This window comes from Euleptes europaea, chromosome 15 (assembly GCF_029931775.1).
Source record: "Euleptes europaea isolate rEulEur1 chromosome 15, rEulEur1.hap1, whole genome shotgun sequence".
Taxonomy (NCBI): domain Eukaryota; kingdom Metazoa; phylum Chordata; class Lepidosauria; order Squamata; family Sphaerodactylidae; genus Euleptes; species Euleptes europaea.
The window spans coordinates 59,979,432-60,192,397 of record NC_079326.1 but is presented as its reverse complement, the minus strand read 5'-3'; the positions used below and the strand labels follow the sequence as shown (position 1 = coordinate 60,192,397).

Genomic DNA, 212,966 nt, shown 5'->3' with positions numbered 1-212,966 from the left:
GGACTTTTAACATTTAACACGAGAGTCATGAACTGAGTACAGAAGCAAACTGGCAGCCAACATGATGACCTTAAACTTGCGCCAACAAACCCACAGTGACTGAACCCCACAAAAACCCTCCAGCTGCTGCATTCTGTACCAATTCAGTGTGAGCAGGCAGGGGAGGAAGGAGACACCAATGCCCCCATGGCAGCCAGTGGGTGGGTGGGTGAACCTGGTGGTGGGTGCTGAGGGCAAAGGGGAGGTGGGTTGGCACTGCCAGCAGGCAGGCTGCCCAGCAAGTGGGGGTCTGGTGAGCCAGTGGGGTTGGGTGGAATCCCCCAAACGAATCTTGTGGGTCCCCATTTGTAACTACATACATTTGAAGTGGCGCAGAGGGCAATGTTCCAGAAGAGCAAAAAGGTTTGTTTGTTTGTTTGTTTATTTGTTTAACACTACTGCTCTGGGCAAAAATTAAAACCACAAAGCCTCAGTGTCAGCTGAAAAATCAATTTACATTTAAAAATGGAAGAAACAGATCAAAGGGCCAGATTATTCAGATATACCCATTAACCACAGCATTTTAAGTTCATGGTTAAGCCAATATTTGACTTGCAAAAGACAAACGCAACATCACAAAAATGTGGAGGATTTAAGCAGCAGAGCTCAGAGAATGCACAGAAAGAATGCTATATTCATTTTCTATACTCATTATCATGTTCATATTTTCAGATTGATTCAGGGGATCTAGCAAGAGTTATTTTCAGCAGAATTTCCTCTGGGATTTCCATGGAATTTAGTAGGATGAAGTAAGATACAGAGCTCTCTCGAACACTTTCACCAGGGCTTATTCTAAGCTCCCCTCCCCCCACACATACATTGCACAAGCAGCTGGCACATCAAATGCCCCCCCCCAAAAAACACTCTCGACCCTTTTGAAACTAGAAGAGTACAAGCAAGAGAGGAGGGGAAATGAGCATGGACTACTGTAAGACTCTGTACATGGAAGTACCCTTGAAGACATTACAGACCCTGCTGCTTGCGACTGCTCAACGGCAGCCACCCCACAAAAGAAGAGTTGGCTTTTATATGCCGACTTTCTCTAACACTTAAGGGAGACTCAAACCGGCTTATAGAATCATAGAGTTGGAAGGGACCACCAGGGTCATCTAGTCCAACCCCCTGCACAATGCAGGAAATTAACAACTACCTCCCCCCACATCCCCAGTGACCCCAACCCTCCCCCCTCCATGCAGGATTCCACAATCAAAGCACTCCCGACAGATGGCCATCTAGCCTCTGCTTAAAGATCTCCAAAGACGGGGACTCCACCACCCTCCGAGGCAGCGCATTCCACCGTCGAACAGCCCTCACTGTCAGAAAGTTCTTCCTAATGCTTAGGTGGAATCGCTTTTCTATTAGTTTAAATCCATTACTCTGTGTCCTAGTCTCTGGCTTACAATCCCCTTCCCCTCCCCACAACAGACACCCTGTGAGGTAGGTGGGGCTGAGAGAGCTTGAAGAGAGCTGTGACTAGCCTAAGGTCACCCAGCAGGCTTCATGTGGAGGAGTGGGGAAACAAATCCAGGTCACCAGATTAGCCTCCGCCACTCATGTGGAGGAGTGGGGGAATCAAACCCTGTTCTCCAGATCAGAGCCACCGCTCCAAACCACCACTCTTAACCACTGCACCATGCTGATCACAGCTCCAGAGTAGCATCTTGGAGGTTCAAATCACCCATTTGACATGGAAGTTGCTCTTGGGCCAGTCACACATTATCAGCCTGTGTGTGTGTGTGTGTGTGCCATCAAGTCACAGCTGACTTATGGCAACCCCGTAGGATTTTCAAGGCAAAAGACATTCAGCAGTGGTTTGCCATTGCCTGCCTCTGCTTCACAACCCTGGTATTCCTTTGAGGTCTCCCATCCAAATGCTAGCCAGGGCTGACGCTGCTTAGCTTCGGAGATCTGACAAGATCAGGTTAGCCTGGGGCTATCCATATAGGAGAGCATTATTGCATAGTTAAATTGTGGATCTCCCTGCCCCTGGATGCTGTCAACTTGGAAGGCTTGAACAGAAGAGTGGACATGTTCGTGGAGGAGAGGGATATCCATGGCTACTAGTCAAAATGAATACTGGTCCTGATGCAGACCTATTATCTCCAGAGGAGCATGCCTATTATCTTTGGTTCCGTGGAACGCAGGCAGGATAATGCTGCTGCAGCTGTCTTGTTTGTGGGCTTCCTAGAGGCACCTTGTTGGCCACTGTGTGAACAGACTGCTGGTCTTGGTGGGCCTGAGTCTGATCCAGCAGGGCTTTTCTTATGTTCTTATGTTCTCCCCTACAGTCCTCCTTGTTTGTTTATAAATAAAGCAAAGACTGAGACACCATAAGTTGAAGACTTCTGCCTGAGACCCTGGAGATCTGTGCCCAGTCAATGGCAGACTTTGATAGAGCAACGGCCTGATCTGCTATGAGGCAGACTCGTGGTGATGTGTGAGAGCATGGCACCTGGCACTACCTGGGAGCGCACAGTGTCTCACTGACGAACGCCACACCGCGAGAGAGCACCCCTGAAACTCCAGAGTCAACAAATGGGAAAGCAGGAAATCCCCATCCTTAGAATATGGCCAACCTCACCAATGTCTGCATGATGTTGATAAAGCAGAAGTCGTTTTTTAATGGAAGCAGCACTAAAAGAACTGGAGCTGCTGTAATCATAGCAACAAGACAGAGGTGGGTTCCTAATATTCTAGTGGGAATTCAGCGTGTCACAAAATGGACTTGTTTATTAAAGGAGACCATTTCTGCATCACAAAAACATTGTCAATTCAATTGCACATATGACATGGTGCAAATTTTACCAGCCGACTGACCGCTGAGAGGAAAAGATCTGTGTTTGGCATTAATTCTGTCACTGGCGCTTTTATAGTAATGGATCAAGTGCCTCACGCAGCCACCCTGATCCTAAACCAACCAGTTTATGAAGTCACTTGGTGGAACTGTTGGGTTGGTGCCATTTAAATTGGTTATTCAGAAGCATGCAAAGACTTTTTGAATGGAAATAGCCACAGACAGAGAATCCTGTTCCAGAATGGGTGTGATGCTCGTTTTATTTTCCTAGGACACAATCTTGTTGACTATGTGGCACTTACGTGGGGTGGAAGAATGCCAACAGATCTGTGATCTGGCCTCTGTGTATTTGGGATATGCTAGGCAAGGGTCCACGGAATGTTCCTAGGGGAAAAAAATCTCATTATTTCTCTCATCTCTGGTTTCTGGTATTTTAATCAAGGTTTGGTGTTATTCCTAAAGAGAACATTCCACATTTTTTTTCTAAATATCAGATGTGTAACTGTGCGTGAGCTGCCTGAAAAGCGTGCCACCAAAGTCCATGCTTAAGAAGAAGAAGAAGAAGAATTGGTTTTTATATGCCGACTTTCTTTACCACTTAAGGAAGACTCAAACCAGCTTACAATCACCTTCCCTTCCCCTCCCCACAACAGATACCCTCTGAGGTAGGTGGGGCTGAGAGAGAGCTAAGAGAGCTGTGACTAGCCCAAGGTCACCCAGCTGGCTTCGCGTGTAGGAGTGGGGAAACCGACCCGGTTCACCAGATTAGCCTCTGCCGTTCATGTGGAGGAGTGGGGAACCAAACCCGGTTCTCCAGATCAGAGTCCACCGCTCCAAACCACTGCTCTTAACCACCACACCACAGCTGTCAGTGCGCTTAGGATGAGGAATCTTGTAGCTAGACTTTATGATGGGGTTTTCCTACTTGTGGACCCCAGACCTCTGGTGGGAGACTGAAGTCACCTCTGAGGCTGCAGAAGCTGGCCTCCATTTATAGCACTAAGATAAACTCAGACATTTCTATCCACAGCTGTTTATAGACAGACAGAACCATTAGGCAGGCTACATTCATCTTGTGTATCAGGAAATCCCATCACATTTTCCTACATTTCCTCCGTCCCACGCTCAGGCAGGCAGCATAATCCTGGAAGAAACACACAAGTCCTCATGAGCCCTGCCAGGGACCTGGGTCTGTTTGCTGCAATGGGAAGACAGCAACTCTTCAGGGTGGTTGGTGCAGGTGACAGGGCTTAACTCGGTTCTCCCCAGGCCGGGCTCACCCTGAAACTATCAGGGACCAGAAAAAGCAAGTATCAGAACTGAGACTATGTTTTGGCACTAGAAGAAGAAGAGCTGGTTTTTATACCCCACTTTTTCTCTACCTTTAAGGAGTCTCAAAGCAGCTTACAATCGCCTTCCCCTACAACAGACACCTTGTGAGGTAGGTGTGGCTGAGAGAGTTTGGAGAGAACTGTGACTAGCCCAAGGTCACCCAGCAGGCTTCATGTGGAGGAGTGGGGAATCGAACCCGGTTCTCCAGATTAGACTCTGCCACTCTTAACCACCACACTACACTGGCTGTCAAAGGTATAAGTGAGTCCTTTCTACAGTTGCTGGAATCACCGAATGTTCTACATAACAATCTGGATTGCTGATGGACAGGCTGGAAATGTCATATTTACTATCTGCAGGGATGCTATCTTGTTGATAACACTTCCTCTAAAGATTACCAGGGGTCTGGCTAAGGTTAAATACAGCTTCATACGTTCAAGGCTGCAACCCTGTGCCATTACATAGGACTCCGCCCCAGTGAAGCCCAGTTTCTATTCTATAATCTTTCTATTCTATAATTTTCCAAAAATGAAGCACATAAATAAAATACATAAAATACTGTTACCTGCCAGGCTGCACAAAATCAGGGCACAGGAGTGGTGCTGGGCGTTATCTCTCCCCACAACCTTCCGTCCAGCTGAAGAAAGAAAACATACATACTTCTGAAGCAGAGAAAATCCTCCACAGAAAATGAAAGTAAAAATCACCTGCAAGGTTAGCCTTAAAGATGGAGGTGCAGCACATTCCTTTGCCTTAAGAGGCACCTACGTTATGTCCAAAACGCTTCATCTGGCAATCCTGGCCCTGCCAGTGGGGACCTGATTCACCACCAGAAGAGACTTTGTGACATGAAAGTGGGTTGCATACTGAAAAGGGGAAACAACTGACGGGACAATGCAATATAACACAGGCTGTAAGAGGAGGGAAACTTCGCAGCCGAACATACCTGTAAGGGAAACAAAGGCCGGAAGAACCGCTAGATTCAAGTCCAAGAGCACCTTAGACACCAACAAGATGTCGAGCGGGGGCGGGGGGATAAGCTTTCGAGAGTCAACTCTCCCTTCATCAGATACGAGTTGGAATGGAGATATCTGAGTCTTTATATCCCAGTCAGAAGGTTGGAGGGGTTACAGCTTGAGATCGCTGAACTTGACTTCATTCCCAAGTTCAGAACGATGGGCAATGGGCTGAACAGGGACGCAGGACTCAAAAATCTCCATTCCAACTCTTATCTGATTAAGAGAGTTTTGACTCTCAAAAGCTCCCACCCCCAAAAATCTGTCGCAAATACAAGCATGTTGTAATATTATGACAGGACAGCTGGTCAGAGAGAGCTGTCAGTACATGTAAGATCTAGAGGATCTGGGCTGATGTAAGAGCTTGTAATGGCCGGCAGCAGCAGTGTCAACTGGATATGGCCGGAAAGGTGATGCAATGCTGTGGGTGTAGCAGCAGGTGGCCTGGTGCATATCTGATGTATAATGTGTATATAAGTGAGTAGCCTCTAGGGCTCAGTGTTGGTGAGCTAAGGAGGGCTAAGCCGGAGGCTATGTTGAATTGTGTTACTGACTGGAAGTGTATGCTGGAGTTTGGATGCACTGTAAATAAACTGAGCACTTTTCTAATAGTCAACGTCTGGTGGAGTGTCTTGGGACAACTGACTAAGCACGCTGAAACTCGCGATAAAATCTTGTTGGTTTCTGAGGTCCTGCTGGACTCAATTCATAGAATCATAGAGTTGGTAGGGACCACCAGGGTCATCTAGTCCAACCCCCTGCACAATGCAGGAAATTCACAACTACCTCCCCCCCATACCGCCAGTGACCCCCACTCCATGCCCAGAAGATGCCCAAGCTGCCCCTCCCTCTCATGATCTGCCCAAGGTCACGCAATCAGCATAGAATTTTAGCTGTTCTACGGCTGACCAGCATGGCTCTTCCCTCTGAAAAGACAGGAAGATTTTCCATCTGGCAGAAAAAAAGAGAAGAAATTAAGAATTGGCAGATACAGAACACAGAGAAGCTGTCTCATAACTGTCCATTTTATTTAACTGATGAACATGGAGAAAGTATTCCAATAGGTGGGCAAACAGAAACCATATACCCAACAAGTGTTAAATATGTACAGTGGCGTGACAAAGGTATGTGGGAAAATGAGGGGGGAAACTCATGTCAACGACTATGGTCGTTTATGCATGAGTACTTTTCACTCACATTCGTCCCTAGACTGTCTCGGTTGTTCCTTGGAGCCATGCATGAGTTTTCTGTCCATTACAGATGACCTCGTGCCCAGCCCTCGCAATGTCCGGCTCTTCCCATTCCTCTGTTAACCCGACTCTTCCATCGTCCCTGAGCAAAGCCCAGGTGAAATCCCCATGCAGAAGGCAAAGTGCGGGGCATACAAGCTTGGTTTAGCTCACAGCCAATTACAAAACAGCATGTCTAGAGGCGGGGATTCTTTTGGGGGGGGTTCTTAAAATGCTTTTTTATGTGGCAATTAGGTTCTGGAAGGGATTTTCTCTCACAGTAAGCATTATGAAGTAAGCCAATTATAAAGCAGCATTTAAAGGGGTGGGAACTTGATTTGAGCTTGGAGACTGCTGGTGCAGAGATTCTCAGCAGGAAGGGATGGGGTCCAGCGAGCAACGAACCTCAGGTAAAACTCCCAGGCATAAATGACATGTATATGATCCTTTTAACTGGACTGCATTGTATGGAATGCCTTCCTGGTGTTCCTGGTGGCCAGTTGGTGGCAAATATGTAAATACTATTGTGACTTATCAGCAATCCTACCTCTGCATCTCCCAAACTCAGGATTGTGCAGATGTGCCCTCACAGAAAGCAAAATAAGCCACAAATACCAAAGCACAAGAAAAAAAAGCTAAATCACTTTTCCCTCTGTGCTGGCCTGTCTCCAGCTGTTGGAAAGGATTCTCAAGCCATTCCTGCTCTTACTCAAGAGCAATTTCAATCAATCCCAGCTCTTCTAATCAAGGAAAAAACTCCTAACCCTCTGGTCTTCATAGTTTCACTCTGCCAATATTAATAAGATGTGTATGGGGGGGGGGGGGTAACAGAATACATGTGCAGGTGAAAAACGCTTCCCCAGTGACACAGTAATGAATCCTATGGGATTAAGAAATAGTTCATTTCTCTGTTGTCCATTCAGGCTTTTATTTTTCATGCTGGGAGACTTGGATTGTGTGTGCACGTGCGCATGTGTACATATACAGAAAATACTGTAATACATGTGATCCAAAGAGAGTGCAATTTGCCCTCCATCCTGGGATTGTTCTAGGATTCTGTAATCTCACTACCTGATTGGAGGGGCCTTGGCTCAGTCATAGAGCGCCTGCTTGGCATGCAGAAGGTCCCAGGTTCAATCCCCGACATCTCCAGGTAAAAAGATTAGGTGGTAGCTGATGTGCCTGAGAGCAGCTGCCAATCTGAGTAGGCAATACTGGCCTTGATGGACCAAGGGTCTGATTCGGTATGAGGGGGCTTCATGTGTTCTTGTGGAACAGCTGCACCCTGGCAGAAGGTTCGCATGCCCGGCTCCCAGAGTGCCTCTTCCCTCCCACGGGCTGGGCTGTGAGCTCAGCTCTGGCTGCCTCAGAAAGGAGAGGCGAGACTCACAGCTGCAGCAGCTAGACCTGGGGGACTGAGTTTGGCAGGTCCCAGCCATACAGGCTGATGATCGCCCAGCGGTAGCCTGGGCAGGAGGGACACAGCGGGACCAAAAGGGTATCGTTTGCCGCTCCATCTGTGTATGCTACTACACACATTGTGGAAGTATTTAGTTATACTAGTAGATTTTATAAAGTGAATTTTGTGTTTCTGACTGCGTAATGTAGTCAGTTATGTTGTTACAATATGCATTACCTAAATCTCCAGCCCTGGACATGGCACCCACACCAGAGACTCACTGAACTGTTTGAAACGTTGCATTGCCTGACCCTCCAGCCCTGGTTATGGCAACCACATCAGAAACTCTATGTACTATCTAAAAGCACCATCAGCCCGTTGCCCTGGGCTAGTGTTCCATTGCAACAACAGGCTGTTCCAGGACGAGAGACCAGGTCACCTGCAGAACCTGCAAAAGAGAAGCCATGATTCCTGATTGTCTCTTGATCCTGTAGAAGCCATTATTGCAAGGCGAAAGCATCACTTCGCCTCCTCCTGATGCTCATTCCCCCCCTCCTGTAGCCTGTTGTATCCTGTGGGAAAACATCCTCAGCTATCTACATTAAAGGATTCCCCTGCCGCCTCCCTGGAATGTGAAGATTTACAACCTCCGGAGGTTCTGTCGAATGTGAGAAGATCCGAATCAGACCATCCCCAGGATGCGTGTAAATCATTGATGCTAGCTTAGATTGCAAATTGTCACTTTACCCAAGTCTTTGATCCCTTTTTGTTTTAGGAAGGAGCCATCTGGAGAATCTCACTTCCCCCCCCACCCCCCAGAGAAGGGTATATTTTGCCCTACCCAACAAGGCTCAGTGCAGATCTTCCCCTTCACTCTGCCCTGTCTCCCTCATGTGTTAAGTTCCACACTTCCCCCCTCCCTTTCGGTGACTTGACTAGGCTTAAGTCTCTGATACACCCCTCCTTTCCCCCGCTGTATTCTGTCTCTGTACTTCTATGCCATGGATTTTGGAACATCTCCACTTCTAGAGATTGGTAAAGTATTCCCTAATTAATAACTCCCTCAATGTCCCTAGCTTACCTCCTTTATTTTTATTCCTAGTTTCTTGTATGTGTGTATTTGCAACATTGAATGAATGAATATACATAAACACCTTTTTAATCTGGAAATCTTTGCTCTGTCTTTATTTGGGAGTCCCGGAAAACAACCCTCATAGACAAAGGGCGATCTCGCTATATAAATACATAGTTACCGATTGCTCAAGCTAATTCCCCATCCAAGGAGCAATTTTGGTAACAATGTGGTGGAGAAGGCTTGCAATGTTTAGCTTTTATATCTGCTGCAGTTTGCACCACGTCCAACACTATTCGGGTTTTCTGGTTGTTAGAAAACAGAAAAGTTGGCAGTGTGGAAATGGACTAAATGTCATCAAATGGGGGGCACAGTTTTGCAATAATCCACCTGCTCTGCATGTGTGCAAAGGATGAGGTGGGGGTGTGCATGCAGGAACCCCTTAAATGCCCACCGCCCTAAAATTCTACCACCCTGCCCGGCGGTGGCTGCTACAGGCAAGAAGGGGCTCCCCCTCATAATAAACCCCTGGTTATGAGATGCACGCATGGGGGGGAGCCCAAGGGCAGGTTTTTAATTACTATTAACAACTTGCTTGACGAAGCCCCTCTGCAAAGGCTCCTGAATAAATCTAGTTGACGTAAATAAGCGACAACAACTCCTGACTTTAAATATATACTAATGGGGGGTTTGAACTGGACAGGAAAGAGATCTTGAAGCTGTGCTGGATTAGAGCTTGAAGAAAATACCGACTCTTTTTTCACAGAGATTTTTGATTTTTCATGACTGCTTCGGATTTGAGCAAAAAAATCGCGTCATCCCCGCGTCATCTCAAACCTGTTTTGGTGCGATCTTTGATTTTGCCACATGGTTTTTGGCACATAGCTGTATGAAAAACGTTCCAGGGTTCGGACCAATTGTCCCCGCCCATGCCGGCTAATTTCTCCTCCCCTGTGAATGGCGATTGGCCGGGGGAGTTTCGCGCTCGGACAAGAATACTGTCCCTTTTGCTGCCTGCCTGCCTGCGTGGAGTTGTGGCACTTCTCTCCCTCCCTCCGTCCTGGGGGTGGGCAGGCGGCACACCTTCCCCGCCCCTCGCCCGGGATGGGCCTTGGAGCTTGTTTTTTGTGCTGGGGCCATGCCCACAGAGGTGAACCGCACAAGGTAATCTGCTGGGCAGAGTTGGGGCGGAGTTGGGGGCGGGCATAAACAATGAGTGTGTCGGAAGGGGAGGGCTCCAACAAAGGGGACAGACCAAACCGTTGTCGAATACAATGTGCTTTCTTCCCATGAAAAACCAAAACTACATCAGAATTGATGGGGATAAATCGCGGCCATGGAAAAAAAATTAAATCGCTTTTTTTTTTTGCTCCGTGGCAAGAGAGCATCAAAATCATCCATGAAAAGTTGGCCTTATATTCTCATGTTCTGTGGATGTTTCCTTTGTGGGGCTTGTTAGGAAGCGGCTCTCAGCCCCCAGCAGAGTGGGGAGGAGGTGGCCCCTTCCAGCTGAAGAGGGAAGGCCAGTGTACGTAGGCGGTATGAGAGACAAACAGACAGGCAGAGAGGAGTGAGAGGGGCCTGATGCCCCTCGAGGGAGTAGCCCCCTCCCCCTCCCTGCCCTGCAGGAGTGCCCCCCATGCTCTTTCACATATTTTTAAATAAAGCAAAAACAACAAGAGCAGCACAGGAGTCGGGTGGTGCTGCCTTTCCCAAAGGGGACCAGTCCAGATAAGGGCTGCCGGTGGCTCTTTGCACCTGCTGTTTGTGACGTTGGTAAAAAATAATCGAATGAGATCAAGTAGCTCCTCTCCTTTAATTACCTACGCAAATTCAATGCCTCATATTATTTTAAGTTAATCAATGTAAATGGTTATGCTTCAATAAAAATGACAATAATTCTCTAATAAATATTTTTATTTGTGTACTATATACACAAAATGAAACAAAAACATTGTTGAGGTGTACGTTTTGCTAAGAGATTAATGATCTGATATAGGAAAACTAACGAGATACCGAGGGCTTCTTAAGTGTGCACCTACATCTGAATTAGGCCTGACCTGAGTCATCCAGAACACTAGCCACGGTCTCCAGAAAACCTCACGAGAATGAACAATAATAGAATTATCAACGGAAAGTCAAGAACATGACAGAATTTCTGCATCTGTGTAAAGCCCTCTGGGACTAGAAGGATCAACACCATATTTCCACCTGCTGGAAAGTAAATGATCTTCAGAATTCTGGGAAACTCCATGCTTTGGCATGCAGCACGTACTCAAGCCCCCTTCCTCCAGTGTGTCATCCCATCAAGGAGTGCACTGTGGGAGAACTGCACAGTAAAACAACAATCTGTATCCCGCCAATCTCAAACACGGGCAAGACGAATGGGAATGCTGGTGGGTTTGGGGGTTTGTTTGCTGGTTTTGGAACATGGAAAGCATCAGGGGAATCCTCCGTTGCCCCCAGAAACCTCCAGGAGGCCATTCGTATCTGAGGACAGAGATGACACGGCAAGGCTCTCCTTGGCTGCCTGATTTATGAATCTTATTAGTAGTCGTTGGCTGTAACAATGCATTTGCTGCCATCAACAACCATAAAAATAACCAACATGGTATTTAACTAAAGCAGCATGGAATTTTGACTGCTGATCGGGTTATTACTTTCTTAGTCAACAAGCTGTTGAAGACTGGACCAATTTTCTTTGCCAATCTGGGGATCAAATTGCTTGCTGATAGAGTGAAAGCTCAATAAGGCATTAAAAATGGATAAGATCATGAATTTGGATTTCTTCTCCTGGACCAGATGCATCCAAAGGGAAAACTGGATAGTATATGGGCCTATTACATCTGTCTTCCAAAATGACAGCGCTCGTATTACTTAAACCACAGCAGAGAAGGGGGTCTTTTTTCAAGGTAGCAACTCAGTTGTGCGGGGCAATCTCAGCGGATTTTTTCCCTTTGGATGGTCAGTGGCCAATAAAAGGTTCACAAAGATGTGGGAAAAGAGTCTTAACAAACCAGGTCATTTTTCAGTAATTACATGATATGGGATAGAAAAATATTCGAAAAATTAGGCAGTTTTTAAAGGGAAACTGGAAAAAGAAATTTGCCACATCCATATTTGCTTTCAGTTTGTTTTATTGCTATTTATGATTCATGAATGTCAGCTATTTTATTGTTAGCCGGAAAAGATGTTTATATCTCTGTGTTGAGACTGTTTTTAATTTGTTTTGGAAAGTAAATCCAAATATTCAGTTTATATTTGGGGATTTCAATAACTTTAACAATGTCATTTTGGTCAGTTGCCAAAAAGAAATGTTCTTTCACCAAGAATCAGAAAACTATATCCAAAAAAGATGAGCTTATATTTTAGTACCAAAGCCAAATCACAAACCTGTGATTCTTCATGAACTGTCTTAGAAGGGGGGCCCTATTCTGCAGCCAGAGGCAGGGCCAAGAGGGGTTGGCAGCCTCCAAAGACAGTCGCTCTTGATGATCCCCTGTTTGGCCCTCACTGGCTAACAGCTAGTAGGTCACGCGGGCTTTGTTCTAACCATCTCTTTTTAAACAGACAGTTTTGCCCCCTATTCCATCCCACAGTGGGGGGGGGGGGCTTAAAGCAGTGGAAGATCAGCTCCACCGGAAACAACGTTCCCTCGCCCAAAGTTTTCCTTCTCCCTCCTTCACTCGGAGGGAATAAAGGGGAGTGGAAACTGAGGAACCACACAGGACCACTCACCACCGAGCCTGGAGCACCTGCAAGAGAAATTAGCTCTGTCCTCCCTACAGGATTCTCCAAGGAAGGCCACAGTGGACACCGGGCTGATTGCCTGGGGAGCCCGCTCGAAGGGGGTGGGCGTCACTCAGGGAAGGTAGGAGACCCTGGACTCCAGGATGAGCAGAGCAGCTGACTAGAACACTCCACACGATCCAGCTGGAACTTCTTGCCTTCCAGGAACAGCTGGAAGGAAAGGATGTGCTAATCCATACAGACAACGTACCAGTGAAATCCTGTATCAGTTGACAGAGCCTGTGATCAATCAAGATTGTGCACATGGCAGAAGCATCAAACATTGCAATGAACTGGCTCAGTAGGACAAAACGGATCATACTCAGTGGAAGTTGAATCTCAGGTCTTCCAACTGATCTGTGCACATTTTTGAGAACTAAGTATCTCTCTTTTTGTATCAAAGGACTTCTCACAAAAGGTGGATTTCTTCCTGGGACCTTCTGCATTCAGACCACTGAACCATGACCTCTCCTCCACCCCAGCAAATGAACCGCACAGTTCCTATTACTGTGCTATACATATTTATAGGCATTTGGGGGCCTGGATATACATCTGATAGCCTTCAAATGAGCTGTGAAAAAATGTTATATACAGAAAAACAGCCTGTGTTCGGGTGGGGCTGCAAAAGAGGCAGCAGGATCATTCGTGAAAGCTCTGCAGAATTCATGACTCTAGAAAGTGAACATGAGGTTCTTGCTTAAGGCAAAGAAAACCCCAAAATACAACCAAATGTCACTATCCAAAGCTCTGTGGAGCTGGCCTGTTCTGGGAGGAGATTCTTCTCTGTGAGGTTGTCAGTCCACTTAAAAAGATCATCAACAGTGTGCTGAATGCAAGCAGACTCTTCTGTTTTCGATTTGAAATCCCAAATAGCCCTGATCCTGGTTATTCTGCCTATGTGAAAATAGTATCAGGCAGGAATACATCAGCAGCGAGAAGTTTAACAAATGATCTCATTTATGGCTTCTCATCCTGCTCTGAGTTGATTGGCAAAGCTGCTCTTTTCCTTTGTCCCGGAGAGCTTTGTCCGAGCAAGCGTTCCTCTCTGGGGAACGCCTGGCTACTGCCCAACCCTGAAGGGGGTTTAAGTGCTTTCAGAGTATTCAGTGTTGCCAAATTTCCAGCTGGTCTTGTCTGGCCAGAAAACGCTGCAGAGTAAGTCCAGATGGAGCAGCAGATTTTGTCTGAGCGTTTCAATGCCCCCCCCCCCCCATCCCCACAATTCACAAATGCCTCACTGGCAAACAGTAACTTGACTTCAAGACTTTAACAAGTTTGTGAGATTTTTAGTCAGCGCGAAAAATTGCTTCTCGGCAAGCCATCCAAAAGCCTCTAAAAAATCTTTTTTCTCAATTGACGTGGAGGGTGACGTCATGAGCCATATAGGTGAGGCGTTGTGGGAGAGCAAAGGAGCACAGAGGTTTTCTGGCAAGCGGGGAAGAGGGGGCAGGCCGGCCTCCCTCACAGGAAAAGCGCTGTGCCACCGGGCTAGGGTAGTCAGGTGGACTTCTCATGCCACGCTGACATCACCTCCCTGCATTCCAACCAGTGCACCACCACAAGAATGATGAGGCAAAAGACGCGCAGGCGTAAAGGAGGTGTGCCATCAGGTGGGACTCTGGTGGCTGCAGCCCATGTATCACGGGCACTGCTCACCCATCCACTGAGCACAAGGGAAATGTGGAGGTCCCTGCTGGAGACCCCGTAGGGTAGCCCCGTCTCACCGCCAGCCCACTCAGGAGCCCTGGGAGTGTTGGGTGGGCTGAGTGGGGAGAGAAGCTGAGCTGTCCGCACTCCACTTTGTGGCAGATATCCCTGCTTCTGGAACAAGCCCCTCTGAAGACCCAGCATGGTGCCGGGCACCACCTCTCAGAAGACTGCCAAGGGCTGAGAAGAAGGGCCCAGCCGAGACCCCCCTCCAATTCACCCTCGCCGCTCCCCTGGGCAGCATGTTTGCTGAAGGAATGGTAGAGTGGCCACGGAGGCCTCACCAAGCCACACCTCTGCATCTCTTTCAGCATCTGGCCAGGAGACCCATGGAACCAAAGCAGCCCCCAGGGCATCTTCCTTTGGCCAGTCTAACTTGTCTCTGAGTAAGATGATGCTGACAGGTGGTGCTGCCTTGTTCGGGTGTCCCCAGGAATAACTACTTGTTTGCCTCTGGCTGATATCCCCTTTCTCTTAATCCACTGCCCCAATCTGAATTGGGCCCACACGCCCACAAACACCCTGGAGCTCACAGGATCGCCTCTGCTTTGGCCTGAAGGCTCCGGAGGTCGGCTGTCAGGAGTCGCAGCAGTTCAGGACGCCCGGTGCCTGGCAGCGCCCTGCGTCTGGCATTAGCTTTACGTCACAATTGCTTTAGATATTTGGGAGACAAGTTGAGGGAGCAGTGCTGAGGGGGGGATTTTACCTTTCCCCCCTTTTCTGGATCTAAATTCCCCCTTCTCCTAAAGTTGTTCTTTGCCATATAAAGGGGAGGGGGGACGACATGCTGGCACCATAAAGGTCCTGTAGCAGTTCTTGATAAATACATTTTTAAAAAACTGTTCCACAACCACATTAAGTCGAAGAAGGGCTTCAAACAATTAAATCTCAATGGCATAAATTGATTAATGGGCTGAGCTCTCCACGTACCACCAGGGAGAGAAAGAATCCTGTTTTGATGTGGCAGACAGTGGGGGGGGGGGGCACCCAGACATGGTGGTAAGAGCAACTATGTGGTGCAAATGGATATCTCTGTGCTATTTTTTTATTTTGTCAGAAACAAGAAATTACCCTTGGATGTCACTGTCTGCAAATATGGAATCAAACTCCTGAGAGAGGATAGTTCTTCTGTGATGCCTTTTGCTCCTGGTGTTTGCCAGCATATACTTTCTGGGCAAAGCCACTCAGACTCTGGGGCTCTTGGCTATCAGATGCCTTATTTTAGATCTCCAGATCCAACAGTGCAAACAATTTTAGTAATTAATTTATCCATTAAAACATTTGCACCCCACCTTTCTTATTGGCGCAAGCAACCTTTCCTGGTTTGAAGTAGAAGAAGAAGAGTTGGTTTTTATATGCCGGCTTTCTCTACCACTTAAGGGAGACTCAAACCGGCTTACAATCACCTTCCCTTCCCCTCCCCACAACAGACACCCTGTGAGGTAGGTGGGGCTCAGAGAGCTCGAAGAGAGCTGTAACTTGCCCAAGGTCACCCAGCTGGCTTCATAGGTAAGAGTGGGGAAGCAAATCCAGTTCACCAGATTAGCCTCTGCCGCTCATGTGGAGGAGCGGGGAATCAAACCCGGTTCTCCAGATCTGAATCCACTGCTCCAAATCACTGCTCTTAACTACTACACCCTGCTGGCTCTCCTACTCAGCTACTTTCAGAGGATGGTGTGATTTCTAAAACCTGAAATTATTTGAATCAGTTTACACAACATTCTGGCTCCGATTTACCGGTAGTAGGGCAGTAGAAGAGTTAAAGCTCTTGTGTGGACTTCAGAGCGCTGGTTCAGAAGACCACGCCCAGAAAGTCACCGTTTTATCCCACTCTGGCCAAGTGACCGTCAAATGGGGGGGGGGGGCAGGGGGCAAGACGAACCCTCCAAGCATTGCCTTTTAAAAGAAAACGTATCCTAGCTCTGAAGCTTTCCAGTCTGGAATCTTTTATACTGCTTTTCAGTTTTGCTGAGGCTATAATGAATAGCAGGCTTGTTTTTCTGAGGATTCACATTTCAAACTCTTCCCTATCTCCTCAACCTCCTCCATAAATGTCCTCTTATTTTCCAACCCCCTCACATGTTTTCAAGAAGAATTCAATTTTCCATGGGTAACACCACAGGACAAACAGTGGAAGTGGGTGACCATTGTCTGGAAACCAACCAACGCCCCCCCCCCGTGGAACCTTCTGCCCCCCCCCAGTGCATGCAGGGGGGCTTTTCCTTTGCTCATATCCTGTGGGAAGTTCCCTCTCCTTGCGAACTCTGCCAAAAGCAGCAAACAAGTTTCATTCCTGATGCCTGACTAAAACCTCTGGAGGAGCGGCAGCCTTCAGCAATGGCTCTGCCCAGACCTCCCCCCACCCCACCCCCACCCCACCCCACCCCCACCCCCGGGCTCCTGGGTAGGAATCCTTGCTCAGGAAAGCTGGGGGTGTCCATTGTGCTTCCAGCTCTGGGTTTCTGCTTTGTGAAAATGCAGGTAGGTTGAAAGAGCAAGGTGAATGGCCACATTTCGGGGCAGGGGGGGGGAATCACTGAGCTATAAGTAATAAGCTGATCTGGCATCCCTCTAGCACTGAGGAAATAAGCCAGAAGAGGCACTCCGGATGATGTCCCCGTGACGCCAGGTTTCCTCTCTCAGAGCAGTCCAAGTCAGAACCCACCCTTGGGGTGGCAAGGGTTGCCCAGCGTCCCCAGAGAGACAATGGGGAAGAGGGGCTGTGGGAGGCCGAGGGCTGAGCTTTCTGTCTGAGCTGCATGGTGAGAGGTTTGGGGGGGAAAGGAGGCCCGGATCAGGAGGGAAGGGAGAGCGGAGCAGGAAGGGTCCTGGGTGTCGCCTGCTCCCGCAGCCTCGGCACAGCTGCAGAAGGGACCTAGTAGACAGAGAAAGGGTCTCTGTTCTGTGAGTTCCTTAGGAGAGGTGGTGTCAACCTAAGGAGGGGACTCAACCTGTACTCCACTAATCCTCGTTCTATAATGGCACAGGGACAGGCTGGAAAGGAGCAATGAATTCAATCTGCTGCACACCAGGATGCCGCCTTTGTACTGTTTCCCTGGTCATTTATTATTGGAGCTAATTACGATGACCATTGGTCGTGTTGGATCTATGAGGGCTTCGTTATGCCCAAATCCTTGTTAAGTTAGCAGAGGGCACAAAGGCTATTGTGCGCAGAGAAGCCCATCCAAACCTCTGTGTGGGCCAGGAACAAAATTGCTAGGAGCCTCTTGTCTGTTTAACTAATATACTTCATTTATTGTAGGAAATCCATTTTGGATAGGATAAAGTATAGTTCTCTCTCTATTCTAACTAACTAGGATGAAGGGAGATCCAGGACGTGCGCCATTCCCTCATGGTGGCAAGATGGAGAAGAGGTGCCAGTGTGTGTGAGGAGGCGAGGAAGGAACAGGAAAGAAGGAAGCGTTTCCCGGAGAGTAGCAATCTACACATCAAAGGGACAGGTCACAGCAGTAGAGAAAGGATGCCCCAGTGTCTCGTCCCCTCTGTCTCTCTGACTCACTCGTCTTGTCCCCCTCTTGAGTCTGAGGTCAAGAGACAGCGCAAAGTCCTTCACTTTCAACAGGTTGCACTTCTGGTTCTTGTCTGTCATAGGGCCAAATTTCAGAATTCTTTCTGTGACTGGGAGAATTTTAGGATGTGCTGAGACACGGCAAATATTAGAACCCTTGTTTGTATTGGGGGGGGAGCTAGAATCCTGGTTCCCATTGGTGGGTCTGAATTTTTGTTTGTGCAAGATGCAGGCAGAAAGAAGGCAACAGGTGAAGCTGAGATGAGATGGTAATGGTGGGATGGATGAATTACTTGAGTGACAGACACGATTAAGGTCTGTTGACAGAGGCCCAGGGATGGGTTGACGGCTCAGGCTTGTTGCAGATTTTTATTTTAAATCACTGTTTAGGACATTTTGACACAGTAAGCCTGAGAATTTGCATTGTGTTCTTGTGTAAATCTGCAAACATGCATTTTTTTTTCACTTTTCTCACTAACTTACAGTTTTCAGACTTGAATGATAATTTATGAATAAATGGCTTTGTGTCAGCAATAAATCCCAGAACAAGTGGAACGCAGTTTGCAACAATTATTCTTTGAGATGCTCAGAGGTGTCTTAAATCACACCTTCGGAAGGCAAGAATCAGAAAGTTCAATAAACGCATGTGTTGGCCTTTGTAACAAGCTGGCCTGTAACCTCTGAATCACTCGTATTTGGAATTCAGTGAAATCTGCTTTCCTCTTAATTGGCAAAGCTCTGAGTAAGAAGCTTTGAAACTCAATTTCCCCCCCTTAAATTCTACTTAGACAGAATAGGAATGACATGCATGCTTACATAGGATTGACTTCTACGGCGTATGCCCGTGTTCTGTTTATCAGATAATTTTTAAATAAAAGTTTTAATTAACACATTGTTTATTGACTGGGATAAACAGAGTTTCACTTTGAACCTGGAACAAACCAATAAACAAATCTCAACCTCCCTCTTAAGAGATTGAGGGCTGCGCCTTGCGAAGACTGAATGTTTTAAGGAAGCGTTCAGTCACCAAGCAGGACTGCTGTGGTTCAGTGGTTAGTGCATAGCTTTAATTCAGTCAAAGAGGTTTTAATCTCCTTGCAGCTGTTTAAAGTAATCCCCTCTCACATGTGGGTCCCCTGACCACCACAGGCCCTACTCTCCACCAAATTCCCAAAGAAGTCTGCAAATTGTAGGGCAGATTTCCTGGATGGCCTTAAAAGTCCTGAGGTCTTGCAACCTCGGTAGTTAAATCATAGCCTGAATTTTGATGGGCCCTCAGGAAGCCACAGAACCATATGCTCATGTCAGTGCTCCCCCAGCTCCCCCAGTGTCAGATAGGCTCTCTGCCGGCCCCGGATAAGAAACAAGATGGTTCCCCCCACGGACAAAATGGAGTTTTTTGTGCACTCCATCCCTCCCTGTTTGCACCCGGTCTCCTGCCCAAGATCTGCACCTCAATGGAGACCCGCCCGAGTAATTGCTGATCTGATACCGGGTCCTGCAAGACAATCCCGGGAGCCTGGGAAGATCAGCCAGTTAACGCACGCGTTTATTTCCTGTATGCATAGTTAACTTCTGTATTGTTTGTTTCTAAAACCTAATCAACCCCATTGTATTTACCCTATATATGTACCGATATTTCCCCATGTCTGTATTCTAGCCTTAAGTCTCTATGACCTGCTGTACTTGCTGTCTTTCTGAAATAAACTTTTAACTCACTGCAATGTCTGGAGTGAAGTTCCTTTGCAAGAAACGCAACGTGTTGCTGAGGCCTGACAGTAGGCTAGAATCCATCTTTTTATTCGTTTGTGCCTGAAGAAGATGTGTACTCGATCCGACAAACCGTGCCGGATGTACGGAGCTGCTCTGCAAGGGAGATCGGCAGGTAACGGCCCCTTTCCATGGGGAAAGCCAGGAAGAAGCAGCCCCAAGACGGCGCCCACTTGTGTCTACCAGAGAGCCGGCATGGATCTCCCTACCAACGCACGCTGAATTAAGGGGTATAGAGGAGACCGACGGCACCTTCAGGAGGGTCGTCCGGCGGCCAGCAATGGACCCCGGCCTCGACCGTCTGCATCGGGGACCACTGATCGGCCTTTACGAAGAGGGAGAAGAGCTGAGCTGAGGATTGCACCCCTGCCCCCTACCCCAGAGAGGAGGAAGCCCTGCTGCGGGAGCAGAACCTCGCCCTGACCCTTCAAAACCAGGATCTCCAGGCGCAACTGAGAAGTCTGCAGAGGGACATGACGGCGCTGCTGGGGGCGGTGAGAGGACTTCAATTGCCCATCGGCGTGGAGACACCCCCACCCGTTCCGCCCAAGCGGTCTGTGACCCGGGACCTGAAGGTCTCTTTTGACGGGTCCTGCGTCCAGCTGCCCCACTTCTTGCTCCAGCTGTCCGGCTTCATGAAAGACCAGGGAGAAACTTTTCCTTCAGAAGAAGCCCGGGTCTGGTACGCCATCGGCCTGCTGGAGAAGGAGAGTGGGCGGTAACAGCGACCTAATCCGAACCCAGGATCCTGTGCTCACTGAGTGCGTTTTTGGCAGCCTTGCAATGCCGTTTTGAAGACCCTCACCAGGGAGAGAGGGCCAAGATCGCTATGCGCAGGTTAAAACAGGGCCCCCGCTCTGTAATGGAGTATGCCCAAGAGTTTCAATCCCTCTCTTGCAAAATACGAGAGTGGAGCGAAGCCACCAAGGTCCAACACTTCCGCGAGGGACTGCATTGGGAAGTGTTGGACGGCTGTTTGACCCTGGGCGACCCGGAGACAATCGAAGAATGGATCCGCCTGGCGGTGCAGGTAGAGACCCGAAAAATGATGCTCCAGTTTTCTAAGGATTGTCCAATGAAAGAACCCACCCAAGGTCCTTTTAAGGGGGGCGCCGCAACCGAGTAGGTTCTCGGAAGAAAGAGCACGCCACTTTAAGGACAGAGCCTGCCTGCGCTGCGGGAAAGTGGGACACTTCACGGCGAAATGTCCCAACGGATCTACGGAACCGGCTGCTGGCAGAGCGACCCGGATCCCGGACCAGAGGAAAGCGGAGGGGCCGACCATCCAGCTCGGGATGACTGCTCTGCACGCCGACCCGGCACCTGCTCCTTGCAACCATCACTGTGAAAGTTTCTGTCCTGCCTCTCCAGGGAACCTGTCCAAGGTTGAAGGGTGGGGAGTATGAAGCCGGGTCTTAATTTCTCAGGTCCAATATCAAACCTTTGCTTCCCGCCATCTCAGACACTGCAACATCCAGGAAATCATGGGGGAAGGGGTGTGTGTCTCAATGTGCTTCCCGACCCAGGGACTTCCATCGGGTATCCACATCTGTCATTCGTGTCTACGAGAATTCTTCCCTCCAGCTACAATGCCCATGAAATAAGGGGAAGCAGCTAGGATATTGGTGTGCCCGGAGAACGGTGGCCTCCTCCTGTCAAGGCTCATGGCAGGCAGTTCTGGGCCTAAGGGGGTAGGGTGGGAAAGAAGATCAAGGTCCTTAGAGCAGCTCATCTGTGGCAGGATGGTGCTGGAAGAGAGAAGGTCATGGACAGGAGATGGATGTTCCAGGGGTTGGCAGAGGGTTCACTGTGGGGACTAGAATGTTCATTTGTTTTACTGGTTATTTTGCTGACATCTGCATTTTCTCTTGTCTAATCTATTAGTGACCAGACAGCGGGTGTGCTGGACCTTCCCCCGTTTTTTTTTGCACATACAGGCAGACAGTAAGGCTTACTCACCAGTTACTCACACCAGCCATTTCCTCTAGGGGATGATGAGTTCAAACATACTTCTGAAAGTTGACCCAGTGAAACAGCTGTAAAATATCTCAGGTGAACAGAATGTGGCTTGAAGTCCGGGTATTTTAACACACAGTTTGAATGAAAAAGCAGGATCCATTACCCCCTCCTAAAGAGAAGCACAGATGGGCAGCCTGGCTCACCACAGGAACCGAGGATGCCGTCACAGGGACTGACACGGTGTTCTTCAAGAGGAATCGTCACAGAAGCTCGAGAAATACTTTCATATCAAAATACCTTTTTGAGACACAGTCTGAATCTTGCGAAGCCCTCGGTGCCTGAATGTAATTACAATGTTCTATATGATTATTACAAGCAACTATCTTCCAGACCAAAGAGGCTCCACAATTCACAGTTAGAAGGAACCACACACACACACACACACATATACACACCATGATTCAACCACAACTGTTGCATGTGAATCCATTCGCCACAAATAGGTACATCTACATATCCCATGCGTTGCATTTAACATCGAAAAGACATCCAACGTTAACAATATGTAATTTCTTACCGCTTGAAAACATTTGCCTTTTTCTTAACAACTGAAAATGTTAGCGGAGTTTTTCATGGGCCCTGCCGGCCACTGCAATGGAGGGGTTGGGGGGTTCCATTGGGAGAGAGTGTGAATCAGCTGTCTGCACACCAGGTACACAGTCTGAGCTTCTCCGAAGCCCCACACTATGGTGAAGCTCTCCTTCTGGACAGAAAAGAGGTTCCTTTCCCCAAGGGACGGGCTCCTTGCTCAGGCTATTGATTGAGTGTTTGGTTCCTTGATACTCCTGAAGCAGAAGACCCACTCCTAGGGCCCCCTGTGTGTGTTGCCCCGGTTCTTCAGCACTGTCATTGAAATGAACGCTTCAACTGATCAAAGGCAGTACGGCACTTCTGGGTTCAATACAGTGAGGGAAAAAAGTATTTGATCCCCTGCTAAATTTGCCCGTTTGTCCTCTGACGAAGAAATGACCAGTCCTTAATTTTAATGATAGGTTTGTTGTAGCTGTGAGAGACAGAATAACAACAGGAAAAACCCCAGAAACCCAGAAGACAAAAGTCAGAGATTGATGTGCATTATAATGAGGGAAATAAGTATTTGATCCCCTATCAACCAGCCAGATCCTAACCCTAACCCTCAACCTCCTTGTAGCTGTGAGAGACAGAATAACTCCCAGAAACCCATAAGACAAAAGCCAGAGGTTGATGTGCATTATAATGAGGGAAATAAGTATTTGATCTCCCATCAACCAGCCAGATGCTAACCCTAACCCTAACCCTAACCCTCAACCTCCCTCAGTCTGGGGCTCCATGCAAGATTTCATCTCGTGGAGTTGCAATGATCATGAGAACGGTGATGAAGCAGCCCAGAACTACACGGGGGGAACTTGTCAATGATCTCAGGGCAGCTGGGATCATAGTCACCATGAAAACAGTTGGTAACACACTACGCCGTGAAGGACACAATGCACATCTGAATGACCCAGAGGAGAACTGGCAAACTGCAGACGGGCCTGTACATGCGCTGTCTTGAGCAAGGGGACCTTGCGGGCTCTGCAAGATCTCAGTCCTTCAGGGCGTAGTGTGTTACCAACTGTTTTCATGGTGACTATGGTCCCAGCTGCCCTGAGATCATTGACAAGTTCCCCCCGTGTAGTTCTGGGCTGCTTTATCACCATTCTCGTGATCATTGCAACTCCACGAGATGAAATCTTGCATGGAGCCCCAGACTGAGGGAGGTTGAGGGTTAGGGTTAGCATCTGGCTGGTTGATGGGAGATCAAATACTTATTTCCCTCATTATAATGCACATCAATCTCTGACTTTTGTCTTCTGGGTTTCTGGGAGTTATTCTGTCTCTCACAGCTACAAGGAGGTTGAGGGTTAGGGTTAGGGTTAGGGTTAGGATCTGGCTGGTTGATAGGGGATCAAATACTTATTTCCCTCATTATAATGCACATCAATCTCTGACTGTTGTCTTATGGGTTTCTGGGGTTTTTCCTGTTGTTATTCTGTCTCTCACAGCTACAACAAACCTACCATTAAAATTATGCACTGGTCATTTCTTCGTCAGAGGGCAAAAGGGCAAATTTAGCAGGGGATCAAATACTTTTTCCCCTCACTATATATGCTGCCTGGCGTAGTTTTCTCGGTGAAAGCATGGAGGTGGATAGCAATAGTCCCAATTTAGCATTAGCACCCAATAGCAATGGTACCCAACTTGGGTGCAAATCTGCGGTATTCCCTGGCTAAGTGCAGAAAAACCCTGACCAGTTTGTTGGTTTAGGAGTGATGTCCTGCACAGAAGTGATGTTTCCATTACCCAGTCTATGCCCTAAACTGAAATGACTGAAAACAGCTGTGGGCCATTGCTGGCTGCCCCCAGTCCTGCCACACAAAGCCTGGAGCTTGACCTGCTGCAGTGAGAGAAGGAGGGAGAGGAGGCCACAGGCAGGATTGTTGTGTAGGTACACATACTTCTCTCAGAGGCCTGGGGGGCTGATTGCTTGCCAGTAATGGAGTCAATCCTGGGTTTTATGGCCTGGGACACGGGACTGCCAGCAAGCAGGAAGAACCATTGTTGGCCTGCAGACCCTCTTCCTTTAGCCTCTGGCCAGATGGAAGGGGAGGGCCAAGGCTGCCCCTGCGGTTCCATGTTCTGCCCCTATTCCACCCACAGACCCCTGTGAACTGCCCCAATCCAGAAACGGATCACCGATACCCACCCCCCACCACCACGACCTCCCTCTGTTGCGTGAAGTGTGAAGCGGCCTCCGCGGCACGGCTTCCTTGGTGAGCAGCACACAGAAGTCAGAACATGCAATTATTCAACTGCGTGAAAGGCAGGGACCCCATGCAGAGACTTCCAGTGAAGCAAGCAAGCCAGTCAGGCACCACCTGTAACTCCCACATAACTCCGTGGGACCGTGTCCCAGAAATTTAAGAATGCGTTAATGAATCCTGTAAAATATCTACACACACAGTTGCAAGGTAACAGTCCAACCCCAAATCCCCATGTCTTGCAAGGGGAAAAAACAGCCACCGGAGAAAACACTTAAGTATTCATGGAAATAAAACCCTATCTAATGTGACTCTAAGAGAATATCTAATGGAAATCTCTTTTATAATAACATACGGATATTTCCGTATTTACAAAACAGCCATGCAAAATCAAACTGACCTTGTTTGCAATGCCTATTTGTTGTGAGCTACTCACGTGGGGGCCTTAACCATTTGCTTGGAATTGGAAATTATTGACGTTTTGGGTAATTTTGTGTTTCCACCCTTGTAGCATTCAGCCCGGCAGCTAAAGGTCCAGCTTTATAACTGGGCGTATGGGAGGGCCCTCGGCTGCTTCTGCCCCTGCACAGTTGGCGCCATCCGTCATACAGGGGTCTACTCAGAACATAAACAATGGAACTACATTTCCTAGCAGGCACTGCAAGAATGCAGAAGTATTTTATGATCAAACATTGGTAGGCAGGCGAAACAAGCAAGGCCAGACTATTAGATAGAGAAGCCCCCACCCCAGCCCCCTCAACCCCTCCCCTGGCAATATTTGATAGTGTTAGGTATATTCATTGTTATTTTACACACGCACAATAATAATAGATTTGTATGTTTAATAGATTGCTGCCTCATGAAAACACACACTAAACATTAATGCAAAATTGGCAGGCTACAAGTAATTTCTGAAAACAGATTAGTAAAAGACTGTAATGATCTGCAGAGTGATTGTAAATGCAGTGGTATCCTTTGGGGTGGTGTCAAGTCTTGACTTTCTATTTCTATTTAAAACCCTGATTAAATTATCTGGAAAAAGAGGAAACTGCATGTCTATCGTATCCCCATTCTACACCTCACTACGACCTGCTGCATCCATCAGATTGCTCTCTTTGATGAGAAATACAGACAGGAGGTGTCAGCCCAGGAAAGCGACTTTCCAAATAATTAGAAACAGATATCTGAAGGGGAAAGAATATAACAGAGAAAGCAGAAGAGGAAATGTGAGGCAAAATGTAGAAACCTGTGGCAAACTCAGAAAACAGATGTGATCTAGGGACCCTCCATAGGGAATACCTGACCCAAACTCAGTCTTCATACGAGTTCTGCCAGTTGCAACATAACACTCATTAAAGAGTTAGGTTGGAATGCATCGTCCACGTGGATTCAATCCAAATTCGCATCTAGATCACCACATATTCATTCTATTAATATTCTGAATGCTTCACGTTTGTTGAGACCAACTGACTTGTTTGGTACTTGGCCTTTCTCTCCCAGTCTTTGTGTTGGACAGACGGCAGCTTCCAGACAGGCCGTTTCCCCTCCCCTGAGTTTGAAGCTGGCTTGGTACATGGGAGCTTCCCCAGCAAGCATTCAGGAAAGAAACTACAACAGACCAGTTAGCCAAGAGTTTTCCGCCTATACTGTATATGGATGGTTCGGTGTGCATTTGGCCTTATTGCCCCCTGGGGATTGTGTTTGGTTTCGGTACCACGTGCTTGATGAAAGCGGCGGTGAACACAGATGGCGTAAGACCGTGACTCAGCCACTCCTCTTATATTTCTTCACGTACTGTTTTTAGTTCCCATCTTCTTAAAAAACAGAAACACAGAATTGTAGAGTCGGCAAAGGCCATACAGGTCATCTAGTCCAAACCGCTGCTCAGCACAGGCTCCAGCAGGAAGGGAGACCCGTGTTTGAATCCACGCTCTGCCACGGAAGCTCACCGGGTGACCCTGGGCCCGGCCACACAGTCGCTCAGCTTCACCAAATTTCCCAGCAGCGTCAGGGGATGGTTCCTCAGGCTCTGCCACAAAAACCTCCCACCGGTGGCGGAGAGGGACCGGGCAACCCCTGACGCCACCAGAAGATCTCAGGGAGGCTGTGGAAACGGAAGAGGTGCTACGAGGCAGCTTTGGAATGGATGAGGTCTAACAAACTGAAACTTAATCCCAACAAAATGGAGGTGCTAATGCTGGAGGGGAGGGACGTCTGACCAAGGAAATAGATTATATTCTGCTTTGGATGAGATTGCCCTCCCCTTAGAGGAGCAGGCTCATAGCTTGGGGGGTGCTTCTGGCTCCCCGGGCCTTCTGGTGGCAGGGGTGGGTGAACAGGGGTGCCTTTCAGCCACTTCAGCTGGTGAGCCAGCTGTGGCCCTTCCAGGGCAGGAAAGAGGGTGCCACTGTGGAGCATGCCCTGCTAACATCTAGATTAGATTACTGCAATGCGCTCCATGAGGGGCTTTAGGAAAAGGGACATGTCATTGCTAAGTCTCCCTCCCACCAAAAGCAGTATATCTGGACAGAAATCAGGCTGCTACATTATTTAGGTAAATTCTTACCCAACCTGGCATCAGTATTACTTCTGCAGAAACAGACAAAATTTCCATGGGGTCAGCCAGAAGGAACAGCCTCTGCAGAACCAAAGACATTGCTGACACCAGTTGCCCCTTTTCTCTCTCTCGATTTGTCTTGGGACTCTTCTCTTCACAGAGAACTGTAACCCTCTCTCTACAGAAGAGCAGAAACGACAGCCCTCCGAACGACGGACAGACTGAGTCGCCTCTGCAACAAGACCATTGCCTCCTGCGGAAATACAAATATTAAACTAGCTAAGTGTGTTTTTTGTTGTTGGGAGTGGTGTCTATATGACATAACCTATATCAAACCATAAACCCCTGCAGGGTCTATTTCATGAGAACCCATCTCTGTCCGTTTCAGGGGGAAGCCCTGTTGGTCTGCAGTAGAAAACAAATTGAACAGCTCTGTCAGAATCTAGAGATGGGTCTTGTCAGCAGCAGCTGTGAGATCTACAAGTTTGAGCATAAGAGAAGATCAGCTACATGCAAAGCAGATGTCCTCAAAGCCCAGAGTCAGAACCTCAGTTGATCCCTATTAAAACAAACACACATTGCAGAGACTTAAAAGAGCGAATGCTAAAAAAAAACCTCCTGCGGTTCAGAATGTAGAGATGAAATGGATAGACTCCGAGAGGAGGGAGTCTTTTAGGATGGATATTTATTAAATGTTCATGTAGTCATCCATCCAGGAAGCTTGCCTATAAAGCTACGGTTGTTAGATGGAGATGGAGCCCCTCCTGACTCTGCAAGAATGAAGCAGCAAGGGCGTCGTTTACGTACAGCCACTTGGAACAGACCAACCCACTGCGGCAGGTGTGCAACGGGACGTGGTTTGCCGGCCCACCCATCATCCACAGAAAGAACACCCACGACCCTGGTCAAAAGAAGGACCCTGGGAGTAGGCCAGCCCCCTTCGTCTGAGGTTATGCTTAGTAATGTCCTAGAACATCAGTGGTCCTTGCTGGATCAGATCAGTGGTCCATCTTGCCTTTCTAGGGGTGGGGGCTTCCGAGGGGTGGGCCACATGCCCAGAGGTCCTGCATGCAAAACTGCAAGAGAACTGTAATATTTAACTGTGCATCCCTTTCTCTCTCTCACAACTTGCCTCTCACTTGGAAGGGAAACTGCAGCCCACATTTTTATGATTAATACTATGTTTGGATGTGAAAGTAGGACAATGAAGAAAGCTGACAAGACAAACACGTGGGTTCTAGAGCAAATCAAGCCTGGATTTTCTGTAGAAGCAGAAATGACCAAACTGAGGCTATCGTACTTGGGTCACATCATGAGAAGCCAAGACTCACTGGAAAAGATAATTTTCTCTCATTTTCAAAAGTTACTATAAACCTGATGGCAAGAATTAACTGGTCTACTCTGTCTATCATTGCCCACTTTGGGAAGCTTCCGGATTCTGTTCCACCACCGGACGTGCTTGCAACAGTTACCTTATTATCTGGGGCTACTATTTGCAGGCAGGAGCAAAGCCAGGCAGGGCTAGGAAGACGGGGGGGGGGGGGGGAAGGGTGCAAAGCAGGCAGAGTCTCGGGCTTTCCCCCACCCCAGAGATAGCGGGGTGGGGGGTGGGGGAAATGCTTGCTGCAGGCAGGCAGAGGCAAAGGTTTTGCCCCATCAGAGAGATCAGCGATCAGGACAGATCAGATCTCATGACATCTGCCAATGTAAACGCAGCTTGAGGCAAATGGAGGGGGGGACAAGAGAGGCCTCTTTCCCACTCACATGTAAAGAAAGCTTAAAAGAAAGTGGAAGTATACAGATGAGCGGTGATAAACATTCCTCCAGACTTTGAAGAATTTTTCTCCCATGCTGTTTTTGTTTAAAAGCAGGCCGCTGCCCCCTCCCCTCCCTTGAGGGTCCCCAGAAAGGAGGGGAAACACCGCCCGCCCGCGGTTCCTGCCCCCCCCCCCAGCTTACTGTGCAAGCAAGGATTTTAGTGGCCTTTACAATGGGGTGGTTTCTCTTTCCTGGAATTTGGCATGCGGAAGTTACAGAATGCCTGAGAATGTATCCCCAGTTGAGCGAAAAAAAGTTAAATCTGGAAATGGGTTTCCCATTAAAACCAGGAAACAAACAAAGGATGGAGAAAAGATCTGACCAGTTACAATAAGCAGAAAATTGATGCACGCTGAAGGCAAACAAAGCAGTCCTCAGCAGGTCTCCTCAGAATCCTACTCAGGAGTATTCCAGAGAAGTGTTCTTAAGAATGCGCTGAAATCCCCCCCCCCCAAATAACTTGAATAACAGCCAACACCCCTGGTAAGACAGCGCCACAGTTTTGCCCTTTGTTCACCACGCATGCTGCTGTAGGCCAGGGGGTGGCTGGCGGGCTGCTGTCTCTTAGGACTAGAATAATACTAGAACGCGGGGTCATCGGCTGAAGCTGGAGGGTGAGAGATTCAAAACAGAGAAAAGGAAGTATTTTTTCACACAATGCATAGTTAAATTGTGGAACTCCCTGCCCCAGGATGTGGTGATGGCTGCCAGCTTGGAGGGCTTTAAGATGGGAGTGGCCACATTCATGGAGGAAAGGGGTATTCATGGCTACTAGTTAAAATGGATACTGGTCATGATGCATGTCTGTTCTCTCCAGGATCAGAGGAGCATGCCTATTATATGAGGTGCTGTGGAACACAGGCAGGATGCTGCTGCTGCAGTCGTCTTGTTTGGGGACTTCCTGGAGGCACCTGGTTGGCCACTGTGTGAGCAGACAGCTGGACTTGATGGGCCTGGGTCTGATCCAGCAGGGCCTTTCTTATGTTCTTATGACTGCTCAATTCTGCCATCCTGGGGTGTTAGGACGGGTGTGGGATTCTGGCTTGGTGCAGAGCCCCCGTGTTGTTTCCTGCCGTCCTTGTGCAATGGTTCAGTCAGGAACTCTGCCTGCTTAAGGTTTGCTCACATTGGGTTGCATACAGCTCTAGATGCTGGAATGGTATTTGAAAACCGTTATTCAACATGACATTTTGACACATTTGGAATGGACGATTTCATGGATTCACACTTTAAAATTTGGGATTTAAGCTTTTAAGTGCTACGTGCTCACCAAGGATCCACTTCAAAAGAAAATGCTTATTTGAAAGAAGCAGACAATGTTCTTGGAAGGAGCCAGGCCAATATGGAGCGCTCTGCTAAGTAATCACTTTGGTTCTTGGAGATAAATGGGAAGATAGTCACAATCACGGATTACAGATTACCCAATCCACATCTTATCTAAGTGTTTTCTGTCCAGTGGGACTCAAGGCGGATTACACAGAGGGAGTCCAATAGGAGGATGGGACATTCAATAAACAATAAAATAGGATTTGGGTTGTAGAACCCACCAGAAGTCTAAAAAACAGAATTGAAGCAAAGCATAAATGTTAACATGACACATTAAATAACGCAAAATTACACAATAGCAAACTATGCACAGTAGTAAAGACCACAGTCCTCATTAATCTATCCAAGTAACTTTGTGAAGCCTTTTCTAACAGTGTTACCTCTCGCCTTCACAGAAAAGCTCTCTTGAATAATGAAGTTTTGCATCGTTTGCAGAAAGCCAAGAGTGCGGGAGCCTTCCTGACCTTTCCTCCTTGCATCCTCAACTCTCAGGATACTGCAGAGATTAGACAGGCAGCGAGCATCCTTGCCAGATACTGGTCATCTATGAAAAATCCCACCCCCATATTTCCCAGCTCCATCTGCACTAAAACAGTGAATTCATGGAATATCCTGCTCCCGGTAAAGATTGCTCCTAGAACCACTAAGACACCCAACAGACACCCCACATTCAACATGCTAGTCTCCTCAGAGAAGCCACACAGCAGTCCAGGGCTACCGTCATGATGTGTTGGTGTTAGTGTTGTCCAACAGGTGTTGTTCTACGTCAGTACCTCTCCTGATTTCCAGGTACGTAACTGGTGTAGCTCTCTTCAATAATGGGGGGACCTTCTTCCACTCATGCATAATGGTTGGGGCCCGGGTGTGGGCCCAAGTCTAAGCGACACGAGCCAAGGGCCCTTGTGCTCTCACCCCTTGGCTCACACTAACAGTCTCACATCTCTGATGAGGTGCTGACCCTTTGCAGCTGGGGAAACTGCCCTCTCTTCTCATCTTTAGCAATGCAGAAAGACACCAGAAGCAAGCTCGGCACAAGGAGCAAATGCCAGGGTGGGGGCCTCTCCCTTCTCCCCTCCAGTCTCAATGAATGTCAGCTGGATTCAGCTTTCCATCTCTGGCCTCTGAAGAGGTGCTGTCCCTTTGCAGCTGGGCAAACTGCAATCTGTTCTCACCTTTAGCAATGCTTTAGCAATACCTGCACTCTTCCAGCTCCATCCAGAACATATAAAGCAATCCAGAGTCTATACTCAAGTGCTGTGTTACAATTGCATTTGTTCTGACTCCTTGGAGAGTTACTCGCACGTAGATTTTTTATAATTATAATGCTTGCCCAGTAAAGTTAAAGAGCAGCTCCACAAAGCCAGACTGGTACCCAAAGCCAGCCTGCCTCAAGACTGGAGGAAACAGCAGAACATCACCTACAGCTCACAAATTAAACCAGGCATGACCTACAGCCTCTCCTGGATGGACATTTCTCTTTCACTGGCCTTGGGTGGCAGACCTTTCCCACACTGACAGACAGCTCCCCCTCCCCCTTAAAACAGCTTCTTACTAGCAACCACGGACCATCCAACAGAGGCGTAGATGCCAACAATAGACCTAGATGCCAACTTTGTCCCTGTGTTCACTTATTGTTAATGGGACCTGGTAGCATCAGCTGCATCCTCCGTGGCTCACCGGCTTGCACAACATCTAATCTAATACATGCCATCATGTCCCAAGAATAAATAAATAATTTAAAAAAAAAATCATGTCCCAAGAATGCCCATGTTGGACAAACATGTAAGTCTGTGCATGGGAGAAAAACAAACAGAAACTCGACATAAGAAATCAGAAAGGAGTGGGGGAACATTCTAATCTCCCTGAACATATTATTTCAGACATGAAATTCACTGTTCCACAAAAATATTTTTCAAAGGTAATACACAACATGAAGGTGCTGAATTAGAACTCATCAAGTGTTTCCTGGAGACTGAGCCCTATGAGGAAAGGCTGAGGGGCTTGGGAATGTTCAGTCTGGAGAAGAGAAGGTTGAGGGGGGACATGATGGCTCTCTTGAAGTATTTGAAGGGCCGTCGCTTACAGGAGGGCAGGGAGCTGTTCCAGTTGGCAGCATAGGACTTGCAATAATGGGTTTAAATTGTGGGAGGAAAGGTACTGGCTGGATATTAGGATTTTTTTTTTTTACAGTAAAAGTTGTTCAGCAGTGGAGTCAGCTGCCTCGAGAGGTGGTGAGCTCCCCCTCTCTGGCAGTGTTCAAGCAGCTGCTGGACAAACTCTTGTCAGAGATGCTCTAGGCTGATCCTGCATTGAGCAGATGGTTGGACTAGATGGCCTGTGTGGCCCCTTCCAACTTTAGGATTCTATGATTCTAAGAAATTAAACACTACTTGTCATTTTGGCTTAAACAGTAACTTGGATTTCCTTTATTCACTACAGTCTCTAATAGTTCCACTGGATCAAATTTTTTGGAATTTTAATTGGCTTTTCTTAACATGTTTTGACAGATTATAACCTTGTAACAATATCAGTTAATTTCACTTAAACATTGGACCACATCTCCCTGATTAGTTGTCATGTATGCTATTCATCCTACTTCATCCCTTTTCTTATCTGATCAAACTTCTGAGCTCTCTCATCATCCATTATATGTAACTGCTAATTCTGTTGATTTATGACGGGAGTCCCAACTAGCCCTTCTACCTCGACTCCTCCCTTTTCTCCTTAGACAGAGAATGCATGCTTGAAAGATTCATGATGGAATTCACACCAAACCTATCTCAAGCCCCCCCCCCAATTTTTTTCCCATAAGAAGAATTCCCAGTTTGATCTTCTCCTTGCAGATCTGAAGAAATGAGCTGAGTCATGGAAGCTCATATGGAAATAAATGTTGTTAGTCTTTAAAGTACTGCTGGATTTCTATTTTGAAAGAAAACTAGCAGTTAGAGGCATTCAGTCAATATCACATGTGGATGTTTTTAAAACGCCATTCTTTTTACAGAAATGACATTGTGAGTGCAAAAAGTAAAACCTTGGCAGACAAAGCAATATCAGGTTTCATGTTATTGCAGAGGAAGGCCATAAAACATGTGAAAGGGTGATTAAATTCCATAGCAACAAGTCCCCTCAATGTCTGAATTACCCTGGAAACCACAGGTAATTATAAAAATGAGGGGCAACACCAACTGGCTAACATTCAACCGTAGATCAAACACGGGTAGGTATGGTTTGTCAAATACCATTCCTTGTACCCAGGAGGTCGGTTGCAGCACCAGGAACAGTCCGACAAGCAACAAAAGATAAAGGGGGGGGGCTCGAGGGGCAGTGTAACATCTGACCAGGACCTTATTACAACCACATGCTCAAGTGGGGAGCAGTTCTTTTTTCACCATCTCTGTGGTCGTTTTTTTCATGGAGGTTTGCTGCGGTTTCACTTTTGTTTTGCCGCACTGCTAATTTTTTATTTCTCATTACCGCTTCGGATTTGAGTAAAAAAATCGCGTCATCCCCGCGTCATCTCAACCCTGTTTTGGTGCGATCTTTGTATTTGCTACGCGGTTTTTGGCGCATAGCTCCATGAAAAACATTTCTGGGTTCGGATCAATTGTCCCCGCCCATGCCAGCTAATTTCTCCTCCCCTGTGAATGGCGATTGGCCGGGGGAGTTTCGCACTCGGACAAAAATACCACCCCTTTCACTGCCTGCCTGCCCGCCTGCCTGCGTAGAGTCGTGGCACTTCTCTCCCTCCCTCCATCCCGGAGGCAGGCCAGCGGGCAGGAGGCACGCCTTCCCCGCCCCTTGCCCGGATTGGGCCTTGGAGCCGGGCCCACACCTCCAAGCCCAGGGGGATGCTGGACGGACAGCTCCAGGGGGAGGCCGGCAGGGCCACGCCACGTGTGCCTTGGCTGCCGGGGGTGGAGGCAGCTCGGTCTAGGGCAGCTGGACCCGTGGGGGGGTTGTTCAAGGAAAGGGGCTGTTGGCCCCCCTACCCCAGCGGGGAGGGGGGATTGTGTGGCCGGTCCTGAGCATCACCTTTGGTCCGGCTTCCCGTTAGATTGCTGATCCTGCCAGAGATGCATATTGTGGGGGGACATACTCTGGGAAAATCGCTTTAATGCAAGAGGTTTACAGTGGCCATTTATGCATGGGAGGTTTTGCCTTGGATTTGCCGCTCTATAGATGCACCTTTTCTCCATCCAAATTCTCAAAACTCAACAATCAGCCCCCAGGCAGAGTTTTGAGAATTCGGATGGGGAAAATGTTCATCTAGAGAGCGGCAAATCCAAGGCAAAACCTCAGGGCCATAAATGGCAAGTGCAATCCTATGCACAGTTATTCGGGTCTACACCCATTGAAATGAATGGGCTTAGACTGGAGTAATGCTCTTTAGGATTGGACTGTAAGTTCGCTCCTCTGCTCCTTGGGCTAGTCACACTCTCTCAGCCCCACCTACCTCACAGAGTGTCTGTTGTGGGGAAGGGGAGCCGATTGTAAGCTGGTTTGATTCTCTCTAAAGTGGTAGAGAAAGTCGGCATATAAAAACAAGCTCTTCTTCTTCAAGCCTTAGAGCTCTATAATTTGCTGAGTGCCCAAAAAAGTCATTGGAGTCCACACTTCCAGCCCATGAGAAGTTTAAGGGCAGCCCTACTAAATTCCATTCCCTTCAAGGGTGAAAGTGGTGTACTTCCATTACCTGCAAGGTAGTATCCAGGCAGGGAATGGCACTCCTCGAAGCAGTCGGCACAGGGGGCAATCCTAAACTGGTCTACTCAGAAGTAAGCCTAATGTCTTTCAATACACCTTACTCGCAGGGAAGTGCCATTAGGATTGCAGCCACAGTCACTCCTTTTGAATCGGCACAGGTTGGAGCTGCTCCGTTCCCACTTTCAGCTAAACACTTCTCTGGGGCACATGGATGCGATTCCTGCCCCCCCCCCCAAATCCTACCTGTCATTAAAGGGCAACGGGTTCCACACTTATCGAAAATAGAGGGAAGCTTTGAGGAGAGCGCTGCCTTGTCCCCCACCCCCCCAATTGGAATCTGACTGTTCCAAAAGCAGAACAGAGCGAAGGTGGAAGAAAAATGTAGGAGACCAGAGGGACTGGTGCTTGTTTTTTGCGCTGAGGTCAACCGCACAAGGTAATCCGCTGGGCGGAGTTGGGGGCGGGCATCATGTACTTGTCGGAAGGGGAGGGCTCCAACAAAGGGGACAAACCAAACCATTGTTGAATACTGTGGACTTTGTTCCCATGAAAAACCAAAACTACTTTGGGATTGACTGGGATGATTCGTGGCCATGATTTTTTTTTTTAATCGTGGGGTTTTTTGCTCTACTGCAAGACAGCAGCAAAATCATCTGTGAAAAGTTGGCCTGTGAGTACAGAAGAGTGGGTAAAGGAAGTTGGTTTTGAGCCTGAGTCCTCCTTATGGGAAAGTCACCCTCTACTTTCAGATACACCCCTGAAACCACAACCATTTACTATGCAGAATGCATCTGTTTCCTGTTACATCATCTGCAATTTCATCTTCTCCTCTGGCTTGACTGTGGCTGCAAATTCTTCCTTGCATTTTGCCCCCCCCCCCCCCCCCGTCGCCTGACCCAGCAGAACTTCCCCATTCTGCTCGGAATGGTTTTTCTGGCAAAATCATCCCTGGGTGTACTCTTGTTTCTCAGAGTTGTCCCCCCCCCATCTGTCAGGCAGTTAAAGATACAACTGGGGTTCTCCAGATGAGTTTGTACTAACTTTGACAGTATTATACAGCTCCATGAATGCACTTGAAAGGCAACGCAAGTAGAAAAGGACGGTCTCTGCACAGGGAGTTTGCAAACGAATGCTCACGCTAACCCACAGATGGTGCAGGCTGAGGTGGTAGAATTCAGGGCGCTCCCTAGAGTTGCCAGGTCCCTCTTTGCCACCAGCGGGAGGTTTTTGGGGCGGAGCCTGGGGAGGGCGGGGTTCTGGGAGGGACTTCAATGCCATAGAGTCCAATGGCCAAAGCGGCCATTTTCTCCAGGGGAACTGATCTCCAGGGGAACTGATCTCTATTGGCTGGAGATCTCCAGCTAGTACCTGGAGGCTGGCAACCTAAGCGCTCACCAGGAGTTGCACCTGGTGGCCCCACAAGAAAGGCCGGAAGGGAAAGTGGAGTAGATGTTTCTGCAGGATGGGGGGCAGCCCATATTCACGAAGGGAGGGAAAGTCAGGGAGGTGCCGGGAGAGGCACAGCCATGCTGCCTCCACAGAGGCTTCCTGGCCACTGAAAATAAAAGGCTGTTACAAAACAAAATAGGGAAAATGGCCCCCATTGAGGAAAGCGAGGCTACGCCACCAAAATACCAGGCGTTGTACCCTCACAGCTCAAGGGAGCATTCTCGGGGTGAAAGGGGTTTGGAAGCTACCTAAAGGCAGCTCCACCCTCAGGAATGCCCCGGGAACACCTTCCAGGAGCCGGTGTGGGGGCTTGCACCACTGGAATGCTGCCAGGAGGCCGTGCCTGCACCTGAGCCCCCCCGCCACAGCAAGGCATCCTGGGGCTGGCGTGGATGCCACCCATGACAGCCTAAGTGCCCCTTAACCCAGGTTAAATGGCCCCTTATGCCGGCGTGGGGTCATGCTGGCTCCTAAGGAGCTTTGCCTCCCCTTCAGGACTGTATGCATAATGTATAGCACAGCAACATAATTATAATAATAAATAATAATAATCTTATTTATATTCCACCCTCCCACTGCTGGAGAAGGGCTTAGGGCGGATCAAGAGAGCAAAGTAGACTTGAACAAAAATGTAATGAAATCCTACCTCGCACTCCACCAAAAGGAGGCAAATTCAGTATATTTCAGAACACACAAGAAGTATTATAAAAACTCTCAGTCTACATATGCTGCGCTATTTCCAGGCCGGCCCCCGGTCTCCCCAGCTTTGATGGTGTCCACTTTTTTTGTTTGGAGCCTAGGGATGAATGCCCTCCGTGGCATTGGACCCCCAGGTACCTGCAAGACCACCACCTCTCCCATTCCATTCTGCTGTGAGCGAAGCCTCCAGAAGGAACCCACCAGGCACACAGGTGACGTGTGAATGTGAATCCAGCTCTTTGTTGTTGGAGAACAAGCTGATGCAGCTTCAAAAAAGGCATTTTACAAACTCCACTTAGCTTGGAAGATGGCCCCCATCTTGACTCTGATGACTTGGCCACGTGGTGGATCCATGCTCTGGTTATCTCGAGGGTAGACTACTATAATGTACTCTACATGGGTCTGCTCTTAAAGACAACTCTGAAACTTCAGATGGTACTAAATGCCCACGGCTCAGCTGTTTACGGGGTGAAAACTGGAATCTGAACATCACTCCCAAACCACAGATGCTCCATTTGGCTACTGATCTGGTACCAGGTTCAATTCAACATTTTCTCTCTCACCTGCAATGCCCTCCGTGGCATTGGACCCCCAGGTACCTGCAAGACCACCACCCCTCCCATTCTGTTCTGCTGTGAGAGAAGCCTCCAGAAGGAGCCCACCAGGCACACAGGTGACGTCGGCAGCTGCCCCTTGGCCCACATTCTCGGCGGCGGCTCTCACATTATAGAACCATCTGCCCCACACGTCTATCCTTTTGCAAAATGTACACAACACAATTGTTCAGGACAGCATTCTTGTGAAGGGAGCAGAGCAGTGACGTCGCTCATCCGCTCAGGAGGTGGGTCTCTGTTAGTGGCACCGATTCCTGGGAACCTTTGCTGTTAAACTCAAATGTTGTCATCCTATTTTGTAATCGGTTTGCTGATTGACTAAATAGCTTTGTTTTACTTGGAATATTTGCTGTTGGATTTAATTATTGTTATTATTCAAAAGTTATTATATTTTGTAATTGGCTCATTGATTGACTGAATAGTTTTATCGTATTTGTAACCTGCATTGATTCCCAGTGAGAAAGGAGGACTGTAAACGAAAGTGGACTCAGAGTCACAGGCTCACTTCCTCAGATGTAATGAAGAAAAAAATCACTTTCTTCGTATTTATCAGGAAAGTGACAGAAGGGGAGGGGGGAAAGGGAGGGGTTGGGGGGCAGAGGGGGGGGCCCTGGTGTCATAAATCGGGTAAGATTCTCTGGGGAAGAGATTATGCTGCCAAACTCCGTGAGAGAGGTCAGAGGGTCTAGACTCTTGCAGGAGGTAAAGATAAACAAATGCACAAAGAAGGAGGCAAAAAACAACCCGTTGAGGAAGAAGCAGACTCAAGCATGAGAAAATTAACCTGTCAAACCAGCCATTCCTTGTCCAGAGCTCGGGCATTTGGACTGGAAAGAGGGAGGGAGGGGGCTGAAGCCTTGGGACTCCCCAGGCTGTTGGCCAAACTGACATGACCCAGAGGAACTGCTCTTTGCCCCACTGGGGAAACTTGCTGTAGCTCAACAGGGCACACAAGTTTCCCCAACAGGGCAAACAATGGCTCCGTGGAGTCATCTCAGATCGGTAAAATGGGAAGGATCCTGACCTGGGTGGTCCAGAATAGCCTCATCTTGTCAGATCTCAAAAGCTCAGCAGGACTGCCTGGCAAGTCCTTGGCTGGGAGACCCCCAAGGAAGTCCAGGGTCACCTAGGCAGAGGCAGGCAGTGGCAAAACCACCTCTGTTTCCCTCTTGTCCTGAAAACCCTTCGGTGTTGCCAGAGGGGCATTTCCCACCACCAAAATGGAAGGGGGGAGCTTAAGCCACCACTTGAGAATTAAGCATCAAGACTCTCTGGAAGCTCCAAACATGGGATTCCTTCCCAGCACTCGTCTGGGCTGCGTCTGAGCTTCCCACCCCCCCACACACAAAATGGAGTGATTGGATCCCGCAGGTTTGTGTTCTTTTCTTCCACTGTAAACTGGAGGGTCTTTGAGTAGCGTAGAAAGAGTTAAAGGAAGAAGGCTGTTTCACATTCTGTTTTTCTTCCAGATGCTGTGTAGGGAAACAAGGAGATGTGGCTGATCCCAATGGAGCGGTGTGGGCTGTAGCAATGTTTCAGCAGCAACAGAAGGCTTTGGTTAAGTTCTGCAGTGATCATGGGAAAAAGAGATCGGGGTGGCCCCTCTGGAGCCAGAGTGACCTTTGTGATCAGTGAACGAATCTCCCAACGGCAACCAGGGCGGAATTTCTAGCAGCCACCTCTAGGAAACAGCTGGATCACCTCCCATTTCAGACCCTCTCTTGCCCATCTGACTACTCGGCCCATTACTGTGCGCTGCTCGCCCATCCAAGACATCCATTCCACACTGACATTAAAAGAGGAGGAGGAGGAGAAGGAAAAGGAGAAGAAGAAGAAATAGAAATGCTTCAGGGTGTGTCAGCCTATAGCACCCAACCCCAAACCCCTGAACAGCCTCACCCAGTCGTTTCATAACATGCAGCTAGCTATTCAGTCGTGTGGGAGGCAAAGCAAGGGCCCCTCGGCTGACTCTCCCAGCGCCACCTTCTGTGTCCAAGAGCTCTTTTGTGAAGAGCTGCTGTCCCCACTGCCGCTTGCTTTAGTGCTGCTGAGGCTGACCATTCTCTGAGAGGGGCCTTCAGTGTCTCTTGAACCCAGCCAGTCACTCCCCCGGCCTTGACAGGCAATGGTTGTGCAGACAGGCACCGGAGCGCTCTTCTCCAAGCACCACACCCACCTCTTCAGGCTGCCCTCACTGGGATTTACCCAAACGCTCTTGGCCAAGAGGCCCCAAGGGAACATCTGGCATCCTGCTGCACACCGAGCAGCCTCCAAGTTTGACCAGATATGAGCAAATGCCTCCAAGGACTTCACAAAGAAGTAACAGTGGGCAGCCAAGGATTTGGTTAGGTCATCCTGGGACTCAGAACGGTTAGAGCATTAAACAGATCATAATGAATGAGTCTGCAACATTTGCTCTCCCAGGAAAGTTGAGAGAAGATGTTTGGAAACTCAGATTCAGGGGCTAGGCCCAAGGCAAGGAAATGTGGGAGACACTGTTTTATTGTTTTGTTTATCCTCGATTCTCTTCTTCAGCTGACGAGAGGGTTTGACCAGTGAGTCATGTCCAAAAGCAGAATTTCTCGTTGGGTCACCAAGTCCACCGTCGCCCCAGACTGGTGCCCACCTCAGCCTCCCTACTCCACCGAGTGGCAAAACACCACCTCTCCTGTGGAAAGTCTGCTTCTCTTCCTGTCCAGGACACAACTGTGCTCAGCATCAGAGTTTTTCCATTGTTGCTTAACAGGGGAAGCGCTTTGACTTCAAAGAGTACTTATCCATTCCACAGAAGGGATAGAGATGGCATTTTCAAGTCATTAGGGCAGATGTTTCTTCCAAGCTGTAAACATTTCCTCTAAGCCCTAAACTTAAACGCTATGATTCAGATTTGTCTTAAGAAAGTGCTGTTTTCAGAAATCTGAACGTGGTATTGAAAAAGCATATTAGTGGCCATGTGAATACTTGGAGGGAGGTTGGAAAACCATCCTTGTTTGTTACTAATGGGCTAATTATGGAGGCCTGCATGGGCAGGAGAGCCCTTTGGGAGAGCCCGTGAAGGGCAGTAGTGAGAGCGTCGAATTCGGATGTTAGTGACTCAGGTTCAAACCATGGCAGCTTGCTGGGTAACCTGGACCGGTCGCTCTCTTTCAGCTAAACTTACCCCAGGGAAGCTGAGAAATGGGGAAGGGGAGAACGACAAATACCGGCCTGCGCTCCCTGGAATAAGGGCAGGACAATCACAGTGATTTAAAGTTACAATCTGCAAAAGGACAATGTTACTGAAGGAAAACAAATGTCAGGCCAAGCAAGCACAGCGGATACAGCTCCCTTTTGTATCCTCCCTCAGTGCATTCTGGGCATGGCCAGGGACTGTCTGACATCAGTGGGCCACGGAGACATTGGCCAGAGTCTGCGACGTTCACGGTGGGTGGCACGCAGAGGGGCATCAGCAGTGGCTCTCAGTGGTGCCTGTGGTCTGAGCCTGGGGGAGGGGTATTTTCCCTCCGAAGAATGGCCAATGGAAACCACTGGCGATGCTGGTGCCACACCAGCACTGGCAAACTGCCTGAGATGGAGGCCTTGGCAGAATGAGCGTGCAGGCACAGTCGCACGGAATGATTAAGCAAGGATCCGAGAATGAACATCCAGGAGAGGCAGAGAGAGGCAAAAAGAGACAGAGAGAGACCCTCACCAAGAGTACTGTGTTCAGTTTTGGGCACCACAATTTAAGAAGGATGTAGGCAAGCTGGAACGTGTCCAGAGGAGGGCAAAAAAGATGGTGAGGAGTCTGGAGACCAAGTCCTATGAGGAAAGGTTGAAGGAGCTGGGTAAGTTTAGCCTGAAGAGGAGAAGACTGAGAGGGGATATGAAAACCCTCTTCAAGTACTTGAAGGGCTGTCATATAGAGGATAATGCCAAGTTGTTTTCTGTTGCCCAAGAAGGTCAGACCAGAAACAACGGGTTGAAATTAAATCAAAAGAGTTTCTATGTAGACATTAGGAAGAATTTTCTAACAGTTAGGGCGCTTCCTCAGTGGAACAGGCTTCCTCAGGAGGTGGTAAGCTCTTCCCCCCTGGAGGTTTTTAAGAAGAGGTTAGATGGCCATCTGTCAGCAATGCTGATTCTGTGACCTTAGGCAGATGATGAGAGCGAGGGCATCTTGGCCATCTTCTGGTCACTAGGGGTGTGTGGGGGGGGGAGGTAGTTGTGAATTTCCTGCAATGTGCAGGGGGTTGGACTAGATGACCCCGGTGGTCCCTTCCAACTCTATGATTCTATAAAGGTGGCAGCGGCTTGAGAATGGCATTCTGAGGGGGACACATGAGGAAATAGCACATCTAGCAGAGGAAGAAGCAGAGACCCCGTATTCTTATCTGACCAGCTTTCCACATGCTCCCCCCCCCCTCTCTCTTGCACACCAGACACTGCATATCCCAACATTCGGACAGGTCAAAATAGTCTTCTATAAACAAAACTGTGAAAACACCCAGCGTTTGAGAGAGAGATGCAACTTCTGCACCCTGCGGTATCTAACACCTACCTTAAGGTTTGCCATCTGAGAGGTAGGAAAAAATAAAATCAGAAATTTGAAATTTGAAAACCTTATATTTGAACAGAAAGAGCCTCATAAAGTCCCACAGGTCTAGCAGCATATTTGGATGCCAAGTTCAATATTGCAAACACTGAACTCTTCAATAGCATATTATTATCGTTCACAATATAGCACGTTAATTCCAGACAACGTTAGCATAGCTACAGCATCATTACCTAATACTCTAGATTGTTTTACATAATAACCTTAATACTATACACGTTGAGTTAAAAAGCATTTCACTAATTCTACAAGAGACAATATTTCATACAAGTTCCCCCAAAACATTTTCTGTCAGGAGATTTGGGGAAAAAAAGTCCTTGGGGAAAAAGAAAATAAACTTCCTCACTAATTCCCACTCTTTTAATCTAAACCCTTCACATAACTAGATTGGATCATATATTTTTGGTGCGAAGAGTCTTTTTGGTTTGAATATCTGGACCTCCCGCGAAGTATTGTTTTGATGACTTAGAATTACATTTTTGTTTAGAAGGGTTTTCTTAAAATATGCAAACTGATTTTAAAATGCCTAAAATACACAAAAGGGATCAACATAGTAATATGGTTTGAATTAAAGAAGATTACTGTACTAACTTTTATGCCAACATCTGTTACGGCGAGCAGTAGATGCTTTCTCTGAAAAAGATGACGTTCTGCCAGGCTGAGCAGTAAAGGAAGATGCAATTGCACAATTGTTATATTTTTATATGCTTTCCCCAATAATTCTTTTTTTTTGCTAATAGGAGGTGGTGCTAATGTCTACAGGTACCGTGTGCTGATGTAGTAGTGCCACACATCTAAATGAGACAAAGTATTAACATGATTCTCAGCCCTGCAAACAACAAATGTGTCAAATGCAGTGAACACGAGTCCTTCCCATTTTTATCGCACTTCAGAATACCCATCTATCTGCACCCTAAATGCAATATCAGCTGTGAATTATTTTATTATTTAATTGTTCAGGAAATCTGTGTGCCACCTCTCCAGGCCTGTAATCCGCCCCCTCTGTCTCTGGGAGTGCCTTTAAGACGGCCTGAGTTTCCCCGATAACTAGGGTTGTCAGCCTCCAGGTACTAGCTGGAGACCTCCCGCTATTACAACTGATCTCCAGCCAATAGAGATCAGTTCCCCTGGAGAAAATGGCCGCTTTGGCCATTGGACTATGGCATTGAAGCCCCTCCCCACCCCAAACCCTGCTCTCCCCAGGCTCCGTCCCAAAAACCTCCCGCTGGTGGCAAAGAGGGACCTGGCAACCCTGCTCATGAGGTAGGGGCCAACTATAAACGCCCCCTGGTCCCTGGTCCAGCCTGCTGCTTCAGCTGTCCGCTTGAAGGCCTCAAAAACCCCATCAGTGTCATCCTCTCTCCCCAGCTTTGCCAAGGGCATCCAAGGCATCCTGGCTGCCAGGGTCTCCAGGCACCTGGGCACTGTGGTTCCAGCGCCACCAGCAGGCAGCCCTCTTTCCAGTACCCGACACAGGCCCCCTCCCCACAGACGGCTTGCGACTCCTCTTGCTGCTGCCACCACCTTTCGCAGCAGCCTCTCCTGATGCTCAGCCAAAATCTGCTTTGATAGGATTTAATTTAGGTGGACAGGGAAAAAAGAAGTTTCACAGTTAACTAGTTCAGGTTGGGTCAATAGGGAGCTGGTGCTGTTGTCGGCTGCAGGCAGCGTGTGCTGATGTGCTGACACTGAGGCTTCCCCACTGGCATCATGCTGCGAGCCATGCGCTGGGTTGCTTTGGGGAAGATTTCAGGTGTCATCTTGCAACTAAATGGCTCAGGGTGATCTTGAGATGGAGAATGAAATTAGGGAAGTATGTAAAGGTAACGAAGTAGTAATAATGGGAGACTTCAACTTCCCTCATATTGATTGGATAAATGTATGCTCCAGACAAGCCAAAGAGATAAAAATTTTAGACATCCTAAATGACTGTGCCCTTGAACAGTTGGTCATAGACCCAACCAGAGGGGAAGCAATCCTGGATTTAATACTCTGTGGTGCTGCCGGTGACTTAGTGCGGGATATGGATGTAGTTGAGCCAGATGGCAATAGTGATCACAATGGCATCAAATTTAATTTAGATGTAAGTGGGAAAGTGACTGGGAAATCTCATACAATTACCTTTGACTTTAAAAGAGGGAACCTCTAAAATGAGAAAACTGGTAAAGAGGAAGTTGAAAGAAACAGTTAAGAGGGTTAAATCTCTTGAAAAGGCTTGGGGGTTACTCAAGTCCACATTACTAGAGGCTCAGCTAGCTTGTATACTGCAGGTCAGGAAAGGTAGTAATAAGTCCAAGAGGTCACCACCACGGGTAAGGTGAAGGAAGCAATTCGAGAAAAAAAGCCTTCCTTCAGAGACTGGAAGGTTTGCCCAAACGAGGCGAACAGAAGCAAACACAAACTTGCACAAAGGAAATGCAAGCAGATAATTAGAGGTGCAAAGGGGCATATTGCTAAACACATCAAAACAAACAATAAGAAATTCTTTAAGTATATTAGGAGTAGGAAACCAGCTAGGGAAGCGGTTGGACCATTGGATGACAATGGGAGTAAAGGAACTCTATGGGAGGATAAAGCGATTGCTGAAAAACTAAATGAATTCTTCTCATCTGTCTTCACTGTTGAAGATACAGGGCAGATTCTTTCTCCTGAACAGAGATTTTGGAGAGGGGAAAATGAGGAACTGAGGCAAATAGTGGTAACAAGGCAGGAAGTCCTAGAACGTCTAGACAAACTGCAAACTAACAAGTCACAGGGACCAGACGGTATTCATCCTAGAGTTCCTCAAGAACTCAAATGGGAAATTGTTGAACTTCTAACAAAGATATGTAATATGACCCTTCGATCAGCCTCTGTACCAGAGGACTGGAGAATGGCCAATGTAACACACATTTATAAAAAAGGTTCCAGGGGGGACCCAGGAAATTACAGGCCAGTTAGCTTAACGTCTGTTCCGGGTAAATTAGTGGAAAGCATTATTAAAGATAGAATTGTCAAGCATATAGAAGGGCAAGGTCTGCTGGGCAAAACCCAACATGGCTTCTGTAAGGGTAGGTCCTAACCTATTAGAGTTTTTTGATAGCATCAATAAGCATGAAGACAGGAATGAGCCTGTGGATATTGTGTATTTGGATTTCCAAAAAGCTTTTGACAAAGTCCCCCACCAAAGACTGCTAAACAAACTTCATAGTCATGGGATAAGAGGACAAGTCCTCTTATGGATTGAGAGCTGGCTGAAAAATAGGAAGCAGAGAGTAGGAATCAATGGTCAGTTCTCCCAATGGTGGGATGTGAGCAGTGGGGTGCCTCAGGGATCTGTGTTGGGACCGTTGCTTTTCAACCTGTTCATCAATGACCTGGAGTTGGGGTTAAACAGTGAAGTAGCCAAGTTTGCAGATGACACCAAATTATTTAGGGTGGTTAAAACAAAATTGGACTGTGAAGAGCTCCAGAAGGATCTCTGCATACTGGAAGAATGGGCATTAAAATGGCAAATGAGATTCAATGTAAGTGTAAAGTGATGCATATTGGGGCAAAAAATCCCAACTTCACATATACACTGATGGGATCTGTGCTGGCAGTGACAGACCAAGAAAGGGATCTTGGGGTTGTAGTGGATAGCTCAATGAAGATGTCAACCCAGTGTGCGGCTGCTGTAAAAAAGGCAAATTCCATGCTGGCCATAATTAGACAAGGAATAGAGAATAAAACTGCTGATATCATACTGCCCTTGTACAAATCTATGGTGAGACCGCACTTGGAATACTGTGTACAGTTCTGGTCACCACACCTAAAAAAGGATATTACAGAGCTTGAGAAGGTGCAGAAAAGAGCAACCAAAATGATTAGGGGACTAGAGCAACTGTCCTATGGGGATCGGTTAAGACGCTTAGGGCTGTTTAGCTTGGAAAGAAGGCGGCTGAGGGGAGACATGATAGAGGTCTATAAAATTATGCATGGTTTGGAGAGAGTGGACAGGGAGACGTTTTTCTCCCTCTCCCATAATACTAGAACACGGGGTCATCTGCTAAAGCTGGAGGGCGAGAGACTCAAAACAGATAAACGGGAATATTTTTTCACACAACGCATAGTTAAATTGTGGAACTCCCTGCCCCAGGATGTGGTGATGGCTGCCAGCTTGGAGGGCTTTAAGAGGGGAGTGGACATATTCATGGAGGAGAGGGGTATTCATGGCTGTTAGTTAGAATGGATACTGGTCATACCGCATACCTATTCTCTCCAGTATCAGAGGAGCATGCCTATTATTTTGGGTGCTGTGGAACACAGGCAGGACGGTGCTGCTGCAGTCTTGTTAGTGGCTTCCTAGAAGGACCTGGTTGACTGCTGGACTTGATGGGCCTTGGTCTGATCCAGCAGGGCCTTTCTTGTGGTCTTATGTTCTTAACTATACAGCTGCAAGAGATTCCAAGGGACTATACCGTTATTTTATCAATTGTAATTTATTACCCAGGATAGTTTTATGAAGGGTTACATGCTTTATTTGAAATGTTGCTTGCAGAAGCTAATGATTTATTAGTTTAAAAGAACCCTATTGACTGAAGCGTCAGTCCTATTGACTAAAGAACCAGAACGTAAGTATATCCAGCAATGTGGTTTGGAATGATGTGCACTAAATCAATGTCCCCACAGGGATTTGGTTTTTAGAAAACAAACTGTTCTACAGTGAAATATGTTTGCTGGCTTTTATGGTAAATGAAGTTCTGCTTCACACGTGTGGGGGGACATGGGAAATATTGTGAAATTATTGCTGCTTGTGACCAATCCAAAATGTTGGTTGCTAGAAGGTTGGAATTCAGTTGCCCCACATATTCACCATATGAAAGGGCTTTGTGGATCCTTTTGGCATGCTTTTTTCCCCTAGTTCTGCCCCCATACTGCCTTATCCCCTGATTTCCTCACACATTTTTGTGCCTTTAGTTTTCACTTCTGTTGTTTTCTCTCTCCCCCCCCCCCCCCCAACGGTTCTGGCTCTTTGGAGACCACAGCTACCCTGATGCTTTTCTGGAAGCCGATTTTGAGTCGGCTTTTCCCTGGTGCATGATGTTTCTATCGGTTTTCTTTGCCCCGCCCACCTCCAGCCTACTTTTCAACTATTGGACGATCGTCATTGTGAAACCAGGGGTACTGTGACGCCACCAATAACAGCACCAATGACGACAGCCCACTCCCTTGAAAATCCTCATTATTTAAGCCACATGCGGAAGAAAATGAACTGACTGCACCACTGTAAAAGGGCCCGTGGGGGCAGAAGCGCAGAAGGACCCGCTGCCCAAACTGATTCCAGTGCTCGTGGATCAACTCCCCAGAAAATCAGGAGTAACTTGAGTGTGCAGAAAAGCTCTACAAGTATAGAAACGGCACCATTTTGGATCACTTCAGTTCAGAGAATGAGATTAAGAGTTTATCTAGTCCAGTGGCACAAACTTTACTCCAGCTGGGTGACCTTGGGCTAGTCACAGCTCTCTTAGAGTTCTCTCAGCTCCACCTACCTTGCAGGGTGTCTGTTGTGGGGAGGGGAAGGGAAGGTGATTTTTAAGCCGGTTTGATTCTTCCTTAAGGGAGAGAGAAGTCGGCATATAAAAACCTCCTCCTCCTCCTCCAGCCAGTAACTAAGGTCATTTTTTCACGGAGGTTTGGCACGGTTTCGCCTTTGTTTTGATTTTTCATGAACGCTTCGAGTTTTAGCAGAAAAACCGCGTCAACTCCGCGTCTTCTCAAACCTGTGTTTGTCCGTTCTTTGTGGTTGCTACGCAGTTTTTTTCGCTCCATAAAAAATGTTCCTGGGTTCGGACCAATTGTCCCCGCCCATGTCGGCTAATTTCTCCTCCCCTGTGAAGGGCGATTGGCTGGGAGAGTTTCAAGCCCGGGGACAGCCTCCCTCCAAGGCAGGACAGATCTCCCTCCTGCAAATCCAAGCCAAAACTCCCGTCACCCTTCCGAAGAGGGGCAGCCAGTCTGCTCTGGGTCTCCCTTCTCTATCTGGATGGAAGTTCCTGGCAATGGATGGCCGGAGCTCTATAGGGAGGGGGGGCACAATGATGACCGTCTGTCAAAGTCTGGGAAAGGGGGGGCGTGGCCAAGTACGGGGGGGGGACGGGGAGCATGGTAAATAGAAAAGTTAGATAAGGAAACCGGAGGGACTGGTGCCTTTTTTGGCTGGGGCTGTGTCCACAGAGGTGAACTGCACTGGGTAATCTTCTGGGCGGAGTTGGGGGCGGGCATAAACAATGAGCTTTTCGGAAGGGGACAGACCAAAGCATGGTAGAATACTGCTTGCTTTGTTCCCATGAAAAACCAACACTACTTCTGGATGGACGGGGATATAAAAACATAAATTTAAATCGCGCCCATGAAAAATAAATTTAAATCACTTTTTTTTTTGCTCCACGGCAAGAGAGCATCAAAATTTTCTGTGAAAAGTGGGCCTAAAACAAAGATGTACACTAAGGGAAATATCAGTGCTGAAAGATGAAATAGTCATAAACAAGAAATTACATACAATCTATTGTATAATTTATTTAAATGCATTTTCCCCAAGATCCGCCCTCAGAGATTTATGGATCCTGTTGGTTCCCAGGTGGCTCTGGGGGATTTTGAGCTGCTCCCTGGTGACTCTGTGGAGGCCCCTGTAGTGTTGTACTGGGGCCATAAACAGAGTTGCTCCTTGGCCTCCTCCTCCATGCTTTGTGAGCTCCTTGGTTCACCAGGGCCCTGGGCAATATGAAGATGACTAGAGAAACGTTGGCGGAAGACTTGGGATGAATCAGACAGGGCCTCATGACGTGGAACCCTTTTGCAGTCCTAGGAGGTGGCAGCGTAGAAGCCATTTCTTCTCTGCCACCATTGTGTCCACAGAATCTTGTCCAGCTCCGTTGTTCATGACTTGGTACCACCTAAGTCCAACCCTGCGAATGATGAAAAATTTTCCCCCCAGCTGTGTTGCTTTTGCAGGGTTCTTTGCTGACAAAACCTCTCTCACCTGTTCCATCTTGGAAGTCAAGCTGAGAGCAGATCCAGCCCCCGAGGGGCCCAGAGGTTCCTGCCTGTCCTTTGGTTATGGATAGCTTCAGACTGATCCTGCCTATGGGTGCTGACAGGGGGTCCTCGTGCTCTGGACCTATGCCCATCCTGGCTTTTAAAGTCCTGCCAGGAAAAGGTACTGGAGCCACTGGTAAAAATGGTGAATTCCTTCCTTTGAAGGAGGCGATTATTAGACCTGTGCTCCAAAAACTTTCACTGGCTAGGGATGAGGTGGCCAATTATAGGCCAATTTGCCTCTTTTAGGGAAGGTGATAGAATGTGGTGGTGGATGGCACATCTGCAGTTGCCCGATTTCAATCTGGTTTCAGGCCTGGGCCTGGTACTGAGGCGGCTTTAATGCCGCATGAGAATGCTGACCCCTCCCGCTTGGAACATCCCAGTTGTACGTCGGGAGGCAGCATGACAACAGCCCGACAGCGACCAGCCTGGCCAGTAAACAAACAGAGGTGGTTGTCTGCATGGTTCAGCCCCAGACAGCATCACAGGGAACACAGACAGATGAGTCAGGCAAAGGCGGGAGACGCACAGACCCAAAGCCACCAACAGGAATGTCAAGAAGATCTCTGCCAAAGCTCAGAGTTCTGCAAATAGCCGAAGCTGCAAAATAAAAGGCCTACTGTAAGACAAACAACCATTGGCTCGCTTTTTTGAGAGCTGGTAGAACGAAGTGCTCGAGAGGCTGCAAACTGAACAACAATGGGCTAATCATTGTCCTGTAAGTATCAAGATAATGTGCTAATGAGGGTATGGTATGTTAATATGGAACCATTGTATCCTGAAGTGATCTGTTAATGTGTGAAATCCAAAGCTAATCTGCATGGCTACAGTCCACACCCTCATTAGCACATTATCTTGATACTTACAGGACAATGGTTAGCCCATTACCTTTGATACTTTTTGCAGGACAATGATTCAGCTCAAACCCAACCCCTTTCTGACTATAGATTACTCTTCCTACACACTTGACACGGAGAGACACTGTCCTTCAGTGTTACTCCTCTGAAGATGCCTGCCGCAGCTGCTGGCAAAACGTCAGGAAAGAAAATACCAAGACCACGGTCACACAGCCCGGATAACCTACAAGAACCAATGAACTCTGACCGTGAAAGACTTCGACAATATTACTAAGTCTAGTCTTTTAAGCCTGCCCTTCCACTGATTCCTTCTGAATAAACAATCTATCTGTGAGTTAACGGTGGGGAAAGCCTACAAGAGAACCCAACTGACTAATTGTCATCTGGATAACCAGCCTCAAAAGCTTACAGTTATGCTTCGCTTTAGAGACCTGCCCACTCAGCCCTACAGGCAACAGGTCCTGGCTGGACCCCGAGCATGGCCCCCCCGCCCCCCAATGGCTGCTGTCACCTTCCAGCCACTGGCAGACCTGATGAGTTGGTGGCAACCCCCACTCCCCGTGGAGGCTGGTTAGCAGAGTTGGCACTGTAATGTGAGGGAGGGGCGGTGGCATCTTGCTTGGCACAGGCCATCCGTTGAGGGGTGTGGCGGAAATCCGCTTCAGTCTGCTGGGTGGCGAAGGTTTGTTTCTCTGGCATCTCCCGTGGGTCGTCAGACTTGGGATCTGCCTGAGTCAGAAAATAGTTTCTCAGATCTGTCTTTTTCCAATGAAGACTTTCCCATCTGGGACTATGCCTTCATAGGAGTTCTCTGGCAGCATTTGATTTTTGTAAAGAGAATGCCTCATAGCTATAGGGAAAAGTTTGAAAACTCTGAATTTAGAATATCCCAGCCCCACCCCAGGTTACCATATCCCTGTTTGGTTTAATCTCTTACACACAGATCCCTTCATAGAGCTCTGCACAATACCCCCCCCCCAAAAATCAGTTTTCCTTTTTATACCACCTCAGTTTTCTGCTGGAACACAGCATTTTGACAAAAAATCTTCTAAAGCAGCAATAAAGCGATGCCAATGCAGAAGTTGGTCTGCTTTGCATTATTCTCACTGTATGATATATAGACTCTGCTGCTTTTTAGTTTTACCATCTTGTTCATTCCCCCATGAACAACATAAGGCAAGGCAAACACTCTCTCTCTCTGCGTTCCACCCATGGGAGAAAGAACAGCTCCTCTGGGAAGCCTTTTGTCAATGCAGTTCTTCTGGATCAAAATTTAATAGTTTGCTTACATATCAACAGTGGTCCATTTTGGGAATGAACATTCGGTAGTAAATTCACAGTGGGTAGCCGTTTTAGTCTGTCTTCAGTAGTAGAAAAGGGCAAGAGTCCAGTAGCACATACTGTTAACATTTACATACTAATGCTTGTCTAAATTCACTCTCCTCTACTTAAAGACGGATGGATTCACATTCTAGCTGTATCTGAAGAAGTGAGCTGTGGCTCACAAAAGCTCATACCCTACCAGAAAATATTTTAGTTAGTCTTTAAGGTGCTACTGGACTCTTGCCCTTTTCTATTAGTAAATCCCCTATGAAGCGCCTTGGACCTTTCCTCACCCTCCACGCCAGGTCTCTTTCTTTCTTTCCTTCTTTCCTTCCTTCCCTCCCTCCCAGCTTTTGGCCACACATCTGACAAGGCCTCTCGAGCATAAATTATTCCAGCTGAGCCTGACCACAAGGTTGCCCTTAAGCAAATTGGCTCCATATTAGTTTCCAATGACATCACCAGTAAAGATTGTGTGGCTCTTAATAAGTCTGCCCACGGGGATACAGGCTGAAGGCCCCACCTGGAGAGCCCTGCTCCGGTCAAGGGCTACCTGAAGCCAGAACACCATGCAAGACAGGAGAGCCACTGGCAATATGAAGACATCTCACGGCTCCACAGTATCAGTCCAGTAAGTAGGGAGAGGATCTCTGCCTCAGCTACTGAGCTCACGGAGACCTTGCCTATTTGGTGGAGAAGCACAACGGACCCCACGATTGATCCGACACCCCCTGACCTGGCAGCGCTGTGGGAGCCCCAATGGCTTCCCCCTGGGAAAGACCACCAGACCCTCTTGTCAACTCCTCAAAAATGAACAACGGGGACATGCATAATAAAAATATCCAGTTGGGTAACTATAAGACTTGATCTAAACATGGTGCCATTGAGGCCAACCCAGTTGCCTTTCTGGTGGGATTTTTGCATGGGCTCAGCATCTCATTTAAACCTGTGCAGAACACCTCTGCCAAACCTCTGCTAGTGAAAGACTCAAGGTGCCAAAAGTTGTTACACACCCTGACAACTCCAGTACGGAAGACAAAGTTCTGTATGGAAACTAAAACGGTACCTTTTTCTTTCTGGTACTGCTTCTTGCTGTTGCAGTTATGTATGCCAGGGCACCTGCTTTGCATGCAGAAGGTCCCAGGTTCAATTCCCAGCATCTTCAGTTAAAAACAGTATGAGGTACAAGGTGACATGAAAGGCCTCCAGCCCAGGTCCCAGGACCAACCTTTACAGTCAGAGCAGATAATACCGGTCCTAACAAACCAGTGGTGTGACTCAGCGTAAGGCAGTCTCATGTATTTAACCAAATCTATTTAACTGAAAAATTGTTGTTTTTCCAATCTTTCCCACTCATTTTCTTACCTACTGTGTTCAGACTACGTGCAACTATTCTTGGAAGCATTATGCAGCATTTAAACTGAGCATGATAATTCTGGCAGGTCACCATGTATATTTTATGACAACGTCTTTGTAAAATGTTTTGCTCCTGCCAAGAAAATCTCACCAAAGCAGATCAAGGCATCCTGGCCAAACTCTTGAGCAATCTCAAAATACATGTTATAAACACTTGCTGTTCTGAATTATGATGAATCAGCTACAAAATTCTGTGAACCCCCTTGCGCCAGCCAAACACCTAGATTTTTAAATAATAATAATAATAATAATAATAATGGGTAATTGCTGTTGGGAAGTTTAGCTGGTCACTGCAAATGGCAAAGGGGTCTTGGTTTCTATTCTGCCTAGGGGTGTGCAAAAACGTTTTTTGGAAACTTTTGGGTTCGGGTTTATTGGGCCCGATTTTTTTCAGGAAGCCTGAAATAAGCCAAATACCCATATCAGTAAATATGAACATTCGGCTTTTTTTCAGGTTTCCCGAAAAGATTTGCCCTTGGGGGGGGGGTTGTCATTTTTTGAGGTAGAGCCCCAAATTCGCAGCGTAGCTTGAAGGGACTCTCTTTGCATGACCCCCAAAGTTTGGGTCAGGGGGTCCAAATTTATGGGGTACAGAAGGGGTTGTCTCCCTCCTCCATAGAGAAATATTGCAAAGTTTGCAATAATTCTCTATGGAGGGGGGTGACCCCTTCCGGACCCCATGAAATTGGACCCCCTAACCCAATCTTAACCAAACTTTGGGGGTCATGCAAGGAATGTCCCTTCAAGCTATGCTGTGAATTTGGGGGCTCTATCTAAAAAAAAGTCTCCCCAGGACCCCCAGGAATTGCTTATTCGGCTTTTGCTTTCTCCCGAGGTTTGTGCATTCGGTAAACCTGAACTGGAAATTTACCGAAATGGCTAGTTTCGGGTTTATTTATGGACTAGAAACTCTTTTGATTTAGTTTCAACCCGTTGGTTCTGGCCCGACCTTCTGGGGCAACAGAAAGCAACTTGGCACCGTCCTCTATATGACAGCTCCTCAAGTACTTGAAGACGGTTATCATATCACCTCTCAGTCTTCTCCTCTTCAGGCTAAACATTTGTTTCCTTGTAACATCTCCTACTCTTTCCTTTGACTGTCATTTATTTAATATTTTATCTGGAAAGGGTCAGCGTACTACTTTGGCTGGTGCTCAATTTATTTCAGCAGTACTCGAAGTCTGTGCAATAGTTTCTTGGGGGTCTTTGCAGTCTTGCTGAATTATCTTTCATATCTTGTAATCTGTCTTGAGCCTCAGTGAGAAAAATGGGCTTTACTGTAAATGAAGTTAACAACAACAATAATACATTTGTTAATTCAGATTAATGGCAATTATTATCAGGCAAATCCGTCTTCCCTTTGATTAACAGTAATATTGATTTGTGGTTTTCCTCTCTGGGTAATAATCTAATTTTAAATTATATTTTGAAATTATATGTACCCCTAAGTATATATGATGGTTAGGTGTAGGTTAGATGCATGGTTGCTTTAGCTATGTTGTAAATATTTTATTTCCTCTTATGTGTCTAAAAGCCAAGGTGCTAAACAGACTTCCTTAAAGCAACAAAGGACAGGCGTCGGTGCCGTTTGCTTCCATCCCCCAGCCCCCCACGGTGGCCTATTTAGACAGTAAATGTTTGCTAAATGTATCTGAGCAACGTCTGTTCTGTAAATACAACCAGGCCCATTATGGGATTACATGGTATAGTCCTGGGGGAAAAAAATAATTCTTCATTCTACTGAAGAGATAAACTGAAGCTATGGGAAGAAGACAGCAGGAACATCTTACTGTTGAACTGTTGTGTTCCTCAGCGGTCTAAAAAATCAAGCAACCAGAAAATATTTCTACCTCATCGTCTCAGCTCTTCCCAGACTTCTGCCAGCTGTTTGCTAAAGCCCACAGCTTTGCAGTTTCTAAATATGACTTAATGTTGAAGTGTTAAAAATTACAAAAATGTGCTTTGCAATGCCTATGAGTAGTCCTGCTTGCAGACTCTGAGCCCTTTTCCTGGGGCCAGGGGGCATAGCTTGAATCCATGAAAAGACTGTTGGCCAAAATCTTGATAAAATAAAATCCATGCACCAGCATCCTAGACTTACGGTAAATATCTGACTAGAAGAAGAAGGAGAGATGCTACACGTATGCAGCAGTCAGAGCAGGGGTGGCAGTCATCTCTCCCCCCACCTCCCAAGTCACTGTTGGACGAGTTACATGTCAAAAGATCCTGCTTTATAAAAGTAAAAAGTAGTGGCTTCAGAGAAGGCCAGGGAGATGGATACAAGGGGGAGGTTTCCCCCTCATTACCTGTGCTAATTGCTGTGTGCATCACTGCAAGCCAAGTTGATCCATAAGATCAGGGTGTAGGAAAGTTCCTTCCAAGATTTTAATATCCATAGACCACCCTACCTTGAAAACAGTTTTTCAATGCATCGAACAGTGCAACGGTCAAAACAGAGGGATTTTCTCCATCAGGCTGGTGTTGGATATGTGTGTGTGTGTGTGTGTGTGTGTGCGTGTGTGTGTGTGTAAAGTGCCGTCAAGTCGCAGCCGACTCATGGCGACCCCTCATGGGGTTTTCAAGGCAAAAGACTTACAGAAGTTGTTTGCCAGTGCCTGCCGCTGCATAACAACCCTAGACTTCCTCGGTGGTCTCCCATCCAAATACTAACCAGGGCTGACCCTGCTTAGCTTCCAGGATCTGAAAAGATCAGGCTCAGCCATGCTGCCTTCCCTCCCAGATGTCTATAGAGACAGTTTTTAAAAAAAATTAAAATGTAAAACTGGATAACTTTCTAAGACTAGCAGAAAAATGTAAAGTGAATGCGTTTTCCTAGCGATGAGCCAGCTGCACAGATTTACAACAGATGTAGTATGAGGTACTAATGAATCCAATTCTGTTCAACTGGGCTCGTAACACTCACGATTTGTGCCAACCACTCCCTCCATATTAACCAGCCACAAAGCAGCTCTTCATTAGGGTACAATTACTATGTGGGAAAAGATTACTCAGTGTGCAGACCATTCATGCCCGAACCTCCCAACTCATACCTGTCCTGGAAACGGTCAAGAGTTAGTCCTGTTTAGTTTTCCAGTGGTCTGGAAGGGGAGGAGCCAGGGAAGGGACGGCCGGCCGGTCAGCAACTAAGTAATAGCTGGCAGAGATCCTTTCTCGTCTATTCACAAATACTTATGGGTGCCTGGGCATGCCCACAAGCAGCCGGAGGGTCTCGGACCCGGGGAGGGGACAAGAGACATCGGGAGAAGATACCTGCCCTTCCCCCCTCTTCTCATGTTTGTTCCTGTTGTATTTTTTCTTTTGTAAACCATTACGAGTCCTCACTGGGGATATAAATACATAAATAAATATCATGATTAGAGTTGAGCCTGCGATCAGACTCAGTTTATCTGATCTTGGCACAACAGCTCAAACTATAGGCCAAGGGTTTCGTGCTTTGTGTCGTCCTTCTGCTGTACAGAGTTTCCCTGATCTGTCATCACGGTCTGCCTGTAAAAGTAATAAAATTATCCCCACGTTACACTTGGGCAACTGAGCCAGAAAGGGAAGGGATTTGTCCGAGCAATCTAGTGCCGTTTTTGTTCCTCGGAAGGAACTTGAGGCCATCCGATCCAACCTTTGAGCCCTTTTACTACAGCGACCTCTAGGATTAACTCACTCCCAGCCGAAGTTGCTTCAGAGAAGAAAAGTTTGGCAACAGGGATGGGGAGGGGCTGCCTTGTAAACCAACTTGAGGAAGGGGCATAAGTCACAACATATGGAATCTCTCTCTGAGGTATGAGATCTGCGGTGAGCATTGAAAATAATATATAAACTTGTTCAGCGTTAACTGATGTGAGATTCCTCTGTTTTATGCTGGGCTGGGGGGGTTAGAAGAAGAGCTGGTTTTTATATGTCGACTTTCTCTACTGACTGGAGAAAGCTGATATTGAAATAAATGTTGTTTGTCTTTATGGTGGATTTTGTCTCATTGTACTTTTCTAGGACTGCCTTGCAAAGTAACTCTATGAGAGCCAGAGTGGTGTAGTGGGTTTGATTCCCCACTCCTCCACATAAAGCCTGCTGGATGACGTTGGGCTACTTACAGTTCTCTCTAAACTCTCTCAGTTGCTTTGAGGAAGAAGAAGAAGAAAGAAGAAGAAAGAAGGAGGAGGAGGAAGAAGAAGAGTTGGTTTATACATGCTGACTTTCTCTGCCTTTTAAGAAATCACAGAATCAGAGTTGGAAGGGACCACCAGGGTCATCTAGTCCAACCCCCTGCTCAATGCAGGAAAATCACAACTACCTCCCCCCCCCACACCCCCAGTGACCCCTACTCCATGCCCAGAAGATGGCCAAGATGCCCCTCCCTCTCATGATCTGCCTAAGGTCACAGAATCAGCATTGCTGACAGATGGCCATCTAGCCACTTCTTAAAAACCTCCAGGGAAGGAGCACTTACCACCTTCTGAGGAAGCCCATTCCACTGAGGAACTGCTCTAACTGTTAGAAAATTCTTCCTAATCAAACCAGCTTACAATCTACTTCCCTTCCTCTCCCCACAACAGACACCTTGTGAGGTAGGTGGAGCTGAGAGAGTTCAGAGAGAACTGTGACTGGCCCAAGGTCACCCAGCAGCCTTCATGTGGAAGAGGGGGGAAACAAATCCAGTTCAGCAGATTAGCCTCCACCGCTCATGTGGAGGAGCGGGGAAACCAACCTGATTCTCCCGATTAGAGTCCACCGCTCCAAACCACCGCTCTTAACCACTACACCACACTGGCTCTCATGGAGTTACTTTGCAAGGCAGTCCCAAAAGGTACAATAAGACAAAAGTCCTGCGGCACCATAAAGACTCACAACATTTATTTCAATATCAGCTTTCACGAGTCAGTGCTCACGTCTTCAGATCCGTGGAGGGAAACCAAACTGGGTGCTCCACCTATAGGGAAACCTACAAGGTGGGAGGAGGAGGGGCTGAGGCAGAGAGGTGGGTGCGAATTCAGCCCCGGGTCTTTCAAGGGGAGGTGATCTGTCTAAGTGACTAAAACAGGATCAGCAGTTACAAACAGAGAAGCAAAGGGAGGAAGCCTTCTGAAGTTTAAATAAAAACTCACTGATACTGGTACAAAGGTTGAGGTCCCGATGAAACCACTAAGAACAGCTAAATATGTTTAATATAATAAGTTTCGAAGTAGTTACAACACATTTGAGAATCACTGGTTTCAACATTGGTTCTCGTAAATTATCCGGGCTGTGTAACCGTGGTCTTGGAAGACCACGGTTACACAGCCCGGATAACCTACGAGAACCAATGAACTCTGACCATGAAAGCCTTCGACAATATACTGGTTTCAACAGATCAATGTCATTTCTGTCTGCATTAAGAGGAGGCCCTGGGGAAGTCACGCTGGTTCTTGTTTTTCTCTCTGTGCACCAAAACTGGACAACCAGGAATCGTTCCATAAAAGTACTTATAGTTAAAATAAGCCGTCAACACCTTGCTTTACACAGGCGGTATGTGAGCAGGGGGTGTGGCTCAGCGGTAGAGCATCTGCTTGGCATGCAGAAGGTCCCAGGTTCAATCCCCAGCATCTCCAGCTGAAAGGACCAGGTAATGGGTGATGGGAAAGACCTCAGCCTGAGACCCTGGAGAGCCACTGGCAGTCTGAGCAGACAATACTCACCTTGATGGACCAAGGTTGTGTGTGTGTGTCTGAGTCAGTAACAAGGTAGCATCATGGTGTCCCTAACTGCAAGCTGCCCTGCGTGGGCTGAGACCTTTCACTAGAGAATTCAGAACAGACCACGACAACATGTGCACATGGCAGGGAACAGAGAGACTTTTACACAAGCAGACAGACGAATGTCTGTGTTTATGTATCCCCCCCCCCCGGATTATCTTGCTGCTGCTGCTCATGATATGTTAGAGTTATCTGCAAGGTATACTTTATTACACTGCAGCAGGGAATTCTTTCCTTTTCAGGAAGATAGTGACTTAAAAAAACCTTTGCCAAGCATCCAGGTTGAGAAACTTAGAAAGTGATAAACACACACCCTTGACAAACCCTGCAGAAGTGAGTATGTCTAGACAGGAAGGAATGAGCAATTAAGGGCACCAATCAAAACTGTGCAGGTTATTAAGGATATGTACTTTACAGAAGTTTAATTCCCCAACAGTTTACTCTTGAGACTCTTACCTGCTAATACTTTAAATGATATTTTTGATTAAAGACTCCATCTCATACTCCCCTTCATTTAAAGAGGAAGTCTCCTTCAAAGGTCACACAGATTCAATTCACCAGTTGTCTTCTCTTCTCCTGAAATAAAACATGCCCAGCCCAATCCCCGGGGCCACAAATGAAAGTCCAGATATGTTGGACCTGCCTAGACTTGCTTTTCCTGTGTTACAGAGTTTACAGAAAGATCGGTGTGAAATTGCCAGGAAATGGTCCCATGGAAAGAGGGGAGAAAGAAGAAAGAGGGGAGATGTTCTGTGGGATCCCCTTCTTAAATAGGAGCATCCATTGTAGCCAGAAGAGATTACGGAACAAGGGGAAACCCAGGCCAAGGAGGGAGGGGGCCACAGCAGTGCTGCAGAACGTTCCCTCCCCAGGCTCTGGTTGGGTCTATCCCATCAAAGGCTGACAATCCAAGCGAGCTCCACACATTTTCAAATGATGAGCCATACCCAAGAGCATAGTATTTTAAATGTAAAAACACAAATGTAACAAGAAAACAAGGCGATCAATAAATATGTTTCAGAGGGTAGATAGCAGAACAGCAAGACTTGACTCTTGAAAGCTGATGCCTCAAAAATCTTGTTGATCTCTTAGATGCTCCTGGAATCGTCCGTCTGTCTGTCTGTCTGTCTCTCTCTGTGTGTGTGTGTGTGTGTGTGTGTGTGTGTGTGTGTGAAGTGCCATCAGATTGCTTCCAATTTATGGCCATCTTATGAATTATTGACCTCCAGAACATCCTGTCATTAACAGCCTTGCTGGGGTGTTGCAACTTGAGAGCCGTTCCCTTATTGAATTAATCCATCTCATGTTGGGTCTTCCCCTTCTGCTGCCTTCAACTTTTCCTAGCTTCTAGGGAGAGTTCAGGTTTGATTTGATCTAGAACCCTCCACTTATTTGTGTTTTTTGGTGCTCCACTGAATCCGTAACACTCTCCTCCAACACCATATTTCAAATGAATCAACTTTCTTCCAGTCAGCTTTTTTCATTGTCCAACTTTCACACCCATACATAGTGACAGGGAATACCCTGGTATGAATCTTGGTTGCCAGTGACACATCCTTATACTTAAGCATGTTTTCTAGCTCCTTCCCAGTCTCAATCGCCTTTTGATTTCTTGGTTGCAGCCTCCCTTTGGGTTGGTGATGAAGCTAAGGAATAGAAAATCTTTAACCATTTCAATTTCTTCATCGTTAACCTTAAAGTTGTGTAATTTCCTGGTAGTCACTACATTTAAAGAGAAGAGTTGGCTTTTATATCCCACTTTTCTCTACCATAAGGTCTCAAAGCAGCTTACAGTCACCTTCCCTTCCTCTCCTCACAACAGACACCTTGTGAGGTAGGTGGGGCTGAGAGAGTTCTGAGAGAACAGTGACTGTCCCAAGGTCACCCAGCAGGCTTCATGTGGAAGAGTGGGGGAATCGAACCCACTGCTCTTAACCACTATACCACGCTGGCTTGGTATTACTGATGTTCAGCTGTAATCCTGCTTTGGCACTTTCTGCTGAAACCTTCAGCAGCAGTCAGTTCAAATCTTCAGTTTGTTCTGTCAGTAATGTGGTGTCTTCTGCATAGCTCAAACGGTTAATGCAACTAGTTCAAGGTTTAAGCCAGCTTCTTCACTGCAATGGCACTTTTTAGTTTCTCAAGTGAAGTTGTGGCATCTTCTGCCACACTTGCATTGGCTTTAGAGATAAGCAAGTCCTTCGGTCACAGACTGAGGTCTCAGAATCAAACCAGAGCATGCTAGAGACAAACAAGAGTTGGGCGGGGTGGGGTGGGGATCCCTCTTCAAAGGGAATCGGTTGCTAAGGCTTTATTAGGAAGTACATGAACAAGTAAAAGGCATTGTGCAACACAAACTGGGAAGTACAAATTAGTTCCACCCAAAACTTTAAACCACAAGTTTCAAAATATAGTCTCTTCTCAGTCCAGATTTGGAACATGTTAGAAGGCACCAGGAAGGTGGGATGACTCAGGGGTCAGTCTCTTGAAAGACAGAGGCACAAAGAAACGGCCTGTTCAGGTCTCAGACAGACCCCAAAGTTTCATGATGCTGAGATGAAGGACAGCAGCAGTGTTGTCCAATTTTGTTTGGGGGAGATGTTTGTGAGGTTTGGAAAGTACTTTGAGAGTTTAACACAACATTAACTAGTTCAAAAGTCTATGTGAGCTCTCTTATCTATTCATAGCCTTTTCAGTTACTGAATTAGCTCCAGCAAGACATTCTTGATAGACGGGACAATTCTCACAGCAAATATGAACAAAAATTAAAAAGCAAAAAAAAAATAGTGCATTTGTGTATTGTGCTATTTTTGTTGCTTTTTAATTTTTGTTCATATTTGTTGTGAGAATTGTCCCATCTATTGTCTTTGCTAGTTTGTTCAATTTGCCTGGTTCTTTGATGGACCTTCCCCCCCCCCATCATTTTGGGGGGCATTTTTACTATAAACCATTTTAAAAGCATTTTTATGGCATGTGCCATTTTGCACTATTTATAGACAAAGAGGCACCAATTTTAACCAATTTTCTATTGACTTTTGTCATTTTGATCAAGAGAAAGATTATCACAATTTCATCCTGAGCACCAAAAAAACCCAAAAAAACCTCTCCAACTTTCAAACTTTACAAAATTTGATAGCACCCCCTACTACCTAGAGTGCGTGCTCGTATGGACAGATCTATTGCAAATGCCAAGACTTCTATCATGGCTCCATCGTCTTCTCTCTATAATGATTCAACAACTAGTTAGCCATCAGCAACGTTGGCATTACAAGTTTCCTTGTGCCAACTCTGGAATCCAGGAATTCAGAGATCTGTACCTGTGTTGCCCCATCCCTAGAAACAATCCCATCCTCTTTGTCAAAAATGTCATCACTTTCTCCCCCATGCTCAGTCTAAGTGGGTAGCTGGAAGCTTCTTTGCATTTAATTCTGTTCTGCAAAGAGAGGTCAACATCTGCGCAACCACCAGGATCCTCTGACTCAGGGGCTGCTACCAATCCAAGCCCAATTAAATCTAGGCAGACAGCTGTAGAACAGTCAGCAGATTCTAATTTCTTGTGCAACATTCTGATGTGAAAACATAAAAACCATTGGTGGCTGGGCCTTAATTTCCACCACTGAGGCTCAGCACCACTACAGGATACCGGCAAAGGGAAGTGAAACAAAGATGTCTGATGTCTTAGAATATGTACAGATCACATTTTCCATAAAAATTCACTTCTAAATACAATTTTTAAATGAGGCTTATTCATTAATTCCCTTAAGTGTGGGCTAAGTGAATCATTTGTTTATCCTCGTCTGCTAGGGTTGCCAACCTCCAGGTACTAGCTGGAGATCTCCCACTATTACAACTGATCTCCAGCAGATAGAGATCCATTCACCTGGAGAGAATGGCCGCTTTGGCCATTGGACTCTATGGCATTGAAGTCCCTTCCTAAACCCCGCCTTCCTCAAGCTCCACCCCAAAAACCTCCTGCTAGCGGTGAAGAGGGAACTGGCAGCCCTCTCGTCGTCTGCCCCATCCCAGAGGGGATGTGGGTGAGGGGGGCAGAATCCCCTTACCCTGTTTGCCTCCCTGTGCCCTGAAGCTGTAGGGACTCTTCTTCCAGTCCTGGCACTGGGCTTAGAGATCAGGACCCCTGGTGGGAGGGTGCCATGTGGGAGGGCAGGGGCCGAGCTGGCCTCCCCCACCCTACACTCCCTTTGAAGCCAGCGGGGCAGACTGCCAAAGAAGCCAGGCGAGGGCAGCTCCCAGCAGTCCTTGGGCAAAGGCAGGTGAATGAAGAAATCCTGCACATTTAGCCAGGTTAGAACCAAAATGAAATTTCACACTTTAAAAGAAACACAAAAATTCAGAATTCATATTTGTCTTAAATTAGTAGCGACTTCAATTTCCAATTATAAAATTCATTTTTGTGAGTTTACCACTTCTGGGTGGGTGAACTGGGGATGTCAGCAAGGATTTGTCCCCAACGGGTCCTGCCAAACCAATCTCATTTCCTTCTTTGATCGAGTGACCAGCTTACTGGATCAAGGGAATGCGGCTGATGTTGTTTACCTGGATTTCAGTAAGGCTTCTGACAGGGTTCCCCATGATGTTCTGAGGGGTAAAATAGAGGACTGCGGACTGGACCCAAGGATAGTCAGGTGGGGAGGGAACTGGCTAGAGAACCGCACCCAAAGAGTGGCTGTCAATGGCATTTCATGTGAATGGAGGGAGGTGTCCAGTGGGGTGCCACAGGGTTCGGTTCTGGGCCCAGAATGATCTGAATGAGGAGGTGGAGGGACTACACATTAAATTTGCAGATGACACCAAATTGGGAGGAGCAGCGAACACTCCAGAAGACAGAGATAGAATTCAAGGAGATCGGAACACACTGGAAAAGTGGGCGGATGTGAACAGGATGCAATTCAACAAGGACAAGTGCTGAGTTCTACATCTGGGTAACAGAAATGAGGGGCATGCATACTGGATGGGGGATACACTTCTGGGCAGTAGTGTGTGTGAACAAGCTCTTGAGATACAGGTGGACTGTAAGTGAAATATGAGCAGCCAGTGTGTTGCAGCGACAAAAAAAGATAATGTGATCTTGGGGTGCATCAACAGAGGCAATAACATCCAAATCACAAGATGTCATAGTTCCGCTGTACACTGCATTAGTCAGGCCGCACCTGGAGTATTGTGTGTAGTTCTGGAGGCCTCACTTCAAAAAGGATGGGGACAGAATTGAATGGGTGCAGAGGAGAGTGACGAGGATGATCAGGGGCCTGGAGACCCAGCCCTGCGAGGAAAGGCTGAGGGAGCTGGGAATGTTTAGTCTGGAGGAGATTGGGGGGACAGGATTGCTCTCTTTAAGTATTTGAGGGGCTGTCACTTAGAGGAGGGCAGGGAGCTGTAACTCTTGGCAGCAGAGGATAGGACACAATAATGGGCTTAAATTGCAGGTGGAAAAATGTCCCTCCACTCTTTCTATGCTGCCTCTCTGGAAAACCTGTTTGAGGTGACTTGCAACCCAGATAACCATCCAGTAATTCTGCTGAACGTGCAGACCAGGCCTCTGAACTCGATTTTAAAAGGGATGAACGGTCTACATTGTGATGTTACTAAACTTCAAAGGACAAACTTCAGCCTGTGAATTCACTGCATTTCTTTAAAAGTTCCCTTTCAGTTAAAAGCGATCAATAAATTCCAAACAACTGCAAAAGTGGGGTGTTTTGGAAAGCTGAGCAATGAGGAGAAAGATATCTCCCCCGGCACTTCTCCCATCTCATTCCTCCGTGCCAGACATAGAATTGTGGTGCAAGAAGGAGAGGAAATGTCTGAAGCCATCCCTCCTGAGCCAGCGGACATTTCTGATTCATGGCATATAATCAGCCCTCAGAAGACACGGTGAGTCACACTGTGTATTTAAAGACTCAGCAAATAACTGCTCTTTTATCAAAGACGCTTTCAACAGACACAGACTGGAGGAGTGGGAGTCTGTTCAAAGGCTTATTGAAGCCCTGTTGGCCGTTGCTTCACGTTAAATTACTTTGGTGTTTACAGTCAAAACTGTGTTTCCTTACAACTATGGGCAGTCAACTGGACCACAGATGGATGCAATTCCATCGAAAAGCAGTTCAATAATGTGGTAGAATCTTGATACTTTGGGGGGGGGAATAAAGCGCACATTTTAGTTCTCAAGATAACCCTGGATGTATGTGTGTGTGTTTGGGGGAGAAGATAAGAACATACGAACATAAGAACATGGAAGGCACCACATTTAGCCGTACAGAATGGAAATCCATCAACCTTGTGAAGAAACTTGCACAGGTACAGACAGACATCATTTTTCTCACCAAATGCAGAAGACTCAACATCATACCTAAGGGACTAAGAATAAAGAATCCACTGCAGTCTACTTACCCCACTAACCAAGGTGAATGATTGGTCATGCTTTCTCCAAGAAACTACTAAAACATTTGATCAGCATCTTATACCAGAAACAAAAACATTTCAAGGAAAAGCTTGCTGAACTTGACTCTTCCCTACATAATCAACCTGTTTCAGAAACCTTTCATAACAGAAGAAGGGACATCTACAAATTGCAACTGACTTCTCTACAAAAACAGAAAGATAAGAAACTCTCCAACCTTTTACAAGACACTTCTGGACACAACAACTCCACCAACAATATTGTCAACCTTTCCCATCATACCCTCAGCTTGGCAGAGGAAATCTGTCCTTTCAAGAGGCCTATCCTTCTGCCCCACCAAGTCCACAGAGACAGTACAACTCTGTGGAGACCTGGCCCGTGAACGCACCAGCCACTTACCCTGCAAGTTACACGCGTCCAGTACTCAAGTATCCAAAACGCCTTTAAATTCCTGTCCCCACCGCGCCTCCTTTCTCCACTGCATTTGATAATCCCCAGACCGGCACGCTCCCACACATGCCCAGTCGGCTGCTTCAAGCAAGGAAGGCGATTGGTCCAGTGTGAGTAAGGGAGGCGGGGTGTGTGCGGGGGTTGGCTGGCAGCAGGAAGTGGGCTGGCAGCAGGAAGCGGATTGGACACAGTTTGCATGTTCCCACTGTAAGGCACCGGGTGTGGAGGACGTTTTATTTTTTTTTATTCGACGTATGTATAAGTGGATGCGCTTAATGCGGCGAAATTGCGCTCTGGAGACGTCCTCGGAATCCTTCGGGTGAGTTGCAGTGGGAACATGCAAAGAAAGCCTGCGGAAGCCGGCAAATGGTAAGTGCAGACATGGCCCTGGAAGCATTTTTTCGCCATCTACATTTGGAGGAATATTTCTACCACAATACAGAACAGAATACACAGGAACAGACCTCACAGCTTCAACAATCTACTCCTGAACAACCTCCTCACATTTCCACCATTGAACCATATAAGGATGGTCAATTGGCTCCCACCCAACACCATAGAAAGAAGAACTACATGTGGACTCCATGTGAAGGCCGCAACACTACACTGGACATGTATATTGAATGTTTTCGCCGCCGAGCCCAAACTGAAATAATCAACAGAAAACACCACTCAAGATCCAATCTCAGCCATACAGAGAATGCCATAAGCAGCCTGAGAAACAATCCAAATATTATAATAAAACAAGCTGACAAGGGAGGAGCCAATGTCATAATGGACAAAACTAAATATATACAAAAAGCTGAACGACAGCTCTCAAACACCAGTTTCTATAGGCTGCTATCCACAGACCCCACTCAGGAATACCAGTGAGAACTCAACAAAATCATGAAGAAATTACCAAAACACATACAGGAACAAATTGATATGGATTCACCTCAAGAACCTCGACCAGGCACTTTCTACCTCCTGCCTAAGATACATAAACCTGGCAACCCTGGACGCCCCATTGTTTCGAGCATTGGAACCATCACCGTAGGAGTATCAGGATATATGGACTCCCTTCTGAGACCATATGTCATTAATACCCCCAGCTATGTCCGAGGCACCACAGACTTCCTAAGGAAACTACAGTCCATCAACCCTCTCCCAGAAAACAGTATTCTAGTCACCATGGACGTGGAGTCTCTATACACCAACATCCCCCATGACGACGGGCTACAAGCCATTAGAAATACCATCCCTGACAACAACACTGCAGATCTGGCTACACAACTCTGCAGGTTTGTTCTCACTCACAACTACTTCCGGTTTGGTAAGGACTTACACCTTCAAATCAATGGCACTGCCATGGGCACTCGCATGGCTCCACAATATGCCAACATTTTCATGGCAGATCTAGAACAACGTTTTCTGAACTGATACCCACTGGCACCTCTCCTTTACTTGAGATTCATTGATGACATTTTCTTTGTCTGGACTCATGGCAAAGAAGCCCTTGAAAGATTTCACCAGGCTTTCAACGACTTCCACCCCACCATCGATCTAACTATGAATTAATCCGAACAAGAAATCAACTTCCTAGACACCACAATACAGATCCATGGGGGACACACAAGCACCACATTGTACCGGAAACCGACGGATCGGCAAACGTATCTACATGCATCCAGCCACCGCCCCAACCATATCAGACAACCCATTGCCTATAGCCAAGCCCTACGCTATAGTCGCATCTGCTCCAATCCTTCAGACAGAGATACACACTTGAGAGACCTAAAGCAAACATTTTTGCAACTACAATATCCTGCTGATATGGTAAGATGATTGAGAAGGCCAGAATGATACCCAGGCACAACTTACTACAAGATAATCCCAGAGAGAATGACAACAGAACACCTTTGGTTGTCACTTATAGCTCCCAACTAAAACCAGTCCAACGTATTATTAAGGACCTACAACCAATGCTGGATTGTGGCACTTCCCTCACTGAAGCACTGGTGGGGCGTCCCTTTCTTGCTTACAGACAGCCTGCTAACCTAAAACAACTTCTCACCCATGATGATAAACTACTTAATCTTTCCTTTTACCTTTTATCCCTTAGAAGCTCCTTGATCAATTGATCTTGAGCAGCATATATCTAGTGTTGGAGGGATATAAGGACTGAAACAAATCTTGCCACTGACAATGTAGCCTTGGGGTCCCTGTCGCTTAGTAAAAAAGGCATTAGGTCAGTCACAGAGGCATTGGATTTGTATATTAAAAGGGGGGAAATATAGTGCGATCGAAGTTCCTCGTAAAAGCGGCATTCCAAAAGGGCATGGGCTAATGAGTCAATAGAGCCAGAAGAGCAAGGGCAGATCCTGTCTGAGTATGGTATATTCAGAATTCTGCCCTGCATTACCATAGAAGGGTTAGCATTCAATCTAGCCAAGCAAAAAGCTCTACAGAGCGAGGAGTTGTCAGATAATATATATATAGGCAGGCAGACCACGTGTAGGGGGTATTCCGAAGAACTGGGATGAACAGACGCGACGAGCACGAAAAGTAGTGCTGTTATAATCGAGCTCTTTAATGCGCTTTTTAATTTTGGTAAAAGCTTCAGTTTTCCCAAGATCTAATAAAACTACTTAACAAGAACATGGACTCTGGCACCAAGGCCTGCAACAAACCAAGGTGCCAACGTTGCCCTCATATAGATTCTGGGAACATCATCTCTGGACCCACCAATGTCAGCCATACTATCTCAGGTTCATACTCCTGCTCATCTTCTAATGTGATTTATGCCATCACATGCCAGCAATGCCCTTCCACAATCTACATTGGACAAACAGGTCAGTCTCTTAGACAAAGATTAAATGGACATAAGCCTGACATCAGAAACCACAATATTCAAAAACCAGTGGGAGAACATTTCAACCTTCCAGGACATTCTGTTGCAGATTTAAGAGTAGCAGTTCTCTTACAAAGGAATTTCAAAGGGAGATTGGAAAGAGAAACTGCTGAATTACAGCTGATATTCAAACTAAAGTTAATGCATTTACCTGGGCTGAATAAAGACCTTGCATTCATGGCTCATTACCAATACTGATTTCTCCACACCCATCTCTCCCCTGGACATCACAGACTCTTCTGCATACCACTCCTGATCCCATCACGCCTGCTATTCACATTTACATACTGTTAACATTTACATACTAATGCTTGTCTGAATTCACTCTCCTCTACTTAAAGACAGATGGATTCACATTCTAGCTGTATCTGAAGAAGTGAGCCGTGTCTCACAAAAGCTCATACCCTACCAGAAAATATTTTTGTTAGTCTTTAAGGTGCTACTGGACTCTTGCCCTTTTCTACTATAAGAACATAAGGAAAGCCCTGCTGGATCAGACCAAGGCGCATCAAGTCCAGCAGTCTGTTTGCACAGTGGCCAACCAGGTGCCTCCAGGACGCCACAAACAAGATGAACTCAAATGTTCCAAAAGGGGCTGGTACAGAGATTCTAGCATTCAATTATTATGAGTTCTCCTTATCTCAAGCCTTCTAGACTCTGTCCTGCTGTCTTCATATAACCATCTTCATGGTTTTAGAATTCTCAGCTGTCGCAGGGGTTATATGCTGCCTGGGGGGTGGGGAGACCATATCCCTGGCACCAAGCTCATCTGTGACAAGGGTAGCTATCACACGTGGCTGCGCAAAAGTGCTCTCCAGGCACATATCCTTGGGTATATGGTCCTAGTCCTTGAACTGAACCCACATTCATAAAACGACTCTCAGTAGGTACACGATCTCTCCGCAGCAGCCTCCCACTCTCTACCCAGGTTCCTGCAGGCCCGGGTATTAGCACTGGCAGAGGCACAGGCTAACATTTCCAGGAGCGATTCTCTTAAATGCTCCTCAGATCCTACAGATCTAAAGCACCAATGCAGAGTAATGATGCACACATCAGTAGTAAGGATATCTGACTGTGACTCAAACAAGAACGGTGATGCTGACAACCGTGTCCTGCAAGAGCAGGGCTTGGATGGCCAAAGACTAGGGCTTCTTCCTCCCAAGGCCGCCTCTGAGCACGGCTGAGGGAGGGGAATGGAAGGAGGGCAGCGATGGGGGGGAGGAGGAGGATTTCTCCCTCACTGTGCCAGGAGGGGGCCTTGGGGCAGAAGCCACCTGGGGGCTGCTTGCCCTTTCCCTCCCCTGCCTCCTCCTCATCCAGCCCAACTAGGGCTGCCAGCTCTGAGTTGGGAAATACCTGGACAATTTGAGGGAGGAGCCTGAGGAGGGTGGGGTTTGGGGAGGGGAGGGACTTCAGTGGGGTACAATGCCATAGAGTCCACCTTCCAAAGCAGCCCTTTTCTCCAGGGGAACTGATCTCTATCAGCTGGAGATCAGTTGTAATAGCGGGAGATCTCTAGTGACCACCTGGAGGTTGGCAACCCTAAGCCCAAGAAAGGTGGGGGCAGCAGCAGGGTCTGGACTACTTGTGGGGGGCAGGAAGGGGAGCCTTGGCCATGGCTCGGCAGCGCACCGTCCTCTCGGCAGCCATGGGTCTGCTCGTGCCGGAGGGACGAGTTCACAGACAAGCCCCTGCCAATGTGCGCCGAAGGTTGCTGGGCCAGCCACACACTCATCTCAGCCCGAGCCTACATCAGAGGGTTGCTGTGAGGATAAAACGGGAAGAAAGAGCCACATCTGAAGCTCTGAACTCCTTGCAGGAAGGATGGGAGAAAAGGGAGGGAGAGCAACAGATGTCAGTCCAGAGTCCTTTTTTTTCAGTTAAAAAAAATCTCTCAGCAAATTCGTTTCATCTCATAGCAGCAGCAGAAAAATCTCCCCAAGGAATCCTGCAGTGTCCTTTCATTTATTTTCGTCTAAATATTTTGCAGGCTGACGTTATTGTGAGAATAAGGTTCATGGGAGCCACAGCAGTTTATCAAATCTGATTCCTTTACCAGCGCAGCCTCCCGCTTCCCACCCCCCTTCTCTTCCTTTCCAATCCAAGCAGAAAACAACAGGGTGGCCCTTGGTTAGCAGGATTTCGTGGAGCTTTCCGGCTTCTGGCTGCTGGTAGTTTGGGGCGTTCTGCTCTTGCTAACACCGAAGGGGCCACATCCAAAACAGGAGCTTCTCGTTATGAAATAATCACACAGATTGTGCCCTGGATGGGCTTAAAAGGAACAATTCTGACAGTACGGAAAAGAGGCGTTTTTGCCGCTCTTGTTAAGAATGTCTTCTTTGGACAATCATTGACAATCATTCTTGAATAAATAAGTCCTGGAGAACCCTGCTGCTAAATGGTTTGCATAGGCAAAGCCTTTGGAAAGTGTTTCGTTCCGATCCTCTAATTCAGGGGTGTCAAACATAAAAGCCCCGAGGGCCGGATCCGGCCCCTCGAGAGCTCTTATCCGGCCCGTGAGCCAGCCGAGGCAGCCCACCTTGTGTGACCTCTGACCCTTCAGTGGTCTGGGGCCATGAGGACCACCTGCTCTCCTGGGAGCCTGCCTGAGCTTCACAGTCCTCCTCTCTGGCTTGGCCTCGTGCCCCCACCCTGTTAGGCGCCTCCCCACATGCCCACAAGGCCATTCTGGCTGTGGTCCCTCGTCTGTAGGATGCCCCTCCGCCCCCCCCACAACCCCGGCTCTGAACGCATCGCTTTCTTTATTCTGACAGTTCCGTTTTGTTTATTAACCAACCATCAAGCACACTTCTGCTGAGAGCACGCAGCAAAAACCTTTTAAATAAATAAAAGCACACGGCAATTTCTCCACAACTGCACCGAAACTGCTTAATTCAGGTTGTATTTGTTATCACCAACTGCAATGTTTTAAATGGTTTTGCCAGCCCGTAGTAAAATTATGTGACGTCAGCTACAGTCATTACTTAATAAGATGACATTGATGGTTTTGGCCCACCTTCCCACTCCTCCGTCCTCAGTGCCTCGGCAATCGCCCCTGGCAACCTCACTCATTGCGTGCCATCCCCTTACAAGGTATCGTTGCCCCCCTACTGGATCAGCTCCTCACCACCGAGTGGTATCAGTTCATTGCAAATATTTAGTGGCACAAAACAGGGGAAAACATCTTTGCACTTTCTCAAAGAGCAATCTTGTGGAAACATTTAATATACGGCAACACTGATGAAAAACCTGAAGCACTAAGAGTATTTTTAGGTACTGTTTTACACTAAGAGCACCTAGTTTGACAGTGATTTCAAAAAGAACACAAATACTCGACCACTAGCTGCATCTTAAACAGGGATTTTCATATTTAAAAATCCAAACATTGCAAAACAACAACGAATTTTATCAAGACAGTTCTATGTCAGAGCAATCAGACGAAAGCCATTTTTTGTGCTTACCTTGAGAAGAGGTTGGTGCTTGATCATGCCTCACCTCTGGAACAAATCACAGCTGAGAAAATTAAAGATATTTATTAGAAACACAGGGGCTAAGTACTGATGGTTAAACTGGAAACTAGAGAAGCCGTTTCCAAATGTTTTGATTACCAGTCTACCTATCTTTAACAAATCTGATTCTGATCCTGTGAACTTAGGCAGATCGTGAGAGAAAAGGCAGGAAGGGCTGAATAGCTGCTTGGCTCCTGTGGCCCTTTCTTATGCACCCAGGGAAATGCTGATTGCCACTTTGGCATCAAAACAACACAATAAGAGCTAGGCCAAGTGTCTGTCTCTTCTGTCTGCAGGTATTTAAGCCTAGGCTCTGTCAGAGGAGTGAGCCATTTTGCACAAGCCGAAGGGTGCGAGCCGAAGGGTTCGCACTCCTCAGCCTTCACCCTGTGGCTCTCAACATGCGGCTTTGCGTAAGCTAGCGGAGCGCATCAAGGCCCAGCTCAGGGGCTGGTTTTGCATATCCTTTTTTCTGTTTGTTTATTTAAATTGCTTTTTGCCTGTTTAAATCAGTGGTTCCCAAACCTTTTTGGGTTCCATTGAAAGAAGATCCTCAGATCACTTGACATATCTTCATGCAGCATATTCAGATGGTCAAAAAAAACGTACAGATCTTGGATCCCATTTGGATCTCATAGCTAAAAAAACTCCAGAAATTGGTTCAGCTCACAACGTCCTATATTGCATTTGAATAGAATTAACTTTGAAATAAACACAGAGACAAAAGATTTGGCCTTAAAGGCCTAATTTCTTTGCAACTGCAAATTCATTTCATAGTTCTGATAAATAAGCAATGTCATGCCTGACCTCTTTGAGAGCATCACTGTGCAGAGCATTTGTGCCTTCAAAAAACTCCACAGCAGTGTCAAAAAGGTTGTAAAAGCTTCTCACAAAGTTGTCCTTTGATAGCCACAAACTTCAGTATGAAGCAGCAAATGTTCAAAATCTCGGTCATTCTTAACACAGACCTCCCTGAATAGTTGATCACTGAGAGAGCAGGCTTTAATTTTATTCACTGCAGTAATGACACTGTGTAATGACTTGTGCGGCTGATCACTGAGGGTTTTTTGCAACCAAATGTTGGCGATGAATGACACTGAGAATGGTAAAGACATTTCTCCAGTAAGCAACACACCCACGGCAGTGACCAAATGATATTGAGCTGAAGCCATCGGTTCCACAATCATGTTAGTAGGAATTTCCTTGTCTTTGAAGAGCTGCTCAGTTACATGAAATATTGACTCCCCTTTAGTATCTGTTTTTAGTTGCCTTGCAAATAACAACTCTTGAGCCAAACTTTCATCTTTTCTGAAGTGCACGTAAGTGCCAAGCAAAGATTCATTGCCTGGCAAAGTTGACTCATCCAGATGTAATGCAAATTCTGTTGTCCTCAGTATGGTGAGCGATGCTTCTTCCACATTTTCAGCTGTTTCATCTATGCATCTTTGCACTGAACCGTTGCTGAGAGGGATCCACCAGTTTTCAGCTCTATGCAGAGGCAGAAACCTGGCATGCCGTTTGCCGGCATCTAGGCTCTAGCTAGTCAATCATAAGTAAGTGAACAATGTGGTCAAAGGGGCCCACCTCCGGGAGCCCCCTTGCCGCCCCTTTGCCTCTTAGTGTCCCCCCAGGTAATTCAACCATCCCCCAGGGAGCAAAACCATCCACTTTGGGAACCAGTGGTCTGTATTTTGGTAATTATTTTGTGAGCCACTTTTGGATCCTCCTTGGGATGAAAAACAGGATAAAAATGTCCAAACAAAATAATCAAATAAATTAAACAATTGCATGCCAATGACACTCTTCTGGTGGGCAGACAGAAGCAGCCAACCAGTGCATGCTGATGTGGCCACACCCTTAGCATCAGGCCACCACTGACCACATGCAGAGCCCATGGAGCAAAGGGCCAGGCACAGGCTCAGATCCCGTGAAGGAAGACACGGACGAGCTGATAAAGCTCAACTTCAGCCCAGCAGCAGATCAAGCAGCAAAACAGATGAAAGGGGCTGGGCCAGAAACCACAACTCGTACGCTTGGGAGCCGTCCTCTACCCACACACACAGCTGGGCCAACTGCAGCAAGGCGGCTTTAAGCAGAAGGCGGAAAAGCGGTACAGAAATATTTCAAGCAAATACAAAGACGGCCCTGCTGTCCTGGCATCAACACCAGCCGTAGACCCCAGCGGCGCAGCTCTCGCTCTCAAGGAAGCATTTGCCACTCCCTTTGCCCACTTGGCCAGCCCCCCTCTGGGTAAGCGTCACAGGGCAACCTGCTGAGGCTTCCTCAGATGAGGAGGACCTTGAAACGCAGGCTGAGCAGTCACAGACAGGTGAGTTCCCTCCAAGCCTACAACCGCCTAGAGCAGGGACTCACCTGTGCCAGAGGGCCAGCCACAGGCAGAGTTACCAGAGAGCCCAAAGCCACTGCAGCAGAGGCACCAAAGGTTCAGAGCACTCTTACATGAGCGTAGAAGGAGTGCTAGGCTACAGGCCCAGAGAAGGGCACTCCCTGCTGATGATAATGTGGCTAATGAGCTGCAGCCAGCAGGGAATGCTGAGTCAGAGGAACAAGCCACAGCTGGTTCACCTGGGCCTATTTCAGCAAGCACTTGCATCCAGGCCAGTGTGGGAACAACTTATGCTACCACCTTGTGCTAACAGCAACTGTACCTGTTTCTGAGCTCTGTGCACCTAGGACCCTGGACTGGACTCTGACTGTTCTCTTGGATCATGTTTTGCTACCTGTTTCTGAACTCTGTGTGCCTATGACCCTGGATTGAACTCTGACTATTCTCTTGGACTACGTTTACTACTTGAGACCAAACTCTGCAGGTAACCTGGCTTTGACTTCGGATTGCTCTTGACCCGGCCTCCCTGCCTGGGCCCTGGGCCCTGACAGCAAGGGAGATCGGCTTCACCTCTCCAAGGATCCTCCTGTCCACCTCCTCCGGCGCCACAAGCTGAAAGGGATCCATGTACATTGGACAGGCAGATGCCAAAGCAGCTTTGGTCTGAGAAGCAATTAGCAAATTGAGCACAGCGGGCTGTTGGGTGGCCAGAGCCCAGGGGCTCTGATGGAGGAGCCCCCAAGCCACATGGAGCAGGCGCCACTGGATGATTCCATGCAGATACAAGAGTGACAGAGAAGTGTGGCCTTTTTGCTGCCATCACCACCATGGAATAGGGCTCCAACGTGGGCTCTGGGCCGTGTTCAGTCAGCTTCACTTTGGGTTTCCCCTACCCCAGCCGTGCTCTAGCCGTCGTCCCTCCTGTTTTGTTGCCATCGGTTCTCCTGAAAACCAGGGAAATGGCTCGGCTCTGCCTGGGCGGAGAAGGCACTTCAGGGCCATGTGGTCAACAGCCTGGGCCGTTCCCCTGTGACAGCAGCCAGCGCCTTGACAGAATCTTCAGCAGCTGAGGCCAGGAAATCCCCAAGCTTGGCCAGGAAGCCATGGGGACCCATCGAGTGTCTGGGCAGACCACCTTGACAGGCTCTGTGGGGATGGAGTCCCGTCTGCCCCTCTGGAACTGGGGCGAACCAGGACAACAACCACCTCTGCTATGTGGCAGCTCCGTTGCTGCATAACTGGTGTGGGGGTGTGTGGGGGGGATAATGCCAAGGCCCCCAAGGCTCTCTCAGTGGCCTGTGCCCAGCCTGCCCTGTTGGCACTTATTCCACTGACTCAGTAGAAAGGGGGGCTGGATAGAGGGGGAACAAACAAGAGGGTTGCTCCTCTGCAGTCACCCCCACTCAAGGCTCCCTACTACACTCTCAGTGGAAAGAAGCAGTTGGGCCTCGACCCTCAGGTCACCCCCACAGGCAACCTGTGTGTGTGTGTGTGAGAGAGAGAGAGAGTGAAGTGCTGTCAAGTCAATAGCCCTCAGGATACTTCCACCCCACCTCAAGAACAACCTTTCCTGGAATGGCCCCCCAGCTTAAATAGGTGTGAACTATTCTAGCTCCACGTGCCTTCTTTGCTGGGCCATTTCCCCAAACTAAAAGTTATGCATGGAAGCCTATTCTTCATTCAAGAGATATGAATGGTAATATAATTAATCTGGCCAGAAGTCTCGCCCCCCCCCGCCTCAGGTTGCCAGCCTCCCGGTAGTGCCTGGAGGCCTCCCAGAATGACAGCAGATCCCCAGACTACGCAGACCAGCGCCTCTGGAGGAAACGGCAGGTTTGGAGGCCTCACATACCTGCTGAGCTTCCTTCTAAACCCAAATTCCTCCCTCCCATGTTCTGCCCCCAAATCTCCAGGAATTTCCCAACCTGGAGTTGGCAACCCTACTACTGCCCTTCCTCCTTCGTTAATGAAGCCTTTTAAAAACACGCCATGGCACCGGTACAGCTGTCCACCTAGACGTTTTGTTCATGTTGTGCCTGCCACTCTCATTGGACAGAAGCAAGAGCTGGCTCATGCACAATTCTGTCTCAAGGCTCCCCCCTTATTCATTTGGCAAACACTCAAACACCAGCACCACCAGGGCAATGAAGCACAGCATATTTTGGAAGAAAGAATACTAATCTAGACACATCCTTCAAAGCGCAGTTGCATCAAGAAGCCCTTATGGAAAACTGGTTTAAGGGCCGGTCTTGTCCTATTGCAAAGCACGGATTCGCCACACGGATTTTACTTGGCCAGAATCTCACAAGTGTGGAGGACAAGAAAGGAAGCTGCATGTTTCTCTGTGTTAAAGCTTGAGGGTGAAAAAGATCCAGGGAGATCTTCTGGAAGAAGGAACAGGCCGGGGCACCTCCATCTCCCTCTCAGCTGGTAAAACTCTCCATTCATCAGTCAATGTGACCCAGAGGGCCTATTAAAGCCATTGATCTCTTTAGCAGGATATTCAAACATCTTCCAGTCCTGGAACGGCCGCCCAGGGTTCACTGCAAGCAGCAGCCTGGCTTTTGAAATGGCTGCATTTATGCCAATGTTAGAAAAAAATGGGAAACATATTTCCAGACTGCAAAGAAAGCCAGTTTCTTTTTTTTCCCTTTTAAAAACAACAACCCCTTCTATGTGCTCTTACTAATTATTCCGTTAGGGATTTTTCACATGAGATTGATTCTAATCTTTTCTGGATCCTGAGAGGATAACTTCCAATGGAGTTAACAAAGGTTGTGTGAACAGTTCACACATTACCTTTTAAGTGGGTTGCATCTGAGCCCCCCCACTCTGACTTTCAGAAGCTGCAAGACCCCCTCAATTCTGCCCCCCGCCCCCACGGTGCCCAGTGCAGACTAGGAGCACAGTGTGCTTCAGTGGGGATCTTCAGTGGATAACGGCATCAGTGAAGAAACAAGAGAGAGCCTGGAGGGGAGAGACAGATGAACAGAACTGGGGGTGATTAGGGTTGACAGGTCCCTCTTTGCCACCGGTGGAGGTTTCTTGGGGCGGAGCTTGAGGGGGCGGAGTTTGGGGAGGGGAGGGACTTTGATGCCATAGAGTCCAATGGCCAAAGCACCCATTTTCTCCAGGTGAACTGATCTCTATTGGCTGGAGATCAGTTGTAATAGTGGGAGATCTCCAGCTAGTACCTGGAGGTTGGCAACCCTAGGGGGAGTCACCCGGCAATCAGGGTACTCAGTAGGGTTGCCAACCTCCAGGTACTAGCTGGAGATCTCCTGCTGTTACAACTGATCTCCAGCCAATAGAGATCAGTTCCCCTGGAGAAAATGGCTGCTTTGGCTATTGGACTCTATGACATTGAAGTCCCTCCCCTCCCCAAACCCCACTCTCCTCAGGCTCTGCCCCCAAAACCTCCCACTGGTTGCAAACTGGCAACTCCAGTTCTCAGACCGGTCAAAGGCATCTGCAGTTAGCTGTCCGTCACAGAAGGTATCAGTGGCCGGACTGAAGGATGCATTTTCTGTAGCCTGCAACACAACCTCTGATGTAAATGATGGATCAAGCGAATGATGGTCTGCCTTTGCAGATGGGATAGTAAAAATTGCGATATCTCGGTGTCCTGGTGGGGCCTGCCTTAGACAAAGAAAGGGTCCCACCTCCATTTCATCTTTAGCTATGGGTGGGGGGAAAAAACTGATTCCCTAGGGGAGGCAGGTTTATTTTACTACCTAGGCACTCCTTTCAATAAATAAATATTCCCATCTCCATGTTAGATGTAGCCTGGTGTGTTTGGGGGGGGGGAGGGTTGCCCAGATATTGGAATCCAGGCGTTTGGGAGCGCGGGAGCAAAGGCCTGTGGCCCAAACAGTGAAAGTGAAGCTTGCTGCTTTCCCTGTCCTCCTCTCAAGTCTGGCTCACAGGCAAATATGTTTGGAAATTGCATACTGACGGCAGGTGCCAATTTTCTGTAAACCCATGAAAAAAGCAGGGGGTTGAGTGACTTTATAAAGGTGATGTCCCGGATTTAAAATGTTTGCCCCATTATAACAATATTATTAGTACATTAATCATCCAATTATATATTAATTATTAAATAGCATCGATAATTAATTATAGTAATTATAAATAATTATAAAGGAATTATCTTCATAATTTATATGGTTTGGCTGTTTGTTCCTGGCAAAGTGTACCTAAGTACAAAACGCACCATAGGAAGTGGTGCCTAAAATGCAGATGTCATCCACTTAATGCAGAGATGACGGCACAAAGAAGATGAATGAGCGCATCCTGTTGACAGGGGAGGCGCCGGCCAGCTGCCCCCCTTGTATGGGCCCTCCAAAAGTGTGTGGGGCTGACTCCCAGCGCTGAGCCTTGTGCGTTGTGGACAAAAGCCCCCGGCATTGTTCATGTTTGCAATTATGCTACGGCGTAACACACTCACACCCTGCAATCTTTCATGCAGTCCTTCACCTTGAGGATGCCTTGGGATTGTCTGACAAACCCAAGTTTAATTGTGCTGGTAATCTGCCAATGAACTGAATTTATGGTGCTTATGCAAAAATAAGGACCCTACGGACAAATAAAGACGCAGATATTTCAGGGGCCTGGTCAGCAAAATGAGCTGGAAAGCATATCTTCTGGCTCTGGCCAAGATGACAAAAAAGTTACGTCACACGTTAGTATTTGCTCGTTTGGGGGCACTGCGCAGACACCCTTGCACCGCGGGAATGTTCTGACTTCGGGTGCATAGGCTAACGACGCCCCTGCTTACTTTCTCTCTGAAGCACGGCACATGGTGGACAGAACTGTAGTTCTCCCACATTCTCTGCTGCGTGGGTGTTCAGGTGAGAGAAAGGGAGCCGACTCCCGTTCCGCAGGCTCAAAAATATTCTCCAGTACCAAAGGAGGGTGGAATTGGCAGGATGTTTATTTTAGCAACAGCATCTCTCTGCTGATTGCGGAGGGAACACAAAAAGATTTATAAGAATGAAGACGTGGACAAGCTAGATTTTTTTTTTTTTGAGGGCTGGAAACCCACAGCCAGATAGAGCAGGAGCCCTGAGTTTCCTTTCTCCTCCCTTCACTCCCACTTCTTCCCTGCAGGGCGGGGTGGGGGCTAGCGAGCTTGGCCAGCCTAAGGGGCACCCAGCAGCTCCAGGGCTGAGGAGGGATTGTAAGACAACACCCGAGTCCATTCTACCACTGGCATTCTGCACTGGCATCTAGGGCTGTTGGAAAAAAAAATTCGGTATAGTTTGGATTCGGCCGGATTTGGCCCATCTGGATTCAGGATATGCCGAAGTCCGAACTCCCCCGCTTCGGGTCCATGCAATTCGGCGCAAATTCAAAGTTCGGGAAAAAAATCCGGCCGAATAAAGCCATTAAAAACACAACCGCACCTTTCTGCAGCTCCGGGGGGGGCATTTTTGGGGGCAGAGGTCCCAAACTTTCAGCGGAGCTTCAAAGGACCATTCTTGCAAGACCCCAAGTTTTGTAAAGATTGGGTCGGGGGGGGCTGGGATATGGGCCCCGAAAGGGGTCCCCCACCCTTAATGTGCATCTCTGAACAAAGCTTGCGCCCACACACAAAGCCCTGACAAACAGCTGAACTGCGGGGAGCAAGGGCGGGGCAGGTGCGAAGAAGTTTGCAAAGCAACTCAACTGCAAAGCAACACAACCATGCAAAGCAACACGTTTGCAACCATGCAAAGCAACACCTGACACCTGGGAGTTTGCAAACCATGGAAAGGGACAGAGGCAGCTAGCTATGCATAATGAGCAGGAGGGGGTGGAATTTCCCCTTTTGCATTGGACTCGGGACCAGGAAAATGCATTCCTTAAGTCACCATTTGAAAACCAGTTTTGAGCAAGCATCAAAATAAACCTAACCGATCTTACTGAAGCCCCCCCTCAAACCAGGGAGAGAGAGACTCAAGGGGGCACACACACCCCAGGCAGAACGGGCGAAAGCCCCCTTTGGCTTCCCCCCACCCACAGAAACTGCTCCCTCCCCACACACACACAGACTCTGCTTTCCCCCCCCACACACACACATATAGGAGAAAAATTATAGATTAAAGCCCCCAAAGGGGTCTTACTGTGGCTGTCTTCTGTTCCATCAGGAGGGGCTGGGAGGAGGACTGAATAATCCAATACGATTCCATTTAAGCACGGGAGGTTTTGCCTTGGATTTGCTGCTCTGGAGATGCATACACGATCGGGTGATCCATTCATCCCAATAGGGAAAAGGGGAAAACCCATACATATCTCGGGACCCCCTGACCCAATGTTTACAAAACTTGGGGGGTCTCTTAAGAAGGCTCGTCTTAAGCTCCGCTGAAAGTTTGGGGGCTGCACCCCCAAAAATGCGCCCCCTGCAGCCACGGAAAGAGAAAAGGGGAGGAGCCCATATTTCTGCCCCCACTGAACCCAATGTTTACAAAACTTGGGGGGACTCTTAAGAAGGCTCGTCTGAAGCTCCGCTGAAAGTTTGGGGTCTCTACCCCCAAAAATGCGCCCCCTGCAGCCACGGAAAGAAGCGAATGTGCACAAGCACACCCCCCCCACGAGGATTTCTCTCATTCTCTCTCCCCGGCCCGGCCGCGCAGCAGCTGATTCCTCCAGTACTCAATCCTGACTGATTGGCCAGAAGGAGACCCAGCTTGGCCACCGATTGGCCGGGGGAGGAGAATGCTGCTTACTGACGCCCCGAATTTGCCGAATTTATTTGTGAACTCCCGAACTCGCTGAATTTGGCTCCTCCGTTTTCCCGCCATTTTTTAGTTCGGTTTGTCCCGAACTAAAAACTGCCGAATCGGGAAATTCAGCTGTTTTTCGGTTCGGGCCAAACCGAATTGACAGCCCTACTGGCATCTCCGTCTCCCCCACACACATACACACCAATTGCTGTCCTGCCTTTGCCTGGAACAGGATTTGGGTGTCATTGCCAAGCACCAGATACTCGCATCTGGGTTTGGTCATCATGGGGGTCTTCTTGGAGAATGCCGCGCATGTCAGCTCCTCAATCTGTTCCCTGCTCCTCCCATTGGTTAGGTATGCTGGCTCTCAGGATTCTGTTACAGGTTTTATTCCTGTGGTCAATTTCACGTCACTTTTGTGCTCTCTACATGTACTACAGAATCAGAAGTTATACTGCTCCCCCTTACTTTCTCTCTGAAGCATAGCGCATGGTCAACAAACTGTAGTTATCCCATGTCCCTGCTTTCATTCATCTGATACAATGAACATTTCATGTTTAGCTTCTAAAGGTTAACAGAGGGCCTACATGCTCTAGCATCTGAATGCTACCAGAGATTCTGCGCACCATTGGACCCTATAAACTAAATGCATTTCTACCTTTTCTGCCATGGGCTCAGTGAATGCCCCTTGATCCACAGATATGGAAAATGTAATGGCATGTGAATAAACATCAGAAGATGCTACAAGACGGTCAAGACAGGGGAGGCAGAATTATCCCCCCCCCCGGCTGTGGGATGTCTGCTCTGACAATCAACATAAATCAGTATTCTCCCCTGACAGGCTGTCATTACTGCTGATTGTCCTGGGTTAATGAGGATACACAGCAATCTTCATGTGGCGGAGATTCTGGGTTAAATCCCCCAGGAATAAACAGCCTGTGTGGCAAAGAGGACTCCTTTCTCTTATTTAGTGCAGAACTCAGCTCTGGGCATTATGTTGTCTTCACAATGCCCCTCTCCCCAAGGAATTGGCGGCTGGTGCCTTCAGCGGCTTCTTCCCAAAGGAAGAAGCACAAGCTTGCATTTATACCCTCGCCATCCAAGGCGAAGTCTGCCCGCACAAACCATCCAACACAGCAGCAAAATATACCTCCAAATGTGTTCTCATGTGCGTCCCGTGTGAGAATGAAATGTTTCAGCATCTACTATTTAAACCCAGACAGAAAGTGGGATAATTTTTATTAGTCTAATACATAAGGTCTCTCCGTTTTTTTTTAAATAAGTTTTTTATTGATTTTAAATATAAGGGGGATACAAAAGGAAAGAGGGATAAGGGAATAAACGTAAAAAGAAAGACCAAATATATGAGTACATGAATATTGTACAGTTTCGGTATACCTAGCATTACCGCCGTATAAATGAGGGAAATAATAAGGAAAGGAAAGATGATATTATTAACATTTCATTGTATTGATATCTCACATTCACCATTCCTGTTTGCGGAATCTTTTGCTCTGATGATGGATTAGTTTGATGTTGTCTTTTGTCCATAGTTTTTCATAAAGGCATAAAAGGGCCTCCATCTTTCATAATTCTGTTCTCGTGTGGTATCTTTCAAATAATCTGTCAAATGGGCCATAGTAATATATTCCAGGGACTTGTCCAACCATGCTTGGAGTGTTGGGATCTTGTTCGTTCTCCAAAGTGATGCCAGAACTACTCTCCATTTAAAAACAAAATATTTATATTTATATGAAGACATAATGATTCTCATGAAGAAATGTTTCCAGTTTTAACGATTGGACCAGTAAGAACCAAGCAGCAAAAGGTCTGGGGTGTTTCTGTGTCAATAAGGAATCGGAGCAGCCGGCAGGCCAAGATTCCCAGGAACGGCCACGAAGGAAGTCGGACGTTTAAGTGCTCGCAGCTGTTTGCAGACAGCCAGAGGAGAGCTTTATAAACAGAATATGCTTTGTGCTGCACTCAGAGAGTAAAAGTGCTGATCTGACCTGGAACAGATACCTCTTGTGAGCAGAAGTGTCTTGGGGGGGGGGGTTGTCAGTGAATGCACAAGCAAGGTACGAGCAGCTCCTCATGCCAGTTTTCAGCCTTCTCTCTAGATCTCTCAACAGTCTGTTCAACGCTATCTTTAGTGGCTGGCCCAAACAGGGCCAACTAGATGCCAGGCAGAAAATATGTGAATACTCTCCAGATGGTTTCAGGCGAGTGGACGTGTTGGTCTTCAGTAGAAAAGCAAGAGTCAAGTCCAGCAGCACCTTAAAGGCCAATGAGAATTCCCGGGGAAGACTCTCAGCTTTGGGGAGTCAAGGCTCCCATTGTCAGATACAAAATTATCTGTCTGTATTTTACTGAACACAGGGCGGCCAACCTCCAGGTACTCGCTGGAGATCTCCTGCTATTACAATTGATCTCCAGCCGATAGAGATCAGTTTCCCTGGGGGAAATGGCTGCTTTGGCAATTGGGCTCTAGGGCATTGAAGCCCCTCCCCAAACCCTGCCCTCCTCAGGCTCCACCCCAAAAATCTCCCGCCGGTGGCAAAGAGGGACCTGGCAACCCTAACTGACCAGCTCCCTGGAGGTGGGGCTGAGTCAGGCATTTTGCTGCTGCCAGCACCCTCCTCCTCCTCAGCTGCCCCCACTGGGTCCTGGGGGGGGGCTCCAGCTGTAGTCACCTTTCAGCCCACCTTGGGTCCAGGTGGCCCTGGCACGGGGGCGGGGGTGGTGAGCATCCCCTCCCCTGCCAGGCGCAAAGTGGGTTGGGCAACACTGGCCCCGTTAGGAGGCTGGGGGCCAGAGCAGAAGAACTGGGAGCCCCTAGAAGCCGCCCCTCCCCCACTCTGTGTCCAAGGAGAAGGACCAAGCAGCTCTCTTTTTTGTGGGGTGGGGGCTGTGAAATTCCCTTCTGTTGACTTCCAACGGCAGACAGGAAAGTCCTCTCTCTTTTCCCAAATCAGCAGGAGAGGCCAGCAGAGTTCTATTCTCTTGCAAAAGAGCAACCCCCCCTTTCTTAGATATCTATGAAAAAACTAGTCTGATACTTACGGACAAGAAGTTTCTGCTTTTTGTGCCAAAAGCATCTTTAGTCCAAATGAAGATTATTCCATACATTCAGTTTTGCCCCGAGGAGACAGACGACATAGAAGGATCACCCTGGAATCCCCTACATAGGGTTGCCAGGCCCCTCTTTGCCACCGGTGGGAGGTTTTTGGGGCGGAGCCTGAGGACGGCAGGGTTTGGGGGAGGGGAGGGGACTTCAATGCCATAGAGTCCACTGGCCAAAGCGGTCATTTTCTCCAGGGGAACTGATCTCTATCGGCTGGAGATCAGTTGTAATAGCAGGAGATCTCCAGCGAGTACCTGGAGGTTGGCAACCCTACCCCTACACCAGACTGCTAGAAACCCCATGGAAACATGATCCTCCCCCCATCGATAGGGGCCTACTTCTTTGGGACTGGTCTGTCTGCTACCCTGCAACTAAACAGGAGGGATTTCATGGTCTGCCCAACTTTCCTTTCTCTTGTTGTGCCCCGACAGCAGACAGGACAGGGAAGTGCTACGGCTGTCTCTCATTTTGGGTGCCGCCCCGCCTGACTTCTAACTGGTACCACCTGTGCCCTATGTGATGAGATGGATTTGGATAGAAGCTGGGAAGAATCAACTCTTGAGACCTGTGAGAGCCTAGAATTTTTGGAACGAACGCTGCATCTATCCTACCTTTTCAGAGTGGAAAACCCGGAGCCCCTTCCTGACTGGCAGAACCCCCCATTCACCTACTTGTCTGGCTGATTCAGTTGCAGCCATAAAACCCTTTTTTCCATGTCAGGACTTTCAACATGGATTGACTCAATGAGGGCTTTTGTTAGGGCACAAAAAATGAGAGGAAATTTTCCAGATCAGCAATCTGTGGATGTGGTGGGAAAGATGAATTTGAGATGCCATGGCAGAAACCTCATCCTGTGAAGGTGTCTGGATATGGACCCCCCACACACACACACACACACAGATGCTATCTCTTGTCTTCTCAAGGCATTAGGTCAGAGGTCTTGTTCCAAGGCTGTCTGGAAAAAACTCGCCATCTCTACACCTGAAGTCTGTCTGGAGGGCTCCTGCTCTCCTATGCATTGCTTTTATCCAAGGAAAGCTCTCCAGGAAGCATCATGTATCCCCCTTCCCTGGCAGCTGCTCCATGCCCTCCTGGCAGCCCCTCTTGCCACAGAGCTGCAAACACCAACCCACCTACATCCCAGAAGGAGTGGGAAACCTCGGGCTGGGGCCTGACCCTTCCCTGCTTTCCAGCAGGAGGGGCGCTCAGCCCTCTGTGCACCTCGCTCTGACTCCGCTCTCAGCCCTGCATGGCTTCATGCTTCAAGACAAGCATCCGATTCTCCACCTGGGATCTTAGAAGGGTCTGCAGCCAGGGGCTTCAGATGTTTAGGCTAACGTCTCTGGTTAATAAGCTGCAAGAGGAGGTGCCAGCAACGTCATTTTTACTCATGGGCAAGTAGACAAAGCAAAATGAAGACTGGAAAAATTTCCCTGTTATTCCAAAACAAATTCTGGGAGAGGTTTTTTTCCCCTCCCTGTAAACTTGCCGGATTAACTAGCATATGCACAGACTCCGTGCCAAACTCTGAAGCTTGATATCTTAAACAGGCAGGCGCATAAATGCGTTCATGGTTTTTGCTCTAATTCTGACATAGCCTACAGAATCACATGCACATGTAAAGGAACAGTTTCCCCCATCAAAGCAACTTCATCAGACATTTATTCTATTTAATGTACTTCTAGTCTGCCTTTCTCACTGAATCTCAAAGCGGATGATGCAGGGTAATTCAATTACAGTCCATATCAAGGGTTATTTCATAGTCACAGTGTAAGTCAAAACAGTCAACATGAGGAGACAACTACTAGTGAGCAATGTACGAAGGACTGCTGCCATCTGAAGGAGCACAGCACACTGGGCAGGGTACAGAGTGCAGATATTATTGGGGGGAACGTTAGTAGAGGCAGTAGAGAGCAATGAAGTGACAATAGAGTAATATGCAGCTCTCGGAAGCTAAGCAGGGTCAGCCCTGGTTAGTATTTGGATGGGAGACCACCAAGGAAGTCTAGGGACCCTATGCAGAGGAAGGCACTGGCAAACCACCTCTGTTAGTCTCTTGCTATGAAAACCCCAAAAAGGGGTCACCATAAGTTGACTGTGACTTTATGACACTTTACATACACACACACAAACACACACACCATGGTCCTGGCCTTAGCCTGACCAGTAAGAAAGGCAGTGTCCTACCACTTAGCTTGATGCATGCAAGCCAGTGGAGGGGAGATATCCTCAAGGTGAAGTCCACATGAGTTTTGTTGCTGTAAGGAAAGGATATCCTTTATTGATAAGGAAATTCATAGAGAGCATGTGCTACGATCTTGGAGGGTGGGTGGGGGGCAGCCAGAAGGAAGTCCCGCAAAGGGCTGGCCACAGAAGAGAGGAGGAGGAGGAGGAGGAAGAGGAGGAGAAGAAGAAGAGTTGTTTTTTATATGCCGACTTTCTCTACCACTTAAGGGAGAATCAAACCAGCTTACAATCACCTTCCCTTCCCCTTCCTACAACAAACACCCTGTGAGGTAGGTGGGGCTGAGAGAATGCCCAAGGTCACCCAGCTGGTTTCGTGTGTAGGAGTGGGGAAACAAACCCAGTTCACTAGATTAGCCTCTGCTGCACATGTGGAGGAGTGGGGAATCAAACCCGGTTCTCCACCGCTCCAAACCACCACTCTTAACCATTACACCACACTGGAGAGGAGAGCAGACAGAAGGATTTGGCCAGTCCACCTTGCTCATTCTCCTGCCCCCCTACAATTCTGGTGTGCTCACGGCAAAGAGAGATGGGCGTCGTCGTTCACTTCCAACACTGCAGAGGTCGCATCCTATTTACAGACTAGACATCGGAGGACCACACAGTCTCTCTACTAATTTTTAGAGAAAGGAAAATCTAGCAGCACCCGAAAGTCAACCCATCTCTTATGGCATTAGCTTTCATCAGATGCAGTTTACGCTGCAATAAATGTATAAGTCTTGAAGGTGGTGATGGTGGAGGAGGAGGAAAGCGCCATCAAGTTGTACCCAGCTTATGATGCCCCCTCATGGGGTTTTCAAGGCAAGAGATAAACAGAGGTGGTTTGCCATTGCTTGCCTCTGCGTAGCGACCCTCGACGTCCTTGGCGGTCTCCCATCCAAATACTAACCAGGGCCGACCCTGCTTAGCTTCCGAGATCTGATGAGATCAGGCTAGCCTGGGTCTTCCAGGTCAGGGCAGTCTCTAAAGCACCCCTGTGGCCCTTTCTTTTGCTGCAATGGAGTAAATAAAGCAACTATTTTTCCCTATGCTGAGATAGTTACAATGAATTTTAAAAAGAAGAACGTTGCTTTTTGGGTCTTTAAACACTGAAGGTGAAACAAACAACTCTCTCCTGTCATGAGAACAAGCAGGTAAACGCAGCCCTTGAGAAGCACCGAAGGGCATCGTGGTGTGCTTGGGCTCCGTTTGCCAGATTATCTGCTTTGCTTTCCACGTCTGAGAGTTTCACTAGGAAGAAATTATGACTGTCCATTGTTGATGATAATCAAGGAGAAAGCAGAGTTGCTGTTTTATCACCAGATCATGGGGACTCCAACCGGGGAGCCACCTGAAGGGGAGTCACGCCCACCCCGGGCCACAGAAGCCCCCGGGGCCGAGAAGGGCCGCAGCTCCGTTTAGAACCTCCTGGCAAGTCTCCTCCTGCTTCTGCAGATTCAAGGATCCTCAGCTCGACTCTGATTCTCTGTCTTCATCTGCATGTCTGTCACAGTGGAAGAAAGTAGAAAGGAGGGGAGGGAACCTTTCTCAAGCTGAAACATATAGGGAGACCTCTTTAATGAGAGGCCTCATGAGGCATTGTTTAGTTATTTAGCTTAATGGAAACTGAAATGAAAGCAGTTTTTCCAGAGATCATTTCTTGTTTGACTCCAGCGTTCATGCTGTTCCTTTTACGGTATTGTTTCAGTCACATTCTACAGAGAAGACTAGAAGTTTATCTTGAGAAAAGTCAGACTGCACCACATCAAACTACCATTCTATACAAGTGACTCTTGTTTAAATATTTATATCCTACCTTTAGGTTCATAAAAATTCCACAGCATTGCTAACAGTTTTAATTAAAACAAGCCCTATATCCCCAAGTGTGAGGTGAATTTCTCTAGGAAGAAGATCCACAGTCTTAGTTCCACTGTTAAGAAGACCTTGTCTTGCGCACATCAATACTGGACTTTTTTGAAATCAGTGAAGATAAAAGAAGAGCCTCCAAGTAAGATTTTAGGAGGACAGGATCACATGGGAGTAGACTTAATACCTTTACTAACATTAATATTGAGCATTTTCCCCAGTCTGCTTGTTGAGTGTCTGGTTTAAGACAGAAGAAAGAAGTAACCAGGTGAATAAGCTACTAGAACAGTCATGCTCTGGGGAAACCCGGGGTCCTCTGAACGCTCAATTTGATGAGCATTACTGAAAGATCAGCTTCTCAGAACACTGATTTGCTCAGGTAATGAACTGCGGGCCTAGGGGCCACATGTGCGTGTGTGTGTGTTAAGTGCCAACAAGTCGCTTCCGACTCATGGCGACCCTATGAATCAATGTCCTCCAGAACATCCTATCCTTAACAGCCTTGCTCGGATCTTGCAAATTGAGGGCTGTGGCTTCCTTTATAGAGTCCATCCATCTCTTCTTGAGTCTTCCTCTTTTCCTGCTGCCCTCAACTTTTCCTGGCATGACTGTCTTTTCTAGTGACTCTAGTCTTTTCATAATGTGACCAAAGTAGGACAGCCTCAGTTTAGTCATTTTAGCTTCTAGGGTCAGTTCAGGCTTGATTTGATTTATAACCCACTGATTTGTTTTTTTGGCAGTCCACAGTATCCGTAACACTCTCCTCCAACACCACATTTCAAAAGAATCTACTTTCTTCATTGTCCAGCTTTCCTCATTGTCCAGCTTTCACACCCATACATAGTAATAGGGAACACTATGACATGAATTAACTTGATCTTGGTCACCAGCGACACATCCTTACACTTAAGAACCTTTTCTAGCTCCTTCATGGCTGCCCTTCCCAGCCTCAATCTCCTTCTGATTTCTTGGCTGCAGTCTCCCTTTGGGTTGATGATGGAGCCGAGGAATAGAAAGTCTTAAACAATTTCAATTTCCTTATTGTCCACCTTAAAAGTTGAGTAATTCTCCTGTAGTCATTATTTTTGTCTTCTTGGTATTCAGCTGTAGTCCTGGGGCCTCATGCTCACTATAATTTCTCCCAGAGCACCTTGGAAGGGCTGGCACTCTGCCCCAGGCTAAACAATCAAAAGACTTGGTGTGCTTATTTCACAAGGCAGGTCACTGCCTGAGCTATGAACAGATGTTGCACAAGAGGGCAGAGGGCTAGCAGGAAGCACCCTGAAGAGTACGGGTACAGAGACTGGGGCCAACAAACCACCAACCATCGTGGCCAATAAACATACATGTTATGGAACACTGATGTCCTTGATAAGACACTTAATGGGGAACATATACTCCAAGCAGCACCCACGGCAGCAAGAGCAAAAGCACCAGATGTCCCACTCTACACATTCCAAATCTTCTAGCAGAGCTCCGCCTGGATCAGCAGCACCTCCAGGGGAGCCTGGGGTTTCTGCCCATGGAGCAGCCGGGGGGAAATCAACACAGTATTTGCAGCAACAGCGGCAAGCCCTGGTTCCAATAACATGTAAAGGCATAGAGAATGTTTAGCATCCACAAGCAACTGACATGGCACTTATCTTTCACTAGCAGCAATCGGGAAGCCCGTGTGGACAACTGACTGCTCACTTCTATGCACCCTGACCCAACACCAGCAGGTTAACTGTCTATTATTCTTGCCCTACTTTGTCAGCAGGCCGTAAAGCAATACATGGCTCTCTGTCTGGACAGACAGATGGACAGAGCAGCAGTAGACCAAGCTTCTGGAATACCTGAAGAGTGACGGGTGCCATTGTGGGGTTGCTCAGGCACATTCTTGTCATGGAGCTGGGAGGTGCCAGAACCTCTTGCTGTGCGACTTGGTTGGTTTTCATGTTCAACCTGGGAGGGATGCTAATTGGTGAAGTCACAAGGCCTTATTAAGTGTTTGATGAGGTTTCTGGGCAAGTCTGCACTCTAGAGGGTATTTCTGAATGACAAAGACTGCTGAAATATTATCCTCTAAACACTGGTCATTCATCAAGGCCTGGTGGGTCAGGGGCCTTGGAGAGTCATAGAAGGGAGCATCGTAGACTGAGGGATGGTAGAGCTACAGACTATATACTTCTTCCTTCAAGGGGAGGGCAACACTCATCCAGAATGGGCGACACCTTCAGTCCCAGGCCGACCTTCCACCCACTAGTAGCGCTTCCATCTCATCAGGATTAAGCATCAGTTTATTCGCCCACACCCACTCCAAAACTGCCTCCTGGCACCGGTTCAGGGTTTCCAGGGATCAGCTGGAAGTGTGAAGCAGAACTGAGTGTCATCCGCATATTGGTGACAACCTAGCTCAAATCTCCGGATGACCTCGCCCAGCAGCTCCATGTAAATTGGGCACTTTTGCACATGCTGAATAATGCACTTTCAATCCATTTTCAATGCACTCTGAAGCTGGATTTTACAGTGTAAAATGGCAAAACCCACTTGCAAATGATCGTTAAAGTGCATTGAAAGTGGATTGAAAGTGCATTATTTGGCATGTGTGAAAGTGCTCTGTGTTAAAGACCAGAGGGGACAAGAACAACGCAGGACGATGCCTCCCGACCCCTGCCTAGATAGGCGGTCCAGAAGGATATTGTGATGGATAGCATCGAAAGCCACTCAGTGGTCCAGGAGAATCAACAGAGTAATAGCGATGAATCAATAACTCTTATTTAAACTTGCGGGAATTTCCTCAAGTATTTTCTAACTGCACATCTTGCTTGTCATCTTAGGTTGCTTCCATGTAAGCCATTTTCTTCCAAAACTTATACTATTTTTCACTCACAGGTTATAGAGAATCCAGACACCAATGCCAAACCACGATGTTTTCCTCACTGTCCTCCCTATCTGTCAAAATGTCTCTTTCATGGCAACGTTTCTGCCTTGACGCGCAACTGCGATACCAGCAGCTCCACCTCATGTGGAATGGATGGCCCCAAGTGCTGCTGGTGGTCCTGCCAGAGGAGCAGCCAGTGTGCAACCCAAACACAAGCCAGCTGCGCTGGAGGCCCTCAAGTGTCAGCCACCCATGTACTAATCCCAGCAGGTTGCAATAGTCAACAGGGACTCCTGGTTTAAATAAAATTTGTGGGATTCCAGCTGTCCGTCTCCAACTTGGCTTCCGTGGTTTGCCGGTTCAGCCCTGGTTCAGAAACACAACCCCATTCTCCTCCTCACAGCTTTCCTGGCACAGTCCGTTTCTGGCTCAGTTCAGATGTCACACAAAACCATAGTTTATTTTCTGGTTAGTTGTGAAACGAGGCTTCGGCTCAAGGATACCAACCAGACATGACGAGACGAGCCAATTCGGGATTGCGGCAGAGGCAGAGAAGGGGCCGTTCTTCCAACCCAAAATGGCCCCGGGGGGGGGTTATGTGCCCCCCACCATGGGCTGCAAATGCTCTTTGAGCTGCACATGCAACCCCCGCAATGGGGCAAGCAGTGCCCCCAGGGCCATTTCAGGGCAGGAAAGTAGCACAGGGGGAAGTTGAAACCCCTTCGGCTCCCCCCACACCCCCTGATCCAAATTGCCCCCTGCAAAGCTTGGGAAATTAGTTCTCTGCAGCTGCTGTCTGGCTGAGGAGAAGGAGAGTCAGGTGGGGTTTTCCCCAACCAAACTCCTTAAAAACGTCGTCACATCTAGTTTGGTCTCTGCTGGCACACGTTCCTCCTGGCAAAGCCAGTGAAAGGACATCTATTTAGTGCAGCTGAGGAAGTCGGCATTTACAGATTTGGCTTTGACGGAAACAGGGATTATGAGAAGAGAATTGGCACACTCTGATGCTGTGGTTAGGAAAAGTCTCTCTCAACCTGTACTCCATGTCTTCTTATAATACTCACAGCCAAAACAACATTATGTCAACAGATGTCTCAGAAAAAGTGATGGAAAATAGGCAAGCGAGGAAGGCAGGACCACTGGAAGCAGAGCAAATTGAAAACAGCAGCCAAAATAAGCCAACTGAGGCTCTGAAGCAAGCAGCTTACTATAGGCAAGGAAAGGTTGGAAATATGTTCAAATGTGTTCTGAAGAGCCCTGGACATCCTATAAGCCCTTCTGAATTGAAGCAGCTCATTGGATGCAGCATTAATATGCACATTTCCCAGAGATCCTGGAAAGAGCACTCAGGGAGAGGATCAGGCCAGCATTTTTGTCTCTTGTCTAGAGTTGAGTATGTAGCTCAGTGACATTTGATATGCGCTTAGTTGCACTGAGTTCTCATCCTTGGGAGAAAGTAATGTAGGTTTCAAGTGACTGAACCATTTAAAATTTTCTCTCTGCAATGCTAAGCGCTTTCTTTTTAAAGATTTTTTAGGATTTTAAGTTTAGGGTTGAAGCCCAGTCTTTCTGACATGGAAAAGGGGAGAGCCAGGAGGATACTGGCTTGTTAACCTAATGGCTTGTTAACCTAATGATGATGATCTTGCCTAAATTTGTGAAAAGTATTATGATTAAAAAAAAAAACCATTGAGCATATAGAAGAACAAGCCTTGATTTAGAAGAGTCAGCATAGCTTCCGAAAAAAACATCCTGCCTTCCTAGCCCCTTGGTGCTCTTTGAGTATCACCAAGCACATCGATTGAGGTAATGCTGTATCTTTGGACTTCCAAAAAAGCTTTGACAAAGTCACTTAGAACGGGAAGACATGAAGCTGCCTTCTACTGAATCAGACCCCCCTTGGTCTAGCAAGGTCAGTATTGTCTACTCAGACTGGCAGTGGTTCTCCAGGGTCTCAGGCTGAGGTCCTTTGCATCATCTTCGACTTGATCCTTTTAGCTGGAGATGCCGGGGATTGAACCTAGGACCTAACAAAGTGAGTGAGTAAACTTAGCTGTCATGAGATGAGAGGACAGATCCTATTTATGGACCAATAAGTTAGAGAATGGGAAGTGAAGGGCAAAGTAGCCAGCTTCTGCAGTTAAGAGAAGTAAGCATTAACAGTCCAGCAAATTTCTGTTGGGAATGGGCGTATTATTTGTAAATTATCTGGACTCGGGAGGCCAAGTCTGTTGATGACACCAAATTATTCAGGATGGTGAAACACCCGGCAGACTAAGCAGAACACCTTTCTGGGAGAAGCTGACCACAGCAAGTGACTGTCCCCTACTGCCGGCCTCCATTCCAATGCTTTACGGAAACCAAGTATAAACTACAGCAAAAGACAAACAAAGCCTGACAAACGCCATGGGTGACAGAGACACCCTGGGATGAGAGTGTCTGAACATGGATGGGGACTGGCTCTTCACCGGTAATGATTAACCAGGAAAGAGCTCCTGGGGTCACGGCAGATAAGGCAATGAAAACAATGGCATTCATGTGCGGCAGCAGTGAGAAGCCCAACCCCCCAGGCCAGAGATTATTGATCTAGCAGCTGAAACTAGAACTGCTTGTCTCAGAAAGCCCTGACGTAAATCTTGGGCACCGCTGCAAGTGGGGTACTAGTTTGGGAGACAAAAACAGTGTCCGAGAAATGCTGGCTTGCCTTCAGCCCCTCCGACGGCCTGCGAGACCTCTCGCCTTCAAGCTCTGCTGACTGAGCAACCAGATGCCTGGGGGCAACTCAGTGCTGGACACGGAGGCTCTTCAGAGGCTGCCTGGCCTCTGGGGGGAGGGCAGCAAGCAGGGGCTGGAATGGGGCGCTGCCCTCTTGGCTGGGATGGCCCAGCCAGCCTCTATTTGACTGAGTCTTCCCCCATTAATTAGGATAAAAACCTGGCCTATAAAAACAGCAACTCTCTTCTGCCTGTTGTTTGATATGAGAGCGTTCTATTGACAGCCATTTTTGTTAATGGCAAAACATTCAGTCAAAAGGGGCCTCACCTGCTGCCAGAAATGGCCCCGTTCATGCAGCTCTTCACCACCAGGCCTTATGCATGGTATTCTCTCTAGACTGGAAACACAAATCAGCTCAGACCAAGCCCACCCCACCCCACCCCACACATACACTTCATGGCATCATTTTGGTGCCAGAAGACACACCGATATTTTGTTCTAATAATGTTGAGCGAAACTTTCCGTACCGTGACAGCATTTTCAGTTGAAGATTTCATTTTTTAGTCTGCATAGATGGCTATTAATTAATTGGTACCCTTTCACGAAATAAAAACGGAAAACGGCTTCTATAGAAATCTGTGTTGGCCACCCTTCGGCTGCGTCTTTTCCCTCTCCCCTTGACAAATAGGGATCTTTTTTAGCTGAGTATTGGAAAGGTGCGCTGGCAGTCACTCCTTTCTGATTCATTGACTACCAATCTAAGGAATTCATTTTCAAAACAAGGAAACAAGTGTGTGGGGGGTGGGGAATGGAAAAAAAAACATTTCCACTGACTGGCAGTGGGTTTTTCCATGAGGCTGTTATTTTGGTACCGCCCAGCCTCCGCGGTGAGCTCTGCTTTTCAAAACAGGAAAATACAAAATGCCTGCCACAGAAGCACATACCTGCAATTCACATTTGGGACATTGTGGATATTTTTATAGGATGCTAGAAAACAGAAAGGATCTTGCTGGACCTCTGAGCCGTCTGCCTCTTACATGAGACCTGCAGCTAATCTTATGTGTGTTTCCTCAGAAGTGAAGCCCCACAGTATTCAGTTGCACGTTTGTGCATAATGCTGCCGGTCTAAGGCCAGAATTCCCAAACGTGTGGAACGGGATGTTCATGAAGCACCCCCCCCCCGCCCGAAACTGAGCTGTTCAAGGGGAATTTTGTGATAGAGCCTTGCAGGGGGGGGGGGAAGCAGTTAGAAGGGAGGGAAGCCCCTGGGCCTTCCACTGGGGTAGCAGCACATAACTCTTCGGTGACCTCAAGGGAAGGCATTCTGGGGCATAATAAAATGAGGTGGGGAGGAAGGGGGTTGGTTCTCCTCCTCCTTGCATGAACGCATTCACAAAATTTGTAGGATTTCAAAGTACCAGCTGGACCATGAAAATATGGAGAGTACAGTGGTGGGTTCAGTTATTGCATGCTTTGAGAGTAGGGTTGCCAGGTCCCTCTTTGCCACCAGTGGGAGGTTTTGGGAGTGGAGCCTGAGGAGGGCAGGGTTTGGAGAGGGGAGGGACCTCAATGCCATAGAGTCCAATTGCCAAAGCGGCCATTTTCTCCAGGTGAACTGACCTCTATTGGCTGGAGATCAGTTGTAATAGCAGGAGGTCTCCAGTTAGTACCTGTAGGTTGGCAACCCTATTTGAGAGGCACATGCACAAAATCCTCCAAAATATAAAAAGGTACAACTCCATAAAAATTAAGAAGAGCCCTGCTGGGTCAGACCAGGGAGGGAGTCAGGGTCCATCCAGTCCAGCCTCCTGTCTCACACAGTGGCCAACCGGTTCCTCTGGAAGGCCAACAACAGAGCGCAGAGGCCGAGGCCCCTTCCCCTGACATCGCCTCCTGGCACTGGGATTCAGAGGCTGGATGCCTCTGAACATGGAGGTTCCCTTTAGTCACCATGGCTAGTAGCCACTGATAGACGTCTCCTCCATGCATCTGTCTAATCCCCTTTTCAAGCCATCTATGCCTGTGGCCGTCACTACATTACTCTGGCAGCGAACTCCACGTTTTAATCATGTGTTGGGTAAATATGTATTTCTTCCATTCCCTCCACCTCAAAACATTAATTTATATGCTGTTTGACGATCTGCAGGGAGGGAGAGGGACACGTCATTCCGTCTCCCATCCCTTTCTATGCTGTCAGCAACTGAATACTCAGAAGCACCGTAATTCCATAAAGCTCTTAATTTCAGTAGGAGTCAGACATATTCTTCAGTGTAAACCAGTGAGGTCACTGGAGGAGTTTACAATCACATGGTATTTATTATGGGAGTAGTATTATGGGAGTAGTAATTTTACACTAGATTTGTTGTGTCCTGAGAACATGAAGAAAATTTCTGAATTTCTCCATGGATTTCTTAGGAGAACAAACTATTTAGACAAGCATTGGTTCTTGTAGGTTATCCGGGCTGTGTAACCGTGGTCTTGGAATTTTCTTTCCTTAGGAAAGAAAATTCCAAGACCACGGTTACACAGCCCGGATAACCTACAAGAACCAATGAACTCTGACCGTGAAAGCCTTCGACAATATTTAGACAAGCATTTGCTATAACTTTTTTTACATACTTACTTGAGCCTTGAGTCTCAAAGAGAAATTAAATAACTAAGTAAATAAATAAATAATAGGCCACCTTTCTGATTGAAACTCAAGGTGAATTAAAGAAAGAAAAGAATCCAATAAAAAGCACAGAGAAACAATTTTCAGTGTTCAGATAAGGATGGCCAGGACTGCCTTGGGAAATGCCAAGAGATTTTGAGGGCCATGCCTGGGGAGGGTGGAGTATGGGGAGGATGTAGGGTTGCCAACCTCCAGGTAGTAGCTGGAGATTACAAGTGATCTCCATCTGATAGAGATCAGTTCACCTGGAGAAAATGCCACTTTGGAAGGGGAACTCTATGGCATTATACCCCATTGAAGTCCCTCCCCTCCCCAAACCCCGCCCTCCTCAGGCTCCACCCTCAGAATCTCCAGGTATTTCTCAACCCAGAGCTGGCAACCCTATGAGGATTAGGACTGTCGATTCAGTTCGTCCCAAACCGAAAAACAGCCGAATTTCCCCTGATTCGGCGGTTTTCAGTTCGGATGGAACAGAATTCAAAAAAAGGCGGGAAAATGACGAGCCGAATTCGGTGAGTTCAGGGCGATCGCCAAATAAATTTGGCAAATTTGGGGGCTCCGAATCAGCAGCATAACCGTCAGTTAGTAAGCAGCATTCTCCCACGGCCAATTGGTGGCCAAGCTGGGTCTCCTTCTGGCCAATCAGTCGTGGTTGAGTGCATGAGCCCAGCTGCTGCGCGGCCCAGGGAGAGAAAGAGAGAGTGTCTGTTTGTGTGTGAGAGAGATCCCCGTGGAGGGGGGGTGCGTGTGCACATTTGCGGCTTTCCACGGCTCCGGGGGGCATTTTTTGAGGTAGAGGTCCCAAAATTTCAGTGTAGCTTCAGGGGACCATTCCTACAAGAACCCCCAAGCTTTGTAAAGATTGGGGCAGGGGGTCCCGAGATATGGGGCCCGGAAGGGGTCCCCCCCAAAATTGCCCATTGGAATAAAGCGAATAAGAACACATTTGTGGCTTTCCACGGCTCCGGGGGGGGGCATTTTTGGAGGTAGAGGTCCCAAAATTTCAGTGTAGCTTCATGGGACCCTTCTTGCAAGAACCCCCAAGCTTGGTGACGATTGGGGCAGGGGGTCCCGAGTTATGCGGTCCCCCCATCCACTCACTGGAATGATTGGGAGCAGGCGATCCTGTGCATCTAAAGAGCGGCAAATCCAAGGCAAAACCTCCCGTGCATAAATGGAATTGTATTGAATTACTCCTGAGTCCTGAGTCAGAAGACATCCACAGTAAGACCCATTTTGGGGCTTTTCTCTATAATTTTGATTAAACAGTTTGATTTTGGTGTTTTTTTGCTATACCTTTTCTTCTGCATGTGTGTGTGGGGGAGGAGGAAAGCAGAGTCTGTGTGTGTGGGGGGGAGCAGTTTCTGTGGGTGGGGGTGAAGCCAAAGGGGGATTTCACCCGTTCTGCCGAGGGGGGTGTGCCCGCTCGCCTCTGCGGGAGTCTGTGCTGTGCTCTGCTTTTGTTTTTTGCCCCTAGCCTGGGGTTGAGTGAGACGGTGTGGCTTGCGTGAGTGTCTCCCTGGCGCCGCTCGGCAACCGCGCCTCCTCCTCCTTGGTTTTTTTCCCATTTGGGGCCGAGCCATACTGGTTTGAGAGTGGGGGGTTTCGCCCGTTCTTCCTGGGTGTGTGTGTGCCCGCGTCTCTCTCTCCCTGGTTTGAGAGGGGGCTTCAGTTGTGTGTCCTCAGGTTGTCCCTCATTCATAAGATCGGTTAGGTCTATTTTGATGCTTGCTCAAAATTTTCAAATTTTTCAAATTGTGACTTAAACAATGCATTTTCCCGATCCCGAGACTCCCAAGTCCAATGCAAAGGGGAAATTCCACCCCCTCCTGCTCCTTACGCATAGCTAGCGCGCCTCTGTCCCTTTCCATGGTTTGCAAACTCCCAAGGTCGTGTCACGTGTTGCTTTGCATGGTTTTGCAAACTCCGAGTCCAAAAGGTCTATTTATTTCTATTCATTCCAATGGGCGGAGGGGGGGACCCCTTCCAGACCCCATAACTTGGGACCCCCTGCCCCAATTGTCACCAAACCTGGAGGTTCTTGCAAGAAGGGTCCCCTTAAGCTACACTGAAAGTTTGGGACCTCTACCTCCAAAAATGCCCCCCCCGGAGCCGTGGAAACCTGCAAATGTGTTCTTAATTGCTTTATTCCAATGGGCTGATCATGGGGGGACCCCTTTCGGGCCCCATAACTCAGAACCCCTGCCCCAATCGTCACCAAACATGGGGGGTCTTTCAAGAAGGGTCCCCTGAAGCTACACTGAAATGTTGGGACCTCTACCTCCAAACATGCCCCCCCCGGAGCCACGGAAAGGCGTGAATGTGGTTTAAATGGCTTTATTCGGCAGTTTTATTTCCTGAACTCCGAACTTAGCGCCAAATTCTACAGATCCGAATTGGGGGAGTTCCGACTTCGGCATTTCCTGAATCAAAACGGTCCAAATTTTGCTGAAACCGAATTTTACCAAAAAAAAATTTCAACAGCCCTAATGAGGATGTGATGTCAGTTCTGGGTGATGCTGCAAGAATGGTCCCTTATCTCAGTGGTAAAGACCATAGGGACATGGGGAATTTCTTAGAGCATCACATCAGTGGCTATTTTACAGCCATTTCTCTCTCCCACTCCTCAGTTTCTCAAGGATGGAGGAGTAGGGCTGCCTGGCCTCTTGCTGTGGTGGGAGGCTTCCCCCGGGCAGCCATACTTGCCTGCCGCTGCTCCAAGTGACGGTGGGAGAGAAAAAGAATGTCAAAACCTCGGTGCTGTGTGTGCCGTTACCATCACTTCTGGGGGAAACCTGGAAGTTACCATAGAGTTTCTGGTGATTCCTAGAGCTATACTGCGTCACTTCCAGATTTTCCCTGAAAGTGACATAGCAGCACACACAATATTGCAGCCCCCCCCCCACGTCCTCACCTCTGACCCTACGGGGGAGTGAGGCTAGGGGCAGGGGGATTGTTACCTGCTGAGAGTGAGCAAATGGCAAGCCTAATTGTATATCAGTGGCATCTGTCCGCGATGACAAAGGAAAACCGCCACAGCCAGAGGTAACAGACCTCTGAATACCAGTAGTAGGAAGGAAGCAGCACCAGGGTTGGGTGGCCCTGGCTTCCATGACTGACCCGTTTCTTCGCCGCTGTGTGGGGCAATGAGTTGGTCTGTGTGTGAAACGAGCCCCCTGTCCTGATCCTGCAGGGCAGCTCTGGTGTTCTTAGGTTCTTAACAAAATGTCATTCTGGTTTTTGAGGTCAGATGCAGTGAATGACTCCTCATTCATTTTATGTAGGAGGTATGGAAAGAAAAACAAGCGGAAGGGTCAAGGGGCCACGGATGCAGGAAGTTCAGGGTGAAGCAGAATTCCTGTAAAGCTCCAAGTCAGCATTCCTCAGCAAAAGAACTGCAGTGTGAAACTGCTGGACTGGGATTAACGAAGAGGGTTCTTCCCCTTGGGTTGATCAGGGATTTGGGACTCAACCATCTTAGCATAATGTGGGACTCCTTACCCATTAAAGGTTTCAACGTGCTTAGCGTGACTAGTGTATGGTCTCTGTATTTTTCGTAATTAATTTGAATGGTATATCATTACCGTTCATTCTGCACTTCCTACATTTCGTGGCCCCTTGGCCCTGCTTGTTTTTCATACAATGAATGCATAGTGAGGGTCCATTCATTATGTCCGAAGAAGCGGGCTCTAGCCCACAAAAGGCTGCTGGAACAATATTTTATTAGCCTTTAAGGTGCCACAAGAATCTGTTTGTTTTTATATGGAAATATGTCTGACAGATGCTCGTAACAATACAAAGGGCTGGTTTCTACAGCCTGGATGTAGAACTGAGGAGCCTAAGCACAGTGCCATTGGGAAAGGTAAATTCTTCATAATCTGAGCCAGATATTGGAATCAAAGATTTATCTGCTCTAAGCCAGCAGTGGGAGAGGATATTGGTGTTGCTGGAATACAGGATTCTAATGCGCTGTCCCGAAATGTTGGAAGTAAAAATTAAAGCAGGATAATTTGTCTAAATATATATGGCTGTTTACCTCACTTTTCCCCACTGAGAAATCAGTACAGCTGCAGACACCCTTTTTTGCCCCCATTGCTGTTCTTGGGGGTCCAGAGACCCTCCCACTTCAGCAACAAGCTTTTATGAGGCAAAGCGAGTTGCAGTGGGGAAGTCAAATCCCTCAACCTTTGCTCTGTGAACAGATCTTGCGGAGGGGGATACAAGTGGAAGCCTCTTTAAAGAATCAAGAAAATACAATGGAGTTGTACAGTGTAGTCTACAATCACCTATTGAAATAATTGATATTTATTAGTGAGATATGCGGGGGGTGGGGGGAGAGTAAGCAAGTGCTGTATACTTTGGACAACAGTCTGGATGTTGTAGGTGAGAATAAAAAACTCCTCTTCAACCTTCCTGGTCCAAAGATTTATTTTATGGTAATTCAGGAAAGCCTTTCTTATGCAGATACCTAAATCTGAATGTAATTGACTGTTCTTATAGCTCCACATGCCAAGGGACATCTCTGCATGCAGCCTGGCTGCAGATGCCCCTTTTCTAATCAGACAAGATGAATGTATGCATGCAAACTCAGGGAATGGTCCAGTCCAAAGCAAGGACTTTGATGTCTCATTGACCGCAACAGAAGGTGGTTAAGTGTGTGCCCTAACTGTTTATCTGCTCTGAATTTTATCAGTCATGGCATTCAGTCCAATGTCAATCACAAGGAGTTATTACAGGAACACAACAGCGTTTTATATGAAAATGCATCTGACAGATGCTCGCAGGAATACAGACGGTCATTTTGTGCATTGTGGATGTTGACTCCAGCTTATTCAATGGAGATGTGGAATTCAGGAAACTGAGCAGAAATTTCACAATACTTTCGGGCCATGCTGCTTCTTCAAAAATGGGAATTCTCAAAAAATGCTAAGTGGATAGACTACGCTATGCTAATTCCAAATTTAGGAAAATGCAAGATTAACCAGTAAATTGCTCCAGAATTCTTTTGAGATCTTTCTTCATACCCTAAAAGATGGCCTTTTCATACATTCAGTGTGTGGTCTTTGTCACTTCTGCAACCACTGTTTCGCTGTTGATAATACAGGTGTCCCACCCAAGTTACTAGAAACCAGGGATACTGTTGTCGAAGGCTTTCACGGTCAGAGTTCATTGGTTCTTGTAGGTTATCCGGGTTATGTGACCGTGGTCTTGGTATTTTCTTTCCTGACATTTCGCCAGCAGCTGTGGCAGGCATCTTCAGAGGAGTAACACTGAAGGACAGTGTCTCTCAGTGTCAAGTGTGTAGGAAGAGTAATATATAGTCAGAAAGGGGTTGGGTTTGAGCTGAATCATTGTCCTTCAAAAAGTAACAAAGGTCATGTGCTAATCATTGTCCTGTAAGTATCAAGATACTTACATCCTCTGAAGATGCCTGCCACAGCTGCTGGCAAAACGTCAGGAAAGAAAATACCAAGACCACGGTTACACAGCCCGGATAACCTACAAGAACCAGGGATACTGTTGTTTCAAGCTACAGGCCTGGTGCTTGTCCCCTGCCTTAAAAAAACTAGATGGTCTTTTCATCACAGGAAATGAAGAATGTACAGCAGCCCTACATCATACATCCTGAATACATACAAAACAGAGGACCAAACCCAAGATCTCACAAAAACATCTCAAACATAATCAAGAAAAACAGATTTTTAAAAATTAAAACAAAGTAGAAACGTACGCATTGCTAGAACACTTTCACGCTGAACATATATTTTTTTTCCTAATTGGGGTTCTCTGGATGAACTCCTTAGCTATAATGTAAGATCCATGTCTGGAGAGATCTTTCTCTGTCCCTGCCGAGGACTCATTTGATTGAATCCGGCACGCCCCACCCCCCCTTGTACAGCTGTAGAAAAGTCTGCATCCTACAAAGGCAGGCAAAGGATCTTTCCGATGTACGGGGTGAAATGGGTGTAGGAAGGCTTGTCACTTCTGGCGGTTGTCACAGATGTTTTCCTTGTTTCCTACTTAATGGAGCAGAAAAGCTTAAAGTTTAATTTCCTCCTCCCTGGCAGTACTGTCCACCACCTTGTCACGTTGAAGCTGTACTCAAGAAGGACCCAAGTCATTGGTGAAGGCCTACAAGAGATGTGTTAGCATCCTCACCTGTGAGAACACCTATCCGTTTTCCTCAGGTCTTGGCCTACCTCTGAGAAAAAGCAGTTGTGTGATCTGCTGCTGGTATTACAGCTAGAACCCAGTCCATTAAAGCAGTGAAGTCAGATACCTGACAAAGGGAGCATTGACTCTCGAAAGCTCATTAACCCCCCCCCCCATAAGGCTTATTGCCTTCCAGACTGCATATGCTTATTTGAATTTATGGCTTCATTGTTCTACACTATTTGTATTTCATAAAGGATAATTTCTTCAGTTTGGATGATAGCTACAAATCACAAGGTCACATTCCGAAGAAAAGATATCAGATCAGGACACCAGCTGGCATACCGTCACTGACTGTTGTACTTTTGAGCATTATAATCAATGTTTCTGTTTTTGTTCATTATAACTGTACTGCAATATATGATTTACAATTACTTTGAACTTTAATAAGGGAGGCTTATTAAATTTGTAGACGATACTAAATTAGGAGGGGTAGCAAATACGGTAGAAGACAGAGCCAAGATGCAGGATGATCTTAGGCTGGAGAATTGGGCTAAAACTAATAAAATGCACTTCAACAAAGATAAATGTAAAGTTCTGCATTTAGGTTGGAAAAATCAAATGCATAATTATAGGATGGGGGAGACTTGTCTGAGCAGTAGTGTGTGTGAAAAGGATCTTGGGGTCTTAGTAGACCAAACACTGAACATGAGTCAGCAGTGTGATGCTGTAACTAAAAAGGCAAATGCGATTTTGGGCTGTATCAACAGAAGTATAGTATCCAGATCACACAAGTGATGGTATCGCTTTACTCTGCTCTGGTTAGACCTCACCTAGAGTACTGTGTTCAGTTTTGGGCACTGCAATTTAAGAAAGATATAGACAAGCTAGAACGTGTCCAGAGGAGGACAACAAGGATGGTGAGGGGCCTGGAGACCAAGTCCTATGAGGGAAGGTTGAAGGAGCTGGGTTTAGCCTGAAGAGGAGAAGACTGAGAGGGGATATGATAACGATGTTCAAGTGAAGGGATGTCATATAGAGGATGGTGCCGAGTTGTTTTCTGTTGCCCCAGAAGGTCGTACCAGAGCCAACGGGTTGAAATTAAATCCAAAGAGTTTCCTTCTAGACATTAGGAAGAATTTTCTAACTGTTCGAGCGGTTCCTCAGTGGAACAGGCTTGCTCGGGAGGTGGTGAGCTCTCCTTCCCTGGAGGTTTTAAAGAAGAGGTTAGATGGCCATCTGTCAGCAATGCTGATTCTATAACCTTAAGCAGATGATGAGAGGGAGAGCATCTTGGCCATCCTCTGGGCATGGAGTGGGGGTCACTGGGGGTGTGTGGGGGAGGTAGTTGTGAATTTCCTGCATTGTACAGAGGGTTGGACTAGATGACTCTGGTGGTCCCTTCCAACTCTATGATTTTATGTGGTAGGTGGGGCTGAGAGAGTTCTGAGACAGCTGTGACTAGCCCAAGGTCACCCAGCCAGCTTCATGTGTAGGAGTGGGGAAACCAACCCGGTTCACCAGATTAGCCTCCGCCGCTCATGTGGAGGAGGAGTGGGGAATCAAACCCGGTTCTCCAGATTACAGTCCACTGCTCCAAGACACCACTCTTAACCAGTACATCGTGCTGGCTCCCTACCAACTAAGGTATAAACTAAGAGCTGGAACAAGAGAGCTGGCAGCCCCAACTGTCACCGTTGGTCATGCCACAGCCTTGGCAAGTGGTCGGCCATGTACTGCGAATGCACTTCTTCCTGGCCTCCGCCCTGTTGGACAGCTGCCTGCAGAAGAGCCCAAAGAGGCAGGAGGGCAGCAATGAGTCACCACCACTGTTCTGCACCTGGTGTTTGTACTTCCCCCTTCCTCCTTGGAGGGCTTACCTGTTTGGTGGGGGGCTCCACTTGGGGGTCCCTTTGGCCAAGACTCACCCAGGCTTGCAGGGGGTCAAAGTGCAACCGTCCCTCCACTGCCTCCCCGCTTGCTCTGTGGCACTCTGGTCCTACGAGGCAATGAGCATCTAGGGTGTGCGGTGAGCAGCAGTGGCGCAGGTCAGAGCGGCTGGTAGCCTCACCACAGTGCCTTGGGCTTCCCGTGTCCCCCTATGACTAGAAATAACCAACCACGACAGGTTCTAATTTCCTCAATGACACTGTAGTATTAAAACCGTGTCTGTATTTTCAAAACGCAACCACCACTTTCCCACAAAAGATACACAGAGTGACAAATTTATTTTTATTATTTTAACCACAGGATGATTCAAAAGTAATGGCAAGCAATTTAGGCGAATCAGTATTACAGAGATCATCACAAAAATCTGGGTTTGGAATAACTCAGTGGCTTTTTCTGTGAAAACCCCTGTTCTTTCCAAGCTGCGGGGCTCTCTGAGGTAGCCAGGAAGGATAAACGGAATAATTAAAGAAAATGAATGAAAGAGAAACAAAGTCCATCCCGTCAGTGTAGAAGGACAGATGGTCTCCAATGGATAACTGGAAGAGGGCGTTTGCCCTGGCTCTGTTTGGCCCAGATTGTCTGGAATGGATGTTTGTAGCTCGATCAACGGAACAACTTGCGCTCCCCGTCACCCACACATGTAATCCCAAGTCAATAAGATGGCCCTCTGTGAATAAGAAGGGCAGAATTTATCCTACTATGTGTGAGTTTTATGGGCCAACAATTCTCTTGGGCAAGGCAAATCAGGAGAACATCTGAAGCATGCCTGGGGTGAGGTTTTTTTCTTCAAATAAACAAGATAATGTTTTCAAGAGTGTGCCTGTCTATTTATGTTAAACATTGCTGGTGGGAAAGATACAGGTGCTTGCTACATTGGTTGTTGAGCTAATGGGGGATGAAGACTGATCATAGTCACATCCCAGGAGAAAGCCAAAGCGGACACCGTGAATGTCCTGAAACAAGCAGGAGGAAAACCTGAAGTCTCACCGAGCACGGAGGGAGCAGGGCTTCAGTCGGCAGCTGTGGTGCGGTAGAACGATGGAACGTGTGAGCGATTCCTTTGGGCAGCTGCTGCCAGAAGAAGCGCTGCAGCTACTACGTGGACTGAGCAGCATGGAAAGGGTGAGGCAGTTGTGACTGGCTCAATAATGTGAGCTTGATGAGGGTTGCTAGCCTCCTGGTGGGGCCTGGAGATCTCCCGGAATTACAGCTGATCTCCAGACGACAGAGATCAGTCCCCCTGCAGAAAAGGGCTGCTTTGGAAGGTGGGGGCTCCATGGCATTATGTCCTGCTGAGATACCTCCCCAGGCTTCACCCTGAAATCTCCAGGAATTTCCCTTCCCGGAGCTGGCAACCCTACTTGAACCATATTGTATGTAGCTCATTTTATATCATCAATAAAAATACAACCAATGGCACGTATGATGTGACATTTATAAAGCACAGATGGATTCTTATGTGTCAAACCCATATCTTAAGATAGTTTAAAGCAATGGAGGGGTTTGGAGCTGTGGACTCTAATCTGGAGAACCAGGTTTGATTCCCCCCTCCTCCACATGAGTGGCAGAGTCTAATCTGGAGAACTGGGTTGGCTTCCCTACTCCTCCACATGAAGCCAGCTGGGTGACCTTGGGCTAGTCACACTCTCTCAGCCCCACCTACCTCACAAGGAGTCTGTTGTGGGGAGGGGAAGAGAAGGTGATTGTAAGCCGGTTTGATTCTCCCTTAAGTGGTAGAGAAAGTCGGCATATAAAAAACAACTCTTCTCCTTCTACTTCAATGTATGAGTCAGACTGTGATCAACAATCTCTCCAACACTTTATCCAATTCTGGCCTCATCTATTATTTTCAAAGGGAACTTTTACATAGGATTGGCCAAAAGACAACAATTTGCCAAAGTGAACTTCCCTGCTGGACTTTGGTTTCCAGTCAAACCAAAACTAGCCGTGAGGGTTTACTCCTGCCCAGGAGTTGGGAGAGTGCCAGGGGGTGCAGGGCCCCGTAGATCACCCACCGTCAAAGGGAAGGGCCCTCGTATCACCTGATATTTCTCCGATGGGTTCAGGACAGACAAAAGGAAATATTCGTTACTCCGTGAGGTGTAGTGGTTAAGAGCGGTGGAGTCTAATCTGGAGAACCGGGTTGGTTTCCTTACTCCTACACATAAGGCCAGCAGGGTGACCTTGGGCCAGTCACAGTTCTCTCTGAACTCTCTCAGCCCCACCTACCTCACAAGGTGTCTATTGTAGGGAGAGGAAAGGAAGGAGATTGTAAGCTGGTTTGAGTCTCCTTAAAAGGTAGAGAAAGCTGGCATATAAAAACCAACCCTTCTTCTTCAACGAACAACTGAAGGATTCACGGTCATGAGTGTAGGTGGCTTAAAAAGTGGGTTAGACTGATCCACGGAAACCCATTGATGGCTACGGAGCCAAGCTGAACAGGGGGAACTCCTGTGGTCAGAGGCAGCCCACCCCTGAATACCAGGGCTAGGAGGCAGCACTGGGAAAGGCCTTGGCTTCTATGTCCCAATTGTTGGCCCCCCAGGTCAACTGGCTGAGCACTGTGTGAAACAGGACGCTTAACTGGATGGGTGTCAGCCCTTGGCCCACAGAACCAGAAATCACCACAAAGTCAGATAGAGTCCAAACAGATGGCTTTTACTGGTCAAATAGGCATACAGTGCAAACGAATAAAATGACAGCTATGAGAGACTCACTAGCTGGGAGATATTATAAGGCAGGAAAGGCGGGAGATTACACGCACAGGCTGAATACAGTTTCCCAGGAGCTGAGTTCCCAGGCCTAGGTATGCGACCTTGGGGGGCAGACAATACAGCGCAGAGACAGAGGCAATAACGAAACCGAGATAGCAGCCTGACATTCTGCTCTCCTCAAGGCCCCCTCCCAGTTCGCAAGGGGCTGGCCTATCTGTAAGCAATGTGAAAGGCGTCGACGAGGTCGGGGGCGGAGACATCCCGTGCGCGCACCCATTCGTCATAGGCAGGGGGGAAATGTTTCCAACGGACTAAATATTGCAGGTTGCCATGGTGAACACGGGAGTCAAGGATCTTGGAGACTTCGAAGTGTTCCTCCCCCCCCACCATGATGGGTTGCGCAGGAGGTGGGTCCGGATGCCACTGTGGAGAAGCAACATGGGGTTTGAGGAGGCTAATGTGGAAAACAGGATGCACACGCCTCAAGGATTTGGGGAGAGCCAGTTCCACCGTGACAGGGTTTATGACCCGGGTGATGGGGAAAGGGCCAATGTATTTAGCACTGAGCTTATGGCACGGTTGGGTGGAACGGAGATTTTTGGTGGAAAGGTAAACCAAAGCACCCACTTGCAGATCACCCCCGGGGGAGCGATGTTTGTCAGCTTGCGCTTTGTATTTACGTTTGGCCCGGTCAAGGTTGCTAACGAGCCAGGGCCAAGTGGTACGGAGGGCGTGTGCCCAGGAGGCAATGTCTGGGTTCCCCTCCCCCTCTACATCATTTGCAGGAGCGATGGGACTGAAATCTTGTCCATACACAGCAAAAAATGGGCTAAAACCTGTGGATTGATGCATGGCATTATTGTAGGCATATTCTGCTAAAGGTAACAGTTCCACCCAGTTATCCTGGTGGTAGTTAACATAACAGCGTAAATAACATTCAAGTACAGCATTGACACGTTCAGTTTGACCATCGGTTTGAGGATGGTATGCACTAGACAACCCTTGTTCCACTCCCACCAACTTGAGGAAAGCTTTCCAAAACTTAGAAACGAAACCACTTCCGCGGTCACAAATTATCTTACGCGGAAACGAATGTAAGCGAAAGATATGCGTCACGAAGAGGCGGGCCAGTTTCTGAGCAGAGGGGATCCCTGCGCATGGAATCAAATGTATTTGCTTAGAAAACAAATCAGTAACAACCCACAACACAGTTTTACCCCCACTGAGAGGGAGATCAGTCATGAAGTCCATAGCAATCACTTCCCAAGGTTTGCTGGGCGTTTCAAGAGGTTGTAGCAGTCCCGGGGGTTTTCCCTGCGATCGTTTCGCAGCGGCACAAACGGGACAGCTGCGGATGAAGGAGTCAATGTCGGAACGCATTCCCCCCCACCAGAACTGTCTGCGCAATAAGTGAAGGGTTTTCAGAAACCCAAAGTGCCCAGCTGTTTTGGCTCCATGAGCTAAATGTAAAACGTCCTTTCGGAGAGCTTTGGGTACATACAATTTCGAGTCCTTGTACCAGGAGCCTCCTTGTTCCAAAACACCAGGAGGTAGGGTATGAGCGGTGCGTTCTAAAAGGCACTGGTCCCGAAGGACAGTTAAAAAGGACTCGGAGATGGGGATTTTGGAGGGGGCCCCCCCGTCGGCCATGGAGATCTTAGAAACAGTTATGGGGCTAGTGCTTACGTGCGGCGGCGCGCAGACTGCAGGCGGCTGGGCGGTCGGAGGGGTAGGAAGGGCGGGAACTCCGGTTTGTTGCGGTGGCGGCTGGGCAGTCGGTTGGGCTGGCAGAGCTTGTACGTTGGGTAAGGTGTGCTGATGCTGGGATCGAGTTTGCACAGCCAGCATAGGTAGAGCCCCACGTTGCATAGGGGTGAACAGAGAGTTGGTGGGTCTTTCGAGTTTTACCGGATATTGTGGTAAACGGGAGAGGGCATCCGCGAGAACGTTCTGCTTCCCAGGGACGTGCTTCAGGGTGAAACGGAACTGCGCAAAGAACTCCGCCCACCGTTGTTGTTTCGCCGATAGCTTATGGGACCCCGTGAGGGCAGCTAGATTTTTGTGATCGGTCCAAACCTCAAAGGGGACTTTAGACCCTTCCAAGAATTGTCGCCATAGAGTCAGTGCATGATGAACTGCTGAGGCCTCTTTCTCCCAGATGGGCCAGTTTAATTGAGCGTGCGCAATTTTTTTTGAAAAGTAAGCGCAAGGGTGAAGAAGACCATCCGGTCCTTGCTGGAGGAGAGCCCCTCCCATGGCTACATCGGAAGCATCGACTTGCACAATGAACATTTGATTTGGGTCTGGGTGCTGTAGCACCGGCTCCGAAGTGAAGAGGCGTTTGAGGGCCAGAAAGGCGGCTTGGCATTGCTCAGTCCATAGGATTTTTGCGGAGGGCAAGGCAGCCGAGCTTACTTTTCCCTTAGTTTTCAGTAGGTCCGTAATGGGTAGAGCCACCTGGGCGAAGTTAGGGATGAATCCTCGATAGAAGTTTGCAAATCCCAGAAATTGCTGTACTTGCTTCCGGTTGGTGGGGGGAGTCCAATCGAGGACGGCTTGGACTTTGGCGGGGTCCATGCGAAGACCTTGGTGGGAGATGATGTATCCCAAAAACGTGAGTTTGCTTTGGTGAAATTCACACTTAGCTAGTTTTGCGAAAAGTTGATGGTTACGCAGGCGTTGCAGAACTTCCCTGACCAGAGCCACATGCTCGTCCATAGTTTTCGAATAAATGAGAATGTCATCTAAGTAGACCACCACCCCACGATATAGAAGGTCATGTAGGATTTCATTGATGAGTTGCATGAAGACCCCCGGGGCCCCTTTTAATCCGAACGGCATCACAAGGAATTCATACATTCCGAAACAGCTAGAGAAGGCAGTGAGGTGCTCATCCCCTTCGCGGATACGGACTCGGTAGTAAGCTTCCACCAAGTCTAATTTAGAGAACACACGGCCTTCCTGTAATTGTCCCAAAATATCGGATATTAATGGGATAGGATAGGCGTTGGTCTGGGTAACTGCATTGAGCTTTCTGAAGTCAATGCACAGGCGAAGGTCGCCCTCTTTTTTCCGGACGAAAAACGCGGGGGCCGAGTTTGGGGCATTCGAAGGGCGAATGAACCCTCTGGCGAGGTTTTTGTCCAAAAAGTCCCGGAGGACAGTGCGCTCGGAAGCGCTCATAGGGTAAATCTTACTCTTGGTTAATGTGCAGTCCTTTACCACTTCAATCGCACAGTCTGAGGCCCGGTGGGGGGGTAAGGCATCACATTCCCTAAGGTCGAAGACATCTTCAAAGTCCCGGTATACAGCGGGTAGAGCCGGTGGTGCTGGGGCAGTAGAGGTTAATGCTGGAACGGGCGGATATAGCAGAGCAAAGTTTTGCCGATGCTGGTCGCAGGTGGGACTAGCGAAGGAGATAGTGTTTGTTTCCCAATCAATACTGGGACTATGTCCTTTAATCCAGTTAATTCCCAAGACCACTTCAAATCGGATAGGGGCTATAGTGAAGTCTATTTGTTCCCAGTGGGAACCAATTCCCATTGCCACCCCTATGGTGCGGTGATCAACTGGACCCCCCTGGAAATGGCTTCCGTCCATTTGGGCAAATTGGACGGGGGCGGGTAAAGCCTCAGAGTCGGCTCTGAGTGCAGCAAAAGTAGTTTCGCTTATGAGAGTGCGACAGCAACCGGAGTCAATTAATGCTTTGACGGGGATTTGTGGGCCACCGTTAAGTTGTTGTAAAACTGCATCCACGTAGACGGTGGAGTCCACTTCTTTGATTTTGGTAGGAGCATTCGGTTTGATAGGAAGATCCTGAGAGGTCTGTGGAGACGCTCCATTCACCACAGACCGGAGCCGTTTTTTGACAAGTCGAGGGGAGATTCCAGGTTTAAGGCTGGAGAAATCCAAGGATTTTCCTCATCCGAAGAGGGAAAGTCGTCCCCCAATGGGGCACTTGTAATCCGAGACCCGGCGGGGTCGTTGGTAGTAGGCAGGGAGGCTGGGTCCCCGGCATGGAGTGCAGAGGGTGTGGGTCTTCCCGGAGCTGCGCTGCGGGTGGCCGCGGTGCCTCTGCGTGGTGGACGACCTCGGGCGCGGGTTGTCGTGCTGGGACGAAATAATTCCTGGCGGCGTGGGCAAACGGCTGCAAAGTGGCCCATTTCTCCGCAAGTAAGACAGGCACCCCTCTGAAACCGGGCTTCACGTTCCTGGGGCGGACGTGGGGGATTTCGTGGGACGAGCAGTGGTGCCTTGGGTTGAGGCTTTTGGGTGCCTTTTTCCTTGTGCTTTTGGCGGACGAGAGAAATAAAGCGTCGGCGGCTTTCCACTTCCTCGGCTAATAGGATCCAGTCTTCGAGGGTATCGGGATCGCCTCGCATGTAAGACCAGTTCAGAATGTCAGGATGCAAGGCTTCCCTGAAATGATGGATCAGGGTGGTCTCGGGCCAACCTACAATTTTACTTGCCAGTCGTTGAAATTCATCGGCAAATTCTCGAACTGTAGCAGAGCCTTGTTTTAATTGTAAGAGTTCCGTTTTGGCTCTTTCCCCCAGGAAGGGGTCCTCAAACCTCCTTCTCAGGGCGGTCATGAAGTTGTTGAGGGAACGAATAGCACGAGAGCGGGTGTCAAACTGGAGGACCATCCAGTCAGCCGCTTTACCTGTCAGAAGGGAAGCTACGTAACGCACCCGGCTATCTTCCGTGGGGAAAAGTTGTCCTTGTTCTCGCATATAACTGTCCACTTGATGCAAGAAACAAGGCAAAGTCTCGAGAGATCCGTCATACGTAGTCCTCAATTTGAGTTGCTTCCAAGGGCCGGGCGCAGGTTGACCCGGTTGCACGGGTGGTCCGGGTGGAGGAGCAACAGGAGCTCCAGGAGGCAAGGGTGGAGCAGGCACATTAGCGGGTGGTTGCACGGGTGGTCCGGGCGGAGGAGCAACAGGAGCTCCAGGAGGCAAGGGTGGAGCAGGCACATTAGCGGGTGGCTGTACGGGTACCCCCTGACCCGGTATCGGAATGGGCTGTCTCTGAGCTATCAGGGTTTGTTGTAATTGCCTGTTCTCTTGAAGCATAAGTTCCATTACTTCCTGGAGTTGATCAACACGGTCGGAGAGCTCCCGATTCTGGGCTCGTAAGAGATGAACCTCCTCACTCGGGCCACCAGTAAGATGAGGCTTACTGGTCCGGAAGCTTGTGGCCCATTGAGAGCTATCCCCATATAAATCCTCGTCTTCAGACTCTCCTGAGTCTCGACGTCGGTCAGCCAAACGGCGTGCGCGTTGGGTCGCACGCGACGGGACAAACGCCGGGGAAAAAGACAAACCCGATAGCCCTAGTACATTGTCCTTGGGGCGCGTGTCCACGTTCGCCAGATTCCTAATCCTTGCTGCAGCCGCCCTGGCTGCTTCCGCAGCCTCTCTCTCTCTTGCGACCTTAGCCGCTTCGGCGGCTTGCTGATCCGCAAGAACTTTGGCGTTCTCAAGTCTTAGGGCAGTCTCTGCCGTAATGCGCGGCAAAAGTTCTGTCTCCAGGAGTGTGAGTAGGGGGTCGGGTTCCCCGCCCAGCAGAGGTTGTACTCGAACCGCCAGTGCGGGTGCCTCGGTTCCAAAAGTCGAGGTCAAAACTTGAGCCAAGGTGGCTACCGGGGTGTCCTTTGTACATTCCACAAGGAGAAGAGCGGTGCTAATAGCGACTCGCTTGGCCTCAGCCTGACAGCTGGCTGCATCCGGGATCAGGGAAAAACCCTCCGGCGGGGCTCCCGCCATGGTAGAAAGAGTTTCTCGAGAAATAAGATTATCCAAAAGTCCAGTTAATATTTGTAAATCCTCAGTCGCCAAGCGGGCATCGTCCAGTAATTGATCCAAGTCCTGAAGATCTAGACGAGCATCAGTATCCTCCGACGTTAACATCCAGAGACGTCCTTTAAGAGATTGCCACTGTTCCTGTACCAGTCCCCTCAAGCGGCAAACCTCTCGGGTCGTCCGGAAAAGTTCAGCGATTAAGTCTTGTAACAGAGTAGGATCCTCAGAGAAGGGCTCCAGGGCGTAGATCACCTGGAGAGCTGCACAGCTCCCATCCAAGTGGCAGGCGAACCCCCCTGGGCTCCAGCCTGGCTAGTAGAATGGTGAAGAGAAGTGATAGCTGTCATAATGTCAGCCCTTGGCCCACAGAACCAGAAATCACCACAAAGTCAGATAGAGTCCAAACAGATGGCTTTTACTGGTCAAATAGGCATACAGTGCAAACGAATAAAATGACAGCTATGAGAGACTCACTAGCTGGGAGATATTATAAGGCAGGAAAGGCGGGAGATTACACGCACAGGCTGAATACAGTTTCCCAGGAGCTGAGTTCCCAGGCCTAGGTATGCGACCTTGGGGGGCAGACAATACAGCGCAGAGACAGAGGCAATAACGAAACCGAGATAGCAGCCTGACATTGGGACCACTAGCCTTGACCCAGCAAGGATCTTCTGACATTCTTAACTGACGTTCCATTAGAGCCAAAGCAAAGCACAGACTTTGTCGGAAGGCGGAACGACAGGATCTGGTTTTATGGAAGGAAAACACAGCCCAAGAAGCTATTTCACATTGTCTTCTGGGTTCTTCAGCTGATATGGCACGTCCGGAAACGTAGGGCTCGCAGGTCTTTCTAATATCAATTGATTCTATTTACTGTCCTTTTCCTAAGTTGGGAATGAAATGATCTGACAATTGCTGCGTGTGCACGCTTTTTAGACTTCTCGGAAACAGAAATGAGATGTGGCATGTCCGACTACAGTTTTCAGGGAGAGCTTTCCGAGCCCTTCTATCTATGCACGTAGAAATGCATCACGCCCTTTTGTATTATAAATCTCTTTGGAAAAGTGGTTTAGAAGAAGAAGAAGAGTTGGTTTTTATACCCTGATTTTCTCTACCTTTTAAGGAGACTCGCCGGCTTGCAATCGCCTTCCCTTCCTCTCCCCACAACAGACACCTTGTGAGGCAGGTGGATCTGAGAGAGTTCGGAGAGAACTGTGACTGGCCTAAGGTCACCCAACTGGCTTCATGTAGAGGAGTGAGGAATCAAACCCGGTTCTCCATATAAGAGTCCGCCGCTCATGTGGAGGAGTGGGGAATTGAATTTAGTTCTCCAGATCAGAGTCCACCGCTCATGTGGAGGAGTGGGGAATCAAACCCAGTTCTCCAGATTAGAGTCCACCACTCCAAACCACACCACGCTTAACATGTTATGGCTAGGACATAGAGTTATACTGAAGCACAACACTTAAAAGTTCTGCAGCTAAATACTCCATGGATTCTTTACCTTGGTATTTTTTATATATCTTCATCTACTTCATCCATTATTTATTTTAAAAAGCTCAAGAACACACTTCTCTATAGATTTCTCCGCTCCTTGGCAACCACTCGTTGCTGAAAACAAACTCCCCCAATTGCCACACTTCCTTTTTGGGAAATTCATAGCTCTTGAACCTCCCTGGGCGTCAAGGATCATATAAAGGCTCCTGGAGCCACTGCACTTAGTCATCAAGAACTCACTGGGATGTCCCAGGGCAAAGAAGGGTCACCACAGTTTCAGTTTTGTATTTATGGAAGAAGAATAAGAGCAAGCGGAGGCTTCATCTGAGGCAATCTAGAAGGCATGTAAACTGCACACCACATTAGAAATGTAACATAAATCAATGCTTCTTACTGTTTATTATCAAGAAAGCCCAAAGCAATGTGTTGTAAATGTTTCTCATGCTTTTTCAGCACTCTTTTAACACAAAACAGTGAGATTCAGGTTGATCCACTTTTGAGTTTTTATTTATTATGGGAATGCAGATGAGAGAGAGAGAGAGAGTTGTCAAATACAAAATCCAGGCATTCTGTGTAACAAAAAGATATTTTTACATATTTCACTAAATGACCTTTGCATATTTATTTTAAAAATTTCTATGCTGCCTATCCACCCAAATAGGGTTTTTAGGGTGGCTTAACTTCAAAACATTAAAACATTTCAACATTAAAACAGAGGATAAAATTCTATATATAAAAATTCTATATAAAAAATATAAACACGCAAACACGTAACACCAAAACCAGGGAGAAGAGTTGTTTTTTATATGCCAACTTTCTCTACCACTTAAGGAAGAATCAAACCAGCTCACAATCACCTTCCCTTCCCCTCGACAGACACCCTGTGAGGTAGGTGGGGCTGAGAGAACTGTGACTGGCCCAAGGTCACCCAGCTGGCTTCATGCAGAGGAGGGGGGAATCCAACCCGGTTCTCCAGATCAGAGTCCACTGCTCCAAACCACCGCTCTTAACCACTACACCAGTTACTGGTGGCATGCCAAAGAAAAGAGTCTTCCCACGCTGGCAGAAGACAATGATAGGAGACAAACAAGTCTCCCTTGGGAGGGAGGTCCAAAGTTCTAGCACCCTGTGTCTCTGCGTGTGCCCCCCCCCCACCGGGATGCTTGGTTCCCCGAGGCCACCAGGAGGACCCACCCCGTCCAGGGGCGCCCCGGAAGCCCCTTCCCCACCCGGAGGAGCCTCCAGGCCCCCCCACTTGCAGCCCGATGGCCCAGCTCCGTTTCGGAGGCGGCGGCGGCGGCGGCGGCGGCGGCGGCGGCGGCGGGGGGGGGGAGGGAGCTGGCCGCCTTCTGCTCCGGCCGAGGCGAGACGGGCGGGCCGGGGGCCCCAATCCTTTCCCCGCGTCAGGCTCACGCCGGTCCCCCCGCCCCTGGGAACAAAGGCCAGGTGGACAGGGCCCCCACCCCCCCGCAGCTCCTGGCGTCTCGTTCTGACCACTGCCCCCCCCCGTCCCGCCGCCTCCGGCTCGCGCGCTTCCCAGGAAAGGGCGCGTGGGGAAAGGGGGGGGCGGCGGGGGGGGGCGGGGGTCTGCCCGGGGAGGCCCCTCCCTCCCTTCCTCCCTCCGTCCCTCCTCTGCCCCCCGCCCGCCGGGCCAATCAGCAGCGGCGGCCGGCAGAGCCCGCCGGGCCGCCCCATAAAAGGGGCGTGCGGGCGGCGCGCAGCCCCGGGCAGCCGCGGGGGACGGACGGACGGAGCGATGGAGGGGAGGCGCGCGAGCAGGAGGATGCTGATGCTGATGCCGCCGCCGCCGCTGATGCTGCTGCTGCTGCTGCTGCTGGTGGCGCTGCTGGTGGGGCGCCGGGGCGCGGGGGCCACCTCTCCGGACGGCAGCGCCCGCCAAGCGCCCCACTCCGCCCCGCCCGCCCAGAGCAAGCGTGAGTGAGGCGGGGGCCGGGGCGCGCGGGACCCCCCCCCCGCACACACCCACACCCACACCCACACGCACGCACGGCGCCGCCTGGGGGGCCGCCCGGGGCGGGAGGGGCGAGGGGTTGCTGGCGGCGCCTCGGCGGGCGAAGGGGGACGGCGGGGGCTTCCCCCCCCCGGCCACCGGCGCTGACCCCCCCCCTCTCTCTGTCCGTCTCTCCCTCCCTCCGTCCGTCCGTCCGTCCGTCCCGGCAGCGGGCTGCTACGACAACGGGCAGCACTACCCCATCAGCCAGCAGTGGGAGCGCAGCTACCTGGGCAACACCCTCGTCTGTACCTGCTACGGCGGCAGCCGCGGCTTCAACTGCGAGAGCAAGCCCCAGCGTGAGTCCGCCCCCCCCCCGGGGCAGGGGGGCAGGGGGCGGGGAGGGAGGGGCTCCAGTCCCCCTTCTCCGGCCCCCTCAGACCCACAGCGGCCTCGCGCGGCCCCTCCCGGCCCCTCCTTGCCCGCAGGGGCCCAAAGGGTCTTTCCCCAGGCACCCGGCCGCACCCCATGGACGCGCGGCCCGAAATGGCCTGGCCACCCCGGGCCGGCCGGCCCCGCTCCCCGATGGCCAGCGGCAGGGTCTCCGCAGGCCCCCCGGGGGGGTCACGCAAGGCTCCCCCCTTCTTCGGGCGCTCCTTGGGGGAGCCTCTGCAATAGCTGCCTGGCCGGCTACTGCGGGAATTGGCCCGGGGGCCTCTCCCACGGACACAGGCAGCTGCCTTCGCCTGGATGGGACCCCCCTCGGGCCACCAAAGCCAGTCTGGGCTACTCAGGCCGGCAGCGGCTCTCCGGGGTCTCCACGTGGCTTCTGTTTCTCGGTGGGCGCTGGGGGCCTTGGCTTTTGGCACCTTGGGTCCACACAGAACGTGCAGGAAGGTGGAACTGGCGGGAGGAGCGCCCCAGCAATAAGATCCTCCCCAGGCCACCTTATTTGGGGAGAAAGGAATAGCGGGAGAGGAATAGCGGGAGGGCTGTTTTCAGACAGGTCGTGGTCAGGAAGAAGCACAAGCCAGCCGCTGGCACTGCTGGGGGGAAGCCAAAGCGGCTCTGCAATCAGACCCCGCAGCCCTAAAAGCAGGTTGCGATTTTCTTGCTGGCTGTTGGGTTCCTTTGAGCAATGAAGGCGTTGCACCCAAAAAGTTCCACAGAATCTCGTCCTGTGTTGGGTTTTCGGTGCAGACGGGCAGTACAGGCAGCAGATAGGATTTCCTGCTGTTGCCAGATATCAAGGCAACAAGGCGGAGGTAGATGAGCCCTGAGATGGATTTTGCTGCATCGGAGGCTAAAGATCTGGTGGATGAATCCAGGTCTTGTGTCCTTGCCTTCGCCCTGCCTGGTGGGCCTTCTCCATTCCCAATGTGGTGTAGTGGTTAGGAGTGGTGAACTCTGACCTGGAGAACCAGGTTGGTTTCCCCACTCCTCCACATGAAGGCAGCTGGGTGACCTTGGGCCAGTCGCAGTTCTCTCAGAACTCTCTCAGCCCCACCTACCTGACAGGGTGTCTGTTGTGGGGAGAGGAAGGGAAGGCGATTGTAAGCTGGTTTGAGACTCCTTAAAAGCAGAGAACATCGGGGTATAAAAACCAACTCCTTTTCTTCTTCTTTCCTTGGGCTGCCTGGCCTCTTCAGGTCTTTGGCTCTTGCCTTCAGAGGGCTGGAGCACTTTCTAGGACCTGAGCAGCTCACCATGGCAGCCAGTGACTCTGGCCCACCTCACTCCTCCCAGCTCAGTTGGTCGCTGCCATGGGGGCTTCACGGCCACCCTTCCCACCCACTCCCTGAATGCCTCGCACACAAGGGGCATCTGAAACCGGCATGTTGATATACTCTTTCCATCCACCCAGCGGAAGAAACCTGCTTTGACAAATACACCGGGTCGGCTTACCGAGTGGGGGAAACTTACGAACGGCCCAAGGACTCCATGATCTGGGACTGCACCTGCATCGGAGCCGGACGCGGAAGAATCAGCTGCACGATCGCAAGTATGTCTGGGAGGTGCGATGCCTGGCCCTCGGGACAGACCCCCCCCCCCAGGTGGCCACAGGGGCTCCCTGTCACTGGACAGGAGCAGGGAATCCTGCAGGCCTGTAAGGATTCGAACCGTGAACGTTGTTCATTTGTCTATACTGTATCTGTACTTCATTTCTAACCCACCTTTCTCACTGAAACACAAGGTGGACTACAAAATATTCAAAACAATTCATTCAGACAGCATAAGACATCCAGTAAGCAATACAATAAGATTGGGATTACAGAGCTAGAAAACAAAGCCACCCAAAAGCAGTCTGATGCGTGGCATGCCGTAATTTAGAAAGTGAGTTACAAAGATAGAAGACACTGCAGGAAGATCGTAAGGCGATATCTACAGTAACAAACACTGCCCTATACTGCAATAAAAGGGCCCTTCTGTTGAGCTACATTACTTTCGCCACAGACAATCAGCGGCATCACACATAAACACGATAGAGAAATTGAAAAATGTATTCCATAGATTACAATTTCTCTTCCTCGAACATAATATTCAGACAAGTAAAACTATCCATGGTGATAACTGTTGGGTGAAACCAAGCAACTGGCTTTTGTAAGGTGTAGACGTGAAGATGTGTTTAGGTTTTATATGTGGAGCAGCATTTGACCATGAATTTGGTATCTGTTTAACCGCTGTTCTTTGCTTGCATTCCCATGTTATGAAGGCAACGGTTTCTTTCTGCCAAATCCTCTTTATTGTGAATATCAGTAATGTTGCAAGAGGTGTCAGAAAGACAGGAGCCCCTTGATTTTGTTGGCAGTAATTGTTCAGATAAGGTTAATTGGCATTGGTCTTGGATGTGTGCTAAAGACACTTTGAACGCTACAAGAAAAGGCCATGTTACCGTCATTAGACATCTTTACAGAGCTGGAAATTAAACTTAGCTGGGTCATTTGTGGCCGTTCTTTGGCCTCAGAAGAAGAGTGCTGTGGCGACTCCAAATGCTCACCTTCCATTCACAGCCCAGGCCGCCTCTGCTTCCGCCCCTTACCTGGAGGCTGGCAGGCAGGAAGAGCCTCCCCTCCTCCCGTGACCTCCCCCAGAGCCTTAGACATGGTCTTAGCAAGATCTCAGGCTCCACAGGAGGCACCGCAGTTCAGAGGGGCATTTGGTTAAGAAGGCCTGTAGCCGAGCTGTGGAGCGTTGCTGGAACCCCTGGCCTTTTGGGGCCAGGTGGGCCAGCGGCCATGGTCTGAGGCAGGCCCACCTGTTCATTGTCCTCAGATCGCTGTCACGAAGGGGGCCAGTCCTACAAGATCGGCGACACCTGGCGTAGGCCTCACGAGACCGGCGGCTACATGCTGGAATGTGTCTGCCTCGGTAACGGGAAAGGCGAATGGACCTGCAAGCCGGTTGGTGGGTATTCATTTTGGCTCGTGTCTTTGTGAGATGTTTAGCAAGCTGCTTCAGACCCAGTCTGCGGGGCTCTTTGTGGCAAATGATTATTGGCTGTGTCAAGTATTTCACGTATACCGTTGGCACAGACTCTTTTTCAAGCATGAACCTTCGAGTGGATCTTTGTGTCTTTCGCCTGTTAATGCTATCTGCAGGGACAGCCTTGTTTGTAGCGGGGTGCTCGCTGAAGTGGTAAACCTGAGCTTGTTCTGTACCATGTCAGTTGGGTGGCAGAGATGCTCCGCCGTGCCCCTTTCCATTCAAAAATGTTTCCAGCACATAGAAATCTAGAACATAGGAAGCAGAGAGTAGGAATCAATGGTCAGTTCTCCCAATGGCGGGATGTGAGCAGTGGGGTGCCTCAGGGATCTGTGTTGGGACCGATGCTTTTCAACCTGTTCATCAGTGACCTGGAGTTGGGGTTAAACAGTGAAGTAGCCAAGTTTGCAGATGACACCAAATTATTTAGGGTGGTTAAAACAAAATCGGACTGTGAAGAGCTCCAGAAGGATCTCTGCGTACTGGAAGAATGGGCATTAAAATGGCAAATGAGATTCAATGTGAGCAAGTGTAAAGTGATGCATATTGGGGCAAAAAATCCCAACTTCACGTATACAGTGATGGGATCTGTGCTGGCAGCAACAGACCAAGAAAGGGATCTTGGGGTGATAGTGGATAGCTCAATGAAGATGTCAACCCAGTGTGCGGCTGCTATAAAAAAGGCAAATTCCATGCCGGCCATAATTAGATGAGGAATAGAGAATAAAACTGCTGATATCATACTGCCCTTGTACAAATCTATGGTGAGACCACACTTGGAATACTGTGTACAGTTCTGGTCACCACACCTAAAAAAGGATATTACAGAGCTTGAGAAGGTGCAGAAAAGAGCAACCAAAATGATTAGGGACTAGAGCAACTGTCCTATGGTTAGCTTGGAAAGAAGGCGGCTGAGGGGAGACATGATAGAGGTCTATAAAATTATGCATCATTTGGAGAGAGTGGACAGGGAGAAGTTTTTCTCTCTCTCCCATAATGCTAGAACACGGGGTCATCTGCTAAAGCTGGAGGGTGAGAGATTCAAAACAGATAAAAGGAAATATTTTTTCACACAACGCATAGTTAAATTGTGGAACTCCCTGCCCCAGGATGTGGTGATGGCTGCCAGCTTGGAGGGCTTTAAGAGTGGACATATTCATGGAGGAGAGGGGTAGTCATGGCTGTCAGTTAGAATGGATATTAGTCATGCTGCATACCTATTCTCTCTAGTATCAGAGGAGCATGCCTATTATTTTGGGTGCGGTGGAACACAGGCAGGACAATACTGCTGCACTCATCGTGCTTGTGGGCTTCCTCGAGGCCCCTGGTTGGCCACTGCGTGAACAGACTGCTGGACTTGATGGGCCTTGGTCTGATCCAGCAGGGCCTTTCTTATGTTCTTAACATCAGGGAGAAGGGTTCTAGCCCTGATGTGCTAGTTTTCTGTGTGCAGCTATGTTTTTCCAAAGGAGAAAACTTCACTCATGTGACTTGCTGCAGTCAAAAGTGACGCGGCACAGGGGCACGTTTCTCCATGTGGTGAGCAGGAGCCCCTTTCCTCATGAAGTTTAACGTGCCATTTGTCCTTAGTTACCTCATTTATTTGGGGGAATAGGCATTATAGATCCCTGGTACCTCTTGGGAATGCAGCTCTCTGATCGTGTCTCTGACTGAGAATGCTGGTTTCATTGCGGTGGTGATGGTGGTGGAAGGCCTCAAGTCACAGCTGACATTCGGTGACCCCTCATGGGATTTTCAAGGCGAGGGGCGATCAGAGGCTGTTTGCCCTTTGCCTGGACTTCCTTGGAGGTCCCCCATCCAAATACTTGCCAGGGCCGACCCTGCTTAGCTTCCAGAATCTGACAAGATGGGGCTTGCCTGGGCCATCCATCTTGCACTGAATGAAATCCTGTGAGTAAAAGAAGCTCCCACTGTCCTTTCAACCGTCTCCAATTAATTTCCTGTAGCGGAACGGTGCTATGACAATTCGGCTGGGACCTCCTATGTTGTCGGAGAGATCTGGGAGAAGCCCTACCAAGGCTGGATGATGGTGGACTGCACGTGTGTAGGAGAAGGCAGCGGACGCATCACCTGCACTTCCCGAAGTAGGTATCATCTCATTTCCGGGGGCATGGTGCCCTCCGACCACCATGTGGTCCCTTGCCATTAAGATATGGGAGCTTCTGTGTGCCTGGAGTGAGCCCATGGAATGCAGTCGCTCTCATTGAACAAGTTTACTTTTGCTTTGTGGCAGCCCATTTCTGGGCTGGGTTACTCAGAAGTGAGTACATTGGATGTTGCTTCCGCTGGAAGGCAATGCTTTTACTGTCTTTGATCTGGGCTCCTGGGATCTGGTTGTTTTGCTGTTGCCACATTTTCATTCTCCTTGAAGCTGCTGCTGTCAAATTTCTCCGCTCTGTTCTTGGGCTTCGTGCTGGGAGCTGCTCCAGGAATGTTGAGATGGTGGTCTGGGACCAGCTTCTCTTTGGGGTGACGCTTTCTGTGGGTGCAGAGGAGAGCAACGAGGATGATCCGGGGCCTGGAGACCAAGCCCTGTGTGGAAAGGCTGAGGGAGCTGGGAATGTTTAGCCTGGAGAAGAGGAGGTTGAGGGGGGGACAGGATTGCTCTCTTTAAGGATTTGAAGGGCTGCTACTTAGAGGAGGGCAGGGAGCTGTTCCTGTTGGCAGCGGAGGATCATAGGACTCGCAGTAAATTGCAGGCGGAAAGGTACCAGCTGTATATTGTGGGAGAGGAATTTACAGTAATAGTTCAGCAGTGGAATCAGCTCCCATGGGAGGTGGTGAGCTTCCCCTCACTGGCCATCTTTAAGCAGAGGCTGGAAAAGCACTTGCTAGGGGTGCTCTAGGCTGATCCTGCATTAAGCAGGGGTTTGGATTGGATGGCCTGTAGGGCCCCTTCTAATTTTATGATTCCCAGCTTGATTAAGAAGCTTTACAGCTTCCTTAAGTTTAGCTTTCTCACAAAGTCTGTAGTTGCTGGCATACAACAATGGAGTCCCCCCTAAAACATCCACCAGGTGTTATTCCCATCCAGGTATCTGTCTGAGCTTGCTTAATGGTAACTTAGTCTTTGGGTTCCCAGCTCTGAATGTTTTGGAAAGTTTGGTCCCAGTGTGCCCATCTACACCGCCGTGTATCAAGCTGCAGACCAGTTTCCTGGCAAACGCACCGTGTCCCATCAATCAGATCTTGCGTCTTTCTAATGTGTTTCCCACATGTTAGTTTTTGTTGGGAAAAGCGCTTTGAGTAAGTGTTTGGAGTGAGGCAGAGGTCTCCTTCCACCAAAGCCTGTGACAGGGGAGAGGGGGGAATGCCCTCAGCCTGGCATCTCCACAAGCCTCACTGTTTTTCACTGCTGGTTTCCGTTATCGGGCAGAGGAAGAAGATGGTAAAGGTTTCTGTGAGGTTCCCCTGCTTTCCAGGAAGGCTGTGTGAATGGGAAGGTGGTTGGGGGCGTTTCTTAGGCGGTCGTGTGCATGAAGAAGGTAACGATGCTCTTGTGAGAGCCTGAAGCTATCTGTGGGAAGAGAGGGCCAGGGCGCTCGTGCATGGTTTCCTGTCTGTGTGCTATTGCGCTGAGGGTAAAACCACACTGGGTTGAGGTTTAATTCTGGGCATTTTAGAGAGTTTTTCACGCAAGCAAGCAGTTGTGTTGGTCCCAGAGCGGAAATGTGGTGGCCTCTGGAGGAAATGGAAACGTTCTTTACAGGGGTTTTTCCGTTGTTTTTTTTCCAGAGGGCTCCCCCCCCCAGTGTTTCCAATGGTAAATGGGCAAAATGGGAGAGCTTAAAAAAAAAGGTCCTATGGAATATTTTCACTAGTAGAATGAGTGAAAAGCTTCTTAAGCAAGGTTTTCACACTCAAAATGTATATCACGAAAAAAGTCTGAGGACATTTTTTTCAGTAGTGGGATTGGCAAGTTTTGGAGGACACTGCAAAAAACAACAACCCCACTGCAGTGATAAATGGGAAGTTTGGTTTTCTGTTATGTAAGACAGATCAGCAGACTTTTAGCTGGACCTGTGGGTTCTGTCTCCTTAGTTTGGGTCCTCTGCTACGTGTGTATTTTTTTTCCTCCACACAGACAGGTGCAATGACCAGGACACCAGGACTTCCTACAGAATTGGAGACACTTGGAGCAAGAAAGATAACCGAGGAAATCTCCTGCAGTGTGTTTGCACAGGGAACGGCAGAGGGGAGTGGAAATGTGAGAGACACGCGTCCCTGCAGGCCACAGGAATCGGTCAGTGGTGGTTGGCTTGGGCATGCGTCACACTTCTGCTTTGCCACTCACTGAAAAAGCACATGAGGTGTCCCAGCACTCTTCAAATTATTCCCCCTACACTCTCACACACTCCTCCTCATCAAATGGGATGGCTGAGGGCCAACTGAAGAAGAAGAGCTGGTTTTTATATGCCGACTTTGTCTACCTTTTAAGAGAGCGGTGACTAGCCCAAGGTCACCCGCTCATGTGGAGGAGGGGGGAAATCAAACCCGGTTCTCCAGATTAGAGTCCGCCGCTCCAAACCACCACTCTTAACCACTACACCACGCTTGTTTGTGACCCCTTCCCCACCTCCTCTGAATATTCACAGAATCCCACTCTGGGAACCAGGGCCTTCAGGCCTGGAGAGCCAACCAGCTTCCTGACTGGCTGGAATACTACAGTGTGTGTGTGTGTGTGTAGGACACTTTGGAAACTTAATGTAAAAGAAGCCGTTTTTAAGAGAGTGCTGGGAGCATAGCTGTGCCATTTCAGTGGCGAGGGTCCTCTGGGCCTCAATAAACCTAACAGTCTGCTTCTGTCTTAGGAACTGGAACATCCACCATCACCGATGTACAAACTGCCCTCTACCAGCCCCAGCCCCAGCCCGCGCCGTATGGGCACTGCGTCACCGACAACGGCATGGTGTATTCTGTGGGCATGCAGTGGCTGAAGACGCAGGGCAACCAGCACATGCTTTGCACTTGTCTGGGCAATGGAGTCAGTTGCCAGGAAACAGGTATGGAGCACGTCTGATGTTCCTTGAGACACGAGAGGCTCTCTGATTGCAGAATATAGTCTAGTAGGCAGAACATACAGGGGAACTGCTCGGTGGGACGAGGACTTTTCAAGGGCCAGCATCCCACTTCAGGCTGGAGAAAATTCCTCCAGCCTCAGGAGCTGTCCTCCAGTTTAAGGACAGGCGGCTGAGAAGTGTGAGGCCCGCCCATCACATCTAGACTTGGCCCTTGCCCTTCGTAGCTGCTGGTGTGAAGCCAGGCTAGGTTGGGCAAGAAGGTCCAGGAAGTAACAGCTCTCTGTGGGACCCGTTGGAAAGAGGCAGTCAGGAATCCCCTGCTGAAGAAGGCATCTCTGGACCTGAATGACCTAAAGAACTACCTCCTGGGCCCCCCCGTTCCACTCTTGGGCAAGAGGCTGGAGCAGGTGGCGGCTCTCCAGCTTCTGGTGGTCTTGGAGGAGACGGATTGTTCTAGAACCATTTCAGTCGGGGTTTGGGGCAGTAAGTGCTTGGGCTGCCCTGACTGAGGGTCTTCACCAGGAGAAGCGCATCCCTCTTTATTCTTCTGGGCCGGAGGGTCATACTGACTTATCTGACAGGTTGCTGTGAGAGGGTCACACAGGTGAAGAAGGCTTGTTATAAATGCTCAGTAATATTATCAGAGGGGGGATGTGGAAGAAAGAGCTTCAATAAAGAAAGATGCGGCTCCTTGATAAAACCTGTGCTATCTTGTATTTGTGATTATGCTACAGGATCATGATACGATGTTGTGTTTTATTTTAAAGCTGTGACCCAAACCTACGGTGGAAATGCTAACGGGGAGCCCTGTGTCTTCCCATTCACCTATAATGGGAGGACTTTCTACTCCTGCACTTCAGAAGGCCGTACCGATGGGACCCTCTGGTGCAGCACGACCTCGGACTTCGACCAGGAAAAGAGATACTCTTTCTGCACGGAACAAAACGGTGAGCTCTTTACAATGAGTGAATATTTGGGCAGAAATGAAGCACAGATTTTGGCTGGCTGTAGATGGGTCCAAGAAGAAGAAGAGTTGGTTTTTATACCCCGCTTTCCTCTACCTTTAAGGAGTCTCAAAGCGGCTTACGATCGCCTTCCCCTCCCCTTGTGAGGTTGGTGGGGCTGAGAGAGTTTGGAGAGAACTGTGACTAGCCCCAGGGTCACTGTAATTTTGGTAACACTCCTCTAAATTATGTCGTCGACATAGCCATAAGCTAGGAATATATGTGGGGCTCAGTGGGGGGAAAGGGGGAAAAGGCAGCTTTAATGGCTCCGTAGTGAAGACAGAGGAAAATAATGGAGTAATCAGGGAACTGTATCCAGTGCAAAAATTCTCTTTAGACCTAAGAAATCTGGGTTTAGCTCCTTGATCAGCCATAGAATTGGCAGACAATCTTGGGCAAGTTCTTGTTGTTCCTGCTGTGTTTCCCTTTCGTAACGTGGGTTTGCCAGTCTGGACTCCTGGGGCTCGGCTGCTCCTTTTCCTGCATTGGTGCAAAGCTGTTGGGATCTGTTGTACAGTTCCTGAGAAGCTAGACCTTTTCTTCACCGTGAATCATCGGCTAAGGGAATTACTCTGCAGCTGCAGTTGTGCATTCTTTTACTGTGCTTTATCAGATGATCCCATAAATGTATGTGGGAAAGTGTCTTCAGCAGAAACTCATGTAGACTTGTAACTTATTTGGCTCTAAATTCATACCCCCGACTTTGGGGCAGGGAAGACATGTCTAGACGTGGAGGTGGCGGCCAGAGACGAGCTCTGCCTCTTTGATCCAGAGAAACTTTTCTCTCTCTCTCTGTGTTTTCTTGGCTGTGTTTGTGTCACGCCATTAAAACCAATGCCCATATTAGGCCTGAGGGAAAGATGCCTCTTGAGTAGGATCTTTGCAATGTTCTGATGTCACCCTTAGATCTTGACTCCTCAGCCAGGTTGCCATATATAGCAGAAATCTGAACCTTCTTCTGGGACCGGCCTTGCGGGGGGGTTTTCTCCTGAAAGGCTCTTGCCTAAGAGATGTGGGAAGACTTGCCTTGAACTGGGGCTCTTGTGGTGTGGTTACGTAGACCAGGAGGATACGGAACGTCTGGCTAAAATTGCCCATATGGACGATGTTAATCATTTTCTCCGTCTCTTCCCTCTTTGAGAAATGCCTCCAACCCTAAGGGGGCTACAGTTAGGGATGCCTATAAAATTCTCCCCATCTGACTACATCTCCAGATTTTGGCCATTCAAATCACCTGGTCTTTGTTGTGGAGCAGCATCTGTGTGTGGTGATTCTCCCTTCGGTTTCTGATTTCCAGATCCATTCAGGCCGCTCAGGGCGTCTGCCGTTTTGAGGGCCTCTGAGAACGTTGCTCTGAAAGAGTTTTGATGCAATCCAACCAAGATTCCTTTGGTGCCGTAATTTAATCAAATTATACCTGTGCCCGTGACCAACCTGCAAGGAACGGCACTAAGCCAACTGCATGTGACACTTGTGAAATCAATTTTAGGAATTCCTTAAGTCAAGCTGGAAGGCAGGCAGGTGAAGCCAAATTGCCTCGCAGTAATGGAAGAGGAAACATCTGTTTATTCCTCAGTGAAATAAAGTGCGCATTGAGGAAAAACAGGTTTGTCATCAGATGTCTCCTTGTCAGCCTTGTGTTGACTGTAGCACGAGAGAGAGAAGGGAGTCAGGAGAAGCGCAATGTTACGTGATGGGAATGTGGCAGCTGCAGGGAGCAAGAGGTGTGCTCCGAACCTGGTCTCCAGCATACAGCAGTGGATCACAGAAAGGCTGGGTGTTTTCGTTCAATTGGCATGTTGCTAGTACTGGGAGTTGCAGGCAGAAACCTGGGAGCGTGTGGACAGGATGGAGCGGGTGAAGAGGAGAGAGACGGGACAAACCCTCATCCTAAGCCCCACCAGGAAAGACTTAGGGAGTTGGGAATGCTTAGTCTGGAGAAGAGGAGGTTGAGAGGGGGACGTGATTGCTCTCTTGAAGTATTTGAAAGGCTGTCGCTTAGAGGAGGGCAGGGAGCTGTTCCTGTTGGCTGCAGAGGATAGGACTCCATTGAAGTCCCTCCACTCCCTCCTCAAGCTCCACCCCCCCAAATCTCCAGGTATTTCCCGACCCAGAGCTGCAACCCTACTTGGCGGTCTCCCATCCGAGTCCTAACGAGGGCCAACCCTGCTTAGCTTCCGAGATCTGATGCTCTCAGGCTAGGCTGGGCCATTCATTGTTGTATTAGCACCGGGGAAATAAAGTTGTTCTGCATGATCCCTTCTCTTGGCTTTGTGCCTGAAGGGGGCCTTTCCAGAGTCTCCAATTGTCTGATGAGGATGGCCCCCCTCCCAGGGCCTTTCCCTCTCTGAGCTCAGGGATGCAGCTGAGCTGCCCACGTTGGCTTTCCCATCCCCTCGCGAAACCTCCAGTGAAGGAAGAGGGGGGTTCTGCCCCTTCCTTCTGCCAGTGCCTCTGCGGGGGATCCCACTTTCTGGCGTGGCATGGCTTGTTCTGGCCACCGTCCGGGCAGGGCTCGCTCCGAGGTCCATCCCTAGACCCTCCTGCCCCACCAAGTCATCCTTGTCTGGTGGTGTCTTTGGAGAACATAACATAAAAACATAAGAAAGGCCCTGCTGGATCCGACCCAGGCCCATCAAGTCCAGCAGTCTGTTCACACAGTGGCCAACCAGGTGCCTTCAGGAAGCCCACAAACAAGACGACTGCAGCAGCACCATCCTGCCTATGTTCCACCGCACCCAAAATAATAGGCATGCTCCTCTGATACTAGAGAGAATAGGTATGCAGCATGACCAGTATCCATTCTAACTAATAGCCATGAATACCCCTCTCCTCCATGAATATGTCCCCTCCCCTCTTAAAGCCCTCCAAGCTGGCAGCCATCACCACATCCTGGAGGCATGGGGGGGTCTGCCATCGAGCCAAAGCCGCCCACTTTCTGCCCCACTGATTGAAGCGAGGGGGTGTCTCGCATGTCCTTAACAGTCAAGTCAAAGCCCATGACCCTTGCTTAGAAGAACTGCCTGATTACGGGGCCTCCTGTTAGATGCTGCAGACAGTGTTTCTAGAGAAAGTCAGAATGCGTCTTGGCAGGAAACCGACGGAGCCCTGAGCTTTGCGTCCTGCTTTATTTCCCCACTGGGCTTATTGTGAGGGTGCAGTTCTGGTTTTAGCATCGGGTCGCCTGGGCAGAAAATTCCGCCCTGTTTCTTCTTTGAAGCTGCACCTACTTTAGTCTCACTTTAATGTTCTTAAGCGATGTGCTTTCTTTAGCAACTGGGTAACATTGATTATAATGTTACAATGTGAAGGACCTCATGAAGCAATGAAAAAAAAAGTCCTTAAAATAGAACTGCATAAGCACGTCTCGTTCTGGCCATTAGACTGTAATTAGGGATGAAAGTGGAGATCTTGTTAAAAGCCTTATGGGCCAGTTCTGCTCTCCCACATTGCCTGCGCCCCACCCAATTAATCCACACCGAGAGTCTGAGGAAATGCGTCTAGACCCTGCCCGTCACAGGCTGCTCTGTTTGTGCAGCTGTTGTGCCTTTTGCCCTCCATGCGCTCTAACCCAAGAAGATGCATAAGGTGCATTTTCTGGAGGCACCAAGAACCACGTAAACCCCGTCCCGCCCTTGCACACAGTTATCCCCACAAGTAGAGCTGTTTGAAGGATGGCAGGAGTTACTGCCCCGGGAAGCAAAGGCTGCCTCTGGAGATGGGCCGGGTCATTTCCTGCATCTTCCACGCTTCATGGGGTACCTGTGCCTGGCTGAGGCAGGACGTGTGGAGTAAAAGGATGTGATCTGCCCCTGAGATTTACTGGCCTCCCCATCCCGCCCATCTCGTCCCCTTTTGAAATCTGGGGGCTGTTCAGCCAATATTTGTCGCTGTGGAACCTAGGGTAGTTACGGCCATCTGAGTAGGGTTTTAATGGTTTTAATAATTATGGTCTTAAGGATGTTTTAGATGTAGTCTAGATGTAATCTGTTTTTAATTATTGTTATCCGCCCTGAGCCTGGCTCGCTGGGGATGAGGGTGGGTTATAAATTTGAATAAATAAATAACATTAGGTCTACTCTGTCCATACATAATTGAGAGCCAGTGTGGTGTAGTGGTTAAAAGTGTGGGGCTAGGATCTGGGATACCCGGGTTCAACCCACTTGTGCCATGGAAGCTCGCTGGGTGACCTTGAGCCCGTCACACACACTCAGCTTAGCCTACCTCACAGGACTGACGTGAGGATAAAATGGAGGAGAAGAGAATGATGTAGGCAGCTTTAGGCCCCCCTTGGGGAGAAAGGTAGCGTATAAATGAATTAAACAAATAAGTATGATTTGAAAGCAGGTTCCTGGCACTCCCAAGAACAGCACACTGTCCTCTGTGCTAAACTGTCTGCTCTGAAGATGGAGCTCTGTTTAAGTTGCCCAAGCCTGTCATAGTCCTGAATATTAAGGCCCGTGGTGGAGATGGGAGGGGGCTGGGGCTGTGGGGAGATTTCGGGCCTGTTCCTTGATGCCCGCTGTTCCTTTGCAGTCTTGGTCCAGACCCGGGGTGGCAACTCCAACGGTGCCCTGTGCCACTTCCCCTTCATCTACAACAACCGCAATTACACGGACTGCACCTCGGAGGGGCGGCGAGATAGCATGAAGTGGTGTGGCACCACCCCAAACTATGACGCCGACCAGAAGTTCGGCTTCTGCCCCATGGCAGGTGAGTTGCTTGTGTGTTTAGTGTCCGTCCAGTGGGAAGATGGCTGCTCTGCTTTTCCTTGGAGATCACCAAGGGATGAGCCATAGCTCAGCGGTTGAGCATCTGCTTGGCATGCAGAAGGTCCCAGGTTCAATCCCCGGCATTCTCCATTTAAGGGGCTAGGCAGGTAGGTGATGTGAAAGAGCTTTCTCTGCCTGAGACCCCGGAGAGCCGCTGCTGGTCTGAGTGGACAATACTGACCTTGATGGACCTTGATGATCTCATTCAGCATAAGGCAGCTTCATGTGTGTTCATGGCTTGCCGGGACATCGCTGTGCAAGGGCTGTTGAGGTGTCAGCAGATGCCCTTTCAGCAGAAGCTGGTCCTGGAACATCCCTGCTGGGAGCCCCCTCCCCCCTCCCCCTGCCCCCGGAATTAGGTTGCCCAAGGGGAAAATCCAGGCGGAAGTCCCCAGGGCACCGGAAAGACTGGCAGCCTTTCTTCCTGGGTGAGCTTTTGTGAGGCAGGGCCGGACTGCGGTTTGGTTTTGCTGCAATGGACTAACCCGGCTGCCCCACATGAAGTGCCCGGAGGGAGGCAGAGAGACTTGGCTTCTGCAGCTCCCAGGGGAATGCATCCCCCCCCCCCCCGCTGTTATAACTCTCAGAGTTAAGGGAGCAAGGCGGCTAAGCCGGTCATGGCTGCTTCTTGCCTCCTGCTTCAGTCGGCTGTTCTGGGGTGTCTGAGTCACGGGGCCCAACAGACGGGCAACAGAGACCCTGCTGAGCAGCCACAACACCGGCCAGCATAACCCCCCTGCATTGGGAAGTGGGGGGGCCTCCCAGCTGGCCAGGCAATTGCAGCACCTCAGACTCTGCCGGGAGGTGACCCCCTTCCTCCCCCCCTCCCTCCCTCCCTCCAGCTTCTGTGGGGAGGTGTCAGGGCCTGGCCTCCCTTTGCCACCAGCAGCTGGCTGCATTCAAGCGCCTCAGCATGCCCACTGGGGAGAGCTTTGTTTCCGTTCCTGCGGGCGGAGCGACAGTCTCCCTGCAAATGCCCAGCTGGGGAGTGGAGCAGTTTTCCTTAGAACAGAAGTTGGAAGCCCGGCCAGAACTGGGGCTGCTGCTGCGGCATTTCCCCTCCCCCCCAGTCTGAAGTTGCTTTTCTCCAATGCCATTTGGAGGAACGCTGAGATTTTTGAGAACTGGGGGGAGAGGGGGCTGCCTTTGAATTTTGATGTAAGGGTGCCACAGGGGGAGGAGTGGCTGGGATGAGACTAGAATAGAATCATAGGGTTGGAAGGGACCACCAGGGTCATCTAGTCCAACCCCCTGCACAATGCAGGAAATTCACAACTACAGCCCCCACACACACACACACCCAGTGACCCCCCCTACTCCATGCCCAGAAGATGGCCAAGATGCCCTCTCTCTCATCATCTGCCTAAGGTCATAGAATCAGCATTGCTGACAGGTGGCCATCTAGCCTCTGCTTCAAAACCTCCAGGGAAGGAGAGCCCACCACCTCCCGAGGAAGCCTGGTCCACTGAGGAACCCGCTGTAACTGTTAGAAAGTTCTGCCTAATGTCTAGACGGAAACTCTTTGGATTTAATTTCAACCCGTTGGTTGAAACTTTCCTGCCTGTAAATTTTATTTGCTTGACAAGCAGATGTGAATAATGTATTCCTTGCCAGCGGTGTGTATTTTTCCCTTAGTGGGGGGGGGGACAGGGTGTGAGGGAGAGGTGTAAAGAGACAATGGATAGGATGGACAGGATTCAGCACCCTCTGCCCTCCGCCGCGGCACCTTTGCTCAAATAGGCAGCCGCCACCACCCCCAATTTTTTTTTTCCTGGGAAAGCTGGAGGAATGTTTCCTGCTTTTCTGTGTAATGTCTAGTTGGGCATTTATGCAAACAGAACCCTGTCTTTTGGGTTTATTTGGTTGTCATGACTGTGTCAGGTGGGGCCTGGTGAAGTCAACGGGGCAGCTCCAAGCAAGGGCCATTTTGGCCCTTATAACTGTGTGAGCTGGGGGGCCCCTCGGGGGAGGGCGGCGGCTCTGAATGGAAACGGCACCGCCTGGCCGGAGTCCAGCGCTTCCTTCATCTAGATTCAGGCTGCAATGCCCTTGAGACCCCTGACATGTTCCTGTCCCAGCTCTGCCAGGGAACCGGTCGGGCAGCTTGAAAATTCCCGGGAGGGGCCTGGCTACTTTGGCCTCATACATAGTACAGAATAAACAAAGAAAAATACTCCAGAGAAGCCGGCTTAATTCTTGTCATTCCTTCCACAGCTCACGAGGAAATCTGCACCACCAGCGAAGGCGTCATGTATCGGGTTGGAGACCAGTGGGACAAGCAGCATGACATGGGGCACATGATGAGATGCACGTGCGTGGGGAACGGGCGCGGGGAGTGGACATGCATCGCCTACTCCCAGCTCAGAGGTATTCCCCCCGCTGGCTCTCGCTTCTCTGACAGGCGGTGGGTGGCATCCGGCACAAGGATCCCTGCCCAGGACATAGTCTCCGAATCGACGGTCTTCCTGCATTCCTGCTCCTCGCAGCAGTCTTTTCCGATCCCCAGGAAATTTATTCCCAGCATTGTGGGGGAAGTGGAATCACATCCAAATGTTTTCATTCTCCCTCTTCCCTTAGTGGAGCCCTGCTCATGCCAGAGGCAGGAGGGAACAATCCTGTTCCCCTCCGCACTGCGGCCTCCCAACGAATATCCCGACAGGTCCCACAACCTCAGGAATAAATTTTACTGAGTTAGAAAAGGACTGCTGGGGGAGGAGAAAGAAACCAGGAAGATCGGCGATCCTTATGCGGCCCCTGCATGGGGGTCCAGCCTTGTATGTTGGGATTCAGTCTGTCCAGCAGCCAAAGGATGTGTAGGTACAGGAAGTTGCCCAAAATTGACCTCTGATAAGATCCAACCCTCTGTGTCCGTAGAGAGCAGCTGCTGAGTTAAGTAGGAATATTCTGTTGGAAATGGTATCAGGCCCAGAATCCTCTGGGGCATCTTTTCAAAGTCCTGCTTAGGAAAATAGCATAGCCATGCGGCCGAGTGGCCAGGACCGCTCGTCTTTGATCTTCTGCGGGTGGAATTGCATGAGAAATCTGGTGGAAAATGCTTCTGAGTCATAAATCTTGAGAACCTTGGGCTTGGATCAGGTCCTTTGGGCCCCCGTGGAAAGATGTGGGGTCGCCACTGGATTTGCAGCCCTGAGTGGGCACCTCCACAGGCAGGTGTTTGCACGGCCACTGTGGTTTGTGGTGGCCTTTTCCCTCACTGGCTTCCTTGTTGGTACAGTTTCAGCAGCTGCGGTCAGCTCCTTAAGCGGAGGCCATGTCTCTGTGGGAAGCTGGGTCGGCCCCAAGAAGTGCGCCTCAAACTGAGCGTTCCCACATGACGAAGGCAGCAGGGGCCTGCCGCCGTTTGCACTCTGTGGATGGGAAAGATAATATTGGCAAGCAACTGGAGAGACTCCTTGGCCTTTGACCTCTGCCCTTCTCTGTTCCTCAGCCACCCAAGCACTTCCTGCCTCCTCTGCTCTTAAAAACAACAACAACGGCTTCTTCCTGGGTGCCGGAAGCCCAGGAGACAAGCCGGGTGCATTCTTCCTTAGCCTGTGCAACTAGAATAAAGCATGCAGATGAGGAAAATGCAGACTTAGTTTCAGTAAACAAATTGGGGGGGGTGCCTTGGTGCAGAAGTCTGTTGATAACAGATAAACAACCCCTTCAAGCCGCTGCTTCTGGCATGCTGAAGGCGGTGTGTGGCTTTCGTGCCGCACTTTTTGCTCGCCTTGAATGATGGGCATTGATGCTGCATGAAGAGGGAGCTGGAGCGCTCCGTTCTGTCTGCGGGAGCCACTGATGCAGGCTCTTAGGAGCATGGATGGAGAAGGGCTCAAGCAGGCTGAAGGGAAAGGAGCCCTTTGAAGGAGAGGAGGGCTGTGATCACCCTGTGTCTGCTGGGCAGCGAAGGCTCCTGCTTGGAAGGTGCTGGCAACAAGTGCCGAGAAAGGGCGCCAGAGCAGCTGAAACAGAACCTGATATTTAGGGCATCTGTTTTGAATGTTGCTCGTGTATTTTGCTCAACTCTGGAACTCTCCAGCTCCTGGCATTTGTGTTGCCAAAGTCCAAATAGCTTCTAAATAGCTTAGAGGAGGAGCTGCGGCTCAGTTTGTAGAGCATCTGCTTGGCATGCAGAGAAGGTCCCAGGTTCAATCCCCAATGGCATCTCCAGTTAAAGGGACTGGGCAAGTGGGTGATGTGAAAGACCTCCGCCTGAGACCCTGGAGAGCCGCTGCCGGTCTGAGTAGACAATACTGACTTCGATGGACCGAGGGTCTGATTCAGTATAAGGCAGCTTTGTGTGTTCCTGATCTCTGCTTGTCTTTGCTTGGTTGTGTCACTACTGGGTTATACCTTCAATTTCCACTGGTCCCTCCAGTGATGTTTCTCTGGTCTGATAGTTCAGAATTCAAGTTGATTTTTATGACTGCTGGAAGGCCTAGCAATTCCCTGCATCCTAGAGGATTTGGTATTACTCCAGGTAGCAAAACTTGTTGCAAGATTTCGGCTGTGTCACTGGTTGATCAGCATGTTTTAGGAAATTCAACATAGTCCATCGTATTATGCAAAGTGGGCCCTGTGCCAAGCCATGCTCATGTGCGCGGCATCCCCACATATGTAGGAGCTGAGCTGAGGTTTCAAGCAAGCAGAGGAATGTTGTGGTTGTGGTGGGAGGGGTGCTGTGGGAATCTGGGAGAGAACTGGGGGGCAGAATGGATGAGCTAAGAGGCAGGAAAGGAAGAAAGGTAAATGGGGTGGGGGGAATGAGGTCATGCACTGTCTCCAGTAGAAGAAGGTTTGGAGTGGGATTTGAACCAATTAAAATTGGTGGGGTACAAAAGATTCTTTTATGCTTCTGCCTTCTAGATGGTGGATCAGGGAGGCCTCTCATACTAACCAGGGCCAACCCCGCTTAGCTTCTGAGATCTGATGAGATCAGGCTAGCCTGGGGCTATCCAGGTCAGGGAATCATGACTTTGCTAGAAATTTCAGCCAAATTAAAGCAGGAAAGAAACAAACTGTGTCAGGGTGGTGTTGGTAGGGTCAGGTTGGTGGAGGAGAAGCGTTAGATGCAGACCCTGTGGATCAGGGCGGTGGGTACGTGCCGGCCGGTGTGTTTTCTCGCCTGCTTTGGGCCTCCCCAGCTGTATGTTAGTCTTTTACAGCCCTTCCTTGTGCAGAGCCATCGATCGAGGGCATAAATATCCCGCTTCTCTCTTGGAACAGACCAGTGCATAGTTGATGGGATCACCTATGACGTTAACCAGACCTTCCATAAACGCCACGAAGAAGGGCACATGCTGAACTGTACCTGCTTTGGTCAAGGGCGGGGCAGGTGGAAATGTGATCCTATTGGTAAGTTTGTGCATAAAATGAGTTTTTTCTTTATTAAAAACTCATCGTTAGTTGAATTGCCACAGGGCCCGGTCATTCAATATGAAGTAGTGGAGCTGCAGAAGAAGTTATAGAAGTTATAAATGGGGCAGTCCGTTCTTTTAATGCTGCTTTCTGCTGGAAATCCTTTGCAGAAGTTTGCTTCCAGACAGATGATTTGTGTGTTGTGTGTGTATGTGTACAGGGCTCTTATCCAAACAAAAGAGGCAAGATGATCCATCTGAAGTGTTGGGTCATGATTTCCTTTTGAGTGTACTTCTCACGCTCTAAGGGTGTCGTTGGAGTTCCCCGGCTTTGGCTGTCAGAAAATGGAAACTTCTCTCCCCTCCAGCCGGGATCGGTCCCGGTGTCCTGTCCCCACAGCTTTATATTCCTTCCTCCCTTTTCCCACATATCCCCCGAGCTATATTTGTGATGCTGCTGTTTCCTTCCGCATATGCCCTCCCTGGCAACCCCTAGCTTGTGTGTCATGCTACTGGACAGGGGGAGCGGGTGTGTGACATCCCTCATTTTGGAAAATCTGAGGAGTAAAGGGCGGCGTTTGGCCTGCCAGCCTCTCCAACCTAAAGAGCATCCAAGAGAGCTCTGCTGATATTCTCTTGGCTGAGGTTTGGCTGGTTTTATTGGCCGGGCTCTTACTGTCCTTTGCTAGGATGGATGGACACGGGGGTGGGGGCGGGCTGCTGCTGACCCTTCTACAGCTCACCACAATTTTTCTTTCTTTCTCAAAACGAACCGTGGTGTTTTTTTTCCTGACCCCTTCCCGCCCTGATCAAACGACAAGTAGATTTTTTCATCTCTGGTTTCTTATTCCCGAGAGCTTTAACATGCTTTTCCTGGCTGGTGGTGAAGTCTGGCCGGATTTAGAAAGTGTCTGCTGAGGCTCGTGCTTTGGTGTCTCTTTGGAACACTTAGAAACTTTTCACAGAGGGAATTAACTCATTCCTGGAGTTAAAATCGAGTTTTTCTCGGGATCTTGGTGGCACGACACTGTTTGAATAGGGCTCTGTCCCGTGGTGGGTGGAGTGTGTCAGTCAGCTCTGAGCCCCTGCACACGCACGCACGGCCTTTCGATCACATGCAGGCAACTGTGGAAGACAGGAGGGCAGGAATCATTGTGGGAGGGGGAGCCTCTTCTCCTCAGCGCCTCCCCCCCCCAGCTCCAGCTTAATGGCTTGGTGATGGGCCAGCTGCGTTGGGGTTGCCTTTTCTATTTTCTGGCAGGCCCCCTGTGCACTTCAGTCCAAACAGATCTGCAGCAATGAGGACCGTTTCCCCTGCAGAAGTCAGCTGTTTCCCCACTCAGACAGCTGTTCCAGGCTCCGCAGCCTGCTGGGAGTTGGCCCCCTGGAGAGGGGCCTGGGCCCAGAGGGGCTGTCCTCCATCAGAGGCCCCCGCCTAGAGGCCCCTCCACCCCAGTGGGCTGTTCCCAGGTTGTGCGGAGGGAGAGGCTCCCTCAGCCTGGCCCGGTCCTGACGGAGCCCCACGGCAAGGCGGAGAAGTCCCTGTGGGTCTGAGGAATGCCAGCGCCCCGGGAATAAAACTTTTTTTCTCCCTTTTGGTTTCCCCCTTTCAGACCAGTGTCAAGATTCGGAGAGCCAAACCTTTTACCAGATTGGAGATTCGTGGGAGAAGCACGTTCATGGCGTCAGGTATCAGTGCTACTGTTACGGACGTGGCATAGGGGAGTGGCACTGCCAGCCTCTGAGCACCTACTCAGGTGAGACCCCTCGGCTCTTTGAGAAACGTCCCCGTGCAGATCCTTCGAGCGAGTGTGCCGTGGCCTCCCACAGTCCGTTTAGCCCTGAATTCTGCACAGACCTTCCTCTCTTTCTCATGGTTTTCTTCACATTTTAATCTGAGAGGGAGAGAGGAAGACAGCGCACACGTCACCCTTTGGGAGGCTTGGCAGAAATCATCCACTTTGATCCACAATATTCCCCACTAGTGGTGCCTTTTGGGTTCCCATCTCTGGACCCTGGGGGGTGATCTCCCTCAGCAATGCCACTGGAGGTGATCTTTTTACAGGGAAATGCACAATGTTTACCTGAATCTGCCTGCCTTACTTTTCTCCTTCCAGTTTGGGCTTAAGTGTTAGCTTTAAAATCTCACCCTTAGCGGCACCAGCTTTTTCCTGGCAAGATTCCTGGCCTCTTAAGAGCAACAGTCAGTTCAGCTGGTGTTGCTTTTGCATGGATGGAGAAGTAGCTGGGGGGAAAAAATTAACCTGCTGACTTCCTCCTTCCATTAAAAGCTAAAGGACTTCTGCTAGGACAGATGATGATTTGGTCAGAGTAGCCCTGGTCTAACCTCCTCCCAGTGGAGGCCTGCGGAAGAGGTGGGATGTTCACCTGGCCACTTCCTGGTGCACGGCTCCTTCCGCTGTGCAGCCCCTCTGCTCAAGCAGCCCTGCGTAATGGAGTAATGTTGCAACCACAAACAGTGGTCTTTACTGAGAGTTTCTGTTGCTGGGTCTTGCTGGTGTGTAGTAACTGATGCAATCCGTCCTGTGAAATCAGTGCTCGACCTCTCTTGCTGATCCGGTTCCAGGAACTCTCCATAGACGTGGTCAGTGTGAGCTTGTTTGTTTTTTCTGCTTCAGTCCTGCATGGACATTGATAAGGGAGACGGGGGACTAACCTTTGTGCTCCCGGCTGCAGATGCCGCCGCGCGGGTGCCTCTTTTTTAAGCTTTGACTTTGAGCACAGCCGTGCTTCCCTGCCTCTGGGAGTCAGAAAAGTGGATATTGTCTCACTAGACTCACAAAAGAATGGTTTGTGAGGAGCGGGTGGGAGGGTATTACTTCTAAATGGCAACCCTGAGATAGACAGCACACCCCGTCTGTGGATGTTTTCAGTCCACTTTTTCATACTGTGGGATTCTGCAGGGTGTGAGGTTAAGCTGAACTCTGCCTGAACAGTCGGGCATGATAGTTTGTGTAATCTTGTAATGACAGAGACAAGACAGCCAAAGCCCCCTCCTTCTATTGCCTCCTCCCTCCCACACCAGGGCAGGTTGCTTTGCCCGTCGGCCCCTCACCTGCCAACCCCGGTAATCCAGAGCTACGGTGAACTGCAAAGAAAAGGCAGGATTGAACAGTTTGCCCCCTGCCCCGTCAGGGTGCCGGTTTAGCTGCGAGTTATGTGTTGCTCGGCCAAGTGAGCCAAGCCATGTGCCGCAAGAGGAAGCCAAGCAAGTCCAGTGGGTGAGAAAGAGCATGCTCACTCCTCTGTGCTAAATTAAGATCCCAAATGTAAACATAAAGGTGGCCGTCTGACTTGGAACATGAAATAAGACCCAAGTCTCTGCAGAAGAAGAAGAGTTGGTTTTTATATGCTGACTTTCTCTACCAGTTAAGGGAGACTCAAACTGGCTTACAATCACCTTCCCTTCCCCTCCTCACAACAGAAACCCTGTGAGGGAGGTGGGGCTGAGAGAGTGACTAGCCCAAGGTCACCCAGCTGGCTTCATGTGTAGGAGCAGGGAAACAAATCCAGTTCCCCCAGATTAGCCTCCGCCGCTCATGTGGAGGAGTGGGGAATCGAACCCGGTTCTCCAGATCAGAGTCCACCGCTCCAAACCACCGCTCTTAACCACTATGCCACGCTGGCTCCCTCGAGAGAGGGCCCTCATATTCAGCATCAGTGCTTGAAATTGTGTCCAGCCCTGATGTCCTTGAGGGCTGCCAAGCCTCTGGAGCGCTTTCCTGTGTTGCTTCTACTTCCCGTGTTCTGGCCGCCCCATTCACAGGCCTGCTGGGGGCTGCCTGCCCCATTTCCCTCCCTCGGTAGTCTCCTATTACAGGTCAGGGCTGACTTAATATCTGTTCTTCTCCTGGGGCCCCCACCTCATTTCAGATTTTGAATTTGCTGATATATAGAGTGGGAGCTGTGCCAGCGTTCGATGTGAGTGGAAGGCAGCCTATTTCTCGCTGTGTGTCCTTGTGCTGAGCTACAGCCAATGCACCCAACATGCGCTGGGAGTGGCATGTGCATATTTTAAGTTGCTCGTTTTCTGGGGAAAGAACAAAAACCCCTTTCTGTGAATATTGCTGTGGGGGGGGGGGACGACAATTTGCATGTAGATGCCCTATTCTGAGCTGACCTGGGCGGTGAACATTTTGTTCTGGGATGTACACAGGAGACCACAAAATGTCACAGAAGGAGACTCTCAAAGCAAACAGCCCCCTCCCACCCAGGGAGGCTGTTTATTTTTTACGTATCTGTTCATTGGGTTCGGCTGGTCTGTCGAAGGGGCCAGGCCAGCGGCCACAAGGCAGAATTCGAGACCGGGGCACCTTAAAAGGCCAACAGTGTTTTCAAGGGGCCGGGGGGTAAGCTTTCGTGAGTCAAAGCTTCCTTCATCAGATACAAATAGGGGTCCTCCTTGTATCTTTGATCCACGAAAGCACCTACCCTGGAAAACGTTGCTGGTCTTTGAGGGGGCCCTGGACTCAAATGTTGTTCTGCTTCTACAGGCGAACACGGCTGCCCACCTGGAACCGTGAGACAAAATGGTTTCAGCTGCTGAGTGCAGTCAAAGAACTGAGTTCCTGAGCAGCTCCCTGGGAATTAGGCCAGTTTTGAAGTGATTGCCGGGGGTGGGGGGTGTTTGGGACTCCCTTAAAAATGTCCACCGGTATGTATGGAATACAAGCTTGGAAAGGGAAGCTGTTTACGAAGGGAGAATTTAACTTACTAAAATAACAGAGGTTCCCACCAAGTCAGACAGTTGTTTGGCGGTGTGCTTAGTCGTCTGGATCTCGCTTCTAAAACACCCCCTGCTTATTCAGCACCGAGAATCACTTAGACCCGTTTAGCTGGAAAGGTTATGCGGGGGGGGGGGGTGCATGGGAATGGAAGGCCCCCCAGAAGGGGAACGGCTTCCTGTGGCTTTCCACTGCCGGTGGGTGGGCTTAGCTGGCTCCCACTCCCCACTCTGTTGCATCTTGAGTGCAGGCTGGGGGGGGGGTTCAGTGTGTGTTGTCTTGAGCTCCATGGAGGAAAGGGTGGGGGCAACCCAAAGGGGACACGGTGAGTCATTGGGGGTGCTGACCTGCTGTCCCCAGGGCGAGGGCCACGGAAACCCGTTTGCCCGCCTGGCAGCCTGCTTATCGTGTGGGCGCTCCCCCTCCCCCTCCTTCCCCTGCCGCATTCAGAGTCTGGCCGAGTTTCCCTGTGGAAGACAAAAGGGTTAACATGAGAAGTGGCCCTATATGAAGCCCTCGTCCTGAGCCCCCGTCTTGTGCTGACCAGCTGCAGGGCCAGTTCAGATGCTGTGGTGTTCTTGTCCTGAAAGCTGACCCACACAGAGAAGGGCTGGGAAGCCACACTGGCACCGTGGGTGGATCCATCTGTTTGTTTTTAGGGAAGAAACGGCCTCTGGGTCCCCAACTTACACAATCCCATTTGCTTGTGGCTCCTGCCACAAGAGTGACTTCGGGAATCATTCTTCATTCTCTGAAAAATAGAATAGAATAATATTTAATTCAGACCAGTCTTTCTACACTATACAGCGGTGGTGGATAAACAATTCAGCATGTGGACATTTCGTCAGGATATTTAAAATCTACAAAGTTGACCAACATTGAGTGTCAGTATTGTTGCTGAAGGGGTGGGGCTGAACCACATTTATGGGGATTGGCAGGGGATTGTACTGGGGGACAAGTGACGTCCTAATTAAATGGATCGGTGACCTTTCTGTTTCAGGCTCCACTGGTCCTGTTCAGGTGATCATTACAGATGTCCCCATTCATCCTGATTCTCATCCCGTCCAGTGGATCGCGCCGGAATCCTCTCATATCTCCAAGTACATCCTCCGATGGAAACCGGTAGGGGCTTGAGTCATTTGACCAAAGAAAGCGCTGGGCCTTGGCAAAGAGTTGTGATTGGTCTCCACAATCCAGAAGAAGTAACTTCTGCTTTGAGTGCGCATGCTCAAAATCTACACGGGTCCTCCCTGTGCCAGGATTGGGGGCTTGCAGAGTGAAGCTGAAATGCATGGCCCAGTTTCACATCCCTGTTAGCATGCTGTGAAACAGCTTTCAATAACATTTTCCAGTGGTGGGGGAGGACAAAAAGGCTATGGACAAGGGAAATGATGCTTGGGTAGGCAAGGGGACATTCCTCATAGCTGTGGGCACTGAATTGGGGCTCCCAGTTGTGCTGTTCTGCACAAATTCAGTAGCCTCCATGTGGCAGGGGGCCACGGGTATTATCCCTCTTGATTCATCACCTAGATGTATGGGGCCAACAGGCCTAGGGAGGGAGGGAGGGAGGTTGGGGGCCCAACCTATGCATGATCGTCATATGGACTTGCAGCCATAGGCCATCTGTGAGCTCCAACAACAGGGCATAGAGGCCGAGGCCTTCCCCTGATGTTTCCTCCTGGCACTGGGATTCAGAGGTTGACTGCCTCTGAATGTGGAGGTTCCCTTTATTCACCATTGGTAGGAGCCACTGATAGATCTATCCTCCATTAATCTATGTAATCCCCTTTTTAAAGCTGTCTATGACTGAGGCCATCACTACATCCTCTGGCAGCGAATTCCACATTTCAATCACTCTGTGTAAAGAGGTATTTCCTTTTGTCCGTTCTGAATCTACTGCCTATCAGCTTCATTGGATGCCCTTGAGGTGTAGTATTTTGGGAGACTCTGACCAATCCATGCATAATTTTATAAACCTTCTATCATGTCCCTTTTAGTTGTCTCTTTTCTAAACTGAAAAGTCCCAGACTCTTCAGCCTTTCCTCATACGGAAGGTGCTCCAACCCCCCAATCGTCTTGGTTGCCCTCTTCTGTACTTTTCCCAGCTCTGTATTGTCCTTTTTGAGATAGGGTGACCAGAACTGTACGCAGTATTCCAAATGAAGCCGCACCATAGATCTATATGGGAACATTGTCATGTCAGCTGTTTTATTTTCAGTCTCGCTTGTAATAATCCCTAATATAGTGTTTGTCTTTTCATTGCTGCAGCACATGGGGTTGACAGTTTCATTGAACTATCTACTACGACCCCAAGATCTTTCCCCTTCAATTCTCAGTTTAGGACCATGGTGTGGGTAGATGAGGGGCTCCAAGCCTTTCCCCCATGCCTTTTCCCCCAGGGTCATATTGGGTCAGGAAAACATATTGGGTCAGGAAAGCCCCTCCTCCCTCACATCATGGTCCTGATCCAAATGAGGCCCCTGAAGGGCTTGAGAATTCATTTCCCACAGGAAACATTCAGCTGGCATACGGCTGCCAGTCCCCGTTGGGATTTCATGATAAGTGTCATGTGTATTTTGGGCCTGAGGGTGCTGGCCCCATCCCACCCTACATACATTTATCCCGCTCACCTTGGATTCCAGCACAAACTAGCGGGTCATTTCAGGACCACTGTCAATATATTATATAACTATTAGTTGTTTTGAGTGCACATCTACCGTTTGACCTCATGGAACGAAGGCTTAGGCAAGATCCCCAGATGTCCTTGCACCCAGAGAAGTCGTACAGACTTTACGCAAGGGCTTGTCCATCCGTTATGACGCAGGACTTTTCTTGTTTATCAGGGGGGTTCTTTCCAAGGCAATTGACTGCTGTTGTCAGGACCTCTGGCAACCTAGATTATTGTCCTGTTCTTCAGCACGCCATTTATCTGGATCAGCCTCACAAGCAGCAGTTAAGCACTGAAGGATTTCTCCCTCTGCTTGAGGAATATGTTCTTTCCTTCCAGTATGCTTCACAACCTGACACGAAGAATCAGATGTGTTTGGTTGTTCCTTGTCATCTAGGCATGGAAGTCTCTTGGAGGATGGATTTCATTTTCTCTTTATGGAAATCAATAGCTGGACTTTGTCCAGTTTCCAAGCATTGAGAAGATAATCATAAATATCTTTTGAAGCCCCGTTCTTATTGGCAATGTTTTGTAAACATGGTGCCTCCAAACTTTGGAAGAAACTGAAAACTGCTGAGCAAGAAACCTTTCTTTGTGACCCCTGTGTGGCCCCTCTGAGTTACTTACTCCGTAATGTGGAACTTCAGGATAGGAAGCCATGTGATCGAATGCGTTGGTGTCATTGACTAACTTCACTAGAGGTTGAACATGCCCCTCTGATTAGCCTGCGTGGTGTTGTGGTTAAGAGCAGTGGACTCTAATATGATGAAGTGGGTTCAATTCCTCCGCTCCTCCACATGACGCCAGCTGGGTGACCTTGTGCTAGTCTCAGTTCTCTTTGAACTCTCTCAGTCCCACCTACCTCACAAGGTGTCTGTTGTGGGGAGGGGAAGGGAAGGAGATTGTAAGCTACTTGAGATTCCTTAAAGGTAGAGAAAAAGTGGGATATAAAAACCAATTCTTCTGAGAATTTTGCCTGGAAACGGAGGTCTATCTTTCTCACAGCCTTTGTCATCAAACAGTGGCTCATTCAGCTGCAAGAGACTTGGATTGTTTGTTCTCACAACTCCTTTTTCCTGCTGCAGAATTCCTATTTCTTTGTATCCCACCTTTCTGCCCTCACGGGCCACCAATGCAGCTAACAATTTAAAACATACCTGAAAAGGCACGGGTCAGACATATTCTTACAGTGAGGATCTTTGCAAAGAAGCCCCTCCTTCTCAGATCTAGTTGCTTTCATTCCATTCCAAATTCTCCCAGACAAGTGGTTCACAATCTGTAGGTCGGGACCAAGAAGTGGGTCTTGGCTCTCTTGCAGGAGGGTCGTTGTGCCAGAAGGGCGGCCATGGCTCAGAGCTAGCTGGGTGAAGAGGAGCGGTAGAGCATTTGGGGTTGCCTCTGCATGACATGTGACATGGCCATGAAATGCAGCCTCTTGCTCAGTAATGCTGTATGATAGTAATAGGTATCAGACGTGGAAACGAATATGTTAACATGTTCTGTGAGGATCCTGTATTTTATGCTGGGAAGCGGGCGGGGGGGGAGTTGAATTGAGTTACTTTGCAAACGGTTCCTGAGAAGTGGGTTTAGCAGAAAGTTGCAGAATGAATGCTTTAGGCAACTCCAGTCCTTCCACAAGGAAGCAACACTTTTAGGAAATGAAGCCAATGGAGATCTTCCTCCATGTGCAGACTTTGATATCCGAGATATTCCCACCCTGATCCGCACTGTGTTTTGCTTTTTAGAAAAACTCTGGAGCCAAATGGAAAGAGGCTACGATTCCAGGTTACTTGAATTCCTACACTATCTCTGGCCTGAAACCTGGTCTTCTCTATGAGGGGCAGCTTATTTGTGTGCAGAACTATGGACAGAGAGAAGTCACCCGGTTCGAATTCACCACCTCAAGCACCACAGCTGTTTCAAGTAAGTAACCTTGTGAAAGAAGAGCTCTGTGGATCTCCTCCATTCCTCTCGCTTCTGGCTCCTTGGGTACATCGGCCCCAACAGGCACATCTCTGGCGAAGCTGCTGCTGTGTTCTTGCTCGGTTGACAGCATGTCTTCCATGCCTGTGTTTTTGGCTTGTAATATGCTTTCTTATACGAAAGGAATGGCACATTTTGCCTCCTTGCAGAGGAGTGAGGTGATTGATTTGGTTCTCTCCGTTCGCTCTGAATGTCCTCATTCATCCAGTTGTCTGGCTTCCAACCAGATACTTTGCTTTTGCCTCTGACTTCGGCCATTCTGGTGGTTTTGTTCTTTCCCTTTTGGATCTCGTTCCTGTGTGTTCCTCTGAATACTTCTCCGCACTGTGAATTTTAGCTTTTGAAAGGATGATGTGTGTTTTGCTATATGTTTGAGCCATTCTTTCTTGAAACAAAGTAGTATTAAAAGTCTCCTTTGTTCAAGAACAAAATTCTGCATAGATTCAAAATCTATATGAGGATTCTGTTATTTAATGCTTTTAAGTCCATGAAATAATTGATCTCTCGCATCTTGGTCTCCGCGTTGCAGCCAGCCGCGTGTCTGGAGAAACCACGGCCCTTCCTTCCGTGGTGACGACTTCAGAGTCAGTCACAGAAATCACCTCCAACAGCTTCGTGGTCTCCTGGGTTTCTGCTTCAGACACGGTCTCAGGATTCCGTGTCGAATATGAACTGAGTGAAGAGGGGGATGAACCCCAACATCTGGGTAAGAGAGTGAGAGGGGGGCTGAATTGGCTGAGCAAGTGTTAGATGGCAGAGGCAGATTTTCATCCACTTCTTATAAATGCCACATCCCACTGAAAATGACACATATTTGTGTGGAAATATGGGACACTATGAATATGAATTGACTGGCAAACACTGTCTTTGTTTAAGTAACCAAAATGACCAGGATGACTTCTGTCTTAATCTCAGCCCTGCTTTGCTACCAGAAATCCAGGAGGGAGTGGACAGGAGGTGGGGGTGAGGGGCGTCTCCAGAGGCCATCAACCTTTTCTGTTTTTCCTTTGTTCTGTTATTAAAGACCTTCCAAGTACAGCCACGTCAGTCAATATCCCCAACCTGCTGCCGGGCCGCAGATACATCGTGAACGTCTATCAGATTTCAGAAGAGGGGGAGCAGAATCTGATTCTGTCAACTTCTCAAACGACAGGTATATTTGGCAGGGAAAGGTGGCCTCTGCCGTGGCTTCAGTCTCCCCATGCTGCATTTCCTCTTCACCGTTCACCTTGGCTTCTCGTTGTTCCTTTACGTAGCCCCTGATGCTCCTCCTGAACATGTTGTGGAAAGTGTGGACGACACGTCCATCATCGTGAGCTGGAGCCGGCCGGATGCGCCCATCACAGGTCTGCATCGGCCTCACGGTCCTGGTGGTTTGGCCTTTGATCTCATTTGCAAGAGAGGTGGGGGGGAGGGGGTGTCAGATGATCCCTATGAAAAGTACCATTCAGGCAAAAAGAGGGGAGGGTTTATCTTGCTTGCCTTCCTTCTAAAGGGAATTTGTGTAGGCTTATGTGCTAATTTACGATATTTGTAGACCAGTCTTTCTGCCAGAAAACCGAGACCCAAATGGGGCAACAGAAATAAAATCAATACATGTGTTACATTAGTGAAAATTTATTTTCTGATGGTTAGCCTTTAATTGATGTGAAAGAGCTTGTCTGGTGACCATCCGTCTTTGTCTTCCCCAGGGTACCGCATTGTCTACACGCCGTCTGTGGAGGGCAGCAGCACAGAACTGAATTTGCCCGAGTCTGCCACCTCCGTGACGCTCAGTGACTTGATGCCTGGCGTTCAATACAACATCACCATCTATGCCGTGGAAGAGAGCCAGGAGAGTATTCCTGTGTTCATTCAGCAAAAGACCACGGGGGAGCCACAGGCAGGTAATGCATTCCCTGGCAGCTGGATTTTCGTTTTCTTGTATTTATTTATTTACTTCCCTTTATTCATTTATAGCCTGCCTTTCTCACTGGCACTCCTGGTGGATTACAAAGTCTTTTAAAAAATGCAGCGCAGTGGGGCAACATAAGACATCCAATGAATGATGCAATAGGACTAGGATTACAAAATTAGAAGACTATGTAGACACCCCCCCCAATTTAGGACATTTTTATTATTATCAATCTTATATCACACCCTTCTCTCAGCATACCATAAACAATACAGAAAATGGATGATAGAAGTCGATGATTTTCTAACCGTTAGAGTGGTTCCTCAGTGGAACAGGCTTCCTCAGGAGGTGGTGGGCTCTCCTTCCCTGGAGGTTTTTAAGCAGAGGCTAGACCTGTCAGCAATGCTGATTCTATGACCTTAGGCAGTTCATGAGAAGGAGGGCATCTTGGGCATCTTCTGGGCATGGAGTAGGGGTCACTGGGGGTGTGTGGGGAGTTAGTTGTGAATGTCCTTCATTGTGCAGGGGGTTGGACTAGATGACCCTGGCGGTCCCTTCCAACTCTATGATTCTATGATGATACAGCAGCAAAAGCAAGATAATATATACAATAAATAGTGAAATAGAGTACAATCTGACTCCCTCCTGAACCATTCCTGTGTACTACAGCCCTGTTTCCTTCATATCTGCCCTGGAAATCTATAAAAGGGTGACTTCTGGAGGATGACCCCCCTCCCCCCCCACAGTCTGGCCTCCAGTGTAGAGTCAGTGAAGGATGGTCAGTAAAGGGCACAGCCTGGCAGAGTTAGCTGAGAGAGGTCCCCCCACCCAATTTTCTTCCAACCAGGGTGCAGCTTGGTTATTAGTTGGAGCTAAGTGGAGTATCCTTGTTATATCAGTTCTGCAGGGGCTACCTGGGATTCAACCCCCCACCCCCCACCCCGGTAACTAGTCCATAATCAATGGAGCAGCCAGCTCTCGGGCATGCATGCCAAATCAATTACCCACGTACATTTCTGCCAGTTCAAGGGAGGGCATTCATTGTGTCAAAATCATTTTAAAACCTGTTTCTAGCACTCAGGGCTGCAGGGGTTTATACTTCTCATTTCAGGACAAGGCACATTTTTACTTTACAGTGTCTTTTTCTGATTTGTTTGCCTTTGTGGAACTTGGGAACCCTATTGGGGAGTGCCCGGTCCCTATCAGTTGCCAGGAGAGAAGGAGGCAAGATTGGAGGTTCTGCCCTCACCAGCAGGACACGCTCCGCAGTGGTGTTGGCGTCTCTCATGACTTGAGTCCAATAACACTGAAAAGGCAAAGACAGGATTTTGGTTTGATGGGAGTGTGATGTGACTCGAGGTTTAGTTTCCTTTGCAGTGATTGCTGTCAAGAAGTCCGTCTTCACACCAAGCCATAAGAGGAGGGTAGCTGGGGTCTTCATGGTGTCAGGATTCCATGTTAAGCTTCCTGTTGGTGCCATCTCAGTGAGAAACGTCCTTGGCATCTCTCTTCCCCCAGGTGAGATTCCTTCCCCCAAAGATCTGCAGTTCGTGGACGTCACCGATGTCAAAATCACCATCATGTGGAGCCCCCCTGAGAGCACTGTTTCTGGCTACCGGCTGGAAGTGATCCCTGTTAACCGCCCAGGTGAACATGGGCAGAAGTTGCCAGTGACCAGGTATTCCTTCGCTGAGGTCACGGAGCTCTTACCTGGAACAACCTACCTCTTCAAGATCTATGCCCTGGCCCAAGGCAGAGAAAGTCAGCCTCTCACTGGACAGCAGGCGACCAGTACGTATATTTCCTCTACCGCCCTTCACGCTTGTGCTCTTCATTTCTCATGTCTGAAATGCCATCTGGGGTAAACCATGTCACACTGCAGATGAGGGCTGATACTATTGGTTCCTTCATACACTCAGATTTTGTGCACGTAGAAAACTAGGATGTCAGTGAAAAGGCAAGGCTGGAAGCTCTCCAACTTGCCAGCTTCCTGGGTGGAGGGTTTTTTTCAGGGATGGAGAGGCAAACACAAATCCCTCTCTACCTGGTATAGCCAGGCACAGGTTCCTCTCTCAGTAAAAACTGTTCCCAAGTTTCTGGGTGTACTGCTGCCACTCCTCAGCCTTGGAGATCCCTCTTGGTCAAGAATTGGCTGTTGTGCCTGGGCAACCATTTTTCCAGGCGAGGATCAAACGTCTGGGGGAGCACATTCACACGGCTAAGAATCTGCAAACAGCAGTTTGTGTCTCAGTGCCTAGCAGCTTGCAGATAAGTAGGTCAGTGTGGTGGCGCTCCTTGCCCTCAGTACCCAAGCCTCTGCTTTGTCTGGAGGAGCCTCCTACTTTACGGAATGGGCATCTTGAGGAGGTGTGGGGGGGGAGGCTCCAACTGAAGAAGCTTTTAGGAGACACCACAAGGCTGAGATCCAGCATGATGTAGTGGTTAGGAGCGGCAGACTCTAATCGGGGGAACTGGGTTCGATTTCCACTCCTCTACATGAAGCCTGCTGGGTGACCTTGGACTAGTCACAGTTCTCTCTGAACTCTCTCAGCCCCACCTACCTCACAAGGTGTCTGTTGTGGGGAGGGGAAGGGAAGGCGATTGTAAGCCACTTTGGAGACTCTTTAAAGGTAAAGAAAATTGGGATATAAAAACCAACTCCTCTCCTCCTCCGTTAAGGGGTTTTAATGAGGTGTAATCTGCCGGCATTTGGGGAGGGGGGTTTCTTGGGGTTTCATTGTACTTTGTATGTTTTAAAATTTGGAACTATAATCTGCTGAGAGCCTCAGATATGTTAATACCAAAAGAAACAAACAGTCTGAGTGGAAGAACGAAAGATTTAGAAGAGTTTTTGATTTTTTTCCTTCAAGGACTTGACGGCCCCACGAACCTGAGGTTTGTCAATGAGACCGATTCCACTGTGCTGCTGACCTGGAGACCCCCTCGGGCCCACATTACCAGCTATGTACTTACTGTGGGGCCCACCAGAGGAGGGCAACCCAAAAAGTACACTGTGGGGCCGTCGTTCACCAGGTACCTGCTGAGGAACCTGCAGCCTGGCTCGGAATACACCGTGTCCCTTGTGGCCGTCAAGGGCAACCAGCAAAGCAACCCCGAGACGGGAGTCTTCACAACCTGTGAGTATCTGGGTCTTCTTCCACTCAATCAGCTGCCTCCCAAAAGCTGTCCTTGTGATGATATCAGGCCCAGGAAAAGAAATCTGCTTTGGTTGCGAAACGGTGAAGTTTTGACTGTAGAGTTTTAACGGCTTACACTTTAAACAGTCTATCCGTCTATCTAGTACTGCTCCTACAGCTATAGCATTGAGCAGAAAATATAGGAACAAAACAATGCCTTACTTAGTATTCTTCTGGTATTTAATTATTGCCCGTACAAATTTTGCTACAGACAGAGTAACAGAATCATTTAAACAATCAGTGTTCAGATAAAAATCTGTGGGAACTTCTGCCAGTTCTTCTTTGTCAAATAGTACCTAACATTTTCTGGCAGTCTAATGAAGACTTGGCTCCTAAATAACATTTCTTTGAATTGCTTGCCTGTTATTCCTTAAAGAGCAGGCAGAATAAACTTTGGCTTCATCCTGCCCTGCACATTTGTGTGATGAAGTGTGGATCTCTACCGCAACAGCACTGTCATGGAGCAGTAATTACATTAAGTAGCCCCCCTTGTACATCCATTGTGTCGAGCAGAAGCAGCCTTTCTTCCTTTCTCCAAGGAGCACTGTTGAATATTGTTGTAGAGAAGTGACGGGCTGGGATGCAGAGGAGCGATTCCGCTGAGGGTGGGATTCCCACCTGTGGAGCATGACTTCCGTGTCTCCCCCTCCCGCTGCATCCCCAAAGGCCACAGCATTTCAGGGGGGCATTTGGGGCCGTGGCAGGAGGGAGGGGGGTGAGAAAGTCATACTCCTCAGGTGGAAATCCTTCTACACCTGGAAACGCTCTTTGGAGCCACACCCGTGATGCCTACAGTGCTGCAACCTGAACTCTTGTCAGGTGAGACGATGTCTGTAGCAAATGCCGAGTTTTTCTTGGTGGTCTCTGTGCATGGGGGGGGTTATGTTCTGGACAGTTCTAGAGCTGTAGCCCAGAAGTTGGTGCTGAGATCCCCTCCATTGAGGGAGAGGGTGTGTGTCTCCTCTCCACACTCCCCTGCTTGGTTCTTCTCTGCCTGCTGAGCCGTTAGCAGCTCTGTCTTAGTTGCCTGAGAACTGCTCCAGCCTTTACTTTACTTCCTTACCCTTTTTCCTATAAAAAGAGATACGTAGCTCACTTCCTTTTTTCCAAGCTTTCTCTCTTTCTTCTGTGTTTTCTCTTTCCTTTCTTCAGGCTGAGATGAAAAGGTCAGAGCAAGCCTTAGAAATCAGAAAAGAATATGGGAATGAAGGGGAGAGTGAGTGTTGGGTGCCCGTGAGTGGGCCCATTTCCTTTCAAAGTGGAAAATCTGGGTTCGGAAAAGTGTATCCGTGCTAATTATACATGCTGTATTGTATGCTTTCCTAAGAAAAGTCCACACCCATTCAGTTGCACAAATAATAACCATACATTTTAATACTAAGGCAACACATGCAAACCCCAGGTAAGTATTTGGTGTCTCTTGTGACAACTGGGGCCAAATGCGGTTTCGTCTTGTGATTCGCTTGGTGGTTTTGTCCCACAGTGGTGCGCCAGGGCTCAGTTCCTCCCTACAACACAGAAGTGACGGAGACGTCCATCGTGGTCACCTGGACTCCTGCCCCACGAATTGGCTTCAAGGTAGGAAATGACCTCTGGCTCCACGGCTCCTAGACCCAGCATGGTGTAGTGGTTAAGAGTGGTGGTTTGGAGTGGTGGAATCTAATCTGGAGAACCGGGTTCGATTCCCCACTCCTCCACATGAGTGGCGGAGGCTAATCTGGAGAACCGGGTTGGTTCCCCCACTCCTCATGAATCCATCTGGGTGACCTTGGGTTAGTACTTGGGTGGGAGACCACCGAGGAAGACCAGGGACCCTTTGTGGAGAAAGGCAATGGCAAACCACCTCTGCATCTATTGCCTTGAAAGCCCCATGGGGATGCCATAAGTTGGAACTTTCCACCAGAAACCACAAAAGAAGGCTTCACCAAGTCTAACTCGTGTGTAGCAGCTGATCCATATGGTCCATCTGCTGCTCTTTAGCCAGGAAAGGGCGGCCTATAAATCAAGTTAATGATGATGATGATGATCAGGCCTGGTGGTGCTTGGCAGCCCAAATACACAGGCTCTGTGCCAAGCACAATACTTTGCTTGGGATCATAGTAGTTGAGAAGGCAGGAAGGATGGTGGATTTGGGATGAAGCAGATGCAAGAGATTACGGATTGAGGCCCGAGGGAAGGAACATGGCAGTAGGCGGCAGGTAGCAGCATCCCATCCTGACCACAGGAGGTGGAGACCTGTGGTACCTGAGATCCTTTGGTTCGTTCTGTGTGCAGAGATGGCCCGTTCTTAACCCACGGGATCTCCAGTGCTCTTAACCAAGTCGTGTCCTGTTGTGGGGCCTTCTTCTTCCCAGCTCAGTGCTCCAGTTACAGGAGAAGTTGACCTGATGGAATGCATTCCTCACACGTAACCGTAAAAGCTGGAAGGCATTACTTTTTGCCCCTCTCCGGCTATACATTTCAAAAGTTTCCTCAACAATCATTCTTGGAATGGAGCCCAGTAGGTTGACCTAAAAATCTGCCAGGAGGTTCTTGTTTTGTTTGGCTAACCTATCTACCCTCTAGAATTTCTCAATAATACAGGCTTGCTTTTGTAACATGTACATTTTAGATGCTCAAATAACTGAGTTTCCTTGTCCAAATGTAAATTCAGTTCAGGGTGGCCGGCATATGTAGTTATGCAGAATAGGCCGGGGGGCCCCTGTGAGGAACTGTGTTGGAGGACAGTTTGGAAATTCTTTCAATTTTTGAAGTACCCAGGGCCTTGAGTAGGCTGGATTCTCCTCCTTATTAAAACATACTTAGTTCTTTGATTTTTAGGTTATTTCCTTAAAAAAACATAGTTTACAGTCTCATGTTTTTCTACATCCTCTGGGAGGCTTCCAGGTAGACAAGAGGTCGTGGACTTGTCTGTGGGTGGCCGCACCCTTGCTGCCTCTGTGACTGATGTGAGGCCAGCTGCTTTACTGTTAGATACAGCAATCATTAGCAGTACGTACGAGAAGTTCTTCAGGGGTCATAGTGAACGATCCCTGATTCTTTGCCATAGCTGGGTGTGCGGCCGAGCCAAGGTGGAGAAGCCCCAAGAGAGGTCATCTCTGAGTCGGGAAGCATCGTCATCTCTGGCCTGACTCCTGGCATGGAATACATCTACAGCATCACTGTCCTAACGGATGGGCAAGAAGGGGACACGCCAATCATCAAGACCGTCGTGACACGTAGGCCTCCTTGATCTGTTGCATGATGGTCAATAATAACCTAAAGCCTTGGAGGGATTTAGAGAGCCTCACTAAATTATGAGTAACTAATGAAATAAACTGGGCAAATTCCTGACCTGAGCCAGGAGATTTGGGAGTGTGGGGAATTCCTGCCACTGACAGAGGCCGTGATATTGGCCAAATCATTTCCCTTCCCCATGCTTTGATGTTACTTACCTACATTATGGCTGGGCAGAAAGCAGACTTTGGTCCATTGATAGACCATGGTTGAATTTCTGGTAGAGCAAGTTCTGGTGCACGTCCACAGTGGGAAGGATCCTCTTGGACAGCTGCCACCCATATACCTTTGTTTGCCCTTGGCAATTGCCCCTGCCGCCCACCCTGCCAAGAGCCCTCTGCTCCCAAAGCATTATTGGCCAGTGAGTTTGCCCACAGATGAGTTTCCTCTCCCCCAGGGTTGCTGCAGACTCTGTCCCAGTCACTTGGGGCCTGGAGCATGTTGGCATCCTGAGTAGGGCCAGCGGCTGTGAGGTGGTGCTGGAACGAGCCCCACCGTGGTAGCGTTAAGGGCACGGGGGCAGATTCTGCTTATTATCCATGACTTAGAAGAGCAATGAGAATGTTCAGAAGCTTTCCACATGTCAGGTTGTTTTTTAAATACTGCATTTTGAGAGAAATCTTAAACACTGGTTTTGCTTCCTTCAGCTGTGTCGCCCCCGTCCAATTTGCACCTGGAGTCTAACCCGGACACCGGCATCCTCACGGTCTCTTGGGAAAGAAGTACAACTCCAGGTATTTTGGCTATCCAGCATGATAGATTACTGTAACTTTGCTTGCTTACTGCTTAGTTATCCTAGCTGAACTGAACACGTGAAGGTGCCTTATCCCGAATCAGACCATTAGCCTGTCAAGATCAGAACTTCCCCTCCCCACAACAGACACCCTGTGAGGTAGGTGGGGCTGAGAGAGCTCTAAGAGAGCTGTGACTAGCCCAAGGTCACCCAGCTGGCTTCATGTTGAGGAGTGGGGAAACAACCCCAATTCACCATATTAGCCTCCGTCACTCATGTGGAGGAGTGGGGAATCAAACCCCACATCAAAGCTCTTAACCACTACACCACGCTGGCTCACACGTTTTCAGATTGGTTTCCAGAGGGGCTTTTGGTGGGCTCCAAGCATGATACGGGAATCAGAAGGGAAGCTTTTCCCATTGGTGTCGCCAGAAGTCCTGGCCCATGAAGCATGGGAGGCAGGCTGCCCAGTCGCAGCAAACTGCCACGTCTCTGAACCAGTGAGAACACACATTCACAGTGGATGAAACACTTTCCTTTTGTTACAGTAAAAAAGGTTTAAGGAATGCAGTGAAGCAGCTAGACAGAGATGGGGGTGGGTGAGGAATGGTCTGTGGTCAAAAGGGAAGAGGCGGCTTGGCCTGGCCTAGACCCCCCCAGTCGCTCCCCTATACTGCAGACCACAGGGCTACGTCTGTAGTGAATGACGGGTAGCAGCCAAGCTACTCTAGGGAGCTTGAGATGCAGGAAAAGAGGCCAGCCACAGACTAGCTGGGGGTTACAAACAAACTGGCCTGTTGGTTCTTGTAGGTTATCCGGGCTGTGTGACCGTGGTCTTGGTATTTTCTTTCCTGTCATTTCGCCAGCAGCTGTGGCTGGCATCTTCCGAGGAGTAACACTGAAGGACAGTGTCTCTCAGTGTCAAGTGTGTAGGAAGAGTAATATACTGTTGTACTGGCCTGTTGTATACAACTGGTCATCAGGGTTTGTGCAACACATTTTAGTTGAAACAAACCATGGTTTTACTATGAGATCTTAAACACATACATACACACACCTAGAGAGAAAATACGTAGGTCATATTCAAAGGCCTCCTTGGTTTAATATGCATATTGCAGCATTATGTGCAATACTTGGCAGAGAGAATTCTTGCTGACAGGTTTCTGAATATTAGGAGCAGGTACTGGGTTCCCATTTATAGGCTGAAGAAAATATACTGATCATAGCTCTGATAATTGTGCTGCAGATATTACTTCATACAGGATAACTACCACCCCCACAAATGGACAACAAGGTTACACCCTGGAGGAACTGGTCCATGCAGAGCAGACATCCTGTATCTTTGAGAACTTGAGCCCTGGTGTGGAGTACAACGTCAGTGTTTACACCGTCAAAGATGATCAGGAGAGCGTGCCCATCTTTGAAACCATCACACAAGGTAAAATTAAGGACTGAATGATGAATGAGTCCTGCAAGTCTCCTGGACACATGAACTTCAGTGAATATTTTTCACTGATCATGCTTACTCATAAATAAGACCGTGTTATTTTAGAGAGTTTTGTGTGTGTGTGTTAAGTGCTGTCAAGTCGCTTCTGATTCATGGTGACCCTATGAATCAATCCTCCAAAATGTCCTTTCATTAACAGCCTTGCTTGGGTCTTGCAAACTGAGGGCCGCGGTTTCCTTTATAGAGTCAATCCATCTCATGTTACACTTAAATCAAATCCCTACTTGCAGAAAGACTTAGTATCTCTGGGTGCTGCAGAGAGAACAACTGTTATTTTGCTATATACCTTATTCTGCATAAGGCATAGATAAAATGGGCGAGCAGATCTGCCCTTGATTCAGAGTGTCTTAAGAGTACCTAGTGTCTTAAGTGTCTTAAGAGTATCTCGTCCGGCACAAGGGATCCAGGGTCTTTTGAACTGATATTAGCCATTAAAAAAATTAGTGCCTGGGAAGGCTGCAGTAGAGGCAGCTTGCCAAATTACGGGAGTTGTGAGGTCAAACCTGCAAACTATGAACAGTTGAGGGAAAATGGTCCTCAGCTGTTTAATGCCAACAACCTTATTTTCTGAAGGAACTTGCCAGCAAATGATCAGAAATGCATTCCGTCTGCTGAGCTGTTACCATATTTATCCCACAAAATCCAAAATGGGTGAGATGATTCAATTGGCCCGCCTGATTCTGTACATATTGGCTTGGGAGGAAGGCCTCCTGTGTGCTGTGGAGCCCATACTGGTGTGTACGCTTGGTGCTGGGGTCCCATGAAAGAGACCTTCTTACTCTTTGTATGTGCTCCAAAAGTATTAGAGTTGAACATCTTTTCCAAGCTCTGTTTGTGTTGAGACATTTCCGTCTAGCCCTGTGTTTGTAGTAAAACCGCAGGCTTGTGATTATGGGGTGTTGCCACAGTTCTGCTAAGCCACAAAATGGCTCCCAGACAGATGCTTGCTGTTAACGCCGCTTGACGTTTTTATGCTTTTGCCGAGGCTGTCTTTGTCCCTGGGGGTAACTAACGGCACCGGTGTGTGTCGGGGGCCCTTTCAAGCAATCAGGGCTTTAATCTAAGGCCACTTTAGAAAGCAAAGAAGTGCCAAAAAGGGCATCTTTGGAGGTGACAGGGGTCAATCACCCCACTCGAAGATAAGTGGCATTTGGGGGAAATTTGAAGCTTGTTTATTCAGTTCTGCACAACATACCTTAAAAGGTCTTGTATAACAGAATGACAACAGGGGTTCCTAATTACATGTGTTTATTTAACAATTTTGAAGCAAATGCTTCTGACACCTGGTCCAGACTGAATTTCCCACTAACAGGAAGGCACTTTCATCAGCGGAGCACGACTTCCCTGCCTTTTCCTCTCTGAAACGGGCCTCCTGGGAGGCTGGAAACCACTTGTGGGGGGGCAGGTCAGTGGCCTGTCATGGAGGGAGGGACAGAAAGGGTACGTTCTGCTTCTCTTATTGGAAACCGGACTTTTGGAGCCAAGCCGTTTTGTGTAGCAGTATAAGCAAAAAGCATTTTCAATTGCATTTCTCAGGTTATGAACGAAGGGTTTCCTGCTGGTTAACACAGTGTTTTGCCCCACATTTGGTAAACTGCTTCTTGGTGGTCTTCATCCCTTACATTAGGATTAGTTCATACTATCCCCATGTGGTGCACCTTATTACCGCCAGCCCAGCCCAGCCCATCTGCCTTGACTTTTCTTGTAGATCTCAAATGGTTGCCGCTTTTCTCAAAAGATCGCTTGTTCTTCTTATATTTGCATATTCCCCTCAGCCTACCCCTCCCTTCTCCCCCCATGTGCAGAGTGCAATTAAGAACTTCCAGCTCTGGGGAGGCTTCAGTCAAACTGTAGTTTGCCATGATGTTTAAATGCAGGTACCTGGGCAAACTGGAGCCAGCTTCTTCCCCGCTGACCAGAGCTCTAAACAAACTCTTCCCCACATGAGGGACGTTTCAGTCCTGCTGCTCACACAAAGGGGCGGCCAGAAGGAACACAGGAACCGGCTGTGAGTCTGTGTGTCCGTCACGGACAAAGGGACATCTGATTGTGGCTTGTGTATTCTGTAGCCGAATACTGGCCGGCCACCTCTGTTTCTCCCCTGCTCTCCCGCAAGGCTCCAGGAGATTGTGTCCCTTGGACACTGGAGGCTGCGGGAGCACAGCCTTGATCGCTCCAGTGTGAGGGGCCTGGAAAGTGAGACACTGCTGGGATAAATCCAGGTTCAGAGGCTTGGTTTTAGGATAATAGACCGAACTCGCCAATTCAGTTGCTTTGAGCCATTGCTTCATCTGGTAAAACAATGGATCTGCTCCAGCAGTGTGTTCTGCATTAACCAGGGAAGCTGTTAAGAACTGTGAAGGATGTTATGAGGAAAATTGGATGTTGGTACATGTATCTTATGCAGCTGAAGAATCAGACTTCTGAAGTGAGGTGCAAGGGAGGGGGCGTTCGCTGGCAGGCTCTCTTGCACCCCTCAGAGGTCAGTTCCCTGGAGACCTCCCTTCCTTCTCCTTTGGGCAGTAGCTGCCCCATCCTACACACTTACTGTTGGCAGAGTGTTTCATCAGACTGAGCTTAAAGGCTTGTAAGTGTCCCTAATGCAGCTTTAAAGGGTTTTGCAAATATTGTCAGCAGCATCGAACACGCCCGTGGTTGCTGTGCTTTGTGAATGGTGAGCTCACTGTTTCTCGGGGCATCTCACGTATCACCGTAATAATTTGACTTGTCGCTTTCATTTTTAATTCATGCAACCTGATGGTCACTGCTTTTCTTTTGTCTCTTCCTCCTTGTTTTTTTGTTGTTGTTTTTTTGCCTTTGTCTGTCTCTGCCTCCTCGGGTTTGCTCTCTAACCCCATAGAGGTGCCCCAGCTCACTGACTTAAGCTTTGTTGACATAACTGACACCAGTATCGGCCTGAGGTGGACCCCTCTCAATGCCTCCTCCATTATTGGCTACCGTATCACAGTAGTGGCGGCGGGAGAAAGTGTCCCCATTTTTGAAGATTTTGTGGACTCCTCAGTAGGATACTACACGGTTACAGGCCTGGAGCCGGGCATTGACTATGAGATCAGCGTGATCACCCTCATTAGTGGCGGAGAGAGCGCCCCTACTACGCTGACTCAGCAAACGGGTGATTGTCGAAGACCTGCGGTGCGAGAGGGCTGCCTCCCGCTGTCACTGGCTGCTTGGAGGATGCCGGCTTCCCGAAGGAAGCACCGGGCCACTGGCTATGTCGGGCAGGGGGTGGCTCTTCTGTTTGAGAAAACCAGATGGGGCCGGCAGCATAGCGCTGGGACTGGGGACTCCATGTAGCGCTTCCAGGAATCTGCAGCGGCAGGTCTGAGTTACCTCAGCTCATCCTCGCCAAGGGGTGATTCATTTGGCATCCACAGTTCTGCTGTTCCCAGTAATTAGGAGCAGCAACAATTGGTCTCTATGGCTATTCAGTAGTCCCTATCTGAGCATGAGCCTGAGCATAAAGTGTTCAGGGTAAAATTAGGCCACACGGGCTCTGAATGTCAGCTCTTGGCGTTCAGTGTTCTGATCAACATCTGAACATATGAAGCTGCCTTATACTGAATCAGACCATCAAAGTCAGCATTCTGTACTCAGACCGGCAGCGGCTCTCCAGGGTCTCAGGCAGAGGGTCTTTTGCATCACCTACTTGCCTAGTCCCTTTAACTGGAGATGCTGGGGATTGAACCTGGGACCATCTTCATGCCAAGCAGATGCTCTACCACTGAGCCACGGCCCCTTCACATCCTGAAGGAGTGTGTGAGGTCTGCTGTGGCCTGAATGATCCCCCAAAAAAGTGACAGAAAGAAGACATCCTCCAAACTCTTGCTAGTGACAGGCGGAGCAGTCTGTGAAAGTCATCTTAGTGCATGTGCAGAAAATGAGTTTTAAGAGCCTGTTATGCATGGAAGCCGGCTGTGTGTCCCTTGGTTGTGGGAAGACCTTCGTCACCCTTTCAAAGTGCGTGTAGTTGTCGCATCCCTGGCCACCCTCCCATCTGTCTGCATGCTGGTGTTACCGAAGGGATGATGGTTTCCCCATCTTTGAACTGTGTCCCTGCTGACCGGCATGCCAGATCGCTTGGTAAAGACAGGAATGAATGGACTGTCTATTTCTTTAAAAAAAGCGCCATAAAATATTGTTTAGAAGCCATGAGATTTGACAAGTTGAGGATGCTTTAGAGCAGTTTTTATTGTGGAATGAACCATAGTTTGTTAATATGTTTGCATGAATTAGACTCTGAAGTAGACTTTTTATTTTTGAATTTTTTTTTTTTGCATGGTAGTCTTTGTATGTTTCTTGAACGTCTTTCCAATCAAGCTCTGTTCCTTCTGAAAAAAACAACAACTAAAAAGTTACCCTTGAATCGTAGCTGTCCCTCCTCCCACTGACCTCCGTTTCACCAACGTGGGACCTGACACAATAAGAGTGACGTGGACTCCCCCAGCATCCATTGAACTGACCAGCTTCCTGGTGCGTTACTCGCCGATAAAGAATGAGGAGGATGTTGCAGAGCTGAGCATCTCACCTTCGGACAATGCGGTGGTTTTAACAAGTAAGAATCTACCTGTATTGTTTATTTGTGCATGGGAGGAGGTCTGCTCATGACCAGAGACAGGCCTCACCACCGGGCACTCTGTCCTCTCCCAGAGGGAGGGTTCCACCCCTCTGCCACGCTGCCAGGCAGAGCCACCCTTCGCTCTGTCTGCTCCCTTGTGGAGGCAGACCCAAACGCTGACTGCCCCCCCCCCGAGGCGGACCTGAACTCAACACACTCCTGTGCTTCCCTCCCCCCTCTGAAAGGTGACTGGATGCTGGAGGCTCAGCTGCTGGGTGGCCATTTCCCCCTTCAGGGCAGGACTGCCTCCTGTCCCTCACCGCTTGGACTGGACAGGATAGGAATCTCATTATTGCTTTCTGTGGGCTGAGTGGGGGGGGGGAACCCAGACTAAAATAAGGAGTGGAATGAAGTAGATATCATGGGGAAATTGACATATAGTGGTACCAGTGGAGTTGAAGACTGATTGGGTTTGCTTATACCTTAAAACACAAAGTCAAACCATCTCACAGTTAGGTGTATCCTTGTAGGGAAAGGAGCTCCCTTTTTCAGACCGGCTGTGACCCCCTGCCCTCTTCTGTCAGTGGGCTCCTTGGTACATATCCTTTTGCACTGTCCTTCCATATACCAACTTAGATTAAAATGGATTATACCATGTTTTAACAAATGTTTTCCACATCTTCTCGAGCAACTTTGGAGCAAAAGGTTCAGTTCCTCTTAGAGGACTCTGACCCTCGGCGTACTTATTTTGTTCTCGTTTTCTAGAGGCTGCAGAGAAGAGACGAAGGGAGGTGTTTTTAGAGATGGGTCTTATTTAGGTTTTATGGTTTTATTGTTGAAGACCTCGGTCTAAGAAGTGGGGGAAAGAAAGTAGGGAAAGGAGGATCAGAACAGTGAGAGAGAGGGAGGGGAGGGCCATCTCACTGGATAAGGAAGAGGGAGCATCATAACAAGAGAGCAGTCCCATCAGCCAGGATCCAAACCACCATGTCAGTCCAAGCAAGCTCTGGAGTTGTGCTTCTAGAACAGCCCCCCCCCCCCCATTCCCCAGGTCTACATGGCAAGACACTTGGGAAAGCTGGGGAAATATGTGAAGTGGCAATAGTTTGGGGTGGCTGAGGCCCACAAACAAAATGCCTACCCTTGTTTTGGTGGTGCGCTTGCAATAACTCTCTGGATTTTTGCCATCGTGAATTATAACTTGGTTACATATGAAGAGCAATCCTAGGGTTGCTTTTTCTGTTTACCTGTTAAAATGAAAGGTTGATTTACCCCTTTGTGTTTAGGAAAACAGTTGCAACAAAGGTAACGGTTAATAGGTAAATTTTTTGATAAGAATGCACTTAGTTTAGACCTCTTCGTACAAAAATTAAGAATAGATACAGAAACTACACCTTTCAGTGGAGATGTGGGAAATTTTTCTAGCTTGAATTAATCACTGTGAGCAAAGCCATCAAGATCAGGCCCTTTGGAAGAAACCAAACTTCAACCAATAAAAAGGAAAAAAGCACACAACACTAACCATTCAACTGGAATGACAATTAGAAGCCTGTTTTAAAGCCAACTACTTGCTTGCTAAGCAAAACTTGTTCATTTTGGCTAAGGAATTCTGCCAGTTAAGAAGCTCAGATTTTCATTTCCTTAAGAGCTCTGTAATTGGGAGAACTTAAGTGTTTGCTGTTTTAACCCTCCAGATCTCCTGCCCGGCACTGTGTATGTAATCAAGGTCTACAGTATCTATGAACAACATGAGAGTAAACCTCTGAGTGGAGAGCAGAAAACAGGTATGTAGAATAACAAATATTGGAACAGTTTTCGCCTCCCTTCTTAAAATATCAGGACCTGAATTGATGGAACATTTATTTCTTTTCTTCAATTATACCCCTGGCTCTTTTCCCCCGATGGGGCCGAAGCAGCAACAGCATTTTTCATCATTCTTCTTCTCCATTTTATTCTCATAACAATAAAGTGATGGAGGTTCAGTTGAGAGTTTGTGACTGGCCAAAGGTCACCCAGCAAGCTTTCACGGCAGAGTAGAGAGTTCTGGGTCTCCCAAGAAATTAGTCCAACACTCTAACTACATCGCAGTGGCTTAAAAACTGTGGATCCAGTCTAACATTTCCTCTCATGGAAGGATTTCTGCTCACAAAGTATGATTTGCCCTCAGGTGGGAAATGTCCCAGAATTCCTGTTCCTCTCCCCCAAGAACCGCATTTCAAAGGCATACTGGGTTGCCATGGGAGGGGAGGGGTCAGTGAACCGTGCTTCATAGGTGGAAATTCTTGCACCAGCTAAAATGTCCAGGCTGGATCCAACCCTTTAGTTCTTTGGGGGTGGTGGGGGGGAGAGAGACATTTGTTTCCCTAGGATGTTATGCTCTGTCGGTTTCCATGAACTAATGTGCCTGTTTGAACGCTGAGTTAGTTGTGACTCATAACCTGATTCCGTATATGCTTCCTTGGGCCTACTGAGTTACTTGGGATTTATTATTAAAATAATCCGAAATGGAGCTGCTGCCCAAACCCCCCCAAAAGAAAACCGTCTGATTTAAATTTCTCACAGCTAACTTGTTCCATTGGCTAAATTCAGACAGGGCTCAATTCATAACTCAATTTGGCTGGACAGGGGCCAGAGGTTTTGCTTTTAAAATTGTATTTCAGATCTGTTTAAAATAGACTTGCAACTTCCATGCCAGGATAACCTCACACTTGGAAGGGGGGATGTGCTCTTGGTCAAGGCTGTTGTTTGGCTGTTCTGGCTTTTCCCTGTTATTGTATCCTGAAGTGATCTGTTAATGTGTGAAATCCAAAGCTAATCTGCATGGATTGGGTTACTTCAGGATACAATGGTTCCATATTAACATACCACACCCTCATTAGCACATTATCTTGATACTTACAGGACAATGATTAGCACATTACCTTGGATACTTTTTGCAGGACAATGATTCAGCTCAACCCAACCCCTTTCTGACTATATATTACTCTTCCTACACCAGTGGTTCCCAACCTTTTTTTGACCAGGGACCACTAGAACTTTTTTGTTCGGGGCAGGGACCCCAAGGTTCAAAATAAAAATTCAGAGAATTTGAAAATAAACTTTAATCATAACTGTTAGTTAAACGTTAAACTTTGAATAAAATTTGAATATATATTTTTATAATAGAGAACTTTTAATTGAAAATATTAAAGTATTATGGGTTTATAACTTTGTTTCGTTGACCTTAATTTAGTTCTCGCGGACCCCTGGGGGTCCACGGACCCCTGGTTGGGAACCAGTGTCCTACACCCTTGACACTGAGAGACACTGTCCTTCAGTGTTACTCCTCTGAAGACGCCTGCCACAGCTGCTGGCGAAACGTCAGGAAAGAAAATACCAAGACCACGGTTACACAGCCCGGATAACCTACAAGAACCAATGAATTCTGACCGTGAAAGCCTTTGACAATACATTTATTGAATGTTCTGTGGTCCCCCTTGAGGCTCAGTGAGAAGGGCAGGCTATAAACAAAGTAAACCAATACAGTAATAAAACTGTGGTAGAATATATAATCTTTCTTATATATTCAGATCTGTCTGTTGGTGGGATTTTAGTTAGTACTAAAATATTCTAATCATTTACCAACTGTCCACTTGAAGTAAATCTACATTTTCTTGGAAAAACAGGGCTCGATTCCCCTACTGGGCTGGACTTCTCTGAAATAACGGCCCACTCGTTCACCGTCCACTGGATCGCTCCCCGTGCTGCCATCACTGGCTACAAAATCCGCCATTACCTCGAGCAAGGCGGAGGCAGACCCAAAGAAGTCCGCATTGCACCATCTCGTAATTCCATCACCCTGACTGACCTGATTCCAGGGTCTGAGTACGTGGTTAGCATTTCTGCATTCATGGGCAAAGAAGAAAGTTTGCCCCTGATTGGACAGCAAAGTACAGGTGAGAGCTGGGTAAATCAAATGTCAGTGTTAAAGTCAGCTTACGGGACCTCATATCCTGAGAGCTGGATGAGGAGAGGGGAGACAGTTAGATGCATGTTCATTTATCAATAGTTCTGGCCTTAGGTCTTCCCGGTGCCAAATTGTGCTTCAGCACCAAACTTGGCAGATGCATAGTGCTATGGTGGGATGGTGACAAACACAGAGACGCTGGTATCGGCTTAAATCCCATACATTGTGATGGGTTTACTGGGAAGTCTTGGGCAACATGATAGCCCGAATAAAGAAGGTAACAGTGATGCATCTGGTAGAGTGCTTGTGAGGTTGTGTGAGACCAGGAAATATCTGTCAAGGAATCTCATGGGATAAGATCTCAGTCATCTTAGTGTTGTTGGCAAAAATGGTCTAAATGCTTCTTCACTGGTAGTTGCGTTATTTGTAGTGTGTGAGATGAAATGTGGATGGGGCGAATGTGAGACATCCTGAACTCTGAACTCTTCTGTTTAGTTTCTGATGTGCCAAGAGACCTGCAGGTCACTTCCACCAGCCCGACCAGCCTGGTCATCTCCTGGGATGCTCCGGCTGTTACCGTTAGATACTACAGGATAACATACGGTGAAACAGGTGAGCCCTCTGTGACATTAATCTGTGCCTGGCGGGAGAAGGGTTAAAGGCACTTTTCTTGCTGTTTATCCACTCCTGATTGCAGCCTCTAAGAAAGGCTCCCCCCCCAACCATTTCAAGCCTGCGGGCACCTTTGGCATTCTGATACAGGGTGGTGGGCGCAGCCACAAGACAGCTAATATAGCTATCATCAATCAAATCGAATTTATTTAATACAATCCAAGACCAATAACAATAGAATAAATATCATAACCCAAACATCCAGTACATCAAATAACTGACGAGGAACAAAAAAACATTTTAAATTATAAATTAACAGAATTATACACTATCTTATAAAAATTATAGTTAAAAAGCCTATATATGGCTTTCCCAAGTTTCCTGTAGGCTGAAAATTACTGCTAAAAAGCCTATATATGTCTTACCCAAGTTTTCCTAGTCTTATAGGCTATCCATCCAAATTTGGTGACTTTAAAAGTGATCTCTTGATTCTTATCTGCTAGCATAACTAAGAGAAGAGCCCTTCTATTTTTACCGGGATGGCACGAAATTATGGGGCTATAGCTATTGTATTAGGCAGAGCAACCACAAAAATGTCAGGGAGTGAGGTTATGCGTATCGCTAATAGTAACTCTTCAACATCAGGCAAAAGCTCTGTCTTAACAGGATGACTTTTAAAGTGAACAGACTGTTTTAAAAAACATTTTCTTGCTCATGTGCGCAGTCTCCTTTCAGTCATGCAGAGAAAGACTCCTCGTGCTGTGGTGGCAGCCTGCTGCCAAAGCAACATTTTGAAAAAAACCTCAGCCAATCAGATCTCTAGTGGCCAACCAGAAACCATCTGGCTCTGCCCACTTCCTAAAAATGTTCGGCAGGTGCCAGGAAAGGTGTCAATGGGCTCCCGGGCTCCCAAGGGCAGCATGTCAGGGACCGCCTGCTCTAGTCACTAGCAGTGCAATCCCAAGCAGAGTTCACCTCCTCCTGAGTCAGTGACCTCAGAAGGGTATAACTCTGCTAAGGATTGCACCGTGGTTTTATTTTTCAGACCTCTGTGCAACACACAGCTCAGTTCTCAATAATCTGCATAACGTATGCAGTGTAGCCTTGAGGGGGAACTGCTTTACTCACCATAACTGGGCAAGGATAATGGGTGTGATGATGTGTATGTCTGTGTTCGGGGGAAATGCTTCAGTGCAGGCAGTGGCGTCAGATGCATCCGGCAGTGAGAGATTCTTTGTCCTGAGAATGTTGGAGAAAAGCTTGGCTAGGCCTCTGTGGGGACGTGTCCCGCCTGAACGCCCCGAGCCCTGACCCAGTCTCTCCGTGTTCCCAGGGGGCAGTGGCCCGGTCCAGGAGTTCACGGTACCCGGCCACATCTCCACGGCAACAATCCCCGGCCTGAAGCCCGGAGCAGAGTACACCATCACGGTCTACGCCGTCACTGGCCGTGGAGACAGCCCTGCCAGCAGCAAGCCGGTCACCGTCAGTTACAAGATGGGTAAGCCTCGAACCGGCGGGCCTTTCTCTGTCGCTGCTGCTAACCTTCACTTTGGGGTCGACCTCCTGCCCCACAGGGCTTTCTTCTGCCCCTGAGGCTGCTGCTCTGGAGGGCTCTTAGGGGAGGGGGCTTGTGGCACTGGCAGCTGGCAGCTGTCATTCTGGCAGCTGTCATTCTGAGGCATCCAGCTCCTCCCTGCAGGGGCTTGCTTGGGGATGGACTGGGGGACATTGTTCGATTCCTGCACTGTTACCAAGCTGGCCTCCCCTGTGATCTTTATCCTACCTGACTTTTCATCTGGTGTTTTCTAGCTTCTTTTATTATTTATTTATTTATTTTGTCCTTTAAGACTGTGCGACATTTTTCCGCCTCTGCTTTTATGGACAAGTTTGATTTGTTTTGGGTTCTGATTTCCCAGCTCCTTCCTGTATCCTAGCCTTGCTGTGCTCGGGCACAGGAAAACTGAGGGGCCGATTAGAAGCCGACTCACAGCTGATGGGGGGATCGACTGAGAACAGGCTTCTGATCCACCTCCCCTCTCAGAAGAATTGCTACACAGTGCAGCTGGAGACCAGCTTCTGATCTCCCCATTGCAAAAGGGAGAGGAGAAAGAGATTGTTTCATTTTCCTGCCCTCCAAGTTGGGGGGAGAACAGAAGCAGGAAGCCATGCTTCTGACCTCCCCTTAAAAAAACTGTGCTTGGGGTACAGACCTAAATTTCTCAAGCAGAAGATCAGAAACTGCCTCCCAGCTGACCCCTTCAGTTGGGATCTGGCTGTGGACGGCTGCAGATAGCCTGTTCCTGAGAAGCCAGGAGCCAAACAGCCTGTCGATTAAATGGCTGCCTACTTGCTCAACACAAGGCAGATGGGGTGTGAGCTGAACCAGCAGCTGTCTGAGCATCCCTGCTTCCCTAGTAGTGAGGCAGGGGGGTGAGGCTGGAGAAGACGGTCAGCCTATTCACCCCACACCTTCCCTTGAGCCTAGATTGACAGGGTGGATGAGACTTGAAGTCCTGCCACTTCCGAGGGTGCCGCCCATCCTTGGGCCCAGGATCCCAGGTCAACAACACCTATGTGTGCAACACATTGCCCAGACCCGGATTAGCACTTTCTATTGGGTTGCATTTGAATTGCTTTGATGGATTGTGCTGTTAGTTGCCTTTGGCCTTGGGAAAGAGGCAGGCTATGAATGTAATTTTGTGTGTTGTATTTTTCATAGTAAGGAACTGAGGCCAGGTGGCCATGAAGTTGCATAAGGGTTTAGAGGAGGTTGTGGACTGATGTGCCTTTCCCTTTCCATGCCCAGAGATCGGCACCCCGTCCCAGCTGCAGGTGGTGGATGTTCAGGACAGTAGCATCACCGTCCGGTGGCAGCCGTCTTCTTCCCCCGTCACTGGCTACCGAGTGACCACGGCCCCCAAAGACGGCCACGGCCCCGCCAAATCTGTAGTGCTCTCTGCAGGTAAGAAGGCCGGGCTGGGTTTGGCTTCTGAGGCAGCCGACTTTGGCCGTCTCCACCAGCTCTCCCTTGTGGTGATTTGCTTCGCGGGGAAAGACAGAGCCCCCTTTCCTCCTGTCAACACCTGCAAAAGCAGGGAAAGGAGCCGGCCCTCTTTTCCCCGCTCCCTGGGATGCTTTCGCGAGACTTGTGGGCTGGGGGTGAGCATGCTGATTCCACTCTTCCCAGGCGGGTGCTAAAAGCCCTCCAAGTGCACAACAAACTCCCCTGAAATGATCTCTAGAGCAAAGCGCTTCTGCATTTTGTGCTCTGGATAATTTGTAGGCCTAAATAATTTGAAGCAGCTCAACAGGGTAGAGCAAGCGGCTTCACTACAGTTCACACTCCTATACCAGTGGGCCACACCTTGAGATGAGGGAACTCTCCAAAAATGACGTTCTTTCCTGATGAATCTTTTGTTGGCATTTTGTTGCAGATCAAACCGAGGTCACAATTGAAGGGCTGCAGCCCACCGTGGAGTACGTGATCAGCGTCTACGCCCAGGGTCAAGATGGAGAAAGCCAGCCGCTGGTGGAGACGGCTGTGACAAGTATGTCGTTTGCATTTCCTGAGTTTCAGAGCAGGAATGTGGTGTCGCCTCAGTTCTGAACGGACAGGTTTTGCTTCCAGAACACTCCTGAAGTAGCAACAAGTGGCCTCGTTCTCACTAATGCCCTGGAGAGGCTGACAACCTCCCCCCCCACACACACCACACCACACACACACAAACACCAAAACCAGTACTCTGAGTTTCAACATAATGAGCCAACAGGAAGGAAAACCTTAATTGCCTTTGGTCAATCTGTGGGCTTGGGGGCTTTGGAAAGGGCCTCTATTTCTATGGAAAGGTAGCAAAGGTGATTTGACCCTCAGGCTGGAGAAGATGTTTTGAGGAGTATTTCGTTATTTAGTTTATTTTATTGTATTTATATCCTGCCCTCCCCCTTCCAAGGCAGGGCTCATTAGTGTGAAACGCTCTGGCTGTTCCTCTCAGCAACCTGTTGGGAAGGAGAATAAGGAAGGAAAATGAAATTATGTTCCTCCAGCCAGCCTTGCCCATCTTGCCTTCTGCTTGGTCAAGTTACAGCCGCTTCCAAGTATGAGACACATGGCCAAGCTGAACAGGGAGAGCTGCGTAAGAACCTAAGAGGGATGCTGCTGGATCAGAAGCCAAGTCCCTCCAGTCCAGCAATCTGTTCCTAACAGTGACAACCTGGACCGGCGAGCCCGCTGTCAGGGAACGGGGGGGGGGCTTGTGCCGCAGGCCTCCCACTCACCATTTGGCCCTCTGCTGTTACAGCGGCATTCCCCCAATGGGGAAGGGGACAAACTGAGCCCCAGCAGTTCTCTCCCTATGCTGCTCCTGCGTATGGAAACACCATCCTCTGGAAGTTTACAAAAGAAATCAAGAACTGAAAGAGAAACAAAGCAACCTCCGCAAAGCCCAAATATGCTTGTGTAAAACAAATCACCTTTTTTACCTTGGAAGACATAGAAACACGCAGCTAACAGCACCCTGCGATCAGTCATGGCAGAACTGAGCTGTTGCTTGAATCTTGTGGCAGAAATCTGGGGGTCGTAGAAACTGGCTTGCAGGTCACTATTAATGCATGTCTGCTCAAAATGAGGGTCTAATGAGGCTTACTTCCGAGTAAGTGTGCACAGAATTGCGGCCCTCGCTTTACCGATGGCGTGCAACTGGATTCCTGCTGGTCTCCACGGTCTAAGATTTGCTTGCAAAATATCTAGATACACAGAAGACTTTCCACAAGTCTCTTGTGAAACATCTGGAGGAAATGGAGGCAGATGTGTGACCTGCTTTGGGAACTCATACGTGCCAGAGCCCCTGCTGGTTGTCCAGATTAACCCTTCCAACAGGTGGTTTTCAGGCAAGAAGTGACTTTCCTTTGTGTTTACGTAGTAACACAAAAAATGAACCAAAATTCGGGTTTGCTAAAAGGCATCTTTAATTTGCGCTTGATGTATACTGTAGAAGTAATTTTCAGAAGCAATGTTTTGTCAAATAATTGATGTAAACATTAATAGGGGAGAAGGAAATAGCTGCCTCGATTCCTTTTACCATCATTTACAGCTTTGCAACTCTCCGATTCTGCTGGGTGCTCTTTGGGAAGGGGAGTTTCAAGCACAGCCCCCCCACTCCCAATGGCTGCTGGAAGGGAAGCTGTATGATCTCGGCCGGTGTGCCTTGAGATCCGAGCTCAGCCTCCCATCTGATGGGATCCTGTTTGCTGGTTTCTCAGCTGCTTACGAGCCCCGTCTGAGCAGAGCACCAATGGAAAGGGCCTTTCCTGAGCACACTGTGCCCGTGTGTGGGACAGTCATTCCGGTTTCAGGAAGGGTGTGTGTTCTCTGGCAAAGCTGACTTGCAATGGGCAGTCATGGCACAAGCTTGATTCTCGAGCACCCCAGCTGCGTTGCTGTAAATGTCCGGGGCAGCTAAGGAACCCCCCCCTATTTCTGAATACGCAGGAGGAGGAGATTGCTTTGCATGCCCCTCGCCCAAGTGCTTTGTCTCCCCTCGGTGCCTGCTTTCCCCCCTTTCCACATAACCTTTCACCATTAATTTGCCTAACAGACATTGATCGCCCTAGAGGATTAACATTCACCGATGTGGATGTTGATTCCATCAAAATTGCTTGGGAAAGCCCACAGGGGCAAGTCAGCCGTTACAGGGTGACCTACTCCACCCCGGAGGATGGAATCCACGAGCTCTTCCCTGCTCCCGACGGTGAAGACGACACCGCGGAGCTCCGTGGCCTCCGGCCCGGCTCTGAGTACACCGTCCGCATCGTCGCCTTGCATGACGAACTGGAGAGCCCGCCTCTGGTCGGAACCCAGACCACAGGTACCTGCTGCCCCCCCTGGCCTGGCCCCTGACATCTTTTTGGTTCCTCATCTGGGGGAGACCCAGAGCGAGGCGAGTGCTGGGTGTGGGCACTATCAGTGGGGGTGTCTTGTGTGTGAACGGTTGTCCGTAGTGCCTGTGCAGCCCCGGGGAGGCATGGTGAATCTCACACGCTCTGCAGCGTTTAGCAGCTGCTGGCAGCAGATTTCATGTTATTGTTGGTGCTGTGGTTTGTACATTCCACATATAGTTGCAGGATGCTAAAGGAATGGTTCATGGTCCAGTAAAAAGCCTGTACATAGGTTGCTAGAATTTCCATGTGATCAGGAACTAGTTTCTTGAACCCAGATCTCCAGGTATCAGTCCTTCATGCTCAGGTCACACCACATGGATTCAAAGAACTGGCACAGGGCTGGGTTCTGTGGGAATTTCACCTTCAGCACTTTTTAAAGACACCATTTAAGACACTGCCTTGAACCACAAGGAAAGACAGGGGATAAATGTTTTAATAAATAAAACCAAAGTTTTAGCTCTCTCACTTTCTTGTAAGTCAGAATGCCTGACTGTGTTGTGTTTGGAATCCCTCCATTTTAGGGGAGTCTTTGGATTTCTTTTTCAGCTAGCCCTGCCTTGTAATTTTCGAGCGGGACTGCCGTTGTCTCCCTACTCTGCTGTTTGTGGTGACCCCACTCCTCTTTGTCGGTGAGGAGGCTTGTCTTTGAGAAAGAAGGCTGGGCCGAGGGGCTGGCCTTGGGGGCCTTCCGGTTTTCTTCCTTAGCCTGCCTTGGCCATGACTACGAATGTTTGTGCCTTGGTGTTAGCCAAGTGAAGCCCATTTGGACCACATCTCTAGCTCTGCCTTTTCCATCCGAGGGAGGAAAAAGCCTTCCGTTCTTGCTTCAAAAAGAGCCAGAGGTTGAGAGGTTTGAAGCTGAATGCCGCTGCTGTCCAGAGTCACTTGACCCCAGGGTGGCCACAGTCACATGTGGGCAGCAGGACCTATCTGGACTGTGCCCTGGCACAGAAATGAGCACCCAGCAGTTGAGTGCCAACCTTGCTATGCAGCCCTTGGGAAGATCAGCATGCGTTGTCTGTAGGGATACCACACGCTTGGCACTGTGGCTGCTGGGTACCAGTTTTGCCCCCCTCCGCCTCCCACATGTAGCCCTTCCTAATGCTAACAGTGAGCAGCTCTACATCAGTCATTGGCCCCGGCATCTGCATTCCAAAGGGGCAAGACTCGAATCCAGCAGCGCCTTCAGGACTGACAAGATTTCAGGGGCATAAGCTTTGGGGAGTTAGAGCTCCCTCGGAGGAAGGGAGCTTTACCTCTTGAAAGCTTCTAGCCTGGAGATCTTGTCAGGTGCTGCTGAGCTACAATCTGGCTCTTCTGCTGCATCACCCACCTGGAACTGGCTGCATTCGACAGGGAGGATCTCTTTGAGAACCTTTAGAGCTTGGAGAAGGTGCCGGGACCCCTCCCCGCCATCCAAACACAATTCAGAAAGGCGCTCTGGATTGGAGTGCCCAGAAGGAACGGCGCGAACGGGCAGCATTTCTTGCACGTTCCCATTCCTGGCTGGAGTGGGGGAGGGTCTGCATTTGCTAAAGGTCTGGTCGAAGAGGATGCGGCTACTTGCAGAGCAGTCCCGATTTTGTCCATTCTCAATTTCATAGCAATCCCACCGCCAACGAATCTGAAGTTCATGCAGGTCGCCCCAACCAGCCTGACTGTGACCTGGGTGGCGCCGAATGTTCGGCTCACTGGATACCGACTCCGCATGAATCCCCAGGAGAAGAACGGGCCCATGAAAGAAATCCACCTCGCTCCAGACAGCACGTCTGCTGTCGTCTCTGGACTCATGGTCAGTCTGGCCTTTTTTTTTTCCTGGGGTTGGGTTGGGCAGGTTGTGAATTCAGTTGTGCTACTAGATAAAGATTTGGATGGCCCCAGAGTAAACAAGGACATTTGTCTCCTGGGGTTTAACATGCTCAGGGAAACTTCCTATTCTACATGCATCTTTTAAAGAAAGAGATACAAGCCCTTCTTAGAAAATAAGGAATGAAAAGTTTGCGTACGATCTCTGTGTATTGCTTGTTCTATATGTATTTTGATTATGTTTGTTGCAGAATTGTCCTTTAAATTACTCCATCTTAAGAGACAACAGAAAATTGGGGCATTTCCTTCTTCCTGTAATATAAAAATCCTGTTGCTGATGTCTGCGTTGAGATATAAATGCTTCATACTGTTAAAAGTATCCAGACTATAAGCAATGAACAGGTGTACTGAAGTGGCTAACGTCTCCTCCTGAGGGATGTAAAGCTGATGCTTCCTGATTTTGTTTCTTCCAGATGGCAACCAAATATGAAGTCAGCGTCTACGCTCTGAAAGACTCTCTGGCCAGCAGACCTGCCCAGGGTGTTGTTACGACCCTAGAGAGTAAGCTAGCCTATGTTGTAAAATATCTCCACAGGCACTGAGCCAGGGGTGGGAAAACCTGGGAAGGTCTTATTGGGATCAGTGGGTTAAATCCCGAATAAGGACTATGAAAATGGAGATCCTGGGTGTAACGGCTGGGTGTCTCTGTGATGGCTCCCCAGGCTGGAGAATGCTTGCTGGGGCATTTTGGTAAGTCCTCCATTTTATGACTGTGGATGAACACCGTCCCTCTTTTCTCTGCAGACATCAGTCCTCCTCGCAGGGCCCGTGTGACGGATGTCACAGAGAGGACCATCACCATTGTGTGGCGCACCAAGACAGAGACCATCACTGGCTTCCAGATTGATGCCATCCCTGCCAGTGGCCAGAACCCAATTCAAAGGACCATTCACCCAGATGTCAGGACCTACACCATCACTGGTATGTGAGAAAGTGCGGTCCTGTGTTCGAAATACTTGGCAGGAAATATGCCGAAGGACCACTCCCAGTTGTATGATGCAAAACACAGCCTGCTCCACAGGGGTTGGACCTCAACTGGACTATTTTTGGGGGTGCCTTTTTGGTTACATTTTGGAGAAGGGTACAAAAGGGGAGATAGTCCTGAGAAAAACAGCTGCTGCAGTGGAAACATTCAGAACCGATGGTTTGGACTCAGATCTGTAAGATTCTTAGTGCCCCTGGGCCTTCCCTGGCAGTCTCGTAGGTTGCTGAGGAGGCAGCCGCACTGAATGGGCGACTTGGCCGAGGGCGGCTTTCCCTGTCCACCCTGAGGCTCCAGCAATGGGAGAAGCACCCTCGGGTGGCTGTGTTTCCCCTTCTGGGCTCCCAGGGGCTCCCTCTGCACAACTGGCTTTTCAGCCTGTTTCTTGCATCTGGTGACATCTGGTTTTCTTCTCCTCCCTTTTGTCCTCATAGCACCCCTGTAAGATGCATGAGGCACAAATAGTCACCCAGGGAGCTGGGATTTGAACTTGGGTCTCCGGGATTCAAGTCCCCTGCTCTGACCATGTGAGGTCTCATGAGCTGTCCTTCTCTCCCCAACTTCCTCTCTGCCGATGGTGCATTGTCTGTTCCATCCTGGTGTGAGGGTGGCCCCTTCTTCTCTGGTTTTCCAAGTCCCGGTTGCCTTCTCTTCATGTGCATCTTTTGCACATTGTCCCACATTTCCAGTAGGAAGTGGCATTGTAGGCCTACCTCTTCCATTAACAGCGGCCCAACCATGGCGCTTGTACGTGGATCCCCCAGAAGGACCTTCTGGCTGTCTGATTGACCTCCGGGCAGGAGGCCGTGCTCCCCAGAGTAGCCCTTGGCCTGAGGTTCCTTCCTGTTTCATTTTGCACTGCAGGCTTGCAACCAGGCACTGACTACAAGATTTACATCTACGCCTTGAACGACAATGCTCGCAGCTCCCCGGCCGTGGTTGATGCTTCTACCGGTAATGACTCTGACACTTCTTAACTGGAATGATGATTTCCTTTCCCTTGGTTATGTAGATCATTTATAGCATTTTACAGCCATGTTTTCCCCTTTGAGAATGAAGCAGAATGTTGGTATGAAACGGCTGAAATGTATGGAAACCCTCTGGGGATGCGGCAGATGTCTTGGCAGATGTTGGTTCAAGTGGTTTTGTTTCTCCTCAGCCATTGATGCGCCATCCAACTTGCGCTTCCTGACAACGACAAGCAACTCCCTGCTGTTCACCTGGCAGCCCCCCCGTGCCAAGATCACCGGCTATATCATCAAGTACGAGACCTCTGGGGGGCAACCCCGGGAGCTGTTCCCTCGCCCCCGTCCCGCCACCACGGAGGCCACCATCACGGGTAGGCCCATCTGGGAAAGGGGCTCAGGGGCTTCTGCCTCGTGGGAGTGGAGGTGGGTGGGCGGGCAACGTTTCCAGAGTGGGAGCAGCAGGAAGTCTGCCCTCCTCCGAATTGCATGGCCACGCCCTGGGATCCATCTCCTGGTTGCTCGGGAAGGTGATGGATCCTAGGATATGGCAGGCAAGTAGGCTGACCAAATTCTAGCTGTGTTGTTCCAGAATGTGAACCATTCTGATCCATGCAAACCTTATCTTAAACTTTTAAACTGATCCTGAATAGTTGTAGTTCGATACCATTTAAAACCGGGCTGCTTCTGATCCTCCCTCAGGTCTGGAGCCAGGGACAGAGTACACCATCTATATAATTGCTGTGAAGAACAGTCAGAAGAGTGAACCCTTGATCGGCAGGACAAGAACAGGTACCAGAACCTTCCCCTGGCTGAGCATGGAGAGCGGGGGTGGGGCGGGGCTAATGCCATGGCAGTGCTGAACATTTCCTTGGGTTTGGACACAGGGGGAGTCAACTCAGCATTCTGTGTGTGTGGGTAGTTACACATTTCAGGTGCTCTTGACTTTTTGAGCAGGTTGTTTTATGCAAAGTAATCATTGGTTCACTTTGATGGGTTTGTTTAGAACATGATCATTTTTGAGCTCTTGTTTGGAAGTGAGACTGTAGCACCCCCTCTGAATCCATCAAAAGCGAGGGAACAATCCAGCCACAGATGAACCACAAATGAAAAGTCTCCAATGTTTTCAATGGGAGCTTCCTTTGGTTTGGATCAGTTCTTGCTTCTAATGAGTTCATAGCAGAAGTTCAGTCAATGAAAACTGATCTTGCCTGTTTTGGGTCTGTGTAGCTGGTTTATACTCAATTGGGATTCAGAAGCTGAGACTCAGAGGCTGTTGTTTGTAGAGTCCTCTCTGTCTGTCCCTGGCTCTTCTGTTTCTTTGTGAAACTATACATCCATCAACCAAAATGATTTTTTCCTAGGAAAGTGTAATTGAAGTCAGGAGTCCCTCATTCATGGATGAGTTCTTTCACTTAACTTCCTTCATCCCTTAAGTGGGTGATCACGCTCAAGTTAGAAAGGGGTCCAGGGGTTACCATCCCGGGATAATTGAGACCTTAATAGGGCCAGAGTGCCTCAGGCAGTAATACTTCTTCTCTTGAGCAACAAACTACAGCTATAACTATTTCCAAAATGAACAGAACACAAACATATCTGTAGAAGTAGCTCACAAAAGCTCGTCCCCTGCCAGAAATGTTGTTCGTCTTTAGGGGGCTCCTGGACTGCTGCTCTTTTCTGCTGCTACAGACAGACTATCACAGCTACCCATTGTGATCTACAAACGTTTTTGCCAGTTGAGACTTTCTTTGAGGTCCTGAGGGTGTTCTTGGGCGGTGATTCCATAGTCATGTCATTCGTTTGTCTTCAACAATTGAAAGAGCATGCAAACAAGAAGGCTATTAGCATTTAATCCAGGGGTGTCAAACTCAAATGTTACGAGGGCCGGATATGACATAAATGTCACTTGGTTGGGCTGGGCATTGCCTTGCCAGCCCAGATTGAGAGGTGGGGGTGGCTGGCTGGCTTGCGGGCCAAATAAGAGCTCTCAAGGGGCCAGATTTGGCCAATGGGCCTTATGTTTGACACCCCTGATTTAATTGTTTGACTCTAGCACAGTTTTTTTGCCAGTGCAGCTGCCTGGTGCGCCCCATAACGCATGTGATGCTTGCAATGGCCGGAGAGCTTGGCTTGACTGCTTCTAACCTTTCTTTGGCTTAGACGTGCTTCCACACCTGGTAACACATCCCCACCCTGGCCAAAGCGGACCAGAGATCCTGGACGTGCCGTCTGTTGTAGAGCACACGCCTTACCCGTACGACTCGTATGACAATGGCAACGGTATCCAACTTCCAGGCACTTCCGGCCAGCAGCCCATTCTGAGCAACCAAGGCCAGCAAGTCTTTGTGGAAGTGTACGGGTCTCGGACCCCTGCGAGAACAACGGTGGCCACTCCAGTAAAGCTGAGACCTCGACCAAATGTGGATGAAGAGCCTGGCCTGGTGAGCCAGCACCCCATACGCATCCCAGACCTGGACGAGCCTTCCTATCCGCACAGCCTGGGGCCCAGGAACAACCACACCCGGCTACAGGAAGCCCTTTCCCACACAACCATCTCTTGGAGGCCCTTTCTGGAGAGCTCCGAATACGTCATCTCCTGTCACCCTCTGGGAAACGAAGAAGAGCCCGCAGAGGTACTGTCCCATTTTGTTTGATTCGAGAACACTTTTTTAAAACCGTGGCTTCTGCAGCTCCTCCAAGCAGCTGGGAGTCTCAAGCAGATGATGGGTTGTAACCGTGGGGAAGGGAGGAGTGTCGTTGAAACAGATGGAGGGGGGTTCCTCAAAAGCTGTGAGCAACTGGCAGGATACATGCTAAGAGGAGGAGGATGGTCAGGCGTGGGAGGGTAGAGGGTGCCCTGGGTTTGCTATGTACAAAATTGCAAATATACTCAATAATAAAGGGAGGGAGAGAGAGAGAGATGGAAACTGCTGCACTGTATGCTGTCTTACCACATTTCCAACATTCTCTCTCTGTGTGTTTATAATATATGTGTGTGTTTCACAGTAGTGTTTTAGTGCTCCAAAATTGCACAGTTTTTCTAATGGAATGACCACAGAATTTAGACGGTTGCTGTAGTCCATGTGGGAGACAACCAGAACACAAAGCGGAGTTTTAGCTGAGGGGAAAGAGCAGATTCTCCCAAGTTGTATAAAGAGATGTGAACCCTCAGTGGAACTGAGCTGCGGACCATCTCCATGAGAGGGCTGGGAGTGGGGGGCTGTGGGTGGACCAACCACGTCACACTGCGACAACCATCGTGGCTGCCTCTTTTCCTCCTGGCCGAGTGGAAGGGGCCAGGTGGGAGGGGGCAGGCAAGCTAGGAGCGAGTTGAGATGAGCAGGGAGAGGAAGGGTTGGAAAAGGTAGTAAGTAAGAGGGAAATAAAGGAAAAAGCTTTCTAGGAAGGAGCAAAGAGGAAGAGAAGAGGGAACCCGAGGAGAGGCAGGCAGAGAAGTTCTGCTGAATCCTAAAGGCGTGGACACCCCCCTTGGGCCGCCCAGATAGGGAAGATCAGGAGCACAACTCTTGGATTGGGCAAAACCAACTCCTGCTCCAGAGACTCTCAAGAGGCCTCAACCTGTCTCAGAACCGGTCTTCTTTTCTTTTTTAAAAGCCAAAGAGAGGATTCTTATGCTTTGCCTTTTTTCCAACCGCAGTTCAAAGTCCCCGGCACATCCTCCAGCGCAACCCTAACTGGACTGACTCGAGGCGCCACCTACAACATCATAGTGGAGGCCGTCAAAAACCAAAGGCGGCACAAAGTCCTGGAGGAGAAGGTCACTGTGGGCAACGCCAGTAAGTGGAAACGGCTCCGTTCTTCCTTGAGGTTTTAGCCTTAACTTAGGGGAAGATTTTGTAAATATAATAGTATATTTATCAGATACCTTTTTGCCAGTTATTTACTTGGTGTGGTCGCAGTGGAAGACTGAGGCCAAAGCACTGCACAGACCGGCACGCTATCCGAGGGGTTTTGCAGAGGGCTTTCTTGCTCCCCTCCGGATAGACGAATACTCACTGCATGGGATAGGAGCGTGGGGGGCCTTTGCTAGCCTCGGACCACAGGCTGAGTCCAGGCACTGAATGTGGGTGGTCAACCTCAGCTGTGGCCCTTTTCATACTGAAACAGGTGATCCTTGTTTCCAGGCCAACACCGTTAGTGTCGGGATGTTCACTGCAGCTTGGCTTCATCCTAGTAATCCTGGCAATTTGAAGGATTTCCTCTTTCCATTTTTTACAGATCCTGGCAATAACATTTTTGTGTTTGGGGATCAAAAGCTGAGGGGGAGATGGTTCTTGTCTCTGGGGAGAGGCCTACCTGAGCAGCAAGCTTCCTTAGGGCTGGGAGCCTGTTTGATGAAAAACTGCTGTTGTGCGCCTTCTAATTCTCTGTGTTTTCCAGTTATTGACCGACTGAACCAGCCCTCGGAAGACAGGTGCTATGACACGTACACGGGCTCTTCCTACTCTGTTGGTGAGGAATGGGAGCGGCTGTCCGAGTCTGGCTTCAAGCTCTGGTGCCAGTGCCTGGGCCTGGGCAGCGGGCACTTCCGGTGCGACTCCTCCAGTGAGTAGCCGACGGGGGATGATTGGGCGGCTCTCCAGGGGGCCGATGGGTTCTCTGTGGGCCAGGCATGACTCGAAGAGGGGCCACCCCTTTGACCTTGCTTCTTCCCATTGGCGGCTACATTTTATTTGCTGTTTGGCTTTGTAGTTATCAAAGGATGAGTTCGGTTACAGGAATCGTGATTGTATCCCCATGTTTGTGAGATGAGTAGAAGGTGACCGTGACTGTTTTATGCACTTCTCCCTGGCAGCTACTGACTGCCAGCCCCATCCTGAATAAAGTCGTATTACGTGAAGAGAATCTGATCAGTCTCAATACTGTGCCTGGATCACAGCCTGAATCTCTTCTTCACCTGTGATAATCCCAACAGCTGCTTAGGGAAAGAGTCACAAGATGCCTGAGAAAACAATCTGTGCTCCTCGGCCTTCCCTCGGCCTTCTGAGTTGTTCATCTGTTCCAGTAGTGAATCAGAGGTTGAGAGGAATGGAAAGTCTGTTGTCCTCCCCCCCACCCCCAGCCAGATCAGGTTCCCTGGGCTCACCCTGGGACGAAGGATTTGTAAACAGCGACAGAACTGGACTGGATGGAGCTCATAACTCTGTGGAGATGGCTAGCCAACAGGTGTGGCTGGAACACCCTGGAGTTCCTCGTTGCTGTGGGCGGGCGGGCGCTGATGCCCGAGCCACAATTTCAGAGCCCTGGCTGTCTGGCTGCTACTCCACATGGGTGGTATCTGGAGAAGAGGTTTCAGCTTCTTTGTAATTGAAAGACTGCTCTGTACTGCAGTCCCGTGCTCAGAAATAGCCGTCTCGCTCAGGCCGGCAAAATGGCCGGAGAACGGATTCCGCTGGGCGTGAGTGATGGAGCGGCCGTGACTTTGTCTCTTTCAGAGTGGTGTCATGACAATGGTGTCAACTACAAGATTGGGGAGAAATGGGACCGGCAGGGGGAGAACGGCCAGATGATGAGCTGCACCTGCCTGGGGAACGGGAAAGGCGAATTCAAGTGCGAGCCACGTAGGTACCCCCCCTCCCTCGGCACCCCCACACACACCTTGGGTTTGCTGTGGTCTCTTATCTGTTCTTCCTAAAAGTACCTGAAGGGAAGTTCAGGGATTATTTTAAATACAGGATGGGGGAAACCCTCCGGTGTCTTTAAAGTATGACGTGTCTTTCCAGTGTGGTCATTTTTGCTTATTCTTTGGAAGTTCATTTGATTCATTCTTGCTAAATTAATGAGGCAGGCTTGCTCCTTCCTTGTGAACCGGAAGGCAAGGCAACAAAGTGGCTGCATTCACACATAACAACAAACCTGGGTTTGTTAGTACAGGAGAGCGCCTTGGGAAGCCGGAGTCTCGTTTTCTCCTTCCCTTACATGCAGCTCAGAAGTCCCCCCCCTTCTGTGCTTTCAGGCTGGCTTAGAGGTCCAGAGATCCATCCAGTGTGGCATTTGTCCACATTACAACTCGTGCAACGGATTAATTTCTGCCATGTGACCGGGGGGTTGGGAGCCCAAAGATTGCCGAGCCCCCGGTTGCCTCCGGTTGCCCCTGATCTGCTGCTGTCACCGTGGGGATCTGCCCCGCTTCGGTGCTGCCCTCTGGAGGAGAGCACGGACATTGCATTGCATTGGAAAATCATGAATTTAATTTTATTTATCCCCATTTATACCCCGCCTTCCTCCCCAGCGGGGACCCAGAGGGGCTGTCGTCATTCTCCTGCACGTGGGTGACTGGGCCAGGTCACCCCATGAGCTTCCACGGCAGAGCAGGGATGTGAATCTTGATTCCCCGGATCCAGTTTGATCACCTGTTCGGGAGGCAGGCAGCCTTTAATCAGCTTCCTTTCCATAAAATGTGGACGTGCCCACTGCATAGAACTGTTCTGTGCTGGAATAACGGAAACGTCGTAGAGCCCCCCCCCCCCCGGCCAGTGGCACAAATTCCCGCCCCACCCAGTTTTGGTCTCCCCAGTTGAGAGGCAGAACCTCTGCAGCACGCCGGCTGTCTGTGAATGAACGGCCCTAAGCACTGTTCCTTCTTTTGCTGTCTTCCGTGACCATGCCTGTGGTTTGCAGGGGAACGGGAAAAATTCCTGCCGCCCAGGTGACCTGTTTTCTTTTTTAAAACAAAGCTCACACTGGAGATAACTGCTTCCTGTAGTCATTTGGCATGTTTTTAAAGATGAATCTAATGAGGCATATGGATTACCTCTCTCGTGGTACAGAATAAATGGTGATGAAATTTGTTCATTCCTGGGTTTTTTTGCAGACGAGGCAACTTGCTATGATGACGGCAAGATGTACCAGGTGGGGGAGCAGTGGCAGAAGGAGTACCTGGGCGCCATCTGCTCGTGCACCTGCTATGGGGGGCAGCAGGTAGGTGCTGCTGGGGCGGTGAGGGGCCGCCTTCAAGAGGAGGGGGCGGGAATTGTGGGAAGGCTTTTGATTTTACACACTTGTGGAGTCGGTCACATTTTAAGAATGTTTGTCTCAAAAGTGACTGATAAGGATAAGAACATAATTAGGAGAAGACGAGCAGGGACTTGCAAGACCCACCGCTGGTCCCGCCCACCAAAATACAGCCAAGTCTGAGTGCCTCTGTCGGTCTTCCGTCTGGACGGCTGCAGCTGCCAAAACTTCCCATGCCAAGTGATTCACTCATCTGTTATCCACAAGCATTTTGTTTATGCCCACACTGGGCAAATATTTGAAATGGCCGTGCCCCTAAATTGGCTTCAGCAACTCTACATACCACATTTACAATTCTGAAGACTTTTTTTTTTTTGCTGTTAAGTCACAGCCAACTTATGGTGAGACCCCGTAGGGTTTTCAAGGCAAGAGACCTTCAGAGGTGGTTTTGCCATTGCCTGCCTTTACATTACACTTTTTTTAATTGCTTTTTATGAAACCTGCCTTTACATTACACTTGAGTCCACTAGCACCTTAGAGACCACCCTGGACTTCCTTGGTGCTCTCCCATCCAAGTCCTAACTGGGGCCCCTGCTGCTTAGCTTCCGAGATCTAGCCTGGGCCATCCAGGTCAGGGCCGAATGCAGTTGGGCATCTTAAATCCTATTGAGTTCAGTGGAAAACTTGTCAAGCAAAAACCTGAATGGAGGAACATAATGAAAGGCGAGAGAACGTTAGCATATTGACCTGAGTGCCAGTGAAGCAGCCCCCCCCCCCCAGTGGTACGTTCTGCCTCCTTGGGCTAAGAGGAATCATTCCTGGTCCTTTTAAAATGTGGCTTTCGATTCAAGCAGGATGAATGTCACTGGCCTTCTGTGTCCATCTTCACGAGCCTCTGCTTTGTAGGCCACTCGGGTGTGACTTGTGGGTCCGCTTTGCTTTCACAGGGCTGGCGGTGTGACAATTGTCGTCGGCCGGGGGCTGCAAGTTCCCCCGAAGGTTCTTCCAGTCAAACCTATTCCCAGTACTCACAGAGACAACATCAAACCACGACGACTGTAAGTGTTGGCCACCAGAGTGTCACCTGCTGTTTTCTGGTAGACCAAGAATCCCGCTTTGAAAACACGAGGGCTCTCACTGGCTCCGCATCTGCGTAGCTTTCGCTCCAAGCGAGCCCCCCCAACCCCTCCCATCGCTCACCTTACTAGTATATATTCTTCAACATTAAATTGACGTACCGGTCTAAGGTAGTGATAAACCAGACTGCTGTAGCTTCCTGCAGTGACCTCTGGGAATTTTAGCTTTGCAGCTAGACTCGTAAATCATATCTTGATACAGATGACTGTTATAGTTGCCGGTGTGGAGGGGGGTCCCTCTTCTGCCCACCTGTGAGCGCTGACGCCTGCCCCCTCTCTTCCAGCAGAACGTCCACTGCCCCATCGAGTGCTTCTACCCGCTGCATCTACAGTCAGACATGCAAATCCGACGCGGAGACTAACGGGCAGCAGAATGTCACAGAACTCAGGCGGAGCCGCTTGCCCAAGACCCCACGCGGCAGAATTCGACTCGGGAAAAGCAAGCCGGTCTTCCTTCCGGCGGCCTAAGTCGCTCGGCCTGCCCGCTTGGCGCAACGCACGTCCGACTCAAGGCCTCCGGGCACCCGGAGAGCATCTTGGATCTCTTTCACAACCGATACCGTCAGCTTCTCTTTTTGCTCAGTGTTTCAGTACCATTCAGTATTTTTGTTCCCCCTCCCCCCCAAGAAAAATTACATGGGACCCATAAGGGAATGCGGGGGGGGGGGGGAGGCTCCCCTGACCCAGAAAGAAATGAATGAAAAGCCCACTTAATTTCCCCCTCCCCGTGGCTCTCAGTAGGAATTATAGCCCCCATCCCCGCACTGTGACACTGAAAACAGGCCCAGGCCGAATCTTGCTGCAGTGGCCCCCCATTTCTTTCCCCATCGCTATGTTAGCATTTTTTGCTGTTATTTATCAAATCAATCTTCCCCTCCCCAAGTGTGTTTCTATGGGAAAATATATTGGGAGACACGTAGAACACAGAGGAATTTGGTGTAATTATGATCAGTAATTATTTTTATACTGTTAAGTGCTGAAGCTTTACTACTGTGGGAGACCACTCTTTTAATAAAAAGATTTACAAACCAGCCATGTGCTTATTTCTTAGCCGGCCTCAGGGTCACCTGAGAAGCATTGAACTCCCGGGTCGGTTTTCGAGACTCATGAATCACACCGGGATCTGATGTGGCCTCGAGGGAGGGCTCCTGCCATTTGGATTTTTCCTCACGTGTGGCGTTTTCACCCTGGCCTTCCCCCAAATAACTCTGGAGAGTCTCTCCGGCCCCCCCCAAGTCACCCGGTGATCTCGACAACCGGGCAGAGACGGGCATCTCTCTCACCACTGAACATCAAACACTCTCCCCTACAGCAAAGTGGTCCCCACTGCTGCATGGCCAAGAGGGGCCAAAGACCAGGTCCTACGAGGAAAGGCTGAAGGAACTGGGTATGTTTAGCCTATGATAACCATCTTCAAGTACTTGAAGGGCTGTCATATAGAGGATGGTGCCGAGTTGTTTTCTGTTGCCCCAGAAGGTCGAACCAGAGTCAGTGGGTTGAAATTAAATCCAAAGAGTTTCCATCTAGACATTAGGAAGAATTTTCTGACAGAGTGGTTCCTCACTGGAACAGGCTTCCTTGGGAGGTGGTGAGCTCTCCTTCCCTGGAGGTTCTTGAGAAGAGGCAGGATGGCCACCTGTCAGCAATGCTGATTCTATGACCTTTGGGAGATGATGAGAGGGAGGGCATCTTGGCCATCTTCCTGGCATGGAGTAGGGGCCACTGTGTGTGTGTGGGGGGGAGGTAGTTGTGAATTTCCTGCATTGTGCAGGGAGTTGGATTAGATCAGGGCTTCCACTCAAGACCCCTTTTTGCCCCAGAAATTTTTATGTGACCCTGGGTATATAGGTGTGTATATATATCAGTAAATGTTTGATTTGTATACCTATTTTGGTGTTCGCAGAGCGTTTTCCACGCTCTATTCGTAGCTTTCCTTCCAGCTTCCCCCCCTTTTCCCCTGAGCAATGAGTTTTTCTCTGCCTGCCTTGCTGCAAGGGTGACAGAAGGCCCCTAAAAGGCTCTTTTGACCCAAGAGGTCCACGTGCAGCACAGCAAGGGAGGGCATGCAGGCCCCCATTCTTCCTCCCCCCCCTGGGCAACAAGGACTACTGGCTTAAAGAGAGGACAGCTTTGATGCCAAAATGGATGGGCGCAGAAGTCCCCCAAAGGTCCAGCAGCAAAGGGTGGGGCAGCCCATTCTTTCACTCCAGGAGAAGGGCAGGGCAGCCTCCCGAGCCCCCTCTTTACCAGCAGGATGCCAGGGCCCCCAATGCCTGTGGCTGGAATGAAGATCCTGCACATCTGCTTCTGGGTTTGCTGAAACAAGCTTCCTCTCTCCCTAACTAGGTCCTCTCGATTCAGGCGAATACTCCCCATTGCTTTGGAGCAAGCTTGCCAAAATCTGGGGAGGGGAGTCCCTTAAGGGCCTTACTGACAGCAAGTTCACACTGTGCAAAACTCAAGGGCTTTGCCTCTTGTAAGAACTTCAGCGGCTAACTTCCCCCACTGTGTGAGAGGTTACCCAACACTCAGCCTTCATGGGGGCGGGGGGGCGCTGGCTGGCTTTGCTTCCCAGAAAAAGGTCAGTGCAAACAGCATCAATAGACCCTACAAACGCCTCTTCCAATGACTATTGGCTGTCTTATAGGGGGGAAGGGGCAGATTGCCAGCTCAGAACCTCTGCCTTTGTCCAAGGATATCGGGGCTACTCACATTCACCCTTATTGGGCAGATTCCGTCTCACGAAGCCAGTTTCAAGAGGGAAGCTGTGTTGGACGGCAGTAGAAGAGCGAGATCCGAGTCACACCCAAAACATTAGGATGCTTGTAAATCTATCAGTCAGCTCCGACTGTTCCAAGTATCAAAGGGAATTTTGGTTCTAGATGGTTTTATCCTGCAGCTGCATGAAGTCTTGAAGTGGCAGGAAGTTCACCCCCCACCAGAGGAGGCAGGAAGCCGCCCCCACCTCCAAACTCATCGAGAGGATCTGCTCATGAAAGCCCTTCCTTACCTCTGGCGACAAGTTCTTTGATCACAAGCGGTATTTGACTTGGAAGTTCTTAAAATTTCAGCTTCAGCCACTGACCTTGAGGATTTTGAGCAGCAAACACTAGACTTTGTGCCCCCCCCCAGTTCAACAAACTGAAAGCAAGTTGGCTCCCCATTGAAAAAAAAGACCTCTGACTGGGCAGCTACTTAGAGGCCGAGACCTCCCAGATCTTGAAAGGACTTCATGCTTCTTCCTTCCCCAAATGCCATCAAAGGGCCCCAGTTGCTGCCAGCTTCCCTTCAGGGTACAGGTGTGCCAGGAGAATTTATTTTTTAATCCGGAGAAAGATCTTTTTCAAAACTGAGCCATTATGCTGCTTGTGTCAATCTAATGAACCACCGAGAACAGGAAGGCGGCTGTTCCTCAAGCCCTTGAGTCTGAGCGTCACAGACTAAACCGATGACCTGCAGGAGCAGAAGGGGTCGCTTCAGATTTCTTCACAGCAAAGATTCCCACCACCAAGTTCATGCTGCTGATTTCTTCTCCCTTGCCTGCTGAAATTACTTACTTTCTACTACATATTAGTTTATTGGCCAGATTCTTTTTGGCAGGGAACATTTGAACAAGCACCCCACTTCTAAGGTATCTCCCCTGTCTCTGGCCAAGTATAGGGCCGAGGGGGGCTCTTCTCAGAAAATCCGTCAGTCAGCCCTTTGACAGGCAGCTGTCCACAGCTGGGTGAGTAGAGGGACTGCCTGACCCATGCTGTGGGACAGAAAGGGATCCTGCAAGGGTTATTATTTTCTGCCTTCTGTACTGTCTATCCCCAAATCCCCTTCTTGTATGTGGTTAGAAACGAACTTTTTATCAAGGGACTTTTTCTTGCTGAGAAACTGGGGACGACCTCCCCCCGCCCCCAAAGGCGAGGGAGCCTCCCGGCCTGGTTCAGCGGTCTCCCCTGCAGTGGCAGAAACCTGCCAAGAGGAGCTGGGGCCAAGGACTGTGGGGCTGTGCCCCCACACAGCGCTAATGTAGCTGACACAAAAGGCAAAACTCCCCTGCTTGGACCCAGTCCTCATCTTAGGTGGTCTACAGGAGATGTAAGAAAGACCCATTTCAAAAAGCAGGAGAACCGAGGCAGCACAGTCCATTAAAAAAAGCACAAATACACTTCAGAAACAATTCTGACAGAACAATTCTATGTATTTATTTTTCATTTCAAGACCGCCTTTGCAGGAGACAAACTACTCTGTCTTAGTAGTCACAGAAAAATGAGCATTATGCTGATTTTAAAGGAAAATATGCTGCCGCTGCCGCCGCCTCCTGCTTTTTAAATCCTTGTTAGAGAAGATGCTGCTTTCCGAGGGACGTCTGCCGAGATTAAGGGATGTCCGCCACATCTCCGGGGCACATCAGTGATGGAAGAGGCGGAGGTTGGTGTGAACCAGCGTGATCCCCAGCTCATTGCAAGCTTCAATCACAACTTGGTCAGCGGCCGAACCAGAAGGGGCCACGATGAACTGGACGCCGCTCTGGAGAGAAAGAAAGCGGTGGGGGTGGGGAGAGGAGAGAGAACAAGCAGCAGCTTGTTGAACCAGTGAGTGACATCTGGAGGAATTCAGTACATCCCCAAGAGGTGACCGCTCTCCTCAATGACCTCTTCTGGCCAGCTGGAAGGTTGGGGGGGTGAATCTGTATTGGGGGGCTACGATTGTCTCTTTGGAAGTCTGGATTCCTTTGCCTGGAGTTCGTTGACTTCGCTATCTGTTTTATTAAACTAAATCCGGATGGTACCCCACCAGCACAGCATACAGTGCTTGCCACACTAGCCAACATATGCCAAACTGAAGGCAGGCAGGCTGGTGGTCCCTTCCAACTCTATGATTCTATAAGAGTAACCGACTGGAGAGGATGCCCATCAAGCAGTTCCTTCCCCTGCCAGTCCCACGACGGGCAGCGCCAATCCCCGAGGGGTCGGGGCCTTACCCGTTTCGCCCTGTCCACGTTATCCCTGAAAGGAAAGAACGCATCCGAGCTGATCGAGACGCCCTGCAGCTTGGCGATCCACGACTTCTTCTCTTCCTCAGTGAACAGAGCGGGGACCTCCTCAAACAGAGCCTGCCACTTGAGCAGATCCTCACCCTGAAAAGTATATATATATATATATATACTTAATTACCTACTAAATCAGTTGAATTGAATCCAACAATTCACGAAACGAGTAGTGACAGAAATGTTTTGTGAGCGTTACTTTCAGAACCCCAGTGTAACGAGCGGCGCTGTTGCTGTCTGGACATTCGCATCTGTTCTACTATTACAACACCAACGCTGGAAAATTCAAAGCCAGAATACATTAAAATCAGAGCCAAAGGGGAGGTCATCGTTTAAAAACCTCGAAACCTCTTAACTGGAGCTTCCTTTCGCTTGCTTCACAAGCTTTCCTTGGCCTGTTTTATGCCCACTCCAGTCTGGGCGCAAACATCAGAACACCCAAACACAGGATCCAGTTCCAGGAGCCAGACAGAAAGTTTGACAAACAGGATCTGGACTGGCTGCTCCCCTCCTTGAGCTCCACTCCTCCGGCTCCCGTTTGCCCTCGGGTAACAACTGGGTTTGCTGCCAAGGTTGGCAAAGTGCCCAATTTAGACACAACCCCGTTTGATTTACTGAGTTTATAGTTTTAAATGGGCACGTTGCTTGCTGAGCTGTGCAGCGCGTCCAACAGAAGCTGCTGGGCCTCTTAAGTCATCTCCCCAGGCAGCCAAACAGACACATCTCTCCCTCACAGTTGTGAGGTTTTTTTTTTTTTTTTTTTTTTTTCCAAATTTGGATATTCATTTTAATCCTCCAGAGCTTCAGGCAAAAGTCTACCTTGATCCCCCTACAATTCCTGAAGGAGAAGTCCCTCTGGCAGCTCCTGTTTCATTGGCAACTCAGAAGGAAGTGTTTGGCTTTCCAGTCACCTGACCCCTTGAATGAACCACAGTCTGTGCAGCCGGAAGAACAGTGAGGATGTGTAAGGGGGCATCCTTGCCCCGGGTGCTCCAGCAGGTGTGGCGTCTCTCCAGACGGACTGCCTTGTTCCTGAACTGTGGGAAAGGGGCTGCTGGCAGAGGCCGCAGAGGATTCTGCATATTGGAGAGGGCCAGACCAAGGAGAAAAGGCCCTTCAGCGGCAAACTCTGGCCGAGCTCAGAGGGAAAGCCCCGCACACTGCTGCTGCTGGGTTTTCAAACCATCTCTTGCAGCCATCTCCAGTCTTCCGTTCCTCACAAATGATGCAAGAAACGGCAGCTTATAGGATCAGGGAAGCTACAACAGTTTTATGTCCCAACGGCTATTTCTGAGGGGATATACTGGAAATATGCTTCAACCCTGGCCACATTCTGCACTACGTTCACTTTAAGCAGGACATACAGGAACAGCTAAGACCAGGCCTCGGCCGCTCTTTAGCAAAAGGGCTTTTTACCTCGCCGATGGTCCCCGTGACGTACTGGTCAATGGCGTTGGAGATCTCTGCTCTTTTCACTCCGCTTCTGAACTTCATGGCCAGTACCCGGGGATGATGCCGCAGCCACCAGTGGTTGGCCTTGTCTCCGGCCAGGCGGGTGCAGTGGATGCGCGACTGCTGCCCGGCCCCAATGCCGATCACCTGCAACGCACACACCACTAGCAGGGCAAAAACCTCCCCCAAAATGAAGCTGAAGGGCATGCCCCTGTGGCGGCAAATACCAAATCTCCCCCGTTACCAATATTTACTGTTTCACAAATGAGATTTCTGCAGATTTCCCCCTTATTGAGAGGATGCTCTGTCACCAGTCACAAACAATCACGTTGTTTAAACAAAAAAGACAAGCAAAGAATGGGCTGTATTCTGCACATTAAGTTAAGTTAGCTAACAAGAAGACTGTGCGTACACACTTAACAATAATCCCTGAAATAAGCTGCAGTAAAGGAAGAAATGAGACGTGATGAGATGCGGGGATCCTGCTCGCGCACCTCTTCCTCCCTCCCCCAGGTTTCTCGGCAGCCTGCCCTCCCCACGCAAGCCACAAAGAGGCAAATCCGAAGAGCCCAGCCATGCTTTGGGGGGGGGGGGGGAACAGCCCCTGGCAACAACAGGCAAAAATAAAGCCTTGGTGAGAGATCTGGACAGGCGGCACTCAGCTTTCAGAGGAGCCCATAGCAAGCAGGTGCCTTCAGCAAAGGACAGGTTTCACTTAGGAGAAAGGCCCCTCAACAATACTGGGCCAAAAGAAAAAAACTTCAATCCATCAAGGCAGTTTTACAACCAACAGCAGCCTGTGCAAAAGGAGGCTACGAAAGACGATAGGAACAGGCGGAAAGACAAACAACTCCCAATGGTCAGGTGAGCCTTCAGGCGGCCCAGCAACACTGGGGGCTCTGTAGGTGGGCACCCCCCCCCCAACAGCACCAGGCAGGGTTCCTTGTGTGGTGGGGCCCAAAGGAAACACGCCAGGACATCCCGTGCTCCTAAGTTGTATACCGTTTGGCTCAGCACCTGCCTCGCCAAAAAGAGGGGGCCTGTGACATGTGCCGGGGCTTTCTGCTATGGGTGGAGGAGAAGGTTCTGAAATGACAAATGCTGGGTGTGGGGAGAACCAGAAAGGAACGAGCAAAAGCCTTTTCACAGACCAACTGGAACTTCTCAGCCACAGAGTCAGCTGCAGGCTGCTTGTTTTGTCCACTTAGATTTGTTCCCCCCTGGCTAGTTTTAAAGCGGGCATCTGCCAGACCGATCTTCCCTTGGCCGCCCCCATGGCTTACCTGCCCATCCTTGGCATAACACACAGAGTTCGACTGTGTGTATTTGACAGCGATGCTGGCCACAATCAGGTCCCGGATAGCCGGTTCAGGCAGCTGAAAGGACAAGGAGGCGGCAATCGTGCAGGCACCTCTGCAAACAACGCCCAGAACAGCCACAAACCAGGTGAAAGTCCTCACTAAAATGCACCCCCAGCGTGGCCCACGTGAATCCGGAAATGCCTCAGATAGGTACTCAGAGCCTTCTCTCTAGAAGATGCTCACCTGGACAGAGTTTGCCAGGATCATTCAAAATGGTTGCTTGCCTTTGTCTGAGCAGCTTGCCACTTTGCTCTTGTTGGCACCTCTCAACTACATGCCTCTGACCCACCCAGGGGTTTACTTGAAACATTTCTATCCAGAGACACATTCAGACAGCCTGCAATGGGCACCTCAAGAAGCGGGTGTGGTCAGGAAGAGGCGCTGGAGTTTTTAAAAGTGGTTTTTGGTTAGGACGAGGAAGCCGTCTCAAAAGGCCACGGTGCATCTTCTTCAGCACTGGTCCTCTTAGCAAGGCCAACTGCCCCCCCCACACACACATGCCTTGCCCTCCTCCGCCCTCCTGCCTTGCACGAGCACACCTGCACTCCTTCCCACGCCGTAGCACCAGTACACAACTTTACATCAGTGCAACAGCTCTGGTAGTTTCCACAGCTTCTGAATGCCTGGAGCTGCCTTAGAAGGAGCCAGACCCCCCTGCTTCCCCTAGCCCAGTACTGACCAGCAGTGGCCCTCCGGGGAGGCAGGTAGGCAGGCAGGGGTCTCTCCCTCACCCAAAGCTTTCTGCAGGCAAGTAATGTGCTCTGCCTGCTGAACTACAGCCCTTCCCTGAGGGGGGGTCTTTCCCCCTCCTGACGGGAGCACACCATTTCAATGAATAAGCTCAGTTATTAAAAATTCTCCTTCCCCGGTCATCTTACATTCTTATTTTTGGTAACGATGTTCTTGAACAGTGCCCGATCGATCACACCATCGTTCCTCCTTTGCATCAGATGCAATCCAAAGAGGGTGCGGATCTCGTTCTCCTCCGGCTCGTAAGCGGGGTCCATCTGGAAGCAGGAAAAGAGCCCCTTTGGGAAGCCGCCCCAGCTCAAGGACGTTCTGGTAATTGCGCAGCATTAGGACACAAGACCCCAAAGGAGCTGGAAAGGGGCACCCCAGAGATTTTCCAGCTCCTGCTAGCCCATATAAAATCTAGCCCCAAATCTGTATTCCAGCAGCTGTGGAGATACACTGCGAAATGGGGGAAGCAAGCAGCACCTATGAAGAGATCCAGTGTTCATGGGGTCAGAGTTTGTTGGGAGGGGAGGTGTAAAACCTTCTTTCTAAAGCCCTCACTAAGCTCAGCAACTGAGCATTGCAGAATCTGAGTGCAAAGTTTGACTCCACTGGGCACAGAAGCTGTTTATTCATTTTTGAACACATGAAGCTGCCTTATACTGAATCAGGCCCTCAGTCCATCAAAGTCAGTATTGTCTACTCAGACCGGCAGCGGCTCTCCAGGGTCTCAGGCGGGGGTCTTTCACATCACCTACCTGCCTAGTCTCTTTAACTGGAGATGCCGGGGATTGAACCTGGGACCTTCTGCATGCGCTACAAACTGAGCCACAATCCCCCCGATGCACATGGAGCATAAGCAACCCCAAGTGAAGCAGCCCTCTCCCAAAAGTGAGACCACAATGGGTCAAACCATGGAGGGTTCCAGGAAGAGGGCTGGGAGCCCCTGTGCCTCTGCTGACCCTGGTGGCACAAGACAGAAGGGCTGCCCGCAGCACTGGGTGAAGAGGAAGGGAGGTCTGTGTGCCGGTACCACGCACGGCCTCTGGGATCACAGCCACCCCATCGGGGCTTCCTGGCCACCTCCTTGCGATGCCCTCCTTCAGCCAAGCCCATTCTGGGTCAGCCTGGGACAGAGCCCTCCCTATCAGAGGGGGAACGCTCCGGAACAGCTGGTCTGGGGAGGTAAGGAGGGGCGTTCTTGTGGGCTTTTGCTCACTGGGCATGCCCATCTCATCCCAGAACCTCCCTGGTAGACTAACGGAAGGCTGGTTTTGTTGGGCGGGAATGCAGAGGCCTTCGGGCAGCAGTTGCTGCTTAAGATGTTCCAAACAGAGCGGGGGGTGTTATTTCAGCTTGTTTTGCCACATGGTACTATCACATGAGCCTCTTGGTAAGGCAGGGTGGAAATCTGCACGCTAAGAGTGCCGTCCAGGTGCAACGGCAACCCTCCACGGGGTTTTCCTGGCAAGTGACAAACAGCAATGGTTTGCCTCTGCTTAGCAACCCTCGGTAGTCTCCCATCTACATATTAACCAGGGCCAACCCTGCTTAGCTTCCAAGATCTGGGCTATTCAGGTCAGGGCGAGGTAGAAATAATGTAATAAAAATGAGTAAACACAGAAGGGCTAATTGCCATGGTGTGTATCATTAAAAAAAAAACACTTCCAAAATTCTGTATCACATCTGGTTGTCTGTGATGAACATGAGTTTCCCAGAGAAGCCGCAAGCCGTGCCCGACCCCCAAGATCCTCTCACCAGAGGAAATACTGAATGATTAAATGAGAACCTTACTAGAGACGATGTTAAGAAAAAACCTGTTTGGGGGGGGGGCTTCAGGAGAGTTCCTTATTAGATAAAGGGGCTCATTTTCCCCCCATCCATAATAAAAGGGAAATTAGGGAGGGGGCGGGAAAGTCTGCAAAGCAATCGAACCAAGTTGGTGGAAGGCAGAAAGGCGGCGTTTTGAAATTGCTCACAAACACTTCGAAACACTCTGAGCCCTGACCTGGAGTACACAGTAGCCCCCGTTCTTCTTTTTGGATAGGATTTTGAGGGCTTCTTCCTCATACCCCGGGGCCACCACTCCGTCTGATACCTGCATGCAGAAAAATCAGATAAAATCACAAAACCAGATAAGCCGGCAGACAGCCTGAAGGTGGCCAGACCCCAGCAGAAAACCCCTCCTCCTGCCAGGTGGGCAGAAGCAGAACTCCCCCGGAGGCTGTGAGCCTCCACTTGGGCTGCGCCTCTTTAGAGAGGAGGGGAGGATGGGCCACACATTCGAATGCTGCCCCTCAGTCAACCATCTCATTGTGCAGAAAACTGCTTGTCACGTTGAAAGCGTCTTCGCTTACCCTTCTCCCCGCCATGCTAATTTTCTACCTACAGAGACCTTTTTTTGAACTGAGGAGCATTTCCTCATGAGGGCCCCCCTCCCGTTCTGACACCGTCCCGGCACAGACGGAGCCCCTCAAAGAGAACTGGGCGACCAGCCCCTGAACACAGCAGGGGTCAAGGGGCTGCTGTTTCCACCCCACTGCCTAACTCATCTGGAAGGGGCCCCCCGCCCTCACTGGTTCACGCTGATGCTGCTACTGAGAATCCAGAGGATGACGGAAACCCTCCCGTTTTTCAGCCATTGCTTGGGGGAGGCGCTGTTGTTTGCAAGCAGGATCAGAGTGCCAGCCTGGCAAAACACTCCAGAGACCCCTGGCAGAAGGGCAGCCGGCTCGCCTGCTGATTCCTGGTTGCCCTGACGCTTCAGAATCTCTTCCAATGCAACCCATTCCCTTGTTCTGTTTGAAACAGCTTGGGAAGATCAGGAATCAGGGCCAAATATACCAGGAGGGGGGAGGCAACAGGAACAAAGCCGGCATTGGGTGGGTGGGGTGCTGGCGTGGGATTTTTAAAAAATACTACTTTCACTTCTGCTGGTGTACAGTAGTGAATGAGAGATCTTTTAAATTTGCAGCGACTGATTGGAATGCAGAGATCAGAGGTCGGGGGGTGTCAGCTTCTAGTGAAAGAAGCTGGGGGTACAAATAAGAGGGCTGCATCTTTTATAAAGAGAAAGGGAACTGTGTAAACACAACTCATTACAAAATATTCAACAATTAATCAGTCGGGTGATAAAACCACACTTCATAAAACAACAAGAAGCATGTTCCCTACCACCATGCGGACCAACTCAGATGCCACGAACGTTGCTTTGAAAAAAGCTCAAAAATCAGAACAGACATTACTAGAAGATATCAGAAGAGACATTATTAATGGGCATTAAAATCCTTACATCCTGCCTTCCCCTTGGGGCTCAAGGCAATCTGGGCTTACCACACGGCCCTCCTGTGCTTTCCTGTAGCCTTAAAGTCTCAACAGGTTCCAAAGACCAGAAACTATTTCTCCCCTTCAGTAGCACATGTGCAGCACCCTTGAAAAACCTGCCTTCATCTCTCACAAGCACAAACCCAACCTGCTGTGCAACTGTGACCAACTACACCCCTACTACCTTGAGGGAGAAGGGTACAATTCCTGACCTCTCTGGAAATGATCTTTGCTGTGGGGACATCACAGATATCAGAGAGAGCAATGAAGTCACCGAAAGATGACATCCGATCAGCACCTATAGTGGGGGGGGGGGGGAGAAAGGTTAGCAACAGACCGCTCAGCTACTGAAGTCCCCAGCCCTTAGTTTTGCAGTTTAGAGCAGGGACACCCAAGCCTTGTTGAGCCTGGAAGTACTTTGGGACCTTGGGGAAGAAGCGGGCCTCGTCACAAAACGGCTGCCACAACAGGCCCTTCAGCATTTTCCCCCACGGGTGGGGCAGAATCATTTAATGATATTTGAGCTTATCTTTGGAGGAGAGGGGGTGCTGGACTCCTCGCAATCCTTTCCTGTGCTTGTTTTAAAAATCAAGTTTCAGTAAATCAAAAAACCTTTGGAGCAAAAAAATGGAAGATTTTGTGTGGGACTAAGGAAAGCTTCAGGTAATGCTCCAAGTTTACTAAGACGTGTCCAGCTGAAATACCCTGTGTGTGGGGTACCCTTAGGGACCATCTGCCAATCTCTGTGGGATGAGCAGACTCCGATGGGGCCGTCCTGTGGAAGCCAAGACTGCGGAACCCCTCAGCTTCTATACAACAGATCAGGGGTGTCAAACCTAAGGCCTGGGGGGGCTGGACCCGGATACTCGAGGGCTCTTATCCGGCCTGCCACTCTCGAATAATAGTTTGTGGTCTCTTTTATTTGAAAATCTGGCAACCAGCCCCCTTCCCCCATGGGAAACAGGAGAGGGGGGACCTCATGGAAGCGTCCAGAGCCCGCCACCTTCCCCCACCCACCAATCCCAACCTCTAAATCCACCCACGGCCTTGAGCACACCAAAACTAGCTGGAGAGCCCCTGAGGGGCAGAAATTGTGGACCGAGAGACTCAAGAGAGAAGATGGGGCAGAGAAAAGGGAAGAGAGGATGTGGAAAGGGACAAAGGAATGGAAAAGGAGGAAGTTTGGATAGAGCAAAGCAGGACAAAGAGAAGAAGGAGATTGGCAAAGTGACCCAGAAGGAGTATAGAAAGGGGCCACACGCAGGGCAGCAAACAGAGGCCCAGAAACATGTCTTGGCAGGTGGGGCCGGATCAGCAGGCTAATGGCGTGAACGTTGCTGAAAACGTTGCAGAAAAGGTAGACTAGAAAGAGAACTTGGCTGCAGCCGCGTTTCCCAACCGCGCCCACCTCTGGCCCGTGCGTAGGCAGCTGCCAAGGGGGTCAGGCTCTGGAGCAAGTCATGCACCATGCAGACGTGGGCCTCTTCTTCACTGAGGGGAACTCCGACAGCCGCACCTGGCAGGGAAAAGTAGCAGAGGCAGGAAGTCCAGTCAACAACCGAGAAGTATGTGAGAACATAGTTCCCCCCACCCCCCATGACGTCTGGAGCAGGCACACGCAGGAAGGAGACAAAACAGGTGTGGACAGAGGCCCCCCTGACAACCGTTGGAAGTCATTTCCAAGGTCACTGATTCAGAGCACTGGCCGGACCGTTTGGGGGAATACCTTTGCAGCTCTGAACGCCACGAACTAAAGGAGGTATCACGCACATTAAAGCGTTGCAGGGCGAATTCCGCTAAGCCCTCAAGCAGCAAACACCAAACCAAGGATGGTAAGCAAAAAGCTTCAAGGCTGCAGGACCCTTTTAGCCACCTCACGCAGCTACGCCGAGCATTTGGCAGCAGACTCATTCTGCTAAGATTTTATGAATGTTGCGTCCAAACAGGATTAGCACATAATAAAGTCATGACCGCCATGGCCCCTCAGGGCAGTTACAAGATGAAAAACACATGGTGTAAATTGCTCTTCGCCTTCCACAGCCATGAAGCTACACCATGTCGTGACAGGTATTTATTTGTTATGACATTAATTTGCTGAAGTGATTCGTTTGTCACAATCAATGCAACCAATTGGCCCCTGTGTGGCAAAAGCCAGGAGACGGTACAGATCAAGGCAGATTCTTTGTACCTGGAGGGCTCTGCGTGCATCTCAGCTACCTCTAAGCCGCTAACTAGAGAATATTCACTTGGGTGATCCGCAGACAGAATCGGGTATGCATGCATCTGTGTTCATATGCTGAGCGTATACACTGACATCTAGTGGACATCCAGCCATGCTTGACAAACTTTGAGGGCACTATCTGGAAGTGAAAGTTGTCACACCACGTGGAAGCCATTTCCTGGTGCTCAGGGCCAGCCCGTGGAGCTGACCAGGGCAATGTGATGAAAAACCCGGGGCAGGTTTCAGGTGAAAAGAATGTCAAAGGTATCACTTCCACGCCCAACACAACATCAACTCAAACTCTGTGATCTGGCAAACTTTGATGCAAGAATGGTAAATTGTGAAGAGCTGTGCTGGTCTATGACTGCTTTTAATAAAGATTGATTGATGCAAGAATGCCACGTCTCAAGCGCTCTCCAGCCACATCCTGGGGCATGCAAAGATGTATGGTGGAGGGGAGTGGTTATGAGGCTGAGTGACAGACCAGGAAATCTGCAGGCCAAATCTCACCTTTGCCAGGAATTGGCCAGGTGGCAATCCACACAAACTCTGGGGCTTGGACCCATATCTGCAACATGGAAATGTTAATACTGAAGCGGTGAAACCAGCCCCACACACCCCTTGTTTCTTCCATGGGGAAGGAGGGGCTTACCCCGCTGGCCTCTCCGGTCTCCGGCTGCCTGACCTCAGAGAAGATCACCTTTCACAGGTAAAAGTTTACTCTCTGCTGCCACCAATGGGCCACTAGAAACATTGCAGCTTAGCAGCTTACATGGCGGTGGGCACCCTCTCTGCCCAAAATTCAGAAAAAACACCCCTTTATTTTAGCCACCACGGAGGTAGGAGAAAACGTAAGGCCTATTCCAAACAGGGCAGGCTCCCCCGGCTTCTCATATACTTCGATAAGCAGCAAAGAGAAGCAGCAAATTCTGGCAATGACTCCAGGGGTCCCCACTGCTTACCTGCTCTCAGGCCACACCTGTCCTGGCTCCTCTGCCCTCTTGGCCTGTACTCATCACTGTAACAGAATGGCTACTCCCCCAAACAGGACGCCAACCCAACACTCACACAGCAATTTCTGAACACTTGAACACCTGAAGCTGCCTTATCCTGAACCAGACCCCCTTCGGTCCATCAAAGTCAGTATTGTCTGCTCAGACCGGCAACGGCTCTCCAGGGTCTCAGGCTGAAAAGGGTCTTTCACATCACCTACCTGCCTGGTCCCTTTAACTGGAGATGCTGCCGGGGACTGAACACCTGGGACCTTCTCTGCATGCCAAGCAGGCTCTGCCACTGAGCCCCACGGTCCCTCCCCTCTTCAAGCACCACATAAGCCCCTGCTCGGGTGGTGTCTGTCACTTGCTCTCTCACACAAGCTGCCCGTCTTGTGTCTTCTCTAGGCACAAGCAGATCTCTGCCAACACACCCAGGAGGGCTGCTGCAGCCCCTCCCAGCAGGGCAGAAGCAGCAGCAGCAGCAGAAAGCCCAGCGTGGCCCCTCGGACCACCCCCTCACCTGCCGGGCTGACGTGTTTGAACGAGGTTGCGGCTGGGATGCCCAAGGCCTGCTTGAGTTCTCGGACCAGCTGCCAGGCATTCAGGGCATCGCACAGGTTGATGAACCCCGGAGAGCCATTCAGCACTGCGGAGAGAGAGGGGGACGGCTCCGTTAAGTCATGTCAGCCTAGAAGCTCAAACAAAAACCCCATCTGCCCACGGCGGTTTCAGAATCCAGGGCTCCTAACTGTCTACGTCTGATTCCTTTTCAAGCGTTCCTGTGCTCAGTACATGGCAATTTGAGGGTGGGGGACAGACTATCCTTTTTGTACAGCAAATGCTAAGTCACAAATAAGCACACTTGGCTCAAGAACGGTTATATGACAAGGTGATGTGCACAGGGGGGCACAACATGCACGTCTGTACACCAAACAAAACTCAGTTCTGCGACTGCAGCATGGCGTGTGTTTGGATCAACTTGAGGTTGAAATCCTGAAGCAAACAGACAAGAACTAGAAGCCCACAGTCCTGCTTGTGGGGGGGCTTCTGAGTCAGCTGCCTGCTGTTGTCTGACTCCTGGGGGGGGCACAACTCACAGCTGCAAAGCAGGGCTCACGAGAGGTCTGGCTGTGTAATCCCACCTCTAACACAAGTTCACACGGTGCCCTTACTCCCCTCAAAAAATGGGGCGAAGGATGCTCCGCAACCTTATTACAGGTTTGCTGTTTACCAAAAAAAAAGGCACGTGAAGCACTTGGGACTCTCAGAAACTCCGCCTGAATCCCAAGTAGCAACATGCGCATGTCACACGGAAGGGGACGGTCACAGCCAACCTACCTGAAAGGGGAAGTTGAGGCCTCAATGTGTAGAGCTGCGCGGGAGTCTGGTGCGGGTTCATGCCATACCGCAGGGGAAGCTGGGAGACTCCTTTGCTGTACTCTTTCCGGAAGTAGTCAGAGATGGCCGCGTCATACTGAGCCGTGTGAGTGAAAGCCTGAAGAGAAAGCAACCGAGATGCACTGAAAACCGGGGACACTACAGACGTTCCACTAGTTACGTGCGGCTTTCCCACAAGAATACACAACGCACCTTGAGTGCCAACTGGCGGCGGGTCTCCAGCGTGGTGTCTTTATTACTCGATGCCTTCATTTCCTTCGCTACCACGGCGTAGTCCCCAGGGTCACACACCACAGTCACCCGGGCGTGGTTCTTCGCAGCGGCTCTCAGTAAAGCCACGCCGCCTTTGGTTAAAAAAAACATTTTTACTGATCAAGATGACTTGATTAAGTTGATCAACATGATTTGACTTGTCTTATTTAGCGGCTGTATCAGTTCCACTTTCCTCTTTGCACACCAAGATGCACATTCCTTCCTCCTCCACTCAGCTGGAAGGGGGCCAACACCCGCAAGCTCCCACAGATGCCAAACAGACCCGACATCCTGGCTGCTGGCTGATAGATAACACTTAGATGGACATATCGTTTCTACAACGTTGTTGCCTTCAATTTTCACCTTTAGCTCAACTTTTCACCTTTCTCAGCTTGTAAAAACTGACAAATATTTAGGTAATGTATGGTGCAGAATTCTAACCCTGCACCTTTAATGCTGCAATTTTTATTTGGGGTGGGGGGGTGGGGGTGGAAGATAAGACATTTTTGACATTTCAGAAATGTACCCCAAACTACAAATTCGAGTCCTCCGTTATATAGGATACTTTATTACATATGTATGTAGACAGGCACGGGATTATCATTTCAGTGAGATCCAATGGCTAGAATTTTAGAGGCCGCTCCCAAGAATCTGTGTCAGGAGTGGAAAGCCCAGTGCGGGGGGGGGGGGCATGTCAGAGGGAGGGGGCTGTTGTAACGGGATCTCCTCTGCTCGGCTGCCTGCCTTCCAGGACGACGGAACCGGCCTCCCTTCCTGTGTTTTAGAGGCTCACGTGGGAAGCGAGGGGTGTGTCTTTGATCCTCAGTGGGGCTCACCCTATGACCTTAGCAAGGGACAAAACTCAAGAGATTGGGGGGGGAGGGTCTCTGACATAACTGTAGGATCCACCCATTGCTGGGTACCATGCAACTGTTATCAATCACTCTCCTTCATTTCTATGCCTAGATTCAGCCACTGTGAAACATGATTAAAATGTGTGACCTATTTAAACTTTTTTAAAAAAACTTACCTATGTCAATCTGTTCGACTGCTTCTTGGACGGTTACATTTGGGGACTCCACGGTCTTGACAAAGGGGTAGAGGTTGCAAACCACAACTCTAGAAGAAGAAAAATGGGGGGGGGCGGGCGGGAGGGTCACTCCAAATGATTTGCTCAAGGCCAGCTGACTAGGGCAGCTCTGTCTGCCTGCTCTTCCATCCATCCCACCTCTGAGCGGCCTGTGCTGAGCCACAGCCTGCCACGTAGCCCCGACAGAAGGCGGTGTGTGTGTGTGGGGGGAGAATGAAAGAGCTGCTGCACAATTTTGTGCTGTGCCCAACCAAGGGCTCCGAGATTAGCGAACACCCCCCCGTCCAACTCCATCCCTTCCACAGGCCACCCCCCTTCTCTCCCACATGGAGGGTCGGAGAAGGAATCCTCAAGATGGCCACCTCTTTGGCAGCTGGACTGCTGGCCACAGGAGGGGGCGGACAGGGTTCCATCATAGCCTTGGCCTCAGGTAGCAATCACATAACAAACGATTGCAGGTAACTGGACATGAAGGGTAGGGAATGAAGGGGCATCTTCACAGAGCACAGCGCTGAGGACACAGGAGTCAGCGATCCACCCTGCTCACGTTAAGAAGCAGCGGGGACTGAGGCTTCAGTCAGAGACCAAACCGCCACTTGCTCTGGTCTGCACTGAGAAACCAAATCAGCGGAAGCTTCCAAACCTCCAACAAGCAAAGGAGACCTTCGCGCACCTTCATGCCTCACCATTTCCCAGCCAAGCTGCCCCTCAGTAGCTACAGCCTGCCAGCCCAGAGATGGCTCCAGCCCAGAGTCCGCAAACCCACAACAAATCATGGGCCTTGATTCCAATTTCCTGGCTGGTTGGAAATCATGGTTTGTTGACCCACACATCGTACCAAACCACGATTAAGCCTCTGCCTCCTTTCTTTGTTTACAAATGTTCATAAAAGGCAACTTGCTAGACCACAAAACACAACCCCATCAGACAATTGACAAGGAAGCTATTTTTTTTTAAGATTTACCAAATTTGGTCACAGCACTGAAGAAACGTTCCCTGCTTGGCCTCTGAATTTACTTTACGAGACCTACAGGGGAGCAGCTGGCCAACAAAATACGGCTGAAGAACCAAAGTGGCAGCAGGAGGGATAAAAAGTACAGATTAGAGCCGCTCAGAGTTTCTTAGCAGCCAAGTCTGGCCCTGAATCTTTGTGCTTCTATGTTTGTAGTTAACCTGCATGTCGAAATTCAAACAGTATTATGTCAGTCTCAAAGGGTATGTTTGCTGGTACTTCAAAATGAAAATCCCTGACCGGAGGTTCCTTTCCCTGCGGAGTTTCTGTGTCCAAAAGTCAGGCCCCAATTCACAAAATGCCTAAAAATTATCTGGCAACTTCAAAATTGGAAATGAGTAACTGCCAGATGGAAAACAGAGAAGCCCTTGTCTCTCCTGCAGATCAACATTTGCTGGATTGAATCAGAGGTTTCATCTCATGATTACTTATTAGCTTACAGTAACCCCTTCGAAGTTTTACCTCACGAGGCTGAAATCCATTTTCTCCATGTCGGCAGCATCTTGGGGAATGTCACGAGCCAGGATGCCTAGATGGGGAAAAGGAGGATTTGAAAGGTACAGAAACAGGACTTCTGCTTGGCTGTGGGAAAACGTTTTCCTGCAGGTATTTGATTCCAGAAATATCTAGCTTTGGTTACGCTACAAATAAGTGCTATTTCACCACTTCCCTAATTACATGGAAATCTTAAGGATTAAAATGGCTGTCCTTAGGATAATTACTAAAATCTTGCAGCACAATCCTAAACATATTCAGAAATTCCAGAGTACCCCCCCCCCAAAAAAAATCCCCTGGGGATTTTTTTTAAACTCATGGCTTCAAAATGTCAGTAAGTTTTACATCTCCATTCAGAAGAAGGCTGGGCTAGAACTCCCAGCATCTACTGAGAGGGACCCTTCTCATTTGTGGCCAGGGCTTCCAACAGGCGCTCCTCCACCAGCATTCAAGTGGTAGAGTCACAGAAGGGTTGCACCACACGCAGACTGGATCTCAGGCACCGTCACCATTTTGGTCTCTGCCTCCTGAAGGAGCTGCGGAGACCCAGCCCAAAGAGAGCCGGTGTGGGTGCGGGGGGGGGGGGGTCGCATGCCGCCATGTGCACAAAGGCCGCCCTGGGACGGGCCAGTCCATTGGCGCTGCTCAGGAGATCTGTGGCTTGAGGGGAATATCCAGCCTTGTAAGGGCCTGTGTAAGGAATTTCAATCACAGAGAAAACCTGGCGGCCTAAACTTACCAGCGTGGACTGCAGGATGGAGGGTCTTCACACGCCCGCCTAACATTTCTGGAAATCCGGTAAGATCAGAAACATCCCTGTTCAAATGGGGGGGGGGGAGAAAGTCACCAAGCTGGCCCTCATTTGGCACTTCACTGTTTGTTTGCTTCATCTATACCTGCCTTTCTTTCCACCGGGAAAACTAAAGCAGCTTACATGGTTCTGCTCTCCATCTGAATCTCACAACGGCCCTATGAGGTAGGTTAGGCTGAGTATATGACTGGCCAAGGTCACACCCAGTGAGCTTCCATGACAAAGAGGTGATCTGAACAGGGGTCCCCCAGATCCCCAGTCCAACCCTCCGCACCACGGCGGATCTCACACCAACGGGGGCCCTTTATTCAGATCAGCTGAATTTGCCATGTTGCCTACTAAGACTGGCATCAGCTCTCCCTAGATTTTATTCCTTTCTGTACTTAAAATATCTTACCTACGACACGTTAAAACTATGACGGTCCACCACTGATAAATGGAGTGATAGCCTTGATGATAAGATTAAAAATCTTCTCAATGGATGGAACATTTTGAAGTTCTTTGGCTATCAAATCACAACTGCGTGAGATGCTTTTACAACCTTTAAAACAATGTTGTGGAGATTTTTGAAGACACAAATGCTTTGCTCAGTGATGAACTCAAAGAGATCAGGCACAACTTTGCTTATTTATCAGAACTATTTGCAAAGTTCAATGAAAGGAACTTGCCGTTGCAAGGAGATGTGGTCAGTCTTATTAAGGCCAAATCTCTCATCTCTCTGTTTATTTCAAAGGTAACTCGATTAAAACACAGTATCGGCCATCACAAGCCATACAATTTCTGAGCCTGTCTGAGCTAGAAGAGAAAGGTGGGGTAGAAGATGTTGAGCACAAGAGTTTTTTGTGACCATTTGGATATGCTGCATGAAGACCTATAACGTCTCCCAGAGAATTAAAATACTGCACAATAAAAGCCACCAATAGTATCTCATTCCTGATTACTAAAAGCCCCAACAGAGCAGCCTTGAGCACATATTTCTGCCGTCATCATGGAGATGGGTTAGACAAGGATGTCCCAAGATAAATTAGGGGTGGGGTTTAAACCCCCCCTCATCCATGAAATGTCCAGGGTGACCTCGGCCTTTCCACCCCCCCCACCGAGCCCAGCTTGTCTCATTGGACGAAACGGCGGGGAGGGCCGCCCACGCCCACCTGAGCTCCCCCAGAGGAAGGTCAGCAGCACAGAAGCCAGACATCCAATCTACGGAGCGCAAAGAATCCCGATTCCTTTACTGAATTCCAGCCCTCCCAGTAACAGAGAGGAGCTTGAAAAACACCACAGAAGATGTTGAAAATCTCTCTGTCCTTGATGTAACCAGCTGAAAAATAAATTCAGTGTTTCGCTTCTAAACCTCTTTCTCCCAAACCGTAGAGGAGGCCAAAAAACGGATCTTTAGTGAAAGCAGCAACAAAGTCCACACAACAGGCTCACATCCAAGAACGGGACCCAGCGGAGGTTAACAGTTCGGACTTGTTGACTTTACTCCAAGAACGCGCAACAGTAGCAATGGGGAAACTCATAGATGACAAAAGGAGAGCCAGTACGGTGGGGTGGTTAAAGTGTGGAACTAGGATCTGGGGAACCCAGGTTCGAATCCCTGCTCGTGCCATGGCAGCTCACTGGGTGACCTTGGGTCACTCTCAGCCTAACCTACGTCCCAGGGTTGTTGTGAGGATAAAATGGAGGAAGGAAGAATGATGTAAGCTGTTTTTGGGGAGAAAGGTGGGATATAAATAAAGCAAAATAAAAATAAACCGCACAAGTTAAACGTGCAAAAGGCTCCTCTTAAATAAATTATATAGGAAACGGATGCTCTTGATATCGTTTGTTGACTTAAATAAGAAACCTGGCCACAAGCCCTGAAAGTCTGAGATCAGCCTATATGTCAGGGGTAAAAGCTGTGTAAAACACTGCAGCTCTGTGACAAAGAATACATGGGATGTGTCAGCCAGTTCGTGCTACATTTGTCAGGCCTGCCGAAATCCATCCTCTCACACTCCAGATTGTAAACATCCCACATTTTGACTAACTGTGCATAGATCCCAGTAGGTTCAACAGGTCTTGTGTGTGTGTGTGCGTGTAAAGTGCCGTCAAGTCACAGCCAACTTATGGCGACCCCTTTGTTGGGGGGTTTTCATGGCAAGAGACTGACAGAGGTGGTTTGCCAGTGCCTTCCTCTGCACAGCAGCAACCCTGGACTTCCTTGGTGGTCTCCCATCCAAATACTCACCGGGGCTGACCCTGCTTAGCTTCTGAGATCTGACGAGATCAGGCTCGCCTGGGCGGTCCAGGTCAGGGCCAACAGGTCTTACTCCTGAGTAAATGGGTAAGATCCGGGAGGGGCTGTGGCTCAGTGGCAGAGACATCCGTGTGGCATGCAGAAGGGTCAGCCCCCGTCACCTCCAGTTAAAAGGACCAGGACGGGCATCTTTACCTGACGTCCAGGCGGGCGTCCCGAAGGGCCTTGGCCGTCCCTCCAGAGGCAACCAGGCCCAGGCCCAGAGAACGGAGGCCTTGCGCCACCTCCACCAGGCCGGTCTTGTCGGAAACGCTGAACAAGGCTGCGGGGGGGGGGGGGAGGGGGAGGGGGGGAGAAGCACCAAAGAATCATGGAATCCTAGAGTGGTTAAGGGACCACCAGGGTCATCTAGTCCAACCCCCTGCACAATGCAGGAAATTCACAACGACCTCCCCCCCACACCCCCAGTGACCCCCTACTCCATGCCCAGAAGATGCCCTCCCTCTCATCATCTGCCCAAGGTCACGGGATCAGCATGGCTGACAGATGGCCACCTAGCCTCTGCTTCAAAACCTCCCGGGAAGGAAGGAAGGAGAGGCCCCCCCTCCCGAGGAAGAGTCCATCTTGCCCCAGCAGATGGCCAAAGCCCCCCCTGCACCCCCCGGGGGGAAGAGCTGGGCCACCAGCAGGGCAGGGTGGCATCGGGGCCTTTCCTGCCCAGAGGCCGCCAGCAAAGCCCCCCCCCCCGCCATCAGCCCCGCCGCCTCGCCCCCCGCGACCCCCACCCCCACCACCCCCCTCCTCCTCCTCCTCCTCACCCAGCTGCTGCTGCTGCTGCTGCGCCGCCATCTCCGCGCGAAGAGCGGCCCGGGGGGGGGGCGAGCGGCGGGAAGGGCCGCGGAGGGGAGGGGAGGGGAGGGTCCGGCGGGGGGCGGGGCCGGGGCCGCCATTGGGTCCCCCCCCTGCGCGCCCGCCCGCCCCCTCCCTCCCTCGCCCGCCCAGGAGGCGGGGGGGGCGGGGCAGGCGGGGGGGGCGGGGAGCTTTTCCCGCGGGGCCCTGAAGCCCCCCCGCCCCCAACCCGGAGCTGGCCCCCCCGAGAGCGGGAGGAGCGGGCCGGGGAGGGCTGAGAGGAGCGTTGCCAACCTCCCGGGACGAGCTGGAGCTCCCCCCGCTAGGACCACCGACCTCCAGCCCAGAGAGGTCCGCTGCCCTGCAGGAAGGGGCCTCTTCAGCCCTTGGGCTCTAGGGCGTTGGAGCCCCCCCGCCCCCCACCCCCCAATCTCCACGTGCTTCCCCACCCAGACCTGGCCACCCTAGCTGTGAGGAGGCCCAGCAGCCTGGAGGAGGAGGAGGAGGAGGAGGCGGCGGCGCCCACTCTCTCCCCCCGAAGTTTGGAAGGGGCCAAGTGGGCAGGGGACGGGGGGCGGCCCACCCAAGAGGCTCTGCACTGCAGGGAGAGCGCCGCGTCTGGGCGAGTCTCTGCTGCCCCCTGGTGGGGGCCACGCGGGTGGGGGGGGGGGTCCCCCGCCCGTTTGCTGTTCTTGGGTGTGTTTGCTTACATTTAACTTTATTCTTCATTTCCAACGATTAATGGGAAAGACATTCCGTTTTTCCTGCAGTTCTGAAAGTGGCCTGTTCGGCATCAAGGACGTCCGTTTTGCCAGCATCACACATCCAGTTGATTTACTGATCCGTTCATTCCAATCTGGGTATTTCTCTGCCTTCCGTTTTGCTGCCTTTGTTAGCCTCCCTCCTGCTGCTGCTGCTGCTGCTGCTGCTGCTGCTCAGAGGCCAAAGTAGACCGCGACCATTGTGGCCACTGCCCTGAGGGCTCAAAGGTCACCCGATGGGATTCTTGCCTTGTTGGTGCTTGGTAAGGCACGGGAGCAACGGGAGCCTCTCGGCCCGCCGCACTGTGGTCCTGATCAGGATTGGGCCCTTGCAGCGTTTCCAACTGGCCCCGGTGTCCTCGTGGCGGCCCCCAGGGTGGCTGCCGTGTCTCGTTGGGACTTCAGGGCGCTTCCTTTGAGCCGCTCCCTGTTTGCCAAGGGGTCCCACTGCAGTCGGCCTCACTCAGGGACAGGACTGCAGCCCGCGTGGGCGGGTGGCTGTCTGCTGAGCTGACAATAAGGCTGGCTCATCACCGTTGTCAGTCTTTTCGTTTTTACTCATGGGATGCTACTCCTGGTGCCATTATTCACACACAGAACCGAGAGTGCAGACATCCTTGCCAAACTGCCCTTCCCCATATCTCTCCTTTCCCCACAGCCCCACAGTCGGGTGGATGGAAACGTGTATTCCCCACTGACAGAATGTGGCCGGCTCATCCCTCCACTGCTGGATTTGCAAGGCATAAAGCGTTATGAGGCCTGACGACGCCAATGTTGAGTGACCGAGGAAGCCGGAAGAACCTCCTAGGATATTAATATTAAACAAGAGATGGGAGGGATACAAATTGTGGAAGATACAAATCTATGGAATCCGGCACTTTTAGGAAGTTGGACGGGACAAGCATAAAGAGCACGTCTAACTTTGTGTCTCTGAAGTGACCAAGCTGTGAAATCTGAGTTAAATGTTGCCTGGAGTAGTGCACATTGATGTTGAACGGCTGAGGCCCTGGATGCCGCCCCCCACCCCCGTCCCAAAATCCAGTGTTTTTTTGGTCGCCAATGTCTCCACCTGCTGTGCTCTCAAAGAAGCCAAACATCCTATCTTGAGAACTGCAGAAGAGAAAGGCTTGGAAGCAGAGTTAGGAATGTAAATTAGACTGAATAATGATTGATTAAACAGTGTTCCCAGCTGCCTCCTTATTGCTTCGACTGTGAGGATGGCATTTTATCTCCCCTGTTACTCAACAGGCGCAGCTGGGTTGCAACAAACAAAACTGGCAAGGCAGCAGAAGGCGGGTCGCGTTGCACAAGAGCCCGTGGAAAGCTCCGCCGGAGAGCGTGGCCCACTTGGGCAGCCAATGAAGGCGTCACGCGTGAGGTGTCCCTGGGCCCCCTCACAATCTTTGAAGGTTTCCATGTACAGACAGGCAGATGGAAACTCCCGCCCTGTGGTTCCTGTCTCCATCTGAGGACCTCTTGAAGGGGGTTTTGAAAGACTGGCAGGGGAAGGACCAGATCGGGGCCTGCGGGCTCCAGAGAATCTAAGGAACACTTCAGGCGGGATGGTGACTGAGGACTCTTAAGAACATAAGAAAGACCCTGCTGGATCAGACCCAGACCAACAGGTCCAGCAGTCTGCTCACACAGTGGCCAACCAGGTGCCTCTAGGAAGCCCACAAGCAAGACAAGTGCAGCAGCACCATCCTGCCTGTGTTCCACAGCACCCAAAATAATAGGCATGCTCCTCTGATCCTGGAGAGAATAGGCATGCATCATGACTAGTATCCATTTTAACTAGTAGCCATGAATACCCCTCTCCTCCATGACCATGTCCCCTCCCCTCTTAAAGCCCTCCAAGCTGGTAGCCATCACCACATCCTGGGGCAGGGAGTTCCACAATTTAACTATGCATTGTGTGAAAAAATACCTCCTTTTATCTGTTTTGAATCTGTCACCCTCCAGCTTTAGCAGATGACCCCGTGTTCTAGTATTATGGGAGAGGGGAAAAAACGTCCGGCCCACTCTCTCCAAACCATGCATAATTTTATAGACCTGTATTATCTCTCCCCTCAGCCGCCTTCTTCCCACGTGTGGGGACTGATGTTTGTGAATAGTTTCTTTGCAAAATCTCCCCCCCCCCCAGTGCCATGTCTTTGAGGGGGCTGCTGGCGATGGTGCAGTGGCTCTTCCAATACGAAGACCAATCCCTGCAGAAAACAGGTTGCAAACCCGGCTCTTGGATTAGCTCCCTCAGCTCGGCCACCTCTGGAGCACCGGCGCTGGCTGCTCACCAGCTGACCACTCGTTTTTGGACCTTCGGACACCAAATGAAGCTAAATCAAGTGGGTCATGAGCAAAATCGTAGCTCACTCACAGTTCCATGGAAACATCTCAAGATCCCTCGTTCTTTGCTTACCACAGCAAAGTTATACCTTGGTGTGGCTCATGGATGTAATTGTGCACATTGAGTTTTTGTTTTCTAATTTTGAAGAAAAGAAAACTGTGGCCTTGTAGCCTTGTGCCGGGAGAGCAGGTCTGTGCAGGAAAGCTGCTGGAGGGTGAAGCTGAGGCAAGAGGGAGAAGATGAAAAGGAAAAGGAATGCGGGAAGACATTCCTTACTGACGTGGTGCTGCCTTGCGTGGGCGTCATTCCTAGTGGCAAGGAGCTTACAGAAGGGGGTCACATGTGGGTCCCCCTCCCAGACATCTTATTCCCCCCCCAAGGAAATAAAGAGAAAGCAATCACCTCACACACATGCACACACCCAATAACACTGTAGAAGCATAAGGCTACACGGGGGTCAAATGTTTTGGAGGCTGTTTTCCAAAATTTGAGTAACTTTGTGTTACTGTGTTGAGGGGGCTCTGGGCGCGGGCCCTCAGGTGAGAGGCCTCCTTTTTGGGTGCCCACTGAGGCGCATGAGTCACGTTCACTTATTGTTGGCTCTGGAAGCTGCTGTGTGAAAGGCAGGGCTGTTTTGGGCTCGAAGGAGTGTCTGGCGTTGCTCAACTAAAGAGTCGGTGTGAGAGTCGATGAGCAACCTGCCTGATATCGCAAAACTCTCCTGACTTTTCAACATCCCCCAAAGAGCAACCAGCTGATGTTGCTGAAGCAAGACTGGCTGTGGGGCAACAGATGGCAGAGGGGCATGGCACACGCCTCTGGAGTCTGGATTCCTTAAGAAGCCGTAATCTTATACTGCCTTCTCTCTAATATAGTCCGTTGGGCTGAGTGGTGCAACGATTTTGTATCAAAATCACAATGATTTTGTATGGTATCATTGTATGATTTACAATGGTATCTGAAGAAGTGAGCTGCGGCTCACAAAAGCTCATACCCTACCAGAAAATATTTTTGTGAGTCTTTAAGGTGCTACTGGACTCTTGCCCTTTTTGACTACTGCAAACAGACTAACACGGCTACCCACTGTGAACAATGATTTTGTGTTTCAGTTTTGCTGTTCTTGCCAGACGACAGTGAGTTGAGCAAAGCAGGTGACCCCCTGCTCTGGGTTTGGCCCTTTGAACAGGTCAGGATGCCTTGCGCCCAGGCAGGTGGGAGTCAGTAGCAAGAAGAAGAAGAAGAGTAGGTTTTTATATGCTGACTTTCTCTGCCACTTAAGGGAGACTCAAACCAGCTTATAATCACCTTCCCTTCCTCTCCCCACAACAGACACCCTGTGAGGTAGGTGGGGCTGTGAGAGCTGTGACTAGCCCAAGGTCGCCCAGCTGGCTTAGTGTGGAGGAATGGGGAAACAAATCCAGTTCCCCAGATTAGCCTCTGCCACTCATGTGGAAGAGCGGGGAATCAAACCCGGTTCTCCAGATTAGAGTCTGCCACTATAAACCACCGCTCTTCACCACTACACCACACTGGCTGTCATGCCCTTTGGCTTTCTGGTCCCACGGTCTTAGCAAGTGGCCACGGTAAGTCCTGCGTGTTTGAGGGCCTGTGGGGTCTTCCGGGACCTTGGTCTCCACAGGGATCGTAGCCGCAACCCCTGCATCTTACAAGGAGTCATCATCAGGCCCAGCCCTTCCATCAAGGGAGATTCCCGTTGTCCCTGGGCTGCTGAACCTCCTATTCAGCCGGTCATTCTTTGTGGATGTCGGCAGGGCTGATTCTCGTGGGTCAGCTGTCCGTATTGTTGGCCTCTTGGGGGCCCTCCCTTCCTAGAACTACTGAAACGTTTCTGCCGTAACATCTGAGCGTCGCAAGGCAGCAGGTGGAACGGCGGTGAGGAGGTCCTTGTGAGGGCTGCCTGTTGACCGCATTTCCCTTCCCTTCCCTCGGCCCGGTCAGAAGACCTTTGGAGGGAGCGCCTGTTTGCAGCCTCAGCACCATCCTTTCCAAAGGAGGCTGGAAGCCGGAAGCTCTTCCCTCTGCTGCAGGCTCCGTTCTGCTCGTGCCGAGACAGGCTCGGTTCTCTTTTTTGGCAAGGGAGGCCTCCTGGCAGCTAAAAGCTGTGTTGATGTCTGCTCACCGGGCATCGGCCTGTACCAGACAGGTTTCAGCATCTCGATTCCTCCGTTGGGGAAGCGGCCCCGACGCTCGACTGGATGCTTTGGAAAGTAACATCAAGATGGTCTGGAATGGTCAGGACCGTCGCCAGGGTGGGACGACTCCTGCGTGGTGTGGTGGTGGTTAGGGGCGGTGGACTCGAATCGGGTGGACCGGGTTCAGTTTCCCGCTCCTGCACAAGAAGCCAGCTGGGTGACCTTGGGCTAGTCGCAGCTTTCTCTGAACTCTCAGCCCCACCTACCTCACAGGGTGTCTGTTGTAGGAAGGGGAAGGGGAGGTGACTGTAAACCTTAAAAGGTAGAGAAAATTGGCAAATAAAAACCAACTCTCCTCCTCCTCCTCTCATTTGCCCCACCTATGAATTTGCTGAAAAGCAAACTGTTAAATTAGTTTCATGAAACTTCCATTGAGAGCAGGTGTTTGTTTTTAAAATAGAAACAATAAGTTAAAAATAGTTAGCAGCTGTTCCCCCCCACCCCCGAATCCAACATCCTGGTTTGTCTAGAGTTGCCCATGATAACTTTGGGAAAGGGAAGCACCGCTCTTTTTGTGCTTTAAAAGATGGTCCAGGAAAGGGAGCCTTTTCACTGGGCGTGGAAGCGTTCATCCAAGGGGCAGGGGGTGCCTTCCCTCGGACCAGGGGGCCCTGCCAGCTGCAAGGAGAGCCAGTTCTCTCTTTGGCCCAGCTGCTCAGCGCCCGGACTGCCCTCTCTTGCATGCCCCCGGTTCCTCCCTTGAATTGGGGAGGTCTGCCCCCCACCTCCAAGCCTGGGCCCTCACAGGCAGGGGGCCCCTGTCTGCTGACAGGGGAGATGGCTGAGTGGAGACACCTTGCTGGGCTAGAGTAGGATTGCAGGAGGTCCTGGATTCGAGGTGGAGCTTCTCACTGGAAGCGCAAGACAGACTGTGGCAGAACAGGAGAGGCAAGAAACGCCAACTGAGAAAACGTGGCTTTCTCAGGGGAGATAATGGGCAAGGGTATGAAATGGTCGAAGCCCTCATTTCTTCTGAAACATTTTTCCATTTCCATTATGACAAAATGTATCAGATCTCCTGTTGCCTCGTCTCTCTTAGCATTAAAATGAACGCGTCCCTTTCAAAAGGAAGTTGTTGGCACAGGAAGACTTTCACTCTCCATCACCAGCAAGACTCTGGCCATCTGTCAGCAATGCTGATTCTATGACCTTGGGCAGATGATGAGAGGGAGGGCACCTTGGCCGTCTTCTGGGCATGGAGTAGGGGTCACTGGGGGTGTGTGGGGGGGAGGT

General features: G+C 49.3%; 2 protein-coding genes across 2 annotated transcripts; one reads left to right on the top strand and one right to left on the bottom strand.

Annotated features, from left to right (window-relative positions):
• The first annotated feature begins 20,505 nt into the window (after positions 1–20,505).
• Positions 20,506–183,502, top strand: FN1 (fibronectin 1). The gene is made up of 48 exons (XM_056861242.1): positions 20,506–20,706; positions 24,372–24,484; positions 27,839–27,954; positions 116,712–116,840; positions 118,346–118,483; positions 119,755–119,886; positions 121,932–122,069; positions 124,070–124,228; positions 124,797–124,988; positions 125,774–125,953; positions 130,547–130,723; positions 132,997–133,149; positions 136,012–136,140; positions 137,756–137,899; positions 141,888–142,009; positions 145,301–145,478; positions 146,068–146,244; positions 146,563–146,691; positions 146,795–146,884; positions 147,230–147,424; positions 148,951–149,223; positions 150,303–150,569; positions 152,113–152,207; positions 153,679–153,847; positions 154,553–154,639; positions 155,885–156,076; positions 159,006–159,278; positions 160,536–160,718; positions 162,416–162,505; positions 164,387–164,656; positions 165,163–165,279; positions 166,613–166,777; positions 168,086–168,241; positions 168,714–168,827; positions 170,874–171,143; positions 172,821–173,008; positions 173,496–173,583; positions 173,827–174,003; positions 174,929–175,018; positions 175,224–175,403; positions 175,732–175,821; positions 177,190–177,662; positions 178,688–178,826; positions 179,431–179,595; positions 180,486–180,611; positions 181,865–181,971; positions 182,952–183,062; positions 183,428–183,502. The coding sequence occupies exons 1-48, from the start codon at positions 20,506–20,508 to the stop codon at positions 183,500–183,502; spliced, it is 7,722 nt and encodes a 2,573-aa protein (XP_056717220.1).
• Positions 183,503–187,524: 4,022 nt separating this feature from the next.
• Positions 187,525–203,332, bottom strand: ATIC (5-aminoimidazole-4-carboxamide ribonucleotide formyltransferase/IMP cyclohydrolase). Its single transcript, XM_056861517.1, has 14 exons — positions 203,256–203,332; positions 202,484–202,550; positions 200,950–201,038; positions 199,860–200,011; positions 199,608–199,764; positions 198,790–198,915; positions 196,462–196,569; positions 195,266–195,351; positions 193,738–193,827; positions 191,873–192,001; positions 190,917–191,009; positions 189,598–189,780; positions 188,116–188,271; positions 187,525–187,661 (listed from the first exon to the last, which is right to left on the bottom strand). Exons 1-14 carry the CDS (start codon positions 203,299–203,301, stop codon positions 187,542–187,544), a joined length of 1,602 nt encoding a protein of 533 aa, XP_056717495.1. The 5' UTR covers positions 203,302–203,332; the 3' UTR covers positions 187,525–187,541.
• Positions 203,333–212,966: the final 9,634 nt, after the last annotated feature.

Excerpts from the sequence above, each read along its gene's own strand:
- FN1 (XM_056861242.1), top strand. The coding sequence starts at position 20,506 with ATGCGCAGGTTAAAACAGGGCCCCCGCTCTGTAATGGAGTATGCCCAA. Across the intron at positions 20,707-24,371 it reads GGATCCGCCTGGCGGTGCAG|ACCCCTGTGAACTGCCCCAA; the intron begins GTAGAGACCCGA and ends TTCCACCCACAG. Across the intron at positions 150,570-152,112 it reads GACGGGAGTCTTCACAACCT|TGGTGCGCCAGGGCTCAGTT; the intron begins GTGAGTATCTGG and ends TTTGTCCCACAG.
- ATIC (XM_056861517.1), bottom strand. The coding sequence starts at position 203,301 with ATGTTAGGCGGGCGTGTGAAGACCCTCCATCCTGCAGTCCACGCTG. Across the intron at positions 202,551-203,255 it reads CCATCCTGCAGTCCACGCTG|GCATCCTGGCTCGTGACATT; the intron begins GTAAGTTTAGGC and ends TTCCCCATCTAG. Across the intron at positions 198,916-199,607 it reads GCCTCAACTTCCCCTTTCAG|TGCTGAATGGCTCTCCGGGG; the intron begins GTAGGTTGGCTG and ends CTCTCTCCGCAG.